The following is a 288,358-nucleotide window of genomic DNA, read 5'->3' on the forward strand; positions in this document are numbered from 1 at the left end:
TTTCGCGATTAATTTGCATCGCTCCCAGAGATCTCCTGTCAGTATTATTTATATTCCACCCATCTTTTGTCCTTTGCAGATCTTATAAGCAGTGATGTAATTATTTTCAGGTTACTGACAAAAAAAGGCTGAATTATTGGACGGGCGATCACGCCCCTTCTCCGTGCGGGCCCGCTCCGTTCGGTTCGGCCCGGCCGGCGGCAGGGCCCCCCGGGACGGCTCGCTGCCGAGCGGGAGCCCCGCAGACCCGAGCTGCGCCTTTTCACGCCCTGGCGGAGAGGACCGACGTCAAAGGCCGCTGCACCGACCGCGACACCGCTCGGGCGCCCCGAGCCGCACCGTCTGCGCTCGGCCGCGGGCCGCCGCCCGGCGATGTTAAGGCGTGGCGGATCCCGTAGTTCTGGCGGGGACACGCCGCCCGTGGAGAAACGCGCCGTCCGCGGGGGCAGCCCCCCGCAGGCGGCGCACGGCGGGCAGCGCCCGGGCGCGCCCGCGCCCCCCGTCCCCTCGCCGCCCCCCGCGGAGCCGCGCGGCGGGGCGCTGCTGAGGCAGCCGCGGGACCTGTCCCGCCGCCGGGCCCCGCTCCGCCCCGCCCCGCGCACCCCCGCGACCGCCCCTCCACGGGACCGGCTCGGCGGGGCGGGGACTGCCGCCGCCCGCTCCCAGTGAGCTCATCCCGCCAACGCGCCGTGGTGGCTGCGGAGGAGCCGCGCCTGGGCCCGCTGCAGGAGCCCCCGCCGCCGGGCGCCGCGGTAAGCCCTCCTGTGCCCGCCGGGGCGCGCCCCTCGCCCGGCCTCTGCGGATCGCTGCGCGGGGGCTCGGCGGGGGCGGCGGCGCGACTGAAACTTTCTGGCCGAGGAGCGTGTCCGGGCACGCCGGGCCGCGGGCCGAGGTGGCCGGCGAGGCGGCGGGGCTGAGGCGGCGCCTGCCGGTCCGGCGCGGCGCGGCGGGGCCTGGGCCGCGGCCGGCGCAGGCGGGGGCAGGGCGGTGGGAGCGCGGAAAGGCGCGGCCGGGGAGGCCGAGGGGCCCGGGGGCGGCCGGCGAGGGCCCGGCCGGGGGCGCGGGGCCGGCGGGGCGGGCTGGGGGCGGCGCTCCGCTCCGCGGGCGGTGGCGGTGGCGGGGCGGGGGGCGCTCCCGCAGGGCCGAGGCCCGGCGCCGTCTGCGGGCGGGATTTCCGCCTGCCGGCACGTACCTCCCCTCCGTGACTGGGGCGAGTCCCGTTCCTTCGGGAGCGGAGATTCCGGGCGAAAAGCCTGGCTCTCAGGCAAACTTGGCTTCCTTGTGGGAACTTATCTTTGCCAGCAGCATGTGAGGAAGACCCCGCTAAGAACGGGAAGCGTGCCGCGCCGTGCGGGGCGAGGCGGCCGATGTGCGGGGATGTGCTGGGCAAAGCCGGCCAGAGGGCAGATGCTCAGGCATTCCCCGCTCCAGGCCGGAATGGACGGCGTGGGCGCGTGTGTATCCCTTGGGAATGACCTTGGTTTGGCTGCAGCAATGGAAGGTCTGGCCCTTGTGATCGTCAGTGCTGCCTGCTGTGATCTCGAGAATAAGATGATAATGATTTGATTTGCCTTTTGGTATGTGAGTTACTAATAGCGTATAGTAACTGCGTATTTTGTGATACGCTTCCTAAAGCTTTCTCATTGCTCAGTAATGGTATTTCAGTTATTTATTTGCTCTTGCTCATAGTGCATGTTTATTGCACAGAAGGTAAACTGGGTCCTGGTGATTGTTTTCAGAAACAGAACGAACTGGAGACATCTTTCTGTGAGGACGAGCCTCGGGGGAGAAAAAAGGGAGTTTAGATCTGCTTCAGTGTGACAGCGAGTGGGTCCCCTCGGCTGGTGTTCTGCTTGGTACCCACCTCCTTTCCCCCTTTGCAGCACTGCAAAAGTGGTGCTCATCTGCACCGCTTCAGAGGTTGTGTTTGCTGGCTGATGAAGCAGGCGCTGCTTTACCATTTGGAAAGGCAACAGTTGGGGATGTGGGAGGTTTGCTTTGGGCTCCTGAGATTGCTGGGTGTGAAACAATTTGCAAGAGGTGTACTGGTTTAGAGTATGTTAAATGTTTTACTCGTCCAGGCTACTTCAGATTTTGCAGTATTATTCAGCACATGCAGAAGTCCCGTGTTAGCTTGTATTTTTGAGAGCTGTTGCTTAAAAATAGCCTGATGCTTATAAAATTAAAAATACCCAGGAATAAGGGAAATAAATGTGATACCTTGGATCCCACAGAATTTCCCCCCAATGTAGTTTGATACGCAGCTGCAAAAGATGAACCTCTCCTGTTTGTTCTGATCTGACAGTTAAGTGCTGGAAAAACAGTATTGTGTTACTAAGTAATGCTAGTAAACAAGGTAGGCGCAAATGCAGTTTCTCCTTGCTATTCCTAGGGCACTGTATTTAGAGCTTCGTTTACGTGGATGCTCTAAAGTGCTGGTTGTCTCGCTTCCTCAGCTTAGCTAACCATTGGAATGTCCAAATAGTGATGAATTATGTCTACTTTAGAGCCAAAACATATTTGGTTCATGGCCAAAGTTGCTTAGTTTCCCATAACAGTCTGTAGGAAAAAGACATTTTGTGTGTCTAACCACAGTCCTGAAGTTGATGCCATAGCAACTTTGTGATTCGAGTATATACTTTTGAAGACAGCTAAGCAGTCTTAGCAGAGGTGTTCTGCTTTTCTTTAGCTGAACTTCTCACTGTCATCAGGATTAAATCGTTCTTTGAACAGGAAAGATTAATCAGCAAGCCTCCAATCTCTTGTGTGTGTGAGAACATCAGCGTGATCTGTTGGTTGTTTGTAATGACACACATAGGCATCTGTAAGTTGAAATTTATATGAATTGTTTTAAAATGAAGATTTTTTCTGTAGAGATGCTGTACTGACTGAAAATTGGTTTTTCAAGCTCTATCAGGAGCTAAATATTCATGTTTTCCAGAAAAATAGAGAATAGTCAGCTTTGAGTTTTGTGCATGCATAGGGTTTGAGAAAACTGGGTTATTTTTCTCAAACTGGGTCTTTTGCTTGCTTTCAGCTCCCAAGACATGGTGGTGGTAGAGTTTATTTATAACAAAGCTGTGGCAATGGAAAAAGAAAAAAGCATATGGCCTAAGAAATGTATAAAGTCTTATTTTTAAAAAAAATATGTTTGTGTATAGGGGGCACCACTGTTAGAAAACTGACTTCTGAATAATAAATAGGGCGTAGTATAACTCCAAGCTAAAAAAACAAAAGCAAGCACTGAAACATGATCCATAATCCTCACCACGTTTGGTTTTGTATTTAACTTTAGTTTGAAAAGTGCCTTGTTTAAAAAAAAACAAAGAAGAAAATAAAAATTTGTTTTGACGAAGCCTTAAACTCTCTGATCTTGTCCTGAAGGGAAGTATGTAAAGGGATCAGTTGCTCATTAATGCAAAATGTCTATTGTATGGCCTAATATTAATGTATCTACTTCCTATGCCAGCCCTTACTACCTTCTCCTTTTAAAATCCGTTGTTCAGCACGACTGGTTAAATCCTTTAGTATTCACTGTATTTCGGAAATTCCGTGAGGCTGTTTCAGCGTGCTTTTCAGAGTCTGGTGCAGCGTACCTTTCCTGCTTACTTAGGATGGAGACCACTTTGAGTAGGGAGAGTCTGAACCGAACGCAGGTTTTCTGCCATCCCGTTTGGTGCTCCAGCAGAATAGCATGCCTTTGGGCTCCTTATCACAGCTCAGATGTCCTGCTGCTTCCCCCTGCCCCGTCTTTCAGCTTGGTGACGAGACTAATCCTGCAGAGTTTGTGTTGCAGTTATTTGGGGTTTCTGTGCTGCGTAGGTGATGCATCGCTGTCAGACTTGTTTTTCATCCGTCCCTGTCGCTCCTGCATCTTGACATACATGCGTGGTAGTTCATGGTAATGTAATGACTAACTTTTAGAGTCCAGTTGCTCTCGCCATGTTTCGGGAATTCTGTTTTTGTTTCCTCCCCTCCTCTCACTGAGAGGCGGCCTTTAATCTGTAAAGGTATTTTGGTGCTGGAATATTAAACTTTGCAGTGTTTTAACCTCAGTGCTTGGCCTCCCTGTATGCTGTATGGAGACACTGCGGTGCCTGGGTAATCGTAGAGTGGTTTGTGTTGGAAGGGACCTCAAAGACCATCCAGTTCCAACCCCCCTGCCATGGGCAGGGACACCCTCCACTACACCAGGTTGCTCAAAGCCCCATCCAGCCTGGCCTTGAACACTTCCAGGGATGGGGCAGCCACAGCTTCTCTGGGCAAACCTGTGCCAGTGCCTCACCACCCTCAGTGTAAAAAATTTCTTCCTTACATCTAATCCAAATCTCCCCTCTTTCAGTTTAAAGCCATTGCCCCATGTCCTGTCACTACACACCCTTGTCCAAAGTCCCTCTCCAGCTTTCTTGTTGCCCCTTCAGGCACTGGAAGGTGCTGGAAGGTCTCCCTGGAGCCTTCTCTTCTCCAGGCTGAACAGCCCCAACTCTCTCAGCCTGTCTCCAGAGCAGAGGTTGCTCCAGCCCTCTTAGATTGCTGAGAGTCTGGAAGCAGAAAGCCAGGTAACAAAAAGTATCTAGAGTTATTTCTCTATCACATGACTGGGAATAGTTGCTGGAATATGTGCTTTATTTCCTGAGGTAGTGCCATCTCCAGTTTAGTATTTCACTTACTTTCTTTTCTCTTCTTGATCTGGAATAATAATTTTTAATGAGGGTGCCAATTCGAAAACAGAAGTTGCTTGTAGGTTGAAATAAATGTCTTGCAGATCAGCCAGCTTGCCAGATCTGAAGTGTCTCCTCTTGGTGTCTTGTTGGGTGGGATGTCGGTTCTGAAGTGTTCCCGAAGAACCGTTTGTGAGGTTTCATAGACTATGCAATGCTTTCAGCTTGAGAATCTCTCTCTTAAACAGAGATCAGTTCAGTGATATCAGTAAGCAAGTTCTTTGCATAGCCATTGGCAGAAATGTATGTGTCTTTGAGATCAAATCAAGAGCTGCTTTTAGGATCTTGATGTTGTTGAAGTTGATGGAAACGTTCAGTAAATTACTGCACGTTTGACCTTCTGTAAACATTCCGTGTCAGTAGGTGTAGGGGTTATGGCTTTTTAGTGTTTGCCTGGTCACTGACTTGTGAAGCACTGCGCTGGGGAGTACTTCTCAGGCACTTCTGCAATCCAGATAACCAGAATAATTTTGGGAATAGGGCTGATCTTGAAGTCATCTGTTCTTCCTCGTGTGCCGTGGTGAATTCAGCTATATCTAGCCATGTATGAAATTGGATAACTAGATGCAACTTACAGTTCTAGTGATCTTAAACATTGTCACCACAGAAGGTACAAAGCTACAGGTTTGTATTTTGAATCTGTCTGTGCGTTTTTGGTCAACTGCCTTAAATTCATGGTGTTGCTTTAAAGTTAGAATTTGTGAATTATCTATAAATGCAGATTTCCGTGTTTCAGATTTCTAAAATACAGGGTGGTGTTAAAAGAGGAAAAACTCCATAGCCTGCAGTAGAATTGTTCACAGTCTCCTTTTGACCTGCAGCAGAATTTCGCCTCCGATTAGTGATCCAAGTATTACTCAAATTTAACGCCTTTTTTTAAAAAAAAGATGCATGGTTTCCAGCATTGTCAGAACTAACCTCCCGAAGAAAAGCGTGCAAGGCGAAGGCATGCCATGCGCTGCGTTGCGCGGGAAGTGAATTAGTTGTTCTGCTGGCGTGGGAATGGCTGTGTGGGTGGTCTCGAGAAGGAGCCACGTTGGCAAACGCGTCTTGGGACAGTGGTGGTGTGTGAGCGTGCTAGTTCGTGACTGAGTCAGTAGCTTGAACGTTGAACCTCCCTCACTTCAGGTACATGCTCCCCCTGTCTAGCTCAGACAAATCTATAATTAAAATATTCAAGAATTAGCATGTTTGTAACAAAGTCTGGAAACCTTATAAGGAGTCTTTTTGGCTTAATCCAAGGTTCTGCTGTGGGTAGTCCCCTGATTCAGACAGCAAAGCGCTCTTGGCCGTGTCGGAGAGCCTTGGCTTCTGGTGGAGCTTCTTCCCTCCCCGGTAGGAGTGAGTGACCTGTACGTACATCGGCTGAGTTAGACTGTTGTTAGTGCTCGTGTTATCTGTACCTCGTAGCGTGTAAAGCGCAGTTTCAGAAGTGTGTAGGGCGAAAGGGTGAGGGGCTGCTACTTGTTTGCAGCATGCTTCATCTGTTTGGTAATTAACAGCTTTGAAAACAAAGGTGCCTGTGAAGCGTTTGCTGCACTGCATTGAAGTGACTTGTATGGCGTGGCTTGGTTTTCTGGTTTGTTTTTGGTTTATTGGTGGGGGTTTTGTTTGGTTTGTTGGTTTTTTGGTTTGGCTTTTTTTTTAAGACTCCATCAGTCTTGGTTAAGTTTAGATCCAGCAGGAGAGAAGCTGGAACTTGTTAGCAGCACAGGAAACTCCCTGAAAGAAAGTTTTTGTTGTGTGTGTTTATGTGTAAATGTGAACTCTGCAGCTATATGGCTGGAGTTAGACTGTGGGGAGCTCTGTGCAGTTTAGAATAGTTTTGCATCTTTAAATGTTATATTAGGTTCTGGTGGAACTTTGCTGCATGTGCTGAATGTCATTATTAATTATTAAATATCTATGACTTGTCAAAAGCTGGTAGTTTTAGATCAAATTCTATTGCACTTCAAATAGCTGAGGTGTTTACTTACTGAAAAGACGGAGTCCAGATTAAACTGCTTCGGCTTTGTTTTATCTGGAAAAATGCTAGAATTTGAGTAGTCTGAAGATTGTGCTTCTCTTCTTTCAGTCGTTTACAATGAAACTAATCCATTTCTTTAACAGATGTCCTTTCCTTAGGATATATATTTTTGACCATTCTTTAACAAATTAGGATTTGAACACTGTACAAATAAGAATAAATAGAAGCAAATGATGACCTTGCTTTTTGAAACTGAAATGAGATGGAAGTTGGTAGAGAGTTTAATGTGTGGGCTGGTTTTGGTTCAGGCTGGTTTTTTCTTTTTTTTTGTTGTTGTTTTTGGACAAGAATGATAAAACACAAAATATTCTTAATGTGAATTTTGGAGGGAGACTGTGTTTTACATCAGAAATGCCTTTGAGTTGAGTTTATTATTTAGTTAATACACTTCAAGGTCTGTTTTACACTGGGCTAAATTCCCATCGAGGTCACAAAAGGATGTTTTTGTGTTAGTAAGGACTGAGTTCCTGGCTTTTTCTACAATGTTTGCCAGAAACTGAAATTTTGAAGGAAAGATGGAGGAATATTGCTGCCACAAAGTGTAGACGTGGTTTTGCTACGACAAAGTAAAATTTTCAGCACAATTCAGACAGAATTTTTGTGTGCACGCAAGAATTACTTTGAAAAGTTCAAGAGAGGATGAAAAGACATCGGGGAAATTTTGCTTTATCCTCAGATATGTTATACTTGGCAAAGGTAGAATGGAGCATAGGAGCATTGTGCCTTCTAGCGTGATGTACCAAACTAATGCACGGTTTCAGAATTCACTGATATATTTAAAAGTTTGGGAATACAGAGCTGGTGCGTGTAGAGTTTTTGTTTATTCTCCATCCCAGATGGTTTTTGTGCCTCTGTGGTACCTTACCACGTGTGTTTTCTGTACGTTTGCAGTAAGTCAATCAGCGAGTGACGGAGCACCTTACAAAAAGTTTTACACTCATTCAGAGGTACCTGGCGTCTTTTGAAAGTTTGAGGAAAAGAAGATCTAACTAATGTTGGTTGTGTTTTCTGACCAAAAATGCAGTGCTTTGTCTTTGAAAGCCAGTACAGAAAGGAGGACAGAAGTGACATTAAGTTACTTTGTTCTGCTAGAGTTCAAAACTTTGTAAAAGTCTGCACTAGAGGAGTATACTGGATGGTTTGTTAGCGAGGACTTTTTTTTTCTTTTTTCTCCGCACCCATGCCTGCCCAGAGGATTCTTCCAAGGCTCTGGCGTCCTCTGCAGCAACCTGTACCACCAGGCTTGCGTCTGGGATCACACTGGGGAAATGGGCTCCTTGAGAGAGCTCATTTTATTAGTAAAGTGTTCCCAGAGTCTGGCTAACTGGCATGTGAGAAATCTAACGCCGTCTCTCGATCTGCTAGAAACAAGAGTCTGTCTTCTGTCCAGAGGATTTTGAGCTAAGTGAGCTCTTGTTGGTGTTCCATCTGTTCTCATCATAAATCAGTGAACTCAGCTCATTTGATTTACATGGGACTTGCAAGCGTCCCATTAACAGGTTAAGGAGAGGCAATGTATACTGTCTTGGCAAACTTGTAAAGATTTACACACACCTAAGATTTTAATGAATAGTTAATTTTTTTGAAGGATACAAGTTTGCATTCCACTACTAGTTAAATTCTGGTTGTGAGGATTTAAATGTATTTTTTCTTGGACACTTGCCTGTGAAGGAAATGCTTTCTCGCATCTGAATTAGAGGCTTTAGTGGTGCTTGGCTGTTTAATTGCTGAAAGCAATAGGACAACGGTAAAATTTTAATAAATATGGGCTTGCCAGGTATTTCCTATTTTTGGTAGGAGCATGTAAGATCTTGTCTACACCGGGGAGTTACTGCAGAATGAGGCAGGGTGTGAATGTGAAGCACTTTTCCCCTTGTATAGACAAGCCTTTGCTATTTCTTCAAGAGCAAGCTCTGGGATGTTCCCAGTATGTGTTTGTCCCCAGTTTGAGCTCTGTAGTGCACTTGGGTGTTATTCCTTGTCAGCCATGAGACATGTATCTGGTTCATTGATCTCAGTGGTCTCGTTTCGCAGAGCGTGACCACGCTGGGTTGTGGCAGGACTGGGGAGCTTGCGTGCAAGCCCGTTGTGGTAGCTACTGCCTGTCGAAAGCGTTCAAACAGAGCTTATTTTGACGCTGACGAGGTCTCTTGGTGCTACTGCGTTGTACGATACGGTGAAAAGTGCTGTAAGGGAAAAGGAATTGGAAGAATATGGATGTTAGAGTGTTTCCTTGTAGTTTACACTGCAGAAGAATGCCTGAGTCTTGTCCATAAAACAACATAATCAAGTAATTAAAACCAGGAAGTTTGCATTTCTCAGGAGACAGCAAAGGATATCATCCCAGAATCTGAGATGGGAAGTAGGGAGGGTAAAACTTCTGCTTTGCTAAGTTCCTATGAGTGAGATTTCAGGAGACAGTTGAAGCAATCTAGCAGTTTGTTGTGATTCAGAGGAGTGGTTTTCCTTCCTTTTGTACCTGCCATGAGATCCTGCTCTTTTTCCTGTGTCATCTCTGTTGCTCGTCTCACTCACAGTGCAGTTCAGTAAACGCATAGAAAACTCCACCAGTGCTGGTGCGGTGCGGCTGGAGCGTACAGCCGACCCCTTTGGCCGTCGTAGAAACCTGCCCGTTACGACCTTGAGCAAAGTGGGGTTTGCTCCTCTTAAGTAAAATGGAAGTAAGACTCCCACCCTCCCTGCGGGCTGGTACAAGCTGTGATATGTTTTGAGATGCTCTGAGGAAGAAGAGGTAGTATGTATAGATGCCTAAGATATGTTCTGGTTTGTGTACCTTCTAGATTATGTAACTTAAAATAGACAGCCTCAAGAATGTTAATGTTAAATTCCCAGACTTGCTAATTTGTTTTATCCCTTTAGATTACTGCTTTATACCCTTCTTTTTGTCTGCGTGAGTGTGGAATTACGGTAACGTGTCCTGGACAGCAGTAACAGTGCTGGTATGTTTGAGCCTTGTGTTCCTGCTTAACGTTCCGTGTTTTAGGGTCACTGAGGAGCTGCATCTCATCTTGCTCCCTTTTTTTTTTCTTTTTTTTTTTTTTCAGAGGAGGAGTGGGATGTGTTTGTTAACAGATCCATTTAGGAAGCTGCATTCTCTGAAGGAAATAACTCTGCATTGCATTTTTAGTAAAGGTTTCCAAAATTTTCTTGTATGACTTGCCCTACTTGAGCAGGGGGGCTGGACCAGATGACTTCCAGAGGACCCTTCCGACCTCAGCCATCCTGTTACTCTGCCCTAATCAAAGAAGTCTTAGGAGTGCGGTTACTTTTTGCCATCGTGGATGTTTCAAGCTGTTGCTGCACACATACCGCTCGGCCTCTGGTGGCTGAGGCGAGAAGATAGCTGTTCTAATGAGGAAAATACCAACATGAGTTTGAAACCAGAGTAATATATTTTCAAAGTCACATTAAAACCTCCAGAAGTGCTTACTTAATAATAGATGTGTTCATCTTTATTTTCAGGCATGTGAAGCAGGAAGTATATAATGTGTCTTTTGTGTACAGGGTTTGGATGGAGCTCTGCATTTGATTTCTGGCAAAAGCGAGTGCCTGTGATTCCCAGCCATTTCAAGATCAGGTATTTTATGATTAGAGATTATAGGAAACATACTGTCTGAGAATTTCTGAGGATAGCTGACATGAAAAAAAAAAATAGACCAGCATGTGCACATGTATTGGACATTGGTGTCTAAAATAGAGACCTGTAGTGTTAGGAGAAAATTACTAGTAAAACAGGAGGAGAGGGACCATTTTTGCTTTTTGAAAGGGAGGAAAATTCCATGACAAAGCAGAGAATAAAATCCTGGAAATAATATGGTACGATGGATGAAAAATACGGGAGATCTGGAACTAGATATGATAAGAAATTAAGATAAAACTCAAAGCTTTTTTCTATCAGCACCATCTTATCATCATTCAGGGAACTACAGCTGTCTGTATTAGTGTGACCTTTTTTGAAAAAGAAATCTCAGGCGTACCAGATTCATTGGAAACTTGGAAAGTAGCTGTGATAATGGCAAAGCCTCCTTTTCTGTGTTCTGGGCAGACTGACTTGGACAGTTTTGCTTTGTTGTTGCTGGATCTGTCGAAGGGATCTTTGATGGCAGTAGTTGGTGAGGGACAGCTGAGCCCCAGGGTGGCCCTTCCTCGCGTCCCTGAGCGGCAGAGCCATGTTCAAAGGAGCTCTGGGCTGGAGAAGTGGTCGCTGGGGCTGTCGCGGTGGTGTGTGGGGGCTGCGGTGTCCGGTCACCCCAGCCATACCGCTCCTGTGCCGATTCGCTTCGCTCCGTGGGGATGGTGATTTTCATTAATGCCATTGTTGGCTTTGCTGAATGTACCAGTAAAAGTATCCATGAATAGACCCAGCTTGGGCGTTGATAGGGAGTGAGGGTGGCAGTTGAGCAGCTGGCACATCAGAGAAGTGATGATGTGCTGGCACGGAGAAACTGCAGGGGCTGCATTGCCCCTCCTCTGCCTGTGGATTCACTTCGGTGCCCTTTGCAGAGTTCACGTTCCTCCGCAGTGACTGTCAACCATCTCAAGTTTTTATCTTCTGAGAGATCTTGGTAGCGCCTGGAGTGAGCTGCGCTGCAGAACTGCCTGCGGCCAGAGGCAGTGCCGGGGGCCCTGGGAAGAGGAGAAGTGCGGCGGTGGCTTCTGGCAGGCGAGCACGGTGTGTGTGTCGGTGCTCTGTGAGCTCAGCAGTGTTTTGACTGTGTATGCTGTCTGATGAGGAAGCACTGACCATCTTAAAAGAATGTCCTGTACCAAAAGTTGATGATAATTCAACTGTCATGATGTCGTTTTGCTGTCTGCTAAATGAAATTTGGTTGTCTTCCTATGGAGGAGAGTATAAAAATGGAATGCACAGCTGGAGAAGGCAGCCGTGTGAGTTTTAAAGCGTCATGGATCCAATATGCCAGGTAGTGTTTCTGAGCCACCTGCTAGGATTATGGCACTGCCATGCAGACATGAAAGGAACTGTCACTGGGCTCAGAACTTTCATGTGTTGAAGACGTAACTCCTGGTGCTGTAAGAAAAACTGTATTTTTCCCTTTGCTGCAGCACAAAGAAGAGAGGATCCCTGATCAGAAATAGGTGTTGTAGCCCTTTGAAAATCCTGCCCCAAATTATTACAGATTTTATGTATGGCAGATCAGTTTGGTCCTGTTACATGAAGTTTGTGGCCTGTCCTGTAGTAATAGATTTTTTACAAAGTAGATATTATTTCTGGTTATTGCATGTATTCAACACTAAAAATATTTGGTACATCTAGATTGATTTCTTCTGCTTCTTCCCCTACTTAACTTTCTAGACCGTGGTGATTCCTTAAAAGTACCTGTAGTTTAGCAGGAGCAGAAGAACCTTGTTGGCATACAAATTGCGAAGACTAATCCCCACAGGCTGCCTGTAGAGCCTGCTTTTAGAAATGGGGAAACCCACAACTCTTCTAATGGATATACTGGAAACTGCGTGATGCCTGAATAGTCCAGAGATCAGTCTGTTGAAATGTTGGGGTTGATTTAATGTAGATACCCATGTGCTACCTGTCCCCGTTTTTACTTGGCTAAATCAATCCTGTCTCCAGTTTTGTGGGTCCTGAAGCAGTGCCTGGCATTGCAGCAGCGTGGAGGACGCAGTTTAACCTGGTATGGAGTGGTGGGCTGAAGGAAGAGGGTTTTGCCCACTAAGTGGTTTGAGCTGCAGCCCGTGTGGTGTAAGATGGACGCGTTCTGCCTTGTGTTTACTTTTGGCTCTTTGGAGAGAGCAGTTGTGTTGCTTTACAAGCAGCTTGTTGATGTTCATCTGGAAATTAGGACGATATCTGGGACAGCTGAGGAACTGGAGACATGTTTTATTTCTGTAGTCCTCGTCTTCCATGCTGTCTGGAGAGGACGATGCTCTTGTGACCTAAGCACACTATCTGATAAAGTGAGATTTTATTACTGGGAGTTGGGTCAAGATTCTGGTTAGCATCATTTTTGTCTTCCTTTCATTTTCTGTATGCCAGCAAAGCTGAAATGGCGGTTTCTGACCTAGTTTTCATCCAGTTTTAGGCTCTTGATTTTTCTGCTGACATAGTGTGTGCAGGATGTCCCTTCGCCAGCTGGAACGCGGTGAATTTTCTTGCCTAGTGTTTTGACCTATTTTTGTTCATAATTGATTTTAAAGTAGAGGGTTTGTCGCTTTTTCTGTGTTTAACATGGGAGGATGGAGAGACATGTGATGGCCATTATGACAGAGGCAATAAAAAATGTATCTATGGTTATATTTCATTTTCCTTTGCTCATTCGTGCCTCAGTGCAAACCATGTGACTTCCACTGGTTCCTAGGGATTGCTGGCTGGGATGCTCAGAATGGTGTTTGCTCAGGACTTTTTTTTTTTTTTTAAATCTTGTGACCTTATTTTGTTTTAGATCCCTTCTCTAAATAGCCACCTTCCCACCCAGAGGAGGGCCAACTTGTTTTGGTTTTTTTGAAACCTTTTTGTTGAGATGAGGATTATTGCTGAAGACCAGTAGCAAAAAGTCTTCCTCTTACCCACCCCTCAGTATTCTGCTCTCACTACACCCACCCACCTTTCTGCCTCTGAAGCAAAAACTTATTTTGCGGCATAATCTATGTACACTGATCCCTGTCCTGCAACGCTGGAGGAGAGGAAAGATAGTTCATTGAATTTAGAAATAAAAGGCAGTGGAATGATAGAGGGTAATTTACCTCTGTGATACCTAAAGATAAAATTGAAGGGAGAAAACAGCCCTGGTGAGAGTGGAGTTAGGCTAAATGAGATTGAGACGGGGAAAGCACAGTGGATCTTTTCATCCTTTGAAGAATTTGGTGGTATCTTGTAAATGACAACAGCTAGAGGGGTGAGGTTCAGAAAAAAGCCTAAATAGCAAGGATAAATTTGATAAATTCAGTAGAGTTGAGAAGCAGGATTTTGTGTTGAGATTTTTCTGGGTGGGTTTGGGTTTTTTTTGTTTGTTTGTTTTAGTTTGTTTGTTTGCTTGTTTGTTTTTTTAAGTCATAACTGAAGAAAGGGGAAATTCTGAAGAAAGTAGTAGAAGGCTGTGGTCTTGACATTTTCTCTGGAGGGACTTGGCAGAATGGGAAGAGAAAGGGAAAAATAAGCTTGTCTACACCTCATCTGTGATCAGATATTTTTCATATGAGAAACAGCTGCGAATCTTTAAGATTTTATGGCTCCTCTGTTGACAGCTGCTGATCTCTATCCCCAGTGTTGACAGGCAAATGACTCAACTCGTGATTCTTCATCCACATCACTGCTGAATCGTTCAGGTTAGTTCAAACAGGTGCTTATGACCTCTGAAGCTATTATTTCTGACTTGTGTGCTCTTCGTCTGCTTCAGTGCAAGATCAGTTTCTTCAATCCTTCAGGACAGTAGCAGTAGTTGGGGAGCAGTAGTCTTTTAAAACTGGTAAACAGTCATTTCTGCAGTTATCTGGCACCTGACCAAGAATTTTTGGACAGCAGTCAAGTGAAGAGAACATCTTTTCCCCTCTGCTGGCAGTCCTTAGAGACATTGACCAAAATAATCAGCACTAGGATGGGAGAGTAGCAGAGCAGAGAACTGGGTGATTGCGGGATAGAATAGGTACATCTGTGATATCTGGGAAGTCAAATCTAGAACCAGACTGGTGGGAAAAAAGCTGCTGCAAAAGCGCATTCTAATAGCTAACATGATAATGAGGTTGTTCTCACACTTCCTCATCTTTCACCTCTTTCATTGTATTTTAATAGTGCTTCAGGGCATAATTCCACTATGTACAAGTCAGCAGCAGATTGGGAACGTCGGTGTTCTTTTGCAGTCTCCTGTTAAATTGACGCGTAGCTGCCAGGGGCGTCAGATAAGAGTGGGGGGATGTGGGGTATCTCGTCAGTAAGATGAATAATAATTAGGTTGAGTGAGCGACAAATGAAACAAATGCAGTATAGCGTGTCCATTTTGTATCCGCATTGATCTTCCTGCGTAAGAAGTATCTGCAAAGGATAAAGACTGTCGTTGTTTAGGCTATTGTAGAAAAATATTTCAATAATAACTGTTTAACTTCGGTGAGTTTTGTTTAGATTTGGCTAAATGTAGTCCATTGCAAACATCACACGTGCCATTTACTTTTTAATGTACAAAGTCAGACCCAGACTCTTCAATGTGTCTGTTTTACCATGGCCGTTCATGCATTTGAATAATGATAATAAACCAAATACTCAGAAGTTGTCCCTTAAAAAAAAAGTAAAAACCACTATTCTCTTGTTTTCAAATGTTTTTGTTCATTCTTCAATTTAGAGTCTCTTAGATCTGGGAATTTCCTTCTGTTTATATTAAAACGTTAGATATTAATGACTCAAAATACAGTAATTTTAAAGGATTTTTCACTTACTGTGTCATCTTGATTTCTGTTACATCAGCAGTACTGTGCTGCTTTAAGTATTTTTTGTTGTTGCTCTTTTCCTCTTGTTCAAAAAATAGTTAAGCTAAAGAAAATTTGCCAGAAAAGGGAAATACAAAACTCTTTTATGTGTAAACAATGAAATTCTTAATGTGTTTAAAGGCAATGAAAGCACTTGTGACTAAACGAATTTTTCTGCAAACCTTAGGACTGGGCTTTTTTGAAGTATATGTTTAATAAGTCGTACACTGAAAGGTGTAAGTCCTTAAGTACTTCTGTGCAAATGGTGGAATGACTAAGATGTTCCACCCTTTATTTCCTTGCAAATATATGCTAACTGTTTTTCAGGATTTAAATGTGGGGAGGCTGAACAGCAGAACTTTGGGAAGCAGGTGAATGTGGAGTTCACAGGCAGTAGCTCAGGCGGGTGGCGGGATGGTTGGTTTGACCCCTCTGGAGGCGATGAGCTCTCGTGGATGGGTCCGTGAAACAGCCTGCTCTGCTGGGGCAGCTGCGTGAAACGTGCACGCCGCGAACCCGTAGGGCAGGCGGAACGGGAGTTATGGACGCGAACAAAGCTGGGAGTCAGCTCCTTACTGGTGTTGGGGTCGATCCGGAGCAGCTGCACGTGGAAAGCACTCTCCTGCGGGGAAGTGGCTGAGTTCTAAGGGGGTCTCACAGGCAGAGTGAAAATGTGGAGTTTGGTTTTTATTTTGGTTCTGTCTTTTGCTTTTCGGAGGGGATTCCCTCAGTAGTGAAGTTCTTAATTGGTAAAAGAATAGGAGTGAAGTAAACTGTTACGTAGAGAGTTGGGAGCAGAGAAATACGCCACCCAGCATTCGTGTTTTATAAACCTGGTCGTGTTTTGGAGTCCTGCATTTATAAAAGAGCTGATTGTACAAATTCCTAAATCAAGGGAGTTTCCGCCCTTCCCTTTGTGCTCTGAGTGTGAAACGCCTTGCGTGTCTGAAGACAAACAGTTGCACTGGTGGGAGGGCAGCACTCGTTTTAAAATGTCCTCGACACAAGCTGGGGTCAGGGATGTCTCGTGTCTGTTCCCAGGGGTGAGAAAATACGAATGTACAGTATTGCTGTTCAGTTTGATCGGCCTTCTTGAAGTGTGAAGGATGGTTATGAAGAAATATTTTACCTGAAGCTGAAATGCTTTTGGATATATGTCAGAAAGCTTCACAGTATGTACAAATAAGTTTGGCTTTTTTTGAAAAAACACATAGTTTATTTGTAATCAGTGTTTCTAAGCTGGAGTATTTGGTTCGTTTCCTAAGTGGTTAAACTACACACCTTTGTGGAATTTAAGTGATGTGAAGTGATCAAGGTGTTGGCTTTAGAAGTACTGAAGACAACAGTTTATTTTTTTTGTACCTTTCATCTTGCAAATGAATAGTAGATGTCACTGTGTTTGCTTTCATTCCGAGAGCCTTTATTGCTTAGGTCCCTCCTCCAGTGTCATTGACATCTCAAAGGGTGAATTTCTGTGGACTTGGTGAGCTTATCTTTTTGCATATTGATTTATAGGGGAGAAGGAAGGAAATAGACTTTGCTTCCCATCGGCATCTTCTGTGTCTGCACCGAACGTGTCTGAGTAAGCAACCGTCTCGCGTGCCGTTTCTGTTCTGTGTTGGAATAGATCCTTGAAGAACTGTATGTGCAGTAGGGAAGTTGGCTTCCATTCCAAAAAGTGAAAATCTAGGATGGAATTGCCCTTGATTCCTTTTATTTGATCTCTTGTTATCCCCTATCTATATCCTAAGCATAGGAATGACATGTACTGTAAAATTTCAGGTCTGTATCAAGCCTCTCTAGTTGAGAGGCATCCCTGCCCATGACAGGGAGGTTGGATCAGATGATCTCTAAGTTCCCTTCCAGCCTATGCCATTCTATGATTCTCTGTTCTGGTTAATTAAAAATTTATACTTGTCATGTTGGCAAAATAAGAAGAAAGTTAAATATAATATGCAGGTTTTCAGGTGTGATTTTTTTTTTTCCTTTTGTTGCCACTCTGTTCTACCTATGTATGTAGAATATCATTGTAAGATTCTGAAATTCATTAACAGCTCCAGATCTTGCTATTGCATAATGCAGACTTTCTAACATGGCATATGTTTTTGGTATGGAAAAGAAAAAAAAATATTTAAAAAGCAGAGTGTAATAAATACATTAGGACTTTCATTTTCTTTGATGTCTTAGCTTAGGAGGTTATCTGGGAGAGGCTATTTGACTATGTATTTAGAAAAAAATGCTTAGAGTTTTTCTTCTTTTCTTTTGGAATCTGATAATAAGAATTTTTAGATCTTGTAGTACTAGAAGCATATGCCATTTAAAGTAAGACTGAGTGAGCTAGAATGCACTTTCTACTACAGTACAGCTCGCTTCTGTAATGTTTTTATTCTGGTCCATGCCTTCAGGTTTTCTTCAGAGGCAGAAAGTGTCCTCTCCGTAGCCCCTTGAGTGGGTTATTTGCTGCCTCTGCTGGGAGTTTGATCCAGGATCAGTTTTGCTGGAGAAGGGGAACACACTTGAACTGACCTAGGAGATTCACAGTGGCATTTCCTGCTATTCCCATCACCCTCCCTCAGTACATTAGATACATTTCAAGGCATTTCTCTTCTTTTGCGTGTGAGTGGGAGTTATCCCTTAAAAGCAGTGCGTGCAGGGTATTGGCCTTCAGGATGCGTAGGCTCAAAGGGAATAGTGTACTGTAAATGGTGCACGTGAAGTGCATGCAACACGTGTGGTCGGTGGCACAAAGTCCGGTTGAAGGCCAGTAACTGGTGGTGTACCTCAGGGGTCAATACTGAGGCTAATCCTGCTCAACATCTTCCTTAATCACAGAATGGTTGAGGTTGGAAGGGACGATGGGAAGTCACCTTCTCCAGCCCCCAGCTCAAGAAGGCTTATTAGAGCTGGTTACCCAGGACTGTGTCCAGACAGCTCTTGATATTGCCAAGGAGGAAGACTTCACCACCTGCCTGGGCAGCCTGGGCCAGTGCTTGGCCGCCCTCACAGTGAGAAAGTATTGCTGGTGTTCAGCGGGGACTGCCTGTGTTTCAGTTTCTGCCTATTGCCTCTTTGTCCATTGGATTCCTCTTTGCGCCCATTATTTTTTCCACTGACTTGAGCTGCTACAGAGGGTTTCTTTTTGCACTGCAACTGCTCAATATCCTGTAAATGTTTTTTATTATTAGGGTGTTTTTCTTAAGAAATATCCTGTTCTCTTGCAACGATGTCATTGTCTTCACTTGCAGTAGGCTCCCTCCCCTCCATCGCCCAACGATCAGCTCTGTGGAACCGAACTCTTTCGTAATTGCCATCTCGTAGTTTTACACCACTAAGCTTTATCACTTTGAGGGGGGGACGCATCCAGTGGTCTCTGTCGGGCAGAGCTAGGTGAGACATGCTCTGTGAACTTCAGCAAGACCAGGTAGACTGTTTCTTCTTTGTTTACATGGTGATACAAGCTGAATTTTAATAAAGTTGCTACTGTTCTGCAAGACTTAAGTGATTTTAAAATGCTTGTAAGTAAACTTTATCATACAACATACTGATAATATACAACACAATAATTTTAGAGGAAACATTAACGTTTCAAAGCCAGGCAGAGGTTGGGGAATACCAAATTAAAAATGTCTCTGCAGCTCTAATTAGACTTCTTCTTCTACATATCCATTATGTTTCAGCCTTGAATTATATGTCTGAACACTGTTTTCTTCAACGTTAAAAGCTACAATACCCTTGAGTACAATTACCTCAATTGCAACATACTAAAACGAGCTGAGAAAATTTTCATTTTAAGGAACTGTCCAATTACATATAAAAATCGGTTCCAAAGAACATAAGACCTTCAAGTTGTAATATTAAGGTGAAATTTATATATCTAGTTTTCTGGAATAAATGGCCAGTGTCTGAATATAAAGCACAAAGTCTGTGTTAGTTCCAAACTCATGCATGGACCCGTGTCTTAGGGTGTGAAGTGGCTGGAATGATTTGAGGTGGGTCAAAACAGTAGTCTTCAGATGATTATTATTTATTTTTTTAAAGAATGTTGTACTAAAATGAGAAAGATCCTTTTTAAAGTGATGACCAAGAACGTGGGAAAGAGAACAATGAAGCTGGACTTTTTACAGTTTGCGGGAAGAAATAACAATGAAGACTTGGAAGAGTTTGGCTTAGGTATGAGATGTGTATCACAGCTGTGCTGTAGCAGCACTGTACTGACACAGTTGTGTGATTCAGAAGACATCAAAGGTGACTGGTCTTTGAACGAAGAACGTTGGCCACAGCACCTTTAATCATTCCGTATCGCCCAGGTCCGCGCGGCGCACACTGGTGCGCGTGTCTTACAGCCGTGGCAGCTCGCGTAGTGCGCACGGGGAGGAAGCTGAAAGAACGCTGAATAAACTTGGGAAACAAATCGTTCCCGTTTTAAGAAAAATACGTTTAAGGTGTTTGAGCTGTCTTTTGCCTCTGTGTATCGCAGTGGCCCCGTGGCAGAGGCCGGAGCGGGACGTGGCTTTCCTGGGCCTCAGTCTGTGCGCTGTCGGCACAGAAGGGTTTGGTTTGTTTGGGGACATCCTTTGCACCAGAGGAGTGGACGGGATGTGCTTACGTAGTTAACGTTTCTAGCACCATTTGTGTACGAAGGAAGCACAAATTTGGATTGTGTGATCCAGCCTTCAGATTTCTAATTTCCTGACTTTTTAATGCTTGCACTCACAGTTTTGGCATCAGTTATGTATCTATACACCTTCTTTGTTTAATCTGTAATCTTGTGCAGTTATAAAAAGTAATATTTTTAAATGACCAATATTTTATAAGGGTAGAGGGAAGTTATCTGTCTCTAGCATTAGAATATCTGTAATAATTCAAATAATGCTTTTATGCATAATTTTTAATGTAAAGTCACTCTTACCTCATAACCCGTTTCAAAATATGGAAGATATTTTTCAATTCTAGATTTGTTAATACTGTTTGAAGACGGATTTGATTTCCAAAAATATAAAGTATTCATATGACACTTTCTCAAAAAAAACCCAACAGACTCTAATGAAAAAATGGTATTCTTCCTCATGCACTAAATTCCTGTAAGAGATACCAGATGTTAAAGCAGACAGGTGGTGTTAGCAGAGCGTTGGTTGATGAGAAGCTCACCGTGAGCCGGCACCGTGCGCTGGCAGCCCAGAAAGCCAACCGTGTCCTGGGCTGCATCCAGAGCTGCGTGGGCAGCAGGTGGAGGGAGGGGATTCTGCCCCTCTGCTCTGCTCTCCTGAGACCCCCCCTGCAGTGCTGCGTTTAGCTCTGGGGTCCCCAACACAAAAAGGACATGGAGCTGCTGGAGCGGGTCCAGAGGAGGCCACAGAGATGATCTGGGGGCTGGAGCACCTCTGCTATGGAGACAGGCTGAGAGAGTTGGGGCTGTTCAGCCTCGAGAAGAGAAGTCTTCCAATATCTAAAGGGAGTCTACAAGAAAGCTGGAGAGGGGCTTTTTGTAATGACATGTAATGACAGGACAAGGGGCAACGGCTGTAGGCTAAAAGAGAATAGATTTCAATGAGGTATCGGGAAGAAATTTTTTACATTGAGAGTGGTGAGGCACTGGCACAGGTTGCCCAGAGAAGCTGTGGCTGCCCCATCCCTGGAAGTGTCCAATGCCAGGCTGGATGGGGCTTTGAGCAACCTGGTGTAGTGGAGGGTGTCCCTGCCCATGGCAGGAGGACTGGAACTGGATGGTCTTTGAGGTCCCTTCCAATCCGAACTATTCTGTGATTCTGTGAAAGAAGCGCTCTTCATAATTCCTTTAATTCCTTTTTCCTGCTTTGTAACCAAAGATAGTTATCCGAAACAACTTTACTGTCTTCCCAGGTTTACATCCCAGATGTATTTTCCTTATAATTAATAATCCTCTGAAATTTGCAACTGCTGCTCACTAGAAGTTGTTTGTTGAATTTGAGATGCGAAAGACAGACGCGCGGACGCGTGGGCACAGAGGCACGTCCGTAGCAGCGCAGGGGTTTGGGGAGTTTGTTCGGCTCTTTCTGTGTTGGTCACCAGCGCTTTGTGTGTCGGTGAAGAGCAGTTGTGTGGTGATGCTGTGCCCGGTTGTCACCTGCCTGTTTTCAGCTCCTGCACTTCGGAGTCTCCAGCTGGCAGCGGGTTTCTAGCGCGTCGCCGCTCCCCCAGCTCCGCTGGTGGACTCAGCTCGGGAGGCAGACCTCTCTGCTGTTTTATTTTCGCCAGTGTCTTACAGTAACTTACACGAGTTTGGCCTTATAACCTTAATTATATGTGGAATGTGCAGAGTGCTGTGCTATTTTTCTGTGTAAGAAGACAGTGAACTCCCATCGCTTAGTTCAAGTATTAAAGCAGTCCTTGTGCATCAGGACTTCACTCAACCAAGCCACGTTGTAAAAAAACAAATGCAACTACCAAAAAGTTGCTTCTGATTATCTCACTGTTTATCTGTATTGATCCTGTCTTTATTTTGTTTGGTTTTGTGCAAATGGATGATACTAATGTTACATTTATTTTTGTTTCTTTCTGTTATCCTTTAGGAGCAACATTTAAAATGTTAAAGGCAGTTTTAAAAAAGAGCCGAGAGGGTGGAAAAGGGAACAAGAAAGACTCAGGTATGAATATTAATAAAGTATTTTATAATGTAGATGAGTTGTACATTACAAATCCAGTGCTTACGTTTACTCTGTTCCAGCAGCGATGCCCATGCCCAGGGCAGTGGGTGACTGGGGTTGCTGACGCCTACTGGGGGGGTCTGCAGGGCATGGGCCCTCCCTGCCGTCCTGGCCAGGCTGCCCACGTGCAGAGCATGGGTGGCGGGTCCAAAGCTTCCTGGGAGCTGTGTGCAGTACGCTCCTTCCTGAGTCACTGCCGGGGGGGACGGGTGGGAGCAGCTTGCTCCTGGTTCTTCTGGCCGTGGAAATGCTTAGAGCAGGCTGTGTGTATTCTCCTGCCAGCCTCAACGGGGCCCAAGGCCAGACATTCAGAACCCTGAACTACAGAAGTGTATTTTAAACTACTTAATTGTATTACAGAAAAAAAAATGTATTATGGGTGATAGGATTTTTATTATTAACATATTTAGAAAAAAATATTGAAAATAAGTTTAGTTAAAAGCTTTTTAAGTTGGTTATCAAACTTGTATTGTGTTCTAGTTTTTGCTTTAATACAGAGATTTTTGAAGGTTAAATTAATCGTAAACAAATTTTACTTTAAAAAAAAAAAAAGAAAAAGAGCTTATTTTACTACTAATCATAAATTTAGTTAGCCACTACTTACCTGTGTTGCCTTTCAGGAAAAAGGATAACTAGGAACTCTGATTGCCATTTTCAAGGGCAGAGAAGGACCAGCAATGTCCTTTGAGCAGGAGTAATAGTTACAGAAGTGCAGGTGTTGGTGGCCCAGTATTAAACGTGCCTGCTGTGTGCAGGTCATGCCGAAAGCTTTGCTGCACTGGCTAGAAAGCCAATGGACTTGAGTGACGGTTACCTTTTCTTCACAGTTTAGTTTTTAACTTCAAACTCTTCATGTAGGTTAATACATTTGGTTTTCTGATGAGTTAGATCCGAAATTATCTGTAATAGTGAATTTATGCTCTTTGGCAACACAAATTCATTGCTCCCAGAAAAAAAGAAAAGTAAAACCAAATACTCCTTTAATGTAGTAAGTACAGAATGCGATACAGACTAACACATTCACGTTCATCAGAGCCTTTAAAACAATGCAGTCATGCTTGCTTTGACACGCAAGTTATGTACGTATCTTGCCTTGCAGCTTCTAAAGCTATACTGAGTTACACCGGGTCCTGCTAGGGCGGGGTATTGTAAGTGTTCTTTTGCAAAAAGTAGTTTGGTGGTCATCTGTCAGGTAGTGTGTTTTTCAGGAAGTTCTTATGGTCTTTTGAAGTTTCTTTCAGAAGATTCTTTCTAAGTGACTGAATGATGCGAGCTATCCTGAAAAGAAGAAACATTGACACTAGATCAGAGATGCTCAGAAGTGATCACAGAGCAAGACGAAAGGCATCCTGTTAATTTTGTGTGTACCGCTGACTTGAAGTTACCAGCTGGAGTTACTTAAATATAGTGGGCTAAAGATTCCTGTGGTGAGGCTTCCATGGGTACATTTTTCCTTAAAACATGAAATGGAAATTGGTTTAAGCTCGAAAGGAAAATCAGGCTGTTTGGAACGGAGCTTTGACCAGGCTTTGGTTAAAATCTGAAGCTTGAAAAGCCTTTTTCCTTTGGGTCACAAAACACGTTTTTTTGGGTTTTTTTTATTTTAGGATCTCATGACATCTATCTGGATTAATGTGTGCAAAAGAAAGTATTTTCTCCCTTTGTTTTGACAAATACAATGCTGCTGTATGGCTGACAACCAAGGGGAGTGTTAGAGTGTGGGAGGGTTTTGGGTTTCGTTTTTGGTTTGCGTTTTTTGTGGTTTTTTTTTAAGCAAAGCTCTGTAGAGTTTCATGTGTGAATTGCATGTTACAGAAACCAAGTATTGGGAAGAATTAGTGAAAAATGACTGACTGGTGAAAGGTAGAGTAAGGAGGAGTGCAGGAGCTGCTTTTTGAAAGGAAATAATTAATTTATGCGTTACTCGAAGATGTTGTGAAAAGTTTGAAAAGAAATGTGTGCATTCTGTTTCGTGTTACATCCAGGACTTCCTGTAAAGTTGCGTTCAGTTTCATAGTTTTCTCTTTTGTTCCAAAGAACCTTCTAATTCTCTCAACTCTTAAGACATTTCTCAGCTTTTAGAGGAGATGTGATGCAAGGCCAAGAACGTTGGTCTTTGTAGACCTTGTTTTTTGCTCGCTTCTCTCCCTGGACCTTAAAATCCAAACAATGAGAAATGGATTTTTTTTTAATTGTAGAGTTGTCTCATTTCATGGCATTTCAGGTCTTTAATAACAACAACAGCTCTTAAAATTTACTGCTCTCTCAAGAACTATGAAGAGAGTGGAGATGCATGCTAATGGTGAAAGCTGACTTGAGAGACAGTTAATGTGGAAACATCCATCATTAGTAAATTTAGATGCTTCTCTCAGCTTCATGGGCACATAGATTTGATTTTTATTATTTTTTTTTTGCTGATGAAGTTTTGAAAAATATTTGAGTTTTTTCAGATCTTCGGAATGTAGCAGGAAGTAGATGAGCGAGCGCAGCTCAGTAGTGCCAAGCTGAACCCGACGAGGAAGATCTTTCTGCTGTGATCTTTCTTTAGTGTAGACCCAGTTTAGGAATAATGCTGGACAGCTGGAAGGAAGTACAATCCTGAGCTGCCATAGCCATTTTGGAATTGACTGTGTGAATGTGGTTGCAAACTTCTGCTGAAGTGTGTGGCTAAATCCATCATACTTTGCATCCCAGAAGAGAGGAGGGATGTGGAGGTGTTGAGGAGCAGTAAATCCTGAAAGCTCCATCTTGATTGTTTCACTTGCGATTGTTTCACTCTATTTGAAGCCAAATTAGAGGTTTAGGCTGAACTGCAATAGCTTATTATTAAACTGAAATAACCCGTTGTCCCTTGGGTTTACTTGTGCATAAAAGGAATGCCTGGAAGTCTGCATAGTTCCAATCTGAGTGGGCTGGTTCCTGCTTTGCTGAATAGAACTTCCTGTTTGTGCATTAACTATATCTTACTGGTTTTACGTCTGTTAGGCTTGCGGAACCAGTGCGAATAGGAATGGGTTGGTTTTTTCCTGAATTGAAAACATAACTGTAGTATTAAAGTCTGTAAAAGGGTTAAAGAACAAAAAGAAATTAAGACTGTTTTTTTTGAAAATAGCTTGTATGGATTTTAGTGTTAGAATTTACTCATTTGCCCTGAAATAAGGGCTTAAGAGCTGAAGAGGTGCATAGCATTTTTGAAATCTAGCTGCTGAGTACATTGATTACAATTTTTAATAACTTTTTAAATTCAGGGTTATCTCAAAAAAGAGGGTCGTGAGGATTAGCGTTGGTGCTTTTGGGGCAGATGCTGAAGTGCTATGCTGAAGACTGGTAGAGGGTCTTCTGCCCCAGTCAAGTGGAAGGCTGTCATGTGGGAATCCCACTTTTGAGTGGAAAAGCAGCGCCGTAGGCTGCTCCAGCGGCAGTATGCTGGCGTGGCTGGTGGAGCTCAAGTCCTGCAGGTGCTTCAGGAATAGTTCTTTCTTCTACAGTTTTTTTATTAAAATGGGTTTGTATAGATGTGGCTGGGAGGCATTGATGGGTAGGTGGCTGTTGTAGGATTGGGTAAAGTCTAAATGAAGCAAAATTGGTGTGTTTAAACATGCACATAGGTAATTAGGTGCACGACTGTATCAGTATGTGCGAAGATACGTGAACATACATGAGGAGAGAGAGCAGTGTTGTTTATGCATAGAACAGCTCTTCAAAACAAAACTGAACTAAACTTACTTCTGAACGTGGGTTTGAGGACAAGGCAGTTGATATTGTATTTAGGTAAACTGATGTACCAAAGGGGCAGAATTTCAAACAAACCAATTTTTTGGCATCCAACTTTTTCTGCATCCAGCTTGTTTCTGGGTTTTCTGCAGTATGGAGCAAGCTGTCTTTACACCCCTTCAGACAGAGTTATTTCTGTTGTATGGAAATAAGTATCTGTAAGTTGATTTTTGTTCTGTCTTGTCCCCTTTCCTTCCATTAAAGCAATTTACGTACCCAGTAAAGGACAGAACTCGAGGGGAAGAAACCCCTAATCTGCACCTGTTGCATCAAAGTAACAAAACTATTTTGTGAATGTTTGGAACTGAGCAGGAAGAGGGCAAACAGGAACATTAGTTTTTGTGTCCCGGAAAGTAATCTGTGGTTTTATACTGTCTCGTGTACACTGAGCTGGAAACGTACAGCAATTACTCTCGATTTCCTTTTGTTTCTCAAGGATGCCATTCAGTCTCAAGCAAAGCAAAAATTCAGTATTTTGTCCTCCGTCAGGTTATTATCAGCAAATAAATATTATCTCTTTAAGCTCTGAAAGAGTTTCCAAGTCCTGTAGAGATTCCTTAGAAGGTTTCTGTGTAGTAAGAAGGGGCAGACAGTCTTCTTGATGGGGAGTCTCATAGTGTAACTCTCCCAGCCCTTATCACGGGTGCTCGGGGCACACCTTTCTTTCCTTATTCTTTGCCTTCTGCCTTTGTTTTGTTCATGGACTTTATTTTCTAGATATAAAATGATCTCGTCTCTTTGTCTTTATTTCTACTGTGTGTTTCTTTCTAACTACCTTGGAAATTTGTTTCTGCTGGCTTTCCTGTGTTGCTTTCGTAGTTGATTGTGGACTGTATGTTTTCCAGTTTCTTTCCTGGAGGTTTTTCAGTTCACCTCTGTAGGCACTGGGAGGTTCTCTGCCTCTGGCCTCTTGGAAGGAGCTGACCTTTTTTATTTCAGTGTAGCACAGAGACCTCATATCTTAATGTCACAGTTAAAGAAATGGGAGCCAGAAGACTTGTTCAGCCTCACGTTCTACAGGGTTACCTGCAAGTCTTTTCTGTGTCCGTGATGAGGTGGTAGTATAAAGAATATACGTAATAAGCTTCAGAACATGAACAAAAAATACTTTTTGATTGTTTTGGTAGAAGTTCTACTCAGTTACTTACTCTTAAATGCTTAAAAATGCTTCAGAAATAGATTTGTATTAGTATTTCCTGTGGGTTTTATATGCTGCCAGCTGCACTGCAGTATGTAATTATGTTTGTTTTCGTTAACTGTCCTGAAGCCAGCAACTTGCCTGCACTCCGGGAATCTTTTTTTTTTTTTTATACTTACTAAGCAAAAGACCATTCAATATAAAATACTTATAATGTATTTCAACTTTAAAAGAGAAGAAAAGAAAATCCGTATATTAAATTTCTACAGAACATGCTCAATTATTTCAGATGGCTTTTTAGTAGGATGGGCATTGTCGTTCTGTTGACCCAATATCAGGCCTGAAGGAACATGAATAATGGAAGTATTGTGCTTAGTTTGCAGTGTTCTTCCTGCACTAAATCCCATCAGAAGTTGCACATCAAATGTAGTACACCGTATTCATGAAAACTTCATTGATTTCAGTAGAAATTACTGTGGTAAGTAGTTGGGGCTTCTAGGGTTTTGAGCTTAAAGGCTTGTCAGACAGTTCATGTAGTGCTTAAATAACAAGGAACAAATTATGTCAACAAAAAGATAACGTTTAGAATGTAGTACTATAGCGCTTTAAAGGTAGAGAATCTGGAGAAATGAGATCAGTGGTTTTGATTTCAGGATGATGAAATAAAAGGTATTGAAGTGCTTATTTATTCGTATGTGTTACGCTTTCAGTGATTATCTTCATATGCAGTTTTTTTTAAAACAGAAAAGTTCCATATTAATAAATCTTTCTTGGATCTTGTTTCATTCTCCTGTAGGTCAGATTTAATTTTTACAATACTTTTTTGAGACTTAATTTCCTTTGGTTTTCTTCCTTCTTGTATACCAGGATCTTTATAGAAGTATTCTTGACCTAATTATGAGCATACGAAGTTTTTGAATGGTAGGATAGGATGGATGCTTTTATTTCTGCATTACGTTCTGTTGTAGATTGGCATACTCTTAGTTATTTTGTTGGTACGCCTTGCTCTTTGTCAGCATTTTACACTAAGCAAGTTGGATGAACTATGAATTTGAAATTTCTTCCTTTTAAGTGTTTTCAGAGTTACTTCCCTGTGGGAGTAAAAGTTTGACTCTCAGTGGAACTTACTTAGTTAAATGCAGACTTGAACCCCACCTTTTTTGCATTATGTGTCATTAAACATTTCTATCTGACTGATACACTTGTAACCAAACTGAGAGCATCAAGAGCTTCAGATATCCTTCTGCTAGTAAGTTTGCATATTGAAACTAAATATGCAAATTCAATTTACTTTTTCTGTCCAAACTCTCTATGATGTTAGGTTTTTAATTTTAAGTGCAAAGGGACTTTGTGATGCATAATGTACACATCCACTAACTGGAACATTGAACTTCTACTGGAATGTTTTCAAGCTTTAGTTTGACTTTCTGTTGTTACTCTAAAAATATCTTGCAACAGAAGAAGCATTGTTTCATCCTTAAAATATGGAGCTGTTTTTGATTATTCTGTGGTGCTTTGCCCACTTTCTGTGGCTTTCGACAGCTATTTAAGAGTTTAAACTTTTTTTTGCTGAGCAGTGAGGATTTAATGTGGTGAATGTCTTTTCCCAGAAGCTAATTCCAGTGATATATCCTATGTACATATAAACAAAACAAAACAAAAAAGATCCTGCCCTTGAAACACATAAATAGAAATTACTTCAGTGGTCCTAATAGCCTCTATTTATCACTGTTTTCTTTGGTTGGGCTTTTTAAGTAAGCACTACGAGAGAACGTGAGTGTTTTGCGTACTGAAAAAGTAATGCAGAGTTCAGAAATAAATGCCAGAAAGTGAGTAAATAATGTCAAGTCTGAGCGTAGTTGGCAAGGATTGTCCATTCGGACCTTTTATTCTAATCTTACTTGGTTTCTTTCTCACTCAATGCACTTCGCCGCTTCTGTCACTCAGGCTGTAATGTGTTTTCTTCCAATTCCAGCCTAGTTTCCCCCTTTTTCTGGTTTCTCCAGAGCAGAAGAGCAGAAAAATTAAATGTTGATCTTCCCTAATGCATGTATTTTACATGATAGAAGCCTGTTTTCTTATCCCAGAAGGCTGGGAGCTGATGGGCTACTTCACTTACCAGGAATTTTTCTTCAGCTCCTGATCAGTGTTGGTAGTAGTGTGAGTGGTTACCTTGTCCTAGCTGGAAAGACTGGTTTGCTTGACTCCTTCTGTCCTCCTAGATTGCCTTCTCACTAAGTTGGACTGACTGTGCATGTACAAGTACACACACACGTAGCATTTTAATTTTGAAAGACACAGATCCCTTAAAGGACAATTATCAGCATTTTACAGCTAAAATACAGCTAAAACAGCTAAAATAAAGCACCTTATAGGCAGTCACTGAACCATGCTGCAGAGTTCTGTCCACAGCTGCCTGTCAAGTCTGTTGAAAAATAGGATGGGAATGGAACATAGAAGAAAACTTTTTTTAAATATCAAGCCGACTGCTTTTGGTAATCCTTAAACAGCTTCTTGTTACATAGACAGCGATTCCTCGTTGGAGAAAGTGCTTTCCAGCTGTATGGCTTTCCTCATGTCATACAAGTCATTTATTTTTCCTGCTCATGATTTGTCTGTGAAGTCTGATCTTTTCTTAACATTTGTTAGGATGAAACTCATCCTATGAAGCAGAATAAAGTTTAATAAGACCGGCAGTAGTAACTTGGAAGCACATCTAAATGTTGGCTATCCCTGCTTGCACGGACAGCCTGCCTTTTCCTCCTGCTGTGTGTGCACGTGGATTGGTGGTACCGTTTGCTGTTCTTCAAAACTTGGCAGTTCTCACGGAGGTGTCACGGGACGCTGGGTGTGCAGAGAGCAGCAGCCTCGTGCGAAGCCACTGACAAAATCACCTGGCAGCAGTTCTGGTGTTACCACGTTCCGCGTGCTCCCGGGTCAGCGTGATTTAATTCCATCTCAACTCATACCGTTGTGCTTGCCCTGAAACAGCAGAGGAGTTGCACCTCTGTGCTGGGGGGGTGTGGTGGGTTTGGTAGCAGGGGGTTTGGCTGCAGGAGTGGCCCTGGTGAGAATCTGCTGGAAGCTTCCACAGCTCCTGATCGGATCCGCCTCTGGCCAGGGCTGAGCCCGTCAGCGCCTTCGTGAACAACATCTTTAAGAAGGGATAAAAAATGACCTGCGCCGTGTCGGGCCTGTGGTGGGGAGGGGGAGGTTGCAGGCAGGTATCCACACTCGGCCGCTGCCCCTCGCCTGCTGAGAGGGGGCGGCCGCGGCAGCGCAACCGGCAGCGCTCCGGAGCACCCGCTCCCAGAGAGCCTGCTGGGCGGGACGTCCCGCTGGGACCGTCGGGGTTCATTGGGCCCGGCACTGCCGCAGTGGAGAGGAGTGGGATGTGAGAGAATTGGCTCTGCAGACACCAGGTCAGTGAAGAGGGAGCGGGAGGAAGTGTGCCGGAGCCGAGATTCCCCTGCAGCCTGCGGTGAGACGGCCGGCGGCCCCTCGCAGCCCATGGAGGACCCCATGCCGGAGCAAGTGGCTGTGCCCAAAGAACGTTGTGATTCCATGGGAAACCTGCATTGGAGCAGCCTTTTCCTGAAGGACTGCACCCTGTGGGAGAGTCCCATAATGGAGCAGTTCGTGAAGAACTGCAGCCTGTGGGAAGGACTGACATCAGAGCAGTTTTGGAGAACTGCCTCACGCAGGAAGAGACCTCACACTGGGGCAGGGGAAGAGCGTGAGGAGTCCTCTCCTCGAGGAGGAAGAAGCAGCAGAAACAACGTGTGATGAGCTGCCTGCAGCCCCCATTCCCCATTGCCCTGTGCCACTGTCAGGGAGGAGGTGGAGAAATCGGGAGCAAAGTTGAGCCTGGGAAGAAGGGAGAGGGAAGGTGATTTTAAGATCTGGCTTTGTTCCTCGTTATCATTCTCTGATTTGATTGGCAACAAATTAAATTAATAATTGGGGGGTGGGCGAGCAGCTGCGCGGTGCTTAGTTGCCGGATGGGCCTATACTGTAACAACCTCTGAAGCTTACCTTTGGAGCTTTTCCTGGGAAAGATTCTCCAGAGAGCTTTACAAGAGTTGCAGTGGTGGCTGTGTATGCAGAAGTGGTCGCAGAATTGCGGCGCCAGTTACCCAGGACTGTCCAGTGGCCTTCTGAGAGTCTCCAGAGACGCAGAGTCTGCAGCCTCCCTGGGCAGCCGGTGGTGCTGCTCTGCCGCCCGCGTGGTTGGTAACGACAGTCGTACGCTAGCGGCTGGCAAAGGCACCGGTTCCTCCATTCCAGTAGGAATGTCAGGGTAGTTTGCAGACAGAACAGTTGCGTGCAGGTGGAGACCCCCAGACCAGCCCCCAGGTTTGATGCTGGTTGTGTTCTCTTCTGTAGGGAATACTGGTTGCTTTCTTGTCTTCGCCACGGATTGATCCCTGAGCACTGTCAACACCAGCCAGCGTGGCCTTGTCAACACTAGCCGTGCAGCCCTAGACCAGTGCTGGTAACATTCTCTCTTCCTAGGGACAGCTAGTGGTGGTACCCGTTTTTGCTACTTTCTGATCTCCTGCCCCAGATGTGTTATAAAAGTCCAAAGTTTACAGCTGTTGCATGGCAAAGTTTGTTTACTGCTTCTTTGCTTTTCATTTCGTGCCAGCGGAACCCGGTCAGAGTCGGGCTGTTACAGACAAGTTCTCATTTGGCAAGTGTTGGCAGTGCACTTCACCTCATGGTGCTTGCAAGGAAACTTTTTCAGCGATAGGATCCTGTAGTGTTAACACTTTTTTAAAAAAACCTCTTTAAGCAGAACTGCAGAATTCAAGATTTCTTCTGCTGTAGCACAATTTTATATCAGATTCATTTTTAAGTGGGTTGAGAGTCTTTTGTTTCACTTTAGTAGATAGGTTAAGGGAGAAAAGAAAATCATCTATCTCAGAAATACACATTGAGAGAAGTCAGTGGAACACTGACGTGTGCACTGTAAAGGTTTTCATTTTAGTTATCCTCTCTATTCAATAGAAGGATTAGTTTAATCTTAAAGTTCACATTCTCTTTTAGGATATTAGACTCTACAAAATCATTACTTTAGTTGGCCGTCCTCTTATCTTTTTGTATCTTAAGGAAGAGAAGAAGAAAAAAAAGAGTAGTTTGTTAATCAGATTACGCCTTTCAGTTGCATCCCTAGGTACAACTAAACTGGGATTCAATTTCCATTCTCAAAGCTTTTGTGTGTGTTTTTTAAAGCTATTGAGTCGTTTCCATGGTTACTTTGACCACTGAATAAGAACTCTAGTGTTGATTGATGCTTATGAAACTTTTTTTGTCTGGAGGCTTCTTGGCAGTGGAAAATGTACAACTCAAGACATTTTAAAGATAGGAAAGTGGGATTTCACCCGTCCTTTCCTTATGTTTTAGTTTGACATTATCAAAAAGCTTGTGAGAGGTCATCTTCCTCCTATTCCAGAACTGATGTAATGTAAATTTGAAGTATTGTTCTGGTAGCTAAAATATTTGAAATTACTAACCTTAACGTTAATAACAAATAATTTCAGTCTTATGCGTGCATCAGTGTGTGGCATCTGGTTATATTTGGGCATTGTAACAAGTTGTATTTTGACAGCTATTACGTCATTTTTCTAGTATCGTTTCCCTAATACCAAGTTGTTGTCTGGAAGGCATAAGGTATTACCTTATGGATCCCACAGGCTTGTTAGTTTTGCATCTGTCTTGTCATATATGTAGATCCCAATATCTTATGGGAATTCTGCTCTAAGTTCGATAAAACATGTAGAATTTGTCATCAGCCCAGCTTATACAAAATAGAAAATGCAGGATTAAGATAAATACACAGGGTAGATTCAGAGACTTAGGAAAGGATGATATAAACATATCAAATGAAGCTTACCGTCCCGCGTTATCACGCGTGTAATTTAACTATAGCCAGCCACAAATAACATGACCTGCGTGGATATAGAACCTCCTTTCATGGTGTACTGCAAGAAAAATGAATGTTGCAGGTCCGTTGAGAGAGCCAGTAGCACCAAGAAATAGAGGTCGTCTGCCTCTGATGTTGTCCTGTAGCTGTCACTGTGACAGAGACCCATGAGCCTGTTGCCGAGTTGCTGTGTCCAAGGCACGGGTTTCGTTCTCAGTTGGACTGGGTTGTCCCTCTGGGAACTCGGTATCTCGCGGTTAATTTGGCGTGGGGCACCTGTTCCTCCCTCTGTGACTTTGTTCCCTCTCGTGGTGAAGAAGGGTGAGCCTCATCCCAGCATCAGCTGGAGACAGGGTACATTTCCAAATCTTCTGCCCTTTTCTGCCCTGCTGCGCACTTACTTCTTTTGTGCCCCTGCACCCCTGTTCTTCACCGCTTGCTCCCTTTTGGGAAGTAAGAGTATGTTCACTTCTGTTGGGGAGAGAGCCGGTGGGAAGAATAGCCCTGGCGAGGTGCGCAGGGAAGAGAGGAAACAAAGCCAGATGTCCTGCTGACCCTGTACCAGCCTGTTTACGATGGACTTTCTCAACTGAAATAGCTTTTGGTTACCATCAACAGATGACTTCTCTGTGAACAGCCCCTTGGGTCGATGTAAGGTTTTAGTGTTCATACTTTTTCTTCTTCGAAGCAGTGTGTTGCATCTAGCGTGCTAAAACATTGAAGCTGCTTTTCTAGTTCCCAGGGTTCTAAACCAATAGATATACTCCTGTAACAGTTGCAATGGCCTTGAAAAGAGAATATAAAGTTACATTTACTTAGTTTTTAATTTCCATCTTGACTTGATGAAACAAGAGTTGTTCCCTTAAAATTGTTACCTATTATTCTGAATTTTGTTTGAACAGAGGAGAACTTTTGGAAGGTGGTAGTTCAGTTGGTTTCAGTGGAATAAGAGAGTAAGTTTTACAGTTACGAAATGTTAAGAAAAGTTTGAGTCTAGCATAGCATTCTTCAAGATGGTTTATCATACATAGCCTTCATGTGGTTCATGTGAAGAAAAATGTATGGCTAGAAAAAAACCCTGAATAATCTTATCTACATGCACCTTTGAAAATAGGGAATTAGACTTTAACATTCAGACATGTTTGGTGTTCTTGTCTTCCATGTATACTTATGAAAAAAGAGAGCACTAGTTAAATTGACAAAAATATTTTCTTGTAAAGCCACGTTTATCTGAAGTGTTTCCTTACTGTGAGAAAATAAACCTGGTACGAGGGATTCACATTTGAGAAGATACTACTTCTCCTTTGTCTGTCTTGTCTTCTAGTTGTACTTTGGGTTCCAGTACTTCAGCCATGCTGCTGGTTGCACATGCACTTGTCTAAAAAATGTTCTGGCATTCTCTTTCCTCTTTGCATCAGTTTTGGTTTGCTGTTTTTCATCTTTGGACATACCAATTCAATTTCAACAGTAGTTCGTGTAAATTATTGAGCAATACTCTAATTTGGATATTAAAAAAAGCTGTAGTTAGTTGATAACCTTTGTTTTTCAGCTCTGTTTCTGTCATCTGGCTAGGAAAGCCTAGCACTTTCAACATGTATTTCTCCTGGTTTTCAATCATTACTGTAAGCAATATATTTTTCTGTTGTTTTGAAAATATATTCTTGATTTAGCTGAAATTGTGTTTCCTGCACCAGCAAGAAACTTATCCATTTTGAGCGTATTTCCCTGTTTTGATGTGCCATGTAGTACAATGTGAACCAATAGCTTGTTTTTTCAAAAAATCGCTGTTGCTGTCAAATTGCACATAACAGGACCTCTTCATTTTAAAACAGAAAAATAAAGCTTAGACTGGCCATCTATGAATGTGCATCTATGAAGTGATCCACCTTTTAATTGAGTCTAAGGGATAACCCAACTAAATTCCTCCTTTAGCTAGTTCAGTAAACAAGATATTCAGATGGTCTTGACTTTCAGGATATCACAGTGATCCTAAAATACCTTTTGAGCTGTAAAAATACTTTTATCTTCATAGGAAAGTTGGTTTTACCTCTAAGGATGAAATCTGAAAAGCACTTACTTTATTGAAAGTGAGTTTTTTCTTCCCCTTTGCTATCTCTTTTACAGTAGAATAAAATCTCTTTTACTTGTGTATTTAAATTTTTCTAGTCGTTATCTGGGTTCTGCAGTGGAGGCTGCACAGTAAGACGAGTCGTGCTGAATCATTACTGCCAAATATGTTTTCTTATGTTAAATACTTGTATTTCAATGCAACTTTTATGCTTTTTATTTTGGTATATCACATAACGGGTGACAAAATTTTATTTTTAGCAGGTGACTCCTGCCCAGAGAATGCCTTGCAGGTTATAGCCACGTCTGGCCACAATGCAGATTTTCCCATTGGTGATCAGCCGGTCTCCGAGGACGCCTATAGAATGAACGTGGCCAAAAGAGTCTCAATGTCGCTGCCGTCGTCACCCCTGCTGCCACGCCAGTCCTATTTAGTGCAACCAAGATCAAACAAAAAGTCTCCAGGTAAAATGAAACCGATGAGCAACTAGAATCTGCTCAGAACTTTAACTCATTTTTATATTAACTTTTATTTAAAGTAACACAGCAAAGTCATGTTAATCTTTTGCAATAAGAACAAGAGCAGTGAATGCTTTTTGCATATTCCCAGGGAAAAAAGGTAATTGGTGATTAAATAGAATATACTATTTCGTATGTCAAAGACTTATTCTAATTGATATCACAGTACCTGTGTTGAAATGTCTGAATATGTTTAAAACTTGTTATTTATGATTAATGCATAATCATAAATATATTATCTCTATATGTTTATATATTATTAAGATATTATTAAATATATTATTAAATATTTATTGATATATTGTTAAATATATTATTATAATCATGATTAGTTAGGTAGAAGACAGCTTGAAAAACCTTTGTTTATTCATATGTGAGTGACTGTAAGAGTGAATGTTGTTTGTGGCTTTTACAGTTCATTTATTTTACTCATATCTCCATACCTAAATGTATTAGTAGATAAATTGCTGCTGAAGTTCACAAGAAACTTGTTAATTTTTTAATGGTTGTGTCCTTAGTAATGCCCACATACTTATGCATGAGCCTTGCTAAATAAGGTGCTCCATCTGGTTTTCTTTTTATCAGCATTCTGTACATGCAAATCATTCCAACACGCTCGGATCACTTGGGTTCATTCAGGTCAAAGCTTGAGCGTCAAGTGAAATTGTCCATATTCCTATTACTTGTGGAGCCACTCAACAGTTTTGAGGTTCTTTGCTCCTAGACCTTACAAACTTTACAACAAAGAATGTCAAAAGTTGGTTTTTGTCAGCACTGAGAAATGTCTTTGTTAATGACCCATTTTACGTAAAATTAAAGAAAAAAGATTGCTCAGAGAATTGTCACAGGATAGTAAATACAGTTTGTAAAAAGTATTCTTGGTCTTACTTCATGTTTAAATAATTTTGGGTTGATTTTGACAGTTCATTTAAAAATTTTGAGCCACAGAATGGTATTTTGTTGTTTTGTCTCTTACCGCAAGTGATTTGCGTGCTAAACAACTTTGAAAGATAGGGTGAAGTCCTCGTAATAGAGAAGGAAGTGGAATTTTTTTCCAGAGACTTAAGTGAAGGTGAGGATCTAACTCTTAAGTTTTGTTACTGTTGGGAAAACTTACCTGCATTCTAGGTACATTTGAGACAATATCTTGCCAACCTCCCCACCCCATAATTTGGTTTAGTGACATGCATTTTTATAAGCAGAGTGTAGGCTGCTAACTGTTTCTCTTGCAGAAAATGCGTAATAGTTGATAAATTTTGAATGAAAAGCCATGCTCATGATGACTTCAAAGTCATTCCACTGTGATATATAGCCAAAGAAAAAGATTTCTTAAGATTATGAAGTTCTGTGAGTGGATTGGCATTTAGGTATCATTATTTTGTACAAATACCTAACCAGGTGACAGGATGCTGATGGAAACATTCTGTGCTATTCCTTTGGCTTTCAACAAACTATAGCTGATGGAAGATGATTTAATATAAATTACCTGTCTAGCATCTGGGACAGGAGTAATAAAAAGAGAGTATACTAATGTACTGATTTCAAAGCACTCTGCTTTAGTAGCTTACAAATAGCAAATTAAAGATTTTTCAGGATATCGTGGATGAAAGAAGAAAGGATTGCATGGAAAGTTAAAATAGTAGTCTGAAGTTAAGAGGTAGTGATGAAGTTATCTAACCAGTGGTAGAACAAAATTCTAATTTCAGTCCTCTCAGTTTACAGGTGAAGGCAAAGCAACTACTTAAAGTAGTAGTTGCAGTCAAAGAGCAGAGTTGTGCAAAGTACTTATTTTTTGATGTAAATCATATCATTAATATTTTTAAAGTCTTGCAGAAATTAATTCTTTGAAATAAAATTCTATTCAGAGTCTGCTAGACTGAAGCAGTACTCCATGATAACAACTAAAGAGTATATTTACTAAATGCTACTCAGATTTTAATGAAGAGTTTTTCACAACTTTTTATCGGGTCTGAGTAGTTTTAGTTAAAATTTTGGTTAGTAAATTAAAAACAGATTTTCCCGACAGTGTGTTTCAGAGTTATAAATTCAAAATTAAAAGTTGTAGTTAACCAATAGTTATTTGGACTAATGTTCTTGAAAACATCTATATTTGAAGGCTTCATACTCCTAGAATCATAGAATCATTTAGGTTGGAAAAGACCGTGAAGATCATCAAGTCCAACTGTTAACCCAGCACTGCCAAGTCCACCACTGAACCGTGTCCCTCAGCACCACATCTCTACATCTTTTGAATACCTCAAAGAAATTGGTGGTTGGAGTTTCAGATGTGAATGAAAGATACTGCTGCTGCCCTAGAAGTAAATGTTTACTGACTTAGATTATTGATACCATCATGCTTGAACAGAGAAAGGAAGCAGCTTTCCTTTTAAACACATCAGCAAATGCCAAAGATGACTGCTGAAAGAGTCTTCCATAAATGTGCAATAGAACTTTTAGTTAGTTTTCAAATTAAACTTTAATTAAAACTTTTAATTAATAATCAAGTTGATCAGCATACCTGATACTTGAGGCTAGACCAGGTAAGAGAACTGGTTTCACCTACAGCTTTGGTTTTGTGCACCGATCTCGACAGCCCTGGGAGGCAGCTCCTCTTGCTGCGGTAAGCTGTCCAGGGGCACGGTCCTGCTCCTGCCTCGGGACAGTCCCCGGCATCCGTACGGATCAGACTCGGGTAACGGTGATGGGAGGGAAAGCCAGTTCAGAGGATTAGGAAGGAGACGCACAAGTTACAATAACTCTGTGGAAAGTCAGCTCTTCTGCAGTCAAAAAAGCATTAAAAATTACTAGGAAAGCAATAGATCATAAAATAAAAAAGAGTATCGTTACGGAATTGTATGAATCTGTAGTTTGTCTACCTCAGGAAGACACCAGTGTAGCTCTGGTGATGCCAGCTTCAAAAATCTGCAATATAGAGAAAGGCTGCTGGAGTGACTAAAGGTGTGGAATGTCTCTGAAGAAGAAATTATTTAAATAGATTTGGCTGGTGTTTTTCTGCCTGGAAGAAAGACAGTTGGTGGGAGAAGGAAGCAATGTGGTTACTATTTCATGCAATGTTGGGTTAACTCATGGATGGTGCAGGTTGTTCAAGGAAGGCCGGGATAAATTCTTGGAAGGAAGATCTGTGTAGAAATCTTAAATAGAAAGTGACCACTTCTGACTCAGGAAACAGTAAGGCACCTAACACAAGTCAGGAAAAGTGTACCAGGGAAGTATGTTTTCCCTGACTTAAATTCTTCTCTGCCATTTGCTGCTGATAAAATACTGTCTCAGGTGAACCTTTCATTAGACCAGATTCAGCCATCTTACACTTTTGGAACAGAGCTTCCATCCATGTTTTCATCCATGGATTAATTAATCTGTCCTGTTCTAGATTAGTGCATGAAAATAAATTTACCATGACTTTTCCTAGTTATTGCAATGTTGTCTGTCAGATTTCCAAGTGCTATAAGTCATTTCCATGTTAGTTCGTGAGGAAGAAAATCCAATAAGGGCTCTCCTCCACAGCTGAATTTGTGAGTGTTAAGACACATCCTGAAGATACTTCCATTCCAGTCTGTTTTACATGACTGCCACATGTTCTGATTCTTTTAGAATGGTTGCTTTTTGTTGTTCAATTTTGATACCTCTAATTACACTTCTGCTTACAAATAACAGATTTGGACTATTGTCTCCTTAGAGAATGTGATTTTGTTTCAATGGAATGTATTTTTAGCTGCTTTCACCAGGGCCAATGCCCCTTGTTTTCATTAGGAAATAGCGTTGCAAGAGCACCCTCTGGTGATAGTTGGCAACTAAGCTGTCTTTCAGTTTAAAAAACGTAATCGTTTCATAGTCTCTAGGTAGAGATACAAACATCTGTTCGTGTACGACTCGCATTCCCTGCCCAGTGTTTCTTAGCTAAGAAATGAGATTGTAACCGTGTTCCCATATTCCACTTTTCAATGGAAATTGGAAAGAACAGGTGGGTCGAGGTGGGCTCTTGTAGAACCAGAGGGTACCTGGGGCATAGTGTGATGTAGCAGGGCACACTCTGCAGGTCAGGTGTAGTGTGATGGGCCAGTGCGTTACCCTGGACAGCCTCGGGCCAGAAGGGAGAGAGTCGGGACTTGTCCTTAAAAGCAGTCATCAGCTTTAAAGCACTCAGGTAAACGAGCGAGAAAGCGATGTAATTTTCAAGACTTAATGTAGCATCTGAGACTGCTGCCAAAAGGAACGGTGGGCACTTTGTATGGCTGCAGTGTCATGGCCTAAATATATGGGGGAGTTTTTAATAAACAGAGGGTGGGATGTCTTGGAGAACTTTGGCATGCCCTCGAATGTTGAGCCAAGTAGAAGGATCCTGTTTGAAGACAAGAAAACCACCTTATCAAGGGTGGTGTGGTATAGTTAGCATCAGTCCTGCAGCCTCTCCCCAGGGCTCTCTGAATGGGGTTTACTTTGTTAGTGAGGGAGATCCCAGACCAGAAGAAGGAGGAAGAGCTGAAAGCCTGCAGTGCTGCAGCCCCGAGTTACGTGCTAGCAGTAGGAGGAAGCGAGGAGGGAAGCCAGCCTGCTGGAGTGTTGCAGTGTGGGACTGACACACCACAAGCCAATTCTGTTTTCTCCAAATGCTGGAAGCGCTTTCAGGTGAGACAGGTCAGTACCTCTGCTTTTGTTACTGGTGTGCGAGGGGGAAGGTGAGACCTCGAGGGCTGCGGGGTAAAGCAGCATGCAGCAAGGTGGTCGCACCCGGAGGTGGTGACCCACTAGGAGTGAAACTCAGTTTGTACCTGGTTTGTTGGGTTTTGGTCATTTTTTCTCTGATTCCAGTACATTATAGGCTATTTTATTTTAAAACTGTTTTTTTGTTGTTACTGAGGATGTATTTTTGTTGTTTTTATTTAATGACACATTCACCTCCTTTGTTTTGAAAACTCTACCTTTGGTTATATTTTGTATATTTAACTTAAGGAAAGGTCCTGGCTGTATCCTTTGTTGTTTTCTTGAAATCTCATTGTGAAACTAGTTAGAAGTCATCACATGTCAAATGCTGCAGTAGCATCTGTGATCTGTGGATTCAGTTATAGCTGTCCATGTATAATAAAAGAATAAGCAGCTGTAGACACTGAGGCAAGGTCATGATTGACAAATGTTGGCTTCAGAAAGAGTGAAAAATTAGTTGTATAAGTATTTGAGAATTTACCGATAGCCTTTTACTTTTATGTATCGGAACCCTTTCATGTCATGAGACTTACGCTTCTACTTGGTAAGTTTGTGAACTTCTGTGGGAAGGAAAGATCTTGCTTAATAGCTTGATAACGAAGCCCCTTTCTTCCTTTGGTGTTTTTGATTTTTATTTTTCAGTGTAGTTCCCTTAGGAGATTGGAGAACTGAGCTTGTTATATGAATCTTTTAAGTGATGAGGTGATATTTGTAAAGTCAGTGTTTCAATCTGGCTCTTCATTCATGATATTACAGTTCCTACATAAAAGAATACTTCTCTGAAATGGTTTTGCACTAAAATTGTTTTTTTAGAAATGCATGATTTCTCAGTCAAGCAGTATCTAATGTGTTATTCTGTAAGCTTAAGGGATTGAAAGACTACGAACTGCAGTTTAAAAACCCTTTTAATACCAGTTTGAATTTCATATGAAATCTGTGTAAGCTACATTGAGCATTAAGTGCTTCCGTCAAAAACATTGCTCTTGAAAGACTCCCTTAAGATGGTAGCAGGCCAAACTGAGGAAGATCTGTTGGTCATAAATGGGCGTATCGTAGGCCTGTAAAGTCCTGTGTGGGCTTACGAACCGCTCGGACAGGGGATTCGTTAACGTTTGCGTTGTGCTGGGTCAGTGACTCTCTCTCCAGATACCAGTACACTGCTGTGATTGTAATGATGAAGTTGGGGAAGCTTAAAAACTGTGCCCACAGTCTTGTCATCTTTACCGATGATACTCGGAGTGCACAAAACAGTGTGATAAAACTGGGACTTGTGGGATATTTTCCTTATTTTACAGATGCACTGCATAAACGCTACTGTACCGTTGCTTCCCAGGACCCTGTGCAATGTCCTGTCTGCCTTTGGTGAACAGCTGCTTTGTTACGGTGGCCTAATGTATGCATTTAAAAATCATTTGACTGCAGCACATCAGGCGTTTTCAAGTGAGGAAACTTCCTTTTCTGCTCACAGTGATCTTACAGGATAGAGAGAACCTCAGATTGCATGTCTGTTATATTACAAAAGGTTGTATTTAAATAAGCAGGGAAAATCACTGTCTATAGTCAAAGCTGGAGGAATCCACAGAAATACCTCTGATTTAATATTCTGTTAAGCCCAGCAACTGGCTCTGTTTCTAGGGACTTCAGCTAATACTGAGGTTTTTCTGGATGAAGCACAGGAATCGCCTACCACACCTCAAGCTCACTAAAACTTTGAAAGTTTCAAGTGGCTTTGTTACACACATTGCAAGAAATCGGAATTGTTTTAATGAAAATTTAGAACCAAAGTTTGGGTTTGAGTTTTCAGTGCCACTGATGATGATGTTTCCCTCCCTCGTGCCGTTTAAGTATCTTAGCTTTCCAGTGTGTAACTTTGCAAGTTTCCCTGTTCGTGCTTTTCCAATGTTGCAAATGCCTTTATGGGAATAAAGTTCTGTTGACATAGTTTTCAGGATGTGGATAAATATATGGTGGCGTTTCAGTTCTACGATATATTGTGCATCAGCTTGGCAGTCTCCCTGCCAGTACTATCAGTTGCTGGGTTAAGATCAGAATTTCACCCTGTGTTTGTAGTGCAAGCAGGTGCGTGTCGATTCAATAGTGCCAATATACTTTTTCTGGTAAACCTTTAGACAGCAGCGTCATTCCCCTTCTGTTAGATAAGTTGTGTCATTGACATTTCCTGTGGTTGCTACTAAACCGTATTTAACAAAGAATAGAGTCATAAACAGCCTGAAACCAAAGCATGAAGCTAAAAGTGGGAGTAAAGAGTGAATTAGTTTAACTTTTGAAGAGTATGCGTGTGTGTGTAAATACACATTTCTTCGTAATGCTGAAGGCAGTATGTTTGGACTTGGTATGTATGTGATGCTGTTCAATGAAACCAGAAACCATTAGCAGCCACTAATGTTTTCCTTTGTCTTTTTAACTCATCTTCACCATTCCTATGAGCAGGGCACCTGTCAGTGTTTGGAGAAAGTATGTTATAATATAAAGCTTCTCGGGTTTGAATTATTCAGTGTGTTGATGTTGCAAGCTGTCTGCCTGTCGTCTTTTTCTCCTGGCTTCAAAGATGCTGATAACAAAATTATCTTCCTGTTGGAATGGAAAATAAAAGCTCTGAACTGAGGAGGCCCATTGAAAGTTGTTTGAGTTTGAACATGTTACTCACTTTACAGGAAACTTTTTCAGATTTGTCACAGCAAGCAGATGGGTTTTATTTTCCAGCAGGCTTTTCATACCAAAAAGCCCAAAGAGAGTGTTTCTTTGTCGCAGGAGTGGAAGTGCAGCAGCTCGCTAGTCTTTACGGTAGCAGCTGTGTATGGGAGAAGTATTTCCTCTGCTTTTTTTGCGTCTCAGAGGATCAACACTGTACACATGAAACTTGTGGTCCATCTGGAAAAAATTAGATACACTCAGCTCGTTCCCATTGCAGGTCCTGTCAGGAAGCCCAAGTATGTGGAAAGTCCCAGAGTGCCAGGTGAGGCAGCGCTGCTGCTGAGGAAAGGACCAGAGCAAGGAGAACCCGGTCAAAATGGTAAGAGTCTGTTCGGTGATGCTTTGTTTGGTAGAACAGCTGTTCGTTTCAGACAGTGTGGTATGAAGGAGCCTGCATAATAAGGAGATCTGATTCTTTCTTTGTAGGAAGGTTTTGCAGATTTAACTTGCTTGTAGTAAGGAGGAGATGCTTGCTGTTATGCTTACGTGATCTTTGTCGCTGTCTCAGTCCTTGGAGCTGCGCACGTACTGCAGGCGGAATGATGTCTGAGTGGTGGTGGTGGCTGCATATGCCAAAGGCCTACTAGATTTTTTTCTGAACTTGTTTTGGTGTAAACTGATTCCAAGAGTGTAGCTCTGCACTGGCGGGTACAGTGCTTCGTTTCAGAAATTTTGTAAAATCTTGCTCAATAAGAAGACAATAACCGTAGGCTCCTGTGTTGGCAAACTGGGAAGAGCTACCTCCCTAGAGTTAACTGGTATTCTTTGAAAGTTTCACGCTCATTAGATTTGGCTGGTGCATCACAGAGCGTGACTTTGACAGCGAATGTCACGGTCAAAGCAAAATGACCCATGACGCTGGTATATGACTGTATGACTGTGACACGGATTTCAGACGCCTTGTATTTTTAGATTAATTTTTCAGTTTAACTGACCTCATTAAAGTCATTGCATGTAACTGATGAGGTTCCAGCTGAACAATTTTTTGTTTTACTTTTGCTTCAATTCTACAGGAAACTACAGTTTTAAAAGCCAATGTTTTCTTTTTAAAAAAGCCCCTTATTCATGAAAGTAGAACTCCTCATAATTGTTTTCACCATCTTTTCCTGTACGCCCTGTTTGGTGTGTTGTAGTTCCTCTCGTGCCTCCGTCTTCACAGCCATCTCAGTGCTGGCACGAAAGCTGCACGGCCAGCTGGGGAGGTGTGTGGTCCTCATCTCCCTCATCTAAAGGTGACCATCTCGTCATGAGCCTCTCTTCAGAGACTGCTGAAGGTCGAGATTGAACTCTAGTGTTAAGGACTCATCAGTGGTTGCTGGGTTGAATACCTTAGATTTTGGCTTTTATCTCTGTTGCTGATCTGAACCTGGTACTATGCTTAACATTTACTGAGGCTTGTCAAAGATTAAAATTTAAATATAATAATAATAATAGGGGTTTGGAACTTTGATAGAAAAATGAAGATTTTGATTTCACAGAACTCTAATTTCCAGGATTGTAATTTTAAAGATTAATTGTAATCCTAAAAATGACAATTTTACAGGGAAAGGCCTATCAATTTGCAAAATATTCTGAGATACAAAAACTTTTGCTATCTGCTTTCAAAAAAGACACCATTTCGTAGACTTCCTCCTTTTGGGATTAAGTGAGAATCAGATAATTCGACCTTCCAGAGTAAAACCTTAAGATGTCTACAGAGTCAGGAATTATGTGTGTTCAAGTAGGCATTGAGCTGGAGTAAAATACCGAGGAGTGGCTGACTAGTGATCTCCTCGTGTTTGCCAACGGTGGGGTTTAAGTCACTCATTGAAACGTTGCTGAAGTAAGGCTTGCTGGTCACCTCTTCAGTTAAAATCGTTGTTTTCTTTGTTTTTCTTACAATCCGCAGCTTGGGGAAAAATGTGCGATTTATTGCAAATACCACTGAATGTCAGGAGTGGTAAACACTGGCCTGACACTCCTTTGGTTTAGCGAAGCCGTGAGGGAAAGACCCAAGTAAAAGGGGCAGTTCAGCCTGGTTTTTTGTTATTCTGGTTGGGAAGCAGCAGTGTGGATGCTCCTGCTTCTCCCCCTCTGTGCAGAGCCAGGTGGCAGGTGGTGCAGCCGGGGGATTGGCGCTCCCGGCTGTTGCTCGGAGCGGGTACCGCGCTCCCTCATTAACTGGCTGGTTATACCTGCGGCTGGGACGGGCCTGCTTATTGTTCTTGTTTTAATGGCTGAAAGAAATAAATGCTGTATAAATATTTCTTCTAGGGAAGAGTATTACAAGTTGGTAGGTGATGCCAAAATTGGCATCAAAGAAGGAAAATGGCAGAAGATGCTCGTTTATGAGATTATATTGGCAATAGGTGTTTTCCCTAAGCAGACCTGTGATTGCCTGTTTTTGTTGGAAGTTGCCTCATTTCGAACATTGTCTCATATCTGTTGGACACTCGAGTACATTTTGAAGCACTCTACTGATACAATTGAGTATTTTTGCAATCAGGAAGCCCGGGACATTTAGAACTGCTGTTGCATCCTTTACATAACAAGCACAACAAAAATGCATGGTATTAATTGTAGTGTTAACTGTCAGATTACAAAACATCTCTATTGTTAACATCTTTTTTTCGTGTTTTTAACAGTACAGAAAACTTTATAAAAAGTTAATGGAACAGAACTTCAGTCTGCCACTGAGCTTTGATAGCACTGAGTTAAATGCTGCTGTTAGACGAATAATCATGTGGATCATCAGTCTGGTGATGAACTGGTTGCACTTAACCATTTCTTTCTTGACTGGCAGGTTGTTTTTTTTCTCCCCTAGATTTCTGCAGATATGCAGAGGATACAGGACCCGCCAACAATTTGAAGTCTAATGCACAAAAAGCTTAAATGGCATTAGCTTCTCTGTTAGATATATTGCTGATAGAAGAAATCTGGTGTTTACATTTGATGATTGCACTTTTTATACCTCTTGTTACAGTTTCCAAATACAAGACTCTAATCTTTACCAACTTTTTTCCCCCCACTCCAAAGCAAAGCCTGATAAAGACTCGAGCTGTTCTCCTGCAGCACAAGAATTGATGACAAGATTGGGTTTTTTACTGGGAGAAGGGATCCCAACTTCTGCTCATCTAGAAGAGAAAAGTGAAGTCATGGTAGGATAATGGAAAATAGTACATTTAATGTTCATCCTGTTTCTGAGAGGACTAATGTTATTTCCTCTATTTGCTAGTTACAGTTACTTGATAGTTACCAAAATACAATCCATTTTAATAGACATATGGTAATGAAACTGTAAATTAATTTTATCAGGTGTTTGTTTGTTTTTGACATTGTCAGATGATCTTACATTCTTAAAAGAAAAGACTCCTTATAATTTCTGGAAGTTAAATCTAATCTACTATGAATGTGAATAGCTTCTAGAGTTCTCTCTGCCTTGTTTTAGTATTTAGGAGGAACTTCTGTCCTTCTGTTCTCAGTGCTTTATGAGAATGGAAAATGTCAGCGTTGTTAAAATAGGAGCGTGCTTTTGGGGTGTGTGTGTTTGTTTTTTCCTATGAAGTTCACTTCTATTTGACAGTATGTCTCTGTCATTTGGGGGTGGAGGAATTGGGAAGAAGCAATCGGCTACTATCCATATGAAACTCATCTGCTGACCAAAACTGCACAGTAACTACCAATCTCTCTTTCTTCCTCTTCCTCTCTGCACTTTCAGTCCCAGGTCTCATAAATCTCATAAAACCCTAGTGCCTCAGTTTGGGTTTCATTGATAGTAAAATGTGAGTCGGACTGCAGTTCTGGTGGTTTTAACCCAAAGAATAAATACTGGGGGTGGAGAGGAGGGATATCCAGTAAAATGTTTAATAGAGAAGAAATCTGCCTTACTGCAGCTCTTCCACTGAACTGTGAGATTCCCCTTTTTTCTTCAGAAGTTGCTTTTTAAGAGTAATCTGAAAACATGTCCTTAAGGTTCCCAAATAAGATAAAGCTCCTGCTTCGTGAAGTTTTTGCTTGCAAAATAGGCTCCTTGCCTTGTTCTTGTTCTACTTCACCTTGATGTTTCCAGTTTCCAGCACAGTAGTCACTGCCTCCTGTACAATAACTATTCATTCTTCTCCACGTTGCAGTGTACAGTAGCCAGTCAAGGAGTGAGCCCGTGTTCCACCCTGACAAGCAGCACCACATCACCCAGCACTGACAGTCCCTGCTCCACTCTCAATAGCTGTATTGGCAAGACAGCAGCCAACAAAGGCAGTCCCTGCGGAACCATTAGCAGCCCCAGCTCCACTCTGGAGAGCAAGGACAGTGGAATTATAGGTAAGCGTCTTAATTAGTAATGCAATTAATAGAAATTAATCTTCTCTTAATAGTACAAGTCTGAATAGCTGCTTCATGTCATTGTGTTTGATTTTATGCTGTCCATGGATCTTGTTTCAAATCCTCTGTACTTGAAAGATTGAACTCTCATTCTTTGGCTATAACAGTTGCTGTTGTTAGGTGTGCATTTCTCTTCTTTTGTTTTCTTGCTGCAGTTCTAATTTCTCCGTGTTTTCCTTTAAAATCATTAATTTCCTCTGTTTCACTCCATTCTTTATTCTGCCTTTTTCCATGATATATGTCTCTATAACACATTTCATAATGGTGAAGCACAGCGTAGCTTGAAGCTGATTTAATTTCCATCTGGGGGAAAAATAATTGATGCTACTTCTTATGAGAATAACCTTAAATCAAACTGTTTAAAAACAGTGCAAACTTTTGAGTAATTGGCATGAAAAGCTAAAATAGGGCATCACGGAAGAGGTGAAATTGTGCGACCCGCCGCTGAACAGCTGACTGAGCTGAGGCTATATGTGCTTCTCCTGTGGGGAGTCAGTTATCTTTAGAGAAGCAGCCGCCATCACAGGCCGTTCGTAGCTGCTTTTAGCACCTAGCTGAAGATTTCAGTAAGTCCGTTCAGTACTGGAGAAAAGATCAAAATTATTTGCTGCCTCCTTTGTGCCATCTTCTCTGTTTCCGCTCCCTGCCCTAATGGATCTTTCTCACCTTCACCTTCCGTGAGGTGCTGCAGGGATGCATGCATGTTGTGTGTATGCAGTTTTATGTCACAGAAGATGCATTTCTTATGCAGATACTTTATGAAGTCGTGGAATAAATACATTTACAGTATCAGTAACGCATCGTTCATCCAAGATTATAGAAGCAGCTGCTGGTTTCGGAGTGGAGTGGGTTCCTCCTTTCCTTCTAGAAAGGCAGGATAATATGCTGGAGCTGTGTTCTTTAAACTTCTTTAAAATCTGTTCTTGAGTGAGAGCTTCCCTTCTCTCAAGTAGATACTGATATGAACCTATTACCCATGCTTTGCAAGCTCAAAATAGTCTGTGAATATGTCTGTATTCTAAATGAGGTCAGAACTAGCCTCATGTTTGTTTAAAATAGTATATTGGCATGACAACTACATCATCCATTGTTTAACCTTGTAAGTACTAATATTTTTAAGAAAAGATTTTTTGAACCCACTGATAAAAGTTGCTTACTGAACTAATGAAAAGGAAGGAGTTTCAAAAAATAGGAGAAATATGAAAGTAAGTCCTTTATTATACAGGGAGAAGAGAGTATGGTGGAGTTGTGAAGCATATGAGTGTTGAGAGCAGGGGGGAAAGAACCCTAAAGAACATAGGAGGGTGGGGGGCATCTTCTGTAAAGCTCCTTCAGACAAATATATATGGCTCGTGACTATATGAAAATATCTGCTGCAGTTCTGCAGAGCTGTCATTCATGTCTCAAACTCGGAGAATTTGCACACCCCTTGTTCTTTGGCAGCCCGCGACAGCACCCCTTGCATCTATAAAGGCATGAAACCAAGAAAGGAAGTAAGAGGCACCTCTGATAAATGACCCAGGGTTTTATTTTTTGCATACAAATGTGTCTGTGCGTTCAAATTTGTTACTAGTAGTACATGTGCATTTTAAATTGTTTAGCAAGTATGTGTTTTCTATGTCTTTGACAGAGTACATCCAACCATGAAAATAGTGCATTCTTTGCTGCCGCTTATGGGAGCTTCCATTGTATTTCTACTCCCACTATGTTTTCTGAGCCAGCAGACTGATGGGAAATCTATCTTTTCTCCCTTTCCCTCTTTTTTTACTTACGGTTCAGGTTTCTTTTAGTTTTCTCATGTTTTACTGCTGTAGGTGAATTGTTCTTTGCTTTTATTGAATTTGACATAATAGTAGTGGAGGCAGGTTTTAATCTTCAGCAGTGAGCTAAGTAGGAGAAAAGACTGGGCTGCTGGCCAAAATGTCAGCTTTTCTGGATACCTGCCACTGTTTCAGTATGGAAATCTTGAGCAGCAAGGTTTCCTGATGCTGCGTTTCACTCCAGGAGGAATGATAGTATTAAATATTTCATTCTTCAGGAGGAGCCAGATTATTTTGACAGAACCATAAAAATGAAATAAATTTGTCATGCAAAAGTACAGTCTACGCTGTGTGCAAAGGTTAATGGAATGCCTGAAAAACTTTGTCTTCCATTGCCTCTAAAATGTATGTCGTATTATTGCTGTTTCTCAGAATACGAGCTCTTGAATTTAAGCATCAGATCTTAAATTTCTTGTGAATGTGAGGCTAAGCTGGAGGAACGCAGACTTGTATGAGTGCCTCATCATCCTGCCAGGCTGAAGCCGCAGGGCAGTTGATGGGAAAGAAGAATAGTTGGTGCTGCTTCTGGCCGGACAAGCCTGAGAGTTCTGAGGAGCAGCCCGTGCGTTTGCATTTTGTTAGCGGTGGAATATGCCTGAATGTTTTACGTAATTATTTGGTCAGTTGAGTGTAGAATCACCACATACATACCTTGAACATTTAAAACTTTAGCCTGGGAGGACCCACAGCTCACATAGATGGTATTATTAAGTTGGTCTGCTCCCAAGTTGAAGTTGAAGTTACAAAAGTCTGAGGGCAATCAAGAGAGATTTCAGGACCTTGGAATGACTGGTTAAGGGATCAGGAGCACAAGTAGCATTCTCCTCCATCCTTCCAGTTGCAGGGAATGATGAGGGAAGAAACAGCAAGAGCCAACAGATCAATACCCGGCTCCGAGCCTGGTGTCACCGGCAGAATCACAGAGTCACAGAATGGTTTGGGTTGGAAGGGACCTCAAAGGTCATCCAGTTCCAACCCCCCTGCCATGGGCAGGGACACCCTCAACTACACCAGGTGCTCAAAGCCCCATCCAACCTGGCACTTCCAGGGATGGGGCAGCCACAGCTTCTCTGGGCATCCTGTTCCAGTGCCTCATCACCCTCAGTGTAAAAAATTTCTTCCTTAGATCTAATCTAAATCTCCCCTTTTTCAGTTTAAAGCCATTGCCCTGTGTCCTGTCACTACACATCCTTATCCAAAGTCCCTCTCCAGCTTTCCTGTAGCCCCTTTAGGTACTGGAACGCTGCTGGAATGTTTTGAAAACATGCAAGATGTGTTATAGAATTTTAGTTTTTAAAGAAGTTGAGGTATGTTTTGGTGAAGTAGTAGATTCTTCAGATAGTCATAAATGTTTCGGTGGTTTTTGGTTTGTTTCCCTCCTCACTTTAGCGCAGACTACATAGATCTAGAGATACACCTGGATTCTTTGGAATACTTTCTTGCCTCCTTTCTCAGGTATTTTTCCCAGTCTGAGAAGGTGTGTTGTTTGACTCTTCTAGATAAATAATACTCCTTAAATTTTAAAAAATATCCAGTGAAGAAATACTTGAATGCCTGCTGACCCAAAACGCGATTTGAGTGTGAAAATTATAATGCATATTAACACAAGTGCACCATTTTCCTCAAATGTGTATTTTAGTTGGGTTTTTTCCTCTTTTTCAGCAACTATAACAAGTTCGTCAGAAAATGATGATCGTAGTGGATCCAGTTTGGAATGGAGCAAGGATGGGAGCCTCAGAACTGGAAAACATCAAGGGATTAGTCATGATCGAAGAACAGATAATTGTTCACCAGTTGCAGAAGAAGAAGCTGTTGGATCTGCTGAGAATTTGCCAAAAGAAGTACCAACAGGAGAGGGGCCTGTTCCTTATGCTCAGAGTTCTGGCTCTTTAATAATGCCTCGTCCGAACTCCGTTGCAGGTAAAGTCCTGAGGTAGAAAAAAGGATGTTCTTAATGATAGGACATTTCTGTTGAATGTTTCTGTTGATGTTACGTTGTTGGTATGAAAGCATTTTTTATAGGACAAAAAGAAAAAAAAACATAGGTTCTATACTGAATAGATGAGCATTACCTAAATTGTTTTAAATTGTCGTACAGGGGGCTTTTATTGTGCTTTTTAGTAGGTAATGGTTAGGTCAGGACTTCGGAACATTTTAAAAGTCCATCAGTCATTCTAGGACTGTACCTGGTGTCAGCTAATCCTTGAGGTTGTTGCTTTCCTGTGTGCTCGTATTTGTTAGATCTGTAAATCTGACTAACACCGAGACGAAAATCATACACTCATCTCTGTTGAACAAGGGACGTGTAACTATGTGAAATTCGGCCTTCTGGTTGAGCCATTCATTCAGAAAATGTGAGTCTGCTCAGGTGTGATAGATATATGTGACCTTACCGTTACTTTTTCTTCCTGAATTAAAATGGGATTCCACTTAGCTCAGTTCTCCACCCCGTCAAGGTCCATCAGAGTGCCAGCACGATCATCTGGCATATCAGCCATTCCTCCCAATTTTGTATCATCTGCAAACTTGGCGAGGTTGCGCTCTGTCCCATCATGTAGGTCATTAATGAAGATTCTAAACAGTGTTGGACCCGGCGTTGGCTGCTGGAGCACACCACTAGTGAGTTGCCTAATCACAACCCTCTGGCCCATCCATTCGGCCAGTTTTGGGTACACCTCACTCTGCACTTACATTGCCTGTACTTCATCAGCCTGTCCATGACAATGTTAAAGGAGACAGTGTCAGAAGCCTTACTGAAGTGAAGGTAGACAAAATCCACAGCTCTCTCTCCATCCACCAAGCCAGTCATCATCTTACAGTATCATACAATCACAGAATGGTTGGGGTTAGAAGGGACCTTTAAAGATCACGTAGTTCCAACCCCCCTGCTGTGGACAGGGACGTCCTTCACTAGATCAGGTTGCTCAAAGCCCCATCCAGCTTGTGTTCAGTTAAGAGCTTCTTGCTTATCCATGCTGGCCTCCTGCCATGTTTGCTTTATTTCCTGCTTGTCAGGATAGCCCTTTCTTGAGCTTGCAGGAGGTTATCCTTGAGTGTCAACCAGCTCTTTCAGATCTCTCTTCTCTCCAGGACTGTATGCCATGAGATTCTTCCAAGCAGAACTCTAAGAGATTAAGTTCCGTGCTCCTGAAATCTGGTGGTGTGCTCCTGCTTTTTGCTCTGCCCTCTCATGTTAGGATCCTGAATGATCCTCCACCATCTCATGGTCACTGCAGCCAAGACTGTCCTCAACTTTCACATCTATGACAAAGTTCTTTGTTTGTATGAGGTCCAACAGAGTATCTTTCCTTTTTGGCTTCTCAGTCACCTATGTCAGGAAGTTGTTGTCAATGCACTCCAGAAATCTGAATTGCTTATGCCCTGCTGTGTTTTCCCTCCAACAGATCTAAGATTTTGGATTTGGTATCAATTTGAAAACTGCTTTTTTTTAAATTTGAACATTCATTTCATTTGTTTCTGGTGAAAAAGTATGTATCCCTGATACAACTTGGCAAATATTTTCTCTGGATTTTCAGTTCTTCTCTTGTATAGCTGTCATTTTGGTTTAAAAATTGAAGAAAATAAAAAATACTACCCAGAATTCTGTAACATCCAATACAAAAATAATTTAAATATTTCATCACAGATAGTGTACTAGCAGCTAATATCTGAACCTGTCCCTAACACTTCTGACCTCACTGATATGGTTGTTCTCATGGTATTCATAGTATGTATAGTATCTCATAGTAAAAAAGGAAACTGTATTAACAGGAGAACTGTTTACCACGTGAGGAAGTTAAGGCAGGCTTGAGGGCCATTGGAAAGGGGAAAAATCCAACTAAATCTTTAGCGAACTTGATTGGAAAAACGTTTTGTAAATATTATTATATGAATGACTTCAAACTTATCTCTGAGTACTATGTTGAGGGAAGAACTGTAAAAACTGATAATGTACTTTGCAAGTTATGCCGAGAGAAGAATAAGCTTCAATCCTTTAATATTCTAGCAACAAGTTCAACCAAACTGGAAGATCTGAGTTATTTGGATGGACAAAGAAACGCTCCTTTACGCACTTCAATTCGCCTACCTTGGCACAACACTGCTGGCGGAAGAGTGCAGCAGGAAAGCAAAGGTATGTATATATTTACATCTGCATGGGTCTTGGCCCAGTCATACTCTTCTGCAGCAGTTTTGGAACACGAATATTCTGTGATCTTGGCAAACACCCCCATCCCACAAAGTGTTGTTTCAGAACGCTCCTGACGGGTGGTTCAGCATGTCTGAAAATAAGATGCTCGCTTACACTGTTTCCTGCCTAATGTTCTGGTTTCGAAATTGAACGCGGTCAGCTTGTAGGCAAATGACATTCCATGGAAAAGGTATACATGAGGCTCCTTGTACCACAACTTACCTTGTTCCAAGATGAATGAGTCTTCGAAAAGCCACCTGCTGTTGGTCTGTTCCTCGCAGGAATGATGTTCCAAGGCTGTATACATCAGTGCTCACTGTGTCGCTCTGCTCCTTTGTGCGTTTCCAGAGAACAGGCTGGAGTGAGAGAAGTTTTGGCCTGGTTACGGCTTAGGCTTTTGCCTCCTTTGGAGCCTGAACCAAACTGCTGCTAGTTTGGTCAAGGAGCTGAGTGCATCCATCGCTGCCAATAACAAATAAAAGCAGAACTTAAGCAAACTCCTGGTAAAACCAATCTTGAGATCGCATAGAGATGCTAAGCTGTCCTCTTCCATTTATGTTTTTTCATAGTCGTAGATTAATGCTGAAACAGCATTTGTGTAACATTAGATTTGGTTAATGAATCCTCAGATTCATTATATTCTATTAGTGCATTACATCAGAGCATTATATTAGTAAACATTCTTAATATATTTTATGCAACCAAACCCAAATTCTTCTTTTCTATAAGTCTCGTCAGGTGTTTGCGCAATGCGTATGTTAAAGTAATCAAACATGACTACACTTTCAGCTGTGCTGTGTAATTTCTGTTCTTGTGGCTTCAAAAATATAGAAAAACAAGGTAGTAATTTTTTTTTACATTACTTTAAAAATATGTTTGGGTTTTTTTAAACAGAAAAATTTATTTATTCTCTGCACCTTTTTCTGTTTCTTTGCAAATGTCTTTACAGATCTGAAGACCTGACACTGAGATGCGTAGCACTGTAGTTTAGTCTAACTGGAAAGTGTTTGGCATTTCCCCATTTATAGAATTACTAACACAGTTTTAAGAAAACTTCTGGATTCTGCAACTTATTAGCTCAAATTCAATTATTAAAAAAATCCTCAAACTCTACTTGTTGCTTCTGTCCTCTAGAATTTAATTCTAGTAGGAATTATGGAGGTGACCTGAACTGAACAAATTAGTCTTTATTGTTTTCATAATGAAAGCTCTAAGAAGTCTGATTATGAACGCTGTTAACAGGGTCACTGAATGAAATGATCTTCCGAAACTGCTGTTTTATTGCATGTTGAGTTTCTTCTAATAAACTTCGTACCACCTCTTCTCAGCTCGTTTCATCCCTTATAAGCCTCAAGACATTCTGCTGAAGCCGCTGTTGTTTGAAGTGCCAAGCATAACAACAGACTCGGTGTTTGTTGGAAGAGAATGGCTGTTTCAAACAATTGAAGAAAAGTTGAAGAATGCTGATCCAGCAGAGAACAGGGGAGCAGTCATTACTGGAAATGTGGGATTCGGGAAGACTGCGATTGTTTCACGGCTGGTGGCACTTAGCTGTCATGGAAGTCGCATGAGGCAAATAGCTTCAAATAGCCCTAATTCATCGCCCAAAAGTATGTTCTTTTTCTGAGTAATTGTTTGGGTTTTCATACCGGTAATAAGAGTCAGAAGTTGTTTGCTTTTTTGCCTTTAGGCAGCCGTGCCCCACCAACTCCTCAGCAGATTCCTCCAGTCAGGAAAGGAAACTGTTCAAATCGTATGGTTTGACAAATGCCTTCCACATAACATAGCCAGTGTGTACCCTAAATTCTGTTGGTAGTATGACTGTAGTAGCTTGTTCTGTTAGTCTGGAAAGAGAAGTGACATGTTTCTTCTCTGCTGTGTACCACACGCTTTTCAGTACCATGCATTTTCCATAGAGTTTGGGTAGAGGCAAGAATAAAGCTATGGAGAAACTCATTCTGTCTTCTACTGGGATCCATACAGTTCTGTGACCTGACCAGTCTAGTGCCTACATTAACTGGAAGGATAGCACGACTGTCGTTACTGCTACTTCCCCTGCTGACACTTCAAATGATAATATTATTATTAGTAGTAATAATAATGATGATGAAGCGTTTATATTTCTCAAGACTTCAGTCATATAATAACTATTAGTTTAAATGAGTCATCACATAAATAATTTTTCTAAGTAAACACGTCAGCATGGTTTTGCTTTCAGTAGCTCTGTGGTTTTCATCTAAAAGTCAGTTGAATTGTTTTAAAATTGTAGAGTTGCAAATATGTGTCTGTATTTATCAGACTAGTTGCAGGCTTCTTTTAATGCTTTTGTTCAGTTTTAATTTTTACGCTATCAGTAAAGATATTCCGTGATGTTTTCCCATAAAACAATCTGGTATCGGTAAATTTGGTGGTCTCTTTTGTATTTGTTGTCTTTCAAAAATAGGTGGTGACCCCTGTCAGGAGATTCCCTTAAGTCAGTTACCCCTGTCTGCTCCTCCTCCAAGTGGGACTAATACAGTGAAGACTCTGAATTGTCCTGGTGCTCCTGAATACCAGAATCAAACAGGTGATCCTGTGAGATGCCTTGCTTCAAAGGTGGGTTTTCACTGTATTAATGTATTCTGTGAAACAGGTTGAGTCTGAATGTAGTCTTTCTATTTTCCATACTCTGAGAGTCTAAAGTAAGCCATTAAAAGTTATTTTTGCATTAGATTATGATGATAAGTGGTTTATTTTTTGCCTAAGTAGTAAAATAATTAATGTCTGAATTGCATACTTTATGCAAATAGTTGTGAGGAAGACATGAGGTTATTGTTACAGTCTTTTAAGGTGATGTGTGTTACTCGGGAGCAATGTTCTGCAAGCCACTGAAGTGCAAACTTTTTGTGTGCTGTGAACACCGTGTTTTCCTTGTGGTTTGGTTCCCTCCCCCACGAAATATGGCCTATGTAACGTTTTATTTTTAAGTAATACACACCTTTGCCATAATCAGAATAAAGTCAGTTGTCCTCTTTATTGGCTATATGAGGATGTTTTTAATAGCTGCCTGTCATTTGCTTTTGCCTGACGATGATCAGATTAGTCCTTTCGTCATTACAGTGTGTGACACAGTGTTGTGAAATGATAGATAATGGGCTGCTTAGCTGGAACCTCCAGTTGTTTTTCTTGTGCCGTTAGTTACTTCGCCGTTTACCCGCTGTACCCCAATGGCGTGAACCCAAATTACTGTGTTTTCCTGCCAGAATCTGACATTTTGATGTCAGCCCTCCGAGGTCAAAATCTATTTCGTCGTCTTCCTTTCTGTGTCTCTGACACAGACCACCTGAAACCAGTTGCAGAGTTGGATAATTATTCTAACACTGAAAAATATTTTCTACTTGAAAGAGAAATTTAGTGTCACTTTTATCGTGATTAGACTAACTGATGACCAACGTAAATACTGAAGGGGTAACGTTTTGTGTTGTGGTTTGGGTTTTTTTAAATTCTCCAGGTCGTTGCTTATCACTACTGTCAAGCTGACAACACATACACGTGTCTCGTCCCGGAATTCGTGCACAGCATCGCAGCTTTGCTTTGTCGTTCGAATCAGTTAACAGCATACAGAGACCTTCTGCTGAAAGAGCCCCACTTACAAAGCATGCTGAGCCTCAGGTCTTGTGTCCAGGATCCAGCAGCAGCTTTTAAAAGGGGAGTGTTGGAACCACTTTCAAACCTCAGGAAAGGTAGGTTAAGCAGGAGATGACTTGGAAACTGAATCTAAACTGCATGAAAACTGAAAAAAAATCTAAGAATATGTATTTTAGTGCTCTAAGAGAAATAAAGCAAGCAGAGCATTCCTGGAGAAAGGGATTCCTTGATTGTGGTAGTTGTTTGTAACAATAATGGGTAGGTTTTGAACAGTTGTTTCATGTTTTAAAACAAAATTCTATGAAACTTACTAAAGATCATGGAATCTTTATATTTATTTGTTTGCCAGAAAACTCAAGGTTAACTTTGTAGCTTGAAGTTGAGGCGGGCACATTTGCATTAAAGGATTTTGTTTTCAGATGCTTTTGAGTTTCGTCACACTTTATTGTTTTGTGATTTTCTGTGCCTAAACACCTGCAAAGCAGATGTGGGGTTTTTTCCTGGCTTTTAAAATTGATATGGCAATTTTCCAAGAAAGCGTGTAACAACACGATTTTTGTATTTAAAAAAAAACCCTAGCAAACTCTTCCTTGAAAACAGCTACCTTCCCAGTGCATGCCAGCTTGAGCAGCTGCTTGATACGTGGCAAGACGGGGAGGAGATTTGCCTGTGTGTGAACAGAGCATGTGTCATTCCTGTGAAAACTGGTTTGCAGTTCTTGAATTTTGTTGATAGTCAATGAAACTCTTGTGAAATCCATTGGCAAATCTTATGTTTACCCCTGGGATTTTCATCCTTAACAAGTGCTCAAAATGAATAGTGCTAGTTTCTCCACCTGTTGCAAAATAACCTTTTTGCCTCAGAACTGAAAATGTAAACCAGTGCCTTTATGATTTTTGCAAACTGTAAACTTTTTTCCTTTTGTTTGGTAAGTCCAATAAAAGATGTTTTAAGTAAATAGCTGATAATTAAAAGCTGTGTTAACTAATAGCTTAACAACCTACGTAAGCCTTCTTCCCATATCTGTGCATCTCTTATGTTAACAGCCTTGTTTAATCTTTTAAATCTTTTTAAATCAGTTGTGAAATAGATTCATAGTAATAATGCACTAAGAAACACTATTATAAGTGATTGCTTCCACTTTTTATCATTTAAAGGCATTGTTGTTATTTATCTCCTAAAGTTGTTTTCAATCTCCTAAATAATGTTTAGATGCCGTAAGATGTATTGCTATGCATAAAAGATACATTTTTATTCCTTGATGTTCAAAATTTGGGGATAAAAATATGTCACTTCATAGGAGAATTTGTATTCATCCTTTCCTTTTTTTTTGTGTGTTTCAGAACAGAAAATTCCTGAGGAAGACTATATAATTTTGATAGATGGTTTAAATGATGCTGAATTTCATAAACCCGATTATGGTGACACACTTTCTTCATTTATCACAAAAATAATCTGTAAGTTTCCTCCCTGGCTGAAGCTCATTGTGACCGTAAGAACTAACTTCCAGGTAAGAACACCTTTTAACTTTCGTCTTACCCTCAAAGATCCTTACATTGGTGCAGCTGCATTATTATGAAAAGTACTGATTTTAGAGGAATTGAAAGTAAAGTCTCTTGGGTTTTTTTCCTTCCTTCTTTCCTTTGTTGTTGCGTGTTTATTTACAGTGCACAAGTATGAGATTGGAGGCCTTTTTTTTTGTGGAACACTTTCCTGAGTATGCTAGTAGAACTGATAATGCAAGTAGTGAAATCACAGTATGTTTCCTTGGGCTTCAAGAGTGAAATGGACAAATGAATGATGGAAAGTTTTAAAAATAGAGAAGCAATTAGAAGCCCATAGTGATTTTCTCTTCAATGTTTGCTTGTTGGAGTGTTTTTCTGCTAGTATTAAACTCTGGTTTTTCACTTTTTAGGAAAGGATAAGCCACAGTTCCACAATCTGTGCTAATTAGGTTGGTTTCTGGCCTTATTACCATTGATTCCCCTGCATCTCTTAATCTGTTTGCTCCTGAAAAAAAACTGCCTCAAAAATTCTGGTTAAAGCATTTCTAGTAGAATTAAGCAGCTAAGAGATACTTGCAGAAATTCAGAGAGTGTTTTAGTGATGCCATACAGAATTCCTGGTTTTCTGCACCAGACAGCGATGTTCTGAACAAAGTTCTGGTTTTGTTTCCAGCACAGTCAGGCTGTTTGAAGATAGTCACCTTCGCTCACTGCAGTTCAAAACAGAAGGTGTGTCTGGTGTAGTCTGTCACCCTGTCTGAGATAGCACCCGTTCTGCATTTTGACAGTGCTTCAGATGCAGCCCTCCCAGTCGTACGTGGCTGCTGGACTGGGCATCCCTCCTTCGCAAAGAAGGAAGCTTGAAGGAGGACTGAAGTCCAGCTCTGCAGCAGCTGTTAGACAATTGAGAATTTATCTGGACAGAAGTAGGCAGATGGCTCCGGAGTTGCTCTGTGCACCGAGCTGAACGGTGCAGGACAGTGCTGGTGTGAGGCTGGAAGTGTGGTGGGGTTGGACTAGATGACCTTTAAAGGTCCTTTCCAACCCAAACTACTCTATTACTCTCTTTTGACAGTGTTAAGGTGCAGGTGTGCTTCTGTACAGCCTTCTGAGAGTTTATTTCTTATCTGCCTTCTTGCCACTAGGACTAAGCATTTAACTGGCTGAAGACTTCAGTTCTCAACTAAATTTTTATTTTTAACAAGGGATTTATGTAGTGGGGACTCTCCTCTCTGGAGGAGTGTGTATCTGTGATCAAAACATCTCACTAGCCTGAAAGTTCAGCTTTTTGAAATCCACGTAGCTACTTTGAAGTGGAATAAAGAGTTCCTTTCGTGTTGCGAAAGTGTTGAGAAGTTCCTTAAACCCTTCTGATATATGCCTCTGTAAGAAGGTTTAGGTCTTTTGGATCTTTATTTATATACACATAAATGTGTTCTGTGTTGCATAAACATAAAAATGTGTTGAGGTAAACGTGTTGAAGTGTCTGTGCCATACCTGGTACTTGCCTTAAACTAAGTGGGGCTGTATATGTGTGCATGGTACCTTTCTGGTACGTTGTTGCTGGAAGATGTAACGATAAAGAGATTCTTTTCTCTCTTTGTCCTTTGTGATATTCCTTAGTAAATCATTCCTTCTTAATAGATCATTCCTTCTACCTTCCCCCTTCCCCTGAGCTGTCTTAGGGTTCGATTCTGGTAACTGTTTTCTGTTCCCTTCACTCAGAGGGATCATTTCTATAGCTTATTCCCTTCAGTTGCCTTGCTGAGCTTGGTCAGTAAAATATTTGAGACCTTCCTATGAAAAACGATGAAATGTAGAGATATTGTTCTACCTGTTGTTGGGGGACAATATCTGCAAAGCCATCGCAGAGATACTGAATTTCTTTTTAATCTGTCTGGTACTCATTGCAGAAGAGAAATACAGCAAAGTTGCATTGTTGAGTTTTCAGTGCTGGAATACTGTAACGCCTGTGTCGGTGGGTTTTTTTTTCTTTCTTTTTTTCGCCCTCTCCCCCTCACAGGAAATAGTAAGCTCGCTGCCCTTTATTGCAATGTCCCTGGATGATTTTCCAGACAACAAAGAAATTCATGATGACTTGAATGCTTATATTCAGTACAGAATTAATAACAGCCAGGAAATTATAAACAACATATCTTTAAATGGGAAAGCTGATGCAGCTATTATTGGGAAAGTGAGTAACCACCTGATCATGAGAAGCCTGGGATCTTATCTCTATCTGAAACTCACTCTGGATCTTTTCCAAAAAGGTCACTTAGTAATCAAAAGTGCAAGCTACAAGGTTGTTCCAGTGTCTCTGTCAGAACTGTACCTACTTCAGTGCAATATGAAGTTCATGACAAACTCTGCTTTCGAGCGAGCCCTGCCAATATTAAATGTGGCACTGGCATCCCTGCATCCCATGACAGATGAACAGATTTTCCAAGCCATTAATGCGGGCCAAGTAAATGGTGAACAACAATGGGAAGACTTCAGCCAGAGGATGGAAGCCCTTTCGTGTTTTCTGATAAAAAGACGTGACAAGACACGCATGTTCTGCCACCCTTCCTTCAGGGAATGGCTCGTCTGGAGAGCAGACGGTGAAAATACTGACTTCCTGTGTGAGCCAAGGTAAACGCCACCTGCAGTGAATCCTGTTCAAACAGCTGCAGTTATGTGTTATGTAATGGGTTGCACCAGTTGGTGAGGAGGGAGGAGTAATGTTAAAACACAAGTACGCCTCATTTTTTCCAAAATGAGAACTTTTATGTGTTTAGAGGTACACTTGACCAGAAGTATCAGAGGTTACACAGTGCATAATTGACTTTGTAGAATTTGCAAATTTTGTGTTTGACTTTGCTACCTTCAGGGAGAAATGAGAGTACTATGTGGTTATTAATACATCAAAACTGTTGAGAATTACGTGCAGCACCACGTTGTCTATTTAGAGTGGAGGAATAGAAAGAACACATCATATTGGCTCTTTTAAACATAAACATATTAAGACCTTTTGTTCCATAATTATATCCTCATGGCATTGTTTTGGTTTGTTCCATCTCGACTTCTTTTTACTTAGCATGAATTAGTTAAATTGGGACACTGAGCTGTTACTGTACATGCACGTTCTCTCAGTCTGTCTTCCATTTTTTCATATTTTTCAGGGTTTTAGGTTTTTTGTTTTTACAAAAGAATAAATAATGCTGACATGTAAAATTATCACCAACCCAAGACTTCTCTGTGCTTTTGAGTGGCTTTAACAAAAACAGTTCAGTAGGTGGAGTTCCCAGGGTTAGGATGGGTTAGGATATTTACTGAAAGTACAGTTACAAAAGCAGTTCTCTCTCTCAATCCTTTTTGCCAGGAATGGACATGCTCTACTGGCTTTCATGTTTTCTCGACAAGAGGGAAAGTTAAACCGCCAACAAACTATGGAACTTGGTCATCATATACTCAAAGCTCACATCTTTAAGGTAAAGCTTATGGCTTAATAGGTTTTGTGATCTATTCATATGAATGTGTCTTAGAGATTCTCCTCTGAGTTGCTTTAATAATTTGTTAGAAGCTTATGTAAAGTACTCGGTAGTGCCAACAAACAAAATTGTTACTTCTCTTTATACTGATGAGATGTAGATATAAACAGTATTTCTAACCTTATAGAGAGATTTCATGTCACATCATTTATTTCTGTTAGGGTCTCAGTAAGAGGACTGGGATTTCTTCCAGTCATCTTCAAGCCTTGTGGGTTGGCTATAGCACTGATGGGCTGTCTGCAGCCCTTGCTTCTCTGAGAAACATCTACACACCCAACGTGAAGGTAAGAAAATACACACCGATGTACAGTCACTGCTTCATCTGCCACTGTTTCTGTAACTCTGTTGATGGATGTTGAAATTAATGTAACCCTTTAGAAGAAATTTTTTTCTACCACCACTATGCATCTATAACTGAACTTCTTAATGACAAGTCTTGGTATACTTTTTTAAGCTGTTGTTGAAGTCCAGTTCAGTTTTCCGTGATAGTTTTGATGGAAAGAAGGGTTTCACTCTGATTCTGATGTAGCTACACTCTGTTGCATAGATACGTGTGTGGATGCCCTTCCAGGGGGTCAGATATCCCACCTGATTTGCTGAGCAGACTTTGGCCACTTGTTCTTGTATGGGGAAGTTTCGAGAGAATTGTAAAAAGAGAAATACTGTGAGTGAAAGGATGTAAAATGCCAGAACTTTACACTATTGTTTAAATTCCTGGATTATGGAGAGCGAAATCCAAGTTGACAAGCTGCAATTTTAGCCAACTGCTACGCCTTTTGATTGCAAATTTGCGTGTATATGCACGCACACATGCAGGCTCTGGCAATTTCTTTGAGACTGCTTTGTGTGCAGTCTGGTTCTCTGTTAATGGAGTCAGTTACACAAATCTGCAGAGTAGTAGCAAGTCACACAGATGAAATTATGGTGAGAGAGTAGTGAGTTTCAGGGGAGAGGTGAGTCTTCTATTAGGAGTACGTAGCTCAGTAATACAGTAATCTGTTTGCTAACATGATTGTAAACTTTCATATTGCTCTGTATGTGATAAAGTCAATATCTGTCAATAAAATCTGCATCAAAATTAGGGAGTAACGTGTGAAGACCTGAATCAAGGTGTCAAAATCTCTTAGTAAATTCAGACAAATCTGTGGAAAAAAATTTTTTTCTTTAAATTAAATTTTAGGTGAGTCGGCTGCTGATCTTGGCAGGAGCAAATGTGAACTATAGGACCGAAGTACTAAATAATGCTCCAGTGCTGTGTGTTCAGGCGCACCTGGGGCATGAAGAAGTGGTCACTCTCTTACTAGAATTTGGAGCTGCTATTGATGGAGCTTCAGAAAATGGGATGACAGCACTTAGTTATGCAGCTGCTGCAGGTCACATGAACATAGTTTCACTGCTGTGCAAAAAAGGTGCAAAGGTAAGCTGGTGCACAAGGATTGCGATGTTTGCAGCCAAAAAAAATCATGCAAAGGCCTAAGAAAGCTGGTTTTGATTACATAAGTGTATGTTTAACACACATAGAGTTGGGGTGGGGCAGCAGAGGGGTACAGAACATCTACACAGACTTCCATGGAGCATTTTCCATGTGCCACTGATCACAGCCCTCTGGCCCATCCATTCAGCCAGTTTTTGGTACACCTCACTGTGCACTTAGGTAGCCTGTACTTCGTCAGCTTGTCCATGACAGTGTTATGGGATACAATGTCAGAAGCCTTTCTAAAGTTGAGGAAGACAACATCCACAGCTCTCCCCTCATCCACCAAGCCAGTCACCTCATTGTAGAAGGCTGTCACGTTGGTTAAGCGTGGTTTCCCCTTGGTAAACCCATGCTGACTGCTCCCCATCGCCTTCTTGTCCTTCATGTGTTTGGAAATAGTTTCCAGGGTTAGTTTTTAGATCACCTTCCCAGCAACTAAGGTGAGGCTGTTTGGCCTGTAATTCCCAGATCTCCCTTCCTGCCCTTCTTGAAGACAGGAGTGACATCTGCTCTCTTGCAGCGTTCAGGAGCTTCTCATCTCCGTGGCCTTTCAGTAGACTTTTTAACTTTGAGCATTTTTTTTCCCCAATGCAGGCTGATTACATAGACAAGAAAGGCCAGTGTGCTTTGGTCCATAGTGCCTTGAGAGGGCATTGTGATATCCTTGAATACTTGCTTAATGTTGCTTGGATAACTCCTTCTCAAGAACCAAATTCACTGAGAAAAAGCCAGGCACTGCAACAAGCTCTGACAGCAGCCTCCAGTATGGGACACTGTCAGGTAGGTCGATAGTTCAGACATGTCCAAAGCTGTTTGAATTTATCAGAATTGTACAACAGTGCTTGCAGCTATTTTTAAAAGTGGTTTGGAAAGCACAACTATTGAAACTTCTGATATTTAAAGTAGTCTATGTTCTTAGCAGCTGTTTTAAATGCTGTAGTTAATTATCCAATAATGTTACTTGCTTCAGGATTTGTTTATGTGCAATTTTTTTCCTCTCTGTTCTTGGAAGTTGTTCTAAATCTCTAGTGGTAATGATGATATTCTGTATTGGTGATCCACCCTAGGATGTTTCTACTTTAAGTTGATTTTTTTTTTAATAGTTTAACAAATTGCATACTCGCAATGCAATTTGCAGGCTTAACTTTTTAACCTGATGACATGTCAGGCTACAGACCTCAGCTTACTTCAGCTTAATGCCACTGAAGACAGAAATGTGGGGTTGTGTGCATGTGTGTGGTAAAAGAAGTGTTTGTCAGCATTGCTTGAGTAAATATCACGCTGGGCTGATGGAATTTCCTCTGTGTGTGTTACAAGTGATGTGCCAAAAGGGAAAACTTAAAATGTCTTCAGTAAAACACGTTCAATATTTACTACTTTTGAGTCGGTTTTCTAATTGCTATAAGATCAAGAATCTGGTCTTTAAAGTTGCTTACATGATTCAAACATAGAAAGGTGTGTGCAATGAATTTATTATATGATATATAAGCCATCACTGTCTCACAATAGAAATTAGAGGATTCTGAATTGTGATTAACTTGAATTAATGGATAATTTCTTCACTCATAAAAGTTCTTGTTTGCTATGCACTGATTAAATGAAAGCAGTCAACCCCTGAATATCAGCAAAGTAGATTACATTAATCATAAATACTTACCCTTACCAGCAGATGTTCCTCTTTCTCCATTTTTAGGACAGTAAGCAGCTGAATTCTTTTTAGGTAGGAAAAAGACCTGTGTGTTTCATGAATTTTAAATAAACTATATTCCAGCATTTCGAATTCAGGATTTTCCATGTGTTGTATACAACACTTCTCATACAGCCTGAAAATACCCATATACTTTCCCCTTTCCTACCTTTGCTTTTTCCCATAGCAAAACTCATTAGTGTGATTCTGCGCCCTTACCTGCTTGCTGCAGTCTCAGTGACCGTGTCGCCCATTAGAAAACCTGTTTAAAAAAGCCACTGGAAGAGGTTTTAATTTAATAATTTTTTACTATCAGGTGGTTACAAACATAGGTTTATTTCCTTAGTAAAATAAAAACACAGCAAAACTTATCACTCATCTCAAGTTTAAAAATTGAATAATGTAAGTTTAAACCATTTTGGGAAGAAGTTTTGAAAAACAGCTAAGATATAAACAATGGAAAAGGAAAAACATAGGAATCGCCATTTTACAAGATATATGCAAATATTGTCTTTTCTCTCCTTTGTTTTAGACAATATGGAATTTCCTCACTGAACTGGGATGCTTTGGTTTTGGCATTGTTTGTCTTATTATTCTGGTATATGTGGGTCACGTAGGAGCTCATTAAATCCTAATCACGTAAAACACCCTGAACCAATTAACAGAAGGGCACTGGGCTTTTTTTTAAACTGCTTTCAATACCATTCAGTTATCGTCAAGTCACGTCAAAAATCCTACTGAACTTGCTTTGATGGATTATGAACAAAATTAATTTTCTTTGCCTCATATGCATTGAGAGAAGCACTTTCACTTGTTTCAAATGTTTTAGCCATTGCTGTATCTTGTGAGTGACATCTGATGGTTTTTGTGACTGCTACATCTCTGCTAACTGGTTTTGACAGGTGGTTTGTTACATCTTGACAACTGAAAAGGACTATGAAATAGACATCAATGACACTGATGCGTTGTGGGGAGAAACAGGTATTTCCTTCCTCCTATTTTCCCTAATTAGAGTTGCTCATTTATAAGTAAGAGTTTTAATTTTCTTTTTTTTTTTTTAGTTTAATTTTCTGTTAAAAAAGTCATGGGAAAATACCAGTTTTAATAATAAAATGCAGTTTGCATATATAGAGTTTTTAACTTCCCAAACCTACTCATGTATTGAAACAAAGAGTTACTTTATATTAAAATCACTGTGAATTACTGACTTTCTAATTAAATTGGAAATTGTGGAAATCCAGTGCTTCAAGCTTCAGTGTAGAATCTCTTATTATCTGTTCGAGAACGTTTCTTTTTTTAACTCATTTGTTTGCAGGAAATGTTAGGCACTTGCCTCATTTGTTCTAATGAGGCAATGGATGAAAAGACATGCCTTTGTAGGGATGGGAAATGCCAAACATTATTTTTAAAGACAGACTGTAAACTGTGCAGCCTGCAGCTGGAAATTTTCCTGTTGTACCATGAGTAGCATCTCAGTTTCATTTAAACAGCTGAGATTGCACAAGCAGGTGGGAAAACAGTGTCTTTGAATGGTTGTCAGGAGCCTCTTCGCAAACAGAAGCAAATGTTCTTTACTCCCATGCACATACAAAGCTTTTGCTGCAAATCCAGCGAACTCCGAAAAACATACATCTGTTACTAAATTAATTTTCTCTTAATATTTTCTTGTCAATGTTTTGTATTGAAATTCTTGCTTAATAGACTGGGAATCTTTACTCATTAAGTAAGTGCTTCCTTTGCAGTCCGAATTTGTGATGGGGTGAAGGTCTGAGTCCAGGGAACTACGAGCAGTTCCCCGTGGCACTTTCGTGCTCTCTGAGATACAGAGTAGTAAGTTTGGGACGAGAAAAACTTGCAGAGTGAGTCAAGATAGCCACAGGATTAGCATTACATGAAATACTGCTCTTCAACTATTGAATGTGTAGGAATGTATGTGGAAAGGATGCTAATTTATGTGCTGCTGGAATCTTTGCAGTTCCGCGCGTGTGGGCGACCTCACATGTGCATCGTTCTGCGTGGTGCTTTGCTGGCTGTTGTGCAAGTGGGATAATGATGCATAACTGGAGAGTGATAAAAGCATGGAGCAGATGGGTGAGGAGCAGTGTTTTGTGAGTGCCTGTATGAAAAATGGGAAATCCATCGCACCTTGAAACAGCCTAGAACAACCTTAAAGGTCGTCCCTTTCCATACAGCAACGTGTTCAGGAGCAGCTTCTGTCCGTGTCTCGGTACTGCTGCTGAGTCCCAAGCTCTCGTTACGGAGGCTCTTTCAATAGCGGTTTAGATTGTGAGTCTTTTAGAGGGAAAGGCAGCCAGAGGTCATCGCGGCCGTTCCCAGGATTTTATCACATAAGTGAAGCCATGTTTGTATGAAGTGCTGGTTCAAGGCAAGTTAAATAGCAAATTAAAGTGGAGCATGTGAAAAAGTCATGTAATATGTGAAATAAGAGGATGTAGGGGTGGGAGACTTTTAAGCCTGTTTTCTAAATTTCCTTAGTTTACCTTTTTCAAAATACACATTACTGTGTCTCAGTTGGAAAAGATGATCTTAGGTTAAAGACATCTCTGAGACATCCTTGTCTCTAAACTGGAGAGACATGGATTTGACGGATGGACCACTCGGTGGATAAGGAATTGGCTGGATGGCCACACTCAAAGAGTTGTGCTCAACGGTTCAATGTCCACGTGGAGGCCAGTGACGAGTGGTGTTCCTCAGGAGTCAGTACTGGGACCAGTGCTATTTAACATCTTTGTTGGTGACATGGACAGTGGGATCGAGTGCATCCTCAGCAAGTCTGCAGACGACACCAAGTTGTGTGGTGTGGTGGACACGCTGGAGGGAAGGGATGCCATCCAGAGGGACCTTGACAGGCTGGAGAGGTGGCCTGTGAGAACCTCATGAAGTTCAACAAGGCCAAGTGCAAGGTCCTGCACGTGGGTCGGGGCAATCCCAAGCACAAGTACAGGCTGAGCAGAGAATGGATTGAGAGCAGCCCTGAGGAAAAGGTTGGAACTAGATGATCTTTGAGGTCCCTTCCAACCCTAACCATTCTATGATTCTGTGTTTTTTCCAGCCTCGTATGTTCTATACAGATGAGCTAATTTGGAGCATTACTTAAGGTGTAGTAAAAGTGATAAAAGATAGCATCATCTTGGCTGCTCTCAACTTTTGCAGAGTACTGTTACACAGATCAGAGGTGATCCTTTTGAGTAGAGTAGTTGGAATTCCTGAGCGTGGTTTAGGCCTGCTGTTGTTTAGGATGACTGGAGGAATTGTTTAGTCTTCTTATACCTGGATAAGATACAGGGAGTTATATTGTTGCTGTAAGGTTAGTTACACCATGAGCTAAAATACTGGTACTGACAGAATACACGATGTGAAGTTTTTGAACAAGACAGTTTGTTTTACCTGTAGTGTTGATACCTGTAACAGTTACTTTCCAGTTGCTCAGATCTAAACAGTTGAAATACCAGTGAGTGAAGAGCGAATGGGTTAGATATTGTTGTTAAAAAAATAATGAACTCGCTACTTCCTTCAGTGTTTGTAATTTCATTTACTTCAAGCATCCTTTGGAATTTTTAAAAATTCTACTTTATCATGTCTGAAAATGCTAAAAAATAAGAAGAAATTTACAATTTGACCCACTTCTTACTGGAAAATATATGGTATTAGGATTTAGAAAACACAGGGTTGAGTTCGTTGCTGATTCTTGCAGACGTTAGCACATGCACGCATTTTCTAAACAGTGTTAACATTTCTGATGATGCTTCAACACAAACAATAACCAAAAAAAATTAATTAATTTCAAGCTCCATTTAAAACACACAATAAGTTGATGTCAGTGAAATGGAAGAGCGGAAAAACAGTGATGGGGAAAATATTTTGTTTTCAAGCTTCAGTGAGTGTCACGGTGAAAAGCAGGGAGTGCAGCAGAGCAGATCACAAGTCGTTTGAATGTGTGACCTTACAGCAACGTTACTGTGAGAACCTCATGAAGGTCAACAAGGCCAAGTGCAAGGTCCTGCAGGTGGGTCAGGGCAATCCCGAGCACAAGTACAGGCTGGGTGGAGAATGGATCGAGAGCAGCCCTGAGGAAAAGGACTTGGGAGTGCTGGTGGATGAAAAGCCCAACATGAGCCGGCACCGTGCGCTGGCAGCCCAGAAAGCCAACCATATCCTGGGCTGTATCAAAAGAAGTGTGGCCATCAGGTCGAGGGAAGTGATTCTGCCCCTCTACTCAGCTCTTGTGAGACCCCATCTAGAATACTGTGTTCAGCTCTGGGGTCCCCAACACAAGAAGGACATGGAGCTACTGGAACGAGTCCAGAGGAGGCCACGAAGATGATTCGAGGGCTGGAGCACCTCTGCTATGAAGACAGGCTGAGAGAGTTGGGGCTGTTCAGCCTGGAGAAGAGAAGGCTCCGGGGTGATCTTATTGCAGCCTTCCAGTACTTAAAGGGGCTACAGGAAAGCTGGAGAGGGGCTTTTTACAAGGGTGTGTGGTGATAGGACAAGGGGCAATGGCTTTAAACTGAAAGAGGGAGATTTAGGTTAGATATAAGGAAGAAATTTTTCACTCAGAGGGTAGTGAGGCACTGGAACAGATTGCCCAGAGAAGTTGTAGATGCCCCATCCCTGGAAGTGTTCAAGGCCAGGTTGGATGAGGCTTTGGGCAACCTGGTGTAGTGGAGGGTTTCCTGCCCATGGCAGGGGGGTTGGAACTGGACGGTCTTTGAAGTCCCTTCCAACTCTAACCACTCTATGATTCTATGATTCTACGGTGCCGAGTAGAGTCACAAAATATTAGTGCTGAATGTGTGGAAATGATCTGCTTTCTCATAAGCCATATACTGTGAATACAGATGTGCAGTAATTTGTGTTATGCATGTCTAAAATAAAGACCATATCAATGGGTTTATTGTGCTACCTGGACACATTTGCGACTCTGCCGTTGGACTGCGCTGTCGCCAACGTTCGTGGGTTTGCACGCGATGGCAATACGCCAGTGTCTTCAGCCAGGGTGGAAAGGTGGCTTCTGGTGGTGGTATCCATCAGTTTAAAAGTTGCAAAGTTACTGCGTTTTAGATGGAGGTCAAGAGCACTCGCTCTTGACAACATACACTGTTCAGTTCAAAACAGATTTTTCAGGTGAATGTTGATGTCTCTTGTGTACTGGAAATGTACAGTAATCCCTAACAGCCTAGCACAAGGGTTAACAGCAGGAATTGGAACTATTGGAGGATAACCTCCTGCGTTTTTCACCAGAAAACGGAAAACTATTTTAACTAGTGTAGAATGAAGCTAAATTGTCCACGATACAGACTTTCTGCAGAGGTGTAAGTATCTGACGTTTGGTCATACATCACTGCTAGGGATTGAGTAAACAGTTCTTCCTGAAACTTGAGTTACAGTCCCGTTGTTGAATCCTGGAACTGTTATCATCTTCATCTTTGGGAAGGGCCTGATGGAAAGAGATGAAGTTCTTTTGTCATGAAAAAAATGATTAATGAGAAAGGAACTAGAACTGACTCAGGCTGGTGGGTTTATCTAAAGTTTTCATAAATTTAACCCAGAAGCTATGCATATGATACAGTTGTTATCTTTGAGAATCATCTTTTCATTTACCAGAGAGTGTGACGTAGTGACTTAACCTGATTCTAATTCATCTGAGTCTGAAAATAGGAAAATCTTGTGGAGCAGCTGAGTTGAAAAAAACTGAGGATTCAGTAACAGTCCCGTAACATGTATGTGTCAAAAGATGTGGTAGAACAGGTAGGAGATGATGTTGATGGAACTGCTTTCTTCAGCCCTGACAGCTGCTGCAGGAAGAGGAAAACTGGAAGTCTGCGAATTACTCCTTGACCACGGAGCAGTTGTGACGAGAGCCAACAGGAGGGGGATTGCTCCGCTTCTCTGCGCCGTGCGGCAGGGGCACTGGCAGGTCTGACACATCACCAGTTCCGTGGGTTCCTGTGGGAAGGGCCCTTCATTCCTCCCATCTCTAATCCTGTAACACATTTGTGTAAATTCTAATAGACATTTGCATCGACTTCAAGGGGACGTGTTCAGAAGCTCACTTGTTAAGTTCAAGTGGTACAAAGGATTTGAAAGTACATCAGCTGCGTGACAACCTTAGTTGTAATATACCTGAAAAATAATACCTGGGAGTTAAAATATTTTATTTCCTAGACCAAGAACAGAGCCAATTTCAGATCCTCTGTACTGCTTCTTTGTTAGTGGAGGAGAGAACGTCAGAGCCAGGAGCCTTCCTCACGCTGGCCACTGCTGTCGGAGCGAGGAGGGCCCCGAGCTGTGAGCGTTAAACGGGAGTCGCGCGGGATTTCTCAGGGATTGCTGTAAATAACGCTTTCATCCCCTTCTTGAAAGTTCCTGCTATTAAGGCTAAAACGTAAATCTGCCGATTTATTTTTAAGTTGCTGTTTTCTGTTTCAGATTGCTAAGCTTCTGGTGGAGCACGGGTGTGACGTGAACGCAAGCGACAAGCAGGGCCGGACGCCGCTTATGGTGGCTTCTTGTGAGGGCTACCTGAGCACTGTGGAATTTCTGCTCTCCGAAGGTAGAAAATAGATGGTGTTTCAAGGCTGCACAGCTCTGCCAGAGGCTGCCTCTGTGTCAGTTAGGTATTTTTTCTTAGGACATCTTCGTAACAAAGCTGATTTTCATTTTACAGGTGCCATTATTTCATCTCTGGACAAAGAGGGACTGACAGCTCTGAGCTGGGCCTGTCTAAAAGGCCACAGGGAAGTGGTTCAGTATTTAGTTGAGAAAGGTGCAACCACCGACCAGACGGACAAAAACGGTCGCACACCTCTGGACCTGGCAGCTTTTTATGGAGATGCTGATATTGTAAGTAGAACTATCAGTAGAAAAGCTAAGCATGTATTGAATTTTCATCATACAAAAACAAAGCTTAGAAAAAATAGTGCCAACCAAAATAGAAAGGAAATTTGAGGAAGTAGCCAAGGTGCTTACACTGCTGGCAGCTTGACTGCAGGGCAAGTGTTTACTCAGAAGAGCATCGCCCAGATAAGGTTTTAGTGCCCAGCTAGTTGTGATAGAAGCCCAGCATTAAGCCATCGTGTTTTACAGTGTGCTGCTGTACTTCATCCTGAGTGTTTTAAATCTCAATAAAAAGTAGCATTTACAGTTTCTTTTGGATGAACTGGAATTAAAAAAAAAAGTACCTGTGAGACTTGAATGAAAAATATCTTTTTTGAGCCTCTGCAGACCCATCAAAGTAACCTGACAGGGTTCCCAGTCCGTTGGGTGCCGTAGTGGAACAGGCACCCCAAGTGAGAGATGTAGGAAGAAGAATCATATTGCCAGAATAGATGGAATACAGAAAGATTTTACATCGTAAGGCAGCATTGCTTGTCTTTGACAGGGATCTTGCAGGCTCTGCGTGACACGGAGGGAACTGTTAAAAATCCCTAGGCTTTCACCTTGGGAAGCTTGCACGGAGCACATCTCAGTTTTACTGTCCACTCCACGTATGTGGCAATAAGAGGCCTGAGGTGTAAATTCAGTGTTTCGCAGTCATTTCGGAAACAGGGCAACTACTGAACTTCCTTTTCCAGTCCTGTACCTTTCTCACGTGCTACCTTCTTCCTCTGTAACTGTTACAATGCAAGAATTTAAGGCATTTTTAGGTGAGGTTTTTCTGAATCTGAAATGGATCATGCTGCAAGTGAGATCAGAAGTGTACAATAAGTTTAAAGTCTGTGATTTAGAATCCTCTATATCTTTAAAATCACAGATTTTTGAAGTGACTGTATATTTTCCTTCTCATGATTCACAGCTCAGTAACTGAGCACGATTCAGAAGCCTGACCAGATAGGAATGCAGTTTCCACAAGCCACATGGAAGGGAATGCCCAAGCCTGCATGCACTGTAAACAGATGCAACCAGAACTGGAAAGAATAGCACGTGCAGCCTCTCTCCTGCCTCTGACCATCATGTTACAGGGCTTGTCTTGCTTCTCTTCCCAGGTGCAGTATCTGGTAGAGAAGGGAGCGATGATTGAGCACGTTGACCACAGCGGCATGCGGCCCCTGGACAGAGCGATCGGATGTCGTAATACAGCAGTAGTGGTTACACTGCTGAGAAAAGGAGCTAAACTAGGTGAGTAAAATTATCCTGTACTCAACAGAAACAACTGAATATCTGCTCTGCTGGGATTACTGTCATTTCTGTAAAGTAGATGAAATAAATCCTGAAATACACACTAGATTTTTGCAGGTTTTATGGTTTGCAGGTGCCCCCTGAAGAGAAATCAGCCTTTCTTTTAAAGGCAGACACTCAAGACTCACTTCAGAAGTGAGGAAATGCAAGTAATTTTATTCCGTTCCTTTCTTTGATGTATGTTGATGAGGAGGTCTGGAGGAGTCAGTCTTTATGTGGTTACTGTATCATGATGTAGTTAAACAAGAAAATGGTGATTATGCTATTAGCGATGCTTAGCTCTGATGCTATTAAAGATTTTGATTAAGAAGTTTTACATTTAAATAACATCTTTTAAATAAATTATAGAATCATACATTTTTGCAAAGGGTGGGCAAAAAACGTGCGTCCAAATCATGCAGTAGGCAATGCGAAGGTGCAGATGTGTACATGATAATTATTGAATCTGTAGTACCTTTAAATCATCATTTATTATTATTTGGGTACTAAGTACGATCAAATACAGATCCTTACTCAGGCCTTGACTTTACCATGACTTTCGTACTGTCTTGTGCTGGCTTTAGAGCAGGCGTGAAATGTATCAGGCCATTGAATATCTGGCTGCTATCGATGTGGGGCAGCAGGCACGTATACGTATTTTAAATATACGTGTATGAACTAATAATAATTAAAAAAAAAAAATCCAAGCAGGTGGAATATCTACTGAAGTAGGATTAGGCTTTCTCGTGTGAATAGGTATCAGAAACATACTTTCTTCGCTTTTGTCAGAGATGATTAAAATTTAACTTGCAGGAAATGCAGCATGGGCAATGGCCACCTCAAAACCTGATATTCTCCTTATTCTGCTGCAGAAACTGATGGAAGAAGGAAATGTACTGTACAAAGTAGGTAGATTTTTATTTTTTTCTGATAGCAGAACATTATAATTGGACTTCTATCTGAGGGTAGATTAAAGTTCTTTATACTGCCTTTTCTGTTCAAACAAGTGTGTACTTGCACATCCTCTTATGTTGGGAATGAGACCAAGAAATCTTGAGAACCCTGGGAAAGGATCATTGAAAACTCCGGTGTGAAATAAATAAGTAAAGATGGATAAGTACATTTTCTTTTCATTGAGCAAGTCACTGTGTGAACATTTGTAGCAGTCAGTTGCTTCTTAAGAGCATCTGAGAATGTGAGGTGCCCATTGGAAGGTGCCTTCTTGAACTAAGTGGCGCTTAGGCATACGCTTTTCTTCAGAACAGTGTTCTTTTGGGCGCTATTTCAACACAGAGTGAGGAGAGTGGCAGCTCTTTTGATACATTCTTTTACTGCTGGTGATATATCGTTTGGAAGTGAGACCAGAATTATTTTTGGGAACTGTGTGACACACCTGCATTATTTCACAGTGCTGAATGGCTTATACAAGCATCATTCAAAGTCTGTGCTAGCTACAAGACTTGTAATTTGTAGTTTGTTTTTTTTTTTTAATAAGGGTCCTCAAATATCTGCCCCCTTATCTGTGATCTTTGTTCTGTATCAAATGGTTTTGCACAGTAGAGAAGACAGACCCTTGAGACTTTGCCATCACCAATCAGGGTGGACTTAGATTCTCCCAAATTCTGTGTAGGAGTCTTATGAATACATCTGGATAGTTTTTATCAAGTTTATTGATCCTGAAATGGGTTTAGAGCTTTATATCCAAGCAGGTACCTTTCAATCATGGGACATCTTTCAGCCTAAAGGGTAACAGATTTTACACTACTACAAAGGCAGTTGGGTCATCCGTGGGAAGCCCGTCCTGTGTCGCACTTCGCCAGTAGCGTGTTGAATGCAACGCGCTGATGGTTCAGAGGGAAGGTGCCACCGTGTCACCAGCACCAATTCGTTTTCTTCAGTTTCTCCATTTGCTCCATAGGTTGAACCTTGCCTGACTCTGAGACCACAGAGTAAAGCAGAAGGACTTGGTACTAACATGTTCTATAATTTGGTACAGGAGGTTGAATTCCCTGCTGGTATCTCACGTGCTTAATTTTATTACAGTAATTCGAATAGACTTGCTAGAGCTATGGTATGTCATTTAGCTTGTTAAATCTTTGCCAGTATACTTGGATGTATTTATTTGCCAAGGTGTTTTAAATGGATAGTTATTTTGCAGAGTAACACGTATTTGAGTGGGCTCACAGTATGCAATAACTACTTTTCAGCTCTCCAGCTGAATAAAATAAGATAAACCTTAAGTTATTTTCCTTGCCAGTTTCAACAACTTAACACTCTCTGCAATTATCTGAGAGGGAGTTGTAGGGAGATGGGGGTCGGTCTCTTGTCCCAAGTAGTAGGAGAAGAGAGGTAGTCTGCTGCCTACTACATTCAGGTAGTCCTGAGGGACAGATGAGCTCTTATTCAATCTCTGTTAAGCAGTAGGGAATGACCTTCAGCTACGTCATGCACTCAGCCCCCCAGCTGCGCACGGCTGAGACAGCTCCGTGGCCTGGCGGTGGCCACGCCGCGTGTTTGGATGCCGTACTGGCTCACTCGCCGTCTCCCACCCAGCCCCTGCCAGGGGCAGAGCTTACTCTGCCATATCACCGCCTGATTAACGATACGCCGTTCCTCATTAAGGATATGCTCCACTGGGAGCACAGGCCTTAGTCTTTTCGCCAACTACATCATCAGATATTTGACTGCTCTGTTAAAAAAATAAAATAATTAATTAATTGTGTCATACATTAATTGTTCATACATGAATTTTTCTGGTACAAGTAGTATGTATTGATGGAAACATTATCCTGGTGAAGTACCATCACAGGTATGAGTTTAGAAACAAACACAAACTCTAGTTAACATGCAAGTTCTCTCATTGTGTCTGTGTGCAATTCATACAGTAGATATTTAAAAAAAAAAAAAAATCTGGCTCCATGTTTTCTACTTGAAGAGCACCTGTTGGTAGATATGAAATATAAATCTGTTTTTTTGCAACAGTATCGCGCTATTAAGAGTTTGTGAAAAGCCTCTTGTTCCCTAAATTTGTAGAAAGGTAAGATGAAGGAAGCAGCACAGCGCTATCAGTATGCCTTGAGGAAGTTTCCGAGGGAAGGATTTGGAGAAGAAATGAAAGCATTCAATGAGCTGAGAGTTTCGTTATACCTAAATTTATCGCGATGTCGCCGAAAAACAAATGTAAGCTCTTGCTTAATTACTGGCTTAATCTGCTGCCTCTCTGGCACTGGGAATCTTAGACTCCTGTTCTGCTGTGTTACTGAGTTTGTACTTGGACATTTTTTTGGCTATTGTAGAATCCTTTTCCCTGTATCCTGATTTTGGGCTTTGTTGCATCAGCAAATGGGGACAATTCATAAGATGAGGGCATCTTGCCATGGGGGATCTGTTACAGTCATTCTTATGTAAGTTATTTTGGAATGATGAACTGCTGGATGTTTTTGGTACTTTTAAAGATTAAATGGGAAGTTCCATCGCCACTACCCTTTGTTGTCACACAGCACAACCTACTACTGTAGCTGCAGTCTATGTGCTGGTGGTTTCTTTGTACCCTCACCAGTGCGTTGGATGGCTGGTAAGAACCTCAATGACCATCAGAGCAAAAACTTCCTGATTTTCTGAATATACCTGACACTGTTCCTTCTTCACAAATGGTGACTTCTTAATTCCCTGGTCATCCAAGTTGTTCTTGGCATCTGCTCCAATGTGAAGAATTTCCAAACCTAGGTGACCAGGACTTTACGAAGGCAGTTCTGCCGCTGCTTTGCACCGCAGTACTGATCCTTTCTTTTCTGTGCCAGAACTACCTCTCCTGATGCCCTCCCAGATGAGACTGGCTTTTCCAGTTCCCTCATACTAACAGCAGAACGCCGTGTTGTGACCAACTAGTGCATGTGTGTGTGTGTTTCTTACCATATCCCACTGATAAACTCTCCATTTACATTTTGCTAAGCCTGAAGTGCATCACGTTACCTCTGAAGCTCAAGTTCATCACATTGCTCTTGCATATGTCAGGGGTTTTTTGGTGTTAATACTATCCAACCTTCTGTGTCGTCACGTGTGATACAATTCAGTGTCATGAACACCCTGTACTGTGCACGGCTGTTATAAGAGGTACACTTGCTTCTGCCTTCATCTTCCCCATAGACATCTTTGCCCCCATTTCAATCCTGCCTTGTTAATTCCAGTCTTTGGTTTAACCAACAATTTGCTAAACTCTTATTCTACGTTCTGGTTAAATGAAAACCAAATACGTTAATTCTAGTGCAATTCTTCAAAACTGTCACATACCTTATCAAAGAAAGCTCTGGACTAGTCCAGCCCATTTCCTGATTTTTTTCTTGTTTCTCTCTAAATTCCTAGGTCTTTAACTGGCCTTTTTTTTCAAAACACATTCTAAAGCCTTGCTATCTGAGATGGTCATTTATCTCGTTAAACATGCAGTCTCTTCCAGCATTTTAACACCTTTGGGTTGAAAATGACCATGGCTTACCTGTACTAACATTGCTTTTTAGCTACCTTGGATTCAGTTTCCGTTAACACGATAGACAAGGTTAGCAGATGAGGTCTGTTCTCAGTCTTTCAGAAAATACCTGCTCTTGCTGACTGATACAGGTGACTTTCCACACTGTGTAAGCCATCTGTACTTCTGAAGCACTACCAGGAATAAAGAGAATGCAGCTTTCTTTTATTGTCCATCTATACTGAGTACATTTGCTTAAATTATTAGGACTTCGGCATGGCTGAGGAGTTTGCTACCAAAGCATTGGATCTGAAGCCCAAGTCTTACGAAGCCTATTATGCAAGAGCAAGAGCCAAGAGGAACAGCAGGTACTGTTTGATTCTGTGCATCTGTCTGCACAGATTATTTTTTTTTTTAACTTCCTAATGCTTTTAGTAGCTCGTTTTCTCTTCCGTAGTTGTATTTGGAATTTGCAAAGAAAAAGTGATTTTTTTTTTTTCCTTGTGCGCTTTCCATCTGTGTTAGGTCTCCGTATGAGTTAAAGCCAACTAAACCCAAAAAGCAAGATTGAATACTTATATAGGTCATTATTAGGCAGTCCAGAAAGTAACAGATTTGTACGAAGAGGCATTTTTCAAGTGTGAGAGGGAACGGGACTGCGGCTCCACGTGACTCAGCAGAACGTTGGCAGCAGTGTGCCACCACACTCAGCGCTGCATTATTTATTACTGAGAATAACTGAGCACTTTTACAGGACACTTACAGCACTTTTACAGTCAACATACGTTGACTCATTAGCAGTTCAGGATAAAACCAAGGGGAGAGAGGAGGAACCATCTCCTTAAGCTGGAAAAATACCAAACTGTTGTGGTGTAGCTGAAGTCTAGGGAGAGGTGCCTTTTTCATTCACCATGTCTTTTCTAAGCAGAACAGCAAATAAACGATCATGAAGCAGAGTTCAGCAAGTCGCCTACTCTGAAGATGACAGTAAAGAGCTTATGAGACAAAGCGTTAGTTCCCAGTGTTACCAGCAGACTTCTGCTGCCTTCCTGAAAAAGTTGTTACGACACAAGGGGAAGGGGTTTAGGGGCTGAGGCTGCACTTTCACTGTAGGAAAGAAATTTCCTGGGTTGGAGAACATACAATTCTTATTGTCATCACCTGCAGCAGGAGATGACAAATCAGAGTATTTCTTTGAAGATGGTGGAGGTGGCTTAGTAGTAGGCAATGCCAAGACTCAGATTTGCCCCAGGTTTTTATTAGGTTCACTTTTTTTCCCCTAAACAGAAAGCTACTTGCTGCTCTTGCTGACTTACGTGAAGCCACTCAGCTGTGTCCTAGCAATCAAGAGATAAAACGTCTCCTGGCTCGAGTAGAAGAGGAATGCAAACAGTTCCAGAGAACACAGCAACAGAAGCAGCAGTCTCCACAGCTACTACAACAAATCAACAACTCTGATAATGAGGAAGAGGGCATTATACAAGGTGTGAATGATAATTTTAGTCTTCAAGACAGAGAGGATGGACTGCCACACCCTGATGAATCTGCTTTCTCTCCGCAAAGGCTGCAAGGTTCCTTAGCTGCGTCAGCGCACAGCAGGACCCTTCAAGAAGGCGTTCAGCAGAAAGCTCCATCTGTGTCCCCTCAAAGCCGAACAGGCAATAAATACGTGCGAGAGCCAGGCGTGATCATGCAGCCAACAAAGCAGGCACAGATTGTAAAAACTAATCAGCACCTGAGCTCCAGCCAGCCTGGATCAAAAGTGGGAAGCAGTCAGTGTAATACAAAGACACAAGCATCTTTTCAGCATCTTCCCCAAAGTCCCTTGCCAGTCCGGCACTCTAAAATTCAGCATTTGGACGGGACAAGCACGTTATCATCCAGAAGCGCTTCCACAGGTCCTGGTGCTGAATTATACAACGATAAGTTTATGTCCAGCCAGTGCTCCCCTTCACAGCATAAGGAGAATCTCTCTTCTCATTCTTTTCCAAGCAAGTCTAAAGCCACTGACAGGTTAACAGCCCCTGCTCCAATGAATTTCAGTGAAGCAAGGCAGCAAAGTCCTGTAACCAGTGGCGTCTCATCCAGTTCTCCATCCAGTAGTATGATTCTTGCCAGCTCAACCAGCAGCTTCACTGCAGCTAGCAGCTTTTCAGATGGCGTTAAGGGGACAGGCCCAGACGTTCGGCTCAAGGAGAACAACGTTACTCAAGTTCAGGGTGCTATTGCTGAACACAGACCTCGCAATACCCCCTTCATGGGAATCATGGATAAGACTGCAAGGTTTCAGCAGCAAAATACTCAATCCAGTCGCACTTGGCACTCTCAGGCATCGGATGGATTACCAACAAACGTTGCTTCTGACGGCAGTCAGTCCTCACATTTCGAGCAGTTCTCCGTCAAACACTACCAAACTAAAACTTCCTCTACTGGTGCTGCCCCAGGAGATAGCAACCAGAATGGTACGCAGGCTAAGGAACGCGAGGACCTTAAGTGCCATATACCTACCCACTGCCCAGACATCCGAGCACCTAAACAAGCTTCACATTTATACCCAGACGTTATCTCAAAACATCAGTCTCACATCAGTAAGGAAGGCCATCTAAGTCATGTCACGTCTACGAAACCAAAGCGATCATTCATTGAATCAAATGTATAAATGTTATTTTGTATATTTACAGAGGTGTAAAACTTGGCTCATACCGTCATGGGTTAGTGCCTCTACACAAAGCACTGGCTGACTCGGCGCTTGTGAGTTCGAGTAGGCGCTCCACCTTGGCCGGTACTTCATGGGATACAACCACTTCAAACTGTTCCTGCCATCACAGCACAGTTACAGTAACTGGAATAGAAAACTCGTGTAGAAAGAGTGCATTAGGATCATCAGTACACCCAACTAGGCCCTCAAGCACAGAAATCCTTTCCATTGCATTTTACCATTAAGTAAGACTTTGCTTTTACATGGGGCTTTAATCAGCTTTTGGTTGTAGTACAGCTCCCCACTTACGTGATAATCGTGCCTCTATAATGCTTAAGTGCTTCTCAAAACAGTGTTAAGAAGGCATCTACCTGCTGCACAATACCCAAATCTGTATATGTATGCTTTTTTTTAAATCAAAGATAGTATTTTATCACTTTTCTAGTGGGACCTAACTTGGGTTGCATGATGTACATTTAGGAAGCATAAATGATTTGTGTATGAGTAAACTATAAGTGGTCATGTTTTGACATGTAAATATAACTATTTTTAGTAACTAGAAGAAATCAAGTAAAATGAACAGTGACGTTTGCATGTGTATTGAAAGGCTTTGACCATATTGGTTATTGCACTGAAGAACACAATATTATGGCATATTAATAATCGCACTTTATGTAGTTTATCTAATCACCTTTGGGTGCTATCGTAAAGCAAAATGATTTATTGTGTGTGAAAAGGTACAGCAATGAAATGTTTAGTAAGTGTTTTTATGGGAAACCCAAGAAATTCATCTAGCAAAGATGAAAGTTTGAGGAAGAGTGTATGGGCAGCTGCATGAGAGGATGAAGTTGTGAAGTTTTTCAGAGGAAATAAGGTTTCATATTGGCAAGAATGTTCTGAAAATAAACAGGTGTAGTGACGTTCCTGTGAGTGCAATCAGGTGGGAGTGGTCAACTTTACACAGTTACTTTTCACATCTTGTTTTATGGACGTTGTAAACAGCTGTACCCGATTTTACAAATTCTTCTTGAGTTTGCGACATTATGCTTTAGCTTATTTATTTACCGTTTCTTTGATATTTTGTACAAGTCCTATATTAGTCTTGTCCTGTAGTTCTATTTTTGCACAGCTACTGTATTTTTTCCATACAAAATAAAGATTATTAATAATATACCTGTGGGATGAGATGCAGTCACTGATGGTTACAGGAGAAACTCTCTCCCAACTTCTCCCACTACATGTTCAGTAATAAGGAACAGAGAAAGACTCATTCTTGTTTTTTAAATCAGAAAAAGAAATATGGATTATATAGTTTTCTATTTCTTACCTTCTGAAAAACATGGCAAAATCAAGACTCGGAACTCATAAATGTAGTGGAGATTTTAGGAAAACTTTATTTGAATAACTGCATCTGAACCCTCCGTTTCTTAAACAGAAGTACCGCAAAGTGTTTTTTCTGGCAGCTTCCAACAGTGAAAATTTTCTTTCTAACAAATATTTACATGACAGCCACAGATTAAAACAGCAACACAATTCTTTCTTTCCAGTTGTTTCTGATACAATTATTTCTTTTGGCTACATGCAATTTCATTGCAATTAATTTTAACAAACTACTTCAAATCTAAGTGGTTCAACTGCATTTCTGCTGTGTCTCCTGCCAGCGACCGATGGCCATCTTCAGCGTCCTGTTCGGTGTAAGCGTAAGAGAAGGGAGAGGCAGATTCGTCATGGGACTGGATCGTCTTTTATTGGTGATCCAGTTTTCCATTGCTTCCTTTTCATAGGAATAGCCATCTACAAAGACACCATCATCAAAAGCTCTTACCTGATGCTTGGACACTTGTACTGCACAGATTTTAGCTATTTACTTTTAAAGACATGTAAGGGAATCTCCTCTCTGAGGAGGTCACAAGGTGTTAATGCATGAACTTGTGACTAACGTACACAGGTGGTGAACATGACCAAATTACATAAAGTCTTCCTCTGTCATTATTTAAGGAATTATATACAGTGCAGATAAAGTTCACTACAAGGCTGGAGTGACAAAAGCATACGCAAGGGTGTCCTGCTATTGCTATTGTTTAGAACCTCAAGCCCTGTTAAGTGCAGTGCTTACCACTCCAGCAGTTAGCAAATGTTTTCGTATTTTGAATGGTTTAATTCTCAAAAGTCTGGCCTGATACCTCAAAACTGTATGAAGTTAGACACTGTTTACAGAGGTCAAAGAAACATACTGGTCTTTTGATGATCATTTGCCTCCCACTCCCAGCCCCACTATAAAACAGTTCTTCATAAAATGTTTTAATTACAGAACATCTTCTGCTCCTTGTATATCTCAGTTCCAAGGGCTTGAATTTAAATGAATCTCAGTCTGTACAAACTTTTAAGTACATATACACAGTGTGCTGAGAGTAGTGATGAGTCTATTTTTTGGTTTTTGCCCCCTCCATGTGCACAATTTCATTTTGCACTTGCCAAGACAACTCTGCAATTAGGCTTGTAATTATATTTGCAAAGGCACATAAAGGAAGGAACATTAAAAAACAAAAATAAAAAAATCTATACAGCCTCATCAGCAGAGTTGACACTAAGCAAATTGCTTGATACAGTATTTTTCTTTATGTCAGAGAGAAAATTTGGCAAATTAAATACTTACCACAGTTCTATGTTTTTGCAACAGCTATTTAGAATAGTTTACCTTTCTACAACTGCCAAGATACGCCCATTTTTGTGTTCCCACACCTATCTTTACCCTTAAGTAATTCATTTTAGTCAACGTCATTTGAAGACATACCTGCTGCAATGACAGGGTCCTTCATAAGCTCCCTTGTTATAGGACATAAGAATTCATCAGGGATGGTAACAGAAACAGGGATCATTTTCATCTTCAGTTCTTCAGTTTTCTGGAGGACTTTACTGCGCAGGCCTAGAGACTCTGGAAAGTTATTAGTACATGAAATGGACAACACAGACACGTAAGGCGAAGAGGTTTGCTCTCGCCTTCATCAGTTGTGCTACAGGAGACAGCTCCTTCTCGCCACTCCCGCCTCCTACAGGAAAATCTGCAGATGCCCCTGGCCACCACTACCAACAGCTCAGCTACAACACGTCCCTCCTGCTGGCTAACAGTAACCGGGAGTAATGAAAACAAACAGTAAAACAAAGGCAAGTGCAACACTGCTGCAAAGCCGTGGCTACCGGGCAGAACAGCGGTTTGCTGATGCGTAATAGAATGACACACACTGCTGCATGTGCTAACTGTAGATAAAAGTGAGGCAGAGTGGAAGATAACAGTGTGCCTCCCTTGAAACTGGACTATATAAATAACAATATGAAAGTATAAGAGTGCACAAGTGCCATCATCACCTCCAAACAGAAGACTACCTACCACCAAAGTCAAGACTCATCCTGCTTGGACCAGGTTTGCCCTGCAGCTTGGCACAGGGTCACATTCATGTCACCATTATGGACATGAAGTGTTAAATTTGTAACAGAGCAGTAGGGAGGCATTCAGATGTTGCTTAATCTCCCCAAAAGTCTGATTCCAATAAAGCTGCACAGGCTCAACACAAGGACTCTGCTGTTGGTGTAGCATTACACAAGAGAAGATGAGAAGGATGTGATGTTTACTCCAGTTCCAACGGGCAAAGAGCGAGAAAGCAACAGCTTCCCAGGATCAGCCTGTGCTCTACACGTGCTCTGTCTGAAGTCACATCCATCCTTTGCATCTTACAGCCTGCCTTACACAGGCTTTTACAGTTCGGGTTTTACTTCAGTTTGAAATTGTTCTTGACAGTGTCATTAAAAATCCAGAGACAACACGTGCTTTTGCTGATTCGTTCCCCACAGAGAACGCTATATCCAGCAGGTCAGGTCTCATCATGGCTCACACTGCATTCGACTCACACTGGACTTTCTAGTCAGCATTATTCAACTAGCCTTAGCTGGCCACTGCTGCAACAGAGTTCTAGGCTACTCCAGTGTTAAAAGAAAATGAGTGCAGAAACTCATGAAGCCAAGTGTCCTTCATGGATGACAATTCCAGATAGATTTCCAACATCTCTGTTGATTCCTAGAATTCCACAAAGCTAGTTGATACACAGAGATACTATGATGTGATACAGACCAGTAGCACACACATATGTAACAAAAAAGGAAGGGCGCAGGCTTCCTACAATGAAGAATACTAACTTCTAAAAATAAAACTGTACTTTTTTGAAAAGATTTCTTAACTCTTTCAGCCTTTTGCTGTACTTGATCTCACTTTGGCAAACATACCAGCACTTAATGCACACCTAAATCTAGCCAACAAGTAGAGAACTTATATTCAGAAAGTTCCAGTGTAGTTCACCATCCTTAAATTTCTTATTTCAGAATCACGGCTGTGGAATCTTTACTAATATGCTGCTTCCTTGTGATTCCCTCTAAAATGTAATCCCAGTTTCACAGTAAAGTGACAGGACAATGTATTAACGAGGACACCTGATGAATTATGAAGTGTCTGAGCCAGGCAGGCTTTGCTTGATCCTTACTAAATGTCAACATCAAATGCTTCGTCTCCAAAAAAAGTGAAAACTGAAACATACCTTGTGTTTTTCTGTTATGAGAACAGTACACTGAAGAATTTCACTGCTAAATTCAAGGTAGTTGACCACATTTCTATTATAAACATGGCACTTTTGCAGACTGATAGGAAAAACTATAGAGTACCCTATTTACCAAAGTCAGAATCATTAATTATACACAAAGGCTGAAATTCATTTTCCACAGCTTAATGATACAAGATGTAAAAAGGAAAATAGAAACAAAAGCAGGTAAGACCACTTAACACAGCATTGCTGGTGGAAGTGCATTTTATGTCTCTAGGTATAAGCAAACACACACACACAAAAAGAGTATTGTGGATAATGCGACATTACGGGTTTTTATCAGCCCTGGTAATAAAATAAAAATGCATTCCATGTATGGAACTCCTAACTCGCTTTTATCCAACATTTCACACATACACTAAAGATTAAAAACTATTGGATTTCTACACTCTTACCAATTTTTAGCTCATCAGTCAGACTTTCTTTAGTGAGATGCAGTAGTTCCTTGCCATCGATGTTATTCGTTTTGAAAAGCCCAACGAGGTCTGCCAAGCCTTGTGCACACAGCCAGGCTGAAACATCGTCCTCTGACCAGTCCTCAACAGCCAACTTAGATTCATTTTCTACAGTATTTCCTTTGGAAAGGAAAAACAAAAGACAGTTAAAAAAAACCCCACCACCCTCCTTCCCCCAAACTGACCCCAAAAAAAAACAAGAATGAAAAAAAAAAACAGTTCTAAGAACAATGGCAGTAATGAACACTGTTTTTTAAGTGTTCTTAAAATAATGTATAGTACAGTTCTCTGTACTATAAATTCCCCAACATTTAATAAAAGAAATGCTTATTAAACATTATGTCAGTGAGGGGCAATAATTTGGGTTTGTCTTTTACCTATCAATTTTTAGAGGAACTGAATCTCTCTGATGCCTACACTTCTGTCAAATTTGAATTGAAATAAAAGACAGAAAAGTGTCAGCAGATACTGAAGCCAAGCCTCAGGCCTCCTTAGGAAAGCCAACCAAAGTCCAGACTTACTCTTGTGCTTTCAACAAAGGCTTATGTACCTTTGTTCCACATACTTTAGGTGCTGATATATTTTGTAACACTAATTATCCTGTTTTATTCACCTATAACACCTGATGAACTATATTTTCTTGTTGACAAGTACGCTTGCAATTAGCATATTGCAGTTTAACTCATTGCCAATGATACTTGTCCAAAAAGTCTGTCAGTGCTCTGGGAATAATATTCATCTCTTAAATGCTGTCCATAGAGTAAGAAGCTGAATATCACAGAAGATGATATAGCAGATTAATAAAATTAAAATACTTCTAGTATATCTTTTCTTTAAAAACCAGAAAGAGAATACCTCTGTAGGACATCAATAATTCAGAGACAAGATAAGTAACATGCACATACAGTCCTGAGGTTACAAACTAACTGCACGTAAGAAACAGTGGGGCTTCTGTGTCTTCAGAAGGTGTTGGACAATATTCTGCTTTAAATCTAAAGAACAGAGGACAACACTTCACACACTGACCTGCACAGGGCTGCTGAAGGTCAAGCTGCCATATGTTCACCGTTTTATCCATTGAACCTGTAGCAAGTAAGGGACTATATGGTGCAAAAGCACAAGTTGTAACATATCTACAAATAAAAGTAAATGTGTAAAAACTCGCAAGAAAATAATTTAATTTCTTTTACTTATTAACAGTAAAACAGAATAATCATACTGAATTCTTACCTGGTATGCTGAGACAAAGTATGAAGGGTGTTGCCGGTACTCTGTAAAAGAATATTTGTGATTTTAAATCTTAAAGAATAAAAAGAATGTTCATTCATTTGTACAAGTTTCTTTCAAGATAAGGAATAATATTGCTTCTCGGAAGATGACCGAAGTTACCTTCAGAAAGTTACACAACCTTGCCAAAGCTGATCAGCAGCAGAGTCCGAAATGCAGCTCGTTTTTCCTGCTGCAGCTCCCTAGCCAACTCACTGGAATGAGCTGGTGACCAGGACTGCTACCTCGCTCCAACAACCAGCCAGCACAGAGCTTTCAGCACAACAATGCCCAAAATACCACCTGAATTAATTACATCCATACTGGCTGGTTGCTTATGCGGATAAAAACATTTCTTCTCTAAATCTAGGATTAGAAATGACCAAAAGTGAAGAGGTAACTGGAACTCAGACTTCTGCTACAATCCTTCAACGGGGCCAGTAATTAATCACACCTGTGGTTCTCCCATTTGCCCACTAGATGCTGCTAAATAACAAATTCCTGAATTTCCGCACGATTTGAAAGATTTTCCTTCTTACAAAATGTTGTTTCTTTGACAGGTACAGACAGATTGGAAAGATGAGGTGCAAAGTCATTCTGAATCTCTAACTGATCAGTCAGCACTGCTGGTTTTTGAGCTGTCCGTCAGGAGGAAAGTGCCCTATTTTAGGTTGAAATCTCTCTCCCTCCCACAAAGGCTTATTGTCCCCACTTCCCCGTAACACCTATAAAAGTTATTGTCTCATTTAGTAAAAATCTAAGGCCGCAAAAGCTGACAAACAGTTTTAAGAAATACCTATGCTGTGGTTTTCTGCATCTTTCCATCTTCTGGGGTTCCAAAAATCGAGGGGACCTCTTACATACCTGTCTAAGCTTCAAACTACTAAAATAATTGGGCCAAAGACTGAGAAGGTACCAATTAGTGATTTTGGTGAAAAACGTTAACGCTACTTGAAAAATTGCACCTGTACAACAGCTTGTGCAGAGCTGGCTGGAGAAGCTTAAAATTTGTTCTTAATTTTCAGCAAAATTATTGTTTTCAATACTATTAAGTACTAAAGGTAAATATCACAGGTGAAGCATGAAGGATGTAATAACAGTATTATAGAAAATGTCTAAACAATATGTTTTAAAGAAAAAAGACATGGTATTTACATAAAAACGTTCTTGAATTCTTTATTATGCTTGTATTTTATGTGCACTTATTATATATGAGTAATTAAATAATTTCTATCATCACCATTCCCGACTTTATGTCAAAAGCTACAGTCCTCCTTGCTTTGGAAGCTAAGATCAGATTTAGGATAACAAACAAAATCTTTCTACTTCAATATGTAGATAACATGTAAGTATTGAATTCATTGACCAATACTCTACTCTAGAGAAATCACATAACAAACTCCTCAAAGAAATGTAAACAAGAAGTGGGAAAGACCGATCAATTCTCAAGAGATGTTTTTCCTCAAACCCCTCTCCCCTCAAATGCACAGTAAATACTTTGGGTTTATATAGTTTCTATTCTTTAATATTTCTTTACGTTCGTAAGACACTGCAGCAGCAGTGCTGGTATTTAAAGACAGCAATCGGATGAATGACCATGCACTATGCCATACTTACAGTTTCATATATTATGACACACTTGTCCACAGACCTTTCAAGAGAAAAAAAAAAATCAACATTGAAATGATGCAGAGGAAAAAGGAAACCATTTTTAATAAAGAACAGGAAGAAAAAAAACTTTTCCACAAACCAAATAAGAGCAGACAGATTTCTTAACGTCACTTTACGAAATGCTATCTAAATCCCCTCCACCAATGTCCACCTTAAAACACCACCACTGATTAGCCGTACCTCCAGCACGGTGTAAAAACCAGTAGTTAAATATAAAAACTCTGCACTTCCACGAGAATTTCTGATGTAGAAGATTTCCACAGTGCTTATGCAAACTGGCCCCCACTCCCACTGCTCCCCACTGTCTGCACCGTATCTACTTTGTGTCTTTGCAAGCCGTATCTGTAAAGCGGATGCACAGAGTCTGGCTGTCTGTAATCTGCCCTCAGCACTTCTATTTATTTTTGAAACCTTTTCATTTGCAAAACAAGCTAGAGGAAGTGGTGCAATGCAATACATAAAATACAGTGGTGCAACGCGATCAATACATAAAATATTTCATGAAACAGAAATTGCAGTTATTTACCATGACAGCAGCGTTTCCTGAAAGGCTTTGTGGGACAGACATTTCACTTATGACAACATAAGCGAAAAGAACAATCTGTATGTCTAATGGAAAATAAAATAACTCTAGATCACAAACGTTCACAATTATCTTAAAACACTGAAAAAGACTCCCTTAAAAAGAATGCAAAGCAAAATGTCAAAGCAACCTATTGTCTCCTGGGGTTTGTATAGTTTTATTTGCTGGGTATTGTAGCCTCTTCTTTTTCCTTTGCAAGACATCAGTTCTTCCGTTTCAGTTTAGAAAGTCTTCGTAAAAAAGACAATTGTTATTTCAAGTTGCCACTTAGACTGTTTTGAAGTGATGAAGCACTTTTCATGAGAAGCGCAGAATAAAAGCATACAGCCATCAACACTAATAACCCCATGAATTATTACATCTACCTTATTGATAATTTCCTCTTTCAATAGCTGGATCCCTGAGGAGAGCCACTAGAATCCAGCTGACGGTCTATTTCGTGCTGCTGATCACCAACAACCATTTGAGCCAGACGGTCCCATCATTTTCCCACGCAACTTACAGATCAGAGAAGTGGTCAGGATCTCCCCAGTTCGGCTGTAAGACCACACTGGCAGACGGCGTCCAAAGCCTTGCCAAAGCTGAGGTGCAGCACACACGCTGCTCTCCCCTTGCTCACAGACAGCTTTCCCAACAGGAGGGCAGTCAGGCTGGCCAGCGTGTCTGCCCTTGTTCAATTCCTGCTGCTTTCCCCAGACGTGCTGCTTGGAAACGGCTTCCAAGCCCACTGGAAGGATTTGCTCCATACCCTTCCCAGACACTGGAGTTAGGCTGACTGGCCTGTAGTTCCCTGGATCCTCTACCTTTCCCTTCATGGAGCTGAGTGTGACATTTGCATCTTTCCAGTCATCAGGAATCTTCCCATCACCTCCACCCTCCTGGCTCTTCCAAACACAACAGAGTGATCTTGCAATAGCTCTGGCAACTCCCTTACCACCCTTGAACAAAGACTAATAACAACATCAGTCTCTAACTGATGGTTCATAATTAATTTGGGTCTTAACCATTATTCTGTCATCAAAACCACAGGTCTACAGTTATCTCGATCATGCATTTTTTACGGAAAAAGGGTTATCTTGCCATACTCTGGGTGTGGATTAGTGAAGAAATTTTTAATTTTAACCAAATCTATCAAAGACAAAAATCTAAAGATATTTAACTTTCTGAAATGTTTCTGAAAGTGCGTGAGAAGGAAATCCTAAATGGTGTCCCAGAGATAGTAAGATGGCAACGTACATTTGTATTTTTAATAGATGCTGGACTATCCCCATGAACAGCCACATAAATGCCCCCAAACCCGGAAATCAGGAATCTCAATCTCATTACAACACCCAAAAGAACAGAGCTTCAACATCCTACATTTGAAACTCAATCACCCACAAGACACAGATCAACTGGAAAGACAGTTCAATGGTTCTGGAAGTCACAGAACTATTCCTTAATTATTGGAAGGATATTTTGAAATCTCCATCTCTTTTGAACTTTGTTTTAAAATACTGAAGTGTGAACCTGGGCAGTCATCTGCACAAAATTTAAACAAGTAAAAGATACTGCTTACCCTGAAACTAACATCTGCCCATCATTAGAAAATGCACAAGCCAGAACTGGGGCAGAATGTTCATTCAATGTGCATTTATATTTTAATTCAACACCTAAAAACACAAAAAGTAAATTATTACATATGGACGTATTTGACAAGGTATAAGACAAGCTGCTTTTAAAAGCGTAAAGCTGCACCAAAGATCTTGACTCTGTGACATCCTGTCTGCGAAGACGGGGCTAAAAGATCGCCGAGACAACTTAACATCTCTGCCTTCCTCACTTTGTAGTCTTAGCATGTCTAATACTGGTTTAGGTAACTAAACATGCATCTATACACACAATATTAATCCTTTAAGAGATTACAAAAAGATACCCACTGAAGATGTTTTTGGCTATCTGCCTCGTCTCTATATAGCAGTCATACAGCTACACTGCAGTTTTAGCAGGAGCCAACACTGGTTTCATTTCTCCAGCTCTTGCCCAAGGGTGAAGATGTACTGAAAGATTAAAGGAAATCTCTCCCTGGCCTGATAGATGGAGGTTTCAACCTATCAACTTGCTCAAAAGCCACAGTAGAAATGTTAGTGATTAACAAAAGATAAAAAAGCTAATTAAAACCAAATGTGTATCATAACATTAAGTTTGAGAGAACTGGGGGAAATTTTTTTGAAATCTTTTACAGTTACTGATAAATAGATTGCTATATAGAACCTACAGGGCCCAATGTCACAAAGTGCTGCATGCCTTAGCTGCTCTCCTGCTAAACAATTAAAAGAAAACTTTCAAATTGTGGTCAGTTTGGCTGTGAATCCATGACAGCAGTATAAATTTGATCTTCAAGTAAATTGTCACTAAAGATTTAAGACACCGGAATATGAAAAAACCACTATACGCACCTAAGAAATCTGCAAACAAAATAAGCCAGAGTTTGATCTGATTATCTTGACCACAAGAAGCCATCTGGAAGTACCTGCGTCCATGTTCACCATCTGATAAAATTCAAATATATTAATGGGAATCAGAAGCAACCAAAGTAATAGCATATCAGTAAACTACATGACCATTTTTACACTGAAATTTGGTAAATTAAAAAGTGTTAATAAAAATAATTGCAGAAGTTCTAAAACCATTTAGAAGTAAGAAATAGGTATCACTGTTTACTGTTTCCTGAACAAGTAGATAAAGACCAGAACTGGGCTCTTATTTTAGATTTTCTTGATGGTAAATGTTAGATTCCTCTACTCACTGAGTGCAACAATACTGAATTTTAACCTAAATTATATGGTTATATCCATTTCTTCTACAGTTCAGTAGTTCTCAAACTTAACCACACACACATGTACAAAATGTAAGAGTATCTGGCAGACTATTTTCATAATTTTAAATGTCCAACTTTTCATTTTTATACCTAAGTTACGTTTCAGGACTGCAGTCCAGCCAACGACTCAAGAAATACTGCATTAAAAATGAAATACAACAGTAATAGTTGTATAGTTTTCCCCTCTCTATTCCGTGGATATGAACATTTCTGAACTATCATGTTCCATTCTAAATGTGTTGTTCTAGCCCATTATCTTTTTTTTATTTTAATTTATTTTTATTCTTACGTCCTATGTCAAATTACTTCTGCTCTTCTACTCCACCAAGCTGGCATACCAACCTGACACAAGTCACCATAACGATGCTTCAGTGGCATTACCTCTGCCAGTACCAAGTCTTAAAATTCCTACAAGAATGACCAGGATTAAGGCTGGAAATCAGAAAATTTCAATGGACGTTTTAAGGGCTCATCTTTCTATCTCTGTAGTTACCAGAAATGTCAAAATTTTGGTAATGCCACTGAAGCATTGTGTCAGGCAGTGACACCACTGTCAAGTGTCTCACAAAAGAACCCCAGACATTTTATCTCCATTTTCCCACCACATATTTTAATTTCATTAGGTTATCACAATGAAATCCTAGTATATATAGACCTGTTTGTTCACAGAAACAACCAGAGCTACCGTGACTGTGGCTGATCTTGGGACTTACCTCAAATCTGTTAAACATTAAAGCACCAAAGTGCATCATTTTAGCCAGGATTTTACAGAGCAAGATTTGGTCTCAGAGAGACGAGTGGCAGACATCAGCTATCGTAAACAGCACATGTTTCTTAGTAACTAAGAACACATTACTGGGAAACTTCGTCTGGATGAGAATTCTGCCACGATGCACGGACTTCAACAATATTTCACAAGTTACCAACTTGTTAATGGAGTATTACGGTGCTGTACATGCAGAGCTCTTTGGGATGCCTTGGAGGAGGACTACACTGTCTTCCACTGAAGTTTACTAGAAAATTTTAGCAAGATCTGCAAATTTTTTAGCAGTATCACTAGGTAATTTTACTGGAGTTTACTCATTCCGGAGGAGGGCAGCACTGAAACTTTGCAGTCAGATGGGAAAACCCACCCAGCATCACAACTGCTCCATATCTGACGAGCTTCTACGCAACTGACTGAATCTGCTTTAAAGGCAGGAGAATGATCTGCCACGAACAGCCTAAAGCACAAAGAACCAATCACAAACTCTGGTTCTAAATTTGCTCTGAATTAAGCAGGTAAAGAGAGTCTCCGTCTAAAACCATCTTTAACCGTACTGGATAAGCACTACTTGTATGGATTTTGTAATGTGTTAAATCTGCCAGTAATCCCAGAAGTTTCAATCCTAAGTGATCAAACAGCAACACACAAAAAGGAAAAATGTTGACTTTCAATAACATATGGCTTAAATAAAGAACAACCATAAATCAGCTAAAAAAATCCAGTGCAGGGAATACTTGCTTTCTTGCCCATTTCTTTCTGTGTTGGCAGAAGGCTGAAGGCTGGTCACACACTTTTATAAACCAAGAGAATCATCTCAACAGAAAATGGAGTGGTGGAAATCACACTCTGATCTGTTTCAGCTTCAACATGTTCCTTTGCCCTCAGATGCAACTCTCCGTTCACGAGGGAGTTTTTTGGGTAGTATTTTCACCAAGAAAGATCTAGAGGTGTCACTTAAAGATTAATGCCCATTCTGTGGTGACAATTCAATGCTGTCCCTACTCCTTTCAGTGGACACACATTTGATTGATTCGGTATTGTCAGTCACTAATTCTCTGTACTCAAGTATATGCTCACATCCTGCTTCCTCAGCTTTCTCCTGCTTCTGTCCTGCTTTTTTCCCCACTTCATCTCCTGCCTTCTTCCTGCTCTGTACCACCTTCTCAGACAAAGCGGTGCACAGACAGCAGTACTTATCGCTCTGTTTAGCACTGGAAGAGGCAAATGGCTGCTCAGTTATAATTTTTGGTACCTTTGAAAGAGCAGCTTGTGTGTACTCTGAAAACAGAAGCCTACAAATCTTTACGGAGACCACTTTGTCTCCATAGCAGGTCTGGAAGGCACAACAGCGTACCGACAAGGTTAAGGCAAGTTACAGCATTACTTCCTAAATCTGACAACGAGGCTTCTGCCCAATTTCCCAGCCTCCATCAAAAGCAGATGACACCATTTTTTAACTTTTATAAACATTTCTACTTGACAAAAATTTATACAAATTAACCTTTCAGCTTTTCAGACTCTCCTAAATACTTCAGAATTTCCAACATCTGGTTGTTTGGCTATGACATTTTCCTATACTGTAATTAACTTTTACCGGGATATTTCAAATACAAGTTGTTCTTGTTTGTGCAAACGTTTCTTCCCACCGTAAAAGCTATGTAAGCTTAGACATGCAGCTTTTCAGTATTCCCACACAATAATAAAAAAAGCCTGTGCTGCAACGTAACTGCACTGGTTTGGGTTGGGATAGCAGCTCCTGCAGTGCTGTGTTTTGGATCTGTGACCAAAGCAGTGTTGCTAACACAGGGATGCGCTGGTTACCGCGGAGCAGCGCTCGCGCAGCGCCGAGGGCTGTTCTGCTCCTCGTCCTGCCCCGCCAGCGAGTCCGCAGGGTGCACAGGGAGCTGGGACACAGCCGGGACAGAGGACCCCAACTGACCAAAGGGTCACCCCATACCACAGGGCATGGTGCTCAGCAGTAAAAGCTGGGGGAAGAAGGGAGGACATTTGGAGTAATGACATTCACTTTTCCAAGCCACTGTTACGTGTGATGAAGTCCTGCTTTCCTGGAAATGGCTGAACACTTGCCTGCTGATGCGACGCAGTGAATGAATTCCTTCTTTTACTTTGCTTGCACATGCAGCTTTTACTTTCTCTATTAAACTGTCTTTATCTACAGTCATGAGTTTTCACACGTTCGCCCTTCGATTCTCTCCCACCCCACTGGGGGAGAGCGAGCAAGCGGCTACGTGGAGCCGAGCTGCCTACCAGGGTTAAGCCACAATAATAATTTTAAAAGCCTATACACACAAATGCAAAGCTTTCCCTGAGATAGCTGGAAGTTTAAATAAGCAATTGTCAGTAAACGTGTTTTTGCATATAGCAAAATCTCGGTTCTAATTATTTTAGTTCCACAGAAAGCCTTGCAAATGTTGAAGGAATGAAAACTGAACAGAATACGCAATGCATCCCTGCGAGAGCCTACGCTATGCATGCCTTATGTTTTTGATCTCAATATCCAAATACATACAAGAATATCAGATTTCATTCTCAGAAGAAAAAAATAAGTTCTTGTCCATCACAACTATGAAGAAGCACATAATGACAAAATTGAAACGTAATTTACACAGTGAGGTCAGCTAAAACAGCTGTAAGACATTTGAACACTACCACATCTTAGTGGGATGCACAAAATTCTGGGCTTAATACTTCTCTAAATTCCTCCAACTGAGAAAGCCAGGTGCAGGAAAACAGTCATATCCCACAGCTCAAGCATTCAGCTTATTAGGTTTACAGTTCTCTGCATTGCTCTAATCCAACCCTGCTCCTTGAGGAACAAAGGTATGAAAGAGTAAAGTGAGAACCGCAGTCAAGCACTACATCTTCTAACACCCTTGTTAGCCCCAGGGGATAGGGTTCACTTACAGACACTGCCCAACCATTTTCCAAAACCCAGACAGGATAATTAGCTCCTGAAAGCTATCATAAGCATGCTAATCACCTTGTCTGTCAACCCAGTACATTCTCTGTTATCAACCTGACCACAACTTTTACTTAAGAATATTCAGAATATCTTAGAACATCAACTCTTCCCAATGTCATTTGTACCTCGAGCATTGAAGACAAAAAGAATATGAAAATAAGAGCTACATACAAGTAAAATAAGTCTTTTTTTCCATATTCCTCCCCGACGAGTCAAGTAACTAACCAGAAATTGGCTGTGAAGAAATATCACAGCAGGTAACACCAAGATCATGTGCTTTTTCATTATACAGGCATCGCATTTTATTATCCCAAATGGTTAAATCACCACACGATGATCCAGTGACAAAGAACTTTCCATTAGGAGAAAATGCACAGGCCACCAAAGAACCATCTTTAACATTCCCGGATCTGAAAAGCAAGAGTACATGAGATTTTAATTTAGAATAAGTAACATTCTGAAGAAGTGATCTCTCAAACACAATCTGATACAGTCAGTCAAACTCTTCTAAGTTTTGCACTCGGTAACAAAAGGGAGAGAAACTCACACCAACCATGGAAAGAGATGCAAAATAAGCACAGCTGCAGGAATCGGAACCTGCTCTTTGACTGCAGCAGGAAAAGTGTGAGCTGGCATCCCAAGGCAATAATTTTAAATGAGTGATAAAATAATTTTCAAACTAAAGGCAACCTGCATGGACTTAGCATTTGAAAGGCACAATGGACTGTTAAAATGCTATGACAGGATAAATTTTAAATGTCAAAGATAAATACACAACTATCATAACACAGATTTACATGTACACAAACATGGGAAAAAAAAAGACTCTCATGATTTCTTTGTGCTGTTTTTAAAGACAAAACAGCACATCTACTAACCCATACAAGCCATGGCTGAGTAGAATACTTTGTGATTTATGATATAAGGTTAATTTTTGACTACTCACACATAAGAGAAAGCAATGTGAAAAAAAAAACCAACTTCTATATTTTAACTAAGTCAGCCAAAGTATTTTGTAAAACTGATCTTAAAAGAAAATTCCTAGCAGATATGGAAGTCTGGTCAATCCTCAGGCAGGAACTGGGATCAACCTAACATCCTTTAGGTTATCTGACAGTAACCTAAAGTCAGTTGAAAGCATCTCACTCCTTTTAACAGACACTAGATCCAGCCCAGCATGCACAGCTGAATCTTCAAGTGTAAGAAAAAATAAATAACAGCCATAAGCAACAGTCATACAGCAAGAAATGTTAGTCTTATTTACTCTGTCACTGTATTTTGTAGAACAGTTGCTCATTCTCTTTTGCTGATAGAAATTTTATTTACCGCCAGAGGTATCAAACTTAAGGTCACAGAAGACAAGTCAACAAACTTTCCTGAGAGGCTCTCTAGTCAGACCCAGGACCTTCGAAAAAGCATTGACTCCTTTAACTCTATCATTACAAATACTATTAAATACACTACAGTGCTTCCTGGTTTTATACGTACGATTCATTTTCCTTACTGCAGCTTTCAAAAAGGTTCACACAGAAAGCTGCAGATCCTGCTCTGAAAACGTAACAGTAAAATAAATAGTACTATACATGTTCAGAGTATGCATTTAAGACTTGCGGGCAAGATATCAGTATCATAACTACTGCACAGGAAGGAGAGAACACTAAGAAATACACATAAATTAAATTGCTTTCATGTTATTCACATCCATCATAGCGACTTTTTAAATAGCCATCTCTCTTCCCAGTTTGAACAGTCAGTTACAACAGCTGAGCCAATAAGGAGCAACTGGACACCTTCGTTGTAACCACCATCTGTATATTCAGTCAAGCGACACAGCAGCGTGGCAAAAGGTGTTCTCTTTTTTAGCATCAACACAACCAACTGTTGCAAAAGAAACAGAGCACCACGGACTGACATCAGAAGGTTAACTAAAATCCTCTGACGTAAGTTTAAAAGTATCTTGAGAATTTCTAAGTAATATTGATCTCAGCTTTAAAGAAAACAGGACAGGTGCACTTCTCTATCTGCAACTACAAATTACAATTATAATAAAAAATTAATCAGTTGAAAATATATATACATATACATCCCAAAACATAAAATTAAAGTTAAGCTGACTGCAGCTGGCATGTTAAGACTTTGAAATGAACTATTAAAAGTGAAAGGGACAGGATTGGAATGTTCAAGTTCTTTCTTGTTTCTTTACAAAGGAAACACCAAAGTAGAATAATTTCTGCTTAAAACAACAATACAGTTTTTACATAGTCCACCATTCAACTTGGAGGAAATGAAGGTTGTCAGTCTAAAACATGCATCACTGCACATATTAATAGCATATACTTGTAAGAAATGACTTTTTAATATTTCTGGGTTTTTCCCATCAGTAACAAGTATTCTGAATCAAAAAAAAAACCAACAATCCTCTTCACTAGCAATTTCTCAAAACAGAAAAACGCTTAGACTTCAGAATACTAATGACTACAATTCCCAATTTTTCTTAAAAGATGAAACTAAGAAACAATACGTAACCAATACCTCTTTATTCTCTGAAAACAAAACAACCATTTCAGAGCTTCTGTATGCATTACGAACAACAAGGTGGCAAAATCTACTAGAATTCTTTTTATGGACAGGTTTCCAGATTTACACTATTTCAGATAACTATAATCAATCATTTTGAAAAATGATTGATTATAGTTATTAATAGTTATAACTATAACTATTATAATTATAACTATAGTTATAACTTGTAATAGTTATAACTATAGCATAGTTAATACTCAGCTCCAATATCCCTTTCTGTCTCTGTTATGTCTTAAACTGCATGGTTTCAGGACATGTAAATAAGTTTCCCAATTCTTTCATTGCTGGATTACAATCAAGATTCTAAGACCTCCCTGGACTCCAAATAGCCTTGTAATTAAATACTTAATTAAAACCCACTACATATAATGCAATATAAGGCACGCAGCACAGTCAGGCTCCGTTAACTGACTGTATATTACTATGTTTAGAAACCAGATGCAGTATGAAATGCATCCTGATTTCATGTTAAATCAACGAAAACACTGCCATGAACTTAAAAAAAAATCAGGATTTAGATGAAAGATAACTCAGTAAAAAGTAAAGCTTCTTGAGATTGCATTGTTTAACTTTAAAAAAAAAAAACAGAACTCAGCACTTCTCTCTCTCTTACTGATAAACTTTATAGATCAGTGGTGTAAGTCTGCAAGTCTTGTACACAGTACAGCATACGACTTCAATTATATTCTTGTCACTGTAAACTAGGCTGTCAAAAACCATTCGGCACTCACCTGTACAGTTTCAATGACTGCATGTTCCAAAGAACGACACTCCCATCCGCTGCCCCCGACACAAGATACGTGGACTCGGGAGAAAACCGGCAGACTCTAACAGGACTGCTGCTGGGCTGCTCTAGCACTGCCAGCATCCCACCGTCGCCAGTGTCCCACACCATCGTAGTGCCATCTGTTGAACATGAAGCTAGAACTTGTCCTGATGGAGAGAAGCAGCAGCAGTGGACAGCATATCTATGACCTTTTAAAGGCGAGTATGGAAGCTCAGTAAAGTTGTTCAAAGAATAAATGCGAATTGTTTTGTCCAAAGAACAAGTAGCCAAGCACGATGATGAGAAGGCACAGTAGTTGACGTCATCACTATGATCTGCTAAAGTGTGAATTAATGTCGCCATTTTATCTGCTTTCAACAAAAATATCTGAAAAAAAAGTTTAACAGTTAGACTTAGCTCTCCTATTTCATAAATGAAACATACTACCTTAACAAGACACATTCTCCAGGAAAAAAATAATAAATTCATTTGCAGAGGCAGATTTTTCATCTAAGGATTGTTTTATCAGGTTAATCACACCAATGAGATACGCGATTAACGACTTGGTTAGAATTAACACATCTAAACTTCTAAGTTCAACTTGCAATTTTCAGTACAACATGTAAGATTACATAGTAGCTACCTGGTCTTAGAGCAGCGGCAAAACAAGTTCTTCTAGTTATTTAATTTATGCTAAGAAGTTTGCAATTCAATTCTGTTATTCTTTTCATCTACACTAGACAAAATGGAGTAAACGGGCACTGTAGAAGACAGTCAAAGCATTAAACAGGGTTGCACCAGGAATACAGAACCACAGAATCATAAAACCGTTTGGGTTCAAGAGACCTTTAGAGATCATCTAGTTCCTACCCCTCTGCCATGGGCAGGGACATCTTCCACTAGATCAGGTTGCTCAAAGTCCTGTCCAACACTTCCAGAGATGAGGCACTGGAACAGAGAAGCTGTGGATGCCCCAACACCCTCATAGTAAAGAATTTCTTCCTCACGCCCCAACTAAATCTGTCTTCTTCCAGTTTAAAACCACTGCCTCTTGTCCTGTCACTGCAGGCCCTGGTAAAAAGTCTCTCTCCATCTTTCTTATAATCCTGCTTTATATATCGAAAGGCTACAATAAGGTTTCCCTGGAACGTTCTCTTCTTTAGGCTGAACATCTCTCCCAGCCTGTCTTCGTAGGAGAGGTGTTCCAGTCCTCCCATTGCTGTTGTAGCCCTCCTCGGGTCCCGCTCCAACTGGTCTGTGTCTTTCTTGCACTGGGGACCCCAGAGCCGGACGCAGTGCTCCACGTGGGCTCTGACGAGAGCTGAGGAGAGGGGCAGAATCCCCTCCCTCACCTGCTGGCCATGCTGCTTTTAGTGCAGCCCAGAACATGACTGGTTTTCCAGGCTGCAACTGCACACTGCTGACTCACACCTAATTTTTCATCTACCAACATTTCTAAGTCCTCCTTCGCAGGGCTGATTTCAATCCATTCATCCCCCATTCTGTATCGATACTGGGGATTGCCCTGACCCAGGTGCAGGACCAGGAGCTGGTCCACTCCCCTTAAGCCTGTCAAGGACCCTCCGAATGGCATCCCTTCCCTCGAACAAAGCAGCTGCACCACTCAACTTGCTGTCACCTGCAAACCTGCTGAGGGCATACTCAATGCCACTGCCTATGTCACTGATGAAGACATTAAATAATATCGGTCGCGGTACGGAGCCTTGAGGGACACCATTTGTTACTGGTGAGCCATTGACTGCAACCCTTTGGACACAGCCAGCCAGCCAACTTCTTATCCTTGTAACAGTCCATTCATCAAACCCATCTCTAGTTTAGAGAAAAGGATGTTGTGGGGAACCATATCAAAGGCCTTACAAAAGTCCAGAGAGATTACTTCAGTAGTTCTTCCCTTGTCATCCGATGCAGTTAACTCCAATGCAGAAGGCCACTACCTTAGTAGTATTAGTAGTATACCAATTACAAGATTATTATATCAATAAATTTGTATTAAATATGATCTAATTGAAAAAAGCCTGGTAAGTTTTCCTACTGATCTAGGATGAAAGATACAAGGTGTCTTTGTATTTGTTTTCCAACCATCCTCTCTCTAACTGAAAGCATCGTGTATCCATTTCCAAGCCATCCGCACCAACAAACTTTTTTTGTGAAAGTGTGGAATTCGCAGAAACATGTCTCATCATACTTACAAATCTGAGCCCAGGAATTAAATAGATTGCTAAATCTCCAGCTGGGAGCCGCCCACAAATGTATGCCATGACTGAAATACCAATCACAGAAAATGACACTTAGTCTTTGCTCCCAAAGGCTAATAGCTATTTTGAACTACTGTCTATGGGAAGCAAGCAAGAGCAAAGAGTAAAAGCTAATCTGAGGTATGGTCCGGGGATGCGACAGCTACTGATCTGCTGGGAAAGAGCCACTGCATTTTCCTTTCTACTGTCTTCCCCACTCTGAAGTGAAGTATCACTATAGGCCAGGTTATACTTTTTCTTCCTGAAGAGATCTGGTTAGGTGACTATGTGCGGGACTCCCACCAGAGGAAGGAAAAGGAGATTTATTTCCTCACCCTGCAACCTCCAACTAGTAAATATAACATTTACATCCTCTCTCAGCAATGCTATGCCTCTGCTTATACAGCAAACAATGCAAAAAGGCAGGCAGGCTTTGGAGTGCTCAGCGCAAGGGTCAGGAGTAGGACAGCCTCACTGGAAGTTGGTGGGCCGGTCTATGGAACAGGGCTGGAGTCAAAGCTGTTGTACTACAACTTGAAAAGACTGTTACTCTGGTCCTTCCTCACCCCTTCTCTTTTTTCTTGGTGGCAACAAGTGAAAGAGGAAATAAGCAACATTAATTTCTAGGGAGAAGCAAGGATCCAGAGATACAGAGAACAGCAGAAGAAAGACACATACAGAGATGGGAATCTAAACTATTGAGCAGCGGGCAGGTGGGCACAGAGCCCATCAGAGTACTGCAGAAGACTTACAAAGACTAAAAACACTGTAACAGAAAGCACCAACTGACAGCTGGAGAAAATTTTAGTTAGGTGTGATCACAGTGCTTTCCTTGTACTGCCAAGAAGCTCTGTCATTTTTATCTTCTGTATTCTGTAACGTTTGTGTACTACAGTTCACAGAGGACGCAGCCAGGAGGAGGCCCTATTGTTTTGAACGTAATACAGAAAAAAAGGTAAGTCTTGTACTAATAAACTTACAAAGTTACCTAAAAAGAAGCAAGTGGAGATAAAAAATAAAATAAAAAAGATAAAAGTATAGATTAAAAAAGATAAAAATAGAATAACTGAGCATAAGATCAAGGGTTGTCTGTTCAGAATGTTTTACAGTAAAATGTAAACATTAGGAATCCTACAGAAGGAAACAAAGATACTATTCACTCTTTATTTGCCTTAATTCATTATTATGAGACATCTCCTCAACTATCCTTTGCTCTAACAGAAAACAATTAGTATGGTATTGACCCAAGAGCACTGCTTCATGCTCTACCAAGAGCATAGAAAAAATAATCTTACACTTTTATGGAAACACTTGCGGCAGCTATAACCACATGTACTCAGCATTCTTTCTCTTCTGGTTTACAACTCCAAAAAAGTATGTTTGCCTGTCATCACTGACACCAAAAAAATTAATCAGGAAGCAGTATCAAAAAGATTTCTGGAAATTATTCTGATCTGAGGCTTGCTGAAATACATTCCAATGAATTATACCTCGCAGTTTGCAGATTCAAGAGTTGATACACCCCTTTTAAAAATACAGCATTTAGAGTACTTGTTACAGTACGTCCAAGTAGAAAATCGGATATATCCTTTAGAATAAAACCAGATCAAACAATAAATTCTTATCTGCAAGTCTAAGACAGATGAGCTCTAAGAGTCGATGACCAGAGTCCAAGACAAATTCTTCTTTCCAAGCCCGAATACCTTGTTAAAATCGAAACTTCCGCTCCCTTTCAGAGCGAGGCAGCGCCGCCAGCGACGGCACCACCGCCAGCCCCTTCCCTGCCGCCCGTCCCCCGAACGCCGCTGCACCGCGGGCGCAGCCAGGGGCACGGCTCAGGGCAGCGCTCGGTACTCACCCCGGGCTCTGGCGGCGGGTTGCGGGGTGACACTCGGGACGGGCCCCGCCTCGGCTGCCCGGAGCGGCGCAGGTCACCGCAGCCCTTCCGCCGCGCCCGCGACGGGACATGGCCGCCCACAGCGACGCGGGCGAACCGCCTCCCGAACCGCCGCTCTCGGCCACGGCAGTGCCACGGGCACGGCTGGAACAGGGCCCCACGCCGCCGCCCGCCCCCCAGCGCCGGCGAGACCACCCGGAGCAGCCCCCGCTCCCACGGGCCGTACGCGCCGCCCGCGCACGACCCTTCGCGACAGTTCCGGCACGGAGCTCGCGCCGCCCGCGCCACCGCGCACGCGCACCTCTCTCGAGCCCTCCCCGCGCCGCCTCAGCATGGTACAGCCCGCGCGGGCGTCCGCGGCGCGGGGCCCGAAGGGGAAGACGTTCACCAGTTCCTCGTTCCTGTCATTCACCTCACTGAAGCGACATCGGCGTGGGGGTTGCTTTTATTCCACTGCGCCCGCAACTCTTGTCCAAACCCTTTCCACTGTTCAGACTTGGTGGCCTGGATCCATGTAACACCCGTTCTGTCGCTGCGTGAGGCTCAACGGATGCGGGTACCTGTGAGGAGGGCGGCAGGCTCAGAGGAAGTGCAGGTACCTGTGAGGAGAGCGGCAGGCTGAGCAGAGGTGCAGGTACCTGTGAGGAGGGCGGCAGGCTCAGAGGAGGTGCAGGTACTTGTCAGGAGGGCAGCAGGCTGAGCGGAGGCACAAGCAGGCAGCTTCTGGAGATGGTCGCGAGGAAGATGAGCTCCAGGGTGCTGCTGAATCCTCGGAACTGATCAGCTCCAGACAGTGCCAGACACCACTACCGGGCCGCTTGCTTCCACTCTAGGTATGCCGAGAGCGGCGGCTGTCATGACATGGCACCAGCGTGACTGCCTCAGAGCACACGGCCAGAGCTCGTCTCCAGACTGCTGCTCCCGCCGGTGAACGATGAGCCAGAGCCTAAGTGAACTTGTGAAGTCACCTGCTATTAACAGCTCAATGAAAGGGGTTTCAAACAAATACAACTCCCATTATCTATCAGGAAATTTACATCACCACCATTTTCACATCCCGATACATGCTTAGCAACTCATGGAAAATAAATGGTTTATCATGACACGTTTTGAGGAAAACGAAACCACTTTCTTGGAGTCAACTCTTTGCCCAAGAAACACTCCCTTTTAGGTAAACGGTCTACCTTCCATGTTTGAATCTATGATCTTGTGTTCTGTTTTCCAGGACGTGCTATCTGATTGCATGCTATTTGATTCACTGGCTGATGACTGACCATTAATTATTCTGAATCTTAGGTGATGGCTAGTATTCAGTCTACTTGATATGCGCTGCATTGATTTAGCAATCTGTAAGATTATACATTAATAAATAAAACACCCCATGGCCTTAAAAGAACTCTATATCAATTGTCAGAGACTTCCTTACTGAAGAGGATGGTAGAGAGTTGTGAATAACACACTTAAATTGTGTGGATTGTGAATACCACACCAATACACTTAGAGACTATTCCATAATATTTTACATATGGGAATCTGGAAATTACTTGCTAAATAAGACTGTGAATCCGTAACACGTCCAGAAATTTAGCTACTATCTGTTCTAGTAATTATGGTTAGTTTGGACAATATAAGCAACAGAAATTTGCATAATAAAAGATAACACATTCATTTTTCTGAATATACATACCAGCTATAAAAATTTCTGCTTAACTTTGAAGTTCTAAGTTCACGGTAGTTCTACAAGAGTTACATAATCAAATAGCATAATTGTGGTGTTCCTGATTTCAGTCACTAGCCCTCAGTTTGCAGGCATGTTTTGGTAAATCGAAGACATCTAGGAATGACAGAAGTCCCCTAGGCCACCTGTTCAGCATATCATACAAAACGGCGGCTCCTTAGATGTCTTAGATGCCCATTCACAGTTAACAGAGCACCTCTACCCTTCTAATTGTCATTAGGAAACTACAGAAATCACATAAAACGATGTAAGAAAAAGCTTTGGACCTCTTTTTAAAGACACATATTTTGTCCAAGATAACTACAACTTCTGATTTTCAGATGCTTTTATACCATCCAATTTTTTTCGAAGAGATACCAAGAGACAAAAGAGAACACACACTCAAAACCCAAACACTCTTCACTGAGCACCATTAGCGGTACTTTTTAAAATGAAGAGTTTGAAAGCTTGTTAATAAATTCTCTAAACTAAAACCCGCATACTTCATTCAGACAGGAAGAGAGCACATCGGAAAACTTTTCCTGTAAGAAAACAGACAGAAGCATCACCAGGAGAGAAAGTTAGCACAGAAGAAACGTTAAGCACACTTTTCTAGTGGTTAAATCTCTGATCTATATGATGGCATGTGTATGATTGAAGATTGCCATTCAAATATAGTAATTCCTGAAAAAAGAATTTTACTGAAATAGTAATGAAGACACTGGCTGCTAGTAAGCAAAGCAATACACTGGTAATGCCAGCTTAAGAGAGGAGCTGCTTGTTTCACTGTCATAGCTATAATAGCTGTTACCGCCTTAACTTTCCCAGCTGTTCAGCTGAATTAGGATACAAGCTGAAAAAATGCTACTATGCATGTAGTGTATCTGGTAACATCGTTTTGACTTTTAAAAGCATGAACCAGTACAGAATCTGAGGAAAAAAACAGTTGTTTTGCATCAAATAAATAGTTTTCCCAATCATTTCAGCATACTGAAAACACTCTTACAAGCCTACCGTAATATGTTCAAAACACTGATTAGTCTTCACATCTCTGGAACACGTCAGCTAACCTGTTTATTGAAGTCTTCAGAAAGGTGACAAAAAGGAAAGGTGTGAAGCAGTCAGTGGTAGAGATAATGTCAGAATGCAAGACTGCCTGACACCCAAATGTGAATTTTTTATTCTAGGTAACACAAATTATTCTAATAGACTTTAGAGAAGAAAAACCTTATTGAACAAGATGTTCTGGGGAGGGCAATGGAAACGAAAATTTTATTAAAAAACAGGCACTGTTCGTTCTCAGCAGAGACAAGAAGTGTAACAGCAAACATAAACCAAAGCTCTAAGACTCAAACATGGCAGGCCTAGTTTAAAAGCAAAAAACCCCAGCTCCCTCCAGAAGAAAAACACCAAAACCCAAAAACATTACTTGGTGAGGGAGCTGCAGGTACTGGGATTCCACAATATTCATTCGCAATTCCTCTATTTTCTTCAGTCAGAGCAAGGATTATGACTCACGTCCTTCTACAGACCAGAAATAAGGGCAAAATCTTGCATGGACAGTGTCTTTAAGAAACATTCCACGTGGCACCTGTTGACATTTTCCCGCGCATTCACACTGTGACAACAGCCAGCAGGACTGGCAGAAACAGGTCGAACACTGGGCAGCCCCATGGTCGTACCGGACGGCCGCAGCTGATGTTATTTACACTCGTTCAAACAGAGGGCTCACCTGCACGCTCTCTGCTTGGCAATCCATTCTTTCTGAACTACTGTTAAAACACCAGGAGAATCAGCTGCATCACAATAAGACCTGGATGTTAAATACAAGACTCCCAAGATATTATTAAAAAAAATTCCTGTATACACAGGATCCAAAGTATTAAAATGGCCAAGAAAATCTGGGTTGCAAAACAGTCTTTTATTGTATCCGTGCCACACATACTAGTGAAAAATAACACTCCTAAAAAAGGAAAAGAAAAAGAATGCTACCTTTCCACAACATTTCTTTTAAATAAAACTTCAAGTACTCTTACATTAGTACAAAAAAAATTCTATCTGCCTCAACAGGCCACCACAACACACAGTAGATAAAACACAGTGGTTACAAATGTCTGTTATTTCTGTGGCAAGGCAAATGGAGGGAAATGTTTCTATGAAAAAATACTGTGTGCGTAGGAAATCGTCACAATTTTATTCCACATGGATACAAATGATTATACTTGAGTTTGAGGCCGTGGTGGCTTGAAATTATATAACAAAATAGAAAAATGGAAAAAACTAATATCCCCTACACCCTGTTTTAAAGGCAGGCACTACCAAGATTAAGGAGACTCCACAGTGTTGGTAGAGGATAATTACTGTACAAGCCATATAGCTATAATTAAGACTAAAATAAAATGCTACCGTCCTCCTAAGGCATAAACAATAATGTCTGCAAACAATATGTACACATCATACATATTTAAAACAAGACTTAATATAAACAATAATGAACAGTATATACATGTCTCAATTCTTCTTCACTATCTTGAAATACAATTTAACTACACAAGTGATGCAGCAACATATATATAAATGTACTTGTAACTCTACAGTAAAGTTTCATTTTTAGTGCTTTTACAGCACATCAGTGTAAACAGTTTTACTTGGCTTTGTTTTATATTTTAAAACATTCCTTGTTGTATTTTCAAGATTTAAAGCAATTTTCTAATTCTTCCTTTTCACAGAAAACGAAGATTCTGAATGCTGTATAATCATAAATAATTCATAAAATTAAATACATTCACTAAAAAATAAACTACAAAGTAAAAAAATGAAAAATAGATATTTATTGAAAGGGAAAAGAGAACCATTTTCCCAAGTAGAGCTCTGGTGGTTGAATATTCAGTGCGTTTTGATATATTTTAAATTGCTATTGCACTATAACACCCCTTTTTTGAAATTCTTTGGGTGTGCTTCCCTGTTCTACCTAAATTAGTTTGTTAAAACACACAAACCAATAACCAAGGGGCCATGGTTGCTGTAGGAGTGAAGCCTTCAGAACTAGTATCACAACTCTGTGATATTTTAAAGGAAAAAACAGTCATTAGTTATCCACGTGCCTTGGACTTTCATGTAAATACAGTTCACATTGCTGGTCTTAATCAGTCCTCATTTAATGAAAAAAAAAGAAAAAAAAAAGGAAAAAAATAAAAAGAAAAAGAGTTCTGGTTAACTTCAGCTCACTTTGAACATCTCTGTCCATTTTTTTTCAAAATACTTCCTCATGTTGTGGCCAGCCCTGCCTATGTCAGAATCATCTTCATTAAAGGTTTCACAGTTGTCAAACACAAGCCTGACATCCAGCGAAAACGCTTCCAGGTTCGGGTACCTGAAAGAAGGAAAAGGTGAACGATTTTGCAATATGGAGCATCAAAGGGGAAAAACACTTCAACTGCACAAGAAAGAACTACCTTAACAGCAGTGACTTTACAACCAGCCAAAGAATAATCATGTAATGCTTTCCATGTTAATTATACTTTTAGGTTTTTAATTCTAATTTAAACATTAACAAGAAAATGAACATCAGTGGAAGGAAACACTCATCATGGTATTTACTATTTTTCCTTAAGAACTCTGAAAGGTAGAATTTCAAGCCTGTACTGGAAAACAAACTTGTTTTAAATTAACTTCCCCCTTCCCTCCAATAGCTTTCTAGTTAAAACAGGACGACTATTTTTCATTTATTCATCTATTCTTGGGCTCAATCCCTTTCAAAGTAAGTGCTGAGTACAGCTGCATTTACCTAAAAGAGAAACAATCGGGTACAAAAAAAGGCTGCTCAGATCAATCCTGTAACGTTGCCTTTGTTATTCATGATCCTGAACATACATGGCCCAAATAGTTCCTAATTCATGGGATTCATTCAAAAGAAAGACAGTAAAAGTTACACCTTTACCCATACCAATGAGCATGTGTGGAGCATCTAAATCTCAGATTCAAGGGAGAAAAAGCCCGAAAAGGTTAAAAAGCCCCTGGTGTTACCCTAGGAAACTCGCTTAATGCGGAGCTGACAGACACTGAAGACAGTCAGTCTTTATGGATGACAAAACCTTTGGTGGTGGTGTCATCAGAGCACAAGGATGTTACACGGAGGGAAGGGGAGCTGTGGCATATAGCATCATCATCTTTTTTAAGAAGTTCTGCAATCTAATTCCAGGCCCATAAAAGGATTAATCGCCATTACCAGAATGGCACCCGGCTTCCCACGACAGGGGTACCGATTCACTCCACGGCTACAACACTATTTCCAGGGATTCCAGCAGCTTACAGCCCAGACAGCTGGCTCTTGCTTACACGTAACAACGCTAAGATGTCTCAATAAGAAAAGATTAGGGGAAAAAAGTTTTTCCTGTTGATGGATTCTGTGTGTTTGACCTGGCAGTTCTATTTTTTTTCAGCCAGTTCCACCGGTGCTCCCATCTGCCATGCTATTTCACTTAGATATGGCAAAGACAAAAGTACAGAGTCAGGAATTTTTATTCTAACTGAAAAAGTAATCACAGAGGTGCCAGAGCAGGCAGTTCAAAACAGTTTAACTCATTTTTTTAAAAAATTACTGTATTTCAATGTTTAAATATTTTTAAAATGTAAAGTAAAATTTACAATAGTTTTACTTACAGTCCACTACTTAGCTTGTCTCTAATGGTGGAAAAGTCCATAGGTTTTTTAATAACTTTCTTATAACCAGGAACCAGTTTCAAGTTTACAGGAAGTAAGAAAGGCCAGGCATCTTCATGAGTTTCCAATTCTGAGAGAATCATGCTGAATAAAATAAGGTTTTAAATCAATATTTTTAAGCTGTTCATATATTCACAGAGGTTTTTCACTGCTCCATAAATTCACCAACTTACTCACTTCATAGAAGGAAAGCACTTTATTCGGTGCCCTGTGCAAGGCCAAGAACAATGTCGATAAAGACAGACGTCTTAACTAGTTGAGTATTGAAAACAGTAATAAGTTCTCTCCAGGCAACCTATGTAAGCTGACATTCTAGCCATCAACATTCCAAAAGAAAAACACAGCCCTGCAACTTCAATACTTTGAACCTCAATGTAAACCATCTGCAAATCAGTAGAACAGGTGCCAATACTGGCTTTCCAAAACGTCGACACAGCTGAACCGTGTCACTCTGACGGACCAGCAATACTTCAAACTGTCTCTGTGACGTTAACGCCTTTCGGACCCAGTGGACTATCACCTTAGCCACCCGTACCACTGCTATCGGGGCTCCTCCCTTTCTTGGAAGGGTATAAGGAGCAGATTTCACAGACCACGTTCTAGCATTAGGTACTGTCCTCTTGGCCTTCATTCCCAAATAACGGCAGTTACTCACAGCACGCACACACTAAATCCTTTATATATTTGTGTGGATACATGACCAAGAATAGGGTTCTTGTCCCCCAGAACACAGATCAGAAGAATTGGGCACTACTTGTTTCAACACCACCTACCCAAGTGCACAATTTGTCACTTTACCTGCATATAGCCAGGTCCTTGGAGTCATCTCTTTTAGGTTTCTTAATAGCAGTGAAATTTTCTTGCTTTAATTGGCTTACAGAAACATTTTCATCCATTTTTCTTTTTTTAGGGTCCGTTTTTCCTCTTTTTACGGAGGTGCTTGTAGTTGCAGAGTCTTCCTCCTCTGTATCTCCTGCTAATTTCCTGCTTCTCTTTTGTTCATTATTTTTCTTCCCTTTGATTTGAAGTTTTTTTATTTTTAAAGTTTGACCACTTGCCTACAATACAGAGAACTGAAATAAGCAATAACCAAGAAATTACAGAAACCCGTTATTATTGATAGACAGCAATGAAGTTCAAATAAGCACCAAAACAACTGAAATATTAAGTATCAGAAATTATTCACTTTTTGCTTTCTCTAAAGGCAAGTAAGGCTGTCGAAATTCCTGTTACTAGTGATTTAGGTTCTCAACTTGCGACAGTATCAAAGCACCTGACCTTCAGACTGGTAAAACAGTACCTTCTAACAAACCATAGTTTGGCATAGTTTCAGACAAATATCTGTCTACTCCTAAAAGCCTGATACAACCACAGATGGAATAGCATATTGACTTTCAAGCAACAATATTAATTGCAAGATACGGAAAACTGGAAAAGAGTTTTTAAAAAGTCAGGGACGGGATCAACGGATTTAAAGATAAAAAGCTAGCTATGAAAAACACAGCTTGGCTACAAGACAACTACAGAACATAAAAGGAGCATGACAACCCAAGAATGCTACAAAGTGGGAAAAAAGAACATTATTTAATACAGAACTATTTATAGACAGATGAAACGAAGGAGTACATTTAAGATGAAAACACTAAGTTGTTATGGGTATTGACAGCATCGTAATGTGGCACAGTATTTGAAGTCATCATTCTGATCATTAGAACAGGAACTTTGCAGAATGTCAAGTCAAGCACATGATGCCATTGAAAAGACCCACTGACAGTCAAAGAACGAAACGACAGAAAACAATTTTCATGAAGAAAGAGAGGCAGCATCAAAAGCACTAAACTCTGCCTGTGCTACTGAGACTGCTTTAGATAGTGTGAACAAATTTTAAAGTGTAACATTTCTATTTTGTATTCTCTTATCAAAATACTATTTGGTTTTAAAGCTGTCTAAACCTGGATTTTATAATGTATTTTTTCAGAGTTAAGAATATGCAGACTTCACTACCTACTAGAAACCATCACTACACAATTCCTCCATTTCACGACTGTCATAACTTCCTTAAGCATTTGGCACTGATTGTAACTAGCATGGAGAAACACGTAGTCGGTTTGTACAAACCAGATGGTGAACGAATGCATGAATGCAGAAAAAATGTACGTAGTGTATCGAATTCCTTTTGCTTAACACAGAACACTAGGAAGATTTCTAAATAACTGTGCTCTGTATCATGCCTATGTTATTGGCCCAAGCACAGAGAAACAGTCAAGTACGTGCCAATGCCTGAGCCAGTATGGTCCAGGCCCAGTAATGCGAGTACACCACGTGGCAACTGAAGTGGAATGTTGATTTCCAGCCATTTGGTTAAAAACACAATGTAAGACAATGAGAACAGATCAACTGTCATCACCTAATGCCTGACTTTGAGAAGTTCTCTGAATATTAATTCCAAGTAGATGGGAATGGCAGATGTTGATGTTTTCCTTGTTTTAGACAAGAAAAAAAAATAAAGTTCAGTTAAATTAGGGTAGTATAGTTTATACCTAGTCATCAACAAAACTGTTTCCATGTATTGCAGAATTTTGAATCAATATTCAACATGTTTTAAAGTTCTGCTGGAATTTCACCTTAAAATCTTGGCACCTTTAAACCTTCAGCTTTCAGGCAAATTTGGGACAAAAAAAAAACTGAGGAAAAAAAAACACATTTTCCTGTTAATACTAAACCCAGTAGTTATTGGGGAGACGGAATATCAGGAGAAGTGATAGAATAAATAATAGCATGATAGGGTAATTTCCATCTTTATAACAAGGTAAGCTGTAATATAACCATGATAATGACAGAAAAAGTTACAGCATTAGTTAACCCCTTATAAACTACTACACAATCAGTTCTTCACAGTACCCTCTTTTTATTACTTCTGTTGCACAAAATGGTTTAAAAAACAATTTGTCTTCCTTATTACTTTGTGAAAGATGCACAGAAAAAAGGATCACATTGACAACACCCAGAGAAAACACCAAATTGAGGACTTAGTGTAAAGCTACTTCTTCAGTTACAGTATTCACAGGTAATAGTAGAAAACCTAACTAAAAAGTTTAGCAAAAAAGGCATTTAATTTTAGGACTAAGTAGCAATGGGAAAATTGTGGACTTTTAAACAACACTAACTGCTAATTCGGTCATTTGAATAGAACTATCCTAAAGTTCTACTTAGACTATTTTTCTTGGGAGGGAAGGAAAAAAAAAAAGATGACAAATCTCACACAGGAAACATACATATCCTCTTTATCAAATGCACTGTGTATCAAAAAAGTAAAACTAAAGTATGTCGTACAAAAATGACAAAAAATATTTACTATTTTCTCTGATTTTTCTTTTCAAACAGAATCTAAAACATGGTCTGTCAACACTTAACAATGAAGCTCGAAAAACAAATACTGAAAAAATTCTGAAACAGAAATAAAAAACTCCAGTATTGAATCAGAAAGTTCTGTACCTACTCGCATTTAGAAAGATAGAATAAAATAAATAAAACTGTAGCCTTTACAGCCACTAAACCCCAAGTTAAATAAAACTATTAATCTCATTATTTAACGGCAGCCCGACACAAAACACAGAGACCACTGCTTTCACTGACAGGCACCGGCAGACACGCAGCTGCGCGGCCGCCCTGGCCACCAGTACCTTGGCGATGCAGGCAGGGCAGAACCAGTCGCCGTCCGGAATGGCGGCGATCTTGGGCCGGTGGCAGTAGGTGTGGCAGCCCTTGTCGCAGCCGTCGCACAGCAGCAGCAGCTCCTCGTTATCGCCCTTGCGGCAGATCTGGCAGTACTACAACACACGGAACGGGGCCTTAATTCCGTGTTGAAAATGTGAGACGCAGGAATGGCACTTCAATCACCCCTCCCCACAAATCCACTCTCAAAATTATTTTCCTTTCATTTTACCACAATCAGAGCCTACTAACGACCACGTTTCTAAACGAATATATGCCATACGTGAGGAACTGATCTAAAGGCTACATCTGGGAACACGTTTGGAAGGATTTCGTTTTAAGATAGGCTTCCTACAGCACACAAAACTATGAATACTTTTTATACTTCATTGATGTCCATGAGAAGTAAAGAAATCTTAACCCAGCAAAATCACTTGCCCCACACATACTATCTCAGGAATCTTCTCATCCTTTATGCCAATATTGCATATGTAAGTTGCTATGTCATAAAAATAATTTATATTTTATGACAGTATGTTCAAATAATAAATAATCAGTAAGAATCTTATCCAAAGGCCACCATGAACAAATTCAGTAAAGCAAAACAAATGACCCTAGCACTTCCTGAAATTCACACTAACTTAAAAACACTTCATGTATTGTCCATTATCTCACATACATTGTGCGATTTTGATACTCTTCTATATCTGGACTTCTTTTTCAGGAACTTAAAGATCTCCACGTTTTCACCAAATACTTACATTTACTGTGTAATTAAGTGCATAGAACAATTCAATCAAATTGAGAATGATGTAATACGTTTTTTCTGGTTAATAACTTACTAAACCTTTTCGTGTACTCCTACTAAATTCATAAACTTTTTGCTCTCAAGATACAGCTTTAAACTTATAGCTATATAAACTCAAAGGTGCAGCCTTACACTATAGTTTTTATTTAGTTCATCCTTTAATTGTCCAGATGTAATCAGAATCCATATAGGACTGGCACAATCAAAAACAATAGGGAAGAGGCTAGTAATGGAAGAAACCCTTTTGCCACCCACCACCATAGCGCTGGCCACTCTTAATCACATCATAATCACTATTGCTGTAGTAACAGTTTTGTTTTCAGAAATTTGAGGTTCAAGGGTCCATGCAAATTTTGACACATGCATTTTGCATGCCTGCTTTGTATATGCAGTTAACACAGATCTACTTGTTAAGTGTACAAGGAAACAGGTATTTCAGCCCATTTGCTCACACACTTGCCCAATTTGTACGTTCAGTTGCGAGAAGTGTGCATGCAAAAAGCCACACGTTTAGAGCATCTCAACTTTCTGAAAAATGAAGCCCTTAATTGGGATACATGACGTTGAACCTCCATAAAGCTTATGTCACGGATGAGATCAGAAATACTCCATCAGATAGAGTACCTCACATCAGATGGAGCCAGAAATGACTCTCTTTGACCTAAATGTTAACAACAAAGAGTAATTACCATCTTAAATAGAGCAACCACTTACAGGGCCTTTTTATCTTAGAAAGTTCAGGATGCTGAATTTGCAAAGCAAGGGACAATCTTTTCATTTAGGCTTATATTTATCCGGGCACAATGAACAGTTTAACTGTATGAAGTTTTACACGCAGTAATAAGAAATGCATTATTAACCATGGTATCTTAAAATGCCTAAAGTGGGAAAATAGGATATAGCAAAAATAGTTCAGTTACAGTATTTTTTTAAAAAAAATTAAAAACACTTACAACTTTCATAATAGATTTTTCCCATGCTATTGATTTCTGTAACTGCTGAATGCACAGAGCTACCTGTGCACCACTGCGCGCTTCTGACAATGCCCTTCTCCATACCCTTAGGCCTGGAGCAATATCCTCTTCAGTTCTGCATTGAAATACAGAGATATTAAGTAGGTCACATCCGTGTTTGCTTATGTTTAAACGTGGAACAATCATTATCACATTGAAAGCCAAGCAATGACAAAACGTACACAGCCAGTAAGTGTAAGGTTTAAGCAACTAAATTTCATGTAGTGCACAGACTGTGGCTACGTGCCTCAAAGCTTAGTCACAACCAGTTAAATGTAAGATAACTTTGCAAGATTATCAACAAACGTAACAAAAAATATCTTTACAAAGCACCATGCAGAATAACATGATCCATACGGATCACAGACATACAAGAAAGTACATAGATAACAGGCAATAAGAAAATAGGCTCCAATTAGCAAAGAAGCACAATAATTTTTCAAGTTAATCTCAATAACCTACCCGTCACCATCACCACTAATGGATGGTGCAGGAGCAGGGACAGTAACTGTGCCCACATTATCCAGTTTGATCTGAATGGTGGTACTTAAGGGGCTCTTCAGATACCTTCGCTCTATGTTCCGCTCCAAGTCAGCAAGCCTGGTTACAGCTATATCTAGAGGGTTGTCACTCTTCCGCTCTAGAGAGCTGGCACTGCCTTCTCCGCCTCCAGCACAATCTCCATCGTGCTTCTTGTGCAATCTAGTAATTGACTTATGGTCACGATATACCAAGTCGTCTCTCTCTGATGCAGGTTCAGGACACAGCCAGCCCTATGTTAATAGAAAGGTTTGTGCATTTATTGGTTGCTGTTAACTTTGTGTGTACACAGAGGAACTGTTTTATGGAATCGAACTAAGTAACTGAAGCGCTGTTTCCAGTAGATCTTGGTTACTTGTAATCCATCTGTAGAGACAGTTTCCAAAATATCCAGAGAACTAAAACAATTAATCAAAAAATACAAGCATTACCAGACTTTCTGAAGGGACCTTTCTGCAACAGTCTGCATTCTCATCTCCTTTTGACGTATCCTGTTCTATCGGTCGAAACATCAGAATAGGTCTATCTGCCCAACGGGCTCAGGAGGCCGTATCAATTGGTCACGCAGAAATAACATCCACCCCTAGAACAAACTAGATCCCGAGTACTACATCTGTACTATAACCAGACACATGCAATTTGATATCCTTCCACCCACCTTGGAGACATTCCAAACTGTAATGACAGTCAGTGAATTCTCAACTCTTTCACACTCACAACCATCACATGTTCTCCCTGACTCTACAATACTCAAGCGAAGTATTACGATGCACTTGTAGGCTTTTCTGAAAGCATTACAGCAAAAACCACCCAAACAAGGCAGAACCGCAGCAAAACACCCTAAAATCCAACAGCCTACATGCAATGACATCTTTGCATTCATAGACGGTTAACAACACGTGCAGGGAGCTGCACACCGTACAAGAACGCTCTCCAGGAGCTGCCAGTCTGAGCACCTTCAGCTGAAGATTAACTGAACAAAATGTTTCAAATGCAAATATCCATGATACGACGGCAGTGGATTCGTTTTATTTGCAAACAATTAGAGATGGAATAAGAAGGCACTTACCAACAGCAAAAGGACTGCTACTATCTAATTTAAATTCTTACCACTTATTTTAAAGAGACGTTTTACTAAAAGTTGGTTTTACCTTAACTTGTAAACTAGCTGATGCAACTCTCCTCTCTAGATCTTCCACCTGCTGAAGAATAGCAAGATCCATCTCCATTGCTTGTTCTTCTACCGACCAGTTCTCCACAACATCTCGAGTTACCTGGTTATCTTCATTTTCATTGATATCAATAATTGCAACTGTATTTGAGAATCACATTTTTATTATTTTAATTAGTATAATAACTTCTCTGAGTAAATTCAAGCTGATTTACCTGTCACTCCAGTCAAATGTTGAAGCAAACATTGTAAAAGTGTACTACTCTTAAGATATCCAATACAGACAATAAACTCTGTAGGTTTGCAACCTTGCAATTTAAAGGCAAGGAAGGGAAGGAGAGACTGAGCTAGAGTGTTACAGAGAGGGAAAGCACTCAGAAAGGTTACCAGCACGTACGCCACGAGAGGAACTTGTATCAAATGGGATTTCTCCCATCCTGTAACTTTCCAGAACAGGGCTGGTGAAAAGGCAACTACAATGAGACCTTTACCTTTTTCCTCCAGCAGCTCCTCTAGCTCTGTATCTAAACACATCTGAAAGAGCTCCATGCCAGTCGGCTTACGCCCCGACACCACGTGTAACGTAAGTATCAGTTACATACCATCCTTATTTTTGATGCAGGCCAGAGTGATGTAATCCATGTGTTTCTGTATTTGCTTTTGTAAGGCCTTTTCTCTTATTCCCCTGAGATGCAGCACTTTAAGCAAAGATTTTAGGTCCTCCGGATCAGTAATCCTCCACCACCCATACTGCATTTCTAATTCAAGACAAGCACAGAAACACTTTTCAGGCGTTTTTTTTATGTGATCACACACAATCAGATTAGAGAAATCATCTAGTCAAATTCAATAGGCAAATTATAAAAAAATATAAATTGTAACACTATAGTGGCAGTGTAGAAGTTATCCTTCACATAGTTCCATCTAATTGTACTGTACTTACCTTCTGGTATAGGTTTTGGGTTAGGATAATCTACTGGCTTGGCTACTTCAACTGCTGCAGAATGGGCAGAAGCTGTTTTTTCAGTCTGCAGTGCTGGTGATTCACTTTTACTTGCAGGAACATTAGAGGCCAAGAATGAGTTACCATTCACTTCCGACAATCCCAAACCTGATCCAAGAGCAGGTAAAGGAGACGAAAATGGAACATTTGAAGTAAGAACTCCTGTAGGCCATCCACAAAACTGAAGTCCCATTATAGGCAGTCCAGTCTTCATCTGCCACATGGAATACATTGTTAACACAATCACAACTACTATTATTAATTATTACCAAGAAACCCAAATTATGAGTAAGATGCTGTTTTGTCAAATGATAATCAAAACATAATGGAGGCCTTTACTCAGTACTTTGATTAGTTTAAGAAAAACTAATATAAAACTAATGTGTAATACTCATTACGGCCCTGTTAATGCTTAAAAAATCCTAGCTTTTAAAGGGACAAGTGTGATGTGCCACTTTTCTGAAAACTAGTTTATTTATTTATTTCCTTTTCATTTCATGTCAGTGACCAATCTCCTGAAAGCCAAATTAAATTACTGAAATACACGTACAAAATATCATACATTGGCTTACCTAATTTTACCTAAATCTTTTTTATTAAGAAATATCTAGTATTATCAAACAACTGCAAAATGGAATTAGCTATTAACATTTAGAAACAGAAAAAAAAAAAAGGAAGATCAAATGATAGCACTTCTGTGAAACAATTTGTCTAAACAGAAATTCTGCCCAAATAAGTACAGCAAATTCGGACTATTGGAAAATTAATTGCTTCACCTGCAGTGGTGACAATGCAAAAGGACTCAATCCCATGGGACTCTGTGCAGAGGTTGAGCTCAGAAGAGGTGATGGAACGGGTGAAGGTGACTTCGACGGTGGATGTGACTGAGGAGTAAGTGATGCTGCAGTCGCTGGTGTATCCGTATGGGTAACTGACGTGTCATCACACGGCGTTCTCGGTAACAGGCTGAACCACTGCCTGCCCTTTTCAGTGAGAGTCTTTAACAACTGATCATTTGGAATTAGTGGAGAGCTGTAAAACTTTCCTGTCCCACTTGCATTAGGACTGAAAAGATTATTAGAATCAGACTTGTCAATGGTGCTTTGTGACACAGTGGGCTGGAGGCTGCAGAGCGAGTTTTTTGAGTTACTTGGGTAAGATAACGTGCAGCCATTTGCCGCGCTGCCATTAGGTTTTGGGGACATAATATCACATTCAGGTGGCATTTTTGCTACCTCTAACAGTTTGCTTAGTTTTGAAAATGACCCAGGCTTTTGCAAAAACAAATTAGTGCTGTCTTTTTCTTTCAGATCTTCCTTTTGCTCACAGTGAGTTGTATTCAAACAGTGTAATTTTTCTTCTGTCTCAAATTCTTCTTCTTTGATGCACATGCTTTCTACCTTTCTTAACTTTTCTTTTTCCTTTGCAATTTCTTCAAGGCCTAAAAATTTACAAGAACAAGGGATGAAATATAACAGACCAACTAATTTAGACCATTTTTATCATCATAGTTAAATAAAAAATTACTTGCTCAACACACGCTAGATCACAATTTTTTCTTTTCTTTCTTTTTTTTTTTTAAATGAAATCACTTCTCACTTCAAGCAACACTTTGCAGAAGGAAAAAAGCTTCAACGCACACACAGATTTAAACCCTGCTGAACACCTGCAGGAAGAATAACCTTAACACTGCTAACATAGCTATAGCATTCTCCCTTAAGCTGCATGTAAGTCTGAAGCAGTTTGCCGGGGCGAAGTCTTTGAAAGGGACAAATTTATGGCAGCTTTCTGTTTGCAAGATTCTCCACGCTTTGTCAAAACAGTCCTCTGTTTATATCAAGAGGGTACAATGCTTACAGCCATAAAGCTTATTTTCACAAAGGACCATTTCATTAAACTCGCAGCCAACTATGAAAAGAAGGATCAAAATTCCTGTTGTGAAATCAAACATTCCCCCCACATTGGAACACAACATTAAATATTTTATCTCCTTTAATAAAAATCATTAACAACTTTGACTGTGAAACAATGTCAACGTTCTTGAAACTTTGAAACTCTTTCAAGAGCCACCCAACATGACCAGGACTCCATGCACAGCTAAGCAGACAGATGCCATCAGACTGTAACGTGTAAGCAGTGTAAAGTACAAGAAGCAGAAGTTGATTGCAAAAGCCAGTTTCTTCAAGTATAAGAGGTGTGGAAGAAAAGGAAAAACATTTTTCTGTCTTCTTTGCTCTCCTAGTCATTCTTAACCATTTCTCTTCTATCCTTATAACTTTAGTCTTAAAAAGTGTAAAATGGGATGGAAAAACATCAGGAAAAGGGGGACAAGATAGAAAATCCAATATTCCAACTAACGTGTCCACAGTTACAGCGTATGTCATGATTTAAACGATCTGAGTATCAGCATAAGACATAAAATGACTACACGAAGAGGGACAAAGTATTTTTTAAATGGACAGACCATTCAACAGTTTTTGTCTCACGTTTGCAATGTTTAGATAAAGGAATTAGGAGTGAATAAACCGTAGAATTTACTGAAACAGGACAAACTAAGAGCTGAAGGGAAAAGGGAGTAGTTGAGAACTTAAGAACATGTCCATTTTGCTATTCAAAGAGACTAACCTTTCATTAAGACAATATATTAAAAAATAGTCTGCTCTACAATTCTTGGCTAAAACTTTTGTTGTGTTTATTTGTTTGGTTTGCTATCTTAAGACAAGTAGGTATATTTCAAAGATTTTGGTTTGAATACAATTCCAAAGCATTTGGAGATTCATCTGGTTAAAATATAATAAAATATAGTGAACCAAAGGAACACAAGCAGTACAGCATACAACAGTTACATTCCGCATCCAGCTACTCATGTGCAAAACAGTTCCTAACACACAGCATAAAATACCCCACAACAAGAGACACAAAAATTATTTTTTATGCTACCCATTTCATAGGATCATAGAGTCATAGAATGGTTTGGGTTGGAAGGGACCTCAAAGACCATCCAGTTCCAACCCCCCTGCCATGGGCAGGGACACCCTCCACTACACCAGGTTGCTCAAAGCCCCATCCAGCCTGGCCTGGAACACTTCCAGGGATGGGGCAGCCACAGCTTCTCTGGGCAACCTGTGCCAGTGCCTCACCACCCTCAGAGTGAAAAATTTCTTCCTTAGATCTAATCGAAATCTGCCCTCTTTCAGTTTAAATCCATTGCCCCGTGTCCTGTCACTACACGCCCTTGTAAAAAGTCCCTCTCCAGCTTTCCTGTAGGCCCCCTTTAGGTACTGGAAGGCGGCAAAAAGATCACCCCGGAGGCTTCTCTTCTCCAGGCTGAACAGCCCCAACTCTCTCAGCCTGTCTCCATAGCAGAGGTGCTCCAGACCTCAGATCATCTCTGTGGCCCTCCTCTGGACCCGCTCTAACAGCTCCATGTTAGATGGAGCTGTTGGGGATGCTGGGGACCCCAGAGCTGAACACAGTATTCCAGGTGGAGTCTCATGAGAGCAGAATAGAGGGGCAGAATCCTCTCCCTCGACCTGCTGCCCACGCTGCTTTGGATGCAGCCCAGGACATGGTTGGCTTTCTGGGCTGCCAGCGCACATTGCCGGCTCATGTTGAGCTTCTCATCCACCAGCACTCCCAAGTCCTTTTCCTCAGGGCTGCTCTCAATCCACTCTCCGCCCAGCCCGTACTTGTGCATGGGATTGCCCCGACCCACGTGCAGGACCTTGCACTTGGCCTTGCTGAACTTCATGAGGTTCTCACAGGCCCACCTCCAGCCTGTCAAGGTCCCTCTGGATAGCATCCCTTCCCTCCACTGTGTCCACCACACCACACAGTTGGTGTCATCTACAAACTTGCTGAGGGTGCACTCGATCCCACTGTCCATGTCGCCGACAAAGATGTTAAATAGCACTGGTCCCAGTACTGACCCCTGAGGAACACCACTCGTCACTGGCCGTCCCTTGGAATGGAGACATTGACCGCAACTCTTTGAGTGTGGCCATCCAGCCAATTCCTTATCCATTGGGTGGTCCATCCAACCACTCCATGTTGCCCAACTTTCTCTTTGTTGGGATGCACCGCTCCCGAGCTTGGAGGAGGTGATCCTTGAATATTTTAGAAAGGTAACTTCGAGATCAAGATTAGACTTAGGAAAAGTTCTACCACTTATTTTAGACCAAAACAAGCCTCACATTTCGTATCATGCTCTAATGTTACAGTTGTTTTAATTAAATAGTCTCTAGAATCATGCAATTCTCATGAGATCACGCAATTTCAATGTGTATCTGGGCGGGTTTTTTTTTTTGAGGGGGAAAACTTCGGCATCTGTTGGACTAAAAGAAAGATCACAGTTGGTAAAACACACAGACTAAATCATATTGTTAATTAGAAAACATAGTACTTCACTGTGAAAATCCTGTTCTTATTTTTGCAGACATATATCAAATCTTCAAGCACAGAACAGTCTGTGCATTGGCACAAAATATAACAACTGAAGATGCATTCTGAGGTCATCCTCGTTTTCATCTGCAGAGCTCACTGCCATAGGGAAATGTGAAATAATATAGAGCCAAAAAACATCCCACGTAGATATATATGAAAAAGCACAACATACAGCACTGTACCAACGGAAAACTTCCAATGTATGAATTCTCACTTTGAAAGTATTAACTGGTATTTAACAACCAGACAGTAGCCTCTGCAGCCCCTGGTTGAAGGTGAAGCTTAAAGACCTTGCTGCACAAAATTACAGCCTACAGAGATGGGCATTGTGTCTTGCACAGTACGCCTTGTCACATTGTTCCTTTATGGTTCTTACCTTCACCACTTTCCATGCCTTCTACGAAAACGCCACCACACTGGGGCAGAATCCAGTATCGGCGCCTGTAACGATCTTGACCAAACATCATTGAACGCAAACAGTGCGAAGCTTCAAATAACTTCTTTCTGTACTGGCTTTGTTGCTGTTTTAAAAAGGGAAAGCATTACAAATCAATTGGGGAAAAAAATCTGTTGTAACAGAAAACATCTGCTGGCTGCCAGACTGAGCAGAAGTTGAGGGGTCACACAAGGAGGCCTTCTTAGAGATTTTGTGTGTGTGCGTTATGCGATTATTCTACTCACAATTGCTGCCTTGATGATTTTACTTACAGAGTTCCCTTTAAAAAAAAAATCAATTCAATCACTTCTTGGTTCAGCCTAAGTTTATCCATCTTGCTATAAAAACACATTTTGCAATGGTAGGTCCTGCCTTTTTAACACCGACTCTCAAAGAACAACAGGAACAAAGACTTCATTGCGCAAGAACAGCTGAAATCTTCTCATTTATACAACAAGAGCTAATGGTAAACAGCGCTGAAGCTGGCAGATACTGCAGCTCCTGATGGGAAACTAATATGGTATTTTAAGTGGTTCATAAAAAAATGAGAACAATAATGTTTGAAAACAAATTCTGTATTCAAATACAAACAGTTCTCTGAGGGGGGCCAAAAAGAATCTCCGTTTGTTTAATCAATTCTTGCTCTGCTAAATTGACACTGCTGGAAGGCAGGTGTAATTCTGGACTGTCAATTTACTACAATTTGGAATACGAGAGATACCAACAGACAAAGTCTTAAATGACAGTTTTTCCAATAGGAAGAACGAAAACATAGGCCATGAGTGCCCCTATCTATAGCATTCTATCTCATTTATGTTTCTCTTCCTATGCCGTTGTTTCTTCTTTCAAAATCCAAAGCAAAGACAGCTCTCTGTACTGGCTTGGAACACTGCTGCAGAAAGCAGAACTGCAATTATTTGTATAATGGAAAAGTCATTGCCTCTTGTACACCCTCTCATCACTTTCTAGTATCAATGAACAGAAGTAGATCAATTAGGTCTGAATAAAAAATTGTATTACTTTTTATTCAGAGATGTATGAATATATTATCAGCAGCTTTCTAACTGTCTTTTGAGTCATACCCACTTAGTACGGCTGGACCAAAATCACAATTCAGGTGTCATGAACACTAACATCATGCACATTTTCATGGAATAAAAACTGATCCTTATTTCAATTTATATTAAGCTGGAGCATTGAAAGCGATGGTTAACATTCTAACTCACGACATCCAGTGATCAAATTTGTAGTATAATAAAGACAAATGACCTCTCACCTTTGTCAGTTTTTCAATCTGCTTCTCTAGTTCTTCAACACTCACTGTCTGGTCCCCATCATCCTATAATCATCAAACATACTGTCACGACAAATTTATTTCAGGATAAAAATGATACTACAATGTCTTACTAATATTACAATAAAAGGTGTAACAGAAAAGGAGAGGCAAATTCTAAGCGTAAAAAGCTCCGAATTTTGTGCTTGTTCAATATTTCTGACTAGGAACAATGTAAACGGAAAAAAATGCATCTTGAATGTTTCCAGGCGCATACAAAGGAGAAAGTTCATGGCCAATGTTTGCTGAAAATATTCTTTTACTGAAAGAAATAATTCAGTTTGTGCATGAACACTTGAGACTACAGAATTAAATTTTAGTTTCTATAAAGCTTTTTGGATACTCAAATTCATTTCGTAAGTGTTTTTCATGAATGAAATAATGGAATCTGTCAACATCTTATCAATCAGCCTTTGGTCTGTGCACACCTGCATTTTATTTCAGTGTCTACAATAAATTGTAGAGCCACTTTAAATTACAACTCTGCTAAAAAAGTTCCAGTACTAATCTTGCTGCTTTTTGAAGAGGAAAACATCCATGACTAAGTCTATGATTCCCTTCTGCTTGACAGTTTAAAAACGAGAGTCATTTCCATAAAAAGAGTTTTAATTTAGTTCAAGAAAGTCTTTGGGGACAACAGTAAGTTTCCAGAAGAATACAAACAAAACGCCGGGAGTTCCCAGTCACCTGCACAGTAAGATACTGGTCTTGTATTTCTTGGCTCTGTAAAAGCGTACTAGAGTGAAGCCTTCTGAAACACCACATACAGCACGAACACACGGGAATTTCTGTTACACCAAAAAACTCTTCTGTCTACAGGAGTTACAGGACTTGGAAATTACAGTTACATGAAAGGCCCAGTGCACCAAAATAGGAGATGGTACTAAAGGGAAAAGATTAAGGGATGGATGTGAGATTAGATACCTAAACATTACTTTATTCTGAAGTATTAATTTTAAGAACTTTGTGCTATGCATCTAAGGTATTCTCTTCAATTCATACACACTACAGAACTTGAAATAAATCCAGACTAACAGCACAAAGGGCTGTTCCTACCTTAGGAACTGGTTGGGTTTCTGAAGAAAAGCGTGTGAAAGACTTGAGTTCACATACCATGTTGTACACGTGCATTGTTCAAGCAGCCGTATCCAAAGCACCCACAAAACCTGACACTGAACTTCAATAACTGCATAAATGGATTTTCTGACAAACAGCACGACACCCCAGTGCACTTAGAGGTAGTATTTCATATTGCTTGTCTCTTTTACCAGCTTCCATCCAGTAGAGAATCCTGGAGTTCTACAGTGAATCCTACAGCCCTGTGGCACTTCTATTAAAAAGTCTTTTGAATATTGTAGATGCAATTCAGCTAAACAAGCTAAAAACGCTTCAGTGATCCTTCCTGTATCTCATCTGATAAGTAAAATCTATCACCTTGTGATCAAAAACAGTCAGGCAGTGACTACCCTAGAAAAGTTATGGAAAAAAATACACAGGAAGGTCACAAGTAAGCTTTGTAACAGATAACGTTAAACATAACTTTACACTTCTTTTATTATTTTGTGAACTAATAAATGACCTTTATTCTCCTCTAAGAGAAAACTACAGTTTGCTAATAAAGCTGCAGTTCTCTGGATCCAGTTCGAGCTTTCAGAATTTCAGAGAAATTAAGACTAAGTCAAAACAAGTAAGCAGGAAAAAACCAACTAAGCCTAAACCAAAACAAATCAAACAAAACACCACCAACAACAACCCACACTATAATAGCTATCAAATAAAAGACAAAAATACTCTAGAAAATAAACTTATTCCAAAAATTTCAAAATATTGGAGGTAAATTATTCTTCCTTCCTTTTTACTGTTTGATTTTGGGGACGCAGTGCCATACTGCAGAGAAACAGAAGGAAAACAAGTTTTAATTAATTAATTAATTACGTTTCACTATACTTAAAATCCCCCACCTCATCCTCACAAGCTTCTGCCTTCTTTCCTTTTTTATCGTCTTTGTCCTCTTCATCCTCATCATCCTCATCTGCCTGCTCATCACTGTCGTCATCGTCATCATCATCGTAATCACTGTCCCCCGCCTTCCGTCTGCGCTTGCGGCCCGGTGTCGGTGTTTCCGGAGACGGCTGTTCCTCTCCTACATCACCACCTCCTGTAGCGTCTCTTTTGCCAGTTTTCTTGGCATGAATTATTCTAAGCCTTGAAACACACGACAAGGGGTGAAATTATGGAGTATGTCTGTAGCACAAACATATCTTTCCTCCTGTGTGACTGGAAGTAAATCACACATTTTAGATTCAAATTAGCTCTTCTGTTCTAATATGACATTGCATTTTCTCAATACTTATTGCCATTAGTCAAGAAGAAAAATTCAGGTTATAAAACCCCATAAGCCTCTTATTCAGTTCTGAAGAGAATTTCTGTTTGTCTCACATGAATTTTATTGTGTAACTGTTTAAAAGAGATGAAATTCAAGAGGGATTTTAAAAAGTCAGGAAAGACAGTTAGAAGGAAGAACTATTCCAACTTCTTTATCTTTTCTTCTATGCATTTAAAAATATGAGGATAAAATACTGGTGTCTGAAAGGGGAAAAAAAAGGCGAAAATCCTCAGTTGGAAGTATGAAATTATTTATATTTGCATGGCAACAGCAAGATTGGTTTAATTTTTTTTTTTTTCATTTCAGATTTTTATGCATTTCTATTAGATATTATTTGACTTTAGTCTTTTGGCTGATCTTTTTATTCTAGGACATACCTTCCTTTCTGAGAAATCTTAGCTACCTAAAGTATTAGGAGATCACTCAAACTCTCATTTTTCCTTTTATGAAAGAAAAGGGAAACTTACATACCAGTAATTATGGTTGTAGTAGACCTTCTTCTTCTATAAAAACCCTATAAGACAAGATTCCACACAGCAAAAATTACAGTTCCACCTATCAGGGAGCTAGCAGGCAAACATGCTGAATCACAGGAGGTGTAAATAGCCAGGCCTAACCAGGCATTGATAAGGCAGACCAAAACGCAACTGACTTAGAAGAGATTCATAAACACGTGTAGAAAAGACAAAGATTTTTGTAAGAGATGACTGGAAGAAGGTAGGATGGGAAAAGTAGAACGGTAACGACAAACACAATTACCAGTACGTAATTTTTCCTTGTCATACTTCTCTCTCTTCCCATCCTACAAAACAACATTCCATACAGCAAGTGGCTACGAGCACGACGAGAGCTGTCGCAGTACTGGCTTCTGGGCACACCGACAGGTGTATCGGCCTCTAACCCGCTGATCAACGAAACCAGTGCCCAAAGGGCAGAGTTACATGGAGCTGGCACTGCACGAAATCATCCAGGGGCCTTCAACACAGTCAGCCTTTGGGGCTTTTGTGTGTGGCTAGTGGGTTTTTTTGTTGGGGTGGGGTTTGTTTTTTTTTTTTTACGCTGTGGTTAATCCACTGGAGAATTTAGAAAGTTTTACACTTTTATTCTTCCAATACAAATAGATTTTTAGCTATTTTAGCAATCTAAAACACTTTTAGATGAAAAAAATGCCTCTCAGTGAATAAGAAAGCAAAGTAATATTTTCAGGTCCAGTGCAAAATGCCTTAGTCTCACTGAGTATCAATACTACTCAGGCTTCCACTGAGTTAAGTTTCTTACAAAAAAAATTCCTTTTTACGACAATAACTTCAAAGCATCAAATCCTCTTCATCTGGACTGGAAATTCCTGCCTATACACAGGAATTAACTGTCAAACAAAGCTACTAGTCAATGACTGGATTGACTGCTGTGTGACTGGACAATTTTAGAGACAAAACATACTAAGATAATCTTGAAGACCATTCAATAATAAAGCTGAGAGACGAAGTTCCATGACCAGTAAACACCTCTTTCATACACCTAAAAGAAATGAGAAGATGCAAAAAAGGCTACTTTTGCTGAAAGCAAAAATAGAGATACAATGCTGTCAAGCACTAAAGGAAGCCTGCATGACGCTACAAATTGTAAGGATGGAAATGAATCCAAGAGGCTCTTTTTTAATAGCACCATAAGCATAAGGAGGCAGCAGCCTGTATCCAAAGTGGCACACAGGCAGAAACCAATGAGAGCATAGTTTTAAAAATGTTCAGGTATTTCAAGAGATAGCATAATTTTCCTGCTGCTACCTAGACATATGGCTCACTGAGAGCAGAAAACCTGCACTTAGAAAACTGCTTCTCACTTTCAGGTATATACCAAAATGACATCTGCAACAGAGGAGCAAATTATAAAGTCTATCGGCCTACAAAAAGAGAGGGTGGCCCATCAGATAATCAGATGCATGACTTAAGCCTGCTCTAAGCCAATCTGTAATGTTTACTAGATCATAGAAGGAAAATTCACCTTTTTTACTTAATTTTCATGTCTTCCTCCTAATTTTTGCACATAAATATTAAGTAGTAGTAAGGCAAAGAAATTCTCAACATCGTAGTTTTAAAATACTTCAGAGCTTAGGTCTCAAAAAACCAAAAGTTTCCCAGTTCAGTATTACCACCTCCTACCCAAACTCGGTGAAATTTGTCCCCTCATGTAACACTGCTTTTGATACACCATCATCATTTACAGCTGAGATGGCCTCACTGGACAGAAATTAACTTACAAGTAGTATGCCATAACACCGGCATGTTAAAAAGAACATCCTCGCAGTGAAAAACCTTGTTCTGCCGTATTTCACGTCTTGTAAAGGAACAGATATGAGCCAATCCTTCAAGCAGCTGCATTTCATTTTTATTCCCTTTCACATTTATCAAGGTACAAAAGAGATGCCAAGGAGAAGATGTGTAATGGAAAAGGAGATGCCGAGATCACGATTATCTAGTTAAAAAATAGCTGAATCATCTCAGGTGAGACAGTCTTCTGACTATAGCGACACAGAAAGCACAGAGAGATTAACTGATCGTATGAGACAGGCGTCTTTACAAAAATGGTGACCAGGATCAAGATTCACATCTAAATGTGACAGAGAGGGAATTAGATGCAACCTCTCACTGACCACCAGCCCAGCAGAAACAGTCGAGGCAACTCAGAATTCAGTTTTCAATCATATATATGTGTGTGTGCGTGTGAGTGCGCATACATACATATCCTTAAGAGGGAGGAGGGGGTAAAGAAAAAAACAAAACAAAACAAAAAAAACCAAAAAAAACCCAAAAAAGCATCCTGATAGGCTTTTATACAATGATTCTTTTTTCCAATCTGGGATTTTAATGTTGCTTTTTTGTATCTTACAGGTTTTCATATTATTTTTTTGTCCCCCACTCCCAATATCCACTTGAGAAGCTAATCTCATAAAAAGCGAGAACGTAAGTAAAAAAAAATTAAAAATCACTTAATGAAAACATTTGATACAGGTAGAATCTTTTCTCATCCCACTTGGATATACTTCAAGACAGCCTGGACATAGTGGTATGAAGATTTCCACAACAAACACTGGCAAACCAGGCAGAGATGAAACAAACCCGTTCCTCAGTATCCGTTATCCTACCACTGTACACTTCCCGCGCGTGACGGCCTGTCCTGGGGGTCACGTAAAGATCTGTCTGCATATGAAAAGAGTCCACATCCGCTGACCGCATGGCGAGTAGTCACGAAACCAGATATGCCTATGCAAAACTGTTTGGGACTGGGATGCTTAAAAACTAGATTGAGCTTTGAAATGGATGAGAAAGATAACATGCATAAGAATGAAGTCTGGAAGCAGAAAAAAAAGACCAAATTGAAGACAGAGATAGACAGTTTTCTTTTGAGAGAAGACCCAGAACAGTTGTAAGAGTTTATGAAAAACACCAACTGACATAATAAAGATTGTTTAAAACTGATCAAAGATGACTCTTCTAAAAAGCTTCTTGAGAGTTCATCAGAAACACTGGAAAATCCAAAGATTTTAAACCAAAGATGAGAGAGATGAATCAAGTCCAGTGAATATAAAGAAGCAGAAGAACATTTCTGAGCACTTCCACGATACTTACGCTTGAAAATAGGGACAGCACTACTGGAACCTGAAATCCACACAAGGGGAAAACACAAGAAATAGAAAAATGAAAGTAGAAAGGAAGAGCAGCTTGGGACTTCAGGATATTATGGCCACTATTTGAAAGGGAAGAAAAGAGAGATCATGAGGAAAAGGGAGGATCCTACATCTACAAGTACTTACAGTTTGATGGAGGGAGAGGAAGACTAAGCAGTCCCTAAGGAGACAAGGACAGGCAAGGGTCCCATTCCACTAACGAACATTTGGCTACATCAAAACTTCAGAAACACTTTTTAAACTATATCCCATAGAAGGGTACAGAGGAGGACAGGAAAAGGTATTTGGATTATCCTAAAAGATAAAAATATATTAACCCTGTGCAGACTGGGATCTGCAATATTAGTAGTGAATTTCTTTTTATTAGTCTATTTTATTCCTCTACCTCCCTCTTGTCCTTCTTCTTTACTTCTTTCCTTCTTCCTTCTGAGATACATTAAAGGGAAAAAAGGGAGACATAAAATTAGAAACACAAGTACCTAAAGCAAGGACTAAGAAAGGATTCACCATTCCTAGTAAGAGGTAAAGATGACTGGGAAAAAAAGGAAAGTAGAGTCTGGCTATGTATTTTTACCCCCTGTGATTCATGAACGTTATGCCTTCTAGCTTCCTGGTAGCTGGAGCCGTTATGCTTTGCTGTATGGAATTTTGTCTTGTAGGATGGGAGAACAGTGGATATGAAACTGACAAGTCTTAAAAAGCTTCAATTTTACCTTAAATAAAAATATAAAAAATATCTCAAAGGTTGCATTCTACATACGATCCCTCGCTATAGGGAACAACATAACATTGACAGATGGGAAACACTACGATAACATAATATTTTAGCAAAATTCGATTGAGAGTTGTATGAAAATCATGTCATCTTCAAATGTCTTTCAGAACGAACATTGGCAATTATGGTAGGTCCAAATAAACTTTGAAAATGTCCAATGGCTATTTGACAGTTCCTGTAATATTCCAATAAAAAAATTTTTACATTCTTCCAAAGAATAAAAAATTGTCTTGACTTTACTCCAATTTAGAGAGACACTAACCCTCTGAATCTCGTGCCTCTTTAATAGACCGTAAAAGAGCGGTGCTGTGCCATTCTAAATCCACACCCATCTTAATTGAGTAGTTTGGTTACTAACTTCTTTGTTACCCTGTGATTGTTTTGGCTAATTGCCTCCTTAATATCAATTGCCTACACACCGGCATAACTGAGCAAATGCCAAAAAGCAATATATTGTAATATTTAAGGAAACGAAACTTACTTCCGAAGTTTGCCTTCAACCATCCATTTATCTCTCCTTAAGTTTGACATATAATCAATGTTTTTATCAATTTCACTGTCAAAGACAAAATAATCTATTAACTTACAGATCTTTTTCTGACCAACGTACAGATATTTTGTCTCAAAGAACTATCTTGGAGAAACGTTTTAAATTCAAACCAAATAATTTTAGAGCTAGGAAATTCCAATACTAGGAATGCTGATGTAGCGTACTGCTGTACCTATGTCAGGCAATCTTTCTTTACAGTATCACATAAGCTTTCTTTCCACAAAAAGCATGTCATTCAAAGAATTTCACATTTCTTTCCATAGTTCTAAGGAAATGGCAAGCCTCCAGACGTATTTGCAACAAAGAATCTAGCCCTGCACTGAAAACAAAGTTATGGCTGGTACATCTATGGCATTCTAACAAGGATCCATGTCATCTACAAACCGACATTCACTTTTCACTCTAGAAATTAAAGAACAAAAAAAAGCGTTTCAGTACAGCGACCTCTGTAACTCCACTTCTGAGACATCCCAGTCTCAACAATTTAGCAGGTTATAGCTGTTTCTACGACGAAAATACAAAAAGTCAAGTTCTGAATGATCATTTCTACAAATCTGACTTAACACTTGGTCATCTGCAATAAGATAAAGCTTCTTACTATGATGAATTTATTAATACACATGAACTCTTGCACAGCACACGCACAGCACTTGCACTTCCCACTTCAGCTATTTTTCAACTTTGGAAAACATGAGGCATCTCTTGCACTCTTGCCTTACACAACCCTGATTCACTTTTCCAGCACGGTGTACCAAAAGCAGCAGTATCCACCAAGATATAAACCAGCACTCAATTAGGTGATAAAAACTTACCACAGTAAGTATGTAGAGTACATGTATCCCAAAGACCAGCATTTCCTAAGTTTTTATTTCACATTGTTGTTTAACATAGGGGTTTTTGTAATTACAAAATTACACACGTTACTGACCACAAAGGAAGTACACACTTTCTTGAATTGCTACCACGATAAATCCGACTTGGAACCTCAGCTTATGACCCTCGTTAAAGTATTTGGACAAAATAAGTCTTAAAAAAGGAAAAAAAAAAAAAAAAGTACTGCAGAAGCCTTATACAACTCTTCTAAATTATTCCCTAGAATATCTAGTAAATTTCTTTGTAATCAACCTCATCTTTTACTCCAAAAATAGCTGAAGAAATTTTGGTGCAAGCTTTGAAAACAAACTTAAAAGACCAAACATGGAAAAGTTCTACTCTTCCATCATATCAGAAGTACATAAAGGTAAGAAGCAGTAACATAGCAAACTTCAGCTTTTATTATAAGATCAAGAATCATCCTGTAACAGAACACAGTGTATACAGTATTTTTAACATTTTTATAATATTTTTTTTACAGACCTGTTAGGAAAAAGTCTTACCTTACTACGCTTTTGCTGCACGCTAACTCATTGACAAGAAAAGCAAGTACTGATGCCTTCTGAGCTGGAGTATGTGCCTGAAAAGCTTTTGTCTTCAAGCTCTCTGTCAGCTCAGTTTGCCCACACTGAGCCTCCATGAATATCTGTAGAATCTCAGACACATTATCTCGATTGATACCAACGTTCAGCAAGTGTTCCCCAAGAATAGTTTTAGCCTAAAAAGAATAAAGACGTTTCGAACAATCACACTCTAAAATATTATTTTCCTCTGCAGGCTATATTATTGTTTGTAAAGCAGTGGGGTGGGTCTGATTGCATTTTTACATAAGGAACTTTAACCAGGATTTTTCTTTCAAACTATTCAAATGTAAATCGTAAGCAGAGTAACAAATTAGAATGTCTTAATCTTTAAGTTTTAAAGATGGAGATAATACTAATGAAATAGATTAAATGAAAAAAGACACAGTCCAACTGGAACCTGATGAATCCTGTTTTCTATAATCACACTATGTAGAGTTCTAGAGTAGAAAAGAGCTATGTTGCAGTGAAAAAGAACGATAATAAGAAAGAATCATGAATCAATAAGTTTGGATGAAGTGATGCAGAAAGCAGACTTTGAAGAAAGACAGGGCAAGATTCAGTGAGAGTATAACATGAGGGAAAGAACGCGGGGGGGTGGGGAAGCAGTTAAAAGACATGGCCACAGATGCAGCAGCATCCTACAAGAGGGCCAAACAGCAACAGGGGAGGGTAGAGAAAGTGCACAGAAATGTATCGCTTCTGGAAAACGGAAAGCCTGATAGGACACAGAAACAAAGAACAGTGGCACCACAGAGAAGAACTGGGAAAGAGAATGAAAACCCAAATCAGGGAGGTGCCAAAGACACATTATGAAGAATGCATTCATAAATATAGGGTGTTTACTATGGATTTTTTTTTCGTTCTTTCTTTTTTTTACCTTGTATCCTGTAAGGAGTCCTGGATCACAAACAGCTGCAGAGACAAGCTTTACGAGCAAGTCTTGTACTTCTCCCATGCTGTCCCCTATGTTTAGCAAACCCTCTTGAAGAACGCTCAGGGAAGGGACATCCACATTCACATCAAAGCCAAGAACTTTACCAAAGTTACGCAGGAACTGCACTACCATGAGACAATCTGAAAACGTGCTTCCATCGAGAACAAGGCCTGGGATGCGTGGCAACTCTGGCAAAGGCTGGAAAGTAAAGAAAAACAATGAAAGAACCAGTAGTTTATTTAAGAAAAAAACCTTTTTCGATACCAGCTAGGGAAATTGGCTGATGCTTCCATATAAACTACAGCATGGCAATGCTAGAAGGTAAGGCTACAGAAAAGCAGCTCCCTCACATCCCATCCAGTAAATCTAATTTAAAGCTGAAGCATATTTACCTTTTCACGTATTATAGGAGGCAAGAGATTAATAAAGACGTACTTTTTGGCCAGGAGACAACTCAGGCTCTATTCTGAGCCAAAATACTATAAATGGTGGTGTGAAAATATTTGGGGGACACAGGGAGGGGAATACTCTGGAACAGAGAGGGCTTGAACCTGAGGTATGCCAAGTCCTGAAGGACAAGAACTAAGAACACAGAAGGCTGGGAGAGTAATTTTTTTGAGTAACAGCTTAGAATAGTTGCACATATGAGAAAAGCTCTACCTAGTGCTTGCGTACTGAGACATGATGCATGCTCCTGCTGTAAAAATAACTCAAGAGTAATCAAATTTTTTTTGAAGCAATCAAGCAAGTGCTTTTTGGGAAGCCGGCCACTTCTAAACAAAATACTTTTAATTAACTAAACATATGCTACTTTAGTGTTTGTAGTATCTTCTATATTTGATTATGTAGACCAAAACTTGAACGATTCGGAGTGGCTGCGAGAAAAAAAGTTATCGTCACAATGGCGAAATACAGGAACAAGAGGTAAGAAAATAAGTTTACATTATTATGATTACCTTCTGGTCTGCTAAGCACATATCTTCATTAGGTTTCTTTAGCTCCTTTGCCATTTCTAATTCCAATCTTCGCTGTTCCAATTTACGTTCTTTATTTAATCTTTTTTCATCGCGTTTCTCTTGCTTTAACCGCTCTTTTTCCTTAAATAAATTAAAAGGGCAGAAAATAAAACCTACGTTCAATACTTAAAATGGAACAACCTAAGAATTTGAAAAGCACTACTTAGGTAATCTTCATAATTACCATAGCAAAGAACTGCCATACACGCAAGGCATCTGATTTCAAAGGCCCTGCTTACACACTATTACCATCGAAATGCATCTGCTGAAGCAGACCACTCAAGAAAGGAGTAGCTGGAAAGGCCTCTCTGGACAACATATGGCTTCAAAATTCCCATAATAAATAAACTGGGTATGAGCAGCTCATAACACACAGCTGATCTTTTTAACACACACAGCTTCTGGCCTTGAACTGCCATGCACTTAGCATGCAATCTGAAAACTGAACAGTCATTAGTATCTTATTCTGTACAACAAAAACACAGGGATAAGAAGTGAGAAGCCAAGCATCTACTGTTTTTCTCTTTTCATAGTTGCTAGGACCAAGACAGCCACCAATCACCACTTTGCCCACTACACCTTCTCTGTGTTCACAAACAATAAATATAGGAGGACACCCTCCCTAGTCGGCTTAAGAGTTAACTCTGAAATTCTTCCTTGCGCTGAAGTATTACTGAATTTTATTTTCTTCTAGTCTATCACTTTCATTTAAATTTACAAACACATCTAAGAGAAAAATTTTAAAAATTTCTTTGACAATTAGATGCTATAATGATGGTTATTTTACTTCAATTACTTAGCTATCTGCACTTTATTTATAAAATTCTCAGGATACAGAGATTTTAAAAGTCTCAGGATACAGAGAAATATATAAAAAGTAAAATTAAAAAGTGAGTAATTATGTTTTGACATTGACAGTCCTCCTTAAGATAATATCAGGGCTAAAAGATGACAATCTCAGGATTAAGATGTAAATTAGTTTCTCATGGTCTAATAAAAGTTTCATCAATCATATTGTACAGCTCTGGTTTTATCACCAATGCTATTTAATCAGGTACTTTGTTTTACTTTTTTTTTAACCATCTATAATGCAACAGAAACTACTGTATTACTTCAAACCTATGAAGCTAAAATAGTTTTGAGCTGTTTTAGGTAGTAACATTTCACTTACTGCAGTATAACCTAAATAAGCAGGACGTGGTATTCCTGTAAGAGAGGCTTTTTCTCAACCTATCTCGGAGCTGAACAAAAGCAACGTGGTTACAGCGGCTTTCCAAGGCAAAGCTAACCACTTCTCCCTCGTTTCCTTCTGCACCCTTCTAATGGAACTGAGACCTCTCAACTGGTTATAAGAACAAGATCTATTACAAAAACACTATTAAATGAGTTTAAGAGCAGGGAAACTTCAGTGTCTTTCATGTGATAGTATGGCTAAAAGCAAAATTTCACTAGTTAAAAGCCTGATTAGTCAACTCAATGAAAATATTTGGATGGATTTTGGATTAGGCTGAACAGACTACCAGTGTTTCTTGAATATTTTTCCCCCCATCTAAATAACCAATCTGGAGTTCCTTAACTTGTAAGCAAAGTAATCATTTGAATAATGAAAATAATTTTCATTATGCAGTACTTTAAAAGGAATAGTTTAATTCAGTTGCCCAACAAACACCCAATTCAATAGCACAGAATGTGTATTTAATCTTTAGTATTAATCCTCATAATAAAAAACTGTTATTAGGTCCTGTTGTGATATAACAGATTTATATAAATGAAAGAAGCAACCAGAATAAGTAGTATACATCATAAGGAAAGGGCAGCTGTTTTGAAAATAGTCTTATTTTCAGAAACAAAAGAGAACAAAAAAATCTAGATGTTTAGATGATCAGCATCAAAAGAAGTCTGAAATTTTAGAAAGTGAAATCAACCAGGTTTATGTTAATTTTGTTTAAACAATGACATTAAACAATGACAAAAAAATGACATTAACCATTTTGTTTAATGTCATTGCGTTCAAAAAAGAAAACTAGTTAAAGAACTAGATTCAGAGCTGGATAAAGTAAAATGATTGCACACAAAATGACACATACACATTTAGGACGTAAGGTTTCTCTATCTCTTGATTCAGAATTTCTGACATATTTTTACTAAATGAAGCATCTATTTTCTGTAGCACAGCAATACTTTCTACTGCAGGAGCAAAAATAAAACTATTGAGGCATAACAATCCTATTTGTTTGGTTTTGTCATGGTCCAAATCTAGAATTATCTACAAAATCTGCATGTTCTAAGAAGCCCGGACTCAAATAAGATGTGTATTTTTAGCCCTGGGTAAGTATTGAGGAAAACCTGTTGCTCAGCAAGTCTGACAAGCCAGTATGATGCAGTCTTTACTCTTCTTATACACATGAACAAAGTGAAGAAGAGAAAATAGAACTTCCTTCCCAGGAAATACTAAGGACTCTGAATTGACTGTACAATTATTGCCTTCTTGCTCAGAATCACTGAGGACGGAAAAGACCTCTTGAGATCATCCAGCCCTCATCCCTGTGTGTGTCCTGTGCCCACCATCGTCCCCCCGCCAGCAGTATCAGCTACAGCAGGTTGCGACTCCAAAACCTACCTGGGCAATCTGTGCCAGTGTTCAACCACCACCCTCACGGTAAAAAAGTTTTGCTTAAGTTTAAACAGAATTTCCTGTATTTCCCTTTGTGCCTATTGCTTCTCGTCCTGCCACTGCCATGGACACAAATGAAATCACACATACAGGCACACAGACACTGCTCTTCTACAGACTGCTGCAGAGCGAAACCATGAAAACGTCAAACTTTCAGAAATTAATACTCACTTCTGCTTTTTTACGTGCTTCCATGGCTTTCATAAGCATCATATGTTGTCTCCTCCTTTCTCGTTCCTATTGAAGCAGGTAAGATTAGAACAAAACTAATCCACATTTTCGAATCAGTAAAAAAGCTGAGTAACAAATTTAGCATTAATAGACAAGTCACAGTAAATACTAAATATAGGACAAGAATGGCCAAGTCTGTGCATGTTTTAGTTCAGGTTTAGAAAGCAAATACAAGAACAATCGAAAGCAAAAAGGTAAAGCAATGAATATGGAGACAGTGTAAAAAAGAAGCAAACAGATTTACTTATGGTCAGTTGTGATGCTCCTTCATAAGCTGGCAGAACAAAAAGCATAATGGTTGGCTGGAACAGGTCAGTTACCTTACATCTGCTATTACGGAACTCGTAATTTACTTAGCCAATAAATTAGCCATATTGGCCATAGCCAATTCAGCAGAAATTTTAAACTGGTTATTTTCAAACATTGCAAATCTTAATATTTTTGTAACCAAGCAACAAATTATTATCATTAATTTTCTCAGCTCTAGATCAGTTTTAATCAAGACAGTGATGTCGCATATACATACGCAACACCACTTGCATTTACTGATGCCTGTCCCTCAATACATTAGGTCAGTAACCTGAAATGCATTAAGGAGCTGTATCATAGAGCATTAAGTATGGGGGTTTTGCCTTAAAAGCTGTAGAATAAATCTTTGCCCCAGTAAAGGCTGTGGGAATTTTATCATCTAATTCAGTGAGCATAGGATCACACTCGAATGTTTCACTGTATACTTGTAACATTACGTATTTACCACCGACTGAAAGCTAATTTCCTCAGTACCTCACAAACTTAGGAAAGACATCATCCTGATTTCTAAAATAGGTTAACTCAAATTGTATTTCAAATGTCTGGATTCATTCCCAGTAAATGGAACAAGGCTTGGAAAAAGTATCCAAGTGACTACCTATTAATTTTGCATTATTCATCCCTGATTTTATACTGTAGCCCAATTTCTATGGGGACATCAGTAACAAAGATTTCTAGTTAAAAACCTCATTTATTTATTGTCATGTTCAATTTACACACATGTTCAAGACATGTCTTTTTTTTTCCTTAACAGACAAGACAAGCAGATGTATGCAATGCACTGTGCTGTAAAGCCATGCAGCAGTATGTAATATGACAGCAGCCAGTGCTACATTTTATGCATTGCTATGACAACCATATCACAACCAAATCACAATGCGGTGTTAGATGTACAAAAATAAACATACCCATACCATATCTAGTCTATGCCTCTCCAACTCCTGGTAGAAAGAGTTGGCACAACATTATGAAACAGAAATCACAAAGTCATAAAACCACTTTATAATCCCCCAGAAGACCCCAATACCAAAGCAAAGCAACAAATCATAAGGTGAAAGAAAATTTGTGCAGGAATCAAACCCAGAAATTTAAAAAGGGCATATTTTGAAGATTCCCCCCACCCCCGTACAGCTTTAGTAGTTCACAACTGGCATTCTGTCTTGTCAACTGAAGGTACACCAACCTGGTGTTTCAGAAGGACAGCCTGCTGCCTTCGCATCTCTTTTTCCTTAAACAAAAGAACAAAAATGTATTTGAAATATCGAAATGTACTAATCAAGTTGCACATTTTTGCCACACTAAAACAGCACATCTGAACTAAATTCTAACTTCCCTGCCCCCATAACTGACTACAGAGAAGTATGCATAGCACACATGACAGCAAGCCTGTCGAGTTGGGAGTTCCATGTTAAAACACACCACGAATGCCAAAGCAGCAACAGGAGCACACATATAAACTGTGTTTTCCAATGTTTGTGAAAGAGTTCTGTAGTCTTGTGTATACACAGCCTAGAAAAGACTAGCTTGCTGAGACGTAACAAAGTTTTTTGATACAGTGTGCTTAAAAATGTTGTGAATAATGTTACTGCACAAGCATTTTAAGTTACACAAACCAAGCGTCATGTAAACAAAACTCATGGTAACAGCACACAAAAAATTTCTGTCTCTCTATATTCATGTGTGTAGGTATGACTGTGTGTGTTTGCACGTCACACATACGCAAACTTCCGTGTATGCTGCATGTACTCACACAAACATAGAATCATACAACGGTTAGGATTGGAAGGGACCTCAAAGATCATATGCCATCTCTATTTACTGTTTCATTATCAATGAACATTCTTCTAAATTTACTCCTTTTATACATCAACATATATTATGCACAATAACACAGTTCTTGTTCCTGGAGCTCCTCTAAACTAACCTTTATTCGTTTTTCGGCCTCCAATAATTTGGCATTTGCTGCTTCTTCCTTCTTTTTCTTTTTTGCCTGTGCATGCAAAACAGGTCACACAACAGCACCATCACAACTTGAAAATAATCTTACTAGAAACAAAGTTATGTGCCTTTAAAAGTTCAAAACATCATCACATAGAGCATACATCGCAAGAGTTCTTCCCCAATGCAGCTTTCATTGTCAATCAATTCACAGTTCATTTACTTTTAGAAAATTAAGCCAGAATTTTAAGTCTCAGCCAAAATTGCTTCACCTGGCTATTGTAACTAAGAAAGTAAGTACACACAGAAACAATAACATACAAACAGCAGAGATACCCATTAACTTTTCCATGAATGGAGACTTAAAACCGAGCGGTCTGTCTTTGCTAGAACCCTATGGCACACCAGTGCGTTCTGGCACGTACCGAAACTCGGCATTTTCATACGAGCAGAGCATGATGCTGCTTTAACATCCTGTTACTGCAAACTTGGTTTCTAACACAGGAATAGTTATGCTGTTAACTTTAGCAAATACAAGACTATTTGTGTAGAAAGACAGGAACTCAAGTGAACATTTCCAAAACCTGTGCTCCAATTACATAGAATTTTTTTTAAAAGTATAGTAAGACGTTTTTAAACTGGCCTTTGGAAGTCCACGTTGTTAGAGCTGTTATATTTAGTCACATTCCTAACTGCATGTGTGACTATTAAAATACAATATTGTTTAAAATGGCAACACAAAAATTATATCTAAGCCATTATTTTTACCTCTAAAATTTGCTGAGCTCGAAGTTCTTTCTCCATTCTGATTTGCTGGATTCTCTTAATTTTTTCCTACAAAGGGAAGAAAGTTATTTCTTTAAAAAAAAAAAACAAACCAATATTGAGAAAGTAAATTTACATTTTAAAAAAGGGCCAAATTTATACACCTATAGTTTTTGTTATTGAGCCTCACACCCATTGTAGTCAATTGTTGCCATATAGCAATGTATGTGTAGAATTTTTACTAGAAGTCTGGTATATCCCTGAAGGAACTACCACTTAGGTGTGCATAGGTGCTCATGTTTAAGTTGTCGTAGTGTTTGGTTTTTTTTTTTAATAGCTTTAAGGAGATCAGATTAATACTGATATAAGAAAGCTAGCAGCATTCAAATTCTAGCTGGCAATGGTGGAACGAATGGAAATGGGAGCTATGAAATGAAAAACATCATGTTTTGATGTGATCTCCCTGAATAAGAAATACAGGGTTCTGTCAAACCACTATTTTCTGTCTTGGTTCTGGCAGCCTTCCAGTTCACTACGGCACCATGAGCAACGTGGAGCCCCTGAGTACTGTGAAAGCAAAGCACACACACTTGTCACACCAAACCTGGGTAATACGGGCACGGGTAAGCACACTGCAGATCCTCTACATTTTTAAAGCATTCAGGTAATTGATGATGAGTGTGGATGCCTTAACAGATAGTTTAGGAGACTGAGTTTTACACATGCTGAAGAGTGAAATAACCAAAAAAAGTAACTGAAACAGCAGCCACGGGCAGTACAATGCATTCCAGCACATTTTGTCATGGTAAGAAGAAAATGATCAAGCTAAGCACTCCATAGACGGGTGCTGTGTAACCATATTCTACTTTATTCTTATTCAGGAATTGGTTCTTAAAATCTGAATGAAGTCTTATTACATTGCTTTAGAAATGCAGTCATCACAAACTTTGGTATTCCTTCACATTTCCTGTGGTGTATGGGTTTTGCCTGTTAAACAGTAAAAACCTAAGCTTATATTAAAAATTCCTCTAAAATTTTACTTTCTAAAGAACACATAGTGATGTACATACTTTATTGAAAAATAGTAACTAAAAGCAAAACCAAGCCCCTAAGAAAAGATAATCTATAATATTTAACAGAAAAGGAGCAATCACAGAACAAAAATACAAAGTTTCATGAAGAACAAAGCTCTAATACAAGAAGACCTGATGAGGTCTTACAAACTTCAGGCAAATCTTACCAGCTCATTAAGTTGTTCAGAAGTCCAGCATAAGACTACCTTATCCAGCAAATTAACTCCAGGCTCTTGTTTACACAGTGTTGAACTTTTATTTTCAACATGCAAAGCTTGAACCTTAAATCTCTATTATCCCCCACTAGCCTTCACAAACAAAACTGTACTGAAGTCGAGAGTACGTAGCATACCCTCTCAATTCCACAAAGGCTAGAGTTATTACAGAACAAACTTTTCAGTAGAGCTAAGAGTAAAGAAGTATCTCAGAGAAGAAGTATTCTACACATTGGAATTATGAAAATTTTATCAGTTTATACATCAAGAAGGAATATGGTGATGATAAACAAGGTCTGCAGGTTTGATGTATTTGTCAATTTAGCAATTATGGCTCCCTACACACCTAAGAATTTAAAGACCACTTTATAACCATAGGGTGATGTGAATGGATCCAAGTTCCATGCTCTCTCTCAAAAAAAAAAAAAAAAACAAAACTGAAAAAAACCCCACAACACTAAAAAAAACCCCCACAACACTAAAAAAAAAACCAACCACAAAGAAAAAACACCACAAAAAACTGCATTATTTGCTTCTCTTTAACAAGTATGGGTTGCCTTCAGAAGTGGAAACTTTGAAGCTGTAACTATCTGCAAAAGTTCAGAATGGTTGAGGTTGGAAGGGACCTCTGGAGGTCACCTTGTTCAAACACCCCCTGCTCAAGAAGGGTCACCCAGAGCCAATTACCCAGGACCGTGTCCAGACAGCTTTTGAAAATCTCTAAGGTGGGCAACTCCACAACCTCCCTGGCTCACCCGTTCCAGTTCTCAGTCATCTCACTCCATCACAGTGACAAAGTGTTTCCTGATGCTCAGAGGGAACCTCCTGTGTTTCAGTTTGTGCCTGTTGCCTCTTGTCCTGTCGCTGGGCACCTCTGAGAAGAGCCTCACTCCATCCTCCTTGTACCCTCCCTCCAGGTATTTATACACATTGTGAGGTCCCCCTGAGCCTTCTCTTCTCCAGGCTGAACAGTCCCAGCTCTCTCAGCCCTTCCAAGTTTAACTCATAGATCGTAGGGTGAAAGCTTCTACTACTATAGTACTCACTTCACTCATTTGTTAAAATCACTTGTTCAAAAATTTAAAAGCCTGCTTCCGTAAGTAGCTTCATTTGGAAAAGTTATATGGGCTCACTTCTATTGGATATATTTGCTGTGACAGTATTTAACAATACTCGTGTATTTAAAATCACGTATTAATTCACTGGCACACTGAGATACCAACCTTCGCACGCATCCTAAAACCACTGACCACCAGCCAGAACCACAGAAGCAGCTGATTACACCACTATAGTATTTACATAAACAGATATGACACTGCTTGTCTTCACGGAACCAAATAAAGGAATATCGCATCACTGTATTTTAGTAGCAGCTTTTAAATTTCTTACTGATATTGGCAAGTAATTAAATATGCTGTGTGGCTTAAATCAACATAGACAAAATTGCGACGTCCTGACAACATGCAAAAAACTAGTTTAGACTTCTGAATAATACACACTATGTGCTCTTTAAAACTAGATTTAAAACATTCACTTTGTAATCAGTAATCAGTATACTTAATTTACTAAATAATTAAAATACCCCTAATTCAAAATGTAATTTAAAGATCTTATTTAGCAATCACATAAAGTTTACCTGCTGCTTCATTATCTTTATCTGCTCCTTTTGCTTTCGCTTTTCTTCAGCTGCCATAATCGCTTACAAACAAAAGAAAACAAAAAATTAGCAGAGCATGACAAGAGGCAGTTAACTCTTCATTAACACTTCTCAAAATAACCTGCTAGCACGCACAAACTTTCTCAAGTAATACTTACCTTGCTGTTTTTTCGCTTCTTTAGCAGCTCGAGCTTGTTCCTGCTTCTGGATTTTTCTCAGTAGCTTTATTTGTGCTGCTTGCCTAGCTATTTCTGTCACAAAAAGAAAATAATAAGTTCATAAAAACAATGCTATCCAACAATAAAGATACATGTCATATTGCAGACATTTGCATGTGGTAAAGATAAAGAAAACAGTGGATTTGTTTTGCACACATTTATCTTCACAACATTTCGCTATCAACTACCTTCAGTGATACCTCATGTATCAGTAACTACAACAGTGCAAATGAACATGGATACTTTCTACATAAAACACTATTTTTGGAGGAAAAAATTAAGTGATAGCATCAGGTCAATAATGCCCCTTCATTTAAAAACTGATTTCTTCTCTCTTTTTACAGCAGAAAACATTTGCCTGAGAGTACAAAATCAACGTTTTACTGAGAACACACAGAATTACTGTTTTTCATATAAATCACCTCATGTAATTATCTAATCCTTGTTTAACAATGCAGTCAGAACACAATCATCTGAGTCACACTTCTCTTTACTGTGGCTACCTACAGCCAGATACTCTTCCGCTAATTAGTAACTTCCGGAAGCGTTCTATCACTAAGGGAAAACAGTTATGAAATTTGGATGAACTGTGCATGGACACACTGATGCAAGACAGCTTTGATACCATTCTCCAAAAATACTGTCAGTTTCTGGTGCAATGACCAAGATGTACACACACATATGGAAAATCCATGTATAGATAAGATGATGCTGTAGACAGTAAGGGTAGTGTAAATAGGTACATGACAACAGGGAAACCTTCAGAGCCAAGGAGAAACCATATGGAAGAAGAAGCTACACCTTAATTGAAACAGAACCATCAGCTGGACATTGGAATTTACATTATAGAGGAGAACTTAAACTATGAACTATGGAAAGCCCAACAGCTGCAGAGGATCACGTAGTTTGAATTTACACAATCCATGTGGAGGATGTAGTGAATCATAGAATCATAGAATGGTTAGGGCTGGAAGGGACCTTCAAAGGTCATCTAGTCTACTCCCCCTGCAAGGAACAGGGGTATCTCCAACTTGATCAGGTTGCTCAGGGCCTCATCCAACCTGGCCTTGAACGGTTCAGCGTGCGTCTGAGAAGGACAAAACAAACACCTACACTGCAAAAAACAGGGATGAAAAATCAGGCTACCTGCATTTCCATTTAACTAGTATGCCCAGGATGGGGCAGAGTAAGCTGAGAAACCTGAAGCAACACTAACATGAAACCATAGAGACATGGGTCTGGGTGTTTACTGTTGAGGTGGTAGAGTCTTACTGTACATATTATGTCTTGTATGTACTTACTGAGTACGTCATAAAACACCGTCAGTTCGGACAGCATGGCTTCTACACAGGGAAATTCTGCCTCATTTCAGGTTTCAAGGAGAGTATAAGTAACGGAGACAGAGAGAATCTTAACAGACATAACGCGCTCGGAATGTCAGAAAGTATTTGACCAGGTTCTAAGTCAAGCATTATTAATAAAACTAAGTTGTTACGTCATTGAAGGAAAGCTTCACAGACTAAAAGCTCTTTAAATGACAGCAAAGGAAGGGCAGAGCTCAGCAATCACCTTTTGTGATGAAGAGTAGTTAGTAGAGGGTTACTTCACAAATCAGTATCAGAACCAGCTTTATTTAATATCCTTTTTTATCAATGAAATCTGTAAAGGGGACTGCAAAGTTAAATTCCAAAAGGTGAAGATTCTGGAAAATCCAAGGCTGTGCTGACAGCAATGAACTTTGGAAGAGCCCTGCAAAACAGTGGGCAAAGGAAGCAGAGGAGCTTCATCATAAATAAATGTAAGGTAAGACACCTAAAAAAAGAAATACTAAAATTACAGGATACATAAGAGGATCAGAGGGATAGAACAACTACTTTCTGCAAAAAGATTAACAATACTTGGGCTCTTAAGTTTGGAGGGGAGAAGACTAAGGACAGAGAGCACCAAGGCCTGCAAAATCATCAAGGTGGTGAGTAACATAGATTGGAGAACTGTATTCTCCAAACCCAACGATAACGGAACCAGGAAACACTCCCTGACAGTTACAGAAGATTAAAAAATTAAAATGGTCAAGTAGTTAGCAGACTTCTGGAAGTCATTGCCACGGGAAGCTGGTGGAGCAAACATCGCTAGGACGTCAAAAACAAAGAACAGGCTAATATGGGCAACAGTTCCATAAAAGGAAAATAAATGGAGCAAGAAAACAGGTGCTCTGCAACACCACTCATGAAACACTTCAGGAAATAATTAGACCAAGAAGTGATCAGGTTCAGATATTTCCTCCAAGCAACGTCCTATGGCCACTACTGGAGACAGAGCCCTGCACTAGATGAACTCCTCAGCTGAGCCACTGAGACATTTCTTACATTCTCATGAGGGGAAAAAAAAGCAGCAAGGTAGATATGAACATACGTAACATCAAACATTACACATTCTGAACCTTCTTGTATGTATAGACACCATGTTTTGTTAATTGTACTAAGTGCTACAGAGCGTGGTGGGAAGGCAGACATGGGAGAGTGCTCCTAAATACCTCCCCTGCTTATTGACACACTGACCAAAACGTGGTGGTGATCTTAACACACAGGTAAAACAGCTGTGCAACACTACGAGACATACCACGGACTAAAGCATTTCTAAAACTGCCTCCTCTCTGTCCCCGTGTCCGAACCATCACCATTGCACGCCTTAAACAAACCCACAGAACGGTACTCTTCGCGGGCAACAAGGGAAAGCGACGCAAAGAACTGCGGCGTGGCAGACAATACAGGCACACATGCTGTCAGCAAGGACACTGTGCCAAATAGGAGGCAGCTAACATGTCCACAGTCAGCACATGAAAGAATAGTTAAGTCTAAGTTAAATCAACATCCTGACTCCTGGGCTGTAAGAATTTTTCATGTTGGATTAGACGCATTCAGAAAACATGATAATGGTTACGGACTGAAGAACTGAAATTCAGAAGTCATGTACCTGATGCCTATTTAAAACCAAGCCTTCCAGCCTTTGACAAACAGCAGTACTTGGTATCTTGAAAGTTCTGTGGTCGACATTGGTACAACTTATTACAGGATCCTACTCAACCTTATGGGCATTGAAATCTTGTCACTGTCAGGGACTTCACAAGAAAAGCGTTTCCCTGCAACAGCCAAAAGCTTCAAAGAAATGCTAACTTCAGTGGCTCTCAATTTCAATTTCTATGGCTACTGTTGTCTGAGCTGACACAGGAGAAAACAAAGATCTGTTAATTTTTGCCAATTTAAGAAATACATCAGTGGTAACCAGATTGCTGGATGTCTGCTTTTCTATATTTTATAAATCTAAATAAAGTAACTATAAAGAAAGCTCTCAGACATGCATTTACACACACACTTCTTCCTTTGAATCATATATACATGTAGCGATCTTGAAAAAGGCTTCCATAAAAGCATGTGACAAATTTCCAAAATAAAACATTGTATACTAATATCCCAGTGAAACACATCATTCCTCTTTAGAAAAAGCATTAACTCTCTATGTACTGATACCCTCTGTTTGTGAAAACAGTAACATACTACTTACCTTGAGCCTGGAGCTTTCTTAAAAGCTTTGCGTCACTATTTTCTAGAAATTCAGTGCTACCAACGTTCGGAGGCCGGCCTTTGCGTCGTCTCATTCTTGACTCCTCTCTGGAGTGCTGTCTGTCTGGATTTGGTGGTCGTCCTCTACGCCCTTCCATAGCTCTGATACGGGGAATGACTTCCTCTTCCTTCAGGAGACACCACTGCACACCCTTTTAATTGACACATTTCACAGTGAGGTATTATAAACACATATTAAACAAAGGAAAAATAAACCTAAGACACTTGAGAACATAAACAGTAAGACATTTTTTTTTTTCCCCCAATAAGTCATATATACAAAATATGTGAGAGCTGTGATGTACTATTTGGGTCGCACCATCTTTTGATGATGACATAAGCTTTATATTGAGAGTTCATCACTACAAACTTTCGTAAATTGTACTACTATGCAACATTTTGAAGGCACAGTTATTACCCAGCAAGGTATGCCACTACTGTCTTATTTTTTATTACTTCTGACCAAATCACTTATTGCTCAACCCTTCTTAAAAGCCAAAATAGATTCGTCCTTATTACGTAACTCAAAAATAACTACTCTGCTTTCACATAATCCACCGCTCAACATGAATGAAAAAATGTGTCAACCTACGAGTCACTACCTTCCAACTGTGTTTACAGAAATTCTAACACACATAACAAGCAAACACAGTGGTGTATTTTCAAATACTGCTTTTTGAGATGTTGTGGATCTCAACACCTGAGTTGGAAAAACACAGAAATCATTCATATCTTGAAGTTTTATTTAGTAAGATTTAGTTCTCCCCCTCACCGTAAGAAAATTAATTTATGTGCCAGCTTGAAGAAATCAGAAGTTTGTAACTTTTAATAATCCATCTATCTGAACTAAAAGTTACGTTAACTATATTCTCTGACTAAACAAAGTACGCAGCAATATTTTAAATCCTTTTTTTCAGTATTACTACTGTTTTTTTGTAGAATCTCAAAAACAAATACTGAAATACTTTGTTAATACAAATACTCAAGTTAGTCCTCACATATAAATAGCTTTAATTTAACTGGTAAAAAGTAGAGCTTATTGCATCTGAGTAGAACAGGAGTACAGTCTATCTGATCCTGTTTGATTGAACACGAGTACTTCAAAACTGTAACATCTTTTACCATTTTCTCAATTTTTTGAAAGAAGTGGGGGAAAAATGTAAGCTATGCATCATTCAGGACCACTCCATAATTTGCCTTAAAAATGTTTGTAAAAGATTTTTTTAAATGTCTGCTAAAGCAAGAATGGAAGTTGGTAACTTACAAAACACGTTCATTAAATATACGTTCAGAAAATATACATCTGCATTATCAAAGTTTTCACATTTATATCTACACAAATACTGAAATTAAATTTGTTGTACCATAAAATACATTTTTTTATTGCCTTCTTCTGACAACTTATCTTCTAATTCTTCCTGCTCATTCTTCATAGTGATAGGGGGATAGGTATAGGAGTAGGCATAAGACCATATAAAACTATATTAGCTGTTGTTTCTATGGATAGCTATAAGAATAGGCATAAGACTGCACAAGACTATATTAGCTCTGTGAAATGTTAGAAGTTATCAAATACTAATCCCTGCTTTGAAACACTAACTACCCGAAAAGAAGGCCAGTAAGAGAGACAAAACAAATGCGAGCAAGGTTGTAACTCGTGACCCTTAGGGCGAAAGGAAAGACGAAGGGGAGAGATAAGGACTAGCAAGAACTAACATTTGTCTTCAAACAATAACAAGCAGGAGACAACCAGATGTCCACTCAAGGACAGGCCAGGCTGGGAACCGGTTTGGCTCTGCAAGCCCAGCCAAAACAGGAATTCTAGGGAAGAAGTGAAAAATACACAGTGAGGAAGACCTATGGCCTTCATCCTGAAGACCCCTGCCCACGACCACCAGGAGGCGTGTCGAGGAGGATCCTGAGGCGGGGGCTATGGAAATGATCTCCTGGGACAGACTGCCCTTTTGGGGAGGGGGTGATGAGTGTGTCTGTATAAATACAAGAAAACTGCTAGGGCGGGTGTGCACGTCTGTGGTGGAGCGATCCCCGTGCACCCAGCGCTGCAATAAACACACCGACTTCACAGCTTTCCGAGTTGTGGAGTCTGTTTCCGCACGTCAATAGTTACAAATGTTTAATACAAGATTCGACAAAAGAAATGGCATTTTCCTAAAGAAACATTCGGATTGCAAGGAAGCTATCAGGATCTGCAAAGATACCCCCTTGAAGTCCGAATCACTCCTAGTTAAGACCATCCCAAGGGTACATCTCACACTTTTTTTCATGTTTACAGACATGCTAAACAGCTTTGTTATTAGCTATGATCCTAAAACCAACCTGTTCAGAATCATGACCATATCACTTTGTGTACAATGCATCATCACTAAAAACTTTTTAATCCAAAATATTTACCTCTACCACTTACACTTAATTAATTTTCTACCTTTAGAGTGCTACCGAAGCACACGCTCTCATTTCACTGCCTAGTACCTGACTAAATAATCTACCACAGGTTCAGTTTGTTGAGCAATGTAAGCTAAATTTAATATTGTACTTATCACCTACACCAACCTCCAACCTAGGAAATCTCACCCTGTAAACTGCAAGTGCCAGGGGCGGAGAGGGGGGAGTGAACAGAATTCAAAGAAAATTCAAAGAAAAGGTGAAGAAGCAGTCGTAGTTCAAGAAGTACCTCAGATCCTGCAATGGAGAAGAATGCTTGATGTCCTACCAAAGCACACTGTGGGTGCAACAAGTTTCCACAAGTTTCAGAGAGGACAAGGCAAAAATAGTCCAGAACAGGTCCATTAAGGGTTAAAGCAGGAGTTAATAGACCATCTATATTTTGTGCTCAGATATCTTTTAAAATCTGACCCAAAATACCTTTCTATTACAAGAATGTACAATCTGATATTCTGTGGATTTTCAATATTGCGAAGAAAAAATAGGGGGGTTGTGCTCAAACATAGGACAATCAGGGGCTTCCATAAAATCTAAGCTTCACTACACAAACATTAGAGAAAAAAACAAGAATTGCACTGTGAAATGTTGTGGTTTATTATTGAAACTAATCAAAATAAGAACTTAATTCAATTTCTCACCTTCAGGCACCTACCACCTATTGCAATACTGTACTGTAATCGCGACATTTGCCAAAAAGGCACCAGATAACTATGCATGGAAGCAGCAGGAAGCTCAACACCCGTTAACCAAACCAAGGAACACACCGTAGGCACTTTGCAAGAAGCAGACATCCTCATCTCAGTTTCGATTTGTAAGAAAAAGTTAATACCAAAGTTTTCTAAATTGGAATTGCAGAATTCAGAATAGGACAAACATTTTAAACTCCAGTTTCTACAAAAGGAAGCAAATAATTACTACTACGCTACAAACACATGACACGATTTTATAACTGGCAGTTCTGTATGGCATTTCTATTGCGTCTGTAATAAACGTTTTAGCTTTGTAAATACTTACTCACAGAATAAGCCTCTGAAGTAAACAGTAAGATTAAGAATTGGCTTAGAAGAGGTAGACTTCACACCTTATAAAGATGAACTATATTTGATCTGAGGCAGCATCATAATCAGATACTCTGAGAAAGACTCATGTACATAAAGAGTTATTCCACACTAAGGAGATGAGGAAAAAGTACTTTAAGTACTTTCCTCCTTTCCTGTTCCTGAATTCAGCTGCCTTCCCAGGTAAGCACTCAGATGCACTGGAGGAAAAAAACAAAAACAAAAACAACAAAAACAAAACAAACAAACAACAAAAAACCCCACACCACTACTTTCACAGCTTTAAGTAAAAATCTTATTGGGAAAAAAAGTGCACACCATGTTTACCATGAATTAACCATTACTCCCAGAGAGCTATATCCAGGTTAAAATGCCTGTATCTTGCCCTTACTGGTATTTCATCTCCAGCTAAAATGAATCTGAATGGAGGCGCATGAAGACTCAAGTTTTCTCTAACTACATAATGACCCTGCAAAGGGAAGGGCTGAGAGAGCTGGGACTGTTCAGCCTGGAGAAGAGAAGGCTCAGGGGGACCTCACCAATGCGTATAAATACCTGGAGGGAGGGTACAAGGAGGATGGAGTGAGGCTCTTCTCAGAGGTGCCCAGCGACAGGACAAGAGGCAATAGGCACAAACTGAAACACAGGAGGTTCCCTCTGAGCATCAGGAAACACTTTGTCACTGTGATGGAGTGAGATGACTGAGAACTGGAACGGGTGAGCCAGGGAGGTTGTGGAGTTGCCCACCTTAGAGATTTTCAAAAGCTGTCTGGACACGGTCCTGGGTAATTGGCTCTGGGTGACCCTTCTTGAGCAGGGGGTGTTTGAACAAGGTGACCTCCAGAGGTCCCTTCCAACCTCAACCATTCTGTGATTCTGTGATGGATACTATTGCTGTTATATATTAATCAAAGACAGCAAGATGCAAACTTAGGACACAGCTCCGTATCACTCCACAACACTGTCTTCCACTTGATGCAGCGTTCCTATGCATATTACTCAAACTCATAATGACCCATGGTCTCTCCATCAGCTCAAATCACATTCACACTAATCTTTCCAAACCACAGCAGCCTAAAGCCTCCAGGTTCTGTCACTGAATTTCCACATTTCCCAAACTTCAAACACTCCTCTAACCCTACTACTTCATGGCCCACTTTTGCTAGATAGGCTTCTCCATTAAAACAGTTAATCACTGCTTTGAAGAACCCATAATATCTGGTTGCTTGTGTACCAGGAGAGAGAAATACAGGTGCTATCAGAAGTGGGTAATCCACATATTTTTGGCTTGCTACAGGTAATTCTTCAACATAACTCATTTAGCCCTTAGATAATTTTCTTCACATCTTGTTCCATCTTTGAAGCTTTGTGAAACTTACCCAATCACTTGGGATGCATGCTGCATGTCTCAAAAGATGACAGAAATACATAACAAAGAAAGGGAAGAGTAACCATGAAAGGCTATAATGAATAGTTGAAATTACAGCAAAAGCAGAAATAAAATTCCTGGAATTAACTCCAGACATCCACGAAGATATGATTATCACATACTGTTCTGAAGCTGGACAATTCCAAAAACTTCAGTAAAAAGGGTGCAAATTCTTGTCATGAAGTATCAGCGTCACATACTGTTTTACTAAGTGTATATTATCAGCCTGAGTGTAGCTCAGCCGTTTACATTTTAATCTTCTCATTGAAAATCTCACATATAAAATGTAGATATGTTTTAACATATCTGAAACAGTTGCCCTTGCTCTTTTTCTTTTTTTTTTAAAAACAAGAAAACTGTTCCTTAGTCTAATCAAGGCTCAACAGAACCTACCACAAACTACACCTGCAGAAACTACAGTGAGAGGTACCGCGACTCAATATTCACATTCCCAGACTTGCCTACAGAAACGTGCCCTTCCCAATGCCTTCATTCTGAAGGTTGATGGTATCAGAGAAGACCAAACTCTGCAAATCATCTCATGGATTAAAGGGAGAAGAGAAAGGGACATGAGAAATGAAGTGATATGGGCAACAGACAGCAGAAAGGTTAGCAGGGTGACGAGAGAGCAGGTACTCTGACGACACCGCGTGACGTTCACAGCACGAGGAATGTTCTCAATGACACCACTCAGGTCCATCCTGCTCACAACTGCATGAACTTCCAACTGCTGTTTTACGAAGGCCAAACATGAAAAGGGTTTAGGAATGTTTCACCCTGTAAGCCTGTAATCAAGAAGCACCACCTAAAAGCAGCTGCTTACTACGAACTCAGTCTTTGTTGCTTTCAAATCTATACTATGTAAACATCACGTATTCCCACAGGGTATCACACGGACGTAAGGCTTGACTAGAGCCTGAATTCAAGATTTCTGAGTGTGATGCCTGTTCATGTAGTAACACATTCAAGACACTTATCTTGTAAAGATGTAAATATATTCACTGACGAGAGTCCGAAAACTTTGGTGCACATCCTGAAATGCCAATATGACCAAAATACAGTAACAGTATGGCACAAACATAGTATTAATTTCCTTAAAATTCAAATTTTACTTATCCTTGTGTGGTTTATCTACACAATGTCTAACAGTTCTACCACTGTAAAGCATAACTCGTATAACTCAGCATTCCTTCCCATAAAAATCTCATGCTTCAGGAACCTCTGATACAGGAAACGCTTGTATTTAAACATGTATTTTATATATATTATGCACATAAATACATGAAAAAAGTGTGATTTAACACATACATATAACATACTATCAACATCATGTTTATACAGTAAAGGAAGAAAGAGTTTTAGACAGAAATATCTAAACACTGACTAAGATAAAATACGTAGCTCCGCAGTCTTTCATACTAAACAAAACCAGGCTCGGACCTGATCGCAAGGCATGCCGAGCTCCCGCAACCTCCCAGTAAAATCACTGAGGACTGGTTTTCAACACTGCCCAGGATCAAGCTCTCAGCACCTCAATATAACTACTATTAAGAAATACGCACAATTTTTAAAAAGAATTAGCTAGAAACAGGCAATGCTTCAGATTGTAGCAAAAATAACTTCACCTAAATTTAAGTTAATGTTCCTTGGATCAAAGACTTTACTTTTTAAAAAGTGGATACCTGCGGTCCATCTCTGGCTTCATAGAAGTCACCCACTCCTATTTTTGCACTGAAGCTGAAATTGTCCCTTGAGATATCCATTATTCCATTTCTGCTGAGATACTGAAAAAATCACATATTTTTCCACTTCAGCTTGTAAATAATTACAACCCAGCTTTGATGTACAGCTAACTTTGTGAGTGTAATGTTTTGCATGTTCTATCAAAGGGATATGCATTTATAGGAGATCAAATCAGTAACAGACTGAGATACATTATGCCTCACATCACAGGATATTTTGAAATAAGTATCTTTATTGGAGGGAAAAAATTAGTGATTTTTAATTGCAAGCATGCTTAGTAGCATTAGAATACAGAAGCTGAAAAAAGGAATGTACCTTTACTACTTCAGGATACTGTCTCAACTTCTTTCCACAAGGTGCAAAATACGCTACTTCTCCTTGAAGACGACCACCGAAGTTTCTTATTCGGGTTTCTCTTTGCCAGCTAGAGTAGTATGAAATAGTTGCATACAACAATACACTTTTTAAAAAAACCAAGTAATTAATCTCAATTTAAGATTTTTACATAAAAGGAAAAAGGGACATATCTAAAATATGACAAGAGTATCATAAATAAGCAAAACTAGAAATTGTTATTATGTAAATTGTCCAAACTCTTGCCTACATATGGATATATTTATATCAAGCTACTTACATACTACCAGATTTTAAATGGCTTAGAACTGTATTTCAATGAGTTATTTGGAGTCTACACTGGCTCAGATCTAACCATCAGTGTTAATTTCCAGTGGCAAAATTGCCAAGAGACAGGTCATATTTGGAAAAGAGTAAATCTGATGCCCAAAAACTAACACATGAAACACGCTGACACTTTTAAAGAAATCCACAGTCACTGTGAATTCAAAATCTAAATCGCTGAAGCCCTTTCCTTATTATTCAGCCTCAAAATTTTTAAACTGTCATTTCTTTACCAACCGACTTTTGAAGGTATTATCTCCTTTCAAGGAATATCAAGCATAAACACAACCTACCCATATTCAAGAGGAACACGCAGCTCTCGTTCATCTGTTACTCTTCGTCTTTTTGAGAGACCTAAAACAGAACTTCTGATTAACACCTAAGAGAATTTACAAAATGAAAACACGTTCCTAGAATATATTTTTTATCCTTATAACCCTTAACAAAAATTTAAATAATTTTTACATTTTAGCCATAAGATACCTCAAGTACCAAGAAAATTAACTATTCTCCTTTTGAAATACACTTTCCTCTAAGTTTCCTTTAACCTTCTCTTCTAAAATTACAAACAGAGGAAAACCTAATCACGCCATATTGAACTGCTTGCCTTGCTTGGCTCTCTCAGATATTGCTGAAATAATTCCTTGCACACCTGTTTTTCTACACTAGACCATATTTAAATTTTTTCAGCACAAAAAATGAAAACACTCTTTACTTCAAAAATCTCTATACTGTCATAGACTCGGCCTTCAAACAGCACCACTTCTTGGACACATGTCTGCAGTCTTAACACAACTGACTATCATGTTACTTCTAATAGTCCCAGTGGAGGGAGGGAGATTACTTGCCCAAGTATAAGTGAACTGAAAACATTCTTTGTCCAGTGAAAAACAAATACAGAGAAGAGTCACAAGATCCCTTCAGTGACTGACCAGCTTTAGGTAAAATGGACACAAAAATATTTTCATTGTATTATGTGAGTCTTATTAAGAAAAAGTACTACACCTAAAACAAGAACACAAAATTAATTTATTCTACCTTCTACCTCTGTAAACACACAAAAATCTTCTATCAGCCTTTTCAAAGCATCATAAATCAACACAGATTCCTGTGCAAAAAGAATTAACTTTGTATTTTAACAATTTGGATTACTGCTAATGCATGGGAAATTGTTTACAAACAGTGCAATTAATAGGCCTGTTTCTGGGGAAAAACATGAAGTAAATAACATTACGCTGCTTTAAAGTTAATGCCCTTGACATGGAATGAAACTCCTATTCCACTGAATCCAAATAGAAAAAACAATTTATGAGCGGATGTCCCCATTTAAAATCTACTTACTTGCATGTTTATTAAAGATCAAGTTTCTAATTCAAAGTACTAAACATGCAATTTCATTTAATTGTTACCATGCAAATTGAGAAGCGTGACTTTCAAAAATGCTTTCTTTTCTGTAGCAGTTGTAATTACTAAATCTTACAAATTAGTCACCAAATGAAGGATTATAAACACTATATAACATCAGGCAAATTCCGAACATACATTTCATGAACCTTTAAAAAATAATTCCTTGCACGCCATCTATAAATTCTACTTAGAATTTTGAAAGAATAATTAATAGTTGTATCTTAACTAAGTACAGTTATTAAATTTGTTGAGGAAGGGGCAGAAATAGAAGATTCAGAATGCAAACTATAACGTATAGAAAACAAATAACTCATTTAGAATAAAAAGGTAAATAACAAAGACTAAATAAAGAAGAGTGTAGTATACACCAACTCTGGCTATTTCATCCTATCTTCTCTCAAACAATTATATGAGCTAAAACGTCCTGGAATAAGTGTAATGTTCAGGTCTCGAGAACTTGCAATTCTGCTGACTGAACTTGATGTCTGTTGCAAACACCCATGAAAAGATAACTTAACCACAGAATAGCCCCGGTTGGAAGGAACCTCAGAAGATCATCTGGTCCAACCTTTCACAGAACAAGGAGCCCAGATGAGATTATTGAGCATCCTGTCCAACTGCATCTTGAAAACCTCCAGTGACAGGGACTCCAACACATACCTGGGGTGGCTGTTTCACTGAGTGATTGTTCTTACTGTAAAAAATTTCTTTCTTATGTTGAGATTTCGTTTGATACCTGTCTCTAAACTACTTCTAGAACTACTTGTACAACACATGGCACTTAGACGTTACATCGTACTACAACAAAAGACATTGAGATACCACAGTGTGTACTTGGTGTAAGAGCAGATGGTGGTGTCCCAAGAAAAACTGCAGGCTGGGACTCAGGACATAAGGCAGCTGGCACAGAGCTCGGGGTCTTTGCTACTTGGAGATTAAGTGGAGTAGAATGAGCTGCAACGCCAATGGAAGAGCTCTTCAAAGATGATGAAGTTTTACTCAGTTTCAGTGGAGTTTTTTCTCCCTCAGTGTCTGTATCTGACTCATCTTGATCTTTATCATCTTCATCATCTTCATCCTCAGACGCTTCTGTATCTGACTCAGAATTACTGTCAGATTCTGTTTAAAAAAAGTGTGGCAAAAGGCACATCATGACTTGGTAATTAATGGCAAATACATTAAAGTTTTAACGCAAATACTTTTGTCTTATTAAAAGAGAAGCTTTTCTGACTTCATTTTTTTAATATAACCTCTCGAGTATAAATAGAAGGCTGTAGTTAACTACCTAAACTTTAAAATTACTACAAATATGACAGCATAAAGTAATTCTGCATGACAACGCACTGTTGCTTCGGATGGAATTCTTTGATTTTCTATGAGGAGATGAGAGACAGAAGCTGCAGTATTGTAAGAGACTGTTTACCCAGAATGACCTGGAGCTAAAGACATCCCCTGTGAGCCAGGCAGGGGCTGAACCCTACCACAGGAAGGACACTTCACAGGTTGTGAAATCTAGCGTGAATAAGAAAGAAATGATGGAACTGGGTACAAGCTGAAAGGAGTCAGAACTGAAAGTGTGGTGATCTGGGCACATGAAGAGTTAGAGGAAAGGGTAGACAGGGTAAGGAACTGAAGATGGGCTACGGCTGTGAGGAAAAGAGGATTAGTATGGAGTGTGCGGACGAGAGGGAGATAGTGAATGATGAAGGCAGAGCTGGATCCAAGGGATACAGGCACACAGGGGAGAAAGCAGTGACTGGGAATACAATCAGCTCTTTAGAACGGGCCTTGCCTTTCGGAATTGCTTAAGAGCCTTTGAAATAGCAGTCTGAACGCTATCTATTAACACTGTGGTTCTTACAACTGTACTGGTAGTTTTCTCTAATCTTACTCATTATCTACTGTGCCCCTGAGTGAAGCCTAGAAGCATGATTTTCTTGCCACTCTTGACAATTTGAAGGACTCTGTTTAATCCTCTCTGGTTGAGGAAGCTTGTTCTGCAGGTTGGCTCTCTGCCCGCCAGAATAATTAACCACCCAGCAGCCCATTCTCTCCATTCGCCGCCCAGGCACCTTGCCACGTAAGCAGTACGTGAGCTGCAGGCTGGGTGACTGATCTGGAAGATGGGTCTCCGAGAGCCTAACCAGAAGGCTGTGGAGTCATCTTTCCAGGACAGCTGAAAGTCTACTTCCTATATGATCAAGTATCAGAATACTTAAAACACGGATTTGGATATGACACAACGGGCGACTGGGAGACGTGCTACTTTTCAGGATATCTGTACGATACTCTGTGGGCCATGCTCCCCCAAAACATTCTACCCCTATTTTAAAATATGGTGGGAAATGTGTTTTTCCAACACTGAAATAATGAAGTTTCTGCTTTTCTTATTAAAAAAGTTAACCCACCTGATTGGCTATCATCAGAATCATCATCTTCGTCGTCCTCTTCTTCATCTTCATCATCGTCGTCATCATCGTTTGAGTCGTCAGAGTCTTTACTGCTGGGGGCATCTGAGTCTACCCCTCTGAACTGCTCCACCACCAGGTTTGCAGAATGAAGGCGGTGTTGTGTTTTTACTGCATTTACTGCATTATTGCTGACTGGTTTATCCTTTCCTGAACCAGGTAACACAGGAGAGGTAGAGGGCATAACAGGTGTCCGGTTACCAGTTGGTTTTTTCCCAGACACACTCAAGTTTACTGGCAAAGAAAACGGGGCACTACTAGAAATGGCTACACTTTCGTTGATCTTGGTATGGGATTTCAGTTTCGTAGTCAGTGCAAGAGGAGCCTCCTGGATGACGCTTTGAGTAACTCCATTGGGTTGGTGATTACCTAAAAGTGCATTTGTCAGGAATGGATTAGAATGGTTGTTTTCCAAGGATGTGAGTTTTTGATGAGCTGGTGAACTACACGTTGGTTTGGGGGTTGACAAAGCTGCAATAACCTTCTTCAGGTTCTTAGACGATTCTTGTTTCTTTAGCTGTGCTGCTGGGAATGTCTGTTTATACTGTTCCTAAAGAAATAAGAAGACAGAGGAATAAAATGTGAAGACTTTTTTTTTTTTAAATATTCAGGCAGGTGAACTCTATGAAATCTTCAACATCTGCTAAGCTATTTTTAGTAGGTCAAAAGTAGGTGCTAGCTATAACAGAAGAGATGAATAACTACAAGTTATGTAAGTCTCATGATTTTCACTGTAAATCAAGTAGGAAAAGACAAACTTAACTCAAGATGAAGCTGATCTAAATTATGTAGAGAAGCTTTTTCACTTGCTACGTTGCTCTAGACAGTGATTTTTCATAAAGATATTAAGCATCTTGAAAAAACAAATATTTAAAAAGCAACTACTCCTATGTACTGGCATAGGAAAAACCCCGCTTTTTACTCATTTCAGCATATAAAATCCCATTAGTTAATGCAAAACTAGCTTTATTAATTTGTTTTTTTCAAAGCACAAGGTATTACTAGAAGTACTGTGATATGCCAGGTTTTTTAACTCTGAAAAAGTAGTACTTGAAAGTTCTTCAGGTAAAACTTAATCAGTAGTGGCTCAGAAATGCATGTAAAGCTTACACTGTCTTTAGTCTCAAGACTTCCAAGGAAAAAGAAATATACATCATCTCTACTGGAAAAAAAATAACAAAATGGATGAAGAAGGTACATTTAAAATCAATTTCTAAACATTAAGTCAAATACAATTTGAAGTTATTAACATTTAAAACTGAATATGAAATTATGAAAACCTATAAAATAAATATTCACACAGTGCGGGCTTCCTGTAAAAGTTCTGAAGAAATCAAAGCACTGAACGTATCATCAGGTAAGGACTCAACCTGAATTTGACAGCAGAGGCCTCTTCCAATGGCAAAGACATATGTTTTCGTAAGTATAATTTATTTAACCATACCATGTAAATGACTAGTTTATTTGAATTTTATGAAATAACTGGGAGTTGAAAGGAAAAACAGTGTTTCTCTTCTGCTTTTCTAGGAAGAAAAACTATGTGATAAAAATATTTTTCAGTCCTCATTGAGGACTGTGAGTTAGCTGTGAATCAGAGTTCGGTTTACTCTTCACCAATACTACTTAGTTTAAAACAAAGTTTATTTTTAATTACAACACTTGACTTAGTAAATGTACTTTTTAATATACTTATTTTTACATAGATACATCAAGTCTCAACATTTCTAAAATGTTTCACTCACCCGTTTTGATCTTACATCGCTGGTCAAAGAGATAGATTCTTCAGAGGTATTTTTACTCCCTGCTTTGAGTAGATCAGGGGAAGGAACTATGAGTTTTAAATAGGTTTCCTTTTTGGCTTGATTTACCAAAGACAAAGGTTTCACATTGGGAACCAATCCCGTAGACTGTATTACACTTGTGTGTTTGTTCACAGATTCCTCCTTTGCCTGAGAGCTTTGGAAAATAAACGGAAGCTGCTGTGACAAAACCTGAGGCTGCTTCTGCTGGGACTGGAATGATGAGTGAGTCTGTGAATCAGACACAAGAGGTATCTGCTGGTGTGTTCTTTTTTCTTGGGACTTTTCATGTGGTTTTTGCCCATCAGTTTTCACATCCGTTACACCACTATGCATTAGCACCTGCAAAATACGTATTTTTGACTGTTCATATTAGATCAGTTAGAGAGCTTTAAAAAAAAAAACAACATACATCCATCATCAGTCCCCCACTAAACAATTATACTATTCTTGGCAGAGGATGAATGATGATAATTTTGAAATCGATCTTGTCATGTATTTATTGTTTAGGGAGTTTTCTTCCCCAGATAGTTTCAGCATGTGAATACAATGCTTAGTAGAGAAAGAGTACTAAACCATACTTGGTTTTAAATATATTTTTGACTGTAAACCTAGCAGAAGACCCAAGATTCCCATCTTGTTCTATGTGCTACCAGGAAAAGTAGCCACTCTACTAGGAAAAATGCAACTGTCAAAGCAATATCCGTAGAAAGATATTTTTCCAATACACTGTCAGCACATAGCACAATTCCTTTATATTTCTCAGTTTTTAAGAGAAAGAACAGTGTACTGTTAAACTCCCAGCGCGTAAGGAACAACAAAACACACACGTGCACACACACGAAGGAAACAAAAAACACCCAGAACACCCTGAAGCAAAACAAAAAAGAGTATTCTTAGCATTCATTAACGTGTAGTTAAGTAATTGCTGACTGATACAAATGTGAACAGGTCAACTTTCCACAAATGGCTTTCAGTGACAAGACTGTGAGCAGCAGAGTAAGGTGTCATACCTTGTTCTTGTTTTTGTGATGTGCTTCATTTTCAGAATCAGATTCATCATCTTCACTCTCTTCAGCACTCTGGTCGTCCTCCTCCTCTTCATCCTCTTCTAGATCATCAGAGTCACTACTACTTATGCCTTCACTTGAGGTGTCTGAAGAGGAGCCTGAATCGCTGTCACTGTTACTAGAGCTTTCCACTGCTTTTTTTCTGGGTTTCTAACAGGAAGATGAACACGCTTTTAATGGTTCAGCTTTGATTTGTTATATCATCTTATTACTATGCATAATCTCTAAAAAAACAGTAAGACTTTGGAGTAAAGTGATCTGCAATCTTTGAACACAACTGACTGTCTCTGCAGAAGACTAAAGAGAAAACTATATTTGTATTTAAATTCTTCGAAAGAACAAATATGCAGACCAGAATGGGAAAGTAAAAGAAGCAACACAATGTAGAAAAAGAAAGGTGTAAAACCCACAAGAATTCCAATGCTTTCTCTATTAAACTGTCTTTAACTCAAGCCACGAGTTTTCACGCTTTTACCCTTTGATTCTCTCCCCACTCCCCTGTGGGGGAGCACATAAGCAGCTACGCAGGGCTCAGCTGCCCACCAGGGTTAAACCACAGCAATGGCATTCCATTTATTTTGTGAAATAGCTACGAAATGTGGAAGCTGTAGGGGGACCAAGTCTCATCTATTTGTCAGTTGGTGGGTATCTGTCTCTTTTTTTTCCAACTAGGTTCCCTTTATCAATTCCTGTGATGAACACAGTAATACTTCATATCATAATACCTTCTGCACACTGTCACACGCATTGCTTCACTGTTGGGAAAACTTAACAATCCAAGCATATTTGTATTGATTGTTTCACTGCTCAATGCAGAAAGGTGTCAGCTGATACTTCACACGAGGGACAACGATCTGAATGCATGCAGACACTTAAAACCAGATCTAAATAACTGTGCCAGTCTATGGCAAGTCTTACATGTTTCATTTCTGGTGTCCTTTACACCATATTTAAGTATCTTTTGGTCTAATATTTGGCACAGATGCAAAATATTTCTTCATGAAGGTCAATATCATAAAATGAAGGACAAGACCATTATTTGAAGCAATAAAAGTAACGATGCCTCCTGGAATCACACCTCTAGGATTCTATTCTATTTTTTCCCCTTCATGGTACTCTATTTATCTGTGTATGTGGAAAGGGAAACACTCAAAACAATGCAATAATACTAAAATCAGAAATATCCAGTTTATTCACAACGCTGATGAAATACATATTTGTAACATCAGCTTCTTAAAAGATGCATGTAACAGTCTGCATAAAGAAGAGTACGTCAACGGGCTTACTTAGCCGAGAGTGTTTCCTTCCACTCACCAACACTTCAAAACTTTTGCTATCGATCTACCTTTACAAAACGCGTTAGCTGCTGTATCTTACAAACCCATCTTTTCCTACTGCTGACAAAAACATAAGAAAATTACCATACCAAGAAAAGAGCCTGGAACATTCTTGTGAAAATGGAGGTGGGAAGTGCCAAGAAACATCCGACACAAGTCTGATTCACAAAAAAATACCTCAAGTAAGAAAAGGAGCAGCTAATTTTGACATAAAATTTAGTGTAACTTTTAAGCAATCAAATGCTTCAAAACAAATCAGGCACTTTACTACATTGTGAAACACAACTGCTTCCCAGAGAGTTTTTATTTTGTAAACAATTAGAATCTTTTGAGATAGATAAAACCAATACAAAGAAGTTGGATTAGCAGAATTCCACAAGACGGGATGGCAAATTAGTAGCTTAGAGAAAATGTAGTGATAGGGAAAAATTAAACTTGTGTATTTAGTGGATATAAAAGGATTAATCTTGATGGAGAAGTTTATATCAAATCCTTCATAAAAGGTAAAAGCAGCTGGGAAAACAAAACAAAATGCCAGTAAACTGCATAGAGAGGAAATAATTCAGACTAAATCAAATAACATAAGCCAGAAGGAGAAAAAGATAACTGTAAAGAAAAATGTCTCTGTAAAGACATTTAGAAAAACAAACAATATTTGAAAGAAATTCTAAAAGCTTGCTGACACAAAAGAGAACGGTCAAGAGAAGGAAAAGTACAGACCAAAATGGAAGCACTGTTTTACTTCATTTGAAATATACTAGAAAGAAAAAAGGAGAGCATTAGATTTCTGAAGACTTATGTAAGATATTTATAGAATATTAAAAAAAAATATTTAGAAAAAGATAAGATGCTTCAAGAAATACACTCAGTAAAAAAGTTACTCAAGTTATATTGAAAGAGCAAATTTCACTTCGACTCGTTCCTTTATTGGCAACAATATAGTCATAAAAGTTGAAGCACAGTGGGTTCAATTAAAATAAATTTCATATATGATTTTGGTTCACTGACTTTAGCAAACACGCTGGATGGTTATGGAAATTGAAAATATCCATTGTTCAGAAAGCAATAATCTAGACTGAATACAAATACCAAGAAAAGTAGCTCGACCTTAATAACACAATGGGGTAGTCCCATAAAAAGGTGACTGAAGTGGTAGTTCAAAAAGATTTTAGTCATGATTTGAAAGTACTGAAGTTTAGAAAGGAAATACAACATGGTAATTGCCAAGGAGACATATTAAAGGTAAAGGATGTTACTACAGTTCATAATCCAGCATCCTGATGCTAATCCTGTAATCCAGGTAAGTAAAAGCCCTCGATGAAAGGTCTTGGGTTTCTATCTCACCAGCTGCCCACAATAGTAGGAGAATTTCTCTGAGCCAAATGAGACTCAAGTTCACCAGTTATGCCTTCTTTCCCTGGAGACTGTTGCTTTACCAATGCAACAGTCCTGCTGACCTTCCTCATCCTGGAGATTCACTAATGCTATCAACAGGGGGGCAGTCAACTTGACATTTCTTTTACGAGGCTGAAGCAGCACATTCAGATGAATGATCATGTATAAAGTGTACCTGTTTATTCAGTTTTATCTTGGACACAAACGGAGCGGGCTTAGGAGAAGACAATTGAAGCAGGCAAATGTTACCAACGCAGTGACCAACACAGCAAAGCAAAAAGGTAACGCAGTTACCACGTTTTTGTGCATAAGAATTAAATCATGGATAGTGTATTGGACCATCAGGATGGCATCTTATCTTCAAAACAACATTACTGTGCTCAACAGACACAACATGATACACCACAAACATCCAGAGATGAGTGAGGATTTGGCACTATTTTAAACTCATGTTTCAGACAGATTGTGGTGTATCATTGTCTGGTATGTGCACCCTTCCGAATGACCAAATACACACCCGAGACAAAAGGAACCGGATGAGAACTTCTAATAACTACAGCTTTGAAGATCAGATGCTTCTGTCAACTCAGAACTTGCCTTTCACACACTATCAGCAAAAAAAAGTATATAATACAAGTTACTATCAGATTGCACTTTAGGATTCCCCAAGGCGGCAGGAGAACAGAACTATAATTCAACCAAGAAGAAACCATTGCACAAAAAGTAGTAACTCTCTACATTTTCACTAACTGTAAAACAGCCTGGTGTCAGCTTTGCCTTTTCTTTTTTAAAAAAAGGGGAAAAGAAAAGATTAAATACCAATGTCAAAGAAAATTACAACTAAGGATACGATTGAAGAAATCAGCAGATGAATATTAAAAAAATAAAAACTTAAAGAAAGGAACACTTAGAGAAGTACAATTAAAATGTTTCAAAATAAACTGTGCTCTTTAGAAAAAGACACGAGTGTTGTCACACTTTGAAATTTAAAAACATAACACCACTTCCACAAAGCCCAGCATGAAACACTCTGTCAGCTGACTGCCCCCTGCTTAGCCCTCTGCCTTCAGCTCCAGTTGTGGCTTCCTTCTAACATACTGAAATAAAAATATTGATTTTTTTTTTTCATGGTTTTGTTTTTAAATCAAATCTCTTGATCTTCCCCTCATGTCCGAGTTCTCACTTAGAGTATTCTGCATGTTTTGATTGGAAAGCTTGTTCAAATCATGACATTGACAAATAACAATTATCTCCAAAAGTTTCAGAGGAAAAGAAGATTAAGGATTAGAGGAACATCTAAAATGTCAGCATATCGATTAAGACCAAAAACAACAAACTCCACTTCAGTATTAGAAAAATTACTACAGAAACTTAGGAAGAAAAACTGTTGACAACCTGAAATTTATCTGCATTAGACAGACAATTTAAACGTCTGCATTAGATAGATCATTTGTTAAGATACAAAACTAAATAAATTTATGAAAGGAGGTACGCTAATTGATTGAGCACATTGTTTTACAGGAACTGTATTTGGAAATTGAAACTTGAGTTTGAAATCAGTAGTCACACATCAAAAGAACGTGTACCAAGGATACAGAATTTATACTTAAAGAGAAATGGTAACACGAAGGACAAATCCGTAATGCTGACAAACATCCTGACTGAAATTTCGGGGGGGGTGGGGGGAGAAAAGCAAAAAGAGGTGAGATTTTCAGTGATAACTCATTAACAAGTAACTAGCTTAACCAGTTCAGTTTTCTGAATAAGACAAAGAGACAAAAAGTAAACAGAAAAGAGTCTGTCATTTACTTATGATATAAACTTTCAGAAAGGGATTTGGAGATATTAAAAGATAGTAATTTATGTGGTATTCTGCATAACCGCAGCGACAGTCAAAAATGCAGAGACATTATCTAGAAAAAGCTTTACCTCTGTGCTATAGAATCAAAGCTCATGTTTTGCACATAAGATACCCAGGATAAAAGCAGAATTTTGGAAAGGAAAGAGCCATTGTGAGTATTTAAGCCTGAAAAAAAGTCAAATATTTCCCAAATACCTGTAACTACTTTAATACCTTCAAAAACTGTCAACTGCTGAACACCTAAGGAATGTTTTGAGGGAAAACATTCTTTAATATGTTAATGATTTCCCTATTGTCGATATTCAATTAACTACTGTTAACTATTTTGATGCTAACACCTATTTTTCTGCAGACATATGCAAACACCAACTGTCCTGTTAAAATGCCAATCTCTCACCTAAGAACACACAGATTTGGGAGCTGAATATAATGCAATAACAGAAACAGAAAAAAGTAACAGGCCTAATTCACTCACAAAACAAAAATATAAACTAACATCAAGAAACAAAATTGTTTTACCCTAGATGGCTGACAGTAGGGAACGACTCTCTTAGCTTCTATTCTGACAGTAATCAATTGCCCAGTATCTCATTTCCTGTGTTTTGACTAAATAGTTTTGATTCCAAGAGTAGCAAAGTTCTTAAGGAGTGCTTGGGTCACTATATAAGGTTTACTAACTCACTGAGACTACTCAAGTCTTTCATATTAGATGGTTGTCTTAAGTCTTTTGCTGAATCATGGTCATTAATAATACTTCTTTCCTCTGAAAAATAGGAAATTACTCCCAGAGAAGCATTTTTCTTTTAAGGTCTAAAAGTTTCATTTTTCTTCTGAAATTTTTTGTAAGTTACATGAAAATATAATTAAACAAACATATAATTTATAAGAGGTCGAAATTTATAATTGTAATACAAATATTTATACTGTAATATAATAGTATCAAATATTGGTGTTAAAAGTTATATAATTTATTTTTATAATTATACAAATTAAATAAAACTATGTTATCACACTCAGCAGTTAACTAGTGGAATTAGTGCTAACGGTATCTTTTGGTTCACGTCACACACACAAAAAAAAAAAAAGAGACAAAGGTACACATCTTGCTCAAATAAATAGTAAGAACGACCCAAAACATTTTGTACTGGGAGAGAACATCTAAAAATGCTGCTGTGTGCGCAATCAGAACACTTACCATTTGAATTTTTTGTCTGAATCTTAAGTTTTTTTCTGTATATTTACCTTATCTTTGATTTTGTCAGCTCTGGTGTCCAAAAGCTGCACTTTGCTTTGCTCCTGGTTGTATTTGCGGCCTCCTGCTCCTGACATTACAGCTTTCACTTGTCCTGCAGATGTTGCAATGCTAGTGGATAGTACAGACGTGCTGATACCAGACACTGCAATGGTGCTGTTCCCATTCAGTGATCCATTTATACCTTCAAAAAAAAAGTCTGAAGTAGCAGATACATTCTTTGAGATGTTCCAGTCACACTACCCTGGCTTCCATAAACACGTAACAAGATACTAGACTCACAGGTTACTCTCAACATATACTAAAAATTTGCCTTCCAAGAGTCCTTTGATTTGCTCATGGAGTTATTTTAATTAAAATATTTAGAGAAATCATGACTTAAAGCACAAACACATTTAATGCTGTAAGGAGGGGGGAAAAAAAACAACAATCTGATATTGTCTATTTTTAAGCCCAAAGTATCCTTGAGTTTAGTCAAGAGCAGAAAAATAGTATTTTGAAGAAAGAAGACACAAAAATGCACATTCCAGATAATACCTTGCAGAATGATTTGTTTGCAATTTTGAAGTATTCATCAGCTCCACAGAAAACCACATGAAGCCAAAGAGATTTTATGATTTTTGCATTGTGTAAAACAGCGTGAGGGGAAGCTGTGGCAATGCTATCTGAAATAACATCCACGGTCAAGCTTGGTTACTTATCTCTCAAGACAACTGTTGTTTTCTAAGAAAACACCCCTAGCCACACAAACTTGCTACTCTGCAATCCCAGGACTATTATCAGATTGATTTTGAAGCACACATCACATCCTAAAACCTACTGAAACAATAAAAAAAGCTTTTTTTGTACACCATAGAATCACAGATCAGAATATCCCAACTTGGAAGGGATCCACAAAGATCAAGTCCAAGTCCTGACTCCCCACAGGACAACGTAAAAGTTAAGCTATAGATCTAAGAGCACCGTTCAAATGCTTCTTGAACACACTGACAGGTTTGGGGCCACGACCAGTTCCCTGGCGAGCCTGCTCACCATTCTCAGGGAACAGCATTTTCCTAATATCCAGTGTGAACTTCCCCGACGCAGGTTGAAGCCATCCCCTCGCACGCTGTAACCAGAAACCAGAGAGGAGAAACCAGCACCTCCCTCTCTGCTCCCTGTCCGAGGAAGCCGTAGACAGCAATGAGGTCAGCCCTCATTTGATACAACCTACTACCAAACACCCAACAGCCCTGCCTTACACCTTCAATTACAGCCTTACACCTGGCTGAGCAGAGAGCTCTGGCCAGAGCTCAAGAAGAAAAAGAAAGACTATGACCTATGGAAGAAGGGGCAAGTCACTCACGAAAACTACAAGGATTCTGTGAGATGATGTAGGGAGAAAATGAGATAGGCAAAAGCCCAGCTGGAGCTTAATCTGGCAGCTGACATAAAAGACAGTAAGAAAAGTTTCTACAAATACCTTAACAGTAAAAGGCAGGTTAGGGAGAATCTCCACCTCTTGCTAAATGCAAGGGGAGAAATAGTGACTGGGGATGAAGAAAAGGCTGAGGTACTCAGTGCCTTCTTTGCTTCAGTCTTTAATGGCCAGACTCACTCACTGGGTGATGTGCCTCTAGAACCAAATGGTGGGATGGAGAGCTTTATCAGGGTTTCTTTCAAGAGGAAACGGTAAGCGAACTGCTGCACAGCTTAAATGTGCAGAAGTCTATGGGGCCAGATGAGATCCACCCAAGAGTCCTGAGGGAGCTGGCAGAAGTGCTCACCGAGCCACTTTCCATCATTTACCAACAACCCTGGCTAACAGGGGAGGTGCCAGCTGACTGGAGGCTGGCAAACATGACGCCCATCTACAAGAAAGGTAAGAGGGACGATCCAGGGAACTACAGGCCTGTCAGTCTGAACTCAGTGCCAGGGAAACTCATGGAACAGATCATCCTTAGTGTTATCATGCGTCATGTACAGGACAGTCAGACGATGAGGCCCAGTCAACAGGGATTTATGAAGGGCAGGTCTTGTTTGACCAACCTGATCTCCTTCTATGATAAAATGACCTGTTTAGTGGATGAGGGAAGAACTGTGGATGTTTTTTACCTCGATTTTAACAAGGCTTTTGACACTGTTTCCCATAACATTCTTCTGCAGAAGCTGGCTGCCTGTGGCTTGGACGGGTGTACGCTTCGCTGGATCAAAAACTGGCTGGACGGCCGGGCCCAGAGAGTGGTGGTGAATGGAGTTAAATCCAGCTGGTGGCCAGTCACCAGTGGTGTTCCACAGGGCTCAGTGCTGGGGCCTGTTCTCTTTAACATCTTTATCAATGATCTGGATGAGGGGATCGAGTGCACCCTCAGCAAGTTTGCAGATGACACTAAATTGGGAGGCAGTGTTGATCTGCCTGAGGGTCGGGAGGCTCCACAGAGGGACCTGGACAGACTGGATCGATGGGCCGAGGCCAACTGTATGAAATTCAACAAGACCAAGTGCCGGGTCCTGCACTTGGGCCACAACAACCCCCTGCAGCGTTCCAGGCCTGGGGAAGCGTGGCTGGAAAGCTGCACAGCAGAGAAGGACCTGGGGGTGCTGGTCAAAAGCCAATGGAACATGAGCCAGCAGTGTGCCCAAGCAGCCAAGAAAGCCAACGGAATCCTGGCATAGATCAGAAACAATGTGGCCAGCAGGAGCAGGGAGGTGATTGTCCCGCTATACTCAGCACTGGTGAGGCCACACCTGGAGTATTGTGTCCAGTTTTGGGCCCCTCACTTCAAGAAGGACGTTGAGGTGCTGGAGCGGGTTCAGAGAAGAGCAACGAAACTAGTGACGGGTTTGGAGAACGTGTCCTGTGAGGAGCGGCTGAGGGAGCTGGGACTGTTTAGTCTGGAGAAGAGGAGGCTCAGGGGGGACCTTCTCGCTCTCTACAATTACCTGAAAGGAAGTTGTAGGGAGATGGGGGTCAGTCTCTTCTCCCATGTTATGAATGACAGGACGAGAGGGAATGGCCTCAAGTGACGCCAGGGGAAATTTAGGTTAGATATCAGGAAGAATTTCTTTCCAGAGAGGGTTGTGAAGTATTGGAACAGGCTGCCTAGGGAGGTGGTGGAGTCCCCATCCCTGGAGGGGTTTAAAAACCGTGTGGATTTGGTGTTGAGCAACATGGTTTAGGGACCCTGACAGTGCAGGGTGAATGGTTGGACTCCATGATCTTGAAGGTCTCTTCCAATCAGACGATTCTATGATTCAAAAGGCGTGCAACACCACTGCACAGAACACTAGTTTGAAATGCAAGGACACGTTCTAATGTCCCCGGGCTGCTTTCACTGGGATCTTGCAGCCCCAGCCACCCCTCCCTCCATGACCCCACAACCAGGAGCTGCCTGGCGCCTGCTGCTTATACGCAGAGGAACAGTATTCACTACAGAAGTACGAGGCCTCCTAAATCAAACTGAAAACAATAAAACTTTTCCCTACTACTCAGTCCCAGACAAACTATCTAAGGAAAAAGAGGGGGGAAAGTATCAGTACAGAGAGTATTTCGTTACTGAAAGCCCAAACTTGTATGACTCACGCTTAGCTAACCGAATCAATTTTTACATAACTGTAAGAAGGAACAGAAAGAATGATGAGAGGTAAGTCTCAAATTCTACATCTTTCTGCACCTGCAGAAGTTCAATAAGATTATTTCCTCCACAAATTTAGCCATTACCTTTTTCTGTACTGCTCCGACTGTTTTTTCCGGCCGCTCTTGAGTGGAACGAAGCAGAATCATGATTCTGTGCAGGAGGTGCAAACAGCGGTGGAATTCCCAAGAGCGGTGGGAAAAAAGCTGCCCCGTGACGAGAGTGCGTGTCCGCTGTTCGCCACCATTCTGCACCGCAAAGGAAATAAAACAAACTTCAGTTCTTTTAACAATATATTTGTTTCTGTCAGCATGTTGCTGCAAAGTGCAACACACATTTCAACAACGCTGGTCTCTTAGTAACAAGGAACCGCAACTGTGAATGCCTTGGTTAATATCAATGACTTCCATGATGCAATACAAGGTTTTCAAAAGAGCTAAAAAGGAATAAATACTTATGTAACATCTTAAAATACGAAGCATTGATGCACTAACAAGCAAAAATACAAAAATAACACAGTCTTTCTAACAATGCTAAGGCCATTCCAACTTACACGGTCAATCTAAAAAACTGCTTATGGTGACAGAAATGACTGTGTATTTTTTCTCCTTTCTGTGTTGTTCTTTAATCATTACAGTGCTAGCAAAGTCTGCCTTCCACGTGCCTCCTAACACCAGTAAGTGTTCCAAACTCCTTGTATGCATGATTCCAAACCACCTGTATGCATGACTTCATAGTACTGGTGAATGTCCCTCAGTGTAAAAAGCTGGAAAGCATGGAAAAGGCTGGAAATGGTTACATAAGTAACAACTATCCACTCTTACCATTGTTTTCAAAAACAAAAACCCTCTTCTGAATAGGATAACATCAAAAATATCTTAGTTTAAGTGAAACACAATGCATTAGCTATCTCATTAAAGTACTTTAAACCCCCCTCACCCCAAAAAATAGCAATTTAATAATCTCTGAACATGCTCTCACAGAAGCAAGTACAGAAGTAATAAACATGAACACAACCGCACACACTCCATCTTTAACTTTCCTTCATAAATCACACGTTAAGAGAAGCTAGTCTTGGACTAATTTCCTAAAAAAAACGACGTTTTCAAAGGGGATTGACAAAACTGCACTCTACTGAGAAAGCTGATACATAGTTTGGGTACAAACACTGCAGATGATTAACTTTGAGGAGTAAGAATACAAGGAACATACACAGAGCACTGACCTACTACGCCATATTTTAAAAAGCACCAATCACACGGCAACTCTCAATTAGGCTTGTTTTACTATAAGAACTACTAGGTGCTTGATGTGGTTTTAAATTAAATTATTTAGGTCCTCAAATACAATGGATTGAGAGCAGCCCTGAGGAGAAGGACTTGGAGGTGCTGGTTGATGAGAAGCTCAACATGAGCCGGCACCATGCGCTGGCAGCAGAGACGCTGTGGCTGCCCCATCCCTGGAAGTGTTCCAGGCCAGGTTGGATGGGGCTTTGAGCAACCTGGTGTAGTGGAGGGTGTCCCCACCCATGGCAGGGGGTTGGAACTGGATGGTCTTTGAAGTCCCTTCCAGCCCAAACCACTCTATGATTCTATAATGGCTTCCTTTAATCTCCAACATGCAAAAAGCAATGCACTGAAATTGCTCTTCTTTCAACATGGTTTCTACTAAGTCCATTTCTTACAAATAAAGATAAAATTCCATGACCAAACAATACTCATCCCATTGTTACATCAAATTCTTCTCTCATCTGTGTAGTCCTTATAGCAAATATTAGATGAGACACAATTTTAAAACATGGAAGTATTTCAGTTATGCCTATTAAAGTACTTTCTTCATCCCTCCTTTTTTCCCTTCATATTTTTGCTTTTACAGTCCTCAGTAACCTTGGGGAAAAAAAAAAAAAAAAATTATTTATTTGTTTGTTTATTATAAGCAAATCTATTTTCAGAAGTCAGCTTCTGGCCTATAAAGGTAATAATATGAAGCAAAAAGTCTGAAAGAGGCTGATATCATGTTTAAAGAATTATTGACAATAATGAAATTAGAGACTGCTTCTTAACGATACATATGCAAGACACTAAAATTAAGATGTACTGACCATCTTAACATCAATTTCCAAAAACTGAGAACTTATGATGTAGATTGTATAACACTCTGGGTACTCTGTTAGTATCAGAACTGGCAATTGTACTCTACTCCTGTTCACATCATTGTACTTAGAATCATAGAATCATAGAATGGTTAGGGCTGGAAGGGACCTTCAAAGGTCATCTAGTCCAACCCCCCTGCAAGGAACAGGGATATCTCCAACTAGATCAGGTTGCTCAGGGCCTCGTCCAACCTGGCCTTGAACATCTCCAGGGATGGAGCATCCACCACCTCTCTGGGCAACCTGTTCCAGTGTTCTACCACTCTCATGGTAAAAAATTTTTTCCTAATATCCAATCTGAATCTACCTCCCTCTATTTTAAAACCATTACCCCTTGTCCTATCACAACAGGCCCTCCTGAACAGCCTCTCCCCATCTTTCCTGTAGGCCCCCTTGAGGTACTGGAAGACCGCTATGTAAGCATGTGCATCACTTTAACATTACTACCACAATCTCCCTCAAAATTTGAAACAGTTGTACATTCCGCAAACTGTAAATCACCGCTTCATTTTTACATATCCATTTCACTTTTCCTATTGTCGCTTAGCGTTCAGAATCCTTAAAATCTCCAGAAGTCAAGAAATACCTACAAGCCTTAAATGAAAATTTTGACAAAACCAAGGACTTTAAAAGACGCTTACCATAAAAGAAATTTGTTTATATGGCTTTACATTTTAGCACTAAATCTGATCTTTCTCAATATTTATTTCAGAAGCTCCAAGACAAAAAAATAGCTGGTGTTAAACAAACAAACAAACAAACTCTGTTACTATAAACTGGAAAATCAAGGGGAAAATCGCAGTATTTTCCAATAAAAGCAATTCTGTAACTTTGTGCATTTATGTCCACAATTTTAAAATTATTCTGGGTCTCATTTAAGGAGAAATAGCGGAGTCCAAAACGACTGGAGATTTTTGCTTTGTTGGAAGCAGTTTCTGGTTTGGAAAAAAATATTTTTTCTAATAATTATTATTATTATTGTTATTTCAGTTTTATAAAAAGTTAATGAACTTCATTTTTTTGAAAATTAAAAATAAAGAACCCTTCAGGTCTGATAATATCAAAACGGTAAGACTCAACTGTCCAGCTTTGAACAGTTTCACAGGGGCTGGTATTGTTGCCTCTCATTAAGACAAAACACTGAATTATGACATCATTTACTCATGTGAGGAAAGGCTGTTGATCTATCTTCCTCCAAAGTTGCTAATACTCTCTCGAGGATGAATTTAAACCTCTTTCCAGAGTCAATTTTCTTTTCCAGTGCACCTTTTTATTTTCAGCAATGGGTGAATAAGAAGAAAGCAAGTAAAGTATCTGTTTACTTGATTGTAATGCTTCAATTATTCATGAACAAGTGCTGTATTAACCAATTAAACTAACAGTATGTGATATATTCCATTATGGTTTCACCCAGGTGCTTTGTCTATTTGACCCGGGAATATGCCAAAATAATTTAGTTGTGGTGTAATCTCCCTGGCAAAGCATAAAGACTCCCAGTCCTAACTCACCATGCGTCGTGGGGACTTGACAGCATATGCAATCAAGTTTATTGCAGAGACTACTTAATAGACTATTGATTGCTGCAAAGAAAATAAATAGATGAAGAAAAAGAATAAAAAGACTCTTTCTGATCTAATGCATAGATTAAGATGCCTTTACCTTCTCTTAGTAAGAATAATTGTTCATTCTTAAACAATTATTTTATTCCATGCTAGAGAACTGCATTTTTAAATGTGAAGATAATTGAATTATCATACAGATAGACAGACATTGTCATAATTAATTTTTTTTCACAAATATCACATAAATGAATAGTATCTCAGTTTAGGAACAGGCTACTAGTCTACCTTGAACATAGAATATCTTCTAAATTCCATAAAGTTTTTACTCAATGAAATTGCCGTTCCAGCCATAGGTCATTCATGGGAAAATAATCTTTGGCTGGTTGACAGCTGAAACACTTCTGTGAAGTTCCTCTAGGACAGCATATACCTTTCCAGAGTGGATGCAACAGTAGCCATAGTGTACTGTGTCAGGTAGAGAAATAGATATACTCATAAATAAAACTGATGGGACAGTACTGATAGTAAACTACATTCCAGCTTGTTTTTAGATATACAAAGTGTCCTTGAGAAAATACATCCATTCTTAAAGATCAGATGCAGCCAGGCAAAGGATCTGACCATTAAAAAAAAATAAAAGGAAACAACCTGTTAAAGACTGGGAATTATTATCAGTCTTTCTAACTATTAGCTATCAGATGGAAATTTTTAAAACTACTTAAGAAAGAAACTGACAGTCTAGTGTGTTTATTATATTATTCACCTGCTTTAGTCTTACTGTATTTAGTCTGTATTTTGATAGACCAATTATATATCCTATATATACAGAATGTTACAGGAGACACAAAATTACACGCAGTAATACCGATAAAGCAAAGGTAGCAAGCAGAGGTAAATGAACTCCTACTACATCTGGGAACCACCACAGAGATCCATTTCAAATGGCATGAGCTAATGAACATAGACATAAAAGTTTTTTGAAGCTGAATTTGTAGGGAGGTACTGAAAATAAAACACAGTGTTATTTTTTCTGGATCAGTTCTAGTGAAGAACCTTTCTGGCTGATTTTAGAGTAAGTAAAATAAATAGTTGAGACATAATTCTAGGTATGTGGACATTCTGGTTTCTATTTTTCTTTGCAAGGAAGTTGCAAATGAACAAACACAGGCTTTAGCAGGACCCTCAGAATCTACTGTTCTATAGGATCAGGGCAGAAGAGTTTTTCAGTTTGGAGAATACACACTTTCTTATTCTACTGCAAGAACCAAGTTTGTTCTGAAAGTAGTGGATTACTGTGAATTTAAGCTGAAAAACTGTCTATTTACTGTACATCTCTTAAGAATCAGTAGTACTCAGACTAACAAAAAGAACGTATACAATCTGTTCTCCAAACTGAAGAAACAGCACGGAAGTTATTTGCCATTTCTTGTTCTGTTCATTACATATGCACCACTCAGCCAAAACACGAGATTCATTCAAAAAAATGAGATTCTTGCATTGAGAAATCTTCCATGTAAGTTTCTGATTCAAGCCAAGATGTTTCACTCTAGTCAAGACTATGGCACTTCGAAATTCACTTTTTCAAGCTCCAGTTCCGTTACAAGAAACTTTTCCTCCAGATATAAAACTACAGTAGGGGTTGGTCTTGAATGGTGAGAACACGACGTATGTTCAAGAAGTTGATTGTTAGATTTTGATCTGAAAGTGGCACAGAGTTTGCTAGATCAATCCTTAACTTGATCCTTGCTTCCCTGGCAGCTTTGCAAACTCAAAATTTGTTTTACGTTTGAAATAGGCAATTTAAAATGAATTCTATTTCTTGAATAAACAAGGACTACACAAAATGTACTCACATGAAATGAATACTGCTTAGCAAAAAAAAAGAAACCAACCCAAACATTTTTCTCCGATGCATCTGTGTAACCTTATTATACTTGACTTGCAATAATAACTACAAGCATTGACAAACACTAAAATTGCATTGCAATACATAATAGTCATTTTTACCACAGGTGTTGATTGTGGAACTCAGCGACGCAGCTCCAGTAGAAAGGCTGCCTTTCGATACTGCTGGAGCTACCGACGGTGCAGAAGACACTGGAGTGGAAGCAGCTGCAGTAGAGGAGATTGATGATGACGTTAACCGCTCTCCAGACTCCATATCTGTAAGAGAGAAGATAAATGTCTGTTTACTACGGCAGAAAATGGAATCGCGAGGGGCCTACAGGAGCATCTGTGCTGACCATGTCTCAGGGTCTGCACTTGATTCTCGAGTAGTTCCTACAAGGCCTTCACACGAGAGGTACGTCACATGAACAGCACTCCGTCACCGGAGGAATCCGGCACAACGGCAGCAGTAAGGGAATTAGGTAGTGCTGCTGAGAGATGTGTCACATTTCAACTTGAACGCCAACAGCCTCACCTGGGACCATCACCCACACCCTCCACTCAGCAGCTCCATTTCAGCCCAGACTGGCACCTTCAGCCCTTGCCCCAGGCAGGTCGCAGCTCTGGAGCCTGGTTGGTGCCCACGCCTCCTGCCCAGCTCCCATCTCTCGTGGTACACACCTTCCCTTCAGACCTGCATGGGCTCCTGTCTGCTGCTTTCCTGATCAAACTACTCAGCAGACCCTGGGCCTGACAGATTCCTTTATTTTGCCTAGAGTCTGTGACCAGCACAGTGTTCAGATGCTGTGGAACCGCGCAGGGGTCGGGAAAAGCACTGCTTGCATCACCCTGGGCTGCCAGCTTGCCCCTCCGTGCAGAGCAGCCCTGCTCGTGCCGCTCCCTGGCAGACCCCAGCCTTCCACAGCCTGCACTGCACGCCAAAAAGTCTGTATCTAGCCCCTTACTTTAGGGAAAGACCTAGCAATTAGGGTGAGATAGTACAAACAGAAGAATTCCTGTCAGTCGCTAGCTTTTTTTTTTCCCTGGTGAGCTTTTCATATAAAATCAGACATTTTTACTCATCCCACGAATAGCCGAAATCGAAAAGTTATCAGACTTATTTCATTAACCAAGCATGCGTATTCTAAGAAAAACACGCAGTAAAATTATTATTAAAAATACTACTTGTTGAGAAGTAATTTCTCACATTCTTAAAAATGGCAGCCAAGCACATCATGTCCAAGCACAGTGGAGGCAGAGCAGAAAGACCATCTGACCCAACGTGCCAGAACTGCAGCTGACGGTGAGTCAGGACCAGAGTATAAATAAAGTGGGGAAGAAATATTTTCAGAGTCCCTTTATTATTACAAAAGCAACGCGACTAAGCACAGTTAACTCCTAACAAGGAAACTGCGGAGAAACTGGTTCCCGTCCGGCAGTGTCCCTCAGCTCCAGAGGCAGCATTCCTTGCCAGAGGAATCACTGGCAATAGGAGGAGGCCAAGTACTGAGCTAAGTCTAACAACCGCAATGAAACCCCACTCCTGGTCTTTGTAAAACAGAATGCCCAGAACACAGAGAGACTTAATTTTCCACATTCTATTTTAAACAATTTGGAGAAGTGATGTGTTAAACAGCCCTTCTGATCCAAAGTTATGTTACACAGGGACTTCCCAAAGACTCATTTGGAAAGCCAGCAGAAAGGCTGTCACCTGCTTCTCCAGTTAGATGCAGTATCCTTGGTTCCTCTTAGTCTGTAAAAATTAATATTAAAAAGCCAAAGGAAATACGAAAGCAGAAGTCACAGAGAAACATACAAGATATGTGGAAGATACACTGTGCCCGTTTTAACTCAATCATTAATTCCTTATCACTAAGCATTTTTATATATGGCAATTTCTACATACCGGATAAAGTCCCTCGACTTTGCTAGCTAGCAGAACAAAAGATCCTACTTTCCCAACGTAAAAACTCTGCTAACAAGGGAACTACAGTATATTATACAGCACTGCCTACCCTTTACACAAACTGCAAACAACCACTCAGCAGAGAACAGCACCAAAAGACTTCATTGCTTTTATTGTTTAAAGCCCAATTTATCACACATACTTTTCAAGCGTGTGGAATACAATTTTTTTTTTCTGTCAACACAGAAAAAATCAACTACTTACACTGATCTAGTATAAAAAAGTATCTACTAGTACACTGAATATGAGGGCTATAAACTTTTCCTTCAGAACAATAGTAGAAATCATGAAAAGTACGTCCTTCAAAGAACTTATCGAGGCAAGATATTATTAAAAAAATTTTTTAATTCAAGACTCCTAAATACATGCTCTTCTCCAATTAAACATTTTCTAGCCCCAGTTAAAGAATGTCTCATTGATGTCTAGGAATTTGTGAACATAACTCAGCTAAACTGGTACTCAGTTGAAGCAGGCCACTGAAAAAATAATGTATATACAGTATTTATACATTTACAGACTTTAAATGTTAAGTTATGTCCATTAAATTTTATAACTATTCCTAAGGATAATAATTAATATTAATCCCTTTCATAAGGGATTATGAAATACATCTGTATCTACAGATTTAAGTCTGTAGCATTTGCAAACACATGTACTATCTTTAGTACATGTACAGAGTACTACTATCTATAGTACATGTACAAAGATCAATAAATAGACATACATGAATACAACAAAGTACATTTTCTTAGACACTACGAATGATTGAACTTAGGTGAAGCCAACAGGCAGTTCTTGTACAGCAACCCTATGATTTTGTTGTATTTTAGTATTCATTGTTGTAAGTATGGCCACAGTGAATTCACTGTATATCCAGACAGCATAAAGGAAATTAGAAACACATCATAATGGTATTATTACAGTAATCACTTGCATTTTCAACCTTTAATTCAGCTGCTTGTTTAAAGCCATTAATAGAAAACTTGAATATCCGTATTTCTGAACGATTTTGAAGTGAAGAAATTATATTCTTTTCCTATAGACACACATACTTTTGCTTTCAAACTTAAGTCAACCCTTAATTATGTTTAGTTAATTACTCTAACCACACCAGATGGCTGACTCCAAAAGAGATAATCCCTGAAACAGCCATTAGTCAGGATCAGCAATAATTACACTGTAGACCTAATGCATTCTGTGACTAAAAAAGTCCGTACTAGTTACAGCAGATCCATATTCTTTTTAACCTCAAGTATATATTAGACATTTGTTCCATTTTAGTGTATTTTTGCCAGTCAATACTTGTGATGAACTTTCATGATTGATTTTTAAACTCTCATATTTGTAACAGAGAAATGGAATAAATAAAACTCGAGGAAAAAAAAAAACTGACTTTTTTTATTTTCAAGAGGTAGTCTGGAAAATTTGCCTGGAACTCCAGTTACTTCCCCAGAATTTTCCACAGTGAATGATAATCATGAACACAAATAAACAGTTGCATGAAAACAGAAAGCAATGTCGCAGTAAAAGGAACAAAGAAGCAAAGTATGTGCACCTTTACACAGGAAAATGTTGTCTTTTTTTGGGAAAAAAACAAAACAAAACAAAAAACTACTAATGTTTAATAAAAATAAATACTCTAAAAATGGGCACAGGTTTACTAAAGAAAACAACAATCAAATCATTTTCATATTTAAGAGGTGAAATTCCTTTAAACTGAATCACCTACCAATTCCACGCTCAAAACCTTTGCTGAAACATATACTAACACAGAAAAATATAAATTCTTACTCCTAAGCAGGTATGAATAACTAACTCTTTTCATGGGATATTATCATGGATATAATAATATCCTGTTAAAGTTAGTTGGGATGTGTGAAGACTACAAAGTGAGTCTTAAAAAAAATTCTAACCAGTAGACTCACTCACCTCCAACTTCCAGTTTAACCTCTCATTCCCATGTATTGCTTCATTATTTCAATGATTAATAGAGTGAAAAAAGTCAAAAGCGCAGAGGTAAAATATACTTCAGTCTTCTTCAACAACCAAGTGAAATTTGTAACAACTATTTGACAGCCAACTGGGCAAAAGTCCCACAACACGTGGTGTTCTCTTGCCTTCCAGCAAGGTATTTAATCGTGTTGTATCATAACGCTGCCAGTTTGTGACTATTTCTTGAGTCGATACGAGTGCTCCAATGCTGAAGGTCTTACAGCTGCTGAAGGGAAGCACATCGGAGTCGCTCAGAACAGACAGTCCAGCAAAGCAGAACTCATCACAAATTTGAAACGCGGTTTCATTTCATGAAGTAAAATTTAACATCTAACTCTTCTCCTTCAAAGTGAAGCAGAGCCCACAACGGCCAGTGCACGGAAGGTAAATGCAGAGCACAGGTGTGGACGGGGGGTGACCCAGCAGCCACAGCACCCGTGGGTTCCGCACCCATGTCACAATGGCCATGGAACCAAGGAGGAGCGGGTGTAAAAGCAGTGGTGTGCCAAAAAATACACAAAGCAAACAGCTACCCTGAACAAAACCTCACGGAGAAGGAATGGGCAGAGCTCATTATAGACAAGCTCTGGACACAGGTGGCTGCTCCCAGCAATGTCCCTGCTCTGGTAATAAGGTCTGCTCATAGACCTTCCAACACGCAGTCTACGACTGCTATGAGGCTTCAGAACTTTGAGATTTTTAAACTCAAATAAAAGTGTCAGTATAATTAATGAGATTCACTTTACGTTTCAAATGCTGTACAAGCCTTGAAGGCCAGGTTAAGTGCTAAGTATTTCAAGTTCTGCAGAACTTCATTGTAATTATGTCACCTTCAGTAATTTACTTTAAGGACTTTACATAAAACTCTCTAGAGAAAACGGCCACCACAATAGAACTTTTTCACTAAATTAACCGCAACACTGGCTTGTGTTTCACAGGTACAATACCACCTACAAAGACACCTGTATCCACAAATGATGCATCAGTGTCAGTTACACTGTGCGAGGCACACGGAACATTCCTGCATTATGCTCTAAAACCTTCAGAGCCCTCCCCTTTCTAGTATCAGGCCAGATTCAATCAGCGGTGTAAAAAATCACTGTTCATTACATCAGAATCCACAGCAGTGAAAATATTCATAAAATGACAAATATATCACAGCACAATTACACAAATGTTTAACAGTCTTTACTCACAGAAGGTGACTTACTAAAAGCCACTTAAAAGCAGATACAAGTTGCAAATTGGCATAACTGAGTCAGGACCAGCCTTGCAAAAATGGAAACAGAGAAGGAAATAAGTTGCCATTCTACTATTTGGTAACAGGCAATGGCCATTTTAAATAAGATCAGGACAAAATATGACATTTTAAAAAATGTATCTGCTTTAATTCTATCTGACAAGATAAACTCATCATTAAATGATATGTGCAAATTAAGCTGCAACTCAAACTCTTATTTTCTCCTATTTTACAAGTAATTGTTATTTTTTTAGTCAGAAATAAACCTCACTTCAAGCAGTTCTGCATTCACAAGTTTCATGATCTTCATAATTCTGATAAAGACTACTTCTGAATGACAGAGGCCATTATAATTCGGTTGTTTTACATTCCATGGAGGGAGGAGGGGCACACAGGGCAGGTTGAATTACAGTCCTCTACAATCCTTGCTTCTGGATAAATCTCAGAATATAATTCCTGATGGCTGCACATTGCTGGGCAAGAAGTAGAATCTACCCAATTTGTAGCACAAAAAGCGAACGGCCGTAACAGGTACCCATCAGGAAAAACAGCACTGCAGAGAGCCACTTAATGTTGAAGTGACTCAAGTCTACTTAAAACAAACATTTCAAACCTAGAATAGCTAAATCTGGTTTAAATAAATAAATAAAGACAAATCTATCTGTATTATTTGTTATTCTGTGTAAGGTTCTCAACTTTGTGCATGTATGTAGAGCAGTCACCACTTTTCTTTCAAATACGCACTCTCCAAAAAACTCACTACAAACAACATATTTTGCCCACCTGGTGTTATTTTGCTTTACATAGGCAGAGAAAATGTCAATTCAAACAGTTAAAACTTTTAAAGCATAAGCTAAGAGAAAGATAATTTTGCAAAGAAGTAACTACAAACCCAGATATCTATTTTTGTGTACGAACTCCACATGATCAAAGTAACCAAGAACCAGTTCATGGGCACTCCCCTACCAATCTTTCAAGAACAAAGATGCAGAGAAAAGTATTCCTTTACCTTGCAGCAGTCTACCATAATATCTCACGTACTCCAACAAGTACGAAGGGGCAAGGATGTTAATCAAACTCCTTCATAATAAAACGCTCTAGAGCCTGCATTAGGTGCTACCTCTTTTAAGATTTTTCATCCTAACAATTTAAGACACTCTTTTACTACTTTAAAAACTGCTAAAACTAAAACAACCAGCACGCTGATGAGAAAAGAGTCAAGAGTTCCAGAAAAGCATTCAGGAGAAACAAATATTTTGAATGTGTACCCGTACTGGCCTCAGGCTTTGCACTGGGTCCTGATTGTGTTTCAGAACAGCACCAAACATTATTGTAACATCAATATTGTTTTACATTTAAACAAAAAGAGAAAAAGTTAAACATCTAAAATGTACATTCAGTACATTTCAACGCCAGCAAAGACTAGCTTTAGCCTCTGTGACAGGAAAAAAGTCTATCAACCTCTCATGTCGTTAAGTGAGTTCTGGCACCTTGACTAAAAAAAAACCACTTATCTTTGAGGAATTAGCATTTCTCAGTTTTGAACTCTTAAAGCACCTTGTAGTGTCATCTAGCAGGAATGCAATGGTTCCCACTAATAGTCTGAGGCAGGAAGGCTGAGACACAGATAAATTATTTCCACATTTTCATGTTGTTCCACTCACATAGTTCTTTGGAAACCCAGAACCAGTTCTAAGAGGAAGTATTCTGTGCAATACTAGCCAATGATGTAGGTCAGCTTCATCATTGGCATCCACCCTCATTTGCAAAATATATTTTTTATGTTATTTGTTCATTGTTTCTTCCAGTTTTAAGGGAGCATGATCTTTAAAAAAATTGAGACATTTAAGCAAAACAAAAGAAAAACAAATAAAACAAAAAAAAACCCTAAAAAGTCCACTGAAGTTTACCTGAACAGAGCAACTAGAAGGAATAATAATGGAGTTAAGATACAAAGAAATAAAACCAAGCCTCACCAGAAGCCACAGAAGCTATTACCACGTCAGAAGACTATCCTTGCTGACTCCATTCATAATATTATTCTTACAAACCAAGCAGATGCAAATCTGACATCTGAATGTTATTTACACACTTGAAGGAAGTGGTTAGACATAAAAAACCTGACAGATTGCATTTTTATGTCCACATACTGGAGAGAAAGAAGATTATAAACCATCCATATTTCCATCTACAAAAACAAAAGTATACATCAAAATACGTATCTAGATTTCAGGCTCCTATCAAAGCCACATGCTAAACATTCCATTTTCCTACATCATTAAAGAATACCAGTTAAAATACAGGAGTCCATTTTGGCTGTCAGGAGCTGCTTCCTTGGCAAAGCTTGGTAATCATTTAGGGATTAAGACGATACACGGTATTCCCATAAACCATTCCTTCAGAATTTAAAGGTGCTCTGCAAAGGCAAGCTGGCACATCATGGTCATCCCTAAGTAACAAAGGAAAGCGCACTGCTTTGCGGGGTGGGGAGAAGGACGCCCCAGCAGCCCCAGCTCCTGACACCCAGCAGTCCCCTCGAGAGGATGGCCACAGGAGGTGCAGTGACGGCCTATGGCTGCACCCCCTCCACCCTCGCCCTGCGGAGCACAGCACCCACACAACTGGAAGGCAGCCCACGAACCAGCAGCTCCAGCAGCACCCACCAGTGTTCTACAGGAATCCCGTTTGTCAGAGCACCTATGATGGAGCTGTGAGCCAACGAGTTCAGCCGTAAGGCACCCGGCTTCCAGTTTAAGAGACTCTATACAGATGGAGTATGCAAAAACACTTAAAACAGCAAGGGAAACATTTTTTTAAAACACCACGACTGTAGAATGTTGGAAAAAACTGACCAGGGGTACAACAAACCAGGCAGACAGCGAGAGCGTGCGAGCCTGCTAGAAGATGACACGCATGTTTTGCTGGCACCCAAACTAGGACACTGCTTAGACACTGCCAATAGCAAGCATTATTGTAACTTATTTAGAACATGAAATTATATAAAAGTTTACGTAGCAACAGGAGCAGTTCAGTATTTTGTTTAAAAAAAATATGGAATCTTGTTTTCTAAGAGGGATTAGTATAAAATAGTACTTTATGTCACCAGTCTTTCAAATTAAATAGGCAGTGTTACCGGGCTTGTAAGGGACACAGCACGCGCACGAAACCTCAGGCTACCCCGTGAAACCTGTATTTTGCAGTTAATGCTCTGAACATGAAGAGGTCACAGTTTCACAGAGAATGTTTACTGACACTCATTACTCAGTAATCCTCAGAATACACAGATAAGTATTTTGGGGATAAAACAGTGCAAATCAACAGCTTCCAAATACCATGGCTTCACCACCACTTAAGAAGAGAAGCCCCTTAACAAATTAATGCAGGTTGAATCCCACTTCTCTTCTTCCCCATGGCATTTTTCCTGCCTTGTTCCCCTCAAAACAGACCTGTACCTACACACTTTGGCCACTCTATTGTCCACACCCTTTTCCCTATGTGTAACAACTCCTGTGAACTAACAGGTCAAGTATCTCCAAAAATCTTTTTCTACTACAAGCTGGAAAAACAGTCTCTATATAGTCACTCACTTATTTTTCTCACACTGTGAACAAATATAGATTTCTTGTACATGTTGTCTACTTTACAAGTTCTTTAATAATGGCTATTTAATTTCATAATACCTATTCTTTTAACTATCTATTATGAAAATATCTATTTTCTTTTAACTGAATCACAATTTCACTCCAGATTTCATTTTTGGTTACAGTATCTGTCAACATAGTTGATCGCTCCTGTTACTAAATGAAACTACAGAATTTTATTTCCATAGTAAGATACGATAATAGAAAAAGTGGTAGACATTTTGAAAAGCAAATGGTCATTCATTTGATCATTTTGGTTAGGAATTCACTACAGGGTTTTTTCATACCCGGGGGGCGGGGGGGAGAAGTTTTTGGTACCAAAAGCCCAAAATTATTTTAATATGAATTTATCTTGAAAGTGCAAAATATGACTTAGCATCTTTGCAAACTTTCATGAAACAATCAAGAACATGAATTGGTATTTTCTGGCATAGAATTTCACTAACATCTATCACGGTATGTACAACACTACTGCAAATTCTATGCCATTTATATCAACGTAAGACCAAGCTTATAAAAAAAAATAAAATAATTGCAGACTCATTCAACAGAGCAAAGAAAGACCGAAAATGCACTGCAATCATCATTTTAAATTATTAAATCTATTAGACTGATACTCTGGAGCAAAATAAAACTGGACCTATGCACTGAGTGATAGCTGTCACACTCACCTAGTCCTCCTCAGCAGTAGTCGAGAAATTACTTAAGTAAAAATAACACATCGACTATAATAAATATAGAAACAGCACAACATTTCCTATAAACGTAAGAAAAGCTGACAAAACGGCTGCTTTGTTTTATTTGAAAACTAAGTTTGTAAGACATGAAACAGTTCTGCAAGTGATAAAAATAAGCAATGAAATACCAATACTTCAGAAGGTGCATGACACACGCATTTCATGTCGCTGTATTTGTCCCACAAATACTCATCAGAATTTTTTGTGAAGTTAATACTAGTCGTCTAACACCTAAATCGACTTTAATATTCTTTTAAATCTCATGCAAATTAGATATATTTGCTTATCACTACTATCAGACAGGCATTACCAAAAGCAGTAGTTTTCTGTCTCAGAATATCAAAAAATTGAAAGTTGCAACTCTATATATTCTTTCTTCAGTCTATAAACACTTCAAACTATGAACCTGGGGGAGAGGGAGGGAGGGGAGAGGGAAGGGGAAGGGCAGGAAGCGCAGAAGACAAGCACTGAACACTTGGCATCACAGAACAGACAGGGAACAGGAACAGCTTACTGCGGAGAGCGGTTTCATCGGGAAGTAGCCATTATCCTGTCGCTACCGAGCGATGACAGCACTCCAGAAGAGCGAGCCGTGGCTCTGGCGGCGGGGCGCTCGGCTGTGTTTCCAGCCAAGAAGGAAGAAAGAAGACACGCTCTCCGCCCGAGCTCTGCGAGCCCGACGGTCGCCAGACGCTATTGTCGAAAGCCGCCCTGGAAACGAAACTCGGGCGAGCGTTCTCAGAGCTGGATTTGAGGAAGCATCTGAAAATCCACCACCACCTCCCTCTGTGTTACACACAAAACATGGCTGTCTCATTCAGAGATTAGCAATTATTGTAATGAGATACTGCCGAGAGGGTCAAACAGCACTTCCTGCAGTTTACACATCTTGATTTCCTGGTAAACAAAGCGAAAGGCAGGTGGAGCACCGGATCGCTCCCGACCAGGCGCGCTGGCCCCCGCGCGCAGTTTGCGCAGAACGCTATCGGGGTTCTCATCACACGAGGCAACAAGGTAGCAGAGAACAGAAAAACAACTGAACTATGAAGGATGCTTTTTCCACAACGTTACACAGTCATCAATGCTATGCTTTGTTAGTGGGTTGTAAGCCAAGCACAAGAAAAATATTTTCTTTTATTTTAAATGATGCTAATCACTGTATTTATAATTTAAGCATCAACCTCCAAAAAGCACAATTAAAGAAATCTACTAACAATATTCAGAAACGATCAAAATTAACTTACTGAACACAGTTTTAAAAGAAAAAAAAAAAAAAAAGCCTGGTTGTTTGGGGGGGGGGCATTTGTTTGTTTGTTTTGAAACTGCCTAACACTTTTCCTCCTCAAAAAAATTAATCACATAAGGACTAGACACATGGCAGTGATGCAGTAAGGAAAAGTTAGTTGCTTCCTACCTATAATCTTTCCAAAAATTCATTTCAACAAACTCCATTTTAAAAATCAGATTTTCACAGTGGAACTGCAGAGGGCCCTAGGCTACTACAAAAACTAAAAGGAAAAAAAGAATAACAAAATAAACAAAAACAACCCCCTCCAAAAAGAAGTCCTTGTCTAACAGAAGAAGCAGCTTACTACTCCCAAGCAACTAGAATAAAGCCCTTGGTCCACTGACAGAAGACAAAATTTCTTTAAGGGATAAATACAGTCAACTTACTCCACAACAGGCTGATGCAAGTGAAACTGCTACAGTGTCCTAAAACAACAGCACGAGAGCTTGAACCCTGGCATGTACTAGTAGAAAAGATTATCTGCGTACCAGAGGAAATACGCAAAGGCCAGGATGGGGCAGGTGAGGGGGATGGATCAATCAATTAATTCTCCCTCTCTCGGAAACTCAGCAGTATGAAACAAGATGACCTAGGGAATACACCAAAGTAGCATGTCTGGAGAAACAAATCCGAGGAATAGAACAATAAAGAAGTTTCTAATAATGATGTTACAAATACATTGCAGACATTTTTCACATTAAGATCAAGAAAGGAACAAAGGAAAGCTATGAGGAAAAAAAATACAGAAAGCATTACCGGAAAGATCACAAAAGATGAAAGAGTATCTGTATCAGCAAACCCTACAACTGAAGATGCAGCTCGTGCCAATGAAGGAGTTATTCTGCCACCACAATCTGCCAAACAAGGTAAGATACATTAACAACACAGATCTCTGCAACCAAAACAATACCCAAAGTTGGACTTCTGCAAACTGTGTTTTTCATAGATATAATTAGTACAGCCATAGTTTCCTAATCAAACATTTGGATAGAACTCATCGCCTTAAGTAAAACCACATCAAAACATCAGTATTTCATTCATCTGGTTTTCTATTGCTACTCATCTTTCAAAAAAGCAATCTTATCAAACAATACCTAGTGTTTCTGAAAAAAATAGCAAAAATCCAAACATTCCAATGAGAAAAGCCTTCTGCAAAGACAAGGAATACCAGTAGAACTCTTCGCAGTAGTCTTAAAATGGTTTTAAAAAGCCATGTATGTTGTATGTAATCAGGTAAGTGTGCTGCTACCATCACTGCAAACAGGCTCTCACAGCAAGATTTAGCAGATCATGATCTAAAGTCTCAATCTGGGAATTACTCTTAATTCCAGAAACCTGCACGCTAAAATACAGCCACAACAAGTTTGAGTCTTATGTGACTCCAGAAGAATCACATACAATAGTTCTACATGTTAAAATACCAGCTCATAAATGATAATTTTTCTACAGTTATTTCAATCCATATTGCACATGTGAAAAATATTTACCGTGGAACAGTACTGTTTAGCATTGAGACAGCAACGAAGGAGTGGGAAACAAAAATATTACACTGGAAACCGCCAAACAGAAGGTCCACACTTACTTTCTGAACTCCAGGTTTAATGAGACCCTTGCCCAGTAACAGTCTGTGCAAGATGTTAAAAGCAGGGATTTGTTTTCTACCAGAGCAACCATCAGAGAAGGCAAATACAGCCTTACAACCCACCACCTCCGTGCTGGTCAGCAAGCCAGCGAGAATAACGATTCAAGCACCTGATGTTCTCAGGCAGCAATTCTACAGGCTACTAAAATACTGGTGTTCGACACCTCAGCTCCGTGAAAAAAATATGTTTACAAACCAGGCCTAACAGGATACTGAAACACACGACACAACAAATCACCAGTCCAGCTACGTCTTAAATACGCATCAGCACCTGCACTCAATAAAGTAGCACAGCATCAACCTGTGGAGCCCAAGTGAACAGTTACTGTCTTTCTGGGAGATTCTTTTTTAAAAGAGTATCAGTTTCTATAGAGCAAATTCTAACTATAAATATGGGCATTTAATATGGCTCTAGCTGTAAATATGTGTATTGAAAAATAAATAAATAGTTAAAAGATATTTAGGATAAACTACACATGCAGTAACAGTGAGTAAAACATCAAAGTGTACTTTTATTGAGATTTCAAACACTGCCCAAGGGAATTAAAACTATGGTCATAAATACAAGATGTGGCAAACTTTATTATTTTGTTTTTTTTAAAAACATCAGCAGCTTATTACAGAGCCTTATGTGCTATGACTGCTGCCAAAGAAATTTCAAAAAAGTTAAGAATCGTATCGCTACAGAATGTAAGAATCATTTCAACACTGTGTATCAGAAAAAACAAGTATCAATTCCAAAAGAGAGATTTGAGCCTATCTAGAACTACCTGTGTCATTCAGGTAGCTCAATTCCAAAAAAGGTTTTGATTTAACACTTCATAGGTTACCCTGTGATTAAGAGATATAACAGCAGTTAAGCCATGAATGTTGCTTATGCTCACCTGAGAACATGTAATCTGTACGCAACCTCCAGTGAACGCAAACAAAATCAGAGATCTATACTTTGCATTATACATCGATGCAAATACCAAAATTGTTGCAAGAACTACAGATTAGTTCACAATAAAAACATTACTTAAAATAGTAAACACTTATGAATATGAATATAAACACAATACCTAAATCCAGCATTATCTGTGAATACAACCTGCAGCAATGGTTTTGGAGAGTATGAACTTCCTGCAGTCATCCCTGTAGTGAATGAAATCAATAAATTTATTTCTAAAACCTTCACATGCAGTATTACTCTATCTTTTGCTTCTAGCACTCCTAGCTGGAATCCTTTGACACTAGCTGCTTAGACCAATAAGGAGGGGAGACAAAAGTGACAATTCATTACTTAAATAATTTTCTGGAGTGGGACACCAGAAGTTCTAAATCATCTCTTTACTCAAGAAAAATCAACAAGTTAATAAAAGTGACCTCCAACTTAACTATGAAAGATGGAGGGGGATGGGGACAGACACATCAACCAACCAACTTTCCTCCTCATACTCAGTTTGTGCCAAAAGTCTCATCAACTTTTGCTCCTGAGAGCCCTTCCCACAATGCCATACCAAAGCACATGCAATTTGTGTCCCTCTCAATTAGATTCTGACAACATTCACAAGCCTCAGCATCATTTCTTCCCCACGTATGCTACTACACAGAGACCATTCTTGGGTTTCACTGTTACACAGCATAATATTGGATGCTGAAATTCACCTCCACATTTGAAAACATTAAGATACAACAAGAGACAGATTATCATTTCAATTAGTTTCTCAGCACCAAAAAATTCTAAACCAACCAATCTTCAAAACCCATCAGCTGATGCTAAGTAACCTGCCTAATTATACAGGTTATAGCCCCACCAAGGCAAAGGCAAAGAGGCTCCCTTTCCCAAGAGGAAAAGAGGCAGCAATCTTCTCTTTGTTCTACCTCCTCCATGTTCTGCTCACATATGTTGGTCACATTGCTCACGATTTAGGTTCATTTAAAGGCCCTTTGGTACTCATTGAATTATGTACCAAGTGCATGTATACACTTCATCTATCAATTTGATCCTTACAATAGTATCTTGGAATTGGAACACAGTGGCTACTAGAGAACTACCACTCTGACAGAGCCAGCCACATTCTATTATTATTAAACACATCTCTAACAAACCCAGAACTGTTTCAAGGAATTTAAAGTCACTCAAATGAAAACCCAGAAAACTAGTTTATTCTTTACATTACTACAGTGCCCAAAAGCATCCTTCATGCTGGCTTATTACTTAGAACTAACCACAAAACTATTCAAAATCCAAAATTATCATTCACTTAGTAGCATTTCGTACATTTGCTACTAGATTTTGACCCCACAAAGCTTATATATGGAACAAACTCTAAAAGAGCACACAAAAATATCTGAATTAAACAATTTCAGTGCATTTTAATTTTCCTGCACCAAAGCCTTCTCTTATGTTCCTTCTCATTTTAAATACTGTGTTTATCAAAATGTCTTATTATTACAGAAACAGTAGTTTTAACTAGCAACTTGGCAATAAAAGAAACTGAGGCACACCAGTATCTCAAGGAACCCAGTTTCCTATGTACCAAAACATGTCATTTCATAATAAAGTTGACATATACTACAATACAGTTCTTCAATAGTTTTCAGTATATTAAAATATAAACAGTGGTTCCAGTTTGATGCAATTTGAGTCTGAGATGATGTTTGTTTCCATGTTCTATATATGTAACTATCAGCCATTTAAAAAAGCATTAGAGGCCAACATTCTTATAAATATTTTTTTATTTTTAATATGTTAAACTGGATATTAACTGTTACTTAGTCAAACTGAAGGTTTTGGGGGAAAGATCACATAGGCAGCCAACATGGCAAAGAAGCATACACAGAAGGAAGGTTAAACTGCTATTTTCCATAAAATTGACCATTAATTTACCATTTTATTTGAAATTGAAATGTAAAATTAGTTTGAAAATAAAGATTTTTTAGAAGTTTTAAAAGGTTAGAATAACTATAAATACTTATTCTTTATCTATCATCATAATATACACATACACACACTCACAGACCCTCGGAGAATACAATATTCATTTTGCTGCAGAAGAACAGACATTGCATAACAATGAGATTTGCTAATGAAATCAGCCATCAACCTGGAATACATATGTATTAAACCAAGACCTCCGTGTCATTTCCTTTTTGCATCGTTTGTTCTTTCTCTCATTTTTCCTCGACCTTTCATTATCTTGTCCTCCTGGTTTCACTGCTTCAAGTACAGCAATACTGCAAAATATTTTGTTAACACTGTACGTACAACACTTTTTATTTTACAAAATTTATTTCCCTATTTATTGCTAAACATAGATTCTAATTGCATGGGTTCTATCAGCATTGTAAACGCAGCCTTGAAAGAAAAAAATCAATGGGTGCTAAGGAGACAAAGGACTTTTATTTCGCTGTAAAACAGCAGGAATATCCAATAAAAACCAGCTGTCACTTGGAACGAACTATACTTTAACAACTGAAGTTGCACACCAGTTAATACAATAAATTAATACAAGAGCAATACATTTTTTAAATTCTCCTCTGTATTTACTTCATCATTAAACAGGAACGGAATTTAGAACCACTACACGAATGCAGTGTAATTGCTTTGCATGAACATGATAAACATCATGAAACCAAATAAAACAATCCAGCAAGCTCAGTAACAGGATGTATGAGCAGGCAGTATACATATAAGTGACACAAAACACTTCACCGAAAAAGAGGTGAATACTGAATGGACTTATTTATTCTACTACTCAGAGCTGACCATAAAAATTAGAACATTACAAAAGTATTTTAAAAGACATTTTTCTCTCATTATACTAATATCATTTTTTAGTTTTGTGGGATATATGCTGCCTCATACCTCATAGATAAAAAGCAACCTATTTACACCCACAGATCAAAGAGCATCAAAACTATGTTTTGAATTCACAGAATCACAGAATGGTTTGGGTTGGAAGGGACCTCAAAGATCATCTAGTTCCGACCCCCTGCCATGGGCAGGGACACCCTCCACTACACCAGGTTGCTCAAAGCCCCATCCAACCTGGCCTTGAGCCCTTCCAGGGATGGGGCAGCCACAGCTTCTCTGGGCAACCTGTGCCAGTGCCTCACCACCCTCAGTGTAAAAAATTTCTTCCTTAGATCTAGTCAAAATCTATCCTCTTTCAGTTAAAAGCCATTAAATCACCCCCAAACTGTTAAAACTAATAATACAGCCCATTAAATTTGTCCACTGTTCTCATTTTACAGGTTTTTAATTGAAAAAATACAAATAAGATAGTGTTACTATAACGCCACAATCAAGTTAGCATTATTGTTGATAAGCTCCAAAGTCATACCAAAAATTAATACAGAACAGTAGAAAACAAGTGTTTGCTGGCTTGTTTGGTAGGGTGGGTTTTCTCATTTGTGCATAGGGTTGGTTTGCTTGTTTTTCTCCTTTCAACTAACACCCCAAAACTCTAACTCGATGAAGACAAACCACCACCTGGTTAGTTACTTTTGGTATACCAAAGTTGCATAGAGAACTCCTTTGGAATAAATGGAAGTAATTTGTAATTTATTTTCTCATTTTATCTTCAGGGCATAAGGAAGTCATTCAGTCATTCTACAGTAACAATGGCCATCACAACACCAAAGAAACAGAAGGCACAAGAGACCACTGAAAAATAGAGGAGAAAAATAATGAAATGTCTGAAAAGGGACTTAACCATCCCTGGAGCCAGTCATATCAAACAGTCACTATACAACCCAGGATGAATACCATCAAGATGCTGGACATAATGAACTAGGTAAGTAATTGAGAGCATAAAAATTTCCACAAACTGTCTTCGTACGTGCTCCAATTCTTCTTTTTTAAGTTAACAAGCACTTATGTCATCTAGACCTTTGAAGAAAGCAAATAACACATGGCCTTATTTTTCCTTCCATTTTTCTCACTTCTAAAGATATGCAGCTACATGATAGTAACATCCAGGCCTATGTCATATGAAGTGCTCTTACTCTCATTCATGCATTACGACGTACTAGTAAAAAGATGTATGAAGACTACTTTCAATCACACGCTATCGAAAATGCTTCTGTTTCAGTTACAAAGCATTTGTCCTGAAAAAAACCCATCTACATTACATCTCGAAATGGCTGAAACTGAACAGACAGAGGCATAGTTAATTATAGTGGGCTCACCTTTAAAAGCAAAGACTACACAATCTGCAGGGTTTGAAAGAAAGAGACTCTAATGCAACAACCTTGACCCTTGAAAGTGCTGGGTCACTTTCTTCTGTGATGAACAGTGATTGCTTTCTATAATTCTAACAATTGTCAAGTAGGCTAAAGAGTATGGCTAGCAGGTGACAGTTGTGAAATGCTTACACTTTTAACAATGACTTAGTACCCTGTAATACAGGTCAACTGTCCAATTCAGCATCTTCTACAAGATGTTAGAGGCTCTTGAAGCCATTTACCACAACAACTGACATCAATGGTTTTATGAGGGATCAAACTAGTACACGGGATCTAAGAGTATAGAGAACTGTTAAAGGATATAGTCTTAATACAAATGATCAAATGAGAAAGACTCAAAGATACCCAAATCTACTGTACATATGAAATATGTCATTCTGTTGACCTAACTGTTGACACTATGCAATCATACATGTATCTATCTTAAGTACAGGACATCAAACTTCACAGCTTGCAGAACTTGGCACAAATTTCATTAATAGGCATGAGAATACAAACCAGTTACTCTACAGAAAAAAGTGAACCCTCATTCTATAAATATAGTCAAACTTGGAACAACACAGATGAAACCGTATCAACAGTACACAGAATTAGATGCTGCCAGGTGCTAAGATACCTGAATTTTTCTCAATAAAGAAAAAATATGATCTCAGAAATGAGACTGAATTTATCGACCATATTTATCCTCTCTGAACTAACCAGAAATAGCTTCTTCAATAAATAGTTTAAAGATCTCTATTTTGCTGGAATAAATCACACAGATGTCAATGCCTACAGTATGAACATATTCTAAAAATCAACATCGTCCAGTTTACTGTGTTTTTTGTTGTGGTTTAAAAATCATATTCCAGAGAACCAGCAGTTCACATATACAGTTTTAGTACTGTGCTGTACTAGTAGTCACATCTACGCACACACACACGTGCCTTTATTTTCAGTAACACACGATGCTTAGTTAAAAGCTGTTTCTGGCACTTCGTACGAAAATTGCAAGCATCCATCAAAGCTTGTTTTTTAAAAACCTGGCAATGAAGCATGCGTACATTTTTTCATAATTAAACACCCCAAATTGTACTGAATTATGGTCACTACTATCTATCTACTTTCAGGGAATAAAAGTGGAGGACAATTTATTAAAGCACAGGAAGAACTCCTAAACACTGGAAGGTCACAGTCTATGTGCTAAGCTGCTAAACAAAAACATCTATGATATTCCAGAGCTGCCATTTTTCTTCCTTGACAAAGACTCCATCTGCCACAGGGCCATTTACAGCCTCAGAGTCAGAATATCAATGATTTCCAACCATTCTGCAAGTCTGCTTTCACCTTGACATCACCTCTGTAATACATCTAAAACAGATGATACGTATAACCCCTCTACAAGCTCTAAGCCCATGCTTTATTCAGTTGTTAGGCATTTAAGCTGTGCTCTACCGTACCATTTCTTTACTTCTCCTGAATTGTGAAAAAATATTAAAATTCAAAATTTTACATCCTTTTCATTGCTGTGCTTGTTTTATATAAATTATTTTTTGAAAACCTAATAAGAAAAACTTTTAAATATTTACAAAACATGTAAAAACAGTTAGAAAACATCTGATCATTTTAAAATCTGTATTTACATAATGTACATGCACACAACCTCAATTTATTTTTTCTTTTCCAAATAAACAAAACATGCCTACTAAGATCCTTACTACTGACCACCATGCAGAATAAACTATCACAGCTTTATCAAAGCCAAAAAAACTGCATTTACCTCTATATCCCTTCATGTATACGTACAAACTGATTTAAAAAAAAAAATCCAGGTTATAGCTGGGACAAAAAAGGAAAGAGAATGTTGCCTTGCTGAACGAATACCTGAAGAATTACGTCCTCAGATCAATAAAATCAATTTTTAATATATATTTTTTTCATGTACACACGAACGTATATGCACATGCATGCTCTCCATTAAGTATGAGAATATAGAGTCCTTCATCAGGCTTATCCCAACACAACTTTAATGAATGTATTGCCTGATAGCAGCTTCTGGAGTCTTGAAATTCAGGTAGATGTTGGTACTCTATAGTAATTTCTAAATGTGCAAACTTGCAGCTTGATTTTACAGTGAAACCGGATCTCAGGAGAAACAATTTGTATTACAAATATATATCAAAAAAACTCACCAAACTTGTTCAATTTTCCACCTGCTAACAATACACATTTTGTTTGTTTCTCATCTCATCTGTAACTCAACTACCCCTACCCCATCTCCTCATTACCACTAGCTAAGTACTTTGGTTTTTTAGTGGTGTTGAAATGGGCTGGCAAACTACAGAACACAAGGGAGCATCTGCATGAAACCCAGGTGTCTCAAGTCAAACACAGACCAGCGCTTCATCGTTCACTGGTTTTTGTGCCTAACAGTCAGACCTGAAGAACAGCACCATGATGCATCCAAATTTAAGACAATTGTTCCCGAACTGGGGAAAACCAGGCCCAACAGAACAGAAAAGGAATGTATCTTTGAGAGAACGTACTACAACGCCGCAGAGCTAAGGAGGCAACCAAGGTAAGGTACTCAGGCACGGACAGATCTGGGAAACCACGCTGTCCTAGGAAAGATCTCACTGAGGATGTGGAAGGGCAGTGGATAAAACAAGAGTCAATCACTGTTAGAAATCCAATACCTCTCAGTCTTACACAACAGCAGCTGTCTTCCACCACACACTCCCTGCTACAAAGCACTGACTTGACTCAAAAATTCCTTGATGCTACTGCTTTTTTCTAATTCTACCTTCTTCCTTTGAAAATCCTACAAGAAAAGAGACAAAGGGAAAGAAAAGGAAAACAATTAAGTTTCTAGTTAAGATAGAATCATCAAGTTGTTTAGACTGGAAGGATTATAGAGGTCATCTGGTCCCATCTCCTGCTCAAAGTACAGTTAACTTGGAAGTTACATAAAGTTGCTCAAGAGCCTTGGCCAGTAAACAAGATGCAGACTTTGCAGGCTCTCTGAGCGCCCATTTCAGTGTTTCCTAGGATCAGATTGGTTTGGGTTGGAAGGAACCTTCAAAGATCATCTAAGTCTAATTCCCCTGCTGTGGGCAGAAACATCTTTTACTAGGCCAGGCTGCTCAAAGCCCCATCCAACTGGACTTTGACACTTCCAGTGATGGGGCATCCACAGCTTCTCTGAGCAACATGTTATGTCTCACCACTCTCACCACAAAAAATTTCTTCCTTATGCCCAACCTAAACCTACCCTTTCAGTTTAAAACTGTGCTGCCACTACAGGTCCTGGTAAAAAGTCTCTCTCTGTCCATCTTACAATCCTCTTTTCTATATTGAAAGGCCGCAATCAGGTCCCTCTGGAGCCTTCTCGTTTCCAGACTGAACAATCCCAGCTTTCTCAGCCTTTCTTCATAGGAGAGGGGTTCCAGCCCTCTGATCATTGTCGTGGCCCTCCCCTGGACCCACTCAAAAAGGTCCATGTCTCTCTTGTACTGGGGTCCCCAGAGCTTGGCACAGTGCTCCACGTGGGGTCTGACCAGAATTCCCTCCCTCACCTGCTGCCCACGCTGCTCTGGATGCACCCCAGGATACGACCAGTTTTTTGGGCTCCGAGCGCACAATGCCAAGACTGTGAAGTTTGACAACTTTCATTCTCAGGAATCTTTCCTTTTTATCTACTCAGATCTTCCCTTTGCAAAATCTGTGCCTTTTGCCTCCTCTCTTCTCACTGTACACTTCAAAGAAGAACCTGACTTTTATTCTAACTCCTTCCAGGCAGCTCAATATAACCATTCGCTTTCCTCGAGTCTCCTCAAGGCTGAACGACTCCTCTCACACATCTGTATTGTGTCATGTGTTCTTGTTCCATGTTCATCTTGGTAGTCAATCACTGCACTCACTAAAACATGTCACTACTCAGTTTTGTCTTCACATCAGTTTCTCACAAAACACACACCTAAGCTCTTCCAGTTAAGTCGAAAATAAAAGAACTCTTGTCATTTATTTAAGGATCCCAGTTGCCTTCTCAGTTCCACATCTTTTGATTTCACTATTTCAAATTTTCTTTATTAGCACAAGATTTGATACTAACCTTAAAATCAGAAAAGAAATTAAGTAAAGCGAATTTAGTTTTGCCTAAGGATTTTTAAGATTGTAAGAATATAATCAAATACCAAATTATTCACAGTAATATTATGAATTCTGGTAACACTAAATAAAAAACCCCACGTACACTATGCCTCCCTCCTTGAACTTGTAACCCTTACCCAGACCACAATTTTCGGAGCTTTCCTGTGGTGAACTGGTGAAGTCCTACTAAAAGCAGCTTTCTGGTTGAAACAGGAACACAATACACAGATTAGCTACGAGCAGAAGAGCCCCCGAAGACTGAGATTCAAAAGATAAGGTTGCCTCAACTTACACATGGAAAATTATCTTTTCAATAGTTGACCAGAAATGTCCTCTTAAGCTGAACACCTAAACTACAGATTGCATTTAAATGCTAAGAAAACTTCTTTTTCTAAGAAAGCCACAGCAAACAAAATGAAAACTCTTATCATACGTACTTTGAAAGATTCCTGAACTTTTAAACTTTTGAAGTAACTGTAAACAACAAAATCACTTTTTTTTATGCAAATGCATCACTGCTACTGCAAGGACAAAACCAGCTGGTCTTAACAATACAGTGACACTACTGAAAATTCAATTCACATCTGAGCTCCTCCGGTTGCCACCTGTACAGTAAAGCTTAATAAACCACTTATTCCTCCTAACAGATGCTAATCATGGACTGACGATACATAATCAAAATCTCCTCTTTAACCCTTTCAGCAAATAATCATTATTAAATCTGCTTTGCAGCAGCACTATTAGAACAGTTGGTAACTCTTACAGAAGTTGTGTCAGTAGTGGGTTTTTAATTGTTTTTTAAAACTGCCTTCCTATTATAAAATATATCAAACATAGTTTACTAGTTTGAAAGAAAACTAATAAAACTAGGTGTTGTGCAAAGAAGTACATAGTTTATTCTTTCCTTGACACGTTCAGTCATTTTGTAATTTTACTTTCATAATTGTTTTATCTAGAATGTTTATTTGTTTTCCTTGATAAATAAATCTAAACATACACATACAAGCAAGCATATACACGTACACACACAATGACCGTATCTGCAGACAAATGAGGAACATACAGCAATAAACTATTTTTATTTCAATTTTTAACAAGACGATTTCCTAAAAATAACTATGCAAAAGTAAGTAGAAAAAGGCATAGTTACCTTCTGCCTTTTATTTAAACTGTATAATTACTGTAAGCATGTAAAACTTAAAATAGTATTATTTTTAGCCTCTTAGTCAACGTTAATTGTTGTCATTATACTAAAGCAAAGATATAATTAAATCTGCAAGCGTTACACACGTATGAAGGAAATAAATTCTCACGTTCTTTAGAGGATGAGCTGCTTTGGAAGCTTTTATATTTTTTCTGAGCTTGCCAAATGTACATCCATCTACACTGTCAAAAAAACAAACTGCTTCTTTTCATATACTATTACTACAAACAATGAACACCATATTTTCACAGAATCACAATGGTTTAGTTTGGAAAGGACCCTCAAAGACCATGTATTTCCAACCGTGCTGTGGGCAGAAACATCTTTTACTAGGCCAGGCTGCTCAAAGCCCCATCCAAACGGACTTTGACCACTTCCAATGATGGGGCATCCACAGCTTCTCTGGGCAACATGTCTCAGTGTCACCATCCTTACAGTGAAAATAAATTCTTCCCTATGTCTAAACCTGCCCTCTTCCAGTTTAAAACCACTGCCTCTTGTGTCACTACAGGCCCTGGTAAAAAGTCTCTCCATCTTTCTTACGATCCCTCTTTTATATAGTGAAAGGCTGCAATCGAGTGATCTTTAAGGTCCCTTTCCAATCCAAACCATTTTATGATTTCAACTTGGTTTAAGGGAAGTGATTTTATTGGCAATTTGCTTCTGTATTTTAGAACCAGTAATTCAAATATACAAAATCTTTCTGGGTCTGACAGCAAAAAAAACTCAAAATATTTTTTTGTTGTTGTTCACCTTCACCCTCCCAGTGACAATTCAAAGTAGGCCAACATATACTTTGTTACTGTGAAAAGAAACCAGGTAGTTTTCAAAACCAGTCAAAACCTTACTTCTACTTTCTGTAGAAACCACGATTTATGCATCCTTTAACATCTTCCTCTTCTTCGATCAAGATTTTTTTTTTCCCTCCACCCTCCCCGCCCCAAAAAATGGAAAAAACTTAAGTGTAGGTCTCATCCACAAAGTTTCTTCAGCTAACCACAGTATTCACCAGCTCTGGTAACATCTCTCATAAGCATAACTCCTCATGACAATTTTGGTCAAATTCTGAGGCCTCTCTTCTTAATTTCACCTTAACTCTCTACAAAATTTTTTTCAGCCTTCTGCTAACCTTATCTTTTACTTTTAAATCACTTGTTTAATTATAGCCATTAATAAATTGCTTTGGTCCAACCATATAGCAAAGTTTTAGAAAGTATTATGTGCATAACTTTCAAGTACTGTGTCAACTTTCTACATTATTTCTGTTTTCATCGGTAAAGCGGTACCTGTTAGAATTCACCACCGCCACCTTTCGGAACAAATAAAAAGAGTCATCATTGGAGAAGAAAAGAATTTTGTATTTTGGGAGTAGAAATTAGTATTCTCAAGAACCTCTTTTCTAAAATGGTATGACTTTAACAGAAGGGAAAAAAAACCCCACACCCACACAACAACAAAAATCCCACAACTCAAAGTACAAGGAATTCTTACTTGCCGTTTTTCCTAATCTTTTCAAGCTCTCCCTTGAACAATCGCATGTTACAACAGAATGCATACTGAAGTGCCATTTCTTTGTTTGGGTGGAAGGGTTTTTATTGCTTCGTAACAAAGAAAATATGTTCTGTAGTGTAAAGAACTGACTGTACCCACAAAAGTGTTAAAGATGACTAAGGATACATTTTTTTCTTCTTTTTTCAGAGATTGGACGTTTTTCATCCCTCACAAAAACATTAAGTAACTTATAGTTGGCCATAAACACACAAGCACAATAAACTGGTACACTGACTTTGTATAAACAATTAAAAATAAGCTTTTGTTGAGGGAAAGAGATCTGTACCTCACTGTTATTTCCCTTTCATTTTTTAAGGCCTATAGGACAACCAACCAAAAAGCACAAATCTCTCTGTAATTTCTCCTGTTCTTTCTCCAATTCCGTATTTTGTATTTAGAGGGAGAAAAGTTATGCATGTCAAGTTGACCACTTATGAAGCATTCGTTTCATTCTACTGAGTAATGCACTTTTTTGTTCAGTATTCATCCTGATTACTCCACAGAGAAACAGAGCTCAGCTGCAGCCAGCTAGCAGCTCTCATTCCGTGGTTGCAGGTGTAGGGAAAACTGCTCCTCAAAGTAGGATCTAGTTATTACTGTGGGTAATAACTCCCAAAACATCAAGGAGGAACAAGCCCTCAGAGGACTTCAGTGTTCAGAAAGTCAGAGAGAAATTTTCAACTTGAGCAATAGTAGTTTTCGTATTTCTAGGTACATGTATTCTCAACGGATTGCATCTCCTTCTCGTGACAAAGACTAATTTTAGTCACAAAGTTAGCACGTTTAGCTCTTAAAAGTCCAAGATACAGGTAATGTTTAAAACTAATTAGATACTACACCTCCCTACCCCCTGCAAAACTGGAAGCTGCTTCTAGGAAGTCTCGACGTCTTTCCTCCAGACACAGGGAGGCTGGGCAGGCAGCAGTGCAGCTTGCTCCTACTTCGCAACAGCAGCTATGGTGCCTTCCACCCTCGCCTGCTCTCCCGCCACTGCCTGCTCCGCACTGCGCTCACTACAAAGCTCTTCTTTTGACCTTTAATTCACTTGGCCCCTCCTATTTAATAGATCTGCTCTCTCGACATGAACCTATCCGTTCTTTCAACTGAGCAGATGTTGGTGCTCTCACCATTCCCGTAAACGCTGTTTCAAGTCACAGGCAGCGGTTTTCACAGCTTCTCTGTGATGCACAGAAAGCACGCAACTGTACACTTGAAGTACTTGTAAAACCTGGGCCTTTTCAATTTAGTCTTAAACATTATCTTAATCAGCATGCAAAAAAGTATTGATTTAGCCTTCTATTCCCCAGTGTCAGTGCGAATTCTATCTTCACTGATTGTGAAGTTACCTCTGGGGCGAGGGCATTAATGTTGCTACTGAAACGTAAGACTCCCCTGTATCACACAGCACCATGCCTGGGATCTAAACAAGGCTCTTGTTAACCCAGATATCTCATTACTAAACAAATTTACAATATGTCTTTACAAATTTAAGTATGTTATTTGCTATTTTCAGGGTATATTATCACAAGTGTATGAAGAATTGACAGTATGAGGAGCAGCAAAATAATAAACTTGAAAAAATAATTTCAAATCTATTTCGTATTTTCCTTTCTTACTTTATGTACCTGGCAGACAGCAAAACAATAAAAGTTAAAAAGTGTGCCTGAAAACTGCACCTGTGAGCTACAGTAAAGACAGTCAGGTTTTCTGTTTAAATCTCTATTTTAGTTTTCATTTTCAACTGTCTAAAGCAAAGTACTGGAGTAAGACATAAAACACTTTCTTTTTCTTCAGTTATCCAGCCAAAAAAAAAAAAAAGCAAATTGATGTGAATGCAAGATTCTTCATTTCCTAATAGTCTAGTAAACTAGAAATAAAACAAGATAATTCATGCTCATCATGTAACAAAATATACATTTTCTGACTACTCAGAATACCTTTCAAAGTTGCTAAAATTTATTTTGGTATCAAAACTCTCAGTGCAACCTCTCACTTCATTTTAAATATTCCCTAAACTAATGTCAGACATCAAAACTACTAAAAGTATACTGAAAACGTGCAACACACTAGAATTATATTCTATCATACTTATATTTCAAGCCTACATACAAAGAAATCCAGAAAAAATGGTAACAGTGTTATTATGGACATTAGTCGTTAAAGATCTACTCAACAGTTAAGCATGAAGTCACAAAAGTAACTGCACATGTCTTTGTTAAGACTGTGCTTAATGTCTTGCTGAAATCAGGACCTGGATGCAGAATTCAGCACTCAGCCACAGAGTAGGTAATATTTTCCTTTTCCCTACGTGATTCATGATTCTCAGAAAATTATCAGAATACTTCTTGCTGTAGCTTACTTACTCTGATGAATGTGGTCAGTTCTGTGACATTGCTGTTTTGCAACCTGCAACCAGAAAACAATTAATGATGAGCTGATCATCCTTTCATCAAGTAACTTTTACAAGGACAAAGACACATCAACAAGAACAGTAATGTTTCTCAGAAAAACACATCTGTGAAGTATTTCCAGTGTACTGAAAACACTTTGTTTCCCACAGTGAGATATGAAGCCATTAAACCAAGAACAGTTTAAGCCAAATGTTATGTAATCACACCTTTTTAGTTTGCAACCAGCTGTTCAAATACACAAACCCATTTAACCCTTACTAAATTGTGAATGATATGTGCACAGTAAGTCAAAGGAATCTTTCTGTTAAAATGCAAATAGAATTCTGGCCTCCCAGAAATCAATGGGAATTTTCAATTTTGTTTATACGGAACCAGCGTTTCATTCCATTACTAATGGTCCTTAGCATGAGGATTTCAAATTCTCCTCATGCTATGAGAATTCAGAGGCATTTCCATGACAGTACAAAATCCAGACATATTTCACTGAAAATGTAAAACCAGAAGGAATTCTTGAACACTTGTTTGGATTGCTTTCTTCTCAGACTTTTTTGCCCTGGGTAGATCAAGTTTTTCTAAACACACAGTTCATACACACTGTGTAAGAAGTAGACAACAGCATAACAGATGCAACATTTGGAATACCACCATTTCTGGAAAACATTACTTGCTATAGCAGTAGGAATCTAGTATTGTTGGGTTTTCTAATATTTTTTTTTTCACTGAAGACTAGTAAAGTCAGTGAAATTTTACAGTTCAATCCTTTAAAAATATCTTCTGTAGCATTAAACATATACTCGCCATACAAAGCTTGTAGATGTTCTTTTCAGCTACAGGATAAGACAATTTTAACTGAGCAAATATGCATAACTGCCCACATATCAAAAAACGCTAGGGTGAAACGGTATTTCTGGGTTTTTTTTTCTGTTGTTGGTTTATCTGGGGCTTTTGTTTTACACTGAACACTTTTTTTAAAAAAACAAATGCGTAGAAAACTGGTCGTTTTTACTCTAGAATTTTTTCTACAGCGTCACACTGATGAGAGCATAAACCTGGCCTATCTCACAGTGGCACGTTCAAGAAGACATACTAATAAATTTACACAAACAAAATTTCAGCCATCTACATGAGCAAGAACTTATTTTACAAAGTTAGATAAGCTAAGTAACAATTTAAATCTAGGTAGGTAATTTTATCAACAACAGCCGTCATTTTTAAAATTTTATTTTATATTACAACCTGTAAACATCTGGCATTAACACCAACAATTGCTTGTTTATTCGTTATGGCCACTACTGTCCAACCACACTGCTGGCCCTGCCAGGAAAACAATATGTATTTTTCTCTCTTGTCAAAGGACAGCCAGGAACAAATTGTTCCTCATAACCGTTCATGGCAACATCATCAACCTATACAGGAAAGGAATCACATTTGTTCTCCCAAGGAGAAATCAAAACATTGCTGTTCCCCTTCTCTACCCTACTGCCATGCCTTGACAACACCAAAAAAAACCCCAATTTTCTAAGATTAGAAACAAGAGAGAAGCGATGGAAGGAGATATGACACAGTAACTACACCATTTAAAAAGTGGGAGCAAAGCATCTGAGTGAGGAAAAACTTAAGAAAGTATGTATTTTGCTACTCTCTCGACTAAAACCCTGGACTGTCCTTCAGAAAGCAGCAAACAAAGTTATTTCCTTTTCTAAGTTGGAAACATGGTATTTTCAGTATTAGCTGAAGCTCAAGCACTTGCTGCCTGTTACAATCATGCACATATGTTCTACTTCTGAGTACATCTATACCTGTGCCATTGCTAAGTTTTGGGTTTGGTATCAGTCCTGAAGGCACTGAAGAGCCCACTAAAACCTAAACCTTTGGACAAATGCTAAAGGTTCAACAGCTGAGGATAGCGAAAACAGCTCACGAAGTTCCACCTTGCCCTTTGCAAGGAATGATAACCAACTGTCTCACCGGCAGACAGAGCGTACTGCGCATCACAGCCTCCTCAGCCCCCAATGCTGTCCCAGGAGAAGAAAATGTTTCCCTACAGAAAAGTTGCCCAGATCTCTCAGAATCCAACCGCATTGGAGAATAGCCTACTTGCTTCCCCAGGGTAACAACACTTCCAAAAGGGCAGAAAAGACCGGCAGGAAATCTTGAGTAGTAGATTCAGGCTGATGCTCTCTGACAATCTGTTGCTTCAACACATCTCCTTTACAGGTGGCTGACTTCTCCATCCTTCGTCTGCTCTGACTGGATGCAAGTTTGGAAACCAAGGAGGGAGGAAAAAGAGGGGGTCTTTTTTCCTCTCTGCTCTATTGTTAGTACACGAAAAGGGTCATAACTTGGAAAATCCTCTACAACTTTACTAGAAATGCAAAAATTGTAAACAAAGAGGTTTCCACAAGAAATTGGAATAGGCACTCAAGAAATTGTAACACAAAAGACTGCACAACTGCAAGTAAAAACAGGAAACAGTCTTAAAAACTGGCTTTACTATTGCTTCAATACTTCAAGGTCTGAATATATTAAGAATTATTCCCAAAGCAAAAAAATTCAACATTAGCCATGTGCATAAGCAAAATCACTTTGTACCTTCTGGAGCTATCTCACAGCTTCATACCACACAAACTGCTTCAGACAGTAATGGAGCACATATTTCAACAAAGTACATTTGTATTTCCTTCGCCTTCTTTGACTAAAGGCCTACTAAAGTCAGTCTTCAACCTCAAGTGGTGCAATAATCATTTCAGTCCACCTTCAAAACTCCTAGAAGACCTCAAGATCTGCTGCCTGTGTAAGCTTTCAGCCTTCTATACTCTGATACTCCTATTATTAGGGGTCACATCCTATGTCCATTCCTACCCTGACTACCTGTGCACTCACGTGGGCTAAAAGGCAAGTACCTGTCTATGGGCAATTTGCTTCCACCTGAGGGAAGGAGTCGAGTAGGAGGGATGTCAAATCTAAGCTTGGAAAGGGGTGACAGAACACAAAATCAGTTTGAGACCGACAAGCAGAGGTGTTGGGAAACATCTGGGAGACATGATGATGAAAAACATGGAGAGGAAGGCACCAGAAAACACACAACTGTGCAATTCCACCAGCAGGTGCTGGGGTATGCAAGTAGGTTAATTTCTTAATCCCTTGCCTGAAATACTTAACAGAAATTCAGGAGTATAGTCCTCCATTAAAACACCATATTGTATTACGCAAATCACCCAGAACAAATGTATGATTATCACATACTTTCATTAGGCTAAATAAAAAGTCTGTATTCAGCAGAAAAATTTTAGCAGTACATTCAAAATTACAGGTAACAAAACTAGTACTAGAGTTGAATTAATCTAATGCAGTGGTCAAATTTTCTTCCTCCTAAACACTGTCAAATGCACATAGTTAAGATTTGAGTAAAGGTCAAAATCCAAGAATTTTACAGATTGGGAAAGTAAATCTGGCTAGAGGTATACACACAAGCCTACCTTGTATCTTTTGATGGGTCAAAACTAACTTCAGTTGGACAATTTTGTATCATACACAATTGACAAATGTCCTGTGTATCTAATACTCTCTAAGGGGGAAAAAAAAAAGTGCATCTTTATGCAACTGCTGCAAATAAATTCTGTTTTTAAGAACAAAAATAGTTGTCTTTACTAAGGAAAAAGTCTAACTTCCCATTTCTTAGTCAAGTAAACAAATGCAAATACAACACAACAGATATAAAATGCATCACACACTGCCTTCTCCCATATGCTGTAGGTAACTTCAATAAAGAAATCACCAAGTTAATCAAAGACCATTGCTCATTCTTCATCAATAAAGAAAAGCACATGTAATGCATGGTCTTGTATTACCGAGGTTGTTTACTCTCTTTCCAAAGACCAAAGGTTTCGTTGTTCAGAGTTTTGTTCGCTGCCTGTAGAAAGCTACCTTTACACCTTAGTAGCACTCATCACACTTAGTAAAACAAATGGTTGAAGACCACTAAAATCGGCACAGCAACTATCTTCCCTTTGAAAGGGAGAATAAACTTGTATGTTGAGGACATCCCTCTCACAACACCCCAGCTGCCCCAGAATCAAAGAAATATTACAAGCTCACACATTGGAATGGACTGGAATTTGCATCTTGAATTTTTCTTCAAGATAATGGCATTTTTGTATATTTAAAAGAACAGAAAGGAAAGAAAACAGTGTCTGGAAGAGAAGACTGCAAACTTTCTTTTATGTCTATGTTTCCCAGCATCAACCCAGCACAGGCAAAGTGTCTCATTGTCTGCACTGCACGGCACAGACACACAGGGAGAGTAATTGCTTCTCATTGCAAGAACGAGACAGTTACTGTGGACAGGTAAGATTATATCACTTTTTATTTTCAAAATTCATTATTAAATATGCAACTTAAGTGTAGTCTAATCTTTTTTCCTGCATTATTTCCTTATAGAGTACAAAGTGAAAAAAAAAAGGAAGTTTCCTGTGCTTAATATTAGCACATAAATGGAGCTAATTGACGTTTGACTTAAGTGGGAAGACAGGGTGGGGTGAATTCCCACCTTTGTTACTGTTATCACTTTGCAAAGTGTTTTTTTAAGCAAGACCAGAATAACTGGTTTACATTCTGGCAATGGCATCTTCTCAGTTACATCAAAACTTAGAATCTGAAAGCAACGCAGACTGCAGCAAAAACTGCACCATTTTCATAGAACCGTGAGGCAAGACATTTTCTTTCTTCACTGCAATTTGCTTCTTTCTTCAATGCAAACATACTACAAAAGATGCAACTGTCTTTCAAAAATTGACTTGATACCCTTTTAAATCATATTGCAAACAAAGCTGAAAGAATGTGAGTGTTCAAATTACATTCTTCCTGGTTTTCGTTAGTAATTCAGGACTTGTCTGCTCTGGAAGTTTACTGTGATGGGAGAGCTATCAAAATTACGGCATTATCAAAGACTGGAAAAGTGAGGTTACGGAAACTTTGTCAAACTGTTTCATACTTCTGTCAATATTTGTAAGTAGCATTTCCTGAAAACTTGACAGAAAAAACATTTGATAAAATGGGGGCACTTGTTTCCTAAAACTTAGATAAATATTTGGAAAAACTGAAGCAAGTTTCTCTGTGCAAAAGAATATATGCCATTACCGGTTCTTTTAATGACTTTTCTGGTAAAACTTTTAGTATCTACTAAAGACTAGCACATGACAATCTACTTCTTGGAAAAGCCCTTCTACCGGAATACTCGAAAGGAAGAGAAAAGAGAAGTCACGGCCCTAAAATACAGTTTTAAGAAAGTAAGCTGACAAAAAAACCACACGAGTTTTTAGAAGTATTTTTTAAAATGCTTTTATCTCTTCTGATAAAATAACATGTGGAGAACCAATAAATGAAAATATGGATTTGGAACAAAAGATTGAAAAAAAATCTCCACTGTGACAGCACAGTTAACAACATAAGCTTTGTGCAAACATATGGTATCGTTTCAGAAAATTTTTCATCTGCCAAAGCAATATTATCTCTAATTATTTTGGAAACCAATAATTTAACAGGAGTTCAGTATTTCAGCAGCAGATTTCAGCAACGTGCATATTTGTGCTAGCAAAGACTGGGCATCAGTCGCTATGAGGGATATTTAAGTACTAGAAATCAAATGCTTTCCCTAAAAGTTTGGGTTCTGTGTTTAATTTCTTTTAAAAGATTGAAGTAGTTGTGTTTTTCCTGCTTTTAATTTTTCTCCCACCCTCTTCCATAAATCAGTGTACTAATACAGAGGAGCCTTAGAGAAGGATCTGAAAGAACTTTAACTGGTAATCCCCCCAATTATGTTCTTCTCACCTATTTTAGTTTCAAGTTTCTTGAACATGAATAATCCTTCTGGAACAAACCAGAAATACTCTGTATTGCAGATGAGGCCTTATCACGACACTCCCAGTGCAACAGTGATGTAAGAGAATCATTAAAACCATTGCACAACCAGCCTCCTGTTCAGAGACACCACGTTCACCTCTGTGAATCGTTCAAGTATTGGCCAATAAAGACAGAGCTCATGCTCATCTGCTGCCATGCACAACTGTTTATTGATTAAGCTCTTCACAGCTCTTGCTGTACCTTCTGAACAGGAGCAATGCAATGGGGGGGCATGGGGGATGGTTCTTGTAAAAAAAAAACCAAACACACTAAACTGTCTTCAATATTACCAAGTTCCACTGGCTATTTTAATTTTAGCTTAAGACCAAAACTTTTAAGATCATCTTGTTTCTTCCACTCATTTGCAATTGCACATTCCTCATTCCATTAAGTTTTTGAAAGGAGAAAAACAAATATAACTTCTATTATCCCAAAATACCCTGTATTCTCACTTACGCTATTAATCATTGCTCGAAGTACTAACTGCTCTTCACCCACATTACACAAAACTCCAGAAGTGGCAGGAAACAAAGCCCTTTACTCACATCTTAACTTCGCAAAATCCGAATGAAAGTAAGAAATGTTAATTCAGATTCATTGTACTAAGAAGTTCTCTTTTGAGCAGCAGAAAATAGTTGTTGTCCATTTTTATGATAATTGTCGTACACTGAGGAAGTCACATTTTTATTTTGAGTCTGCTAGCACTGCTTCACGAAAACAAAAACCACACAAACCATTTGATCAATCGCAGTCTCTGCTCTCTTCAGTGGGTAGACTCTACCTCTCTGTTGCAGAAGAAATACAAGAGTTAGTCAGCTGCTAGAGCACTGCACACAGGAACTATGAATTGGCCCCAAAACACAAGACTGAGGCTTCTAGCCCACAGCTCGTCTTTATTCTTTCATTCAATAAGCTGATCTATGCACCTGGAGACTTCTCTCATATTCAGTTCTCTTGGTACAGGGATCCACTCACATAGAATCATAGAATCATTTATGTTGGAATGACCTTTAAGATCATGAGGTCCAATGACAAACCTGACACTGCCAAGTCCATCACTAAGCCACATCCCTCAGCACCACATCTACACATCTTTGGAATACCTCCAGGATGGCGACTCAAGCGTCTCCCTCAGCAGCCTGTTCCAATGCCTGACAACCCTTTCGGTGATGAAATTTTTCCTAATATCTAATTTAAACCTGCCCTGGCACAAGATTGTCTGATCATGATGACAGACACCTTCTAGATGCAGTCCTTTTTATTCTCTGAATTGTTACCCTTCCCCCTAAATCTTCATTATTTAAATTTGCTCATTTGACAATTTTCAAGTATTTTAAAAACATTATTACTAATTCTTGTACTACAACAAGTACACATGATCTGACTTCCAAATGCTGAAAATCTCTACACGCACTGTGTGAAGAACAGAGGATTCTCCTTTGTGCTTATTTCTCTTTCTAACAGGCCACCAAAGCTTAACTACTGATCTGAGGCTTTATTTAGTTCAGTAATATTAAAAAAGCATTCAACTTTTAAATCCTTTCTGCATTTTTCAGGTAAAACACATGTCTACAAAACATGCCAGCTTTGTAGCATTATTACCCTCTCACTGAAACAGAATTCAAGCTAAAAAGTGAAACAGTTCGGAATGCTGAGGTACGGGGTTTTTATACATGTTGCGAACCATTTCACACAGCTTGACACGGTGAGATTCCTAGACTCAGCTACTAAGAAAAAAAAAACCCTTTGGAAGAAACAAAAGCCACACGGAACGCCAAAGCTCCGTCAGCACATCATGCACTGTCAGGCCATGAACCCTTCCGCAGCAGGACCTTTCACTGCTACGACGGATGAAAGCAACCATGTCTGCAATCACAAGAAGGTCCATATCATGATTAGGTATTTTGATCGAGATTCAAGACCTGTGAAAAAATGATCTTTTGGCAAGGCTTGTATAAAAGCGCTGAAAGGTTTTTGCATCACTTAATTAGTTTTCATCGACTCCCACATTCTGGAGACACGACAGAAATTTCCTCTGACTCGGCACTTACGGGGATCAGCAAGCACGCTTCCGACTAAAAAGCGTCGGCCTTTCTACACGGCCTTCCCCGTGTGTCACTTCCGCACACTCGATAAACAAGAATGATGTCAAGGCCGTTCTCTAACAAGTGGAGACGTGCTGATTAACAACTCTACCATGCCAGCAGAAACTGAAGAAAGGAACACTGTCAGTGAAAATACAATACTGTTCTTCTTCCTGCCATCATCAGTGGAAGACAAAAGTAAAAGAAGAAAAGAATTAAGTTTTTCTTCCAGCAAAGGAAGCGCCACTTCATCCTTCAACATCCACTTTGAGCTGAACAACAAGAAAAAGTCTGAGTATTACTGCGTTAAGAGGGACTTCATCTTCATCCTCTGTTTAAAGACCAGCCACTACCCTGAGGCTGCATATTTGCTCTACAGCGTCATAAGCTCCAGAACATGGAGGGAGCAGGAAGACACGACTTCAGCATTCATGTAGCTGCTCCCATCTGCCAACAAGACACAGTAGTTGTTTTGCATGTTGCCCCATTAGCCAGAAATCCCAGTCACAAATGAAACTTCACTGCATTTTGCATGAGTCAGGGAAACATGCACAGTATTGAAAAAGCAATAACCACACAGACACAAAAATAGGTGGGGAAAAGAGAGAGAAAACAAGGATGAAAAAGCCAGTCAAGGGAAGAAAATAAGAAAAAAAAAAAAAAAAAACCTATGAGAAAGGGGAAAAGATGCTTTTTTTTTTTTCTTAATGAATAAGAAACGTGACGCAAGCGAAAAGGGAAAAAAGCAGACAGGAACAAACTGATTATTTTTTTGCATCTATTATCATTATTATAGTTATTAGAACTGTGAATGGATGCCAGCACAAAGTTGAGACATTATATTTAAAAAGTCAGTTAAGTCACTTGTATAAGTTTCCCAGCACTGAAATCTCATTGTAACACATGTTAGATGAGGTTTGAAATACAGATTTGATTCCCAGTTAAATTATATCAAGTACACAAGCAAATACCAAGAGTCCTAGTCTGAAAACTATAACGAGAAGCTACTTCTTTCCATGGAAGGAGCTTATTCCCACGTCCTTAACAAATACAGTAGTTTGATCTCTAAAATTTGAAATCTGGGCTCCCTCTAATGTAACAAACACAAACAGCCTGTATCTTCTCTAATAAAAGCAATTACCAGCTGCAAGATAAAGCACTTTAAACAAATTAAATTGGAAATTAATTGGTTATCCAGTATACCTACATTTAAACATCCTTTGCATTACATCTTGTGTCTCTGTATTTTCACATCAATGACAGAAGTACTGCCCTGTCTGTTAGCAAAACCATTTAACTCAACTTGTAAAAAAAAAAGAAAAATATATATCTCCTATTCCTAAAAATTAACCAGATAGGGAAATAAAGATAAATTCTTATATATATCATTTTCTGAAACACTAACAAACCTCTCTCATTGAATCATACAGATAATCATAGAACAGTCTGGGTTGGATGGGACCTCAAAGACCACACAGTTCCAACCCCCCTGCCATGGGCAGGGACACCCTCCACTACACCAGGTTGCTCCAAGCCCCATCCAACCCGGCCTTGAACACTTCCAGGGATGGGGCAGCCTCAACTCCTCTGGGCAACCTGTGCCAGTGCCTCACCACCCTCAGAGGGAAGAATTTCTTCCTTATATCTAATCTAAATCTGCCCTCTTTCAGTTTAAAGCCATCGCCCCGTGTCCTGTCACTACACGTCCTTGTCCAAAGTCCCTCTCCAGCTTTCCTGTAGCCCCTTTAGGTACTGGAAGGCTGCAATAAGATCAGCCCGGAGCCTTCTCTTCTCCAGGCTGAACAATCCCAACTCTCTCAGCCTGTCTCCATAGCAGAGGTGCTCCAGCCCTCGGATCATCTCTGCGGCCTCCCCTGGACCCGCTCCAGCTGCTCCACGTCCTTCTTGTGTTGGGGACCCCAGAGCTGAACGCAGCACTGCAGGGGGGTCTCACGAGAGAAGAGCAGAGGGGAAGAATCCCCTCCCTCTACCTGCTGCCCACGCTGCTCTGGATGCAGCCCAGGATACAGTTCCAGTTCTCACCATCCTCACGGTAAAGAATTCCTCACTAATATCTAAGCTAAATCTACCCTATCAATCACCAGCCAGTTAGTGCCTGAGGTATCGTGGGAGAAAAAGACAGCCCATATTGTGAGACACTGAAGAGTTAATTTAGACCTAATGCAGAAGTAGTATTTTTGAGGCAGAAACACCGTTTTTACAGTTACTTGTAACTGTTCTCTTGACATGTGATACATACAAAAAAAAATTCATTTTTCAGATTAAATGGACAAGAAATTCCATGGCCTGAAGTCAGTAGGACACAATGTATTTTCATAAAACAGAAGTCACAAATAGCAATTTGGAGGAAATAAATAAATTTCTGTGCAATGTATTTGAAAGCTTATTTGGCAGAGGACTACTAGAACCCAAGAACAAAACCACTTCCAGAAAAAACAATCTTATATAAGATCATACTATTTCCTATACTATCAGCACATACATTTTATAGGTGCATCAGAAAAAACAAGACTAGATTAAACGATAAAGGCATTACAGAAATGGAGAAAGTTTTAGGTAAAAATATACGTCAGGGAAAAACAATAATCTATTCTAATTCTAATCCACTCTTGCCCAAGATAACATTAACTTCTTTAAGCACCTTTAGGCACTGGAATATTCTCCTCACAGGGGCCAAGAGCTTCCATCCATCCACAAACCAAGTCAGCAGAACATGACATTCAAACACACACACGTACCCTTCAGTAGTCCAGACCTCTAAAGTTCACAGTTCTTGCTTTTTCTTCCAAGATAACCATCATAGGCTCCTACACTGACATCTGTCGCACAAACCAGAGCAGAGTAACACTTATTTTATGTATCGCATAGTCATTAGACAGGAGTATCACGTTCTCTCATCTGTATTTCACTAGGTATACTCCTCTCTTCTCTCCTTGAGAACCACATACTCTGCTGCTTTTACATCACTACAGAAGCAGCACATGCTCACATCTGAGTTACAAAGCCTTGGATTGGGAGATGCCATTAGCAAACATTTAGTACTGTAAGATAAACAGCAGCGATACATAAGAAGGATATGAAGAAGCTGTGACAATAAAATACCCCATTTGTAATTTAAATATTGCATTTTCATTCTTGTTTAATACTGTTTAGTAAAATATTTAATTTAAATTTACAATCTTGTAGTAAACTTTATTGGTTTACATCACTCCATGACATTTAGATTGAAACACTGCTCTTATTAATCAGTGAAAATTACAAGACAATGGATTATGCGGTATGTTTCCTACATGCAAAGTGAAGGCAGCATTACTTTTCAAAACAACCAACTAAAGATGTAAAAATGGGTTTTATTATTACAAACAGATTAAAAAAAAAAAATAAAGTATTTGTTTCATTTCTGAAGTTCACTGCCTTATCAAAAAAAGGCACTGAAGCAGGTAAGCTAACTTTAACACAGCAAAGAATAAAGAGAAACACTGATTTTCCTAATTTTCAAAATCACGGTATGTTTACACATCACCCTTTATGTCTTCATATTTGAGAGTGATTATTAAAAGGTGAAATTACAACCATTAAAAAATTACACTAATGAATGTATTTTAAAAAATCAAAACAGTGACTTTAAAGTAACATAATACACTTTGGGAACAAATACAAGGCTTCAACGTGGTCAATGTGCAAATAATCGCACCAAAGGCATGGCTGCATGCCAGAAGAACGATAGCACTAATGGACATCTCCAGTTGTTCATCCCTCAACTGTAAAGATACATGACATGAGCCATACATGACAAGCATACCTGGCTGATTTATCATATCCCATGATAAGTACAGGTGTAAGACATGTCACCTGGGGGGAACCACCACCACCACACACTGGTGGGTGAAGTCTGCTCCACAGAGTTTCCGAAACACAGAACCCTGCTACGGAAAGTTTATTTCCCTGAAGCTAATATGCAAAGCAGACCCTCCAGCTGAGACTACCACACAAAATTCTGGAATAGAGAAGTGATGTTGCTCCCTGCTAGCACACAAACTATAGGCACCAAGAAAGCCAATAAGCAGATACAGCAGATAGGAGACAGATTAACGAGTCTTACACACTACAGGAGCACTGCAGATATATTCTCAGTAAGAGGAAAATATTTTCCTTCTCTCAAAGAGAAGATAAGTACTGATTTAATTCATGCCAGTAGTGTCATTTATATCATGGCACTGCAAAGCCTGGTTAAGGAGAAAAAGCAGGTACAAGTGATTTACATCTAGTTGGACTTGGTAATTATTTTATTATAAGCTTAGTAGCAAGTTCTTCAGTTCTGTCTTTGATGAATTACTGCATATATTTACATTGCCAAGCTCTCCCTTACCCAAAACCTGAGGGGAGAGGGAGAGGAGTTGATTTTTCTTTTATTAGAATTAGCTCCTTTGTTTTTCCCTGAAAACCGACAATCATTTCCATTCAACTTTATCCGTGCCCAAACAAAATACAGAACTTTCTTATCTGTAGCTCCATTCTGTCAATTTGCAACATTTTTATCATTCTGAGGAAAAGCAACAAAAGAATGGAAGTTTAACCTATAATGCTCAGGTTTCACTGTACTCACACAGCTCACCACAAAGATACTACGATCATCTGTGTCAACGTTCTCTCATAACAGCAGGGTGAGAAAAGCCATTGTGAACTTTCCACGTGTCAACTTCCTTAAGGCATGTTTTTATGAAGTCCTCCCTTCTCAGGACATTGTGCATTAACTGTCAAAACAGTATAAACTAAGAAATAACAGAACAACAAAAAGTTATCTTTTCAAAGATCATATTGAGTAGACTGTATTTTAATCTTCATGTATCTTTTTCCAACAAAACTTGACCTCAAAATGTTAGAATACATCGAGACTGTAGCAATATTCTTCTCTTCTGGTCAAAACTTATGACTCTGCATGCGCTCCTTGGATCATTTTGACACAAAACATTCTAAAATATACAAGTGACACAAAATCACGAGTGGTTGAGACTGAAAGGGATCATCTCATCAAACTGCCTCGCTCAAGCAGTCACCTAGAGCCAGTTGCCCAGGACTGTGTCCCCATGACTCTGCAGTATCTCCAAGGGTGAAGATTTCACAACCTCTCTGGGCAACCTGTGTCAGTGCTCAGTCACCCTCATGGTGAAAAAGTGTTTCCTGATGTTCAGAGGGAACCTCCTGTGTTTCAGTTTGTGCCCGCTGCCTCCTGTCCCGTTGCTACAGCCCATAAGACATCATTGGAAGTTGATAGCATAAAGTAAGCGAGCAATTTAACCTCTTACTAGCTAAAAGAAAATTGAGAATTGGGTAGGGGTGATGGACTCCGCTGCCAGGACTGTCAGTGGTTTTTTTCTATACTCTCCCTTCTCCTTTCCTACAAGCCAAGTCTTGCTGAAGTGATGACGTAAATCTTGGCCATCTATGGGGGGCGGGGGGATGCCACACACAGGGAAGAAAGGTGAATTATATACACTACAAAACAGAAAGTCTAAAAATAAGGAACTAGTTGTAGTCAGATTTTTTACTTAAAATCATTCATATACATTAAATTCATTATCCTAGCATCATTCTAGCACAATAGCAAAGACCTGCCCTCTGATGATGAGGGTAAGCAAACATCACCACGGAAAACAGCTATGGATTTTCCTTCTGCTTCCCTACTCTTTGAGCAAAAATAAGCTTGCAAGTACTTTCTTCTGGTCTGTGAGTTTTCAGATTCAGGGTAAGAACACAGTTTTGACTTAGGTTTCTGCAAAGATGAGGACTGACAAGATAACCTATGAACTTATGTAGAAGGAAGTTGTCTGTCCAGTGACTGAAAGAAAGAATACTGTAGACAGGGCACTAAAACCTCAGTGGAAGGGACCACTGCAGGGCACAAGAGGCCACAAGCTAGCTGAAGTCTGAATGTATCAAGCGTTTCTTACTAGAATATCCTTGTCTTTTCATTTCTTAAAGGCTGGTGCTTGAGCTAAAGAATGAAGCTTCCACCACTGCTTAGCACTAATTTAACTCTGCTGCTAACGGAGTCCAAAGCACTTCTAACAAGAGTATCAATGCTAAGAATTTAAGAAATGCTAAGCATTTTTTAAATATTGCCTTAAGTATCAATCCATATCTGAATATCTCAAGACAAAAAAAAAACATTAAAGCAGATTAGTAATAAACCACTCTGGAATAGTTTTATTAACAAACTACTGTTTATTTAGAAGGGAAGATGGTCAAGATACACATTCATTTTAAAACTTAACACACTTTCTTTCAGTTTGTTGTCTACAGACCCCTGGTAACCTGATCCCTGCCTGCTTCTTGATGGCCCATAAAAATAACCAGGAAAGCAAGTAAAAGGGAAGTTGAAAACAATCAGTCTGAGACCACACTCTTGAAAAAGATGCAATTTCTGATTATTTCATTGGTTGCTATATGCAAAATATTCCATGTCAAAAAAAAAAAAGGTACTTAAATGTCTTGTTTAAGGAACAATTCTTCAAGATCTACAAAAATTACAGTCTCACATTTTGCTGTTCAAAACTATTAAACTTCTTATTTGTTAAATTTATACAGGTCTAATGGCACCTAACTTCTATTAGCTGAGTCAAAACATAATGAAACCTGTTTTTCAGCAATGATACGATGACTTCTTTTCTAACATCAACAGAAGTTAATTACTGCCACATGCATGAACCAGTGTGATTTATACTACAATAAAGCAGCTATTTGTGCAAGCTTTTTAATATCTGACAAACAGGTCTGACTCTTGCCAGTCTGGTTTACAGTATGGAAGTGAATCAGGTATGATCTACTGCATCATTGAAGTTCGGTCCATGATATTAAAAAAAAACACAAAAACAAACAAACAAACAACACCACCTTAGCCTGCATTAAAAAATAGCCATGACTATACTTTTTAAAATCCTATCGTTTTCATTTACTTTAGACTAAATAAAGTGCCTAGTCCTGCTTTTACTGATGAAACTGCAGCCAGCTGACCATAAGCTAACCATGTACACAACCCGTTTCATAGGACACTGTTTAAGCAGACAGACTTTGGTTCTGAAAAATCCTCAACTGAAATGAAAGCTCTGGAAAACCGTGTATTATGTGCAAGCATTTCATAACGGCAAGTTTTCGTTTCGCACATCAATGCCAATGTTTGTTCTCTCATGTAACACTGGAACGACAAGATAACAAGTTAGCAGGACGTGCATTACCGTATCTGTGCCTTCAGTAAGAAATACACATGCACACGGGAATAATTCTCAGGTGTTTTCACCAACAGAAATACCTGGATTGACTACTGCCTGTAGTAACATATGTAAATGTTGTTCTATTCATGTTACATAAAAGTGACCAACATTTCCTAATTGAAATCATAATGAATTTATTCTGAAAACGTAATTTTGATCCAAAAAGTAAACTATAGTGTCCAGTATTCACATTCTATTATGCACAGAACACATGTAAGAAGGTACCATGCAAAAGCTTTTTACTGTAGGTTCCCTTATGTGCGTGCTACTTTTGAGGTGGCAGTAAAAAAACTCTCCTGTGAACAGTGTTTCTATGATGGTCCTTTGCATTTTCCTACTGCCATAAACCAGATCCTCTCCAGGAAATACAAGCCCACTGCAACAGCCCACTTGGCAAGGACAGTGACTGATCTTCACAAAACTGTTGAACTTTTGAATGCCTAGCATACTTTCACTTATGGCTGAAAATGAACGACAAACAAAAATTACTGCATGGAATGGACAGTCACATGGACAAACGGTGAACACAGTGTGGCCGTAAAATTTTACGTGTGTTGACAACAGGTACTTAAAAGGGAAAGAGCCACAAAGGAACCTCCTGCATAATTAGGAGTAACCAGAAGCATTATAGAAGCTGTTGAGTTTTATCAGAAATCACTTGTTCCATTTCATAAACAGCATTGGAGTTCAATCTCTGTTTACAGTAAAGTGTGTAAATACAAGTTAATCTGCAGCTCCAAGGCTAATGAGGCTCTGGATCCATGACAATAACTATTTAAGGATTCTCAAAAATCTACATTACGTAGAATCAGTATTCAAAACTGCATTTCACTTTTTAACTAATGCCATTCTATAAATCACAAACAGCTTTTTAATTGAGATGGTACCACACATCATTAAGAACCACAATGTGAATAGTGTACATGCACCAAAGCCAAACTTTTAAGTACAAAACACTACCATATTCAAAAGAGTTTCATATCCACTGGATCAGCAGCCACACATAACACTTTCCTTCTTTCTCTGACAATTGTGTCTAGAAAAGGTATTTATGTTTAAAAAACAAAACCAAAAATGCTCAAACTTGTTACCTGTCCAGAAAAAAAGTCTAAATTTTTTACAGTCCACATTTCTTCTGTCTACAGTAATTCAGTCTAAGTGGGGTAAAACATTTTTCACAGTAAAGAAAATATCAGTTAATGAAAGGATAAGAGTGTTGAAGACTGGTAAAAAAAAATTTTATGAGAAAAAGTGTACATTACTATGTTCTGAAGACAAAAAAACTCAAATTACTAAAGGTATTAAAACAGCATTAATGTTACTACTGAAATGATGAAAAAAGCCCAGTCACGGACTAATTTAAGGCTGAGATTCTGCAAAATAATTTTACACGCTTAGCTTCGTTAAGAGTCACGAGAGTCACGAGGTCAATGTCTGTTTATGAACGCAGGTGCACATTTAAATCTGTTCAGGATTAAGATGCACTGACTTAATCTAACTGCATCTGAGTTATGATACGTGCCCTACATCTAACAGTAAACTTGCGCAGTGGGGTCAACCTGAGGCTTAGATACTGCTTAAGTCTTTTTCTAGCAGATGCAGGTCCAAATTCAAGGAATACAAATGACAACTAAACAAGCACCTGTATAGAATCATAGAATCATTTAGGTTGGAAAAGACCTTTAAGATCATCAAGTCCCACCATAAACCTAACACTGTCAAGTCCACCATTAAACCATATCTACACAGCTTTTAAATTCCGCCAGAGATGGTGACTCCATCACCTCCCTGGGTAGCCTGTTCCAATGCCTGACAACCCTCTCAGTGAAGAAATTTTTCCTGATATCCAATCCAAACCTCCCCTGGTGCAACTTGAGGCCATTTCCTCTTGTCCTATCACTTGTTACTTGGGAGAAGAGACCAACACCCACCTCGCTACAACCTCCTTGCAGGTACTTGTAGAGCACAATAAGGTCTCCCCTGAGCCTCCTTTTCTCCAGGCTGAACACCCCCAGCTCCCTCAGCCGCTCCTCGTAAGACCTGTGCTCCAGACCCTTCACCGGCTTCGTTGCCCTTCTCTGGACACGCTCCAGCACCTCCATGTCTGTCTGTAGTGGGGGGCCCAAAGCTGAACACAGTATTCCAGGTGCAGCCTCACCAGTGCCAAGTACGGGGGGATGATCACTGCCCCAGTCCTGCTGGCCATGCTATTGCTGATACAAGCCAGGATGTTATCGGCCGCCTTGGCCACACTGCTGGCTCATGTTCAGCCGGCTGTTGACCAACACCCCCAGGTCTTTTCCCCCTGCCCCTCAGCAGCTTTCCAGTCGCTCACCCCCAAGCCTGTAGCGTTGCATGAGGTTGTTGTGACCCAAGTGTGGGACCCAGCACTGAGTCTTGCTGAACCTCATACAACTGGCCTCATACAACTGGCCTCAGCCCATCGACCCAGCCTGTCCAGATCCCTCTGCAGAGCCTTCCTATCCTCAAGCAGATCAATGTTCCTGCCAAACCTGGTGTCACTGAGGTGCACTCAATTCTGCTGGGGGTGCACTCGATCTCCTCGTCCAGATCATTGATAAAGATATTGAACAGAAATGGCCCCAATACTGAGCCCTGAGCAACACCACTTTGAGACCAGCTGCCAATCGGATTTAACTCCATTCACCACAACTCTTTGGGTCCAGTCATCCAGCAAGTATTTTACCCAGCAAACAGTACAGTACACTCATCCAAGCTAGCAGCAGCCAGCTTCTCCAGGAGAATGCTGTGGGAAACAGTGTCTCAGGCTTTACTGTAGCCCAAGTAATCACCATTCACAGCCTTTCCCTCATCCACTAAGCAGGTCACCTTGTCATAGAAGGAGATCAGGTTAGTCAAGCAGGACCCACCTTTCATAAACCCATGCTGACCAAGCTGGTTATCCTGAACGTGCCATGTGACAGCACTCAGGATGATCTGCTCCATAACCTTCCCCAGCACCAAGGTCAGACTGACAGACCTGCAGCTTCCTAGAGCCTACGAGAAAGCTGGAGAGGGACTTTTTACAAGGGCACGTAGTGGTAGGACAAGGGGCAATGTATTTAAACTGAAAGAGGGGAGATTTTCATTAGATCTAAGGAAGAAATTTTTTACACTGAGGGTGGTGAGGCACTGGAACAGGTTGCCCAGAGAAGTTGTGGTTGCCCCATCCCTGGAAGTGTTCAAGGTCAGGTTGGATGGGGCTTTGAGCAACCTGGTGTAGTGGAAGGTGTCCCTGCCCATGGCAGGGGGGTTGGAACTAGATGATCTTTGAGGTCCCTTCCGACCCAAACCATTCTATGACTGCGTCCGAAGGGACTCTGTCAGCCGGCATCCTAAACAGACCAAAGTTTCCCTCCAGAAGCCCACAGTAGCAATTCCGCTGACCTTCCCCCCTTACTCCTCTGAGATCTGAAAACTATCATATCATGATTGCTGTGCCCAAGACAGCCTCCAACCATCACAACATCCATAGTCCTTCTCTGTTCGCAAACAAAATGTTCAGCGGGCACCTTCCGTATTTTATTTCCTTTATTGAAACACAATTTGGGAAAACACACATACCTTCTTGTTGAATCAAGGTTTATCATCGATGTTAACCTAGTATATTAGTCTTAATAAGCACACTGGTTCAGGTCACTTTCACTTTACAGTTCTCTGCATTAGATCAGTTCTGCTTCAATTGTATACATTCCATTCAGAAAATAAGCATAAGCAACAAATTGGAGCCTTTAATTTTCACAATACATATGCATTAGAGACAAACTTAAGCTCATGAGCAGACTTAAATTGTTTAATTTAGCCTAACCAAAATAAGACACTCACTTTGTAAGTAACTAAGATCCACAAAGCTCCTCTAAAAATATCTTTGTGATATTGAAGCCGCAAACCTCTCTTAAGAAAGCATTAAAAAATACCCGCAAACAAATTAAAAGTTTTGTTGCACTAGAGCAAAACGTGTATCAACATTTCAGAACTAATTACCCATCGCACAAAATCTTCCAAATTCTTAGTGCTGCTATTTCTCTTATTAATGAAAGTCAAGCACAGCATAACCATGTACAGAATGGCCAACCTAACAGTTACGGCTCTTTGTGACAGTTAATACACTCAGGCTTCTGTGTTGTAAAATAATGTGGTTTGCTATTAGGAGCAATGCCATAGCAAGTGTAATTCTGAGCTATTCTTATTTTAAAAGCTGAGTTTCAGAGAGTAATTATCCTCCAAAATGCTCTGCTTATTAGTACTATGTCATTCACATTGACAGCACTGATAGGTTACCTGCTGCACACACAAAAAAAAAAAAAAAAAAACAAAACACAAAATAGAGTAACGTGTTTATACTAGTTTCTGATGTGTTTTTAATCTTCATCTTTCACAGGTGATCCAGAAGGAAAACAGGCTGAGAACTGTACGTAGCAGGTCACCTCTTTAAGCTGTTTTTTTACGTACAAGTTACAACAGGCCATCTCTCAACCAGAGGCAAACTCTACACTGCGTGTCCCACAGGACACACGCAGTTTCACATTTTTATTTATTACTCCAGTCAAACACATCAGCTCAAATTTAACTGCAACTTACTTGCAATGTTGTGTGAAGTCTTTACAATAGGACATTTTTCATTTCCATTTAATAAAACGCCAACATACTCTTTGAGTTGACACGTACTGTGGTTTGTTGGAGTTTTTTAAAATCATAATTCAGAAGAAATTGGTACACTTCATGTAACAGTTTTGTTGTTTACTACATTGCTATCACAATTTTTTCCCCAATGAAAATAAAGAACTTGTAGTGGTCAAGTAGCTAACATATTTATGCACCTTGTATGTTTTTGCTAGTAGTTTCACATCATTCCCATTCCTAAAATTCTGTTCAACACTGAAGACCTCTTAAGAAAGTTGGAAAAAAAAAAGTTTAAAATACATCCAAAACAAACTTTTATTTATAAGAGCTTCTTGTATATAAAAAACTCCTTTTTTGAACAAAATTATAACATGCTGCAAAGTCTTACTAAAAATTCTCTTCCTTGTAAAAAATTTCATGTCAGCACCTCTGACATTGTTTCAGATGGGACTTCAACACTTGTAAGGCAAATAAAGAATGCCAAACTTACAGAAGAACTGAATTTTCTTGTTATTTTTCTAGTACGTGTTTTAATTTCTACTTCTAATATGTAAATTGTTACATCTTAGCTATAATATGCATTTTGCACACTGAAAATGTTGCATTTCATAATTCTGGGGTCCAAATATTTAAATGTTTCTATATGCTAACGTAGACACAAACACCTACACACTACCCAACACTGAAACAAACCTTCTAAAACTGATAAAGGATCAGTTCCAGTCGTCAGAGAGAAATATTCAAATACAACTATTTGAATGCATCAAAGCAAACAGTCTGTAGTTTCAAAAGATCTCTTGAACTAAAAATAAAAAAATAAAAAAAATTACAATAGAACAATGTAGTCAGTGCTCTAGGAACTAGTAAAATTAGTCTAGCAAAAACAGTTGAGGCCTGTAAGAATCCAGCCCATAACCCGAATGTTTGTTCACGCACAGTTTCGAAAACATTGGTTTTCAGAATGCTTTATTTGGCTAAAACACATGTTATTTTGCTTGTAAAACAACTGTGCAGCTTGATGGGAATGGAATTTTACTTGCATCTATCAAATGTTTACTAAATCAGTGACTGAAAGGCATTTATGGAGACAGGCACTACAGTCCAAATCATTCAATTTTTTAGCATTTAATGGAAACACATACCATTTAAGACACAACTTATTTATGGATCAAATCCTGAAATCACTTGTCAAATTCATAAATGAAGCAGCTCTTCAACTTTATCTTCGACTGACACATTAATCTGGCTACTCATGGCCTGTTCCTCAAGTCCATAACGAAAACTCAGTTCTCAAGTGCTTTTTTTCCCCAAGTCAGATGAGTCACAAAAAGGTAAAGTGAAAATTGTCAGAGTAATTTAAGTAGTATTTACTTTATTCTGCCCTCTAAAACATCTGTTCCCATGGAAAGAGAAGGAGAAACTAAGTCAGACAGTTCAGTTGCTGGCTGCTGGTTCTCCAGTTCTGCTTTTGTTCCCATGGCAACTGATGTGGCATCAGGAAAAACAAATAAAACAAAAAGGATAAACAACAGCTGAGGGTAGAAGTGCTATTTCACACACATGCACACAAAAACAATGACCTCTGTACTCCAAAATATTAATAAACATAACTTACAACATTAGAGGCTCTGTGCTTGGAGTCGAAAACCAGTCTGCAAAAATAACCACAGAAGTATGATCTGAAGCATCAAACTCGTCATTTATAAAGGAATCTGCACAGCATGAAAACTCTTCACAATTCAGCAAAATCCTTCTTCCCCGTTCCTATATAAGGACACACATATCCACTGCCACACACAAGTTGTCATTTATTTGCTCATGCATATCTGGCACCATAATAAAAGAGCTTGTTCCGGGCTTTAGAACAGCAATAGCTTCTGTTTTCTGCTTTTTTTCTTTCTGAGCAGCTCAGCCCTGAATTGCCACAAGCAGCAGAGATGAAATCCAAATTATTCTCAGTAAGTACTAACCAGTCATAGTTATACTTGGCCACTGTCCCACGAGAAAACAGAATGAGTCTGCTGATCGTACAAAAATTTAATCACATCTCTGCCAGTAAAATATGGCAAAATACAAGGGATTCCTTTAGTCTATGCACTACTCTCTGTCATTTCCTGGGCAGTTTCTCCTTCTGAACACTTTTCTCCTTTGATCCTAGAACTTCTTGTTTGTTTTTCACTTTGCTGAAATTAACAATAGTTTATGGCCTACAACCTACAAGGATCTTATTTTTTCCCTCCGCATTTCCAGCCAGCTTGAGAGAGGATTACGTACACCAATATATACTCAACAGAAGCAGCACTGCAACGTGCAGTTAGTTCAAGACTCACTCACTATATATGGAAAATATATACATTAGGACTAAAGACTAGCTATGGAACACACTATCTTCAACCCTCCCCTTCCAATTTTGATTATATTTGAGATCCAGAATATTTTATAAATGTACAAGGCTCATCTTGTCTGCTATGGTGTTAGAAGAATTTATTCAAGAAGCAGAATGAGAATACTCTCTTCCCGAGAATTCATTTCCTAGAGCTGGAGAGAAGGTAAAGAAATACTTAAATGGCGGAGGCAGAGTAAAGTCTGAGTTTACAAACATCACACTAAGGACTAAATAAATACACATGGGGAAAGGGAAGGAAAAGTATATGGGAAAAATCCGTCAGGCTGAAGTTACAGTACATAAAATTATTCTCTATTTCATTATGTATCAGCAATAGCATGGCCAGCAGGACTGGGGCAGTGATCATCCCCCCGTACTTGGCACTGGTGAGGCTGCACCTGGAATACTGTGTTCAGCTTTGGGCCCCCCACTACAGACAGACGTGGAGGTGCTGGAGCGTGTCCAGAGAAGGGCAACGAAGCCGGTGAAGGGTCTGGAGCACAGGTCTTACGAGGAGCGGCTGAGGGAGCTGGGGGTGTTCAGCCTGGAGAAAAGGAGCCTCAGGGGAGACCTTATTGTGCTCTACAAGTACCTGAAAGGAGGTTGTAGTGAGGTGGGTGTTGGTCTCTTCTCCCAAGTAACAAGTGATAGGACAAGAGGAAATGGCTTCAAGTTGCACCAGGGGAGGTTTGGATTGGATATCAGGAAAAATTTCTTCACTGAGAGGGTTGTCAGGCATTGGAACAGGCTGCCCAGGGAAGTGGTAGAGTCGCCATCCCTGGCGCAATTTTTAGTGGTGGACTTGGCATCATTAGGTTAAACGGTTGGACTTGGATGATCTTAAAGGTCTTTTCTAACCTAAACGATTTTATCATTATGTTAATGGAGGAATGAACATTAACAAACTCAATGCAAAAAGAGAACAGTAAGGAACCAAGAATGAAGGACAGCATAACCAGTGATGACAGAAAAAAAAAACCAAAGATGACTACTTTTCAATCCCTCGCATAAAAACATGAAGAAACATCTATATTCATTTAAATCTTAGAAGGATTTTCATTTTTTTTGCATCCTTATTATTTCACCTTTACAAATTATCAAAGTCACAAAACATCAAATACTAACAAAACCAAAATTAACAGCAACTAATTTAGAATGAAGGTCCATCTACACAAGTAATAAACATTTTGAGGAAGGATAAAGGTATATATCCTTCTCTCAGAAATCAGAAGTATGAAGACTCAACAAACCTAACACTGCATTTCAATCATCATGTTCAGTAGCCACTGATAAACACATCTTCCATTAATATACCTAATCATTCTAAGGGAATTGTAATTATGCTCTCCACAGCATCCACAGATGATTCCACAATTTAACACAGCATCGAGTGAAAAGCACTACTTCTTGGTTTATGTTCACAACCTACTGAGTTTTATTCTACTGGGTTATTTCAGTACCAATATTCTATTTCAGTCATATCTGAAATGCCAAAAAATTGTTTTCTATTTACTATTCTGAGTACGACTTTATAGCACTTGGTCATAGCCCAAGGTGTAGACTTCTCTATACTCTCATCTCAGACGGAAAGTGCTCCAAAACTGATGATCATTTGCTTTTTATTCTACTTGACAGGATGGTCTGAATTAATATAGTGTCCTAGATGTTTTCTGTTTTGTCCTTTTTTTTTCCTCCCAGTAAAGGGTCAAACTTGCATTGTGACTGCTGCTGAACTGATGTTTTTAACAGAACTATGCATCATGACTCCAATGTCTCTACCTGATGGCAGGTAATTAATTTAGAACTCATCACTGTGTATGTTTAGCTCATGTTATCCTCCCTGCTTCCCTCTGCTCCATGTGCATTGCTTCAAATTCATCAGTGATTAATTTCATGCAGCCACTTAGTTTCCTGAGACTCTTTCAGTTCAATTTGATCTTTCCATAAGCATGCTTTATAATGGCTTTAAGCTGAAAGAGGGGAGATTTTGATTAGATCTAAGGAAGAAATTTTTTACACTGAGGGTGGTGAGGCACTCAACAGGTTGCCCAGAGAAGCTGTGGCTGCCCCATCCCTGGCAGTGTTCCAGGCCAGGTTGGACGGGGCTTTGAGCAACCTGGTGTAGTGGAAGGTGTCCCTGCCCATAGCAGGGGGGTTGGAACTGGATGGTCTTTGAGGCCCCTTCCAACCCAAACCATTCTACGGTTCTATGATTCTATGCTGTTTTTTTCACCATGGTAAAGGTTTTTTTCTCTAACAGACAAACTCAGCCTGTACCCTGTAAGGTCCTTTCAAATCACATCCTATTAAAAAAAAATGTATATATCCTGCATTGTAACCAAGCCATCAAAAAAGTCAGACATCACTCATTGTAAAGACAAGCCACTCAGTAGTAGAAATCAATACGGGTCTCACGAATTTGAAGTACGTTGTTTGTAAATTTGAAGTACGTTGTTTGTAAACACTGTTCGAAAGGTCTTAGCATATTTTTAATCTACATGTGGCTACTGCTTTTTCACAACAAAACTTGATAAATAAGTCAGAATTTCAGTAAACCAAAATCTAAAACGTTGGTGAACTCGTGCTGAAAATGAAATCTTTTTATAAAATTGGGTGTACACATGAAGTAATCTGATGCCCCTTGGCCTACGTAATGCATATTCTTAGAGACAGTTTTGCTTTTTCCAGTCTATAAACACTAATAAACAAATAATATCTTAACTATTATGGTACTGCAATGGGATAGGTTACAGCTAATGGGCTCAGGGCTAGCCAGACCCAATCACTATACCAACTGCAAAAGAAATAATTTTCAAGAAATTGAAGAGACATAAAATGAAAGGCCCATTATGCCCCTTTCTCAGGGGAACAGTTTAGGTTTGAATAGTTTTTACTTGAAAAACAAGCACTATCCGATTCTGTGAACGTCCTTCCATGGCTAGTAAGACAAACAACTCACAAGTATCAGTCATTTACTTGTCATCCTACTTTTTTCTCCAAGTAAACCACCACAAAGTTTAGAATTAAAAGAGATGAAGGAAAAGAATGTGACAATTAGTCATACAAGCAACTATCCCTTCTCAACAAGCCAGAGAAACCTTTCAACACAGTACCAGATCACTGTACATCCAAAACGATGCACAAGTCTTAATTTCTGTCCTTGACATTCTGAGATCATAAGTGACATAACTAAGTAACACGGGTAACTTCTCTAAACTGTTCCTTTGTTTCTGTTAGGCTGGTAAGAACTACCTACCAATCTGTCTAAAGCTATACTGAAACAGGGGTCACTGCATCTCCAGGCTGACTAAATTCTAACATAATAAAATGCAACTTTTCTTCTAAACATCAAATACTGTATACCTCAAACATCTTCTGAAACATCTCTGAAAAACTGTGTTTAAGTGTTTGTCACTGCTTGCCACAATCAGTGCGTCTCTGCTAAACAACATATTACAACTTGCAGTGCTATTTTCACCCAAGAACACTGATTTACTATTTCTGGATCTCCTTCTCTGTCATGGGTCTCCCCCAGAAGTCAGTGTGGTTTTTTTCTAAAAAATCTGAAGTGACTATTATAAAGAATCAGACTTGAAATTTGGCACTCAAATAGCTCTTTAAAATTTAAGCAAGTTTTTGCAGGAAACTACAAATTTATTTTATTGAGTTATGAATCAAATCAGATTATATATGGAAACAGATACTTGCAAGGTGCTGCTAAACTCAAGAGTTAAGGTTCTGTGTATGAACAGAATATAATGAACATGAAGATTTACACACATCACCTAACTATCCTAGCACTCAAATTATCTATGTTATTGCCTATGCTGCTGGAAGCAACAGGGACAACAAACACTGAAGAATGAACCCTTCCCTCAGGCCAAGTCTTATAAAATTAACAGGATGCAGGCCAGTTCTGCAGAGGTCAACATATGAAGCAAAAAAAAGTTAACTCAGCTTTACGAAGTGTGTTAGAGATTCCACTTCACTGCATTTCAGACGTCTCCTACAACATGTAATGCAGATCATTCTGTAAGATGATTGCACATGTATTTATTTTAAGCACGTCACAAGGCACCAAAACTACAATAATTGTATAAATTAATCATCCAGTGGCAAAGAAATTTTAAAAAAAGTGATCGTCTGCCCTACATGCCTGTTTTATTACAAAGTCTTCACATTATTAATGGATCTCTCAAAATACATAATTCGTGTCCATGATTGCAAAAAGACTGTAGGCTACACTTAAATACTACTCTCTATAAACCACTTATATCAAAACAATAAACTTTGGAACATGCTGTACATCCATAACATCATAATTGTTAACATTGAAAATTTCCTGGCATCTGCAAGAGTCAAAAGATTATCAGTTTACCTCAATGACAATCAGAAACAGCTTGACATACAGAAAACATCTATCAAAAAAACAGGAAAGTATTCCAAGCTGCTCTGTATCTTCACACAAATAAAACAGAAACTACCTAGCATGATCTGTTCATTTTAGTTCCTGATGCCAAGAGAAAAAGGGCATTCTATAACTGATTGCACTTACTGGTGTACTTAACATTAGTTTTATCCTAAAATAAGCAATAGTGAGTTCCTTCCTTCCCCACATGCCCTTGGACTATTCCCTTGCACAGACACACTACTTCTTGCAGTTGTAAAAAACTACTTCAAAACTAACCCTCCAGACAAGGCTCAACTATGGAATCAATATTTCCTCTTCTTGTTCAAAAATACATTGGGTTCATCGAGGACAACTCACTATACATTTAAGCCTTAGGGAGGGAAAATAAGGTTTAAAAAGCACTTCTGGAAAAGAAAAAAAAGATGACAACTGCAGAAAAATTGAATGCTAATATCACAGTTAAATGCTGAACAATAAAGGACCTTCACTAACAGTTTGTTGTCATTTTAGGCATATATTATTTCTCCAAGCCTCCTCTTCTTTTCTAAAATTTACTTCTACAAACACTCTTACATGCATTAAGTAGCAAGTAAACTATACAAACCTTTAATATTATTTTTATTTGGTAGCTGTTGGCAAGCTAAAAAACAAACAAAACAGAAGACTTGCCAAATGGAAGGCCTCTAGCACGCAAACCAAAGACTTGGCAGTTTGGGACATCCCTATTTTGTGTTCAAACATCCACCCACTTTGCTTAAACCCTACCGGCCAAAACTTTCTCCAATAGATTCAAGGTATGACTAAATCTGAGTGCTTTCTCTATGAAGTTGCCAGAAAGATAAAGAATTGCTGGAAAGTATTACTGTGATTTTTTTCAATCATCTACACCCTTTCATTGTCTTCAATCGAGACTTTGGATCTCAACTTTCTTCCCATTTCCAAGACTTTCTTCAGTACAAAAGCTTTTTAACATGTCTATATTGACAATCCAGTGAAAAAATTCAATCTCTGCTGCTGTCTGATTGTCAATGATTACTAAGTAGACTATTCCCATTCAGTGTTTCAAGGGGGGGGAAGCATCCATTTACTTCTTTAGAATCCCACTTCAGATAATTCCCCTTAAATAGCCAAAATGGGACTCTATATTAGACTTGGTAGGTAGAAAAACTTGCTTTCAAAGATCTTACAACTGTGCTATAAAGAATTTGTTTCTGGCATTACACTTGTTGTAAAGGCTGGGTCCTCAAATGAGCTAACTATTGTGCGCTCTTCCACCTCACTCTTCTCCTAAACCACACAGTTGTAGTCTCAACTATTATCTCTGATCTAGCTCGTTCATCAACACTGAAAAGCAGCAGTGAGATGCTTAAGGGTAACTCCAAGGATGAAAAATGATCAGAGATGCAATAGAAAAATACTGGTTTGCATTTCTTATGGTTTAGCCTTTTTAAAACTGCTACAACTACTTAGAACAGACCTCAGCCGTAGGGATTGATAATATCTTTTATTAAATCAACTGACACAGCTTGAAAAACTATATTCTCTTTCAGGCATGTATGCCTGATATTTTTAATTCACTGACTGACACAGTAAGGAACCTTCCTTAACAGCTTCCCATCTCCCTGGATTCAAACACATGAAGTAAGAATTTACTTACATCTTTCCTCAGCAGTACTTTCTATTGGCATGCCAGGTTATGAGGTAGTAACTTACAACACATTGGATCAAAAGATATGAGTGAGCATTTTGGGTTCCTCTTCATTCCAACAGGAACCAAAGATGCTCAAAAAAATGCTTTTTATAGTCAAAAGTATAGCTCTCCTTTTAGAAGTTCCAGTCACTAAAGCAAAGATACAGAAAAGTTATCAAACTAAGTGTATGGACTAGTAGAAATGCCTCCTTTTATTTCTAACCTGGAAAAGCAAAACTGAAGGGGGGGGGGGGTGGAGAGGGAATCAACTTCACTAACACAGCTTATATATATATATTACTAACCAATATTTCTAAGCATGTATTTTTCACATTATAACAACAGATCTCACCCATGTAAAAGTACAGTAATTTCTAATACATCCATTATTTTTTTCCATGTGATACTTGGCAAGACTGTTCTTAGTACTATTTTACTACACCACCAATTTTATACTTTCGGGTTTTCCTCCAAAAGCACTGAGGACACAATGCATGAAAACCACACATTTCAGCAACTAGTTTTAGCAAGGCAGCCTTGGGTAAAACCAGCAAAGATTTCCTTTTCAGAACAACAAAGGCCACCAAAGGACTACAAAGGTTGGCTGATGTTACTTTTTTAGGCTGCTTTACGTAACAACATTTTGTATTTAAGATGTATGTCACTGCTCACCGTTACACTTTGTTTCTTTGAACCTCACAGTTTATCATTTTAGTCAGCATTTAGTTAAAATTAAATATTTAATGCTATGATGCAAGCACAGCTAAAATGAAAGGCCTCTGTGGCTGCAGTGATCAGATTTCAAATGCAGGTAGATCAATAGAAAAAGCTCAAGCACAGCCTCCATGTGTGAGTAGAATGGTTTATAATAGGTTGCAAATGACTATGTGCTTGCTGTAACCAGCTGTTCTTAAATTATGAATATGCAACCAATTCATGTTAAAGCCAAATCCCAGCACTATTTCTACAGGGAAATCCCAGTAGTTTTTGCTTGTTCTACATGCTAGTCCTCTTAAGGATACAAATAGGAGTAAGCTTCAGAACAAACAGAACCAAACTATCAGCATTTCATGCACTAAGTCCATTATCACAGCAGGGGTTGTCAATCTCTAGAACTTTCCTATAACAGTTCAGGCAATACAATGACAATCTCTCAGACAAGAAATAAAAATTTAAAACAAACAACCAAACAAACAAATAAAGACACACCACCCAAACCAAACCCCCAAAACCCCACAGCACACGACAGCCCCTCTGCCAAGCTAATGCTTAATCATAGAATCATAGAATGGTTAGGGCTGGAAGGGACCTTCAAAGGTCATCTAGTCCAACCCCCCTGCAAGGAACAGGGATATCTCCAACTAGATCAGGTTGCTCAGGGCCTCGTCCAACCTGGCCTTGAACATCTCCAGGGATGGAGCATCCACCACCTCTCTGGGCAACCTGTTCCAGTGTTCCACAACTCTCATGGTAAAAAATTTTTTCCTAATGCTTTTTGGCTTTCCTGTCGGAAAGCTGGCATCATGCTTCAAACACTTAAAAACATCCATCAAAAACAAAGGCAGGACACAGAATTATACCGTCTCAACCTCCAGGGTTTGCATACAAAGACCTTAGATTTATTTATGTCCTAGCACGTTAAGAGCTTCAGTACACTGTTCCTTACACCAAACCGGCTGCCAAGTTGATGAAACTCTCTGCCCTCAGCAGGAGTACAGTGTCTTTGATTAATGAGTGCATGCTTGAGGAAAAGTGTCAGAACAGAAAATGGGGCAAAATCCACACAATTATGTGCCTATGCATCCAACGGACCACTGCAATAGTTTTTGTCGAAGTGGTTTTCAAAGTGGTTTTTTACAAGAAAAGACTGAGGAAGGGACTGGGGGGTTATTTTGCCCATTATATTTGGATACCACACATCACTGTTCTCAAAGAAGTCTCTGATAAAATGCAGTGCATTGTTTGTTACAGAATTTTTCAGCATTAGAAAAACATGAATTCATTAATACAAATCGATTAATACACAGAGTCGCAATCCAAAAATGTTAGCTACCTATTCAGAGTAAAGGAAAAAACACTCCCTAGAAGATTTCAAAGTTTTGACTTCTAGTCCAACAGTCTGAAGAATAGCTAGGCAGAGTATTTAATGCCTTTAATCACCGTATTTAACAAATATTCTAAAGAAAAATCTACCTCACACTTCCTGTAATTTGCCAGAAAACACTGGTAGATTTCTCCATTATTCACGAACTGAAATTCTTCATTACCCCTCCCAACAATTTCAGAGCAGAAGTGAGTCCTGTGTGAGGCTTCAAAAAGAAAACAACATTATCTGACGACAGTCACTGCATTCTTTCCAAACCCACCCTCTTTTCCAAGGTTTAACACCGCAAACATTACCCGAGACAAGTCTTTATATCCGCAGTCCCACTTCTGTCAACGGGACCATTACTAATATAAACAGTCCATCAGGTAGACCGATTTTTCAGACGGTGCCTTTACATTTTTAGCAGTGTGAATTTTAAGGTTTCCATGCGATTCTTCCCTCAGGGGCTAGAAAAATCTCTGCAATCTCTTCTTGCAAACTACCAAGGCTTAACCCATTCAGCTCTTTACAATGCCTGACCTACATCAAGTGAAAAGAGAGTCTTCTGTCCTTTACACACAGAGAACAAGCCATTGAGGAGGCCCTGATGGGTGTGAGTAGCGCGGCAAAGGGGGAGATTTCACGGCTGATGGCAACAGGCACCATCCTTCTGCGAGAAGGACTCGGACGCTGGCAAGCCCGGCACGTCTTTTTCTAAGTCTGCAATTTCAGACACTGCGCCTGAGAGATCATCTGTCACTAGGTAAGGTTTAAAAATGTGTATTTTCTTTGAGATTTGTCTTTTCCCCATCGAGCTGAAAAACATTCACATAAAAAGAGAAGAAACTGGTATTAGGAATTTTGTCAAATGCACAAATTAATTCTGTTTAAAACTAAGCAGGGAGAAATCCTGTGTCCTTTCCTTGTTGCTACATTAAAAAACTGAACCAAGAGTAAGACTTCTTCATTCTCTGAGTGTTTCTTTCACCTGGTGGTCTCATTAAATGCTAACACCACTATAAAATAAATCACAATTTCTTCTCCGTCTCCCAAAAAGAAACAAAAATCGAAATGATGCCGTGACATTAGTATTATTTTTTGTTTTATTTCCATTTAAATCTCAAAAGAAGACTTAAAAGTATATTGATTTTTTTCTTTTTTCTTTCCAAGGCATGATCAAGTCCATGGCATTATAAAACTAAATGTAGGGCACTAAAGAGATAAAAGAGTAAGCAAGAATTTAATACAACTATTATGTGAAACTTAGTACTAATGGGATTAAATATTCTACCTTTTTTTTAACTGAAAATTATATGATTAAGAAACAAAGTAACAGAAAAATACTGCATCTTTCTTGGCCCTTCTGTAGAGGCTGGACAAAAACACGGTCCTGATTTCTTTTAACTGTGCACTCAACTACACAAGTAGCACTAACTCTCATCAGAATAACAAAACACTCATTTCATTTTTCAAGGAAACATCTACCCAGCATACTATAGATTAAAGTCAGTGAAGGCAGATTTCTTTCCACCTCTATCATCAACTTTTTGTGATATTGGTAAAAGACTAAACTCTGCTGAGAATCAGAGTCCTTATCTGTGTAACAGTGAAACTAATACATTCTCACCTTCAGAAACGCACTAAGAAACATAAAAAAATAATGTGAACATACTATTTTCCTTATGTAAATCTGGTGACTCCTTGTTGATTTGTCTGCTGGTTTTGTGTTTGCTTTTTTTTTAAAATAAGCAGGCAAAAATTGGGGGAATGAAGGAAGGGGAGGATCTATTTAATCTTACTGATACAGTATCCTTGCTTCTCTTCCTCAAGAGTAAGCAGGGAAAAACTCCAAATCCCTACCACTCACTTAAAACAAAGATATACTTTCATTCTACCATTACACACAAAGAATACAACAAAAATAGTTTTAAAGTAAAAATGTAGCGTTATAACCAAAAATTTTTAAAAAGCCTCAATGTCAGTCGAAAAGGACATTTCATTTCCTTCTTTGATGGGGTGGGGAAGACCATCTGTATCTAAATTTTGAATTCTGCAAAATGTTATCTTCACCACAAACCAAATTCCTTTAAAGTATGCAGTAACTAGGTGTTGGTCAACATTTTGTCAATGTTCAGGATGTTATAAACTATCCAACAATCACAACAACCACTGTTGTCCTTCCCATCTGTCAGCGTTTCTTCTGACAGCAATTTACGATCACTAGTTTATAATGTGGTATGACATAATTTACTGAAGGCACTGGAGTTAAAACCAAATTAACTCAAAATTTGAAGCAAATTCGGGAGAAAACTGGTGGACTTTGGGAATCTTCATTGGGCCATATTATTATTGTGATAAAAACACAAAGTACTACTCTTTCATGATATTCTACTACAATAAAGTTTGCTGGTTTAAAAAAAAAAAAAAAAAACACAAACACACACACAAAACAAACAACCCACTCCCCACGTATTTGGTTTTATTTAGAGACACCTGTATTAGGGACTGGTGTGGGGGCGGGGGGAGATAATCGCAGTGAAGTGATTTGAACTGCGGGATGCCCTTGCTGCGGCGGGGGGCGGGCGGCGGGGGTGTAGCAAACTGCATTTTTGGTTGTGCTAAATCTACCTCCCAATAGCTAAAACCTCTTAATCCCAAATATGCCATTGTAAGAATATGATAAAACTAAAAGCAGTCAAGTACTAATGCCTCCTTTCCCTAATTTTTAATAATTACAGCGAGATGAGACAGAGAGCACAAACTTGGTTTTCTTTGCAACTGTGATATTCCACATTTTGTGTGGGAACAGAAAAGTAGCAACAAAGACATTAACAACTGCAGCTCAAACTGGGAGTGTCTGATCTGTTTCCATTCAATGACACCACTAATGGCTCCTTAGCAGTTCCATGAAATCAGCCAGCTGTCAAGTCGATGCATCAGAAGGAACAGTTATGCACTCCCATAAGAAAAAGCAACACATCAGGATGTTTTGCAAAACATCTGCTCCTTTACACTGCAGTTCCGTAATAAACATGCAAACAAAGAAAATGAGAAAAAGGGCAACAGGACCCAAAAAGAAAGACTACCATTACTTTTTTATTTGCATTTTCAGTGTCTCCCAACAAGACAAAAAATTCAGTCTTGTAGCACTTTCTTCTTATCATAAGGTCAGCATAAAGTTTAAACAAATACACTGCAGTGGTAAACCAATGCTTATTCCCTCTATAATATAAAAATATTGCTAATTTATCTTTTGAAAATGCAAGGTATCCTATTATATGTAACGAAAATCAAACATTTCTCACCAAAAGGTAAAAAGCATGTATTTAGTTATCCTTCTCCTAACACTATTCAAATTATTTTTACAATGTTATTGAAAACCTACAATACTCTACAGGAACGAATCTTAAAACAATTACTTTTTGTGGGAACACTGACTTGTAAAGAACCCAGCACAGTGGTATTTAGTTAAAAAAAAAAATAAAATAGGATAAGAAATACCAGTACACAATTCTAGTTTATTTTCAATATACATTAGTCACAAAACCTTATTTTGTGCCATTCAGAACAGACTTTGGGTCAGTAACGAAAAGGGAACACTGCTTGATCCTCTGAAGAAACATTTTTTACTCTCCAGAGAGTTCTATTTATGAAGAACTTCATCACGACCTGATGCTAATAATCCACTGCTTGCAAGGAATTGGTACCCTCTATGATTAAACAAATATCCCCTGCTTGAAGTGAACATAAAACTTCTTGAACATCAAAGAGATCCCTTAACAACTTATAATGATTCATCTACTCACGCTTTACAAAAATTACCTTGGCTACCATTTTCTTATTATGTAGTTTATCGATTTTTCAGCATTGTGACAAAAACATGTACGTTATAATAGGTATGAGACGCCGAGGATACTCTCATTTTCTGAAACTACGTATCCTCTGTTGCTCACCATTTATAATCTGTCAAGTCCTCTAGACCTTTGTTGCATGTATAATTTAAAACCATCTGTTGTACACGCTTTCAACTATTCAAACATTTTCATCTACCTAATATTCATGTAGCTGGCAAATACTCAATTCAAGTACACCTTCTGATGCATTAAAAAAAAAAAAAAAAAAAACAGACACCCAAAAAACTCCACACACACCCTCCTCGAGGTAAATATCTGACATTTGTTCCAACACAACCTTAAGGCCACTTTAGGAATATCGTTCAATACCAATCTAGATAGAAAAAACCGTCTTGATGTACAAACAGCTATTCCTATTACTTTCTATGTTAAATGTTGTCAATGTTTTCCCCAACTTTAAAGACAAAGAAAACGCAAACTGAACAGGCAGTTTCGCGTTCTTGTTAGTGTGACTGTACATATGCAGCAATTAAGAATACAGAGAAACAAGAAGTATAGAAAAAAGAATGGAAGAACAGAACTTCAGCTACAAGTTATTCCTTACCAAGTACCCTGAGTTTCATGTGACCAGAGACCAGAAAAACTTTTATGAGATTCGAAAAAAAAAGTGCAATCGAGAAATTAACAGAACAGCACCTTTGTTTCCCTTTTCACAACAGCTGACACAGAGCTCATAGCCAGAGCTAAAGAGATTTTTTCCGGTTTTTAAATAAGTTTAGCACAGTACCTACGTTTCGCCACCCACATGATATAGTATCTGGAACATAACCCAAACTACATGTAAGACATACATAGGTACTTTCTAAGCGGAACCTTTTAACAACACAGCCTACTAAGTTTCTTGCTTTCAAACGCACCCCCCCAATGTGTAGTTTAAAAACGGAACAACTGTGTACTTCCATGTTCCTCATCCAAAGTAGAAACTGTTTATTCCTCAGGGAAAATTCTGTACCGAGTGTTTCATATAAACTTCACGTCAGATTACTACTTTCTGTAAACAAAAGTAATGCAAATCTCCAGATGATTCGTAATTTGAATAAGAACTTTGAAATTTTTTTTTTTAAATAACCCAACAGTTAAGCAAAAATTACGCATTAAATAGTAATGGCCAGAAGAAAAAAAAAAAAAAGCGCAGACGGTGGGGGTGGGAGGGAGAAGAATAACCCAAAGCCACAATTATTCCTTTACCTGTTACAAAATCAGGCATCAGATATAGAAGCATATTCTTAATGTTCCCCGAACGTGCAGTCGCAACTAGGAACTCTTCTCTTTCAAGTGCGGTTTACAACACGTTACGATCAGGAATTCCGGGGCAAAGCACACACTCTTGGAAAAATTCCCCTTAAACTTTACATGACGTCACTATCTGTCCCTGTAACATTTCCTAAACTTTGCGTCTTATCCAAAGGACTTCAGGATTTTCACTCATTCCCTCCTAAAAGAGACGGACAGACTTGGGAATAAAAATTTGCCCAAGATGGCGAAAGGCTCGTTGTTTAGAGGGCAGAAAAATGGAGGATATTGTAATATACACAAAGGGATAAATTTCAACAACTCGGCCGCGGGCCGCAGCTGCTTGTTTCTCTGTAAGAGGAAGCAGCACGCACAAAAGATCGAGGCCGCGGGGCCGGCGGGGAGGCGGGTGCGCGGAGCGCAGCCCGCTGCCGGCGCACGCCGCGGAGCGCAGCCCGCTGACGCACCCGCGCTCGGGAGCGCAAAGGCCCGCGGAGGCCAGGAGCCCGCCGCGAAGAGGCGCAGCACGCTCCGGCCGGCTCCCCGCACCCCCTTCCCAGCGGCCGCTCCGCGCGGCCCCGCCGAACGCCTCACGCCGCTCCGCGCCCGCGCACTGCCGGCGGGCACGCCCGGGCCCGGCCTGACAGCCCCGGCCGGCGCCGGACGGCGAGAGCGCGGCCGCCCAGCGCCGGCGAGAGGAGCGCGCGGCTGCAGGCGGCGGACGAGAGGGGCGGGCGGGCCGGCGCGGAGCGCACCGCGCCGCGCCACACAAAAGAGCCGCCCCGGCGGCCGCCGCGCCGCCCAAGAGGCTGCGGGCGACTGCCGGCAGAGACGTGACCGGCGCCGCCCGGGCAGGGCACGGGCTGGCGGCCACGAGTAAAGTTTAAAATCGCCTGGGACCCAGGCCGTCCCGTCCCGAGACACCGCGGCCCCGGCCGCCTCGGCGGGACGCGCCTCACCGCGGCCCCTCCGCCGCCCGACCGCAGCCCTGCGCGGGCAGGGCCCCATGGCGGGGCTGCGCTGGCGCCCGGAGACGCGCCGGCCCACCACAACAAAGAGGCGATACGCACCGGCACGGAAGCGGCCAGCGAGGCAGACGCAGCCCCGAACGGGGAACCCGGGCGCGGGCTCAGCGCGGAGAAGCGCTGCAACGCTTCAGACGGCCATCCCGAGGCAGAATTCTCCGCGCTCCCTGCGCGGAGCGGGAGCGGCGCGTGCGACTCACCTCCACAGTTCGGAGAGCGCTGCCTGCGTCTCGGGTGGCCGAGGGCCGGGCCGTGTGCGCCGGGAGGGCGGCCCTTCCCGGAGCGCTCCGGCGCCCAACGCGGCTCGGGGAGGGGGCGGGCGGGCGCGCGCGCGGCCCCGTGTCCGTGCGCGCGCGCGCCGGGCGCAGTGGCGGCCGCTCCGAGCCCCGCGCGCCGCGCCCGACGGGGCCGATCCCGCCTCGAGGGTTACCGGGCTGCAGCGACCAGCGGTGACGTCAGCCGCGCAGCCCCTCTGCCCCCAGCAGCGCGCGTTGTGTTCACGAGACGGGGAAAAACAGGGAATTGTGTCTCTTGCGCCGGCCCCGGTAATAAACGACCTACCGGCTGCGGAACGGCTTCCCCAGCGCGGCCGCTTCTGGTGTAGAAAAAGTTAGGAACAGTTCGCGTTCTGCAAACACCGACAGGGCGCACGTCTGCACTTGGTCATTTTTTAATGACTTTACCGATCGGGGGGAGAAACACGGTTGCCCACCCTAAGAACCTAAATTAATTCTTACACTGCAGATTAAGTTCAGGTTAAAAAAATAGATTTTAATATAGCAACAAAGAATCTGTGATGCAAACAATAGCCACTATTAAAAAAAAAAAAAAGCGACCCATTTCCAAAAGAGCAGCTATTTTAAAGAAGCCTAGCAAACCAGAAATCCAGAGCAGAAGCAACGTTCAACTTCTATGCTCTAGAAGAAGTAGATAAATTAAATTCAAGTAAAATAGGCAACAAGGGTGGAGGAATTAAGTTAAAGTTTTGGGGAAGTATGAAAATCCATCAGCTATTGAAACAAGAACTAAAAAAAAAAAAGTACAGTACCTCTTTTAAATACCAATGTTCTCGCCTTGCCTGAAACAACCTATACAGGTCATTTGTAAAGAAGTAAAAGCTGTGGTTCCCCACAGCAGCCCTTCAGCTACACACACGGCATCCTCCTCTTTCTTCTGCCTTTGGCTCAGTCGCCAACTCAGGCAGGGTTAAAGTACACTTGGAGAGCCAAAGGACTGGTCCTTATAAAAACTTAACACTCTGGATTTGAAGTTATACCACAGTGCAATGAAAAAAATCTCCGTGATTTCAGCATGAGCTAGTAAAAATCATGCTTGCAGAACTCAAGAATACATACAGTTTGTTAACCTTGTCCAATACTACATACAAGCATTTTAAAAATTAAGTTTATTTCTGAAGAAAGCTGATCTCAGCATAAAGAAATATGCACATATAGAAAGATGCCATTGTTTTGTTTCCTCTTCAGCCACTGGCTGCGATTTTAATTGTGCTGGAGGATCTTCATTAGTATTAACACATGGGGAGATTTCACAAAGCTGCTTCATTAGGAAAAAAAAAAAAAAAAGCTTGGCAGACTAGCTCTTTCTGCATGCAAGGAGAATGTCAGCCTTACCTCGGTCATTTGTAACATAATAAGTGCGAGCACAATGATTGCCATGCAGGGACACTGGGGGAAGGGCAAAAATGCTGCCTAATACAGATATGAGAAAAGAAAGCTGCTCATTACACAGTAAAATGTATGCTAAAAATTAGTGAAGATGATGCCTCATGAGACTCATGCTAAATACATTAACGTGCCGATATGTTTTTAATTATTATTTTTGTGCTAGTTTATTTCCTTCTCAGGATTCACATCCAGCAGCAAAGGTTTGCTAGCATTTATTGATTTTTTTTTTGTCCGCCACAATCCCGGAATACAGATTTTAATCATTTCACTACACCACACTCAGTAATTTCATTAAAAACTGGAACCTTCCATCCCCAGAAAGGCATTTAATTTCAATGACACACAATTTCTTTTAGCAGCGAACTGTCTCAACAGTAAAAGCTGGCCTAAGGTTCAAATGCATAATTTAGTCCTGAGTTTTCCATGCTCTGCATTCCTTTGAAGCTATAATTTGACTAACTACCTAATAACTGTAATAAGGACAATGATTTCCTTATAATATGTTATTAGCCCATATTTAATTAACTCGGAGGCCAGGCTCTGTACATGTTTGATTGGGTCAGTACCTCTCTAACCTCAAAATTTACTAATAAGGGTCTTGAAAAAAAGAATGTGGGATAAGAATGAGTATGGGTGCAATAAACAGCTGTTTTGCTCAGAATGTCACACATCAAAAACTCTTGCGTTTTCCAAGACAACAATATTGTCACTCAGGAGATAACAGGATTTTATAAGAGGAAACAAAAAATGGATTTAGATAATTCACTATGAAATTCATTAGCTCTTACGCACATATTTAATATCTCTGCTTGTAACATTTAACATAAATTCTAGTATCTATTGTTATTATGACTACTCTAAATAACCATTATAAATATATTTTTGCTGCTAATAAGCTAAAGCATAGTATCTGGTGAAAAATAAAGACATGTTTGTGTTTGGACAATGTTATGTAATCTTTGTTTCCTGGGATGCTCAGCAGGACAAAATTTAATCAACTTGAATACAGAACCACAGGCCCCAACACATACTACTTCTCTTCATAAAGTTCAGTCAGCTATGTAAATTTAAACCACTGCGATATATTTGACATCAGAATATCAATATTATCTTTCTCATTGCACTGAATATTAATTTGGCCTTCAGCCAACAATTTAAAATAGTTTTAAGTAACTACATAGTATTTTATAGTCCACACCAAAATATGTTTAAAAAGTTATCGTTTTTCCATTGGTCACAAACAAATCAGTTTTACTACTGCAAAACTTACTAAGGTTTTTAAAGCATATTAACAATTCCTATTTTTCAATATACTTTTTCAACAGAAGCTGTTAATGGATGCTACTGATACACTTAAACCGATTAACTATTACATCAGAAGGGTTCCTAGCTTTCAAATTTGGCTGTTCTCCCCTAGGCAATATTAAAGCTGCAATTCTCAATTTTTAAAAAAGCAACTTCAAACTGCAGCATGTATACTACAAAAACAGGATTCTTGTTTCTTTGGCTTTCTTTGTATCATGAATTAATTACAAATATAGTTAGCCTTTGCATTCTTTACAGGGTTCCAGTGTAAGTGCCATAAAAAAAAAACCCACACCATGTCAGAGTATTGTTTTGTAGATCCTTCTGTCTTTTCTGCTATGCTTATTGACCCTATCATTAGTATTTCTTTCACCAGTTGCACCCACCAATGCATTCATAAACTTAATTGCTGAATTAGGAGAAAAGAGAAACAAAATCAAGTAAGCTCCATATTTACAGACATGTAACCTTACACATTTGAATAATTATACTGATGTCACTAGGACCATTTACGTACCATACATAAATGTCTGGAAGGTCAAGCCCAAAATTCCTATGGGACTATGTAGGTGGAGTTCACCGTAATGATCTCCCCAAAGGCAAACCCAGTTTAAGAGGTTCTCTTCTCCACCCCTATTCACAGGTTAACAGCACAGGTGTACAACCCTTCATTTGTCGCAATTCAGCTGTTTGGGGGGCTACACTCTCTGGTCAGTGAGTAAAGTTAAAGCTCACACAAACATTTCCAGACTCTGATCCTGGAACACGGTCTATTCTAGGCAGACCTTCTTATCCACCTAAGCAAACAAAAAGTCTTTGAAAGGGTTTTAAAGGGCTATGCAGTGTTCACTAGAGGCTAGAAACCATGCCATATACTTCTGTTAACATGTCCTGGAGCAGTGTTTGCAAAACATGTATGTTATTACTACAAAATATGTTAAGACAGATTTGACACACAGTCAGGACCACCAGAAAAATACCATCAAAGAAAAACGAACCAAGTTTTCACAAGGTTAGCATGACCAGTCACTAGTCATTCCTCTGCTGAAGGGTAAAAACAGTTAGCATTTATTGCACGCTATTAATATAAAAAAAAAATAGAGGCCGATTTTCATAAAAAAATTAATGTATCATTCAATTTTGATGTGCAATCTAGATTTTAAAACATTACATTCAAAAGTAGTAGTGTAAACCAGTTAAAAGCATAGCCCTTTTCCTGAATTTACTCTCTGTTTAGGAGATGTATTCTCATTGCAGACACTTGTCGGCATCGCAGAGGTTAGGCTACCACTCTCTGATGGCTATTTATACAGGTTAACATGCCTAAGAACTCCTGGCTTTACGCTCTTACGCCCTTGGTTTTATAATGTCACCCTAAAGTGGTTGAATGAGGATCTACTTCTCACTATAAGGAAAGAGGCTAGAAGTACAAAAGGCCACGGAATCTTTAAAAGCACAAACAAGTTCATATACAATATAAACCACAATGTAATAGCTTTGCAACTGGATTGATGCATTCCTCACTAAGTTGCTTCCATGAAGAAATGCTGTTTAATTGCTGAAAATCAGTAAGTAGGTAGCTTTTCTTCTAAAGCTTCGCAAAGGTGCTGAGGCAAATGAATCCCCAGAAGAACAGCTGTTTGCAGAAAATACAGATTTGAAATCAGATGATCTGAACAAGGACCAAAATAAGGACTTCCAAAGGATGAGAAAGAATCTAGACTGTGACTTCACACATACTATCAAAGCCTAAAAATCTTCCCTAAGGAGCTTCTGGATCAACCTATGCTACTGACAACTGACCAAATACACTTACCAGAAAGTAAACTCCTCTTCTCTCACATCTCTCTTTGAAAGAGACAAAATTAGCTACGAGTTATTTTATTTTCCCTCAGTCCTCGACTGTTAAAGGGTACTTCTGCTCTTCTTAAAGGATAGAGAAATCTATGATTTATTGTGCTAACCGCATTTTAGCAGCCTCATCCTCCAACCTTGCCTTCTATAGCTCCTCCAGCATCTCTTTCACGTCTTCTCCCATCTGAAAGCCCCAAGTGTCAACAAAAAAAGTGGTTTTATTAACCAATTTAATCACTATGAGAAATGTCAGTTCATTCTAAAATTAACAAACCAATTAAACTATTAACCCTTTAAAAGTAGCTAGATAAAAAATATTCTTCACTATGTCCCCTCTATACTGGTGTTCTCATTCCATTTTACAGTTAAAATATATGGCGTTCTCTTCTTGTACTCGGAACCAATGTTTGATTCTAAGTACTAGAGTTGCTTGGGCCACATATCCAACATACGATTTCGATCTTTGGAATGAATGAAAAATAAGCTCAGTTAAAATTTTTCAGTCAGGTAATAAAATACTTCTATGTTAGAAAAGACTTAGGTCCTTCACTTGGGGTATAAAAACCCCAAGCATCGCTATAGGCTCGGGGAAGAGTGGCTGGAGAGCTGCCTGGCAGAGAAGGACCTGGGGGTGTTGGTTGACTACCGGCTTGATATGAGCCAGCAGTGTGCCCAGGTGGCCAAAAAGGCCAATGGGATACTGGCGTGTATCAAGAATAGTGTGACCAGCAGGAGCAGCGAAGTGATCCTGCCCCTGTACTCGGCACTGGTGAGGCCGCACCTGGAATATTGTGTCCAGTTTTGGGCTCCTCGCTTTAAGAGAGATATTGAGCTCCTGGAGCGGGTCCAGAGAAGGGCGACTAAACTGGTCAAGGGGCTGGAAAATAAAACTTATGAGGAGCGGCTGAGGGAGTTGGGGCTGTTTAGCCTGGAGAAGAGGAGGCTGAGGGGAGACCTGATTACGGCCTATAAATACTTGAGAAAAGATGGTGGGGAGGTAGGGGAAGGGCTCTTTACATTAGTGATGGGTGATAGAACAAGAGGAAATGGGCATAAGCTTAGTCAGGGGAGATTCAGGTTGGATGTTAGGAAGTATTTCTTCTCTGAAAGGGTTGTCAGCCACTGGAATAAGCTGCCCAGGGAGGTGGTTGAGTCCCCATCCCTGGATGCGTTTAAGAATAGGGTGGATGAGCTACTTGAGGATATGGTTTAATGGGGATTAGGGATGGTTGGACTCAATGATCTCTAAGGTCTTTTCCAACCTAGAAATCTATGAATGAATCTATGAATCTATGACTTGTTTCTATTCAACTGGAAAAACACCAGCTTCACCCATAGCAAAGTTAGCAATTAAGGTACTGAAAATCTTTTACTACCATGAGACCTCACATTGTTCTAACAAAATCTTTGCAGCATAAAGTGACCGAAAGAGATACATAAAAACAAAAAATCAGGGTTTTTTTTTGTATCATTTATTCTAAGTCTTTTATAAGAAATGACAGGGAATACTAACTTGAAAATCCAGTTCATTTTTATTTTCTTCCAAAAAAATCAGATGCTTTTTGCTATTTAGGCATATTTGGCATTTCCTCTTCCCTGTATAACGCCAGGAAATAACTTGTAAAAATAGCTTGATTAATTTTCTTTATGTCTATGAAGCTCTCTTTTTTCTGGACCAAAATTAAAGCTGAGTTTTCTCTGATGAAAGGATGTAGTGGGGTAGGTTTTTTCCTCCTGTTGCTACTCTAAACACAAGGATTCAAAAAAGCTCAAAATTCAGTGTGGATCTGTAGTTATTACACCCACAAGCAAAAAGAAACTCTTTCAGGGCGGAGTACAACAGCTGTTACACAGCAGACAAGACTACACAATAGTTTAGGACAGGAAGTGATGGCATCTCTTATTAAACTACAGCTCTGCAGGAAATAACCTTATGTAATTAGCCAACCTGGAATCTGGCCAGGTCACAAGGATTAAGAACTCTTGCAAAAAGTTCAGCGCACTCTTCGTTAATTCTCCATGAACTTAACTTGAAAGCACAGCATATTACTACTGCATATATAGTACAGGATGCACCAAAAGAAGCCGTGACAAATTATTTTGTCAGTATGTGCACATTCAAGTTGCGCTTGGGCTACTAAAGATAAGTTACCTTTAGTGAACTTCAAATAGTTTTATCCATAAAATACTAGGCAGTTGGCTACCTTTAAAGCTACATCGAATTTATACATATCGTTTAGCTGATTTTTAGTGTATTAAAATGGAATAATGCAGAATTTCTTTCCAATACTCACCAATACTGTGACACAACAAAGATGTTTTTCGGTTAGTTGGTTGGTTGGTTGGGTTTTAGTGTTTTTCTTTCTCGAGAGAGATGCATGCTAGTCAAATTTTATTTGATTAAGATCCCTGGTGCCTGCAAAACCTTTACTTTTGAGGCGCAACCTGTCTTTGCTTATGCAGTTCACATTCTTAGGCTTCTAGCTCTTCTCTTAGTTTATCCTCATTGTGTTTATAAATAATATCGCTAAAGACATTACACAAACACTTTTTATCTTTTAAGAACTTGGTGATGCATCCATAAAATAGAAAATATATAAACCAGAATAAGGATAACTGCAAGAAAGCTAACCTGGATGAATTTACAAAACCATGTTCATAAAGAAAGAAAAACAACATCCTCAAATACCATTCATCCAACATATTCATGTACGTTTGATCAAATTAACCCCTGGTACCTTTTAGTTACAGGACCCTCTATTAACTACCTCTTTCCAGAAAATGATTTAACTTAATCCGATACTGTATCATTGCAGATAACTACATTGACTTGATTAAATACAGTGAATACAATAAGGTGTGAAGTAACTTATGACAAAGTACACAATACATCAAAGTGCTCCGAGTCATCTCTTCAGCCCTTGGGATGATGGCTTTTCCAACAATACCATTAAGTGCAAGAAATACAGAGGACATGGGTCTAACGTCCAAAGAATGTCTTTAGCATAACAGAACCAACCAATTAGTATATTTCATTTTTTCCCTATATCATAAATGCTATTCTAGACGGGAGACAGATTCAAAGGTAAATTACACAATGATCCTAAAAAGTTACACTTACTCGTTCTTTTTTCATTGCCTCAGGAACAGTAACCCTTAAATTTGAAAACTGCCGATTATGTCCTTTTCAGAGGTAAGGACTGAGGTAGACAGAACTCAGAGCTGAAATGCGAAGCTTGTGATTCTAAGCCCTACAGAGTTCCACCTTCCAAACACTAGACAAAAACCTTTTAGGAAGAGTTTTGTACTAAGTTTAATTGTTGGTAAAGAAATATACATTCCAGAAACTGATTGTTTTCTAGAAAATTGATTTACAATCATACAGTTTGTAGGAGAGTTCAGAAGTATTCTTCCTGAACGCAATACCGACTATTGCCATTTTCTTTAAATGTTTGTCCTATCTCCATGCGTTCAGAAACTCTTGATAACCCACTACTTCTTAATCTGAGCACATTTTCTGTATCAGCAGTTTGAGTTCTCAACTCTTCACACTCACTTAGAACCCTCAGAACATCATCACCATGCATGGCACAACATGCCATGCCAAATACAGACCAGGCTTCTTTCAGAGCTATGGAGCACTGAACTACAGACCTAGAAATTACTGCAGCTACCAGAACCTGAATTTTTTCAAAACTGTTTCTGAAAAGATTGAAACATGTATCAAGGAAATTTTATATTGTTTAGTACGTCAAATAACTACCATTTCTTGATGTGAAAGCAAGCATGAAAAGGACCTTTTCCTTACTAGAGAAAATTTAAAACGCCTTAGGCTTATTGTTATATATCTGGGGGTATCTTAGGCAAATGAAAGTAACAAAAAGTTACTTACTGTAACTTTAAAAGTAGAAAGCTGACATACGTATATTGATAACTCAAAATTTTCACAATCTTCGCCTTACTGATACCTTTTCCTTTCTTCTCTCCCCTCAAATCATACTAACTGACTTTGTTGAAACTGCATAAATTCATTACTATCCCCTACGGAGAGCTTTTGGCAAAGCTCTAGGACAAAACCTTGCCTAAAGCACTTGTTGGCATGGTAAAACAACTAATTTGTGGTTCTGTGAAAGCACAGAAGAATTCTAAGTGGAAAAAGTGTATCATGTTTGAACTTTTTATGACTACAATAGATACCGTTCTCAAATTAAGCACGTCAATCCAAATTTCACCTTTCAAAAATTAGTTTTCTGAGCACATTTTGATCAAGGTAATCAGTAAAGATTCCTTTGATGCTTCTCATGTCATTATTTTTTAATCTAAACAGAGAATTACTAAAAAAAGGACCCCAAAGCATTCCAAGTGTCTAGTCTTGAATTTCAACATTAAATCATACTCAGCAAATACAAACGCAGCTGCACGACATACAAAAGACCGCACACATTCACAGGCTGCAAGAGCTAAAAACACCCTCGACGCTTCCCCAGCACTTTTCTCAAGCCACAGGTACGGAATTCAGCCGTCCTTCCTGTGGTGCTCCGGGAGCTCAGCAAAACCTTCCGGCCGCCGTCAGGGCCGACGGTGGCACACCGACTGCCCAGGCCCTGCAGCCTTTCCCCGACTTACCACACGAACGGCCTTCGGCGCGCACCCGGCCACGGTCGCTGCCCGGCTGCCGCAGACAGCGCACGGCCCGGAGCGGGCGCAGGCGGTCAGCGCCCACACTTGCCCCGCGGCCTCCCGGCCCGCCCCCCGGTGCCCACCGGCTCCCTGGCGCTCCCGCGCACGCAGCCGGGGCGCACCGCAAGGCCCGGGCAGGCGGCAGCACGAGCTCACGCGCCTCCGCCGCGCCGCGGCCTTCGCGCGGCGGCCCCCGCCCTCCCGCGCGCGCCGCCGCCGCCGCCAGTGCGGCGGGGCAGAGCTGCCTGCATGCTGATTGGCCACCCAGTAACGCTCACGGTGATTGGCCAAACTTGGGTGAAAGGCGGGCCGCCGTGTGCCGGCCCGTGTGCTCGGCGCCGAGGGCGCGGCCGCCGCGGCGTGGCGTGGCGTGGCGTGGCGTGGCGTGGCGTGGCGTGGCGTGGCGTGGCGTGGCGTGGCGTGGCGTGGCGTGGCGTGGCGTGGCGGCCAGCTCCGGGTTGAAATGAGCCCCACCTCTGTGGAGTTTGCGTTCCCACCGCCGGAGCAGCTTCTGAGTGGCTGAGAACACCCGGGCTCAGGTACTGCCTTGGTCATGGAGCCGTGTCTCTGCCTGAAGTTGGGGTTTGACAGTATAGAATCGACTGGAGGGGCTTATTGCACAGTTAAATTTTCTCACCTACCTCACTCATGGGCAAGGATTCTAATAAATACAGTGAAATCCAGTTTATGCTCCTTCGTTTCAAACGGGTGCAGGGATCAAATAGGGTGGTGCTTCTGAAGGAGTCAATTTATGTACTTAAAAAGCGTTAGGCAACAGCAAGTAACGTGGAATCCGTGAATGCTTAGAGTAGGTAAGAGCATATTTGCGCATAGAGGAATCAAGGCAGACGAGGGCCAAGGAGTAGCCATCAAGGCAGTTTAGATGGAAAACAAAAGGCCCAGTTATTTTTGTGTTTCAAAACAGTTACACATACAGGCGAGTAGGTGTACTTGCCTCTTATGGCTTTTACGAAAGGACTATGAAGAAGCTAATTAGCCATATTAACCTTTTTTCACTGCTGGACCTAGCTCTAGCATGGAACTCTACAGTAAAAGTACTGAAGCTGATGGCAGAAACATCTCAATCTCCTATTAACAGTATCTGAACAAGAGGCTGGGGAAGCAATTTTTAATGTTTTGGGGCAGATACATAAGCTTCAACTAGAAAGGAGAGGTGTAGATGCAGTCTGAGCTATGAAGCCAGGAACCGGAGCTTTAACACAGTCAATGTAAACACAGGTGATAATAATGCCTCTGGACTAATCATGAGTGCAAGTCTTAAATTTTACAGGAAAAAAAAAAAGACAGTTTTGGATCTTTTTCTCTCAATGCATACAGAAATAGAGCAATAATTCTTCCCATGAGATACCAATGTGGAAATTGGATTAAGAATTCCAGTGACAAAGAATTATAAAAAAGGCTTGACCTCTATTAGACATATTATCTGCTGTCAAAAATCAGCGTTGGTAGTAGAGGCAGTTCAACAAGTTTGTCCGGTGTTCAACATTGTTTAAGAATAAGGACAAGCTGCCAACAACAGGCAATTTTCCCATTGCAGACTAACCTCAAATGATTTTGTTCCGTATATGTCAGTGCACATAGAAGACAGCCAAGGAATCTATAGATACTGATGGCTGCAAGAGAGAAGATCAAGCTAAGTCTCAAGACAACCTTAATAGCTAACCTTAATAGTGTCATTATAGTGCTGCTGTCAAGAGATCTAGATGCTGGCAAGGAAACTGCTACCAAAGAATTCCTGTAGTTATATTTGAAACCCATCACTAAGCAAGTCCTCAAAAGTCTGTCCCATGGGGCATTTATTAAGAAAATGTGTTTACTAAGGAAACAATGAATTTCTGAACCCATTCTTACCAAGCATTAATCTTGCATCTTACAGGGTATAGAAGGGTATGCTTCTGCTCTAAGACCTTGAGCTGTGCTTTGTTTTTCACTAATATCTTTCCATTCACTCTACTGAGGAGTTCAGATGAAAATTGGGGAGGTGGTGGGGGGTGATATTTTCCTCAGTGTCAAATATATTCAGTTCTCTGAGCCATCTTAACTTCCACCAATTTGGCTTAAGTCAAATGAATTGACAAAAGTAATCTGAGTTTTGATTTCTTTGCCCTACTTTTGCTGCGTAATATTAACTGTATTGATTGATACTACGTCCTTTCATAAAAGCCTGAGTTCTAGAAGCACACCAGCAGGTATTTAGTATTAGCTATTACGTTACCTCTTAAAGTTGTCTGAGACTTAACCTTGATTTTCTCTCTTGCAGTCATCAGCATTTATAGATTTTTTTTTTTCAGCTGTCTTCTATATGCACTGAAGTATATGGAATCAAAGTAAATTGGGGGGCAGGTTCCTTGGTCTAACAAGCCTAAGCTTCATACACAATTTGAGGAAGCTGAGAAATGAGGCTTTTTGCTCTGAAGTCCAGACACTAGTTGGATTACTACTAGGGCTACGTTGAAAGCACAGCACAACTAGCCCACTTACAAGAACTTAGGTTTTGCAGGGCTGGCTTGATGCAGTCAGCCCTGGAAATTCTCTCTTCCACACCTGCCTACATGTTTGCAATTCAAGTGGACTACAAGTGGTGTGTCGTGGGTTAGGCCACTCCGGCAACCAAACCCTACACAGTCGCTCACTCCCCCAGCCCCAGGGATGAGGGAGAGAATCAAAGAACTAAAAAAAGAAAAGAGACCCGTGCGTTGAGATAACAATTTACTACTACCGCTACCAATATATATATATATTGGTATATATATATATAAAATATATATATTTTAGACTTCTAAAAATCCTGCGTGAGTCTTCAGATGGCTCTGGGCTTTTAAAAGTCTAGAACTGTTGCCTACATGATTTCTGACAAAATTGCTGGGAGGGTGTCATATGCAAATTCAGTTCCCCTATTCTGGTCATTCTGTTTGTTGGTTTTTTTTTTTTCTGTCTTTATTTTTTTACAATCAGTAACTATTGGGGTTCAGGACCATAATCAATATTAATTGCATATATTTGTTTTGGATAATTGCTTAGGTGACTGTTTATCATAAAGTAAACATTACCCTTAAGTAGTTCTTTTAGAGCTGACAGTGATAAATGCAGACTGATTATTTTAAAGGAGTACTGTATTTGTTTTCACCTCTCACTTGCCGCTCATAGAGCTTGTTGATGGAACTAAAATCATGTGTTCTCTTTTCCTCTGCATTATCTCTTTATATGAAACTGCCAGTCGTGCTTATTTATTAAGGCAATTAAAAGAACCTATGGGTTTGATATCAAATAAAAGATACTAAATGATTTAACTAATTCCATGAAAGCACCTTAAATTATGAGAAATGATGAGTATTTCTTACCATATTTGTTCTTTATCTTATTAAGTGACAGTAGCGCAGAGGCTAAATGACACCTTCCAAACAAAACACATTCTAAATTTAATTATGTCAAGTGTAATCACAGGAATCTAAATATATTAGCATAAGAATATTATAATTCTGCACAGCAAATAGAAATAGACTGAGTTACGTTATAAAAAAAATAAGATTTAAGCTTTCCTTTTGGCAGACTCTTATTTTGCTCTCCGGAGCTAGATTCAAATCCAAGGGTTTTAACTTAACAGATAAGCAATAATCCATAATTCAATCCACTCTTCCTCAAATGCAAATATTTTCCTTACTCGATCTACATTATTTAAATTCCAGACAATGTTACTTGTTCAGCAATATGCTAAACTTTTATTATAGCCTGAGCTAAGAAGACAGATGATCTTGAAGATGAAGCAGGAGACAGTTAAAAAATCCATGACTGATTTCAAAGCTGACCAATGCTTAACTGATTCAGACACAGAAGGCAAAAAGAAAATAACAGCAACCTTTATGATTGTAACTGAATAGAAAGTCTCTAATATATTACAAAAAAAGGATCTTTAACATTGATAATGACATAATAAACAAGACTGGTGCACACAGGTACATGGATGCAAGCCTTATCTGCAATTGAGACAAAGAGTAGATTTATTAGAAGATGCAGTGGGTATGCTCAAAAATTAAAGAGGATAACTTATCCCCTGAATATACACTCAGCCGTTTCAGTGATGTCCTTCTCACATTACTTTCAAAAAGTATGCATAAATTACACAACAAAGCAGCATAATGTCTTGCAACAAAGCAATCTCTCAAAGGGTATTTAAAAACAGTTTGAGAGTATTAGGATTGGGGTGGTACACTTTGTCTTGCTGTGTGGTCTTGCCCCTCTTCGTACATCACTGGGATACAGTTAATTAATGAGAATTCAGTTATAAAATTGCTTCAATGTGTAGCTTTCCAGAGCAAGGGCTACTCATATGAATGGTTTTCCTTACAAGAGGAAGAAGAAATAGGAAGAGTACAGCAAAATCAGTTTTTACCAGATTTCACCAGTGTTACTGTCTCAAGTGGTGCTAATAAACTATTACAACAAAAGGGAAAAAAACATGCTGCCTCAGTGAGGAAAATAGATACTGAGATACAGAAAGGAAAAAAAAAAAAGCTCAACATGATATTGTGTGATTACACAATAGAGTCATTCCACCTGGAATATGTTTTAGAAACCCTTTTCTACCTACATATGAGATTTGGTATTTTAAGGTAAATAAATCATTGTGAAAGCCTTATTTCTGGTGTGGGTTTTTTTGGCAGCATGTAGTTTCAGCGAAATCTAACAAATCGCACCAATACCGTATTGTTTACACCCCACCTAGCGGTCCTACACATAAAAATTTCCAATGGATTTATACAGTTGCCAGCCTGTACGTTTAGAACTTATTTGTTTCTGGCTATATTCTTCGTATTTTTATACTTGAAAATTCAATTAAAAACTAAAAGCATTTTTTGGACCCAGGCTTTGCAGCATCTCTATTACAGCAGTAATTAATTTCATCCTGAAGAGCCAAAATATTTTATACCTGCAACATAACAAGCCAAGATGCAAACTGTATATAGGGATCTTGTCACTCAGTGCTAACTGAATCCATTTGAAGTGGAACTCAACATCTGTTTGACAATATATGGCAACATTACAGACCACTTGAAGAGGAATAGTGTCAAATCTGAAACTGAAAAAAGTAAGACAAGAGACTCATACTTCCTAAATGAGGCTATAAGGAACACACAAGTATCAACATTTTAGCTCTTGCAAATAATGATCTAGAATACATGATTACAAATGCTGAGGATCTTGACTTTACATCCAAACTGAGGAACAAATAGCCTGTCACCTGTAGGAGAATGCTGTCCCCCTTACCTACAGGACATTCATACCCCAGTTACTCAGACGAAAGGTGCCATCTGCTGAATTGCCAAGGTACATAAGCAATTTATGTCCCAGGATAACCTGATAAAGAGAATCTTGCATTTAGAAATCTTTAGGCACTTGCCTCTTAACCATCTTTACATCAGTCTCCTGTACGTATTGATTAGGTTTCAATCTTTAATCACGTGATAACCTTTTGCTGAGACCACTGTCTCATCTGGTGAGAAATATTTTCTCATTGTCTCGTGTCCTATTTCCTATCTACTTACTTTACATGCTATTGAGGTTAAGATCATTTTTTTTTTTCTTTTTGTATTAGAACAGCAGCTATTTCAAAAAGACCCAACGTGTCATTACAGCTTATGTGTGCTTCATGCTACTGATAATATATGAGAAAGCATCATTAAGGCACTGACTAAAACCTCACGAACCGTACACGGAGTGTCAATAAGGCATGAGAAACAAATGCAATACAAAACTATAATTCTTAGAAAGAGAAGAGAATCTAACATATTGGCAAAAGAAAAACATGTCTTTGCAAGAAACAATTTTTCTAATTGGATTTTGAATGAGGCCTTCATAAATGCATTTACAACATTTCATTAACATTCAAAATAGACACTCAATTTTCAAATAATGTCTTGGATGTGAAAATCTATATGTAAAAGTTATCTTTTCATCTGGAAGAATGATTTTTTTCTGTGAAAACAAATCAATTATGCATATGTGAATATGTCCAATTATTAGTGGTAAGGACAATAATGTTTTAAAAGAGATAATCTTATTTCTTGGTTTCATGGGTATTGAATTATTTTTAACATTTTTCTGCACAACGTCTTCCAATGACAGGACTTGCCCTCCTCACTTTCTCATATACACAGCCTAGCCAATAGCATAATGTAAGGACATTTCATCTGAGATATGAGGGAGTTTCCCCAGAAGGAGACTGGACTTAGATTTTTACCTCTCCCAGGCAAAGGGTCAGTTGACCACAAAAAGATGCAATTCTTGTATTAAGTACCTAACTTCTCTGACAGATCCAAGTCACAGCTTGCGCTTTTGATGACTTGACATTATTTAAGAATGATCTGGCATTCCTCTGTTTAGCCTAAATGGCATGTTTCCCACGTTTCTGGCTGAGTATTTGCATTTCCTTTCTTCATTCTCTTTCTGTGTTCCAGCATGAATGGCTGTGTTACACTTCCAAAGCAATTCACCAAGGGGGTGCTGGTGGGCAGCAGGAGTCAGCAGTGTGCCCCGGCAGCCAAGAGGGTGAATCGCGTCCTGGGGTGTGTTAAATACGGCATAACCAGCTGGTCAAAAGAGGTGAAGATCCTGCTGTGTTCAGCACTTGAATACTGTGTGCTGTTCCGAGCCTCTCAATCTGAGAATGATGTGAAGGTCCTTGAATTGTGTCCAGAGGAGGGCAACAAAGGTGGTGACAGGGCTGGAAGGAATGTCTTATGAGGAGTGGCCGAGGACTTGGGACTTGTCTAGTTTGGAGAAAAGGAGTCTGAGGGGTGACCTCATTGTTCTCTACAGCTTCTTGAAGAGGGAAGTGGAGAGGGAGGTGCTAAGCTCTTCTCCCTGGGATCCAGTGACAGGACCCACGGAAATGGTTCAAACTGCGCCAAGGGAGGTTTAGACTGGACATTAGGAAACATTTCTTTACTGAGAGGGTGGTCAACCGCTGTAACAGGCTTCCTAGAGAGGTGGTCAGTGCTTAAGAAGCATTTGGGCAATGCCCTTAATAGCATGCTTTAACTTGGTCAGCCCTGAACTGGTCAGGCAGTTGGACTGGATGATCATTGTAGGTCCCTTCCAACTGAAATAGTCTGCTCTATTCTAAACCTTTTGGCTGAGTTAATTGTACAATATCTTTATTTTAAGATATCCATCCATTTTATTACAACGTGGATGCTACTTTATCTCATTCATCATGAAGTCCAATGCTACTTAATCACTGATCCCTTTCAATTATTGCCTTAAATGCAGAAATGAGTTTAAGGTTGTGTTTCTATTAGACACTTAAGCTGATTTAAGAAGTAACTACAGAGAAAAAAGGGAGATACCATTCAGCTCACGTCTTCCTCTCAACTCTCAGCTATTATTTACTCTTGCCCTTGTACCATGACTTTATTTTGACTTTAGTTAAAGGGATACAAAACAATTCCACACACACACACGCACCCTCCACACCCCGATTGCTTTCAGCAGTTTAGTGATATAAATTCATACACGTAAGAATCACAGAGGAGAATCAGTATAAAGGAAGGGTATGACCTGTGAATATCCACTAGTGGAGAGTCAGGAGCTAAGGAGGAGCAGGAACGGGGATAAGCAAGGACAGGTAGATGGAAAAGGCAATGAGATTATCTTTTGATAGTCATGAGCCACTAGATGAGCTCAGCTGCCCATGGAACCAGCCTAAGGATAGACAGTTAACACAATAAATAGTAAAAGCTTATGACCAGATGAGGTCCTTTAACCAGAACGTCACTAAGCTGCAAAAATACTAGTGCCTTTGAACAGGCCTGTGGCGAGGCTGGAGGAAAGGGCCCTGCCAATGCTGGTGCAGATCAGTCTGTGGCACCGTTGAGCAACATCCTAAGGACACCAGGACAAAGATAGAAGCTGAAATTACTGGAATTTAACTGTGTATCAGCTGAGCAATCCTAACTACCCATGATTACTCCTTACCCATAGCAAACCTGAGGTTAATTTGGATTACATTGAAAGGGAAGAGGATTAAATTAGGATATGGTATCCAATATTTACCATGGTCCAAGACCGGACCCTCTGCCAGGGTGCACATAGCTCGGCAAACACGCAGGATCCGGTTTAGCTCCCGGAACTTGTTCCTATGGATAAGTCCTCACTTGATACATTGCACATCTGCCACTCCTGGCCTCCAGACCACAAGCACAGGTGTTAGTCCTGAGAAGCACTGAAATGCGACGTAGGTTGCAAGGTCAAAGGGACCGTTGCTGTAACTTCACGTAGCCGTGGAACCCACTCTTACTCCGAGCTATTACAGCTCTGCCTTTTGTGTGTCTGTATCGCTGCTTACCTGTAACAAGCAACACATTACACCAGCATTACAAATTGATCAGTATTTAATTATAACAGCTCTGGTAATGGTCTGTTGTTTTGATTCGGATATGCTTTAAAGTGTCTGCCTTTACCGCATTAAGAGTCTTTTCTCCTATGCAGCCCCGTTTTTTTCTTCAAGTCTTTGCTCCAAAAAGATGAAAACCATTTAACTTCTTGCTTAAAAGTTATTCAACTGGTTTGATAAGTCAGTAAATTATTCTGCAGGTTTGCATAGGACCTTGTACCTTGCATTAGCACGTTAACTTCAAAAGCTCAGCAAAAATATGCGTATCTATATAAAAAAATAAATACATACTGCACACCTAATCCACTTTTATAATCAGGTCATAAGGTTTCTGCAAAATAAAACTGTATTCCTATTTGGTGAATGCAGATCAATACATCCACAGCTACAGAATGATATCAGTTTAATCACATTGCAAGCTTTTGGCACTGCATTAAGCAAATACTAGCTTGTATAAATTTGTTCTCAAAATTATTTTGAAATTCTGTATTTAATCAAGGTGAAGAATAGACAAAAAATCACATGCATGAAAGATGTTTAGTGGTACTCAGAAGCAAGCAGGTCAATCACACCAGCACCATCAAATGCGCTCCAAGTGGGATTTTGAATGTGCTGTGATTGTGGGGAAATTTTTTATGGCTTCTCTGGTTTGAAACTGAGCCTCTGGAGAAAAAGAGAAATTAAGCAACATTTTGCAATAAAATTTTTATTGTTTTTTAGATTTCTTTCTTAGGTGGATACAGAGAAGGACATAAAACATTGAGTTATGTTTGCAGATTTTGTATGGTTTGAGAATTCTGTAACTTCATTTAGAAATAACAGTGCAAGCTACAAAAGAAAAAGACAGTATAATGAGTGTAGTCAATGTTTGAGAGGGATGTGGGCTCTGACTTGATTACAATGATACTTAGTTTTCAATTTTATACTTAAATCTTGTATGCTTCCCACTCAATGCATAAATATTTACTGAAGTAAGATAGCTTTTGAAATTAGCTCATTGCAAATTCACATGTAGCTGTGAAACAAATCTCAGTAGCAAACAACCCTCACTCTATCCAAGATCACTTTGATATTCAGTCTCAAAAGTTAAAAGCAGCTGGCTGAATTCTTCTTCCGCTAACGAACTGTAATTCGTTGGATGGAGAGGAGTTAGGTACACATTAAAACAAAGAATACCAAAACCAGGCAAGCAAATGATCACTGAATGGCCATGTCAGATTTCGAGTTTTCATGCAACAAGTGAACGCTTTTCAGTGTATATTAGTAATGAAATTCAAGTTTAGGCTGCCAAAAGATTTGCCAAAGTTAAATCCAGGACGATAACTTTATCTGCCTGAGTATCAGTTCTGTACACACTGAGTCTCAGTATAACAAAATATATTTCAGCCAAAGAAGTGGCAAGGATCTTGATGCTGCAAATGTTTGAAAGATTCCAGAAAGTACATAACACAGTGAGATTTATTATCTAGGAGGAAGCGTCTGTGAATTGCAGGAGTGTCATGTCAGGTAAAAATGGAAGTTGGTAGATCAGCAAAACCGTATCAGTTGCCATAAACTGATCTTCCTGTTTGTTCTGGGGTGAAAGTATGTGAGCGTCATCCATTGCTTTCCCGCCCAGTATGGAAAATGACACGCAAAGAAAACTCAGCAGAGGGGTGTGAACTTCTAGTTTGCTAAAACAAGTTTACATTCTGTAATTCTTTTACTGTATAGAAATATATACTTTTACTGTATAGAAATATAAGTACTGTATACTTACTTTACTGCCTTAAAACCAGAAAAGCTCCACTGGTATAAAACTGGACTTTTGGGGAATAAAAATTAGCTTTCCTTCTGCCTGTTTTGATTCATGTTCAAAGCTATTATGTTGCAGGTGCAGGGAACTTCATCTGAAGGGGAACATGAAACAGAACTCTTAATTTGCTATAACATAAATGAAAAAAGGGTACAATAGCCTTGTACTAAAACCCGTATCTACGCTGAAACAGCTTACATGAGGAATTCTGTCTTCCCTGAAACCCAACATAAGCTATGTTAATTTTGCTACCAGTAGATGTAATTGGTCTTATGTACTAAATAATGCATTTACTGGGTGCTCTACAGGCAAGCAATATAAGCAGAAATGTTTGCAAGTGTTTCTGTGCATGCCCATACATAAAGTTCTTCTTATGTACATTTTCCATTTGAAAATTTATTTAAATTACCATCACAACCATAAGTTAATCTCATATAGTTTGACTTTCTTTGGATAAATGCTTCTTTGAAAAATATTTAAGATGGCTTGGAATCATTGTTTATATTTTTGTTGATCATAAATATGTTAGATGGATTTTAATTAGAACTAAGCTTTGGTGCATTTATACAAAAGCATTAAGACTATGTACACTTGAAAACAGGAAATTAAACTGCTTTCTAGTTTTCCATAGGTCTCACCAGAAAAGACAAATGCAGAATACATTATACAAGCAACTTGACTGTGGACTTCTCAGTCTTTGCAAGATAAAAAAATTCCTGTAGTTAGTCCAGTAGAGTGACAAGTAAAAAGTATAAAAGTAAAAAGAAGGCTACATTTCCAAATCATAGAATGATAGAATCACAGAATGGTTTGGGTTGGAAGGGACCTCAAAGGCCATCCAGTTCCAACCCCCCTGCCGTGTTTAATATTAGATTGTCAGTTGAATATGCAAAGCTTATTTATTTGCATGAAGTCTGCAGGACCAATTCCAATTTATCAGTAACCACTCCATTAGCAGATGCTAGAGGCAGTATTAGTTTTTACTGGAATGTGAAGCACATGATAAGATGTCTGTATCTGCAGAGGTCAAAAACCAAAATACATGTATGTGATTCATTGGAGGATATATGAAAAATAAACTGAAAAAAAAAGTAGCAAAACATAATACATTTTTTAATCAATAAAATGATAAATACAGTATGGTAAGTGCTATTTCTACAACATTGTGGGTGGTAATGCTTAGATACATTTTTATAACAGAAGTAAATGGGACCAGTCTGTTAATATGTACGAACTACAGTTTCTGTAACATTATTTACATCTGTAAATGTTTTTTACTAAAAACAAAGTTTACAAATTCTAAGTATAAACTCGTAAGAAAGAGCTCCAGGGACACTTCCTAGAAAAAATGACAGATTACATCCTTTCCCCAGCAGCTGGCTGACGCAAGACAAATACTCTTCTGCAGTGCTTTTCCAACAGTTGACTGAATTTCACAGACATTTGTATGCTGGCCTTTGTTAGGAGCAGTAAATTCCTCCCAGTTGCCAAGAAAACCTTATTTTGCAGTGATTTGTCTATTTTTTTTCATTGCATATCCCTCCTATGTATAAAGGAAGTTACAAATATCGCAAACGATCGTTTCTAGAGATCATGATCTCTGACCTTTGTCTGCATTTAACAACAGCTTAAATGCCACATTTTTTTCAGCATAGTATTCACACAAAAGTCTTCTAAATAGGCCTCTACCAGCTGCTATTCAGTATTTAAGAACTGGTCCCATTGTAAAAGCCTTTTCTCCCACATTTAGTTGTTTTAGAAATAAAATGTTACTGGTTGTAAAAATTTAAAAAGATGGTTTTTTATTCTTTGCCTCTTTAATGAGAAGTGAAAATGCTAATAGTCTGCCATGCATTTTCTTTCTATGATTTTCTGCCAAGTACAGCTAAATCAGCAGTCAAAACACTAACAGGTTTTATGTTAACAATAAGAATAGTTTGAATAGTGGTTTGAAAAATGTGATTGTTTCACTAACATATTAGTTCCCATCTACTCAACATTTACAAAGAAAGCAGATACTTCTAGCTGTGATAACTTCTCATTTTCACAGCTTGTGGCCAAAACCTCCCCTGACTACTTTAGGAAGCAATAGATTTTCTTAGTAGTTTTAAGCTCTAATAATGAAAAAGTTAAGAAGTGCTAAATAACTATATTAAGAATATGATTAAAAACGTAAGATCTAATTTTTATTATTCTGTCTTATGAATGTGATGTTATATATTTGTTATTCAGGCTATAGAGGTTAGACAAAACCAATTTATTATTTACAAAGCCAAAAAATGTACAAAACATCTAATTGGAAGCCTTTTATATTGTATTTGACATTTAAGATGAAGAAAGAAATAGAAATAAATTACATGAAGCTAGGGGAGACAAAGACATTCCTATTTTCCTAAAACACAAGTTATAAAGTTAAGATCCATGTGAAATAGGAGAAGCCTACATTGAATTATTCCTGAATACTAGGTCCTGATTTCCAGAATGAAGAACACAGCCCTCTGAGCCACTGGCCCTGTATTCAGTAAGGACTCTGTATTTCTCCTCAGACTTTGGCCAAAAAAACCCCAAGAAGGTGGTATCCACAGGGTGGGAACATGCTACCTCACTTGCAACAATGCATCTGGACAACCCTCCTGTCCCTCTCCCCTGTCCACAACTGCTCAGGCACGAGACCAGACCTTTCAGAAGCTCTCCAGATCACGCACCTGTTCTGGCATGCAGGAAAGGATGAAAGATGGTCTTTGAGACAGCATATAAAAAGAAAGAAGGGAAGGGTGTTAACAGCTGCCGATTCCTTTATCCATGTGGATTAGGGCTCGATGTACTACAGTAACAGGAACAGAAATTAACACATATAAATTCACCTTTTCTGGATCAAGGCAGTATGATCAAAATGAAGCCCTTTCTATGTAAAGTGCTGCATATGAGACACCCAATGGTTTTAGATACAGTATCAGGAAAGAAATAATCTAATTAATTTGTTTCAGACTTGCCAAATTTCACACAAGCTTGCCTTAAATGAAAAAGCCATCTATCACGAACTATAGATTCTGATTTCAGGTTCAGTTCTTCCAGGCAGGAAAATTCAGATTTATTTAGGGGCACATGCATAGCAGCAATAAAGTCAGCTAATCATCCGGCTATTTTGTAAGCAGTGGAGATCACTATCTCGGCTGAAATAAATTGTTCATGTGCTCTATGCTGAATGTCTTGTCCCCATGCTGGTTATGCTATCAAATCTCCATCATTAGAGGACTTAAAGATGCCTATTTCGTGCATGCCAAGAGACTTTGGAAGTCTGTGGCAGTATCTGTAGCTACTTAGAGCAGCAGAACAGCGAGGCCCCACAAAACACCGGTGGAAAAAAACATAGTAACCTACAGACAGGCACGAAAGAGGTTAGCTGCTGGTTTTGCTTTGGTTTTGCTTTTCTGAGCCCTGCTCCCAGATGTACAAAATTAAATTCCATTTCAGCACCTAAATGTTTCTAGACACGGACCTGAGTAAAATTAGTTGGAATTCTGAGTTCACCATGTTGTGAGATTGTTCCGTAACTTGGTGTTAACGTGCGTTACTGAAATCTCCACCAGCCGTATCTCCTCAGACATAGTGAAAGCAGTAAAGATATTTGCTATGTGACAGCTATGTTGTCATTCGTCTCTAACCCTCCTTCTGTCAAGCAACTACCCAGTCTAATTAAGGACCTCTCCTCCGGTTGCTGTAGAGCCATCTTGCCAGTAGAGCTATCAAATTCACACTGCAAGAAAGGAACAACTCAGTAATTGGCAGAGATTTAGTTTGACACCTTTCCTACTTATAGGACATTGAAAGAATGTGAATAAACACACGAGTCTGCCTATACAGGGTCAGAAAATGAGCATACCCAGGCCAGCATCTTGTTTCCAACAGTGTCTATGTGGGGGTTAACCTTGGCTGGCTGCTGGACACCCACTAACCTGCTCTCCCCCTCCTCAACAGCTCAGCAAGTGGGGCGGAAATAAGATGAAAAAGCTCATGGCTTAAGATAAACACAGGGAGATCACTTATTAATTGTTGTCCGAGGCAAAACAGAACTGACTGGGGGAAGATTAATTTAATTTATTGCCAATTTAAAATAGAGCAGGATGGGGAGAAACAAAGCCAAAACAAAAGTCACTTTCCCTCCACCCCACTTTCTTCCCAGGCTCAACTTCAGTCCTTTGTTCTAACTCTTCTACCTCCTCCCCCATGAGTGGTGCAGCAGGGACGGGGAATGGGGATTCACTATTCAGCAATAAAACATTCCTGTGATCAACACTGTTTTCATCCAAATCCAAAACATAGGACCATACAAGCTACTATGAAGAAAATCACCTGTCTCAGCCAGAGCGAGCAGACACTTCTCTACCACTCCTTTCTCTTCACACTGTTCCTCTTCTCCAGCATGGGGTCCCTCCCACAGGCTACAGTCCTTCAGGAAGAGACTGCTCCAGTGTGGGTCCCCCACCAGCCACAGTTCCTGCCAGAAAATTTGCTCCTGTGAGAACTCCTCTTCATGGGCCACAGTTTCTGCCAGGAGCCTGCTCTGGCGTGGAGTCCTCCATGGAGTGCAGTGCAGATATCTGCTCCACCATGGTCCTCTATGGGCTGCAGGGTGTCAAGCTGCATCACCATAGTCCTTTCCATGGGCTGCAGGGGAATATCTGTTCCAGTGTCTGGAGCAGCTCCTTCCTCTCCTTCACTGACCTCGGTGGCTACAGGGCTGTTTCACATTTTTCTCACCCTTCTCTCACACAGCTGCTGCACAGTGATTTTACCCTTTCTTAACGATGTTATTACAGAGGCACCACCAGCATCGCTGATGGGCTCAGCTTGACCAGTGATGGGTCTGTCTTGGAGCTGGCTGGAATGGGCACTGTCAGACATAGGGGCTGGTGTCTTCTCACATAAGCCACCTCTGCTACCCCCTGCTAACAAACCCTTGCCATGTAAACCTAATACAAGCTAATAGCAGATGTCTAGTGAGAGTACAGGAATAACACAAGACAGTGACAGGCTACTTCTCCAAAATCCTTTAGAATCTAGCATACAGAGGAGGTGCTGTTCAAGCTTCCTTCTGGGAAGCAGTACGAAATTCATTCTAGACTGAATCCGTAGGCACCTGTGCTTCTTTATGCTCTGTAGTGATCTGAAACCCAAGTATGATGTTACAAATGCTTAGAAAGGGAATACGGTACAAAAGTGAAAGCACCACTACACCACTGTTAATCCATGGTGTGCCTACATCCTGACTAACCAGTTCTGTTCCAGCTACTCCTGTCAGAAAAGATAGTAGGACCAAAAAATGAAAAGAAAGGATGTTCAAAGTTATAGAAGAACTTGCGGATTGAAAAATGGACTAAAGCATTTTAACTCACAAAACGCAAAACTTCAAAGTCAAGACAATAGGCACCTATAAAGTCAGAATTTGAAACAATTATTTGATGCTCCTCTTATTGCAAGAATTAGGAAGCATCACATTAAATCATCAGATAGCAAATTATAAACAAACAACAAGAGGATCCTTTTTTTTTTTGCATAGCACAAATCTAAATTCTGAAATTACTACTACAGGGTGTATAAAAATCCAAAAAGTTAAAAAAAAATTAATTAAAATTATGATCCATCCAAGGCTGTCAAAAACATGGGTATTATGTCCAAACTGCTGAAATCTGGTATTGGTGAACAGAGGAAAGTTTCACAGTGTGCTTTGCCCTGTTCTTATACTCTTCGCTACATGTGTCTACCAGTCATTATCTGAGATCAGATACCACACTGATTGGACCTTTCATTAGCCTAATATGGCTATTCTTAGGTTCTAACCTAAGGGAGTGCAGTTCCGTTCAACCTTGACCCTTTGGTTTCACTGCACTCAAATTCCTTTCTCATGACTACTCACCCAGAACTAGATCCTCCTTATTTCAGATTGAGCCTACTCACTTCTTAGCAAGATCCATACCTACTTCAAGGACAAATCTCCAAGAACATCCCCTCACTGTATAAAAAGGAGAATGAGAAGACATTGCTTGCAATGTGTGTATATGTACACTTACAAATCTATGTGTATATATATATACTTATGTGCGTGTATATCAGGAGTTTTCCATGTATTTCAAGATTACTTTTACTTTTTTGGTTCTAAGTTATAAAGTTTAAAAAAAAAAAAGATTCCAGCTAAGGTTGCAATAATCTTTTTTTCCCTGTGATTTTGCTGTACTTGTTATTTTAGAAGGGATTTTCCATTCTATTTGCAACACTTCAAATGATCTTTGCAGTAAGCAGCAAGGCTATATTCCCTTTTTTTCAAATGAGGAGGAAATATGTGTGGAATCATATTATAGAACTGACAGCTAACATTTTATTAACAATAAATCAATAAGAAAATTAGTTGGTAAATTATTTAGTCTTGCATATGCCCTTGAAGACTTGCGTTTAGCATATTTAAAAAGTAATTGACTACATTGTGTCAGCAACCTAATATTCAATTTGTAGGAATTCTTCTTTCCCATCATTCACACTCATATGCATTTTTCTCTCTCAAAAAAAAAAAAGGTGTAGAACATAAATGGACAACAGTGTTGGAAACACAACTGCAGTACTTAGAAGTGTTTTTCTACTGGAATTAGTGTAGAAATTCCTTGTGTGTGCTCTGCATTGGGGTAACGCTGGAGAAACTGCAAGATCAGCAAGCTTACTTTTTTGCTTCATAGTCACGCTGATTTTCAGGCAAAGACAGAGACAATAACCATCTCTTCACATACTTAGGAGATTAAAAGAATGCCAAACTATTAAGAACAGTACAGTTGGAACACCGTTAATATAAAGCAATGATAATAGATGTAGATCCAACTCCTACATTTCTACCCTTGGAACTCCATTTAAACAGAAAAACAGAAAGGATCAAAAGCTCTCAAGTGGTGGGACAGATAATGCTAACACAGACTAGCAACACTCCTCTTTGCAAGACCACATCCTCATCTAGAAGCTGGTGCCCCTGGTGGGCTCTGATCGATGGCCGTGCTAAGTCCGTTATTACAGTACACATGTGGGAACTTATGCTGCTTCTGTTCAGAACCCTGAAGCATGGTATGCCTAATTGTGTCAGGGCTAGGACACACATTGCAGTTTTTTTCAGTCATACTACTTTTTAGAAACAGATGAAAGAATAGCTCTGCTCACACGCGAAGCATACCAGGCTTTACCAGTCATGACAGGAAACGTGGAACGCAATCGCACAGGTATGCTGCCCCTTAGTACTTCCTGTTGGTTAGTCACCAGAAGGACTGACACCTGTCTCTTACTCACACCCCACCCCGGCTCCCTCGCCCTGCCATTGCTAACAGTGGTGCAGCAGCCCGCAGCTTTGGTCTTTGATGAGAGGGAGTGCGCGACTGTGGATAGGAACAACAAAATGAATATTCTCCCAAGGAATGATGAGTGCAGAAAACAGACACATTACACAGTATGAAAATATTTTACGGTTGTCTGGTGTGAAACCATTTTTTTTTCTGCTGCCAAATACAAGCAAATTATGTTGACCTCACATGAAATACTGGAAAAAAGCAGATCCTGAAAGTCAGCGTATAATAGCAGTACGCGTGGGCAGCCTGTTGCACTGGGAGACATAAAAATTAGTGAGAACATTTATATGGAGGTCAGAACAGCTTAGTGTGATTCTGCTTACCGTACATATAAATTAAGCAAAATAAATAAATAAATGAAGTCAAGTAGTTATTTGGAGAGGGAGAGGGGGAGAGAGAGAGAGACAACTCTACTGCCTGTATTTCAACTACAGGAAAAGCACAATGATCCCCTTGTGTGTACATGCAGCTAATAATTCCTGATGCTTTGCTCCTCCCACTTCCTTCTCTGCTTTAACACTAAATTAGTCACAATAACACTATAATAGTAATTACATCGTTCCTGGATTCTGGTCCACTCTCATCAGCACAGTAGTAAGACATACTGTACTCCCCACCCTACTTACATATTATCCTCAGTCACAGAGCTCAGATAGATTGCAAAACTTTTTAAACTCTGTTTATGTATATATATGTATATATGTGTGTTGGTTTTGTGCAATTATTTGATTCTTTTAACTTAGACACACAGAAAGATTTCTTAAGGCTATCTAAGTTTTCTTAAGTTTTCAGTAGCAAAAATTTCTTCCGAAATGACAATAAGCAGAGACATTCTCATCTTCAAAGGAATCATTTCTACTGCTCTAGCCTGGGTTAAGCAGTAGAAATTAACTGCCACCTGGGTTTTTCTGCACATGTGGACATCAGGTATTCTTAAATCTGCAAGCACTGTCCCTAGCTGAAGACATCATTAGGATAGGAAGATGGAACATTCTATTGTCTCTAAAATGTTTTATGACTTTTCACTATTAGCTTCATACATTAAAAAAAATGTGAATCAATCAATATATGTGATTTCAGGTGAAGAATTCTTCCTATTTATTAGGATATTTATATACAAGGCATACAAACACATAATTTTTTCTTTTTTTAAAGCATATAATAAAAGCTATTGGAAAGGGCAAAGGCAGTTGTGGTTCTTGTCTGTTGAAGAATATGTTAATTCTGAATTTTTTTTTTTGTTTTAAGTTTGCGTATCTATTTAATATTTTCATTCACTTTATAAAGAAGATTAGTTATTCCACAGAAATGAATAAAAGAGAATATAGGTATTCTGAGAAGACAAATCAGCAGAAGCATTTGGATCAATGTTTTTAATTCAAATCAGCTGTAAGAGCTCCTTGGTGAATAAAACATTACTAGAAGTTGAATTCTGTGCCTCATAGAGCTTTAGACTTCTTCCTGCCTTGGAGCATGCAGTTGAAGGAAGTAGATTTTAAAGAAAGATTTTAAAACCTTGACACTTTCTATAATATTAGAATTCCAGAATCAGTAACTACAGTAAAAAAAATAATTAACCACCTTTATAAACCAAAACCAAATAATTTAACAGATTTACTATCCCTAACTATCCATTCTTTCATCCTCTCAGAAAAGCTGTTTTCCACAAATGACTGCATTTTTCATAGAGTCTCTCCTTAACTTCAGTAGATCATAGTCTGAAATTTTAAGATGATCTGAAATTGTTGTTGTCTAGTTTTAATCTACCCACGTTAGTAAGTCATTCTTCAGTAAAATTCACTTCTAATAACCATCTGGAAATACACACTTTTCGGAGTTTTCATAACATTCCTGACCAGACTGCAAGAATTTTATTAGCGAGCACTAAACTTTTTCATTTTTTTTTCTCCAGTTTAGATTGCATCTTGAATGTTCGTTTGTTATGAACGACTTCAGGCGATATCCTAAGAATTTTCACCTTTCAGTGAGAAATGGCAGCAAAAAGGTCCCAAATCAAGAAAAGGTTTTTGGATGTGACACGTCTTCACATAGGTGGTACCAAATATTACAGTAACCATTCGCGTTTGTTAACCTGGGCATAGGCAAGCGGAAGACCTCCATGAATAGCAGACATTGTGTCCTAGAAAAAGGAAAATGCATCCTTGAGTCAAAAGTCAGACCATTCAGTACTTACTACGAAATACAGTTTTTGGAATACACCACTTCCTGAGTATGTGTAGCTTTGACCGCTAGAAGAGTTCAGGTAATAATAAAAGAATGCATCTTGAAGAAATATTTTTGAATTGTTAAAATTATCTGACTTGAATTTGCCTATTTGCATATTCTTGATACGGTTAAAGGACATGATGAAGCAAATTCCTCTAAACCTGCTGCTTTGCCGTTTACAAGAACATTATTACACAGACTTTTGTGACTTCAGCCACTATCACCCAATATTTTGACATTTTCCTTAACACAAATCCCAAACTGTATTCCAGGCTCATTAGATGGTGCCATTTTAGCAATGATTCATAATGTAGAGAAGTCTGTGTGCAGTGTGGTGATATTGATCATTATATCTTAACTTTTCTCAATTTCGTATATTTGTAATTAAACTAATTTACTTGGGCAGTGTTGCGATGTTACACAGTAGATCTTTGATCCATTATGCAGATTAAAGAAAATGCAAGCCTATGAGCTTAGATGATAGTGTAATATTTTTTTATTCTAAGCAGAGGAACAAAGTTGTGACAAGAGTATGACCAACGAATGGCTCATAGATTGCTAATAAAAGGGTCTTGCATTAACCCTCAAGTAACATAAATTTTGCATTGCGTTGGACAGGGCTAATGTAGTGAATGGTATAACATCTTTTTTAGCACCCCTAGTAAATCATTTTCGGATGATAGTGAGACTGAGTTGAAGAGCTCTTAAGTTTTGTATTAGATAAAGCTTACCCTACCTTACCTAAAAAAGCATAGTGGACTTGCTTAGTGGAGTGGCCATGGTCTGTTCTGGCTGCAGGAGGGCTGTGTGCTCTGTCCTCTACATTCATACAGTCATTTAACTTGATCTGTGAATTACAGCTGATTTGTGCATGACTAGAAGACAGAATGCCTCCTTTAAGGACTGAATTTAATGTAGATCTAACTCTTTCTGTAAGTGTTCTTGTTTGCTAACGAGGAAAAGGAGCAGCTGCTACTGCTGGAATGATTCAGCAAGTCCATTCCCGGCTGTCCTCTTTCCCTGGACGTGGATATGCCAAATAAATGGTATTGGCAGGGGCAGCAGCCTGCTTCTGGCTGCTACAGGCAAGATTTTTCCAAGTCCAACACGCGTTGCTTTGGGCATGCTGGTGAAAGGCAACATGCCCATCAGAACAAAAAAACAGCAGTCATTCTCTCCTATCAGTTTTCGTTCAATTGCTTCTCTCTCTGTTTACAGCTCTTCCCAGCCCTTTGGCCTCGTCTCCAACCCACTAGTACTTCGCCCACCATTTCTCTATGGAAGAGAATCAGTGAACAAATCCCATCACAATCCAAACATACGGAAAAACACATTTACAAGCATGAATGGGAAACAGAGGATATTGCTAAATGCAGGACTCTCTTCTAATTTAGAGATACCACCTGGCTAGTTGCTAGCCATCCTGATTGGTCTTACATATGTCCCAGATCTGTCAGAGCTATTAGGCATGCACGCATTGAACTTGTATGTGACACAGCCTTGTGCCGGGGGTGCCTGGTTGTATTTTCTGGTTCTTTGGGCTGTTTTTTCTTTTCTTTTTTCCTTCCTTAAAGGATGGCCAGCCTGTTACTATTGCATACCCCTTTGTCTCACTTGCAACAATGCAATCTAGGGCACTTACTGTGATACTGGGATTCCGGAAAGCCCTGCCATAGATGGTGACAGATGGATATTGGATCAGTGAAATACTGAGACTTGTGACTGCAGTGACAGAAGCCCAGACTCCGTAGTAATGACATGTCTTCTTCAGAGCCTGATTCAGAAAACACAATAATGTGAGATCTCTGCCATATTCTGTAGTGGACAGGGACACTGGAAACCATCATATGTTTAGGATTAGAGATTTGCAAAGGCTTGGCTTTTTCAGAACTTGGTTAAGATAATCTCCTGGTTTCGTAACTCATGCTAAGTCTTCCCCTCAAGTAATAATTTCTGCCAATGTCTATAACTTTAAAGAGGACAAAACTGAAGTCTGAATACAATTAAAACGAGTGGCATTTCTATTGCTTTGCAGCTGAGGAAGCTTTCTCCAACATCCCCACCCCACCGTGTCCCTTCGGGGCACCGAAATCAAACCCAGGCTACGTGTGGCCGTTCAGGAGACACAGCAGATTTATTTATAAAATGATATGGAAACCAGGATTATGTGGCATAGGAAGAAAACTCAAAACCTCTGCTGGCAGTTTTAAGGCTGAACATCGCACTCGAAAGTTGATTCAAACTGTCTTTTGGGATGCTTCTCTACAAGAAAAGCAACTGTCTTTAATATGCGGATTTTTCCGATCGCCTTCATTTGGGGCGTGCCGTAACTGTAATCTCTAACAACCGAGGCGACCGGTGCTAAAGGCCACCCAGTCTCCTCGGCCGGCGGCAGCCGCCAAGCCCCGCGCCACCCGCGGGCCCGCCGCGCCCGGCGAGGCGGGAGGAGGCGAGGCGTGAGGAGGCGAGGCGGGAGCAGGCGAGGCGCCCCGGGCCGAGCCAGCGGGCGGGCGAACACCCGCCCCCGCGCCGCTCCCGCCGCAGTTCTCGCGAGAGCTGGGCATGGGCGGAGCGCGGCTGGTGATTGACAGTCGCGGAGTCTCGGCGCTGTCGCCATTGTGTGGCAGGCAGAGGCAGCTCGCTTGGCGTGGGTGCCTGCGGGCCCGGCCCGCTTCGGTCCCTCCGGTGGATCCTCAGCTTCTGAATGTCTGCGTCGTGAGGGCTGTGCCGCCAGAGTGAGTATAGCCCGCTTACGGTGTCGAGACGGGGAAGATGGCCTTGTACGGCCCAGCTCGCGGCTGTGTGCGGGGCCGGGGCCGGCAGATCCGCGCCAGGGCTGGGGGAACCATTTTGTCTCGGCGCTAGCGCCTGGCCCCTCCGCCCTTCAGTCCGCCACGCACCTCTGACGGCCGCCCTCCTCTGCGCCTTCTGTAGCAGCGAAGCGGTGTGGCCCCCTCTGTCCCCCCATTCCCTTTCTCTCTCCGCGGAGCCTCTGCCCTGTGGAGCCGGGGCAGATCGGTCGGCGCTGCCCGTCCGGCCTGGCCGTGGCAGGGAGCGCGGGCGCAGCATGGGCGCGGTCGGGAGCTCCGGGCCGGGGCCCGAGCCCTGCTGGCCGGGCCTCTCCCGTTGAGCCCGGGAAGGAGAACATGGTGCCCTTTTCAGCGGCCCTGCGGAGCACTCGCTGCCCAGAGCCTGCTGGCTGCGGCCTGGGGGAACAGCCCAGCGTCGTGGCACCGGCTGCTGCAGCGGAGGCGGACGATCAGCCTTTGAAATATTTTTCTCTTTCATGGAACTCCTCAGAGGCTGCTGATTTTTTTGTTAGTCTTCCTCGATTGAAGGTTGAGAAAATACTCCGAACAAAGAATTGCGCAGACTGATAGAATTGTCCCTGAACTCCATCTTGTTTGTCATAAAAACATGATTGTGAGTAAACAATGAGGAAGACACGTGATTTCAGGTTGCTCGGGAGAAAGTCTTATGAATAGCTGCATATCAAGCCATACAATAACTTGCAGGCATAAAAGCTCGAGTCTTAGAAGTGTCACCGCATCGTTCCAAGGAAGAAAACTTGAGTTTAGGAGCTGGGAGTGAAGCATGTGCTTCTCTCTGAGGGTACAAGAAAGCTTCCTACTGTTAGTAGGAACCATGGAAGCTAGTAAAGGCTTCTCTTACTGGTAGACATGACTACCTGAAATTGCCCCTTATTTATAGGAGAGGAGAACAGGGCATAAGAGAGCAGTGAGAGGTTTTTATTTGAAATATTTGCTGTTTGTGTTATTTTTATCCTTTTGAAATTACACTGCTTTCCTGCAAAGGTATCTTGGATCTTTTATCTCGTTACCTCTATTCGTGGCTCTGTTAGGTCTAGTTGATCTTTCATAATGCAGTTGGAGGGATGACAGATGAAGAAGGGCAGGGCATTTGAGCTGTGTTCTCAAAATAGGCTGTTCACCTCCTGTTACAGCTTGGTCGTCTGTTTCCCAGGTACAACTTTAAACTTAAAGTTTGATTTCAGAACTTGGTTTCTTAACAAGTCTTGAGAGGCATCACATGTATTCTTTATTCCAGGAGGCACAAGAGTTATTTCCAGATTTTTCCATGAGGTTTTGATTGCTAAGTTGTGTAACGTGGCCTGAGCTGGTGAAATATATTGCTTTGATGAGAACAGTGCTTCTCACCTTGCTATTCCCTTTCTCATTTCTCTGTTGTTGGATACCAGTGTGAGTAGTGCCAAAATGAGGGAGAAGCCAGAAGTGTGTTTTCTCAGGATAGTGTGTTGAGGTTGCTCAATGAAGGATTCTGTTGAGTAAGGTGTTCCTTTCCTTTTTGGTGACAACAGACACTTAAATCACTTCAGACTACGACATAACTTAGATTTTTGTGTTTGTTTTTTTTTTTTTTTCAGTTTCTTCCTTAGAGAAGTCATTTAAGTATTTTTTGGCCTCACTACCTTCTGTGTAAATTGAGGTGACTACTTTGTAATTATAGAACTCATTGCAGCATGTTAATTACCACTTGGGATTTGTCGAATTCCTGTGTGGGTAAACAAAATGCTCAAGATTTTAATTTGAGTGTCTTTGCGCTCATTCAAAAAAACCCTTAAGATGCTTATACTGTAAAGGGAACCGTTCTCGTTCTGAACTACCCTATAAAAACACGATATTCCCCTTTTAGGCAAGTATTATTGTGGCTCTAATAATACTTTTTTTAATTGCGAGACCTCTGCCTTGCTCTGTCCTATGTTTTGTGATAGCTTGGCATGTTCACCTTGACCACCTCATTGCGTTACCATGGTCACCATAAGCCTTATGTGTGTATTGTGTGTATACAAGCCAACTATGAAGATGGTTGCTTCTCAGGCTTCCAAGATACAGTGTTTAAAATGGTTTTCCAAGAACTCTGAACAAAAAAAAAACAAAGCCAACAAACAAAAACCACGAAACAAAACCAAACACAAAACCTCAGAAGACTACTTACTAGCATTGATTACCAAAGTTGAGATTCTTAGTGTCTAGTTTTATCTATCTGATGTATTCAAGTAAAGACTCCATTGACTTCAGTTGCAGATACATGCTTTCATGATTTCTGCTAGTTGGATTCCAAGTAAGTTTTATGATGGATGCCCAGAAATTGAAGAGCTCTTGTATCGTGTTTTTTAAAAAATTAGTCATCTGAATGACATGCTTCATGTCACTGAATCTTTGTTGAAATGCGAACATAAAATCAAGTTTCCTTGAGCAGGAGTTCTTTGCCTAGACCGTAAGGCCTTTTTTTCGGTACCTTTCCACCTCTGCATCAAACAAGGCAGGGTTCCTCTTGTCAAATGCCTGTTCTTACACAACTCTGATTCATCTTTACAGCACATCCTTCTCATTTGCTGGCTGAGGCCAAGACTGCAGAAAAAATGTGTGATTGTATTAGATCATAATGTGTATGCATAGACTGACATGTTACATTTTCAGTTTTCTAACTTGCTGCTTTTATCTTGTTTTAACATGTTTTTTTGTGTATGGTTTCTGGAAGATTTATTTACTTGGAGAAAGAAAATATTATATAGATAGTATCATCCTGACATGCTCAGGTTGAAGTCGAAACCTGTGCTAATTTACAAGATTAAGCTGATAGATTACATTGTCCTCTTGGGGTTACCACTGGAGGAGAAAATTAATCTTGTGCCTTCTTATGTACGTAGAAGCAATTTGATAATCTTGGACTCCATTTCAGCTCCTAAAGATAGTTGGCTCTGGTGTCCACAGTCTTCCACTCTGTCCTTTCATAGCTGAATGCTCTTATTTTGTCTGTTTGGTGGATGGTGCATAAGCAATTTTAGTAGTATTAGATGATCTCTGATTTAGTCTTAAAGTTCTTATAACTTCTTACACTTCTTCGTCTTCCCCTGGTTCATCTGGACATTAATTTCTACCTGTAGGAGCTTCTGTCCCTCCTTCTAGAACCTTTGTGTATTCTATGTATGTCTGACTTTTATCTATGTTATTTAATCATCTTGTTCCACATTTACCTGAAGCGAAGTGATCTACAAGCAGAACGATTCGTAACAAAAGTGATAATGCTGGTGCTCTTTGTGTAGTACATAATAGTACAAAATTGGATCCGTGTGTCTGTCCCTTATGTTTTGTATCAGAGTAAAATGTAGATAAACAGCGTTTTGCATGTCACTTCTGATCAAGACCTGCCGCTGTCCTGTCCAGCATACACCCTAATCTATATTACTGGGACATTAATTTAGCTTCAGAGTTGGCGGGTTGAATAGTTATTCACACTCTGTGCAGCTTCGGACGGGTATTAGACTTGCAGTACGCATTATGGCAGATTGCTCTAAAACTTATATTAACCATCATTAGAGTGCCTTATCTAATGTTACAAATGTGAAGAAATATAATTATTACATTTTTATTGCACTTGAAGTGGTGTAGCTTAGATTACTAGATTTGTCCTTACTGAATTTCTTTTGAATTTCCATGATTGGTAGTGTTCTTCAGGGCCACGAAGATGATAAGAGGGCTGGAGCACCTTTCCTATGAGGACAGGCTGAAAGAGTTGGGGCTGTTCAGCCTGGAGAAGAGGAGGCTCCGGAGTGACCTTATAGCGGTCTTCCAGTACCTCAAGGGGGCCTACAGGAAAGATGGGGAGAGGCTGTTCAGGAGGGCCAGTTATGATAGGACAAGGGGTAATGGTTTTAAAATAGAGGGAGGTAGGTTCAGGTTGGATATTAGGAAAAAATTTTTTACTATGAGAGTGGTAGAACACTGGAACAGGTTGCCCAGAGAGGTGGTGGATGCTCCATCCCTGGAGACGTTCAAGGCCAGGTTGGACAAGGCCCTGAGCAACCTGATCTAGTTGGAGATATCCCTGTTCCTTGCAGGGGGGTTGGACTAGATGACCTTTGAAGGTCCCTTCCAGCCCTAACCATTCTATGATTCTATGATTCTGTGCTTTGGAACATTGCTTAGACCATTCTTATCGATACAGCTGTGTTTACAACTTTGAGGATTGCATACAGTTGCTCAGTATTTACTTAGGGGCTTAAATGTGATTTGGGAAATTTAACAAATTGATGATTTCAGGTTCCTAATCCAAAGTTAGGGAAGTGAGAACTTCAGATTCCTGAGCTGATCTGTTTCACTGGTGATGTCTCTGGCAAAAGCAAATGGGTTGCTAACGTCTCAAGCATGATCTAGAAGCTGGTGTGCTTCTCCATAATACAACCCAGTAGCTCTTTTGTACACAAACGTAAACATTCACTTAATCTTGGTACGCTTTATGTTTTGGTTCTCCCCCATCCAAATTAAGGGGGGGGGGGGGGGGGGGGGGCGGGGCGGGGAAAGTCATCTTACTTGCAAGATTAAACATTTAGATTACTTTAGATTGTGGCCTGTGTTGTAAAGCTGAATATGCACCACAACAGTGGTCAAAAATCCTTCCATTAAGGAAATTAACCTCAGCTGTCCAACTGTTTGGTCAGTGGAGTTCTGTACAAACTTAACTTTTACCAGGTAGAATATGTAATGCAGCATGACATTCAGCTAAGATTGAAAGTCCTGAATATGTGAACTCAACTTGAAACTGCAGCCAAACACAAGGTATGTCAGAATTGATACAGCAGCTTTTCACAGCCTGTTACTGATGAGCATGGCTGTTCTGTGGAAAAAAAACATTCTTTACTGATTGATGTATTTTTTTCCTGATATAGCTTGTTCCCATTCTTAGACGGTTAGGCCAAAATTAAAAGTGACTAAATAAAGCAGATTGTACCACTTCTGCAAATCACACTGTGCCAGTGGAGTTCCCTGCCATCCGTTTTAGAGTTGTTTGTTATCATGGTACTCTTCCTGCACCACATCACTGAGGATACTGCAGTTCTCTTCATTTTTTGAAGAGCAGTCTTTTGTGGTCTGATTCTGTCTGTACCATCCTGAGGAGGAGGAATCTGGGAATGTTAGCAAACCAGTTAGCTAGCTATCTGGGCTCTTGAGCAATGTTGAGTCAAGATAACCTTTCAAGGACAGGAATGACTACAGGATCACTTCTGCAGAAAAGGCACAAGCATTTATTTTGAAATGCCTAGAAATACTGACAGAGCAGATAAACACTCAGTGACTTAAAGGTAAATGTATGTATACCTGTGAGACAGCATGTGCACTTTTGTATACATTAATTTTCATGGGAATTGTCTTTGGAGAAGTTAAATATTTCTTTGAGGCAGGTAGACTGCAAATGTATGTTTTTCACCGGAGAGTGAAGTTTCATAGTTTTGATTCTGAAGAATAATTCTTGATTGTAGTTTCTGCAAGTGTTGAGATGGAGCTCATTAGCAAAAAAGTAATACATGAATTTAGGAGATCTGAGAACTCTTTCCCTGACTCCTGGCTCATTTTATGTGAATACTAGTGCTGCAGAGTTTTTAAGGGAGTCCCACTTGTAATATAATAGCAAACATATATTGTAATATAATAGTAATAATAGCAAAAGGAGCTGTTTCTAGTTTTCTAACATGGCATGGGAGGTGATGAAAAGAAGAGGTTACAAAAACTAGGGTAAGAACTCATTTCCACATCTTACTGATGCTTATTCAGACCAAAGTGCTGTGTAAATATTTGTGTGTGTGACTGATGTTTAGCCATACACTGAGAATGACTTGTGCATGTTTTGCATGTAGGTCCCTGCTTCTAAAAGAAAAAATGATCAGTGTGTCTTTATACAGGATACAAAGAATGGAGTCAAAACCCTCAAGAATTCCTCGAAGGATATCTGTTCAGACCTCCAGCTCTTCTCTAGGATCTAGAACCTTGACTGGAAACAGTTTAGCTGGTGCATATAGTGCAAGAGAATCTTCACGGACATTAGAATCTGGATACCAGGTAGTGTGTTTTGTTTCTTTCTGTAAAGTATAAATTAATTTAATGTCTGTGTTTCACCAAGAAAAGCCCTGAAACCCAGACGACCAAAAAAAAAAAAAAAAAAAAAAAAAGGAAACATAAGGAAAAGCCTCACCCAGGCCCTTGCATTTGTGAACAAAACCCGAGATTAATTCTGAAATGCAAGGGTGTAATAACGAAGCCAATGATAGTATTCTGCAGTGTGAGCTGGTAGTTCTAGGCTTGCCATCTTACCTGCTTTTGTTTGTAGCTGCACCTTTAAAATTCACCTGTTTGAATGAAGGGCATCCTGATACTATGGATCTGTTTTGGCACTAGTCATTGCAGTCTTAAACCTGAGTAAATGGGCTTTTCTGTTGAGGGAAGGTGAGGATTTTGTTCGAGTTTCGATGTGTATAAGGCATTAGACTTCATGTGTGGATAATGCAAAAGGTACAGGAAACTTAACTCTATGATTAAACGTTCATATTTTTTGATAAAATGATTATGAGCTTAGTCCAAAATGATTATGAGCTTAGTCCCTGCTGACAAGCTGTCTGGGACATTGTACTATATGCTGCCTTTTCCAGAAACAGTTTTACAAGTAATAGAGCATTAATTATTCTTAGTGGAATTACATGCACATGCGTTATATTTTGCCGTATCGAGCCTGCATGTGTTCGTTAGTATATAGGCTACAGGGAGTATCTAAAGGTAGTCTTCAGTCATTTTTGCTTTTTGGATTCCTATGCGTTTTTCACTGGCTGGCTGCTCAGCAAAACCAGGTCGGTCAGTCTTAGTCTTTTGTTGGGATTTGTGGACTCACACAGTCTACATATCGCACTGAAAGCTGCTGATCAGAAGATAAGTCTTGAGCTGAACTGGTGTTGTGAAGTTAGATGTGTTACTACTGTTAAAAAATTAGAACACGAGAGTTATGTACTTTACATTATTTCATTTACTACATGAACTGCAGTGCGTTCCCTGCGTATTATCTTTTGACTATTTCCTGTTGAGCAAAGTACTTCTAATCTGAGGGATCATCTTTGTAACACTTTCCAGTTAAAACAGAGGGGAAAATAATTGTATGGAAGATTATGTTGTATCCCTTCTTTCCACTCCAATTCATAGAAGGTAGTCTGCGAGCTTGTTACTCAAGACTAGATCTTAGTGATAAGAGCATAGAGAAGCTCCCTCTCTTGACTAACTTGCAGTACTTACAGAGCTGGTAAGAGTAAATTCCATTATTATTTGTATGTTAAGATTATAAGCCACTGGGGCGAGAAAAAACAAATAGTCTAAATAAGATTAAGTCCACTCAGGAATGGAATGAGCAGGCCTTTTATCTGTTAATCCATTCAGAATCCTACCTTGAAATATTAAGACCTGCTTGAGTTTCAAATCATATAAAAGATTTGTTATGAAGAAGAAAAAAAAAAAATATGACTATCAGTAGTGCTTTGAGTATTGTTGTGGTTTAACTCCAGCCGGCAACTAAACACTGTTTTCAACACAAATCCAAAACCTATACTAGCTACTATGGAGAAATTTAACTCTATCCTAGCCAGAACCGTGGAGGGAAAAGAACTTGGAGACTTCGCCTTTTAATATGAAGTAATTTATGCAGCTAGAGACTGTACTTGATTATAACTTAACTCAAAAACTTTTGGTGACAGAGCAGTCAAACTTGGAGTATCTGGTTTTGACTAGGGAAAAAAGAAGTTTTTTATTGGATATGTTTGTTCTCCTTCCCCTTCCTTTTTTTTTTTTTTCATACAGGTACAAATTCTTGTATGTCATATGCTTTTGAGATCAGTCTGGGTAATAGCCTCTGCTTATCTGAGGAGGCGTAACAAGCAGGTTAATTGTAAACTAATCTAATGTATGTGACTGTTGGGTTTATGTGGTGGGGTTTTGGTGGCAGGAATAGCCCCTGTTAAGAAGCTGGTAGAAGCTTCCTCAGCTCTAAGTCAGCGAGGGCCGAGCCAGGCAGTGCCTCTGTGAATAACATATTTAAGAAGGGACAAAGAAACCTGTGCCTTGTAGGACCTACAGTGGGGGGAGAACCCTGGGGGGCCTGGCCCTCGGCCTCCCACACGGGTGGCTGCCGCTGCTGGGCCGCAACTACTCGATCTACTAAGCAGATCCCTGAAGAGGCCAAAGTCTGCTCTCCTGAAGTCCAGGTAGTGAGCTCTGACTCCTCTTGTTTATTCCCCATGCTGTGTATGTTTGCGTAGAGGCATTTAGGTTGAGCCCCAATGAAGCTGACTTACTGGCTGGAATTCCTTTCTGCTGCTCTTCAAGTGCTCTCAACTTGTCACGGGCAAGCCTGATTTTATCTCAGTCCCCCTTCAAGTCCAGTTTAAAGCCCTGTCAATGAGCCCTGCTAGCTGATAAGCAAAGACCCTCATCCTCCTTTGGAGAAAAGGCCTGTGTAGGCCATCTCATTATCGAAAAACCCCAAATTGTGGCGGTGACACCAGCCATGGAGCCATCTATTAATAGACTGGGCGCATCTGTTTCTTTCAATGTTGCTGCTCACACTGGAACGACAGAGATAAAAATAACCTGTGCTCCAGATTCCCTTACCAACTATCCCAGGGCCTTGAAGTCTCTTTGATCGCCCTTGACTACGTGTTGTGGCTTCATCACCACCCACATGGAAGAGCAGTAATAGGTAATAGTCCGAGGGCCATACCAGGCTAGGAAGTTTCCTAGCAATGTCCTTAACCCAGACCCCAGGGAGGCAGCAGACTTCCCTAAGTGGAGGGTCTGTCCAGCATATTGGACCCTCTGTTCCTCTCAGAAAGCAGTCATCTACAACTATAACCCATCTTTTCTTCCTCGTGGAGATGGTTGTGATATCTTTGCACTGTGTCTGAAATCAGCTACTAAAACTATTTACTTCATTTCTTAAGCCCAAAGTGGTTTTGTACCCAGTACTCTTTACTGTTTTGTGGTGGTCTTCAATGTTAGTGATTTATAAGAAACTGTCGTGGTTTTAGGCTGATCCAGCAACTAAAACTCACACAGTCTCTCCTTCTCCAGTAAAGTAGAGAGGAGAGAAAAAAAAAAACCAAAAGGACTGAGGGTTGAGACAAGAACAGAGGGAGCACCCACCAACCATGGTCCTGGGCAAAACAGGCAGAGCTTTTCTCAAAGCAAAACAGTTTATTAATGATTACTTAGAAGGACAAAGGGAAACAAAAAACCGATTACTTGAGAGGACAGAAAGAAACAAAACCAGATCTTAAAACCGACACCTTCCCCCCCCGCCTTCCTTTTCCTCCCGGCTCTACCTCCTCCCCCCAGCAGCACAGGGGGCAGGGACTGGGGGAGTGCAGGTCAGTTCATTCCGTGCTGTTACTGCTGCTTCTTTCTTAAAGGAGAAGGAGTCCTTACACCCTTTTCCCCTGCTCCAATGGATCCCCTACCCACGAGGAAAAATCCACAAACTTCTCCAACGTGAGTCCAGCCCACTGGAAACAATCCTTCCCCACAGATTGCTCCGGTGTGGGCTTTACCACAGTCTCGGGTACTTCGGGAGCTGTAGCCACTCGCTCCGGCGTGGGTCGTCACGAAGACTCCAGATGCCTTTCTGCCTTGTCGTGCACCCCAACACGACCATCCTCGGGCTCAGGCATCTTCTCCCCACGGGCTGCGAGTGGGTCTCTGCTCCACCGAGGCCGTCCTGGTTGCAGGGGGGCCGCCTGCCATCTCACCATCAGCCGCAGGGGAAACTCGGCTCCGGCACACCTCCTCCCGCTCCATCCTCACTGACCTGCTGTCGATGCGGCTGTTTCTCTCAGATCTCAGTCCTCTCCAGGTGAACTCAGCCCAGTGGGCACCCCGGGAGTGGGGTGCCCCCGAGTTCCCCAGCTGGCTCCGCCGCCGCCATTCTCCGTGGGCGGCGCCGGCCCGACGCAGGCAGGCCGCCCGGCCGGGAGCCAGGGAGCGGGGGCAGTGCCCTCCTCCCTTCTCTGCTCGATCCTGGGCGAAGCACCTTTTCCGGTCCCTTTGTCCTGACTTAAATAGGGCAATTCGCAGAGGCGCCCTATTGGCTCAATCCCGAGGGGGATGGCAGTCTGATCTGGTGGCCGGAACTAAGCCTAACCCGGTTCCAAAACCGGGGAGGTCGCAGGGAGCAAAACCCCTCTCCTGCCACCAGAACCACCCCCCCCTCCACATCAAACCATGACAGAAACTTAGAGACACAAATGTTTCAATTCTGTGGGTGAAAAAAGGAAATGTGTTTTTGCTGCTTGCATGAAATGTAATTGAAATTAATAATGACTAATTTGCAAACCTTCCCTACCAATAGCACAATGATGATTATTAGATAGACTGCAGAGAAATAAAAATGTAAGCAGTGGTACAAGGGAAGTGCTTAAGACTCAGAGAAGATACTTTTTTTTTTTTTAAGTGATAATAACTCGATAACGTAGTTACCAGGACAGATCATGCTCCTTATGTTGAAATAATTATCTGTTAGTAGGCCTAAAACATGATTTATTTTTCTTTTCCTCCCCTTTTTGCACTCAGTCTTTCCTGTATTAAAATTGATGACCAAGACAAGACAGATGGCTTGCTTAGTGGCCAAAAAGCCACTATTGCGGGTAGCATTTTTGCTGTCATGGAGACTCTATGTGTGGGAGGTTTTTTTACTTAACACTGAAAGTGAGGTCCTTAATTCTGCTCTGTTGCTCTGGAGTAGGTAAGTCAGGGTCATGCCTCAAAAGCTTTACCACATCAACTTTGTTATTCACAGTCAAATGAGAGAATAGATCAAGTTGCTGATAATTACTAGAATGTAATTTAAAAAAAAAATCTTTCCTTTTGCCAGTGGTTCTCTCTAAGCCTGTTATTTCCTCTTGAGGTTCTCGTGCAAGGTTTCCCGATTTGTTGGTACTTCCACTTCCCTGTATTTTCAATATTCAGATCAGGTATTGAGTTCATTTTGAGTTACAAGATGCACATGATAAGCATGTTGTTCTTCAGGAATCCAGTGTATTGAATAGTTCCAGTAGAGACTGGGGAATTGGAGAAAGAGACACCCATGAAACTCCTTGGAAGCTTACAACGTCCTCTCCAGCTCACTACTCAGGGACACTTGATCATCCACCTTCTGGAAGATTTTAGGAAGCAGAAGCAGATTGGTGAGAATTGTTATTGTGTAATACTTTAAAAAAAAAAAAAAAAAAAATCAGGGTTTTACTTTAGCCTTCCCAGTCTGAAAAGCTGCTAACAGGGCCATACTGTAATGTTTCTAGATAAGTAGATCTTATTAAGTCAAGAGGGAGGGAAAGCAAGAAGGTAATGGTGTGAAGAAATTATTTAGAGGATGAAAATGATAATGTATATTAGTTTTACTAAGAAATAAATTTGAAGTGAGAGTGGCTCTGCAAGTATCAATTTAAAAAGAAGAAAGGAGGGGGTGGTTAGAATCTCATATGTGTTACAGTCCTACAGATGGCAAAATTAATATTGTTTATACTTAGCTTGTTCCATCAGGTGTTTCTAGGGGGTGTGGTTTTTTGTATGGTACCAGCTTTGTGAGTTAGCACAAAGTTCATGGTTTTGGAGACCTGCATTAGTAAACTTAGTTGTGGAGGAGCAGTTCGTAGTCTGACTGTGCTTGCTTAACATGCTGCTTCACAGCGTACTGTGAAAGAAAACGGAGGCTGAACTGTCACCTGACAGATCCAAGGCTCAGGCCATCACAGCTCGTCTTAATTGGGCTCCAGAATGTGCCTTCAAAACTCCAAAAATAAATTAGTTGGCTTCTTTGACATGCCTATGCACTGTAGAGTGACAATAAAACACTTTCAATTGCAGTAAAAATATTAAGATGGGAAAAGCAGAAAAGTACGAAGATGCTTGGCAGGAAGATAGTGAACAAGCGAAAACTCTGCTTGCTTTCAGACTAGCTATAAAGGAAAAATAATGCAGCTTGTAATAGAAACTGACTTTTGTTGGTAGGACTATCTTGAGTAAACCTGGGAATACCGATTAAGAGCACAAGCATAAATCCTACATTATTTTTAAATTAAAAGGCTTTGCATTTTAAAGTTATTCTTCGCTATTTTTATGAGTCTTACATTATGTACACTTTTGTTAAGTGTAAGTACATCTGAAATACTGTGTCTGGAATATTTTTTTTTTTATATGATTTCAGTCTACATCTTCTTCCTCCATTTTACAACTGGGTGTTATGGTGAGTCTGAGAGAATTCAGGGAGCATATTCAAGACTGCATAGCCAGCAGCGAGATAGTGATTCAAAGAGGCCTAAGCTATCTTGTACATCTACCTCTTCTGTGAGAAGTAATGGCTTGACTACCTTTTCAGGTGAGAGGTTTGATTACTAGAGCTGAGTTACTTGAAAAATTGAGTAGTAAGATCAGGTTTTATCAAGTTTTAAAAGACTTGCTTTGAAATATTATGCTTTTATTATTCTTAAACATTAAAAACCTATGCTAACGGAAGAGTATGTTCACACTGGTAGCAGTATCCAAAGTACTGAGAATGCGTTAGCATGTTCTTTTGAAAACCCAATCGTTCTCGTGTCATTTCAAAATTATTACCTGTACCTATTCCATTTGCAGTAACGCTGACTTTATGGCTCAGATATGTCTTAATTGGTTAAGATTCAAGGAAAGAATGAGTGTAGCTGCTGTTATTTCGTGACTCAAATTGTGTTGACAATTTGACAGCAGAAAGGGAAATCTTTACCTTGCTTAGTTCTGTGTTCCAAGAAGCACGGTGTCATGGCTGGTTAGTGTGCTGTTGTTTAGGGGTCAGGGAAGAAGGAGGTCTTTTGGCAGGGCCTAAACTCGTTCTATAGGCCAAGCAAAAATAAACATTCTACACTAGGAGCTCTTTCAGGAAAAAACAAGACTTTTACTAAAACTGTAAAATTAAGTATATGATAGTTGGATAGATCTAAGTTAAACAATATGCTAACAAAAATCTGAAGGTCAGGAGATAACTGTCCAAAACTTACATTGAAAATATTTCTAGAAGATTTTGAAACAGACCATTAGATCCATTCAGATTACCCTTGTGAGTATGGGTTGGTGTTCTTTTTATATCCCTTATGGAACCACACAGCCATGCTAATAAAAGTTAAGGAATTGCTTGCTCAAAATGCAGTATTGTTGATGCTTTCTTACTCTTTGTTGATAAAATGACCACCATTAACACTTCTCATTATGGTATAGGACTATCTGTCTTTCCATTTCCAGATTGGTTGGTCATCACACTGCTGACCAATGAATGCTTAAATTTGCATTTGTAAGTTAGCAGTAAAACTAAATCAAGGTGGATTTTTCAGAGCCATTGAAGAACAATTTTTTTGGAACAAGAGTTTTGTTCACAGCTGAAGTATGTGCAAGTTCCCTGTTTAGTTGTTGAGCTGTTAACAAAAAAATACAAGATCCTTTTTAAACTGCAGTGTTTTACTCTGCAATATGAGCAAGAACAGTATTAGTCATTGTTCTTGAAAGTTGTGTCTAAGCTGCATTTAAGCTTCGCTGTCTTTCTGGAAGATGAATTTTAGGAGCGTTTAAGAAGCCTAATTAGAATGGCAGCATTTGCTATATCTCAGGCTGCTGTTTTGCCATATAGTGAAGCCTATTTAATAACTAGCTGTCACTGGAAAGCAAGATGCTATTTCTTTTCCTCCTCCTGCCCTGTGAGTGTTAATGGGTCTGACTCTTCACAAAATGTTACTACTTTTTCTGATTTAGCTTTAAGAACCAACTTAACTGCAAGTTTAAATAAGTGCATCAGCAGAGTGCTGCTTACTTTTGGCTTTGTATTGGCAGCTGGCCTCTTGATCAGCTTAGTGGTATTGTTAAACTCACCCTTGATCTGGTATAACCAGAATACATGCATAAGTACCAGCCTAATAGATTTTTAAATGATTACAAAAACAGAGGATTTATTTACTTTTTCCTTTCTAGATTCCTCTTGGAGGTACAGTAGGATTCCTAGATCTTCATCAGTGATGCTTGGCTCCCTTGGAACTGAGCTGGTGAGAGAGCGAAGAGAGTTAGAAAGAAGAACAGATCTGTCCGTTAATAACCTGGGGGGTCACAGCTACAGAAACGGTGACTTTTCATCTTCAGCATGTATGTATTCTACAACCGAAAGCTTGTACACCCATAGGTTGCATGCCTGTTAGTTTCTTCGCATGTTCTTGTATATTTCTTCAAAACACAGAGCCAAAAAATCTATTTAATTTTAAAGAATCCTTGTAAATAAAGTTGTTTGGCCACTTTCTGCGTGTTGACTAAACCATCAAAGGATATATGAGTGGTCTAGCTTGTAGATGCACTCAGTCATAAGAAACTGATATTGGTGTTTGCTGCTGTAACTGTGTGGTTAGTCACTAAGCCTCTTTTCTTCTTTTTCATCTTAAGATCTCTTTGTATTTAGGTATAGGAAGAGGAACATGCTCTGTTGGAGCATGTCCAGAGGAGGGCCACAAAGATGATCCAGGGGCTGGAGCACCTCTGCTACGAGGACAGGTTGTGGGAGCTGGGATTGTTCAGCCTTGAAAAGAGAAGACTTTTGGGGAGACCTAATAGCTGCCTTCCAATACCTGAAGGGAACCTACAGGAAGGCTGGGGAGGGACTTTTTACAAGAGTGTCCACTGATAGAACAAGGGGAAACGGGTTTAAGTTGAAGGAGGACAGATTTAGCTTAGATTTTAGGAAGAAATTCTTCAGTACAAGGGTGGCGAGACTTTGGAATAGATTGCCCAGAGAGGTTGTGGATGCCCCCTCCCTGAGGTGTTCAGGGGCAGGTTGGACGGAACCTTGAGTAGCCTGGTCTAGTTGAGAGGCGTCCCTGCCCATGACAGGGAGGTTGGATTAGATGATCTCTAAGGTCCCTTCCAGCCTATGCCATTCTATGATTCTATGAAACAATATTAATTTAACTCAGGAAAGGGTATTCATGAAGGTGCCTGTGTTGTATTATCTCTTTCTGTTTGGGTTCTCGAGTGGTTATTGGGGAAAAATGCTGGACCACTGGATATAAAAATGAACAAACAACATACTTTACATGAGGTGAGAGGGGTTTATTCCATGGTAACTGCTAGGACTAGTATGCACTTCTGCACTGTTATTTTCACTTTCTATTCAGAGTGTTTCAGCCTTTTAGAACTGTCTTGGAAGAAGCTTGTCATCAGTCTTGATCTGCCACCTTTTGCAGATGCATTAGTGGTATTTCATAATGCAGAAGTTTAAAAATATATATATTTTTACAAGTATAGAAGATAAGCAGCAAAGACAAAAACTAGTTCCAGATTTCATCCTGCAGTCTTGCCTTACCAGAAGAGTATGTTTTAATGTCATCATACCCTACATTCCTTTAGTAAGTGAACAGTTCGAATTTGCCTGGTAGAGCCTAATAGGAGAAATGGATGGGTGGACAGCCATGCTTTGTACCGTCCATGCTGCGTTTCTAGCATTAGTGCCACTGTTAAGTGCTATAAAACTAACTCTCAACTGTGTTCTGTGCTGTGTAATCAAAACCATGTGGCAGATGCTTGGCATCTGTGCAGATGTTTCTTTAGTTAGAATCTGCCAGATGCGTAAACCTCAGCTTCAACAGTAAATGGTGAATGCAATGTAGAACCCGTTAACTCAAACATACACACAAAAAATTAAATATGAAAGGTTTCCATTCAAGAATACTTAGAGAAAGCTTCTGCCTCCCACCTTAATCTACCTATGCTTGTTAAGTAGTTAAAATATTGAAGAAACGTCCCTTTAGAAGTTTAGTGGACTTCAGCTGTTTCCTCCTTCCCCCTCTTCCCCGAAATCCACCCATTTGAGGAAGGAAACTAGCTGAT

General features: G+C 39.8%; 3 protein-coding genes and 1 non-coding gene across 14 annotated transcripts; 2 read left to right on the plus strand and 2 right to left on the minus strand.

Annotated features, from left to right (window-relative positions):
• Positions 1-21,760: 21,760 nt before the first annotated feature.
• On the plus strand, positions 21,761-81,354 carry TANC1 (tetratricopeptide repeat, ankyrin repeat and coiled-coil containing 1). The gene is made up of 25 exons (XM_009978408.2): positions 21,761-21,821; positions 35,051-35,251; positions 42,960-43,061; positions 45,758-45,879; positions 46,852-47,041; positions 50,584-50,841; positions 52,928-53,053; positions 54,439-54,720; positions 55,554-55,705; positions 56,601-56,832; positions 58,081-58,247; positions 60,266-60,873; positions 61,604-61,712; positions 61,934-62,056; positions 62,953-63,189; positions 63,844-64,029; positions 65,839-65,917; positions 70,744-70,877; positions 71,390-71,513; positions 71,628-71,803; positions 72,946-73,078; positions 73,931-74,022; positions 76,151-76,297; positions 77,847-77,947; positions 78,867-81,354. Exons 1-25 carry the CDS (start codon positions 21,761-21,763, stop codon positions 80,236-80,238), a joined length of 5,514 nt encoding a protein of 1,837 aa, XP_009976710.2. The 3' UTR covers positions 80,239-81,354.
• A 304-nt stretch (positions 81,355-81,658) lies between these two features.
• On the minus strand, positions 81,659-103,011 carry WDSUB1 (WD repeat, sterile alpha motif and U-box domain containing 1). 2 transcript variants are annotated; one of them, XM_086616128.1, is made up of 11 exons: positions 102,970-103,011; positions 98,822-99,243; positions 95,736-95,920; positions 91,340-91,432; positions 90,460-90,553; positions 88,265-88,298; positions 86,612-86,652; positions 86,408-86,514; positions 85,322-85,501; positions 83,072-83,212; positions 81,659-82,071 (listed from the first exon to the last, which is right to left on the minus strand). In XM_086616128.1, the coding sequence occupies exons 2-11, from the start codon at positions 99,217-99,219 to the stop codon at positions 81,908-81,910; spliced, it is 1,437 nt and encodes a 478-aa protein (XP_086472254.1). In that variant the 5' UTR covers positions 99,220-99,243; positions 102,970-103,011; the 3' UTR covers positions 81,659-81,907. The 2 variants fall into 2 exon arrangements, with proteins under 2 accessions (XP_086472254.1, XP_086472253.1); XM_086616127.1 differs by lacking the exon at positions 102,970-103,011 and having other exon boundaries at positions 98,822-100,394.
• Positions 103,012-106,625: 3,614 nt separating this feature from the next.
• Positions 106,626-240,517, minus strand: BAZ2B (bromodomain adjacent to zinc finger domain 2B). 10 transcript variants are annotated; one of them, XM_086615931.1, is made up of 37 exons: positions 240,485-240,517; positions 203,571-203,613; positions 176,707-176,862; positions 171,072-171,233; positions 167,362-167,555; positions 161,470-161,676; positions 160,400-160,798; positions 158,598-159,207; positions 157,012-157,308; positions 155,076-155,136; positions 154,420-154,528; positions 154,044-154,145; positions 147,353-147,563; positions 143,732-143,824; positions 143,553-143,614; positions 140,632-140,697; positions 139,850-139,915; positions 139,109-139,153; positions 138,834-138,866; positions 137,557-137,622; positions 134,652-134,792; positions 133,639-133,893; positions 132,681-132,895; positions 131,236-131,310; positions 125,870-126,113; positions 123,852-123,914; positions 122,516-122,660; positions 118,473-119,137; positions 117,637-117,910; positions 117,296-117,451; positions 116,674-116,834; positions 115,445-115,755; positions 114,923-115,058; positions 113,131-113,277; positions 110,246-110,505; positions 109,388-109,531; positions 106,626-108,098 (listed from the first exon to the last, which is right to left on the minus strand). In XM_086615931.1, exons 3-37 carry the CDS (start codon positions 176,858-176,860, stop codon positions 107,945-107,947), a joined length of 6,483 nt encoding a protein of 2,160 aa, XP_086472057.1. In that variant the 5' UTR covers positions 176,861-176,862; positions 203,571-203,613; positions 240,485-240,517; the 3' UTR covers positions 106,626-107,944. The 10 variants fall into 10 exon arrangements, with proteins under 10 accessions (XP_086472057.1, XP_086472059.1, XP_086472058.1 ...); XM_086615933.1 differs by lacking the exon at positions 240,485-240,517 and adding an exon at positions 239,215-239,374 and having other exon boundaries at positions 157,024-157,308; XM_086615932.1 differs by lacking the exon at positions 240,485-240,517 and adding an exon at positions 239,215-239,374 and having other exon boundaries at positions 138,840-138,866.
• A 31,710-nt stretch (positions 240,518-272,227) lies between these two features.
• MARCHF7 (uncharacterized) lies at positions 272,228-286,713 on the plus strand. The gene is made up of 5 exons (XR_015222300.1): positions 272,228-272,356; positions 278,344-278,500; positions 283,496-283,653; positions 284,673-284,843; positions 286,460-286,713. It is a non-coding gene; the product is annotated as an uncharacterized MARCHF7 (transcript).
• Positions 286,714-288,358: the final 1,645 nt, after the last annotated feature.

This window comes from Tauraco erythrolophus, chromosome 8 (assembly GCF_009769465.1).
Source record: "Tauraco erythrolophus isolate bTauEry1 chromosome 8, bTauEry1.pri, whole genome shotgun sequence".
Classification (NCBI taxonomy): Eukaryota; Metazoa; Chordata; class Aves; order Musophagiformes; family Musophagidae; genus Tauraco; species Tauraco erythrolophus.

What these genes read in the sequence shown, in the direction of transcription:
- WDSUB1 (XM_086616127.1), bottom strand. Translation starts at nt 99,366, where the DNA reads ATGAAAAATCTGCCTCTGCAAATGAATTTATTATTTTTTTCCTGGAGA. An exon ending in CAGTCATTGAAACTGTACAG is followed by an intron (nt 95,921 to 98,821) that starts GTGAGTGCCGAA and finishes CTTGCTTTTCAG; the next exon opens with ATCCGGGAATGTTAAAGATG. An exon ending in CCTTCAGCAGCCCTGTGCAG is followed by an intron (nt 85,502 to 86,407) that starts GTCAGTGTGTGA and finishes TCCTTTCCAAAG; the next exon opens with GAAATACTGTAGAAAATGAA.
- BAZ2B (XM_086615931.1), bottom strand. Translation starts at nt 176,860, where the DNA reads ATGGAGTCTGGAGAGCGGTTAACGTCATCATCAATCTCCTCTACTGCA. An exon ending in CTGACAAAATCAAAGATAAG is followed by an intron (nt 161,677 to 167,361) that starts GTAAATATACAG and finishes TCTTCCTGTTAG; the next exon opens with AAACCCAGAAAAAAAGCAGT. An exon ending in CCCAAAACCTATACCAGAAG is followed by an intron (nt 117,452 to 117,636) that starts GTAAGTACAGTA and finishes GTCTTGAATTAG; the next exon opens with AAATGCAGTATGGGTGGTGG.
- TANC1 (XM_009978408.2), top strand. Translation starts at nt 21,761, where the DNA reads ATGTTAAAGGCAGTTTTAAAAAAGAGCCGAGAGGGTGGAAAAGGGAAC. An exon ending in CCCTAATTCATCGCCCAAAA is followed by an intron (nt 54,721 to 55,553) that starts GTATGTTCTTTT and finishes TTTCAAAAATAG; the next exon opens with GTGGTGACCCCTGTCAGGAG. An exon ending in AAGGAAATGTACTGTACAAA is followed by an intron (nt 74,023 to 76,150) that starts GTAGGTAGATTT and finishes CTAAATTTGTAG; the next exon opens with AAAGGTAAGATGAAGGAAGC.